The sequence below is a fragment of the Patagioenas fasciata genome, chromosome 6 (assembly GCF_037038585.1).
Source record: "Patagioenas fasciata isolate bPatFas1 chromosome 6, bPatFas1.hap1, whole genome shotgun sequence".
In the NCBI taxonomy this organism is placed as follows: Eukaryota; Metazoa; Chordata; class Aves; order Columbiformes; family Columbidae; genus Patagioenas; species Patagioenas fasciata.
This window is the reverse complement of record NC_092525.1, coordinates 22308655-22533822: the sequence shown is the minus strand read 5'-3', so window position 1 is coordinate 22533822 and position 225168 is coordinate 22308655. Positions and strand designations below refer to the sequence as shown.

Here is a 225168-nt window from a genome sequence, read left to right as displayed (position 1 = left end):
CCTGATCTAGATTAAAAAGCAGAAAGGTGTAAAGAATCTGCAAGTAAAATGTACAGGTCTAAAACTAACAAGCAGAAAAATACTTGGATAACAGACCAAAAGCAAGTTCACCCTGCAGTCCAGAGACATGAAACAGGAGCTATTGCAGAATGTACGTTGTGTTCCGCTGAGACCCCAGCTGAACACCAAGCGGGCCAGCAAGTGCCAAGCTTCACCTTGCTAGAGAGGATAAAAGCATGGTCTAGGGAAGAGTGACCAGAAAGGAGGGGTGGGGAAGATGTACCAGCTCATCAAGTCTGTATATACAGAGGGTAGAAAGGATTCAAGAGAATGGAGGCGGTCAAATAACAACGGAAAAACGATTATGGATTTTTTTTTTCCTTTGGAAGTAGCAAGTCTGCAAGCCAGAAAGTGTGAAGGAGGGTAGATGCATCAGAGAAGAGGTGAAAGAGAATGATTTTGAATCAGAATGGTCTTAAATGTAAAGGATGAAGCACATTTCCCGCATCTGCCACTGAAAGGAAATCTCTCTAGATGGAGAACTTTTTAAAAATTACTTTGAGGCTATGTTGCTTCTGACATTCGAGCATTTTGCAAAGCAAGGCTTTGGTACAAATGATGTCCATCTCACAGGCTGCAGTTGCACTGCAGAGACAAGGGCAGAGATGCTGCAAAAACATGCCTGGAAGATCACAGAGGTGCGCCCTGCTATTTTGCACCACAGATTGTCTGGGGTTTTTAAAAAATTATTATTTGTTGAATCATATCCCAGATGAACGAGCAGAGTCCTCCCCCTGGTGGCAAGTAAAAAAGACGCAGCAATTATTTTTTACAGTCATGTCAGTCTGAGGCTATAAATCAAATACGGAGCATCACACGGGACCTATTTTTATTAGGTCAACCAATAGAGCTGGGGGAAAAAGGACAATATTGTGAACCACAAATCCTTTTTCAGGGCTTGCATAGAATTATTTACTTTGAAGGCTGATACAACCAGAAAGTAGTTTCCTACTTCAGTTTCATGGTTAATTTATTAGACAATTTGCAACAGAAGCAGGGAATAAAACCTGTAGAATAACTTCTAGTAACTGAGCAGGATAATTGTAATGTGCAATAATCTCATTATTTCCAATGAGTCCCTGTCTTTTAGTGCCCAATTGAGTTTCGGTATCTAAAATCCCTTAAAGGCAGACTGGTCTGGAAAGTAAAATTCATAATGCTACTGAACAGTAAAAATGGACTCAGTAGACAAGTCAGGTTTTATTGTATATAACAACTTTCCACAACTAATGTCTTCAGACAGCTCTTCAAAAATAATGTGTAGAAAATTATGCTCATATGGGAAATTATGGCAAGTGCCTTTTGAACAGGGTTTTTTCCTTTAGATGACTAGTTTGGTGGATGAAGGGAGAGCAGTAGGTGTTGTTTATACTTGCTTTAGAAAGGCTTTTGACACTATCTCCCACAGCATCATCACAGACAAAGCGATGAAGTACGATCTAAATAAACGGGCAGTGAGGTGAACTGAACACAGACAAACTGCCAGGCAGAGACTCATCATTAGTGGAGTATTCTTGGCGTCAATATTTCACATCTTCATTAATGATGATGATGAAGGGACAGAGCCCTGCTCTCAGCAAACTAGCAGATGATACAAAACTGGGGAAAGCAGTTGATTAACCAGATGGGTGTGCTGCCATTCAGAAGGACCTCAACAGGATGGAGAAATGGGCAGAAAGGGGTGTCAAGAAGTTCAAGAAAGTGAAACGTTAAGTCCTTCACCTGGGGAGGAATAACCTGTGCACCAGGACAGGCTGGGGACTGACAGCAGCTTTGCAGAGGAGGACGTGAGAGTCCAGGTGGAGAACAGGTTGACCACAACCCAGCGATGTGCCCTCGTGGCAAAGGCGGCCACCAGCATCCTGGGCTGCAGTAGGAAAAGCGTTACCAGCAGAACAAGAGGTGATATTTATTCTCCTCTATTTTTTTCTTTCAGCTCCAGTAGATAAACTCTAGGTATTACCCTGCCCTCAACAGTATAGGTAGTATAAGAATGGCTGAATTATAATTACATGAAAAGCAACTGTTGTTTTTTAATTGTAAGGAGAAACTTTCTTCAGCTGTAACATTCAACATTAATAACCACTGCAACATAAACAAAAATATATTCCCCCATCCTTAAGAATGGAAAACTGTGCCCTTTACCACAAAACACCATCTGCATTCTTATGTTTAAAAAGGTTTAATTTTCACCCTGGTACAAAAATACAGTACAATGTGATGGCAAGGCATTCGCCAGAAAACATTCAAAGAATAAAAGGGGAACCCCCATAAAGCTTTAACATAACCCACCCTCACATGGTAAAACAATCAAAAGGTGAGTGCACAAGGAAAAAGTTAAATTTCTGCCCAAAGGCAAATAAAGATGAATCACACACAGTTTTACACAAAAATATGTTTGCAGAGCTAATAATTTCACATGCTACTTGAACATTCATTAAATTTATTCCATAATACTTGGCTTAGTGGCAGAGTTCACGGTTTGGGATGTCTAGAAAACACCTGGCCCAGGAACATGCCCCACTCATAGGAATCCCCAGTAAAAATGATGGGATCACATAATACCAGTGAGAAAAGAGGGACCCAACCCTGATTAAGCGTCAAAATGTTGGCTACTTCTAGTTATTCCAATCACACTGTTTGTCCTCAAATAATGTTTTGCCCTACACACCTCCCTTTTAACACCAAATATTAGTGGTGTTTGCACATTACCTAGTTGCAAATAACCATCACAGCACAAACTGCCAGGCAGAGGAGGAGATAACACTGTAATTGATGCATGTGTGTGAACCCCAAATAGGGTTTAACCTAACATTGTTGACAGGAGAATTATGCCCCTCCGGTGCATCTACATTCTTGGTCTGTTTAATCATTTCCTTCTAGAGTTTTGAAGTGATGGAAAAGCATCATTCAGTGTATTCATTATAGTTCATCTCCCAGGTGTTTTTGTTTGAAAGCATCACCTGTCAGCTTCTCCTGGGCCTCCTTCATCCCTTGGACAACTGAAAGATAGAAACAGAGAGACAGCAACTGTTTATCTCAAGATGAAAACATCAAGGTGTACTGGCAATGGTTTTGAAAGTAACACAGTTACAGAATTTAGAACTACAAATTAACCTGTTGAAAAACAAAACAACAGTCCTGTGCCCTTTTCCCAACTATTTGTAGCTGAATCATGACAATTGCATGATTTTCCTTGCCACAACTGGAGATAGAGTTTAGATCCTATAGACATTATAGTAGGTATTAACGTGAGTTGTGATTCTGAACACGGTTCCTCTCAAGGCACACGAGAATCACTCACATTGTATCTAACAGCTTCCACTTATGCTCTAAATCAGGGATGTTAAAATCATTTTCACCGGGGGCCATATCAGCCTCGCGGTTGCCTTCAAAGGGCTGGATGTAATTTTAGGACTGTATGTAGAAGTAGTTACATTGATACAGTCATAAAATTACATTCGGCCCTGAAGGCAACCGTGAGGCTGATATGGCCCCGGGTGAAAATGAGTTTGACACCCTTGGTCTAAAGTATCATTTTTCTTCACTCAAAAGTGAAAAGTGTCTCCTTCACTCAGGACACTCCCAGAGTTTCATCTCACGAAAAAATGCACTTCAAACTTCTCTGCACATACCTTGATCAGCATTGGTATAGAAATACTTGTAGCTGGGGTTTCCTTTCTCATTTATGATTTCTGGGTGGACTTTTCCACTGGGGTCTATGAAACAAGAAATCAAACAGGAAATTTAGGTGGTAGCAATAAGGACACAGCCCTGTGAGTGGATGCAAGAGCCGTGGATGCCTTACCCATGAAAAGGATTCTGGGAATGTAACCTCCATCAGGGCTAAAGGCTTCATCCTTTGGCTCTTCATCATCCTACCAAAGCAAGACAGGAGGCGGAATGTATTAGCAAGGTATCTAACAAAAGACAGCACGCATTTTAAAGAAAGAAGTTATTGCCTTCAGATTCCATTTACCCTGACGCTAGGCAACTGCAGTATCTTCTGCTCTCACAGGAAAGTTATTTTTACCTAAACAAGTATCATTTGTGAAAATATTTTTTCTGTTTTGTCATTTTGCATTAAATGCTCCACTTTAGTGGAGGAATGTTATATCATGAGAGCATGAATATAAACTCTTTTATTGCAGCAATGGTACAACTTGTTAGAGAGACAATGGCACAGACCCAGGTGTAGAAACACAATTAAAATAACCAGACTGAAGAAAATTCTTTTTAAAACAATCAGCTATATCAATCAATCCTGAATACCTATTCAGGAGTCCAGGATTTAGGATGCAGACAAAACAGGATGCAACCAGTTAAGTTGGATTCCAAATGTTTAATTTGCTTACTAGGCAGTAACCAGGATATGAATCAGAGGGCAGCCTACCTCAAGGTTGACCATAACAAAATTATGGGCAAGTTCAGAGATCTCCTTGGATTCAGCAAACTTCGGCTTTAAAGCTAATTAAGGAAGAGGAAAAATAAATAAAAAGGAAGACATAGGTAAAGACAGTGGAAAAAATTTCAGGTTTTCAGGTCAGCATCAAAATCTCAGCTCCATTCCTCTCTCTGGAGAGCTGGTACTTTTAAATAAACAGCGAGTAAATGGAATATATGTATCAAACTGCTCAAGCCAGGCTTAGAACAGTAGGTAACTGAAGCAAACCTCGCTGAACAGACACATGACGAAGCCTGGCCAACAGACATACGTGGTCACATTCAAATCAACTAAACAGAAGCAAAAACCTCACTGTGAACCACTATTCTCGCTCAACCAGCTCATCCCTTAAGCTCAGCTTATTTGTTTGCGATACTGAAAGAGACAAAGCCTCCTCACCTTTGAAAAACAGCCAGCTGAAAGTAAGGCAGTTGTCCTGGTTTTGTTAAAAACAAGACCGGTTCTCTTTTAGTGATTTTTCTTTCAGCTAAGTTCTTCTAGGTGGCTGTACTTTTCTGAGTTTCAGCCTGCATATTTTTCCTAGGATGCTGTACTCGGTGCTGATAAGAGACCAATGGAATGCTGAAGAAGCTCGTGTTTAGATTTATTACTATGGTAGCTAAGAAAGACTGGTAAGTTTTCCCACGTTCCGTTGTGAGAGGGGCGTGTTCGAGGACGGGTGGATGGAACAGGTGATTAGAACTGATCAACGGAAGTATTCCATCCCGTAATCGTCATACCCCCTATACAAGAGGGTGATCATGAGGGTCATGCTCTCTTTGACCACGGCCAGCATCTGGAAAGGACCCTGTCTGTCTGCCTGTGATCTACAGGCCTCAGGCCCTGCATCCCGGCAACCAGTTTCCAGTTTGCTGTGAAGTCCCACCCATGACTTCTGCCGGCCTGAGCTGCACCTGCTGGAGCCGCCAGCTCCGCACACCCAGCTCTGCTGCTGGAGTGACGCCAACTCCACATCCAGCATTCGAGATTGGTTTTTATATTTTATATATATATTCTCTATTTATTAGTAGCATTAGTAAAACCCGTTAAAACTCTTCAACTTGAAGTCTAAGTCTCTCTTCCTTTCCCCTTATCTTTCTTATCACCTTTCCAATCTAAAGGAAGGGGTGGTGGGAGGTAAAGGGGATAACAAGGAGCATCTGCCACGGTTTATTGCCACCTTGCCTTAAACTGTAACAGCAGTTTACACTTAATTCTCAAAGATCATTCATTCTGTTCCATTTTTTAAAACAGCAGAAATTGCAGCCACTACACAAGTGCAGTATTACAGCAGTTAGTTTGCAGGCATTTAGGCACAGCTGGCTGTTGGCAGTACTAACAGCTGAAGTCGTGTGACATTACACAGCTCTAAATGAAATACAAATACTGTTAGCTACATGTTGAATGCAAAGTTTATGTTTCCCGTGGTTACATGATTTGTATACAAGATTTCATTTGAAATTTCAGTGAGCTCTAGTATCAAATATACATACCTTTGCAAGCTCCACACCAAGACTTGTGGATAATAACCATAAGAGGCAAACCACTTTAAAAAAAATGAAAAAATATTGTCAAAGAAAGCTTATAGTTGAGCCTCTAAACCAAATTCTATTACATGTACATTTGAACAGACAAGACTTTTACAAAGTGAATTGACTATTTTACATCAATTTTACCTTTCTAACCAAAAAAGTGATACAACTACAGGTGATTTTTGTTGCTGTTGAGCACGTCCAGGTAGTACAACACTTGCCTCCACATTTCTGCATATGGAATTCCTTACCAACACTGTTATTGTTTCTACCATCTAATAGTGGAACTGGTGAAAGCTGACCAGGGCAATAAACTGAGAAAGACTAAGAACAAGAACTGGGTATCTCATCCCTTTTCTCTTATCAGTAAACCACTTAAGCTATGGAAGAGCATCCAAGCAAAGCCAGTAATAATGATAAAGCTTCCAGAACAGCAAGAAGAGTCAAACACTAGGTGAAGGGAAAGAAGAAATCAAGAGAGACACACAAAAAACACTTCTTTCGGGATATGCCAAGCAAACTTTAAGCTTTCTGCTACTGTAAACTCTGTCATCATTTTAGGGTTAAAAATAAAAGGAACTTCTCACAGAGAAGTTACAAACACCTTTGCACACGATCACAACTAAATTACTAGCAGAACTTAAGTACAAGTTTTTCTTGAGTTGCAGATAGTATGAAAGGAAATCTCTACTTAGCAGCATTCAGTTATAGCCTTCAGAATCAGAAGGGATGGAGAGGAAGCAATTAGCATTTAGAGCAGTTCAAACAAAAGTCTGCCATTCAAAGTTAACTGGTACATCATCATCATCTTTACACAGGACTCTGTTTGCAGTAATGAGCAAGAATACACATAGCCCTGGTAAAGCTTGTATTACATCACCGTCCTCTACCTGATGATAAAAAAATTGTGTGGTTGGTTGTTTTCTTTATATTGTTTCCATACAAGCCAAAGTGATTTTGCCTCTTAGAGGAGAGACTGATTTAAGTCTGGAAAATACACATTGTTCTCAGCATCAACAATCAGTGCTTCACGTCAGAAGAGTTCAATTATCTGGTAGTTAGCACTACAACATACTTCTTTATTTTTTTAAGTTGATATTTTCAAAGCAGATTTTAAATGGAAGTGCTCACAGTCCTGAAACACCAACTCATAGCCAGTGAAAACTCACAGAATTTTTAGATACTGAATGTACTTCCTCACCTTTATTCTCTTTATTTGGACTGGAAAAGTAAACTTATGTACATCAAAACATTTCTGTAGTAATTTCTAAGTTCTGCAATGCACAAGCCCACCCGGCAGCCTGTATGTCAGATAAAGAGCCACTATAACTGAAGTAACCCTGCTGCACTTTCCCATTTCCTCCAAGGTAGAATTACACATACAAATAAAATCAAAAGCCACAATTTATTAAAATGATGGATGAAGCATCCACCAGAAAGTGAAAAGTTTATATAAGCTGTATATGTGGTATAGTAAAGACTGAAAGTAGTTGAAACTAACTGCAAAACCAAGTTACCCATCACAAGTCATACAGGCACTGATTTTTTAGCTCATTCTTCCTATGACAGCACTCATTGTGAAACAACTATTGTTTTTAAAAGGTGTTTAATTATGATCTTGTAGAGAAAAGACACAGAAAGTTATTTCAATAAAATAGTCTTGCAGTAAATTAAGACTTTACTCCACTTAAGGCACACATTTTATTGTTAAACCTGAAACAGAGCAATGTGAGTTTGCTAAGCCAGCACCATTCTTTTGCGTAGTTTGCAAATCTACCTCTTGGGTCCAGCAGAATATTTTTCAACAGTCACACCCTAAAGAAATACAGCCTTTTTAAGCTCTGGACCTCAAGTGTCCTCTGCAGTTTGACATTATTTGGAGACAACCTTGGAAAGACCACCTTCTTATTCAAGACATACATATAGCAATGCAGAAGGGAAAAGTTTTCCCTATGGTCACTGCTTTTTGGGCTCTCGTGTTCAGTCAGTATGTGATTACTGGGGTTTAGGTCTCCATGGGAGACTTCACTTGCTTGGGGATGCAAGAGCAGCTCTCCTTTTCAAAAGTCGCAAGTGAGGAGAAAGCGGGGAAGGAGGAACAGCATCTCCACAGATCCTTTTAGCGATACAGCTTGCTCAGCGGCTGCAGGGACACAACATCCATCTGGGTGGGACCCAAGTTCCTTGGGGTCTGTGGCCAGATGGCCTGTTCTTACTGTTGCAAGTACTTCGGGACAGGCCCACAGCCACCACTGCGCGTGACACAGGTGACAGGGCTCACTGGATGCTGCGGCTTAGGTACTGCAGGAACATGCTGGCCAGCTGGGGCAAGTTTTCATCGCTGGGCTGCATCTTGGTGTAGCTGATGAACTGCCTGCGCAGCCGGCTCAGCTCGGCCAAGCTCACGGGCCGGTTCAGCACCAGCCCTTCGGCGGCGCCGGGGACGCGAACCACCTCCCCGGGCTGCGCCCCGCTGCGCTGGGCGGCCATGACGGCGGCTACCACGTCCTGGGTGGCGCGGTCGAGGTGGTGCAGGAAGCCGCAGGACTGCAGGGGCTGGGCGCGGGTGGCGCGGTGCGGCGGCGGCGGGGCGCTCTCGAACAGGGCGGCGCGGATGTCGGCCAGCGGCAGCGGCTCCTCGCCGTGCACCGTGAAGAGCGGCCGGTCCCAGCGGTTGCGCGGGTCGGGGGCCTCGAAGGGCAGCTCTTCGGGGCCGCCGGGGTCGCCCGCGCAGTGCAGGAGGCAGCGCGCCGTGCCCGCCTGGCGCGCCGCGCAGTACAGCTCGTACCGGATGCTCCGCAACTCGTTACCCGCGTCCACGATCACCACGTCACGCCGGCTCAGCAGCCGCTCCACCTCGGCCCGCAGCGCGGCCCGCCCGCCCTCCGCCTCGGCCACGACGTGCGCCTGCCGCTCCGGCCCGCCCAGCGCCGCCCGCAGCTCCGCGGCCCGGCGGCTCTTGCCGCTGCCCGGCGGCCCGCACAGCACCACCAGCGGCATCCTCCCCCCGCGCCCGCCCCGCCGCCATTCTGACCCGGACGGCGACGGCGGCTGCTTCCGCTCAGGTCACCCGCACCCCGCCCCCGGTCGCCCGGGCAACCGCGGCCGGAACCCCTGCCGAGCCGCCGGCAGCCGCGGGAGAGCCCCAGGGAGCGGCCTCCAGCCCACGCTCCCGCCCGGGGTCACCGCAGCCGTCCCCGCGCGTCCCCACGGCAAGCGGCCCCGGGGAGGCGGGAATCACCGTGCTACGGGAAACCCCCGACACAGGGACACAGGGACACCCTCCTGCTTAAAAACGCGATGGTACTGCGGTTACCCCTGAGAACCAGACACCCAGTAACTGTACGAATGCCGGATCCCCACCCTTTCCTACAGGGAACCAAAAAAACAGCTTTTGCAAGCATCACCTCCACATTGCACTGTTTACAAAATTGAAGCTTCCTAGACCTGGCTCTGATGCACTTCACTTGCTGCACAACAGATAATTCCGCATAACTTTTCATCTCCTGACCTAAGCTCAGAACAGAAAATCTGCTTTTTAGGTCTGCCTGCCTTTTCTTGGTTGGTTGGTTTTGTTTCTCCCAATCCTTCAACTCACACTCAAAATGCTGCAGGACTCCAACCACTGAGCAGGTCTGTGGTTTTGGCACCAAAAGGAGAGCGTGTGTTATAGCAGAAATGCTCACCCTGCCTCAACCTAAGGGCTCACCCTCCCTCTTTCACTCCTGTCTCATTTTAAAGCTTCCTCTGCTTCATTGCAAGGTAATGGCAATGTTATTCCTGCAAATAGTGGAATTGGTTTTCTTTTATTATTTTTTTTAACAGGTATATCAAGTAAATACTAAAATACCCAATTATAAGCACTTGTAGAACTTTTGAACTGTAGCATTTGGGTCAATATGGTGTCTGCACTACAGTGTAGAACTTGCCAGATGGATCCGTTTGAGGGCAAATTCAATTTAACAGCAAATGCAGAAGGCAGAATGAATTTCTGCGAATGTCAGCATTGTCAGATTTAGGTTACAAATTTTAAAATACTAGCAGAATTTATAAGCATACAATTTTCCTTCTCACACTTTAACAAGAAATATAAGAAATTATGAGAAAAAATGTGTCAAAATGTCTTTTTTTTACCTTTTCATGACACAGCGTTCTTTTTAGAGTTAAAGCTTAACCCAGAAAAGGTTCCACTTAACTTATAAGTTCCCTACTGTTTGAAATGTTCAGACTTTTCTCTGCAGAACAAAATACTCTCTCATGCCACATTAAGGCCTCATCTATATGGGCACACTGAATTTTATGGAAGCTATTAGCACTGCCAAGTTCAAGAGGATTGAGTACAAGTCCAACACCTGTTATGGGGTTGAGATCTGTATGTTTCTTCACTATCATAAATACAAAAAAATATTTTCTTCTCCCAAGACATGTCAGAATTCCAATCACTTAACCAGACTGCAGTGTTTAAAACCAGGTCATGGCTCAGCAAAGTTAACAATAATAATACAACACAACACAACACAATCATAAGCTATAGTGATCTGAACACTCTCCTAAGCTACCTTCATGTTTTATAATAATTACTATTTTCTGTGGTTAAATTTAGGATTGATACAGAACCTTTGTGAATGTTTTAAAGACACTTTTCTGTATTTAAAACTCAATAACATACCTGGCTGCTGCCTCTTTCTTCCCATCCTCTAGTGTTCTCCAATGAATATGATCTCCAAAACCTGCCAAGAGGAGGTTTATAAATGCTGCAAAATTTAACATATCAACTAATGTGAAGGTAGTCCAACCATTAGGAATATTTTCAACTCCTTTTGTATTCTTTTTTTTAAAGCAAACTATAATCCCAATTCTGGAAAGACTTCTGCAAATACTTAACAACCTACATAGTCTTATGAGGAATCCCACTGAAATTAATTAACACAAACATACCACACTCATTAATATTTATATATATATGCAAATGACACCAAAGTTCCCCAAATATAGATTAAAATTGAAGAGCCTTCTGATTATTCCCCTTTCTTTTTCAACCTGTGAACATTTATTAACTGACTAGAGACAAATGTCAGCGTTTGGCTTCCTAAATCCCACTAAATGTGAATTAAAGTGAAAATTTAAAAATTCCTAGGCCAACATATAATTGCTCTAGAACTGCTAAGTATTACTGCTGATCATAAGACCATCAATGAGTAAGAAAGGACACCATTACATAGATTTCTGAATGTTACAGTGACTGAACAATCCAGGAAATATTTTATCCCACACCCAGATAAGTCTTGTTATGTCACTTAAGAGTGAGCAAGCTGGTGTTTAATAACCCCAAAACATGGGCTGCTGGGTTTTTGACCCTGTAGCCAACCCAGCACTATCTCCCATGACTGAAAGCCACACAGAAAGCTGAGATAGAGGAGATCCAGGAATTGTTGGCAGGGGAACTGTCCTGGAAGGGCTCCTCAGAAGCCTCATCCCTCCAGTAACACGGGGCTGTGCTGGATAACCAAACTTCAGCCTCACTTGTCCCGTTGCTGAAGGTTTGGATTAGTCAACAGCACTCAGTGCCCAGGGTGCTGAGCGGGACAGATTTTGGGAGCTACACAGGGGTCAGGAGCCACACGCTGCCCAGTGCTGACACAGGAGAAAGTGGACCTTGTATCCAGTACACTACTATGGCAAAGAAGCTGGAGAAAGCCAAAAACAGGGTCAGCAGAAACTCGTGGCATCCCAGTTCAGCATCCAGGAGGCTGGAACAGTTGGCACAATATTTTTATTACCTTATCTTCTCTATTGATATGAACAACTGTGAGTGTATATGATGCAACACATCAAATATCTAGTTATGCTAGCAGTAAGGTGGGGATGCCTTGTCCATGTCCAATGACACACATGGAGAAGCTGCAGAGGCAGCTTCAGGCACAAGGTTATGTTTGTACCAGCTGAACGTAGCAGAGCAAAAACCAGTTGGATTAGCACAAGACATGTTTACTCAGAATATTGACATGTCAGCTATTTCAAAGGCCAACATGTTAAACCAGGGAAGACCTTCTATTGTTCTAGCTAGCACCCGCTTTTGGAAAGCTTTTCTTTTTTAAACTAAAACCCACTTTGTGGCGAGCTTCAGCATGTTTTTAAAAGCATGGTGCGACAAATTACGCAGTGTTTCTTTTGAATGGAAGTCATCTGAGGAATTAACTGTAAAACGAGAGGGGGATGGCTGGGATCCACACCACAAAGCTTTGCTGCCACTGATCTCACTGTGCTACTACTAGCCCCGAAGAGGAGATTGATCCCTGAGGACAAACTAAAGCCACCACTTGGGGGGAAGCTCAGGGGCCTGGTGCACCCTGGCTGAACCAAGTTTAAACACGGTAATTACACAAGGAGAACCCGGGAGAGGTGAGGAGAGGTCAGGAAGGAAAAGGGGACCCGAGGGCGGGAAGGAAGAGCCATTCATCGCCTGCCAGGAGCCGCAGAGGGGCTGGCAGAGGCCAGGCAGGGCTGAACGGGCCCCTCAGCACCGGGCGGGGCGGGGGGCACCGAGGGACTGCGCCCCCACCTCGGGCCTCCCACACGTGAGAACGGGAACCCTCAAAAGGGAAACTCCTCAGGGGTTAGGCGGAACAGAACGATCGCTTGAATACCCTCTCGTTTTTAAGCCCCAAGCCAGCGGTTTCCCCCCAAACCACGGCTGCAGCGTCAGGCCGGCCCGGTCTCCCCCCGACCCCTCCCCGCCGCCCGGGGCCGTTTTGCCGCTGCGGGAAACCGGCCTGGCGCCCGCGCACCCATTCATGGCAATAGCAGAAGTTGAGAGGAAAGCCCGAAGGAAACGTTTGCCTGACCCTTTCCGAGCCCTCCCGCGGCGGAGGCTGCCGAGGCCGCCAGCACCAGGCACAGGCAGAGGACGGCGGCTGCGGCGGGCTGATCCTTCATGGTGCGGGCGCGGGCAGCAGCGGCACCCCGGGGTGCTCCCTGAACCTCACAGACCGGACCGGACCTGCCTAGGTGAATTTTTTTTTTTTTTTTTTTTTTTTTTTTTAAAGCCCAGGAAGTGATGTGCGGCGGATGTGGGCGGTGCGGCCCCTCACCTCTCGGCTCGGGGCGCGAAGGGAGGTGGGGAACGGGGGGTTGCTGGGGAGTTTGTTCTCCCCGGCTCTCTGGGGGCGCTCAGGCACCTCCCTCTCGGTCAGAGGAGCTCGGTTGCGCGCAGGTAGCCGAGGCCTCTGGGGCAAGAGATCGCAGTCATATTAGGCCCACAGAACCCAGTTTTCCCCCCTGAAAAAAATTCCAGGGTCACCCGGGCGGGAGCAGGCGGCGAGCGGTGGCTCCCGGATTTATTTTCTCCTTCCAAAAAAACCCTTTTGTCCTGCTACTCTCGAGAGTTGCCCAGCTGGTTAGGGAGGCAAAACCGACCGCAAGCACCCGTGTATGAAGGGGGGGGTTCGCCAAGGGTAGAGTGCACTGACTAGTGCGGGGTGGCGCGTTTGGAGCCGCCGCGTCCCGGGTTTGGGTCACGGGGCCGCCGATCCCTGCGTGTCCCCCAGACTACAACTCCCAGGAGGCACCGCGCGCTGCGCCGCTCCTCCCTGCGGCCCGCCCCCTGCCGCTATGCAAATGTGACTCCGCGGCACTGCCAATCCGCGGGCGGGTTGGTGCCGTCACGTGGCGCGAAGCTTCCTTTCTCTGTGCGCCTCTCTTTCCTTCCTCGGCCGCCATCTTGTTCTCACCGCGTGTTGGGCTGCGGGGGCTCCGCTGGACTCAGGTGAGCAGCTCTCCGGTACCGCTCGGCCAGTACCGCCCTGCCGGCACGCTCACCCCTACAGGTGCCGCCTCCCGGCGCGAGCAGGGCGTTGCGGCAGCTCGGCGCCGTCCTGTCGCCGTTTGCCGCGCTGGGCCGTGGCGGGGCCGCGGGCCCCGGCCGTTCCCTGAGGAGAGGGCGGGGGAGCGGGGCCGTGCGGCAGGACGTGGTGTGGTGGGGGGCAGCGCTGGCTGGGGCGGCCCACGGCTCTCTTCTGCGGCCGCGGTGTCCCGTCGGAGCGGGGTTGTCCTGGCTCCCGAGGAATGGGGCTTCCATCCCCTCCCGCTCCCCGTGCTTCGGGATGGGCAGCGAGCGCTCTGCCGGCCTCGGTCCCTTCTCCCGGCGGAGCCTTGGGCCGAGTGCTGACCGTCTCGGCCGTGCTCGCCCCGTGTTCCCCTCCCTGTGGTTTCCCCGGCACAATGCAAACCCAGAGGGGATTTCTCTTGAATTCATGGCATCGCTGATGTCGTCTTGGGGCAGAACTGGGAAATGCCGGCCTTGTGCTGGAAGGCTTGAGGTGTTTTTATCACCTCTTATAGATTTTCAGCTCTTCCAGCCTTTGAAGGTCCCACCTGACCTGTTGGAGAAACCACTTGACTGACTTCCTAGTCTTCACAGTAGATAAAGTGGTAAGAGATTCATATAGATCTATCAAAACATGAAGTTCGGTGGGTTCGGACCTGGCTTAGTAGTTAAAAGTATGAGATTCATTATTTGGAAAGAGCATTCAAAGTAATGTAGTGATGAGTCTCTGGGCTGTGCTGAAGGTGCATTCGTGCTGTACGTGCTGATTTGGATCCCTTCTGAGTCAGTAGTTCAGTCAAATGGTTCCAACAGTAAACTTACACTGGGAAGTTCACAGTTAGTACTTCAGACTGATGCAAAATCGAATGTCTTGTTGATTTGCCTCGTCGTGGTACAGATACTTAAGCTAAACAGACTGCTGCTCTACCGCTTTGTATTATTTAGGTGTTGTGGCTCAAATCCACTTTGGTTTTGTTTATTTGTCTGATGCACTGTTTTGGTGAAACTTCTGTAAGTTTAAAAACTCACATTGATTTTAAGGGTACTTTTAAAATGGACTGTAGAAAACTTTTTCTTAATTTTTTAAAAGTTAACGTGTATTTCTATCTCTTGCTTTAGACACAGCACTATGAACCAAGAAAAACTGGCCAAACTTCAAGCGCAGGTCCGAATAGGAGGAAAGGTAAAAAAAAAAAAAAAAAAAAACAACACACAAACAACACACAAACAAACAAAAAAACCCACCAACATAAGAGATGCACCATTTCCTGTAATTCATAGGTTGAAGGAGAAACATCTCTGAAATTTGTTTTTCAAAACTTAAACTTTACTTCATGAGAGAGGGGAAAATATGTGTTTAAGGCCTGAAAACACTTTTTGTGTGATCTGGATCGTAGTACTGCTACTTGAAATGCAATTTTCTTTCATTCACAACTGCTGGATGAGTAGTTCCCATTGTGTAAGCTTTCTTTTTAATTCAGTGGCTTGTTGTGACCTGTGAAAACTCAAGCTAAGCTTACCTGTTGGTTGTTCCAGTTCTGCCTTTTTCTTCTCCCTGTTGGGGAGTTCTTTTGTGCCAGCTCCAGGGCTTATCTGACCACACTGAGCTGTTTCTTTCCTCTGAGCCAGCAGGTAGCTAATATGGCAAAAGAATCCCCTGTAGTTCATTCACCATGGGTGTTCGTCTCCTAACCATAGGCGGGGTTATACAAAACTTTGTAGAGTAGGAGTGCCAGAATTGCTGTCTGTGGACAGTTTAGAAATGGGTCACCTTTTCAAATCAATGTATTTGTGCTTTGCCTTGGGGAAAAAAAAACTTATTGGGGAAATTCTAGTTGTATTGCTCAATAGTAAATAATATTTTTATAATCCCGCTTGTGGGAAGGGAAAAATACTGCTGTTCGGTGTCTTCTTACACTTAAAAAAACCCTTAAAATTGAGATGAATGGTTAAAGCTGTAAGTGAAGAGAAATAAGTTGAAAAGCATTTTTGACTACACAGCTTTCTCATCACTTTTGCAGAGAGGTTGCTTAAAGTGTGATATGTCATTCAAAAATCAAAGTATTGTGAGATTTTGAGAAAAACTGACTGTTGTCATGTTTCTTTTCCAGGGAACAGCTCGCAGAAAGAAGAAGGTGGTGCACAGAACAGCTACAGCTGATGACAAAAAACTTCAGAGTTCCCTCAAAAAACTGGCAGTAAATAACATTGCTGGCATTGAAGAGGTATAGTAATAAAATAAACATTTCCTGTTTGAAATTAAATTCACTGTGGTATTTTGGTGATGGTTTTTCTTTTTGAAACAACCATTTTCTCTTCCCCTCAACATCTTTTAGACCTGATTACTGATAAAGTTATATGATTGTTTCATTTACATGAGTGCATACATACCTAGAGAAAAAAAGCAGCGGAAAGGTTCTACTGGCCAGATGGATTGTAGAAGCTTGTAAACTGATGGTCTTACGTGTGTCTTGTGTTCATAACAAAACTTCTCTTGATTTCATGAACTTCATTACCTGTATTGAAGAGAAGAGCAGTAAATGCACATGTACTGTCCAGGCACATCTAAAGCAAGGGTTGTATGGTGCAGAATATAAAGAAAATCATAAAAAGACCTAAAGTAAGAACTTGCAAGTCTGACTTATCGATATTGGGTCCTTTTGCATAATGAAAATTACCAGACTTGTTTGTCGTAGTCATAGGAGATGACAGTTCTTAAACACAGCAAAGACTCTACAGAACCAGCTTCTGTGTTAGTGTAAATAGGAATACAAAGGTTTCAGATATTCCTTGAATACATCTTATTTTATATGTATAATATATGATGGAAACGCTGACATTTTCCATAACGTTGTAGAGTGATGCTTATGTGTGGGAGGAGGAGGTGTTCCTTCGTCGTGAATGCAATATTACTGTAGCACTTGGTTGAAGAAGCAGAATATTTAATCTGTGATTAATTTAAGCAGGATTGCAAGGTACTTCCAGAGGTTGCTTAGTGCATACCTGTGTTCCAAAGGCAAATTCAGATTCAGTGCAGAAGCCTGGTTTGCCTGTAAGTTTTCATGTCTCTGCTACAGAAACAATTGAGTTTGACTGTTTACTTAAACTTGATATGTGTATGTTGAGCTATATGAACCCAAAGAAATACACAGTTCTGGTTTGGTTTAGATTCCCTCTGCCCCCTCCTGCAAGCATAAGATCTTTATGCAGACATGGTTATTAAGATTTTCAATGTCTTCGTGTGAAGGAAGATAATACAATGTGCCTGTGCCACACTGCAACTCTGTGCCTAGCTATCAAAGCAATGTATTCAGGTGGGCACAAGTTGACCTTGGTAAGCTTTGTGTAGATGGAGTTTGAAGAGGCTGGTAATGTTGAGTCACACAGTAGCTCATCTGTGTGGTTTTTAAAAGAGGCTTTTAAGTCAGAGGATGACTGCCTGAAGCCTTTACCTTTTCCTCATGTGCAAGGGGCAGGACATACTTTAGTTTTTCAGGAAAGCTCTACACCTAGTTTTCCTGTTCAAAACATTTTTAACTTTGCTTGTATGTGAAGATCGATAACTTACATGTTTGTATATTTTAGATCTCTTCTTTAGTTCTTAAATTTCTGTTTTCTCCTTGCAACTTCTACCAAAAGCAGTACTTAAAAGTTTTGTGGTATAAGTTTATTGGTACTGTTTTGTTGGATGGGTGGAATGTTCTTTCTTTTTTCAGACAAAATTATTTTAGCTTTCTATTCTGTCTCCTTTTGAGTTAAAAAACATAAAAGTGAGCCCTATACAAATACGCCAGTATAAACTTTGACAGTAGAAGCAAATCAGGCTGTTAGACTGACTGTGAAAAAATTCTTGGTGATTCAGAAGACCAGGGAAGAGGAAAACAGCAGGATCACTGTATGATGTACTGAAGAGTCATCATGGGATTATTAGGAAGGTGTAGAAGCCTGTTCTAGTGCGGCTGGCACATAAACTTCCAGTGGTGTGTGTGTCCTTGCCCTGGGCAGCTCCAGCAGGCAGACTGAGCTGTGAATCTGCTGCCTTTGCCAGCTCTGCTGCAGAAACGTTTTCCTGATAGGTGACACAGCTAGCTGGGAACAGTGATGTCTTAAGCTGATGTGGGAAGGCTTTTCTGTTAGAACTCTTAGTTTGTAAAGGCCACAGAGCTGAAGGTTTTGGATTTTTTTCCTAGACATTTGTGATATTAACTTGTTTATGCTTTCTCACCTAATAACCTGTATATATTTTTTTGCCTTTGTTAGAAATACACATGAATGGTATGATAATGTATAATACTTGCATATTTATTACTTATTATTTAGATAAGTATATTTTATGAAAGAACCATAGCTCTTAAGTTCTAACTTTTCATATAGTATAATATGTCTGAACCCATATTATCATTAATGCGTATTTCACTTCCAGTTTAGGTGATGTTAATTCCAGATACTTTTATTATGGTTCTATTATTCTCTAGGAGGAGTACTAGTTTTATGAATGTTTAATATTTTAAATCCAGATTTGCATTGATAACTTACCATGCTTGTTCAACAAGATACTGCAACACTTTGGTAAATGTTGTTAATATATTTAAACAGGTGAACATGATAAAAGATGATGGGACAGTTATTCACTTCAACAACCCCAAGGTTCAAGCTTCCCTCTCTGCAAACACTTTTGCAATTACTGGTCATGCAGAGGCTAAACCGATCACAGAAATGCTTCCAGGCATCTTAAGCCAGCTTGGTGCTGACAGCTTAACAAGTCTCAGGAAGTTAGCTGAACAATTCCCAAGACAAGGTAGGTCTTTTGGGAATCTTTCACCACTGATTTAAAGAACACATGAAGTATTAAAACTCGTAACACAAACTTAACAGGAACATGTGTGACTTAAAAGGCATATGTGCTTTTATTTATTTGCCACTGTTGTGGAAATACAGGGGTGATGACTTCTTTGTTGTTTTTGTTGATTCAAAATTCTACATAGGCAGGCCTTGATTTAAAAAAAAAAAAAAAATTTAGTAAGTCAGGCATGCTGTGATTCCAGGTATCCAATTGTGTCTGACTAAATACTTAGGAAAGCAAGTTCATCTTTTTATTTGGTAAACTCAACAGGTTCTTTTTGTCAGGGAATCAATTCTGGTTTTTTTGTTCATACTAAATGTATTTCTAGTGTAGATACAAAGGAAGAAATGTGTTATTTATCTTCTACTCTAGTTCCACTTGGAATTAAGCCAAGGCACTTAAATATTAATTCAAAATCAAATATTTGATTCAAAATTTTTTTAAAAAAGGGTTTGGTATGATTCTTTATTTTCTAGGAGCATGAGGTATGTGTGTGCATGTATACATAGTGTAACTGTTACTGTAATTTTACGGTTAAGAAATTTGAGTCTGGGGACAGTTCCAGTTTAGAGTTTTATGGCCATTAAAAGAATTTGTAATTGGACATGTTGCAACAGTCTGTATTTGGAACTGGAAAATACACTACGTACATGTTCTAGTGTTTTCATAAATAACTATTCCTTCTCATAATTTTAATTTCATCTGTATTTCATGTTTAGAGTTCAATTGAAAGTAAAGGGTTTATTTTTCCTTCTTCACTAATATGTAAAATACCTTTTAAAATTTGGAAAGATGGATTGTCTTAAACATATTTCTGTGATACAACCATGGTATCAATAGATGTGTGCTATGATTTTTTTTTTTAGGTTCTTGTATTTCACTAGATTACATGTAGCATGTTCCATGACTTAGAACAGACTTAAGTTTGATGCAGGACCCTTTATGGAAATAATTTTTTCCAACAGTTGTGGCTCCTTGGTAATTGAATCATATGATCTGTTGGTCCCTGTTTGGTACTGCATTATTCTTGCATTGAAACACATGACTTCAGTTAAAAGATTTAGTCACGCTGAAGTGGTTTTTTCCCCTGTATCATTTGATCTTTTCAAGCTCTGCCTTAATACCCTTAAGCGTTTGAAAATGGCTGTGCTAATACTGTGGTATAAGAATGTTCACAAGTAGACCTTCTGGCCATGCTGATGACTTTTGTTGCCCAGTCATTTGTGTGCCTGTCACTATTGGGCATTGGGGAAATGCTTTATTTTGTTCACCTGTATGCTATGTGTTTTATTTTGTCTTGTGGTTTTTCCCTACTTCTGTGTAATGAGAACTCAGCACCAAATTTCTTTTTATAGTGTTGGATAGTAAAGCACCAAAATCTGAAGATATTGATGAAGAAGATGATGATGTCCCAGGTATGCACATACATGCTTAATGTCCATTTAATGTACAAATATTACAATTCATGCATTTAATTATCTAGACCTTGATGTGCTTATACTTCTGACTTGCTAAGCGTGGCTGCATATACTGGGCAGCATTAAAACATTGATGGCTTTGAATTCCAGCTGTTGAAAAAAGGTTTACCTTGTGCAAATTGCTTAATTCTTAAGCAAAAATAGGTTTAAATACGTCCAGGGAGGTTTAATAGGTGTTTTAAATGTCCAAATAGGGTTTTAGGGCTGCAAAATGACAGGGTTGACAGTCAGGAGGTTATCTTTAAATCAGAGTCTAGGGTGGGGGTTTTTATTAATTTAGAAGAAGAAACAAAGCTGATGTCAGTGTCTGAAAGTTTCTCAATGCATAAATATTGTAAGTTCTTAACTTGTCAACCAATAACTCTGTCAGTCACCACCTTCTTCTATATCCATGAGTATGGCGTATTAATTAAAACAACAAACCGGTGCACCCAGAGGTTGAGTTCCTCATGCTCTGGCACTGTTTTATTTCTTTGTCACCTTGCATAAAAATTCAGTTCTCTCCTAAATTTTGTTATCTGGAGTATAACTGTGGGTGCCTGACTTCAGCTATTCTTTAAAGAATACTGGTGGCTCAAGACTCAACAGCAGCTAGTATAGCACCTCCGAAAATCACATCCTAATCACTTCATATTAAAACTTCCACTCTCCGGAGCGTTCACAGAATGTTAGGGATTGGAAGGGACCTGCATTTCTAGTTTTTTGTGTATTTTCAAACAAACCCCACTTACTAAAGCCCTTTGAAATTTGCCTATAAAAATGGTGTACATAAGTATAGATAAGAACTACATGACCTTTCCTGTAATATATGTATTTTTGTTAAACTTATGAGGGTAATCTTGCTGGGCATTACTGTATTAAATATCTCCATCTCTTTCAGATCTCGTAGAAAATTTTGATGAAGCATCAAAGAATGAAGCTAACTAAATCATTAATAGTTCTGGAAGCTGGCATGGACTAGATTTAAGAAATCAGCTATGTTGTTCCAAAGTTTTAAAGAAACAGAGAACATCATCTGTTAATAGTTCAGTAATATAAATATTTTGTATTTTTATGATGCTGTTTGTTCAGCATTTTCTGTCAGTTGATTTTGCATTTTGCACTTACTCCCAGGATCTACTCTTTTGGTCAAAAAGAAATGTCAGTGCAGTTTGAGGGGTGTGTGCATGTGCGTGTGTGTATGTGTGTGGGTGTACATATAGTGGAGAACAAATTGGAGAACACTTATTTAACCTTTTCCCATTTTCCTTTGGAAGTAGAAATAAAATTAATCTTCAGCATTGTTATTTTCAATTATCACCAAATAGTGCATAAAAGGTAATTAAGATTAAAATTTTGTCAGCATTTTGTGACCTGAAGGCATCCTACCATTAAAACTTAGGTTTAATTTGCTGTTGACTGTTGTACTTGCAGATGTGTTTCTCATCCCTGTTGAAATGTACATGTTACCAATGTTATGTTGATCTGAGCTGATACCAAAGACAAGCTGTTTTAGTGGCTTGGTTGGTACAGTAACTTTTTAAAAAGGAAAACTTGTCTTGGAAAGGGGATGCGCTTTTTTTTTAAGAAAAAAAACCCACAAACTTTCTCAGCTTTTTTTCTTGTCTCTCGAACCTTTTGAGACAGGCTGGTTTGACTCCTTTCACGTAGGCTTAGCAGTATGTTCTCCTGTTGATTATGTAGAGTATTTCCCCTGTCAAAAGGAAAACAAACACTTTCATTCTCTGCCATCAGGTCATGTCCTAAATTTGGAGGTCTAGTTGGTAACAGTCTAGTGCACCAGTTTTGCACAGCAACAGGTTTTTTTTTTTGCTTGAATAACTTCAAGCTATTTTCTTGACACGACTGCATTTACTAGCAGCTGAGGATCCACTGTCATTCTTATGACACTAGAAATTAAATGCACCGTGTGAGCAATGTTTAAGGTGGGAGGAACAAGTTGTTGACATTTTGCCTTGCCTGCTGCTGGGCAGTTTGTGCAGTGACTGGCTCTAAAGGGATTTTTTTTTTTTTTTTTTTGCCTGTAACTTACCTTTGCCTATAACCTACCTCTAGGTTTGGTGTCATCTATGTAGTAACTTCTTAAACCATGAGTGCTCCTCAGGCATAAGGAGGACATTGGGAGGTACTGTTGGTACAGTGCAGTATTTATGACTTTTCTTTAAAACACTTAATGTGAACCCATTTTCTCAGAGGCTCTTTCAAGGTTCTTGATGTAATGTGCGTTACGGTATAGTTAGACATCATTGTAACCTGTGTCAAGGGCAGCTGTGGCTTAGGAAAGCCATTTTTTTTCCTCTACATCTATCACATAACTATGGCTTAATTGGAACATATCAGCTTCTTATGTAGGTTCATGCGCTAGAGAACTGTAAAAGACAAGCAGTACATGATTTCTGGTGACATCAGCATAAAACCACAAAAGCAGAGCTGTAGTGGTTCGTCATCTGAACTCGATTTATTTTATAGCCTTTGTTCAGTTTTCTTCTGTTATATTTTATATACTACGTGGATCTTACTACAAAATAAAATAACAGTTCAAAAGAGGAAATGCTCCCTCTTGTGTGTTGTCTCCTCCTCCCTCCAGCACTTGGCAGGTGGATGCAGCAGCTGTTTCACACAGCACCACATCCCTGCTGACAGTGACCGAGGCAGATATGTGCAGGGCTAGGGAGGATCTGCTTAAAACTTTAGGATTTCACACTCCAATATACTCACTCTTGTATTTTCCATGAAATGTTGAATGAAACCGTTTTTTTCTCTGGCTAATCTTAAATCAGCTGCAGATGCCTTTTTTTTTTTTTTTTTCTGTTAATAAGAGATGTCTTCATTAATGTGTGTGCAGACACACTGGATTATCTTTGCTGCCTCTGCAAACTCAAAGAGCAAATGAATGATACCAGGAAACAGGTATTTGCAGTGTTCTTCCATTTGTGTAAGGGGCACGAGTGAAAAACATGGCAAAGTAACAACTGTACTGAGCTTATGTATGGGACACCCCCTCCCCTAAATACTAATTGCATACTGAAAACTCTTGGTCGTTGGTTTCTGATGTAGGAAGTGTGTCAAAAGTAATTTTATGAGAGATTAAGAGTAAGCATTGGAAGCAATGGTTCTGTTAAGTTTGCATAGTTGAACTTCCTGATTCCTACAAATACTCATTTAATTTTTGCTCTTGGTCATGACAATTTACATGTTTAAACCCTTACTTTTTCCTACATTGACAAACAGTAAACTAACTGAATATGCTAGCTTATGTAGTTATATTACTTCAGTTTTTTCACTGTATCTGAAAACAGTCAACCACTTATGATTTGCTGCTGGATATACTAGAGCTTATCAATCATTAAACTGATTTTAATTAAAAGTAACCCATCAAGGCTGTTGTGGGTAAAGCTATTGTTCTTCATATTTATTCAGTGTTTGTACATGGTGATGGAAATACAAAGTTACTAGGAGTAGTTTTGGGGAGTGTTGCTACAATAAAAATGCCCCATGAGAAGGTGAAGAGGTGAACTTACTTGCTACTTAAAGACTGTTGACATATTAAAGACATTGGTAAAGATTGACAAAGATCTTGGCTGTGATTTGAGAATAGGAAGATAGAGCAGCACATAGGTTGAAACATTTCAAGGATTGTATGCAAATCAAAGATGAATTAGTACAGACTGAAAGAATTGAGACCTTGACAAAAGTGGGAGACCACAAATGCTAGTCTTCCTGCCCTGACTGCTGGTAAACTCCTGTAGTTACCTAGTTTATGGATGAGAAACCTGGGAGTAGTTGGCTTATCTCAGGCAGGAGAGCAAGTCTGAAAACCTGCGGTTGTGTTGCATGTGCTTTATGAAAAAAAAAAAAACCCTCATGTATGATGGATGGCAGGGATTGTGATAGACTCAGTGATGCTGGAGACTTGGTACTGAGTGCTGGTGAGGGATTTCTCATGCTGCACTCAGTTACAAAGTTAGTTTGAAGCCAAGAGTGTCGGTAGGATGGAAGAAGTTGATATAAAAATAGCCCTTAACATACAATACAGACCTTGAAAAAATAGTGTTTGGGGGATTTTTTTTCTTTTGAACTTTGTTATGTAGGAATATTTGGAGAGTGCACAAAAATAAGGATGAATTTAGGACTACACTGAAGTTTCACTGAAATATGTTGATAATTCACTAGTGTTTGCCAACTTCCATGGGAACGAGGAGTTGCTATGACTGACCTCCCTTGTGCCAGGATCTTCACAAATAATGTTTTGGATTTGGTGTGGACTATATGAGCACTGGAGGTCTTGGGGCTGATGTTAATTACTGGACAGTGTATTGATTGTGTTAATTATGGAGTGGTGTATTGCTGTTAACAGGAAGGAACTGAGGAAGTTACAACAGCACAGTAAATCTGTGCTATGCGTAAGAGATGAATTCACACCTCTACTGAGGAATGTCCCAGGAAGGATTCATCTGAGTTCCCCTGGAATCAGACTGCGCTCCTCCAGACAGTAGGGACATGCAGAGGGGCTGAGCAAACCACCCTGTAGGGAAAGGTGAGTGAATTCTTCCACTGACACTTAGGATTAGTCTCCCTTTATTATCTGAAGACAATATTGGTTTGTTCAACAAAACAAAGAGACAAGATTGTTGTGGAGATCTGGATTACACTAAATGACCCAAGTTTTATACTTGAGCAAATGAAGTGATGCAGAACAGAAGCACAGCACTGGCCATAAGCAACTTTACCGAAGTGACAGCAGGAGTACAGGTAATGCTTATTCACATTCAACTGTTTGCTTTCCCATCAAGTAATTTTTAAAAATTATTTTAATTCCTTACCCCTTTCAAAGGCCAGTTTGCAGACACTGAAGAACTTCGTGGATTTATTCAGAAACACGGGGGCCACAGTGTCCGTCAAGGATTCAGGTAGCCAAACCGAGCAAGTGAAGAAACTAATCCTAAAATCGGTCTTGCTGGTGCGTTTGGTTGGAAGCTCGGGTTGATATCTAGAGCAGGGTTATTGGGAACTGGGCTTTCACTTCAGGCTCTGGTACTGTGTATTTGGCAAGAAAACACAGCCTTATACATCTGCCAGTGCCCTGGTTTGCTTTTATTTCCAGAGTACTCCTCTACCTCCTGTATATAAGTGGTATGTAAATTAATGAACACAAACCCTGGATGCTTCTTGAGAGGAAGGAGCTATATCTGTGCAAAGGGTATAAAAAGCAATTCCACATGATAAACACATGGTATTTGGTGGGCTGTCAGTACTATTAAACACCCTCTCGCTAAACAGCAGACCCGCAGTTTGCTCAGATGCAGTTTTTTCTTGGCAACCTGGAATTTGTCAGTTTCTCAAATTTTAGGCGGCATTTCCTTGAACTTTGCATTGCAGATGGATTTCCTAACTGCTAAATTTGTTGCCTTCTTGGAGTAGGAGGAGATTATCTACTCATTTGAGTTCCTGAAGTTGTTTTTGAAATTTTTTATGAAATATTTTCTAAGGCAAACATTGAAACAATTACATCCCAAGGTCTTTTGATGCACATATCCCAGCTGAATAGAAGCAGTTATGCAACCTTTTACCCTTTCGTGCAACATACTTGCAGCAACTATAGTAACCGCTTATGTTAAAAAGTAATATTAGAAAGTATGTAATGTATTTTTAGATTTTTTTGTAATGAAACTTAGCTGACAAGATGGAGCCAGGGCTGTGTGACCAGCTTTCTGCAGACATTGGGAAATGCATCATGAACTACATTTTGAGAACATCAGATCTGATTTTCAGACCATGTGTGAAGCTGGAAATTTACAAGCAATGCAAATTATTGCCACATGTAGATAAGTGAAGGTTTAAAATCTCAATAGATTATCAGCAGGGTACAGACATTTGTGAACCATGAGTGAAGTTCCCTGAAAGGCCTTCCCCAATCTCAGCAAGCCTTCCCTGCTGCCAAGGGGGTAAGTCTTCTCCTTCCTTTGCTTTCCTAAGCACCAGGAATCGCTGATGTCTGAAGTCATCTGGATCAGTTTGCTTATCTGGTTGTATTTTTTTTTTTTGGTTGTAAAATTAGTTTTCAGCTGGTTTTCAGCTCACCCTACTGTTAAGCCTGACCACACAGTTTTGCATGGTAGTACTGGCACATGCTACAAGCTTGACCCTTCCTGACAGCTTGCTGCTTTTGGCTTTGCTGGCTGGTGAAGCTGCATCCTGAGCTGTGGTGGCAGCGTTTGAACCTGCAGGTCTTACAGTTTGTTCTATGTGAGCAAGTGAAAGCTGTAGCTTTGGAACCTGTCTCGGTTGTCTTTGTCTTACCACCTGCCAGCTGGCTTTACATTTCTGTGAAATATATGGTCACCTCCCTTCAAAAGGAAAGTGCTTGTGTGCAGCCCTTCTGGGCGGGTTTGACAGAGGTGACCATTATGAGGTGAACTTGAATACAGAATTTCCATTTTTATAACAAGACCTCGTTTCAAATGGTTTCTGATACATGGTGTTAAATTGAAAATAGCTGTAACTTACAAACAGCGTTTTTACAGTCTCCAGGGAGCAATGGTGCAACTAAAGTTTCTTTTTTCATTTTGAAACATTTGCTCTGTTGCTGAAGACTCTGGTCTGCTCTGTGTGATTGGCAGTTTTAATTAGTGATGGCTTGCATTTTTGTATGTTTCTGAAAGAAAGCAAATAAGCCCTAAAATAATTTTTACTTTGAATAAGGATTTTTTCCTCTGTCTTAAGTTTTCTATAGCCTGCTCCCTCAGCTTGACTGAAAGACACCAGGTTTCCTCATAATCTGCTGCTGGATATTTCAGTATTTTGCTGAAATTTCTGTTTTGACACAAAAGTGATGTCAGTTTTCTGAAGAACAGGGAATGTGTTACATTTTCTAGTCTTTGCTATATCACCTTTCTTTCAGCCTCCTGATTTGTGTTGTTGTGAATTATTAACTTTTGAACACAGAGATATTGTTACCTCTGTCTCTTCTCCTGCCCTTTGATTTGCAGAGTTGCTTTCATTGGCAGCGTGCACTGAGAAATCATGTTGGCCACTTTCAGCCCTGAAATTGTAATAGTTTATTCCATTACACAGTGATTTTCCAGCTCATTTCTCCTGAGAACCTTGAAATGAGTTTTCCATAAAAAATATTCCATCTGCTCTTTTAAAGGTTATAGTCAAATTGGAAGGGGTAATCTAGCTCTTGTTTCTAGCAGGGTGTGTGTTCTGGTGATTTTGTTAAATTACAGAGGATTTTTTATAGTGCAGTCCGGATCACCGAGAACTTGGTGACTTCTTTGAACAGGATTGCTTGTTCTTTGGGAGCAAGCAGAGGTACATCACTCGCATCTTAGCTGATGGAAACTTTTACGTGAAAAATGCATATGCTTTTTATGATTTTAATCTGCACAAGCACTCCATGAGTTTGCAGTAAGCTGTAATAAAAGACTTGGATGTCTTATCCCCCCCATATCTCCAGTGGCTCACAGTACTATCGGGAGCGTATACCAAGTACACGTTCCTTTGTGACTGCTAGTTTTGTCATCTTCCTTTCTCTACAGCTGCTGTATTGTTGGAGAAACAGTGCTGTTGAACTTGGGCTGCCTGATGTCACAGTTCGCTGATACTTTCAAACTGCTTGTGCCCTCAGGTTTGTTATGGTTCAGGATGGCCAGTATTTGTCAGGAAAGAACAAGTGAACAAGATTTCACTTGTATTGAATAAACATGATGAGAAATTATTTTTGTTTTCTGCTCAGATGTTCATCTGTGTTGAAATTTGTCTGAGATGTGCCTTGGTTCAGTTTTTACCCTTGTATGTTAACTCTTAGATAAGCTGAGATAAGACAGGTGATTAAACACTTGTCCTTAATTAGCCTTACTCTTGTAAGCAGGCCCTTGAAGAATTGCTGTGGGAGGTATTACATGTATTATCTATTTGCACAATAAAAACAAGCTTTAACAGTTCTTACTACCATGGTTAAGTAATCCTGTTAAAGCAAAAATATCTGCAGACTTTATACTCAGAGCATCTCCTTGATTTCATAAAACCAAGATAAAGGACAGATGTCAAATAACTTGTTTTTTTTAATTTCCCCCTCTCAAGGAAGCAACTTCCTGCTGATGTGCTATTATTTACTGTGCCCTATTCTGTTGGCTAACATTGTGATTAATCCTGTATTGCGGTCAAAATTGTTTTGAAGGGGTTCTGACAATCTGAAATGGGTTACCAACCTTTTTTAGCAAATTCAAAACATTCAGCTGACCAACTGGTGACTAGCTGTTGTGGTTTAACCCCAGCGGGCCGTTAAGCCCCGTGCAGCTGCATGCTTGCTCATCCCCGGTGGGATGGGGGAGAGAATCAGAAGAGAGAGAAAACTCACGGGTTGAGCTAAAGACAGTATAATAGGTAAAACAAGAGCTGCACACACAAGCAAAGCAAATCAAGGGATTCATTCAGCGCTTCCCATGGGCAGGCAGGTGATCAACAGGTTTTCAGCTATCTCCAGGACAGGCGGGTTCCATCACATGTAATGGTTACTTGGGAACACAAATGTCACTCTGTATTTCCCCCTTTTCTTTGGCAGTAATTAAAACTTTCCTGTGTTACTAACACTGTTTTCAGCACAAATCTAAAACATGGCCCCATACTAGCTATGATGAAGAAAATAAATTATCCCAGCTAAAACCAGCACTGTTACCAATGTGAACAACTTACAGACATCTCTCATTGAGATGATCAGGGCTTCCCAAGTGCTCTGACTCACAGCACTCCACAAAATCTCAATCATGTGATTTAGTGAGGCATAAATAAGTGTGTTTTTGTTTTTTTCACAGGCTTAATTACACCCAGTAAAGCGCTGTTCTTTTGCTTGAGCAGGGAGTTGCCACACTGCTGTGAAGTCCAGACATTCCTGGGAGGACAGGAAGGTTTAAGCAGAGCCATCAAGGTCATAGGACAAGCGGAAGGAGCATATATGCTCATGACCCTGTCTCTCTACATGTGTATGCTTCTGTGGGATTTAGCAGTGGGTTTTGTCAGTGACAGTGAGACCAAATGATTCCCTGTTTGCAGTCATTGGTGACTTAATAATGACATGATCAAGATGAGCATGTGTCTGGCTTTTTTTTTTTTTTTTTCCTTCTATGTACTTGTGAAAGAGAAATGAACTGTTGGGGAAGAGAGCACAACCTGCCTGGAATAATGCAGTGACTTGTATACAGCAGAGAGATCTTTACATAACACCAGTGATGTTATTGCTCCTTACACTCAATTTTTCTGTGATTTAGTGTCAGTATGTCAATGCTTGAAGGATTCCAGACTCATCCAGTTTAACACCACACCTGGCAAATAGGAATTTTAGGTATGTTTTTGTGAACAAGTAGGCTGGCACAGTCTGAAGCGTTTGCTGAATCTGTGCAGTTGCAAGAGATGGAGTATTTTCCACCATTCGTGGGGATGGGTGTAGCCAATGCCAGTCCAGCCACTGATGGGCTGATGCTTGAATCTCAAGGGTTGTCAAATGCTCAAGGTAAGTGCTCACGGGAGAACATAGCGTGCAATTAATATTGCATCGTCATAACTCCTTGTTAAATGCTGTTTTCTGTAAAATCAAAGACGGCCCTTTTCCTGTGGAAGTTGTCATTTAAGGTATAGTCAAATTAATGGTTTCAGTAATTAGAAATGGCAGTAAGTGCATTTACAGGGCTCAGGGCTTCCTATAGAAATAGCAATAGTGTTCTAGCATGAGAGGACACTGCTAACAGGATCCATCTGACACCTACTCCCTTTGAAACACACATAAAATTGTTGAACAATCACCATTTTGTGAAAATTACTGTGAGAGATTTCTCATCCTGGCAAAGTGAAGCACTTTTGTTTACTAGGCAGCTTTCATTTTCATGGCCTGTTACACTAAATGGCGTTTTTACCGGACTCACATATTTTCTTGATCAAAGTCTTTAGTAATAAAGAGCACTTTGAACTCAGCTTAGAAAGCTTGTTCATTTCTTCACAGTGTTTGAAGTCCCCTGCCTGTTGCATAAATTACAGGCCTGATGACCTCCCTGTAGTCCCACACATAAATTATCTTGAAATTCAGCTTCTTATTCTCTCCAACCCCTAATTTGTTAATCACCTGGACACTGCCATGATCATGAAGCCATGAGCCTGCCGCAATTCTGCTGAGTTCTCAGATTGCTTTCTTGCAGCCTTACCCTTTTTGATTCAGGTGCTCTCCTTGAGGAATGCATTTCTATATCGCCATATCACATAAAATTCTAGCTCAGTTTTAGTTTGGTTCCATTATTCAGCCAAGAAACAGGATTTTCTTCCTCAGTAGTAGTATTAAGATGCTCAACTTTTTGTAAACTATAGGGGGAGATATTTGCACATCAGGATTCAGTGCCAGGTATGATAAATGGGTAAAACAATTCCATAATTTCCCAGGTTTATCCAAATATTATCTACAAAGATTTTTCTTTGGTGTCATATGTGTTACTTATTTTTGAAGAAAAAAACCCACCCTTTCTTTAAGCCTTTTCCTGTATTGCAGCAGCCTGGAGGGGAGGTACCGGGAACAGAGCTAGGCCATGGGCAAAGCTGCATAGACCACGGTCACCTAAGGCTTCTTTTTTATAGCTCTTTTTAAATTATATCAATTTCAGAAAAGTAGTTTTGAACCCACACAAAAAGTCGTCATGTGAATATGATCTTCAGAGAGCAAATTAAATGGATTGTAACTGTCTTCCCCAGTGAATTTATGGTGTGGGAAACTTCATGTCAGTTCAGCTGACTGCCTCATTTTTCAAAGTGTGTCACTATGGGCTTTAGATTTTCAGTTAAGCTGTTGCTATTTAAAAAGAAGACTTCCATGTCATTTGTAAAGCATGTAGAAGCTGGAGGCAATTCAGCATTTTGACACTCTTAATTAACTGACGGCCTGTCATGAAAGTAGGTTGTAATTAAATGATACGATAATTTGGCCATGCTGCTTCTCAAACTATTTTTATATCCCAGCATAATAATTCAGGGGGTGACGTCATGTCAGTATATGTGCTTTTCTGTCCTCAGTGCCTACTCAAGGATTGTTGTTCATGGTTCGAAAGAGCTTTAAGAAAATAAATTCCAACCTCTTCTTGGTAAAAGAGGAAATGGAAATTTTAAAAATTTCCTGTCTTAGACTGTGACCTGTCATCCTGTTGGGGTCTGGGAAGATGATGTGTAACATGTGACAACCTACATGTCCTGTAAAAGATACACATTCAGAGATCTACAGGGTTTCTAGGGCAATCCAGTTGGATTTGTGAAAAATGACTGGAGAAAACAAAAGTAATTTTGATGGCTATAGAGCCTCTGCCATGTTTGTTCTGGGGTATTGCTAATGAGTTGAGTAAGACTGGATTTGAACTTGGCCCAGGATATTTTTGATTAATGAAGATTATGCTGTCTTCAAGTAGAGGAGTGGGTGTTGAAATGGGAGTGCTTTTACTGGGTAAGCAAACACAGTTTTATGGAGGTATTCCAGGATGATGGTGTTACTGTTCAGAAAAGAGTTGGATTTGCCAGAAGCCAGTAATACCCACTGCATTTTGAGCCAGATTCTTTTGATGCCCGTTTTCTCATGTGCTGCCCTGGGCAAATTTGCTGTCTATTCATCTCTTCAGTCCTTTAATAATATCCCTTGAGCCATCATAATGCTGAATGCCGTGACTGAGATGTTACTATGAATATGTTGAAGATCCTTGCTTGGTGTGCAACGAAGTGATCTTCAGGGAATAAGTGAAACAAAAGCGCGTGTAGGATATCCTTTAATTCAATGAAGAATGTGGGTGGAGAAGCAGTTGAAATGAACAAGATGTGTTGGGTTTTTGTTAATACTTTGAATACTTTAGGGTGTACTTAAACAAATGTCTGTATGTGCATGTGGAAAGTTTCACTGTTTGAAGAGCTAATGAAAGGAGGAGGAGCCCATGTTTTTTAACCATCTTCTTCTCTACCTGCCTTCTGTTGCACCCTCCCCTGAGATATGGGTCCTGTGCTGGTTCTGATAGGAGAGAAATGACCACACAAAGAACTCTATACTTATGTGTGGGTGACCAACAAGCCACCTGCTGCTAAAAGCACTACAGTGGCTGCCGATGCTGCTGTGCTCCAGCAGTGACAGTCATTTGCAACTTTCTCCTGCAGTAGTCATCAGTGACTTCTTTCAAGTGTGGTTGAACTTAAGCAACTAATTTCTAAATTGCTCAAAAGAAGAGGAAGATGTACTTGCATCTGCAGCACAGATCTGTGAGACTTCACTTAAAAAAAATGTGTGCACAAAAGATGGTGGTTTTGATGCCCACCACAGCCACTGTCATTAAGGAGTAGAGTGGAAAAGATCAGTGTGACAACAGCAGCTAACCCAAGACTGTGCTGCAAAAGTGGTGCCTGCTGGATTCCTTGAAGAGTAAAATCCCTTTTGCTGGAGTTTGTGATGCATTGAATGATTTAATTACAAAAACAATGAACTGGAGCTTGAGAGTCATGTATGTCCATGCATAGCAGTTTTTCATTTATCTCCAGCACAACAAAGAAGGGAAATGCTTAAGATAACAATGAACCAACAACATCCACCGCTTCCTTTCAAGTAAGTCTCAGTTCCTTTCTAAAGAAAACCCAGCTCTTCCTTTGAATCCAGAAAGACCTAAAGAATAAATTCATATATACATATTAGATCAAACACTTCACATAAACATTGAAAGAAGAAAAAAATATTATGGATAAAGGTTTATACTTCTGTTTACTTACATCCCCTAAAAGCTCCTCAAACAACCAAACCAACCATACTGGAAATACGTAACTGCATGTGCATAGACATGTTGGCAACTTTACGTGTGGGCTGAAGACTTTTTCTGAAATCTATTTCCTACCTCAACCAGAAGCTCTGAGTTCCATGTGAGACATGTGCTCTCCTGTTCCTGCTGCCCCTCATCCTCTGCCTTCCTGTGGCCCAGGACTTGCTCAACTCCTTCCTTCTGTGTCCTCCCTTCTCCTACTGAAGACCAGCAGTTTTCTCTCTCGTCCCTCAGGTTCACAGACCTGCAGATCTGGAGGAACTGGTGATGGAGGAGGGTATTGAGAATAAATTATATTGTAGCACTCCCTCTCAGGGCCCCAGTACTCCACACTGATGTCTGTAAAGCCATCCCACAGAGATGGGATGCATCACAGTTTGGAGCTGCTCTTGCAGCATATGCTATACAAAAAGTCAGAAATAGTAGTTTCTGACCTTAACGTCCTTATTTTTTCTGTTCCCACCTTGGTCTTCAATTTATGTTTAGGTGCCTCTCACACCTAAATCACAGGTTAGTTGAGGTAAGAAATCACAGAATGGGAAGGGAAGGGAAGGTGGGAAGGGATCTCTGGAGGTCTCTAACCCCTGCTCAAGCAGGGTCAGCTGGAGCAGGTTGCCCAGGACCATGTCCAGTGGCGTTTTGAGTATCTCCAAGGATGGAACCTCCACAATCTCTCTAGGCAACTTGTGACACGCTCACAGTATTTTTTTTCTTATATTTAAGGTGAATTTCCAGAATGTTAAATGCTTTTGACAAAAGCAATTTAAAGCTGGCACTGTTCCAGCAGGATGTGCTAACTTGTAGGTTTGACCATCCAAGAAGAAACACTGATTTTTTTCAGCTGGTCTAGTGCACGTGTGGATAGCTCTGCTTGCTGTGGTGTAACTGTTCTTCCCCCAAGAGAGGGCAGTGCCACCAATGCTATGACAGTGCTTCTCTAACAGGTGACAGGGCCCTCTGAGCTCTGGCCAAAGCCCTCATCCTGGCCATGAAGATACAACTGAGGATCTAGGGGCAGAAAATGACACTGTATAAAGATGCACAGAAACTTGTGATTTACAGAGAAACTGAAATTTTCATAATTTTTGCAGAACAAAGATGAATCAGAAGGAACATAGTGAAAATAAACAGAATAGAGGATTATATAGAGAAAATAAAAATGATTGTTCCTATAGAAGAAAAAAAGGGCACTATGGTGTTTTTACATTTGATGAAGGAAATACTTTTAAAGTACCACAATTGGTGCATGGAACTCACTGTTACAAGATATCACACAGATTAAAACAGGACTTTAAAAGGATTAGATTTTTCTGTAGAAAATGTGAGTGTTCCTTTATAATAGATCAGTCCAACAATGTACTGATTTATTTAATTTGTATACTGAATTTGTAAAAAAATCTGACAACTTTTTTGGTCGTAGAATATAGTCATGTTGAAGAAACAGAAGAAACTCACATCAGAAGTTACCATTTCAACATTCTTAATAATGGGTTATTCAATAATACCGATGTTTATATGATTTTTTCAGTTTGAAATACTTTTATTTTGTACTATTTATAATTAAAATCAAGTTTGAATTGTATTGTTTTGATTTCTCTAAAATCGCTTTGTTCCTAGAACTTTCCTTGCATCTGAAGCATTGACATTCAAGGGGAGTGGGTTTCTGTTCACAAAAACAGTCATTCAAAAATCCTCCACAAAACATCCTCTGTGCTGGAGTTTGCTGGTGGAATTCCTTTCTGAAGTGTCTGATGCGGTTTGTTCTCAGCCAGCATGTTGAATAAGTCTTGCCTTTACGAGAGGGTGTGTCAAGCACTAAGTACATTCAGTGAAGCGCACACAAATGCTTGAGACTGTTATTATGTAGACCTACTTCATGAGCTTGTAAGCGCTCTTGTAGGCCCGTATCTGGTCTAGTTTTGGAGAATCTCAGTTTAAAAATCAACTATTCTTTACCATTCTGCTTCCTATTGGCCATGAAGCTTAGATACATTAGTGATACATTGGGAAAGGCACATGGCTTTTTAGAAAGGGCTATCAACAGCTCAGAAACTTATTTCTAGAAACTTTGACTTGTGCTGGTCCCTTCTTCCTCATCAATGTATCATACTTAAGGCAGATTTTTTTAAACCAAACTGGCATGAATTATGACTTTTATCCAAACAATGAGAATCTCAATTCTCCTGTCTTCCACCATCCTCTGGCACAGCTTCAGCGTTAATCATGGAGTACTATCATCTTTGAAAGATGGAAGGTTTTGTATGATTGAGGAAATCAATAATATCACAGCCAAGTGATATCCCATTACACATGGGATAGGATGTAAAATCAGGAGTTCTATGATTCCAGTCCAAGCTCTTCAACACGTTTTTTGAGGAATATGGAACAGGTTCCTTAATCCTCACAGGGGGACTAACAGGTCTCAACTTTTAGATCTTCAAATGGAAAATGCATATTTCTCATCATTTTAGGAAGATTAAGCTCTCTAGATGCAGCTAATCTTTCAAACTCCTATTCATTTTTGGATATCAAAAGTCTTTTGTTTCAGTGAACTAGAAAGCACATATTTAAGTGATGATTTCATATCTTCCAAGTGACAGTTTTTGACATAATCATCATAATAACACTTTTCATAGGAGACTCTCTAAGTGGTTTCACAGACCTTCAGAAGGTCTCATGCAATACTTACTCATGCTGTAAATATAACTACTTCTACTGTACACACACGGAGAGAGGATCAGACGGGTTAAATGTCACTCAGCAAAGAGCTAGAAAGTTGAACCTGTTCCTCTCGATTCCAAATCCTGGCGGGTCTTTTGTTCCTGAGCACAGACGTGTTCATCTGGAACACCCTCACAAATACTCAAACCCCATGGGTATTCACTAAAGGCATTTCCAGCTTCCAGCCAGACCAGGAATGTAATTAGAAAGGTACTTAAGCATTACCAGGGCTTCCAAATACAGATTAAGAGCAAAATAAACAATAAGAATGAAATGATCCAAATGTTTATTGTTTTCTTGTTAACAAGGACTACTAAATCCTGTAATTTGACTTCTTGCTTAGCAGAGGTTTTCAAATTACCCAAGGATCACATCTCTGTCTCAAATACAGAGTCCAAATGACAACTCTTGAAAAGTCACCCTCTGAGAATTAGGAAAATAGCTCTTGTTTGTGCATGGATTTGTTTCTTCGTGCTCTGACCTCTTCCTTGCCAAAACCCCGAGCCCTGCCATGTCCATGATGACCCTCCTAATGCAGTGTTCTCCACTTCCTCCACATTCCCTACAATGCTCCCAGGCTGAAACAACGTATGCTGGGAGTAACACAGCAGTGTGTGTGTATCTCCTGAGCAGCCAGAGCACTCAATGATTCACAAACTGGCCGCTGCCACACTGAATATGTATCATACCAGCTGAGTTGGACTTGCTTTAGCTCACCCTCTCTGTGTCTGGCCATGGATTGCCATAAAACTTGCAAGAACTTAATTTCCTTTCACCACACTTCCAGCTGTGGCAGAAACTGGCCAAGAGATCCTAAAGATAAGGGAAGGAGGAAGGGGAAGAGAAAGACAAGCAATTTAATTGAGTAAGTGTTGTTTCCTTATGAAGTTTGGGCTAATGAGCTAAAATGGGTGCCAGAGGGAGAGAAAAAGAAAAAATCAAGATGCAATTGAAGTCCAAAGCCCTTGCTCAAGCTCACATAGAAGTTCAGCAGAGATACAGATACAAATCTTTTAAAGCCTCTGGGCCAGTGTCTAGAATATGGAGATAAAAGCAATGGATGTTTCAAGATGTAGTTGGCATAGACAGTAAAAGAAGTTATGCCCCCTTTTAAATGCACAACCTATGTGAGCTTACCATTAGAGAGGATTAAATGACATCATTTTGGTTTTTTACTCCTAAGAATACATGGCATGTTTAAAATTTAAACTGGGCAAAGTCAGAATACATATTCAGCATGGAATGACTCTAAATTGATCCATCCAACAGCATGGTGACCTAGCAGGTATTTTTCTTTTCTAGAGATTAAGTCATATCTGCTGGAAAATGCATCATAGATTAATTAAGTGGCCATGTATTAGTGGCTTTATAGTATGATTCACTGAATACCGAGTTAACCTTAATATAGGATTGTGATGATATTTAGCCAAGCATTTTTATTGATTCACATTGTTCTGATGCAGGTAGTACTTGAGTATAATGGATGACACCTGCACAAAATTTAGAAAAATCAAAGATTCAAGGTTGATGAAGTAATAAAGATGTATTAAGACAGACACTGCAGGAGCTGGACTAATCACTCAGCCACTAGAGGGCAAAATCACGACATTGTAATAATGTTCATTGCTGGTCTGTTGGTGTCTTTGGAAGAGTTGGTTTTTTTTACAACAGAAACTGGTTAAATGATCACTAAGCACTCTACTAGCAGTGGTGATAGGAATGAACATTTAGAGCATTGTTTCTGTCGGTGTGACATGCAAGTGGTTACTAACAACCGTATGGAAAAAAGCCAGTATTTTATTCCATGGAACTGTGACTAAAAGTTTGAGTGACCCAAGAGGTTTGGATGCTGAGGTTCACAGCACGAGACTTTTCTACTGGAGATCTTGCATATCAGTAAAAGGCTGAGTGTTCGTATCAGGAACTACACTGGGAAAGCAATTAACATTTTGCTGATAGGTTTCATAATTGTTTGATGACACCAGTTCAGACCAGGAGACTCTGAAATGTTTTGATCAATGCCAGATTCTGGAGAGGTCCAAAGCCTCACATACAATCTCCCACCCAAGTCAGTCTTTGATCTAATATTTATTGTTCTCCTCTCCCTGGTTCTTGTCCTCTCCTGCACTGATGCCTATTATCAAGCATCTATTCTTTGCTCCCACAGAAACTCCCACTCCACTGTTCATCAATCAGAGGTGGGTCAGCTTCGGTATGGACCTAAGAGACTGTTTGGCAAGAGCAAGATGAGAAACGTGCCTATGACAGTGGCTGGGACCAGATGCCAGAGGAAGATTTTAGTAGCAGGATAATTGTAGAGTCACACTTGTCAGGAGTAGCCTCCCAGCTTGCAGCAGTGTATGTCTTTCAGAGTTCTTGAGTGAGAAATGCTGTCTTGGTGTGCAATATGCTTCAAAGGATTTGCCTTCTGTGAACAGGTCCACCCAACCCTTCAACCCACGTAAACATTGCCATCCGCAGGGCTGCTCCATCATGTGCTCAGGAACACATGATCCATGTCAGATGATGCTGAAAGGGATGACAGGTTGTTACTTAGTGCCCAAGGACATTGACTTCTGCATAGACTAGTAACCAGCATCCACAGCTGTTGTCACAGGGTTGTATCTCATGGGCAACAGACTTAAAGGACTGAACTCCTGCTTGTCCTAAAATATAATTTTTGAAAGCTCCTGATTTTGACATTTCCAGTGCTGGAATATCTAACTTGTTCCTTCCTTAAAGTGTCTCAGTGATTAATTCACCTTCACTACTAGAAGACTTCACCAGGAAGGTGAACACGTCTGCCTTTAGGATACAGTTACTGAATTTTGGAAGTACTTAAAACCTGTGATTGAGGCACCCCTTTACCTTCTTTTTTTGATGCTCAAATAGACTGAACATTTTCACTTTCAATCTAAATAATTCTTATTGCTCTTCTCTGAACCATGGATTTTTCAGCTTCTATTAAGGAATTCAGGGATTTGGATATCAGACTTCAGGAACAGTTGGGATAGTACCAGAAAAATAAATAAAGACATATTTATATGTTCTCCTGATTATAAAACCAAGGATTGCATTAGCCTGTTGGCCACAGCAACACACCACCTGCTCATTTTCTTCTATGTGATAACTCTCAAGGTTTTTGAGCACTAACTTGTCAGAGCACAGATTTTCTCATCCTACAATCATGGTCTTTATTCTTTGATGCATGTTTTTCATTTGGCTGTACAGAAATGCATATTACTTATTACCAAGCTGGCTCAGATACTTTGCATCAGGACTTGTTATTTATCAATCCCTGGTGCTTACATCACTTGCAAACTTTGTAAGTGATGACTTTATGCTTTCCTTAGAGCCATTACTATCAACACATTATGGTGTAGAACTAATTGCTATAGGACGCAGAAACATGTTATTTGATGATGACTTATTATTTAGCTACTTTGCAAATGTCAGTTAGGTAGAATTTGAACATTTAATATGTGCTGTGATGAGTCTGTATCATTCTGGCTTCTTAATTAAAATACTGCAAGTTAACAAAACACATATTTTGCAGACCTGCTTACCTTGAACAACCAAATCTGTAATGCCATTAAAAAATCAAATTATTTTGGCAAGATTTATTTTCCACATCAATTTGCATTTATTGTGTTTCCGTCCTTTAATTCTTTTTTAATCAAGTAATGTAGATAATGTTCCATTATATTACCCAGAATTCTTGTCAGGCTGGCAGGTCATAATTACCCTGGTCACCTTGTTTACCCTTTAAAAATATTGGTACAATATTTCATCCAGTCCTGTGGAACTTTAACAGTGTTCCAAGATTTATTGAAAATCAACGTTAATGGTCTAAAGATACTCTGTGCCAGTGCTTTTAAAACTTTTGGATGTGAGTTACCTAGACCTGCTGATGCCCAGCTTCATTAGCTTCTGTTTAACATCTTCCTCAGTGCCTGTTGTAATGGAATGTATTTCATCATCTTCATATAATATTTGTATATCATCTGTCTCTTCCCCCAATACAGACAAGAAATAGTTGTTGAGCTCTTCTGCCTTTCCTACATTATCATTAACAGTTCTACTGTTTCCATCTAGTAACAGGCTGAAGCCATTAATAAGCTTCCTTTTCCCCCACATTTCTGCAAGTTTCACCAGGTACTTAAAAATCCTATTTGTCCTGAACTCTGTTGTTCATAGATTACTCTTGTATCATTTTTAATCTTGTACCAATTGCCTCTAACTCCTAGCTCCCAGTGTACATACACATCCTTGTATTGACCATGTAACTCCCTGCTGTCCCCATCAATCAGGGCATCTCGTAGCTTCCCCTCACCTTTCTAACCGCGGTCTTCTCACCCATTTTCCAGTTGCCTGCGTCTTGCAAGTTGGAGTGTCCTCTTCCATACGGTCTCCTTCCTGCCTCTTCCTTGGTATCTTCTCATAAAAAGCTGGGCAAAGATGGTAAAAGACTTGGGAAAAGAGGTGATAGGTGCAATACTAAATGTCTGTGCTGTCATGTGGGATACTATTAGGCTTGATTTCTTATCACAATGCTGTAGAGCTCACTGATGTGAGGCTGAAGTACATGGAAGACCTGAAGATAATTTCTGGAAAATTTGTAAATGACACTTGCACTGACTGTACCAAGTCATGGTTCATGTCTTACAGCATGGCTGGGACTTGGGATTGAAATAATTGATTTGGTTTGTTTATGGTGTTTCTCACTCTCCATTCCCAAATGTTTCCCATTTGGATACTAGCAGAGGGAGCACACTGAGAACACAGGATGGACAATCTCCCTGCTTTAAGCTCAGGTGTCTGGCACCACAACTGCCCAGAGCGGCAACTTGAGTTTTGATGAGTTCCTGCCCCTCTGGATACATCTTCATTGGGAACGGTCATGTGGCATTCCAGATACAGACAAGTACCGAGAGAGGACAGGGCATGAGACCATGTCCTTATCACCTTAACTCACAGAGATGTTTCCCATCACTCCTAACTCCTTTTTTGCATGCTTCCATGAGATGGCCTTCTTGCAAAACAGCCAACTATGATATCCTTCAGATAAAAACTCTCAGTGTTTGGTGAGAAAACATTCAAATGAACGGCTGTATGCAGAGCGGTTAAAAAACAAAATTACAGCAGTGATATGCCTCTGTGAGACCTATGTAGATGGCAAACCCATGTGCTTGCATGCATTTGGCCAGAGGGCATGAAGTGTTGCCGTTGCTCGCCCTTTAATTTATTTCCTTTTTGCTTTGTCAGGCATACCATGTGTTTAGTAGTCTGAGGTGTCTCTTGAGAATTGTTTTGAGGATAGTAATTGTGTACTGGACTGATCTGAACTCGTCATCTGTGCTTTACAAGCATGACACCACTAATTGCTAAAGAGATAGCAAGTTGAGGTTAACCGGGAACACTTTATGGGAGAAAATAAATTCAATCTCCATTAACATGCTACTACCAGCTATGATTGATTAGCATTTTTTATCTCCTCAGCTCTTTGCTTATGGATTGATGATTCAGTTGATTGGGAGTACCTTGTATTTTCTGCTTGAAAAGCACATAGTTCTACCGGAATCAATGAATAAACATTAAGTGCTTCCCTTTCATTTCAAGTGGGCTGGGCTGACGCTCCTGGAGCAAGGAGGCCTAGATTTTATCACCGGGGCTCATTACACCGTATTCACTGCCACATGCACCAAGTTAATGGAGAAGCGTAACCTGCTGGAAAGCGACAGCCTGCAAGCGCGAAGCCCTGAGGAGCGGGAATGGCGGTAAAACTGCCTTAGCAGCACCACGCTCGCCTTTGCCTCCCTTCTAGGGGTGACATGGCGCTCTGCCGCGGCTCTGAGGAGGCCAGAGCACCATGTCTGAAGGTGAGGGGACAGCAGCTCTTCCACCAGCGCGGGGTGAGCGGCTCCTGAGGGGGAGCCGAGGCGCGGTGTGTGAGGGGAAGGAGAGGCCGGGAGCGGCCGCGCGGGAAGGGTGAGGCCGCGGGCGGGGCCGGGCATGGGGGGCGGCATGAGGCGCCGGTGAGGCCGCTGCCCTGCGCCCGGGAGGGGGCGGCTGTGCGCGCTGGAGCCGCGTACGGCAGCCCGGGGCTGGCAGGACCCTCCACACCCCTCGCCCCGTCGGTCGCGCAGCACCGCCGCAAGTCGCAGGGAGGAAAGTGACATTTCTTCAAGTTCCCGAGTCTCTGCAGCCAGGCGGGGAAAGGTGTCCCGCGACATAAAAGATGAATGGCTCCCAGTCGCGAGACCTTCTGTGTGTAGGTGCAGTTGCAGCCGGCTGCGGGTACCGCTCCCGGCGCAGGGCGCACCCCCGGGGCTTTGCGGCCGTCCGTGTCCCGCGCGGTGCCAGGGCAGTGATAGGTGCCTCCCCGCGACGTGGGCAGCGCCTCCCGCAGCCCCTTTGTCGGGCTGCCCGCCGCTGAGTTGCGGCGTCTCCCGGTGCCGCCCTCTGTGTGTGTGGGCGGGAGGCCCTGGCCGCGGGGCCGCGCTGCTGGCCCGCAGGCTCGGCGGGACCCCGGGCTGGGGGCTGGGAGGGCCGAGCGGACAGGCTCCCTCCTCGGCGCTGCGTCCCCCTCCGCCGGGCGACTCCTTCTGCTCTCCGCCCCTGACTCCCGGCGGTAGGCGGCCGGGCCGGAGGTGGCTGCGCGGCCTGCCCGGCCCCCCACGCCGCGGGGCGGGGGTGCGGCAGGCTCCGCACTGCCTCCCCGGCGGTGCCGCAGTGCCGTGCGCTGCCTCTGGGGCCGGCCAGGGGGCGCTGGCTGCCGGCAGCTGCGGCGGCCTCGGCCGCGGAGCCAGCGAGCGAGCCCGGCTGGCAGGCGGCGAGGGCGGGCGCCGGCCTCTCCAGTGCTCGCGGGGGCTGCGGGCCCGCCCGGCAGCGAGAAGCGGAGGCGGCGGTGGAGCGCGGCCCCGGGGGATCTCCCTCGCCATGCAGACCCGGCGGCGCCTGCTGCCTCCTGAGGTGAGTGAGCAGCGCTCAGCCTTCCGCCCCCAGGCCCGGGAGGCCGGGGTATCCCCCTCCCCAGGCCCCTGCCGCCCGGAGCGAGGCCCCGCGAGCGGGTGGGGAGGGCTCGGACGCCTCAGCGGAGCCGCCGTGTCGCCGACACCGCCCCGGCTGCGGGCCTGGGGGCTCGGCGTGACCCCTCACCCGGCCGCCCTTGTCCCCCGCACGCCACCCAGGGGAGAGGCTACCATCGCCCCTCAGCCCTTCCCGGCGGCGAGGCCGGTCTTGCGAGCCCCCTCCCCGCCATTCCCCTCCGCCCGCGGGTGCCTGGAGCGGGGACACGGCCGGGGCACCTTCCTGCCAGCGCCGCAGAAGGGGAAAGAGCTCTCGCCACCATCCATCGGGGCTCCCCCGGGACCCCCCGTGTGTCGGTGCGGGGCAAGGCGAGGCTGTTCCCGGGCACACGAAGCCCGCGGGCGGCTCTGGCGGCCGGCCCGGGCAAGATCCCTGTTTGCATGTCGTGCCCTTTTTATGGCCTGATGTCCGCTCTCCTCCCCGGGCAGGGAATGTTACTTGCTCATCGCGATGTGTAACAAGTCACTCCTGCAATGGTGGTGGTGCTGGAGGGGGGATGGGGCGAGCGGGCGGGATGCGTTTTATAACATCTCTAATTACGTGGAGCTGTGGTCACGGCTCACTCTAAGAATAACTGGCACTCTTGGCATGTCAGAGTTTTTTGCAGGGGTGGGTTAGTTACTTGCTCGTAAATGCTATGGTTAAGTAGGTACATATGATGGAGGGTGGCTGAAGAACTGTTTTTCTCTTGTTAACCAGACTGAGAAACAAGTATCAGATGGGAATTGATAGATCTTATGTTTTCCTGCTAACTATATTGTTTATTTATGGACAAGATATTCCTGATTATTTTGTGACAGAGGTTTTCCACAGAGTTTAATTTTTACACTTATTTTCATTCAGTTATTTTCATTAGAAGCTGACTAGGTATGGAACTCAAATTCCGGCAATCTTTTTATTGTGTTTGTATTAGATTAGAATTCCTCAGTAACACTACTCTCAATATTTCACTTCAGGCTGAATGCAAAACTGGAAGGAGCCCTGTATAAACAAGTAAAAGAATAGAAAAAAAAGATGCTCCACTTGAATAAAAGCTTCTATTTTCTTTGGGCAGCATTTTACTGACTAGACAATGTTTTAAGACATTGTAATTAACTTTTATTAGTGGACCATTTTGGATTGCATGGAACAAGTCCAGATTTTAGATACACCTTCAGTGGTTGAAATGACACCAAAATTCTTTGTTACTGTCTGAATGCAGCAGTGCACTTCTTTTTATGAAGTTATGGCATGTGATATAAAACGAGAAAAACAGTCTCCTTGACCCAAGAGTGACAAAATTAAAGATCTCTTCAGAGGTTTGGGGAATCTGAAATGGAAGCTGAATAAGGCTCAAAAATCTCTAAGCAAGTCTCCTTCTATTCAAGCCCTGCTCTACCCCTAACAAGTCACCATGTTCTGGCAGATTGTGATTGATTCTCTAGTTGTCCATTGCTTTATGGTGCCTTCTTTACTGTGTGAAACAGGAAGAAAAACACCCCAAAACTGCCATGCTGAGTCCTGATATTGAGTGCTCTTTTTGTGTGCTAGCTTTGCGTCAGTTGTTAGACTGGGGATTAAATACTTTCAAACACACATTTCGGGATCTGAGGCCTGGGGCTAAGGCTGAGATAAAATAAATTTTTTAGTTTTTTTTTTAGTTTGGCGTCTCAGGGAACAAAGGTAGAGACTGAACAAAGATGCAGTATTTAAACTTGTGGCCAAAGAGTGATAAGCTTTTCGTGTCTGTTGCTGCCTGTCCACTAGCCGTGCAAACTTGAGCAGAAAATAGCTCGCTAGTTTTCCAGGGTGTCTATAAAAATTACCTGGACATTTTTTCGCAAAAGGATTAGAGTGAAGTTTTGCTTTTGAATACAAGTTGTCTGAAACCAAATAGATTTTGGGAAGAAGTTGTGTATTCGTATTTTAGTGATCAGAAACATCTTTTTGATGCACTAAGCTGAGAATCTTCCAAATAAAAGTGAATTTATTGACGGAAGATCAGGTGAGGGGTAATAGTTTCAGTGCACAATTAGTCTGTGTGCTGATGAATCAAGGATCTTTTGCAGAACATTGTTGGAAGACACCAGCAAGTTAACAGACTACTTTGAAAGTTTTATATAAAGGCTACTGTGTATTTTTTTCTAATATGATTGAGATTGAAGTGTCCAAAGTAATTGCAAGATGGCCTGCTTTAGAGCTCTATTTGTGATTTTCTCTGAGGCTTGAACTTTGAAATGAAATGTGAACTAACATACTGTTTTCCCTCCTGTTGTTTTTCTGAGGCATTGAGAAATGTGTTGGTACAATAATACTGAAAGTTTACAAAGCTTTTTGTATTGATAACAAATGTATGGTCAAGAGTAAATGACTGAAAGTAAGTTAAAGTATTGAGCTTTAGGTGACAGAAACAACCTTTACTTCTGTGTTGACTTTATGTGTTGGCTACATCTTGCAACACTGGGAAAATTACATCAGTTAATGTAAATGGATGGGAACTTTTAAAAGATATATCAAGGATCCTTCATTGACATAGTAGTTTCTACTTAAATTGGAATTCAGGATACGTATTCATACAAATTTATTTGACTAGTGACTACAGCAAAACATGCTATATAGTTATCAAAAGAATAGCACACTTTGGAAAAACAGTGTGATAAAAATAAATTACCATTATCATAATACCAAATATATATATGTATATAATAAATAATAATGCTTTTTATTTTAGATATATAAATGATTCTATTTTTACAGAAGAAGTACTTTCCTACTTATTGTTTGGTTGGCTGGATTTCTCTTAATTGAAACTAACACAATTTCTTTTTCTTAATTTAGCTAGTAAGATTCTTTTTAGACATTGAACATTTGTAGATTTTAAGGTGCCCTGTTAAATCTTAATGAGTGTAATTCTTGGCTAGTGTTTGTGGGAAGGAATGAGTGTGAGTGTCATACCTAGGGAATTAAACTATGTCATTCCTTTGAATGTTAGTTTCTAGAGAAAATTACAAGACATTGCAGATCCCAGGAACTTTCGGTTGGGGTTAATAGAATGCTGCACTCAGTGCTTTTGTCTTTGACAGGTATTTATTTCTGAATGTGCCTTATGATGCTTTTTTCTCTTTTGCATCATACACGTGTGGAGTTTGGGATATTTAGGAATGCTGCTATTCAGACTGCCATAGCACACAGGTGGAATAGGAAAAATACTTTTAAGGCGAGTTTATATGTATTTTTTCACTGTATCTTTCCACTATTGTTTATTAGTGGAATACCATTGTATTGCTAGAAAAGATAAGTAGAAATGTGTAATCGTGATACTTACTTTTCAGAAATAACAGCCCTCCAAATAGTACATCAGCATCAAACAGGCTGAAGGTGAATGGCAGAGGAAATCTATAAAAGGGGCACTTTAACTGTTTTGAAGGTCATTCCTAGGGAAATCTGATTAATTAAAAATATAGGTTAAAGACAAACAGTGTGTGGCCAGGAGCTTGTGGGTGACAGCACTGGGTAGATTGTTTGTTCTGTGTTCTTTCATCCAGATCTGCTCAAGTGGGAGCTGACTCAAGGAAGCAAGTCCAGTCTGTTGAATTTTACACAGAGTTCTGTTAGAGCGAAAAGAAAAAAAAAAGTTTTAAACTATCTGAGAAAAAGCTGTGGAATCATGACCTGTAGGTTTTCTGTATTTTAGAAGGTGTGGAGCTGGGATGCTTTCTGAGTACCTTGTGTGATATCTGCAGTCTAAGTATAAACTAAGGCAATAGTTTTCTTAGTTATGGGAGCCAGTGAGGAGAGAGCTTAAAGAAACTTTAATGTTGTTTTGCTTCTATGTAAAGTATGATAATTTGGAAATGTTAGTGTGTAGCATTTTGACCATATATTATGTTTTGAAGTTTTGGTGTCCATATATTAAACTTTTCACATATTCTATCCCCAGTGTCCTTGTGTGTTGGGCAAATTAAACCGTGGACTTAAGTGCTGGATTTCCACTTGCATTGTTTTTTTTTGTTTGCCTCTGTTTTCCTGAGCAGCAATTACGAACCTTCACATTGAGTCATCTGCAGATAGTGCTCATGGCTGTACCCTCTATATTCTGTCTCTGTGCTGTATATAGAATACATAAATATCTTAGTCTTGTTTTCTATATGTTAATATTATGTGTCTCTCTGATATTTTGATGGCAACTGAAGCGACAAATCTACCTGATGAGTCAGTGTGGTCACCATGTTATCAGTTGTTTAAGGGGATATGCTGGAGGTCCCATACCATTCCAGTGTGCTCTGCTGGGGTTGTTGAGGTTTTCCTGTCAAGAATTGTACCGCTTGCTACTAGTATATATTTTGCTTCTGTTTTCTGTACTTCCCTCCCACTCCTTTTAATATCAACAGGAAGCTTGGTGAATTAAGAGATTGATTGCCTACTGAAGTTCAGTAGGACTTTATGATTGGAAACTGTATTGCCAGTTAATATTTTTTTCTTAAAACTGTTTTGCTGGATTTCTGTTACTGTTTTATTCCAACATAATAACAAAGGTGGAAAGCTTTCTACTGGAGGCTTGATGCATCAACTGATACTTCAGATGGTGATGCTCCACCCTGGTTTAGGGTTTGGCTTTGTACACATAATAATGTTGCAATGTGTCTCCACTGGTGTTTTCCTGCTTTTTGTCCTTGCCTGAACTGATGTTTGCAGTAGTTAGAAAAGAAGCACAGAAGCGTAATGTAGACAAAGCTGGAACTGTTTGGTTGTTGTTTGGTTGTTGTTTTATTTTTTTCCTACTATTATCAATGTATGAAAATAGTTCTGTGTCGTAGATTTTGGTTTGATAACTATTTTAGGACTTTTCCCCAGCTATTCTTCATTAGTGACAGAGGAATTAGGCATGATCAGAGATGCTGGAAATGTTTTTAGCCTTCGCTTGTGTTGAGAAAATCCCTTGTCTGGTAAAGAGTTAGAAAAGACATGCTATCTGCCAAATTATGACTAAACTTACTGGTAATGTTTCATTGCAGGTCTTACTTGTTGACTTCTTGTACTTTGGTTTTGCCAAAGAGCAATTGGGGACCTGTATAAAAAGGCAAAATGTTTAGCATATGTCTTGAATTCGGGGCCTGTTTTTTTGTTGGTGAGGCGGTAGCTGGGAGGAACTAATCTTTCCCTCTTCCCAGCATTCGAAGAATCCAGAGGTCATTTCCTGTCAGGTGGTAATTTGAAATTAGGCCATACTTAAGTCATTAACTCACGTGTGCTCTGTCAATTACAGAAGTGCTGTAGCTGCCCCAGTAATAGTTATCAGCCTTACCTCTGGATTCTTGCAATTTTTAAAATTACTGTAATAAGAAAGTTTTTGTTTACTTCTATGACATACTGAAGCCTTTTTTAATAAATAATAGAACTCAGTCTTTATACACGTGCTTTGAGTACAACATTTGTATCTTTAAAATTTTATTTGGAGATGTCACACGGGTGAAATACATTAGAAAATTCATAGAAGCTTATCAACGGAGGAGCATACTCTGGTACATTTTTCTAAAAAGTTGTATGATTAACTTAAAAGGAGTTGGCAATGTTCAGTGTAAGAAGCAGATCAAAGAGCTTTCCAAATCGCATAAGAACTTCTTTATCTTTGAAGGACACTGACTATTATAGGAGCTTTTCTGTTTCCAGATTCAGTTTTGTAGTGTCAAAACTTTGCTTTGAACTCAGCGTACATGTTGACTTACCTGTTTGCACTCCAAGTGTGATCTACACGATTGATTTAGGATCACTAAAATAAAGGCCAAACCACTTGAAACTATGAATTTATAGTGTATATAGTTATAAATTCAAGAAGAATTGGCAAATCCTGTGAATATGCATAAAATTTATTGCTTGACTGGTTGGCCAGTCAGTTTATTGGAAGTTTGGGAGATACTACGGGACAAAAATTGCAGATATTTTCCGATCTGTAAGTTTTTTGTTTCTCAGTTATTATTCACTGTACTTTTCTTTCTTATATTTCTTTTAACCCAGACAATGAAACTGTTCTCTCACGTCTTCCCTTTTCGTCTTCAACTGCATTGATTTTTTTTTTTCTTTCTCTAATTTTTTTGAATTGTTGGATTTGAAGAGGAAGGTTTAAGTGGTGTCATTAGGAGTAGGATATGGGGCCTGGTTTCTGGTGATCCAGATTCCTCTGGTATGTGCTTTGCTCAGATGTCATTCTGCTCTCAGGTGTGCCTCGTGTCCAGGATCCCTCAGGTAGAATTTGGTGATCTGTGTGCGGTGATGTAGGTGATCCCTGCCCCAGTCATCCGCTGAACGTGCCTGGCAGAGTTCAACTTGTATTCCCTCTTCAAGTTCTGAAGGTCTGAGCTTTGCATATCGTTTTAAACAAAATCAAATCAGTTTTGTTTCTACACCAGATTGGGAAGTACGGTGACTGAAGAGGCAGCATGTTTGCTTTTTCTGCTTGTGTTTTACAGAAGGGAAGGCAAGTTATCTATCGCAGAAGAGGGGCGGATATCTGGTACTGGTCATTTCTCAAATAAGCATGATATGAAATACAAGAACATGTATCTTGGATCCTTATGCGTGTCAATTCAGCAAACTGTTGAACAGGAATAACACTTACCTGTCTTTTGAGGACATCACCGATCCAGGGAGCACGTTGCCTCGTGTCATGCAAGGCTGAGAACAGAGAATCTGGACTTGCTTAGGTTGATGCTCGAAAGAGCTTAGTGGCTCTTGGGCTGAGTATTTCGATGTGCTGCTCCAGCAATAAAGATCCCACCCCTCCAGCTGAAACAGTGGGAATTTAAATCCAGATGTGTTTCTGATGGCTGGGACTTATTTTACACCCAGAACTGTTTAGCATTTGTGAAAGACCCTGTAAGGGAAAATTCTTACAAGATCTGGAGATGGAGAGAACTGTGTTTTGTTTCAAATTAGAAGATGTGTTGAATGAGTTCTAAAGTGTAAACTGAATCTGATGTTATACCCACCTACCCAAGTCCTTTGAGATACTTTATTGGTAAGCATATTGCTCTACAATCAGCTTGTTTTTCAGCAGATTTAAATTCTTTTTGCCCCTTAGTATCTCTTCCCTTCCTTCCTCCTCTACAATAACCCCAGTTTTCTCATGTGACACTGTAATGCTGTTTTTTCCAGAGCTGTGTGGGTATTGATTGCCCAGCAGGTTACTGCCAAAAATACATATAGCAGCTCGCTTTTCCCTTGGAGCACAGTCATTTGGATTTGTTTTTACTGTGCAGATATTAATTTTCATGAAGTTTTTTTTTTTTTTTTTTTTTTAAGATGAGCATAAAAAATAGTAAGTGAACAACATGATCCCATAATCTTAATTTCTGTAGGAGATCTGATTAAAAATGCAATACTTGGAAAGGGATAGTAACTGGACACTTACCAGTATGTATGTTCTCTTCTTGTTTGTATTATTGAGACTGTGAATACTGACTGGAGGAGACACAAAAGTTGCATAGTTAAAATATACCCAGCAAACTAAACATGTCAATGTAATTTTTTATTCACTATCTGCACTATAATGCAGATAAATGAACATTTTGTATGAATTGAGATCACGTAAGAGGAAAATTCTCTGTGTCTATTTTTTAAAAAATTGTCTAGGAGTCTTGAAATTGCATGTTCTGCAATAGCAGAAATAGAAATCTATGCCATAGCTTGCTTCTGGGGCTCGTGTTTTGTAGAGAAAATCACATGTATCAGATTTGTACCCTTTTGGAGGGTTTATACATCAGTATGTTGCTGCTGTTTCTGTTTGATGACCAGTCTGATAGTTCAGCAGAGAGTATTGATTGTCGTTGTGTTACAAAGTGGCATTGCAAGTGTTATATTGGTTAATTCAAAATGGATATTTTAATGATGTGTTATTTGATGAACTTGAAAGCATGTGCAAAGCCCACTTCTTAGGTTATGTTATTAACAGATTGCTTTAAATTGTGTATATATACTGAAACAGACTCTTAACTGAAACATCAAATTGCATTGATTGTAGGAATCTCATACTGTGTTTTTGTAAAAATGATGAAGGCTGAATAAAACTCCAGTATACTTCATGTATTTTACGTTTCTTTCTTGATTCTTTTATAAATGTAACTATAAAGGTCATTACTTAAATTTAACCATCAATCTACCTGCATACCTTTGTGCTTTCAAGTAGTTCTATTAGTATACCCGTAAAATGCCTTTTAACCGATCACGGGAATTTGCACTTTTTTTTTTTAATATATTCCTGTAGAATGAACATGGACTTTATTATGATGAGAATTAGAAATTGTTTCTTGAGACACATGGGCAATAGATACGCGTGTATATTGTGGTTTTGTCCCCTTGTTTTCATATAATGTCCTTCATTTCTGTACAGATGGCTTGTAGATGCAGTTTGTACCTTCTTCTGCTTTGTGGAAATGTATAAATAGTGGCTCCTACATTGTTAATAAGACTTGTTTTAACTAGAGGTTGCAAATACACAGATGCTGGGGAAGCAGGTAGAAGTGCTGATCCTGGGTGTTGGGTACCCTGTGTGTATCTGTCAAAAATTGTGAGTTTAAATGAATTCATGGTGACAGTAAATGATTAGGATATGTAGAAGGCAGGTTGGCAGTTACGATGATGTCTTATGTTTTGACTGTTACTTTGGCCACATATATTTTTTTTTTCTTTTTCAATAGCTGTTTTGTCTAAAGACTTTCATTTATGTTTGCAAAGTGGACGCATCACCATTGCTATTAGATTTGTTCCCACCATTCCTAGAAGTGAGGAATAATATAGTGTGGTTAATAAGGTAATTTATAACTGGTTTATATCAGTGGATCTAACAGTGATGTTGAAACATATGTGGCTTCTCATTTTTTTGACAGAGAAGGAAGGAAACATGGGTAGGGAGAAAGAAAATGAATGCATGAAGAAGTGAATAAAGGAAGGAATGTGTTCAAAAGGGGAAAATAAGACTAACAAAGCAAACAGAACACAAGAGTATACTGCAGTCTAAGAAGGAGAGGTAAAGGAAAGAGGTAGGATTTATGGCTGGGCAGAATCAACCATCATGACAGTGCACAAAAGAAGTGGCTGAGGTTTCTCAGTTTTGGCCTATCTCAGTAATGTGTCTGAGTTGAGGAGGGTTTGCTGTTCCTAGAACTCCATAAGATTTCTGAAAACTGTATTTTAACTGACTAATAGCAAATGCTTTCCAATGTTTTTGTTTTTATGTTAAACCTTTATTTCTTGTGCCTGCCAGCAAGGATACTGAATTATGGACAATTAGTTCTACAACTAAAACTCTTCTGAGTCTTACATAAATTTTAGGTAAATGTCCTAACTGGTATATTGCACCACAGGAGCAATGCAAAAAAAGTCACAGCAGATCTGAATACAAGTTACTCATCATTTGTGTTGGTTAGCGCTTAGTCCCTTCAGTGCTGGTAAAAACATGTTAATGGACCTCTGCATAAATGAGAACCATACTTGGAAACACCAGTTTTCAGTATGCACTGTTGCCATGGATGTGTTGAGTTTTATTGAGTTACTAGTTACAGATGACTTGAGATGTAACGCACTGTGAGCATCAGCGATGTAGTTAGATCATGATCACAAATGTGTGAGTGAACTTTGCTACATTTGACAAGACAACTGTATTTTATAGCATGTAAGTATCGTGTGTGTATATGTATATATTTATAAGTTGATCTTGATGTGATGTGCATAGAAAGGTCAACACAATAGGAGAAATAAAATTGCTAATGGGAATTAAATCATCTCAGATAAAGTAACTTTTCAGGCTAAAGGGGGAGTATAAGAGAAAAATACATAGATCTCTGAATTTCTTTTCACATACTCGTGGTAACCCAGCTCTACATACCATAGGATTTGAGAAGTAGTAACTGTTTGCCATCTATAACTATGGCATTTCTTACTAAAAGTGTGTGTGTATGAGGTTGTAGAACACTGCTACGTTACGTAGCTGTGAAATGAGTAAAAATGACCACAGCAGCATTAGAAGGAGGATGCATCCCAGTGTGTTGACAAAGGCAGCTTTAGGAGCTGATTGACAGCTCTTCAGTAGAAAGTGACTGGAGACTTTCAGACTGTTTTTCTGTACAGATTGTTCTTTCTCTGAAGAGCAGCTGAGTGCATAAATTGTGTCGCTTCCAGCAGCTTCTCTCCCCAGTGGCTGCAACTTGGAATTGATGGGCCAGTAAATGATAGCAAAGTGGTTTCCCTCTTTGCCCATTGTCTTTTTCATCTGTCCCATTCTGGTTGCGTGGCAATTCTGGCTTTTATTATCAGACACGGATTTTGCTCACGGCACCTGCAAGTATCAGCCTCTCGTGGGTTTTATAAGGACAGTTCCTTGGCAGTTTTAGGCATTTAATTAGTGATTCTAGGGGACCTTAGTCAGTTTTGCCCTTATTGCCTGAATTTAAGAACCATCTGAACAATGATCAGTATATTCGGGATTCATTCTTGTTTCTGCCCTACATTAGAAAGAAGGAAAACTCATAAAGTGTTGGAATACAGGATTAATCCACTCCGAGAGACATACTGTGTGACTTCAAATAATTTTATTCTTCAAATCTATTAAACATTAACTTATAATGGTCAAACCTTTGTTTCTTAAATACAGAAACATAAAAAGCAATCTCATAAACCTATTTTTTCTATATGCTTTAATTTTTATTCGAATAAAGTCAAATAACTTCAGTTGTGTATGTTAAATGTATTGATTTTTTTTAAAAAAGCACATTGTTACATTGATGACATTACATGGATCCGTTAAGAAACATGATTTCCCATTAAATTTATGTTTAATATACAGTGCTTTTTTTTTTTTTTTTTGTGGTTTACAATATTTTAAACTTGTGAGTTGTATGAAGCAGTGTTAGAAAACATTAAATTTTGAAGTGAGCTCTATGAGCATATGAGTAAGCTCAGGAAAGGATTTTCTCTTTCTTTTTCCAACTGTATTCCTCTGGAAAAACTTGCGTTGAAGGCAGCACTGTGGTGTAAACCTGTCTATTTGTTCTTCCAGAAAGCCGGGGCTGGATACTTTTCAAGGCAGTTCTGTAAGACGGATGCGTGGTTCTTGTCTTCGGGTGCTGAGGTTCCTGCCTTTGCAGCATGCTGGGGATGGATGGGCTTTTTGGGAAATAAATCAATTCCTTTCTCCTTGAAATAGTAAAAATGGTAGGAAATGGAATTTATTTTCGACTGTAAACTGATTCAAAGCAGGTGTCCTTTTCAGTTGGGTTGCTTTCTCGTATTTACTGGAGGCCAAAAGCTGATGACGCTGCTATAATTTTCCGTGTGTCCCCAGTACTTTTGAGTGTGATACTTTCTATAATGCTTCTTTGAAGCTGCTGCTCTTTCATCTGCCTTACTGCTGCTCTGGCATGCCTGAATCTCTCCTTGTGGAAACTTGGCTGGAGACAAAAGTGAAAATAATAGTTTTAAAATGGCATGGAGAAAAGTTGAGGGAAAAGATGCAAATATTAGTGAAATAGTTAGCGAGGCTGTATTCTGCTTTGGGCATTGTCCATCTCGATTTGTGCAGCTGATTGGGCAAAAAGACAAACCAATGCAACATTGAAATAGTTTATCTTTCATCAGCATTCATGGATAGCGAGCTGGTACAAAGTGTTGTATTACACAGAAATAGCTTGCCATGCCCCGTCTACTCTTCGGTTAATTTACTTTGAGTAGTAAGAACATCAGTGAATTATGGGCAAGAAAACGGAAGGATATTGGGTCATGTTGAGCTTTTGGTGCAGGAAAAGGATCAGCAGTGACTGTATCTTGTTTATGTTTGATACATTTCATCTCTTGCTGTTGCTTTTAGTATTTCTTATTAAATGGATTTATGGCAAGTTTTAGTGTGATTTTCTAATCCTGAACTTTTTCTTAGACAAGATGTTTTTGAAAAATGCTGTTGTTATTTGCTGAGTCTCCTTTAATAAATGAGAATTTTAAAGACTTTTTTTTTTTTCTGGTCCCGTTGGATGTCTGCTAGTTTAATTTATTAATAGGACAATTCATGTTGAAATGTTCAGTTTGGAGCCTAATCCAAAATCCTTGCCATTGCAAACATCTTAATGTGTGTGACACAGATATTGCTACTGCTGTGTCACAACCATTTTATAACTCCCACCCTTCCTTTTATTTGGCACATACTAGGTAAAAAGAGCTCCATACGGCGTACAGAATGAATAGCTGTTTGAGAGTCAGTGTGGCGTTCAGGAAGGGTAATGGCAATGGAGAACGAGGTTTGCTTTCATTCAGGTACTGTGGACATCTGCTGGCCACATATTAACGTATTAATATATATAATATATTAGTATATATTATATATATAATATATATATATTAATAGAATGTGGATGCTGTTGTGGCAGTGTATCCTGAGACAGGTCTGGAGAACTGCCTTTGCATAGTATTTAGTCTTTCTACGTGACATTAATTCTTAAAAAATAATACAAAGACATCTTCATTTGAAACTTGACTGAAGGTTGCTGCTTCATTTGAGGGAGGCCAACAAGGAACTGTTATGAAGTGACAAAATTGTTTGGCACGTGGTAAATTACCATTATTCCATGTGCTTCATCACTTGAGTGAAGAACCCCTGCCTTTTCAACTGTGAAGATTTAACTTCCAGATGAGCTGATCAGATAAAATAATTAATATTGTATAACTGATATATATCCTGAAACTTGCTCCCTCTTTCCTCTCTTAAGCACACTGTTTTCCTGTTAATGTACCCCCCTGCTGCAGTATGTCTTGTTGTAGGTTTTATTCTTGCAAAGTCAGGACCTGAACACGTCTGCTGTCTGTGGTCTCTCTGAATCTCCCATCCGATAGTTCCAGAGCATAGACAAGCAAGGAAGTCAAGATACCAGTGTTGAAATCTGGGTTTGCATTTAAGATAATGTCCAGTTCAACTAATCTAGCAATAATAATGTGCCTTAAAATGGCTGCAAATGTATTTCTGCCTACTCAAAAACATCTTCTCACTGGTAGCACATTATAGAGGAGCTGTAGCGTAGTTAAGAGTTGGATCCTTGCCAGTAGATGGAAGTGTTTTTTAGCATCTCTTCATGCTTTGAGCTTTTTCCGCATTTTTTAACATAGTATCAAAATTGCTTCTTTTCCAGTATCTTTCCATTTATTATAAATGATTCCAATTTGTGCTAGTTCAGACTACTTCAGTTTGATGTTGTAAACATTTTAAACGTTATTTGTTTTGTGGAGGATGATTTCTAATTTAATATTTTTAGAGCTCCTTCTATTCTTCATCCTCTATTCTGGGCACATCTCTGCTTGTCAAATTTCCCTTCAGTGTCTGTTTTGCTTTTGCAGTAATTGGCAGTCGCCCTCTTGGAGCTCCTGAGGGAAATCAGACCCGTAGGGTAGAACCAGAGCAGCACCCGAGTGATCCCACCGTAGGGCAGGAGACACAGGAGTTCAGCCAAGCATCACCCAAAGAGAGAAGAAACTGTGAAATGCTCAAAGTAAGGAAACTGGAACAGCAGAGGCATTGGGCCTCTTTCTTTTTTATTGATCTTAGGTCTCAGTAGGCACATAATTTTTAGGTGGAAATGGATGTGTTTTTTCCAAGAGTGTTGGAACCCGTGTGTATGATTTGTGAAAAACCTAATAATCACTAGGTTGTACATTGTTGTGAATATTCTTGGCTCTCTTTTGTAGTTATTCTCTTTGTCCTTGATTTTTGTTTTAGTATAGTTCTTTTACATTAACTTCTTACTGGAAAAAGAATTTGGCTCTGTTGTCAACTTGTTCATTTCTTTCAGGAAATCCCAACCTTATAATTTGCTTTTTTAAAATTGCTTTTTGTTTAAATATATTATTCATATCTGTAAGCATGCTTTGACTTTTTGCATTGATCTTTGTAAGGGGAAACAGCTGCCAAGAGTAAATGTTGAATTGTAAACAAAAGCTTGAGGACCTTCAGGTAGTTTCTTTTCAAAGCTTTCTTTGGAGTCTGGTAGTGACTGATTGGATCTGTGTTCTTCTGTGTTGGATAGTTATGGACAAAAAAGTTCTTACTTGGGAAGAATGGAACAAGGAAAGTGGATCAGAAAAACCAAAAATAATAAAGCTGTGCTGTTGTCCTGAATATCACCTGCCTGGAATACTCATTGGATCCGAGTGCTGGTGACAGCACAGCACGGTTCAGCTGTGGGTTGCTGGGTCTGATCCATTTCTGTTTGGTAAAGATTGAACTTTGTGGTTAATGTCTGACTGGCCAGTTCATGCGAAATGTGTTTGATGTTCATGATGCAGTTGACAGGCCTTGTCACAGATCACAAACAGAATTGTCAGTGATTGATCCACCTTTTCAAAGAGGTCATGAAAACGGAGCAATTTTCCTCCACCTGCAGGCCGGAAAGGGAGGTGATGGTGGTACAGACAACCTTGCCCCACTGCCACATGGACTTCACATCCCTTTGAAACAGCTCATAAATTCCCCTCCATTTTTGTATGTGTATGAAGCCTATTGGAAGAACTTTGTAATATAATAATTTCTGCTATTTTCAAAATATCCAAAATTCATCTTAGCGTGCAGAGGTAGAAATATACACGGCATCAGAAGTTTTACTTGCATACAGGAACAGCTCTGTTGGCATACAAAGCTGTGGGATTTTATTCTGAGTTTGCAAAGTACTACTAAATACTACACTCTTAGTACTACTGAGAGTGCTACTGTTTGGTTTATTAGTTTCCTGGAATTATTACCGTAGCTTATTTCTGAAAAGAATAATAAACAACCCTGAGAAAATTGTAGTGTAACGCTGAATGTTGCTTTCATGCACGGAAAAGTGATTTTTTTTTTTTAGCTCTCTTCATTTTGCTGGAGGTTTGTTGTTGTTTTTTGGTTGGTTGGTTGGTTGGTTGGTTTTTTTGTAACACATACTTCTGCTTCATCAGAGCACTAGTAAATATTTCAAGTACCTAACAGGTGAAATACCAGCACCAGCAAACCTTAAAACATGAATTTAACATATCCCACTCGTTGTTCTTGTTCCACTGTTTGTCATAAATTAGTCTTGACTCTTTGCTCCTGGCTGTGTTGGATTTCTGAGCTATGTTGACTGTTAGGATACAGCCTGTGAAAATGAGCACCTGGCCCACAGAAATGCTGTAGTCAGAAGGACAAGATAGTTTCTTCTGAAGACTCTTTTTTACGTTTTGTTTTGTTTAGTTCTCCCTGCTGTTGAAGGTTGATGCCACTGTGGTATTTGAGAGAAGGAGCCTTTAGGAAATGAAGGGAGCCTCAGATTGTAGGGGGAATAATTTGAAGACAAACCCAGTTCAGCTGTAACAAAATCAGTGGGAAGCTGATGAATACAGTTTAAAGAATTCAGAGGGCTGTGAATTTTTGTTGATTATCAAAGCTACCAGCTCTTTATTTTTGGAAGGCCTATTGTAGTCTAATATAATTAACTTCAGAGGCTAGTTTTATAAATTGAGAGTTACAGTCAAGGTCATCAGGAATACAAGGACAGCAGGAGTTGCTGCCTCACTCTCTGGGTTTACAGTTAAATGAAGAATAATAGTGGGTAGGTAGCAATGTGTTTTTTATTTGCAGCTTTTTTCACCAGAACATTGCAGTGCAATAGTGGCATAGTGCATAGATCCCTGAATTTAAAGCTGCAGATGTAATCCAAATAATTTGAAGGGTTGCAGTGTTTGCCAAATGTGCCTGTGCGAGCTGCAGTCATGCATTACGAAAACATGGTTTGTGGCAGAATTACCAATCATAAAATACATGTTTATATTTTCTTCCTAGGATCAAGCAGAACACACTGATTCAGCAGAACTGGCTGGTTGTGCTGCAGTCATCATGAGTAGGCACAGGGTCATTCGTTTCTTAACATATATATAAGAGAAAAAGGTAAGAGGCAAGTTCTGCTTTAGAATATAAACATTCAGGGGTATGTACTTGAAATGCACATATTTTTATGTATGCTTATGGATATATGTTTATATACATACGCCTCTATATATGGATATATCTCTTCTATAGAAGATGATGGAGTATTTTTAGCATGTTGTTTTGGTTATTATTGAGAGTAATTGCCTTGTTTTAGAGCAATGATATGTCTTATTTTGTTTGGGGGAGAGGGGAAGTGGGCAAAATCTTTCTTCCAGTCTGTGCTGTAGGCAGATCTCATCAGTTAAAAATACAGCGATTGCTGAGCTCGCTGAACAAGCTGTTTATTACAGCAAAGGTACTTGACTTCTTCCTCCCGGGGCAAATAACAACCAAGATCACTAAAGGGAACTGGAAGAATATGTGGGAAGGAAGTTCTCAAGAGCACTAGATCTAATAAATTGTCTAGTTGATATGTAATTCCATGTTGTCATGCTGTGGGAAAATGACATTTTCTGGACATCTAATTTTTATCAGGATGAACGAGCAATGTTTGGTTTCTGTTTGTTCATGCCCCTTGTGACTTTCATCTTGGGAGTCTTTCATCTATATTTTTGGTGAGGACTATAATAAACTACTTGAGTATTTTGTTTAGTAAGAGTTTACTGAAATGTGTATGTTCACTGTTTCGTATTGAAGGAGAAGTCTACACAGGACAGCATGACAGAAAGTCCTGAGATCTTATTCTGGTTCTTTACATACTGTTTGATTTTTAGGCCTTTGCTATGAGGCTAATAGTTGTATGTTAGTATTGTTTCCTTATGGTGCATTTTTTATTACAGCGTTTTAATGTGATTTTGTGCCGGTCATCCACTGTTAGAGTCAAGAAAATGTTAAAGACTTCAGGCTGTCAGTTCCAGTGGTGAAAACATCTTGAGGGTAATTTAGGATGTGCAGTGCAGAAGATCATGGGTTATGTAATTCCTTATTGTAGAGACCAAACCAAATATTAGTCTCACCACTTTGTGGGTATCACACAAGGCTTATCTCTTTGTACAGCTCTTTTCCCAAGCAGAAGCTGGCATGTGGGATATCTGAGCTGTATTGTGAGGCAGTCTCCAGGGTTAAGCCTGTTCAGAATATAATCTAATTGTAAGGAAGGTTTTTCTGCCCTTTACTTCTGTCTCCTTCCCTCCCCACTAATCAGTTAAAGTTTGTCTGATGTCTAAATGCGATGATGACTAGGATAGTAATTCTGGACACACATGGCACAGACATTCTGGTACATGCACCTTTATTTTTAGACATTAGGGGAAAGTAAAGCATGTAAACTTGGTAGAATGTAACAACTTAAATTTTAGAGATGAAGATGTCCATGCTGTTCTATGAAGAAATTGATAAGTAAAACACAGAGTTTCTCAATTACACATGATCTGTGATCCAACAGGAGCCTGAAAATAATCTGATTGTGAAAGGCTGAATGTTTTCATTAGTTTTTTGCCATGAAAGACAGGAGATGACTCTGCAGTGGGTAACAACTGCTCTTGGGTTCTGAACTTATTGTACCAGTGGATGGTAGCCATTGTGTGTTTTTTTTTTTTTTTTTTTTTTTGTTTGTTTTGTTTTGTTTTTTGTTTGGTTGGTTGGTTGGGTTTTTTTTGCATAGAGAATTAAAAAAAAAAATGCCTCCCCTCCTTTCTTTTTTTAACCTTCTTCTTCATATAATTAGTCTTTTCTGCCACATCTTTGCATGGAGGATTGCATTTTTGAAAAACCACTTTATGCTTTTCACTGGATTGGTGATGTACATCTTCTTTTCCTTGCACTGCACTGGCACAGTATCCTCTTCATATTTTTCATCGCAATATATATTAATTTAGGAAGTGTCTCCTTTTTGGCAGCATACAGCTAAACTTGCCATTTAAATTTCTTCCTGACTTGCTCATGTTTTTCTTCTCAGTGTTCCAGAGTTCAAGTTGTGTGTTTGCTCGTCAGCTTCTCTCCACGCTATGGCTTGGAATAGTCGAGCAATACCAAAGAGTTTCACAATTATCAAGGATCCTTTGAAAATACCATTTCGACCTTTGTGGACTAGAATATAATAATTCTAAAAGTGTTCCAAACTTTTATAGTGATACCTATGAATTACAATCAAAAGTTTCCAAAGACCCATAAAGGAATATATTTATTTTTATTTATATTGGATATTTCATAAAAATATTAAAAATAAAATGCAATTTTAAATTATGGGGAAAGTAGCTACCCAGTTGTTATAGCTTGCCATATTAGAGCATTTTGTATTTTCTGTTTTCATCTTGAGTTGCTGGCTGTGCAGAGTTGAAAGTATTAGATCTTAAACTGGCAAAAATATGAGTTGCTGACAATGTATTGGTCAAGAAGCATTGTTAGGAACATGAGTACTTGTCCTTTTCTGTCAGGAAGAGGGCAGGAAGGACTTTTATGGATTTGGCAGTGTGTTTTGCCCTTGGACAGAAACTTCTGGAAAAGCATTGAGGGTTCTGTTCTTTTATGTAATAATAATAATAATTTTAGACATTAAACCTGAAGATTTGCAGCTGACCTTTTCTGAGAAACACCTACTTGCATAGACAATGAGATCTCATTCAGAGTGGCTGTCAGCTTAGTGACTGTGAGTTTAAAAATAAAAGATTCTCCATTTATCCTGGTACATCAGTAAGTGAAATAACAATAATGATATAAAAGCTCTTTTCTCTCTTCAGTTTGGACTATGAGCATCCGTCAGTCTGGATTTTGGCTCATTGCATGTTTGTGCACCAGTATTTGAGCTTCAGAATTCATATGGTTGCATATATTTGTTTACACGTAGCTCTCTCTACTTAGAATTTTTAAAAATACAGAAAAAATCCCTCTGTCACATTGGACCAAATTTAAACTCACAAATATTAGATATTTAATATCAAATAATATAGATGTTATAATAAGATAATTTCACAGAGATGCTATAAAGTATTAACCACATTGGGATTGTAAGGGAGTGGGAATAAAATTATAAATCTTCTTTATATGCTCTTGCTATTGTTAAGCATGTGGTCTCCTATGTCTGAAAATTTGTATTTTTCTAACGTTATAGAATCACACTTCATATAAAATTTAAAAGTCAATAAAAGTTATTGTATTTATGGTGAATTTCTAACACTGCTTCCTGTGGTTAGGTATATCTTGTTCCTAATTTGTATGACAATGAAAAAGCAACTAATACAGGACTAAATTTAGGAAATGTTAGGAGCAAGTGTGGCTTCTATTCTGCTTACTCCAGTGTGCATAAATTTGAGTTAGTTCTGAAGAAATTTTGTCAGGCTTTCACTCAGGTTTTGAAGCTGTATGAGTGGTCAGCCCTGAATTTTTCTAAATGTTTGAAAGTTACACAGAATCAAAATGAGTTACTTAAAACCATGTTTTCAGCAACTATATGATCAGCATCATTTTCCTTCCCCATCAGCCTCCTTGTCGGTAATCATTATCTTCTCTAAAATAAGCAAAACAGAACAAAAAAAAATCATCAATGCATGTAGCCTATTTCTTTGGGGCCACCCGTATTGCAGAGTTTGTGTTTATGTCCTAGTGAATGCCTTGACTGGATACCCTTTTTCTCTGTAAAAATGCATGGAAATCTGAGTGCGGTGCCTTCAGACAGCGTCACGGTTTAACTCCTGAGCACAAATATTTCATATGACACTTTTTCAGTCTGGCAGCTTCACTGACAGATGCTCTTTGCATCATTGACCTTAGCAGTAGGACTTCATTGATTGTTTGCTAGACTGGAATGTTATCATTATAATGTAAATTAAATACCTTATAAATGGATGTGAAATTATATGGTGTTTGGACAAAACAGTTAGACTATAGTGAGTTAGTTTTGATTGATGTTTAGAACTCTGAATGGAAAAAAAATCAAGCAAAATATTCATTGGGAGAAATTCTAGTCAACTTTTCGACCTTTGATATTTACTGAGCAGGTAAAGTTGCTTCCTATTAAAGTGTTGAAATGAAGGGAAGGGTGCAAAAGAACCTCCAAACTCTTGCAGTTTATAGTATTTGTATGTCTAAGGAGAAGCATCTGCTTTTAAAAATTATTTTGGTTTACTTGAAATGTGTATAGTGAATGTAGTTATTTCAGTTAAAATTATATGAAAGATTTTTTTCATACAATGACTTGGTGGGCAGGTTGTGGAGCTACAGTAGGTACCTAAGGGATCAAAGAATATATTGTCACAGTTTGAGGTCTGAACCTGCTTTTGGGGGAGAATGTAAAATATTGAGCTTTTTTAGACTTTTGAAATACAACTTTTGTTCAAGGTGGCCAGGTTTTCTATTACTTGTGTTATAATCTCTGCATCTGTGTACAGTGAATTATATGGCCAGTCATCTATTTTCCTTGCAGGAGAACTTAATCTAAAATCCCAGAGAAGAGGACAGATCTGAGAGTTTGTAAAGCAATAAGTCTAGTTTATATCTGAATTTCTTTGCAAAATGGTATTTTCTTTTGGGTGATGCATATTGCATTTTCTAAGTTGCTGTTACACTGATTTTCTTTAAAATTGGCTTTTGCATGTATTTTTAAAACATGATTTAATCTGATTGTATTAAACAGCATGTTATGTTGTAACATGATCATCTTTTAAAAACTCCATGTGTCAAATTTGAGGTCAACCTTAAAACCTGACACTCTGCGTTTTATGATATTTTAATGCATGATCTTTTCGTACCAATAACCTAATCATAGCTGTTGACCACGATAAATATAAAACTGTATTTAATGTTGTAGTAATTGAAATAGAACTGGTACCAGGTACTATGGAGGCAATGTTACAGTAAAATACAGTTTTATATTGGAAACTTCCTCTGCCATGTTTCTCGTGTCTGTTGGATCTCTGGTGTAAAAGAGCAGATTTGCAGTTGAGCTGGAGTCTGGCTGACAGGTCTGACACTGCAGAACAGGCTTCTCACCCGCTCCTCCTCCATTCCCTGATTGCACAATGTTGGGAACCAGCTCTGAAGAGAAGCAGGCCAGTTTGGGTGATGTTCAGAGAACAGATCACATCAAGGTCTCTCTTTGTGGTATATAGGTTATGGCACACATTTCTCAGTGCAAATGTCTTCACTGGTAGCAAATGTTTATAAAAACCAAAACAGGGTGTCCTGTTGCTACAAGCCTCTGGAGCAAGAAGACCATGTTCCTGCTGTTCGGGCGAAAATGTTATTTCGTACGTGAAGCTGTAGAAAAGTATTTAATGACTTAGGGCTGGGTTGGTGGTTGTGGTTTTGATTTTTTTTTTTCTTCCATTTCTCTCTTGTCATCATCCTTTCTAGCCTGAAAGCATTATCTTTCAATGAGACTATTTATTTCTGTGCATTTTGCTAGATTCCCAGCGCCTGCCTCTCAGGGAAACAAGGATTATTAAAGCAGGCATTTTAAGTGCTAGCACAATTCAAGTAACACCCATTAAGTGCTTTAACGACTTTCACAAGTATGAATCTTTGAAGCATCTCTGGGTAATGAGAAGTGACACAATACTGCTAGCCTAATGTACATTAAAAAATCAGAAGCACTGAGTTTCAACAACATGTTAAAAGCCACACGAGCTAATTGGTGGTAGCACAGAACCGAAAGCTGGATCTTCAGATTGTTGGTTGGCTTTGGGTTCTCTAGACTGTTATTTTCCAAGGGGTGTTAGGGTGGTTTTGCTTTTACCATTATGGTGATCCTGATGGTTAAACTCATTAATGTGTCAGTGCCACGTAGATGATGGTGCTGCAGTGCTGTCATCATTTGGGTTTTGAAATATATTAAACGCTGTTGCTGGCTTGGGTGACAGTACTAGTTAAATGTTCAGGTGGAGGTCGGTGTTTTCCCTGAACGTCAGAAGTTGAGGCAATGCCTTCAAATGCCCAGAGAGACATTGATAAGGAGGTAACAGCACGTGACTGGGGTTGACGTTGTTCTGTGCATTGTTGTTAAACGGATCTTTGCTCACCTGTTTACAGCGATGCTACTTTGGTACCTGCTGGTGAAAACTCTTCCTCTTTCCTCTCTCCCTGTTTATTGTGAGGGGAACAAATCACAGTCATCTAAATAATAACAAAAATTGCACTCGTATGTAGTGAAAAAAAAAGCTTGACATATGAGAAAAATGGTTTCCTTTATAGGTTGCATTTTACAGATCCTCAGCAAACAGTGCATGAGAAAGAACTATGTGACTTTCTTTTGTTACGTTGCCCTGAAGAGAAGTTTCTAAGCAGTCAGGGAATTTCCAAATTGCAGAATGCAATTTGATGTGCAGCCTGTATATAACTTTCTCCCAAATCCTGAAAAAAAATCCTTTTATTTTGACCTCTCAAAAAGATCTGCCATACTAAATGGAAAGTGCATTAAGCATAGGGACAGATGTGCATGTTGTTATATTGGTTTATAAGTTCTGTGGTGTAAAATACATTCTATTTTGAACTGGCATGGATTTGCAAACTCAGTTTGCTTAGTATTCTTTTATTCATCTGATGAGGATACCTTGCTGTGATAGCCAACATGTAAAAATGAATCTGTGTTCTTCAAATGTTGTTGCTGCAGACACCTGAGTAACATCAACACGTTTACTTTTTTATTTGTGTGTGGCAGGATTTTAAAAAAGTCATTGTTTTGCAAGTGTTTGCAAACACTATGGTCTTAAAAAAAACCTTTGGAGATGGGAGGTAGTAAAATCCAAAGCAAGTTTGGGGAGGTTGTTAATCTGAAGTGACAAAGTTTAAGCACACAAATAATTTTTATTCCTAGAAAATACTTTGGATTTATGCATGTAATGTATGTAAAATTTGATTTGCAAAGGACATATTTTCCCATTAAATCAGGGCAATAGGTAGTGGAACACTGCTGACTGAAGGTTAAATATCTGATTGCAATTTGTTCTCTGGCAGGTTCAGGCAGGAATCTGGTGGCCTTTCCCTGACAAATGGAGAACTATTTCCAAGCAGAGGCATATAACCTCGATAAGGTTTTAGATGAATTTGAGCAAAACGAAGGTGAGTCATTTTGAACAAGATCATAAATGCATATTAGATGTATTCTACACAGAACACAATTGAAGAAGGAGAGATCTGTGATACCCTTTTTGGTTTTGAGTTGCCAATTAATCCCAGAACTTGCAAAAAAATCTGTTAATTTTGCATGGTGTGTCTTCAGTATTTGTTAATAGTATTCTCTTCTGTTTCTGTTCATCTTGTTTACTTTTAAAAAATTTCTCTTTTAATAGAAAATCTTCCATACCCTTTTTAAAGAAAGGTTTTGTGAAGCTTGATCTTAGCGGCAATGTTTTGATCATTTATTTTGAACAAATCAGGCAAAACTTATTTTAAGCTGCTTTTGCAGTTTTGGAGACTCAAGCATAGAAATGTTTTATTAGGTTACATAAATCATATGATGAAAGTTATCGTATTTGAAGTATTATATTTTTTGCTTAGTCTAATTGTTACTTCTGTGCTGTCAAGGAAGTTGGACATTTTGGGGAAGTGGGAATCTTTCCAGGCATTTCTAGCTGTCTGGCGTATATTAATCGATAGCTTAAAGTTGTTTGTGCAAATTCAACCTGATACTAATTGGTGTCGGTCTGAACTTCTTGAGTTCCAGAAACATGATGGAATTTCACTACTAGTGTTTGGTCAAGGATGTTAGTTATGGAAGATATGTTGTACTGTTGTGCCCATATTTGAACATCTCTACGTTTATATTGGGAGCCTCGTGATGTGGCAGAGTTAATAGAACCTGCAGCTTTAATAGAACAGTAAGTTCTCTTATTTAAACACTTTTTCAGATGCTGCTGTTTCACCTACACTATTGGGTGCAAAGTGGAATCAGATTCTAGATCCACCGTCTCGTCATCTGTCGTTTAACCCAACCGTGGCCAATGTGAATGAAGCTACAACTCCTAATGAATGTCAGCAGAGATTAAAGTCTTTCTCCTTGTCTCATTCAGCGACCACACCAACAGCAGGAGAGGATCACTGTTCTAATGGAAAGGATTTTAGCGTAAGCCCAGAGACCCCAGTCATGTGGATTGATGATCAGGCAGCAGCAGATGATCAGTTAATTAAAAGAAATAGTAATCGGGATGATCAGTGTAACACTGTGGAAACAGGAGAAAAGAAATGTGGAAATATACCTTGCTTGCCAGAGGAGAAAAATGTACTAGTGGTGGCAGTCATGCATAATTGTGACAGAAGAACACTACAAAGTGGTGATTTGCTGGATTGTAAAAATTACAACAGCCAGTCCCTAATGGACACTATTAGCTTTACACTGGATAATGAAAACCGACAGAGTGATCAGTTTAGTGTTACTGTAAATGGATCCACAGAGAAAGATATAGATACAGAAGAGCAAGTAAATAGGCTGTGCACTGAAGATGACTCTCTAAGTCATTTGATTAATGCTTCATCTGAAAGCCTGACCGTTGCTTGTCCCTCCTCTCGATTAAAGGATGACTTTAGTATGAGTAAAGATTCACTGTTTCCAGAAGCTACAACTGCAGAGATTAATGCAGTGACTCTCTTACAGAGACCCGTTGATGGTACTGTTAAAATGCAAGAAAATTGTTTATCAGTTGAAAATGTTACTAGTAAAGCCATTCCTCAGAGATTGGATCTAGACGCTAAAAACTCTTCTTCTGGTTCAAGTAATGGAAGCTTAATCGTAGAAGAGGAAACAACCCAACAGCTACAGTCTAGGCTATCTGGACTCACTGAAACTTGTCAACCTGACGTGGCTGGAAGTGGCAATTACAAGGAATGTGTTGCAGAACATTTTGCCCCTGAGGATGTTAACGCCACTGAAAGCAAAGTCAATGAATGTGATAAAAATCATGGCGCAACGGAATTGGTCAGCGTGGCTGAGTGTTACCCTGAATCTCAGGAGATGACTAACTGGGAACCGACAAAGTTGAATGAGATGAATAATAAACAAACTCTGGGAGAGGATGAAAGACTTTTGCAGACGGAACAACCTGATGAGGCGTGTAGTAATAGCAAAGACGGTGGTGGTGGGATGGTGGAGGCAGGCATAGACTTAAAAGGGACTGGTCTAGATGAGCTTGAAGGGTCCAGTCTCTCTGATGTGATGGCTACATCAGCAGCAAGCTCTCTGTCTAATGGTTGTGATTCCTATGGAATGCAGAACCCAGTTGTTGCTCATGTTCCAAAGACTTTACCCTCCAAGGAAGACTCAGTAACAGAGGAAAAGGAGATAGAGGAGAGCAAGTCCGAATGTTACGCTAATGTTTATGAACAGAGAGGAAATGAGGCCACAGAAGGGAGCGGGCTTATTTTAAACAGCACTGGTGACCACATAAAGAAAAATTATTTACACAATCTTTGTAGTCAGGTTTCATCCATGCAAGGGCAAACTTCACCAAAACCAGTGACTAATCTGCAATCTGTCAGTGTTCCTTTTGGTGGTGCGAGGCCTAAACAACCTACAAATCTGAAACTGCAGATTCCGAAGCCATTATCGGACCACTTACAAAATGATCTTGTTCCCCCAAATTGTGGAGGTAATAGTAAAAACAAAAATGTCTTTGGTAAGACACAGTTAAGGGACCCAGCAGATGTGTTTCCTGGTGAAACATCTTCAAATGCCTCTGTTACTGATACTAATGGGGAACATTTGGAAGAATATGAATCTGGAGTCCCTAGTAGTTCGTGCCTTGCAGTAGCCCCAGATAGTCCAGATAATGATCTCAGAGCTGGTCAGTTTGGAGCTCCAGCCAGAAAGCCTTTTACGACTTTGGGTGAGGTGGCTCCAGTTTGGGTTCCAGATTCTCAAGCTCCAAATTGTATGAAATGCGAGGCCAGATTTACATTCACCAAAAGGAGGCATCATTGCAGAGCCTGTGGGAAGGTAAGTTCATGTTTTGTGAGTAAGCTCAGAGCACCCTTTTTCTTTCTGATACTGCCCAAAATCAAATCAGAGGACTTCCTAAGCCACTGGCTGTAGTTACCTGTGACATCTCTTCCTAAAAAGGAGTTTCTAAGCTCTAATCTATTTAGGGTTCTAATAGAGAATAACTAATTGTTGTTTATACTGAAGAAATTATTAGCATGTATGAGCAGTGTATTTTTTGATTCCAACAATCAACATTGTTGGGTTCATGTTCAACTGCTATAAAATGGCTAAGTGTAGGAAACTGATTTGCAGAAATTGCTGCATTCAATAATCACATTATGGATACTGAAACATATTTATGTGAATTGGAAGTGTGCTGTTGAATTGCCAGGGTTCCTGCTGGTTTAGATGGCTGAAGAATTCTGTTCTTTTAAGTCTTCTTTACTAACTTTTCTCATATTGCTTACATTATTTTAAAGAACATACATTTGCTCCTGGGAAAAAAGTGTAGTCAATTATCTGTAAGTTGGTGTATGTACATATGGTGAGAAATTCTGTAATGAAGACAACTAAAACAGAATTTCTGTAGTGTTTTGTGTTGTGTAAGAAATACAACATTGTTTGCTTTTTTTTTGAGATTTTATGTATGTGCTATTCTCATGTGGCAAATTTATGGTAAATGATTAACCAGGGGCATGTGGGAACCAGGAATTTAGGAAAAAATATGATGATTCAAAAGCGATAAACTAACACTCTTGTCAAGTAGATATCAATGTATACCTTTAAGATAAAAGAAATACTAAAGCCCACTAAAAACTAGAATAAAAGTAACTTGAGTTCATTTAGGCCCTACCCAAAGGTTTCTGAAGTTACTAGACCTCCTGACTGCTATGGGCGGTATCTTTTGATGCCAGAAGAGTGCAGGGAAGCAGAATGACCTGAATGAAGGACCTAAAAGAAGCGAATGTATTTGGAGAGCTCACACCCTTGCGCTGCCTGTTTCTGGGAGCAGCCTGGCAGGAGCGCAGGTTTGCTCCTCTGTCATGGGCAACGTTTGTGTCCCTTTTGTCCCTTTAGTAGCCCAAACGCGTAGCACTCAATTTCTTCATTGCAACACCAGAAAAGTAGCTTTTATTTGAATTTGATTTTGAGGTCTGCTGAAAAATCTGTCCCGGGACACTGGAAACCTTGGGAATCTTGCAGGGTGGTTGCAGTGGAAATCCTGACGTGGAGCTTGTAACCGCAGGTGATGGATAAGCGTCGTATAGGGTACATGCCTACCTCTCATGTGCCTTTTGCTTAATATCAAAGGACTCCATCTTTTTTTGTTGCAGTTAAGGAAAATCTGTAAGGTGTGTAAGTTAAAGGACTGTCCATCATTTTAGCTTTGATGCATTAACTTATACTGTTTGTTATTTAGGTCATTCTTTTTTTAAATGAGTTTAACAAACGTGACAATTTTCCTTTACAGTAATGTTTTCCAGTTATTTTTGTGTTTCAAACAAGTTCATTGCTTGGATTTAATGGCTTCCCTGTGATGACTGAAGCCCCGAGCTGCACAAATGAGAAGCAGAAGATAAAACTATCTGTAAACAAAATGGATAAAACATGCACAGATAGAGCAAGGTCAAAAAATGTAGTGTGTTTTTTTTCCTTTTTTAAACTTCTGAAGACAAGCCTTGAGAAGAACTACCAGCATTGTTTTGGATGATATGTGTGGAACGCATAAAATAAAAGGTCCTTCTGCTCTGTAGACAAACTTGTTTCTCAGATGTGAAAAATACGTCACATATTAGTACTTAATATTCTCAGAATGTTAGAGTAGTCCTTGGAATGGTTTGTTTCTAGAAGCTTTTGTTAGCTAATGTGGTCTGGGCCAAATTTGCATGTGTGCAGTCAAATAATACTGCCAAGTGCTTTATGACACTTAATTTTGGTAATGATTGTGGGAGGAAAGGGACCAAAGGCATTGCCAGGTAAGCTCTGGTGAACCTGGCTGCTGTGGCCTGGGGCGTGGCTGTTCCCATCTCCCTGCTCTTGCTTTCTGGTTAAGATAACCTGGTTAAGATAACCACCCCCAAAGCTAGTCATGTTGTCCATATGCCTTTGGGGTAGGTAACTACTGAGTCGCAGCGACACTTCCACTGTTAAATGCATGAATTTCACTTAAATAATTGGGAAGTTAGTGTCTCAGCTCTTGCAATTAATTGCTTCCAGGGGAAGTCATGGGACTAAATATTTTTGAACACAAGCTTTAGCATGACAGGGTTATTTTAAGCTTTACTAGCATCATGAGAAATCATTGTAGTAGCAATAAATGTATCTCTTTTATTTGGGAATGAAAACTGCATTTAGAAGTTGAGTGGCACCTGGGAAGTCTGTCTCTGTTTTGAAGTTCAGGATAATTGCAAAGTTAATGGAAGATATGAACCTCAGGGGACTGGCAGAAAGTAATACACTTACAGTAAATTTCAAATTAAAATTAAGAACTTGAAGAATGAGTGTGAACACATTAATAAATTTTACCTCATGGTTTTATGTATTTTCTATTGTCAGATGACAATATCATCCTTGATAGGAAATCGTTGACAGGAAAACCAGAAAATGTATGTCATATTTTTACTGACAACCAAAACTATATTATTCCACTAAAATACAAAAAACTCAGCAAACCCCCTAGCAGCTAGTGCTTCAACAGCTCCCAGTGAACCTGGAAACCCTAGTAACATAAAAACTTGCTTTGACACCGTGATGTTATTCTTTTATAGCACAATATACTGAGTTAATGACATGGTGATCATTAATAACAAGACTGAATTGCTTGTTGTGCTGGGTTGTGTTCCTCATCTGCGTTCTGCTGTGAAAAGGCTGATGCAGCCTAAGAGAGGATATGTAGATGTTCTGTCATTGCTTCTGTTGTCACTTTTAATATTCAGATTGTTGCACTTGGGAGCTTTGCTGAATGCAAAATGTGTTGTTTCGTAAAGAGTCTTAAGTTAGAGATTAATTTATGTTGGTCCTTTGTGTATGGTTGAAGACATTGATTTTTCCGTGTTCATTACTGAACTTTTGACTGAAAGAGAACTGATGATGTCAAATGTCTCTAAAATATGCTGTGATGTTGTTATTGATATTCCATAGAACGCTTGTAAACTGGGATAAAGTGTAAATGCAGAAATCTGATTTTTTTAAAGTACATTCACAGATGTGGAGGAATTGTTTATATTTTTGCTTGAAAATGTCAGTGTATACACACCTGTATTTTGTTTTTGAAATGTTTAGGTTGACATAATTAGGAAACATTAATACTGGTTGAAATGAGACAGGGTGACCTTTCTTCACATTCAATTTTCAGCTCTTATGGGGAACTCAGAGCTTATTTTTTATGTGCTTATTTTAAACACTTGCCACTAAAATACTGTAAAGGTAACAGGCTGCAAAGTGGTTGTTATTTGGTGTGATCTTTAGCTTGGCTGAAATTAAGTTAGGCTTACATATATTTATATATGAGAATCCTATGTAGTTTCTTGTCTATATTCCAGAAATACCTCTACTGAAGTCATGATTGAATATTTTTTTTATTAAGAAAGCATTACAGATCATAATAACACATAGTGAATTGTAGATATAATATCCACCTATAATTAAAATTTGAAATTCTCTCTTGATACCTGAACTAATTTCTTAGGTAGCTGCTGCTGTTACTGTATTTCCTGAGTGGGACGTTACCTTTCTGCATAAAAATGGGTACTCATCAGTATCTTCATATCACCTGAATAATAACCCTAAGGAAATACCAGTTTTTTTAAAACAAAGAAAATAATCATTAAAGCACCTTGATTTGTCTGTTCTTCAGGACTTTGAGATTGCAATTGCTGTTGTAGGCCTGCAAGTGTTTGGTTTAGCTCATGTTTTATGGTTTTGCTTGTCTGGAGGATGCCTGACCGCTGTTTTCTGCCCAGCGCTGGCTGAGGTGAGCAGGGCAGCAGGATCAGTGCCAGTCAGCTTTTTTAAATGTCATTTTATATGTCGAACATGAACGCTTAAAACATTTTGATACATCCACTTAAATTCCAACTGAGGAATAACGTGTTATATATGAAGAGACTAAAAAGCTGTGATTACTAATACAAATGAATTGCTGTGCTACTAATAAAAATGACTTGTTTGAATTACTCTGTGCCACAGCAGTCTCTCATATAAAGAAAACTTGTGCATTTAGACATAGTTGATTCTAGAAAGTACTCATGCTTTTTCTAAAACTGAATTTAATTCCCAAATGGTTAATTCTGTGAGGGATTGTGAAGTGGTAGGAATTTCTTAACCTATTGTCGTTTATGCCAAATGTATTTTTAAAACACGGTATCAGGACCATGTGCATTTATGTGTTCCATGTAATACCGCTTCATCAGGATTGGTCAGAAAGGCACCCTGGGCAGGTATTAATCACTGATGGGAAAATACTAAATAATTTACGTCCTCATTTTGTGTTTCTGAAGCTTTACAGATGTTCTCTTGTCTGAATTCATCAGTTCATCACACGTTTTTGAGCAACGCTGAAGTTTTTCCCCTTTGGTTGCAGGTGTTCTGTGCAGCGTGCTGTAGCCTGAAGTGCAAGTTGTTGTACATGGATCGGAAGGAAGCCAGAGTCTGCGTGATCTGCCATTCCGTGCTCATGAACGGTGAGTGGAGAGAATCTGAGATGCAGCACTTCGCTGGCTTTGTGTTGAGCTGCAGTCATGATATTTAAAACAAACAAAAAAAAATCAAAAATACTTCACTTGTGTGGGTAAGTATGCTAAAACAGCAAAGGCCCTTGAGAGGTCAGCGTTGAGTCCCTGTGGAGCGTGGGGAATTCCTAAACTAAATATGATTAACAGAATCTGTTCTGAAACAGAATTAACGTAACCAGTAAAAACTGGTAAGGTTGCAATGAGTTTGGAAGCTTTCATTTGTGAGTGCCATAAAAAGACCGCAGAAACTGTGATTTTTTTTTGGGGGGGTCGTTCTTCCTTTAAATTCAGGAGCCTGCTATCTGTCCTTTGATGCCTGAGTGGATAACCTCTTGCAGTTTTGTATGGGATGCCAAAGGGAAGAGTAATGCAGTTGTGCCTCTTTTAGATAATGCATTATAAGAAACTGTGAAAGTAGTATTCATCCACAAATTAATCCAGCTCTTCTTCCTTCTTAACTGCTTAGTGCTAGAGGAGGAGGTCTTGCCTAAAGACCTGTGCACAGATAGGTTTGGATTGAGTTTGGATTATTGCTTTGGACACATTCCTGGATGGTCTGTCAAACCCAAGATGGTGCTGTGACCACAAGCCTCATGTGAACGTGGAGATGTGAGAGAGGTCACAATAGTTACAAAGTTAACAGGGAAAACATGAAGTTGTATTACCTCTGCTTGGTGTAAGGAAGGGCTGTGTTTGGTTTTGACCAAAGGGCCATGGAATCTATTCGGTATTTTGTCCTTTGTAGTATTAACACTTTAGATATGTGGTATAAATATGGGCAAACACAGAGTATCCTTTCCAGTGTGTCTTGAGGCATCTGAAAATCTCCAGAGCTGGCAGTTACCTGTGGGTGATTGTGCTGCCCAACTGACTTATCTTCACGACACTGAGACAGCTGTTGCTGTCTTTACCATAGGCCAAATGTGTAAGGTGACAGGAAATTGTAGGTTGTAATATATAGAAAATAAAAATGAGTCCTGATGGTGATGTTGAAGTGGGGCTAAAGTGTTATATGTTGAGATGGAGAAATTAGCACATTTCAAGGTGTACAGGAACAAGGAATTACACACACAGCTGGTTCCTTTCGGTGGTGAGTGGGATTTGTTTTCATCTGGGTGAAGAATCTGAAAATATTTCACTTGAAACCAGAAGGGTTCTTGTAAAAAGGCATAATAAAATTGATCATAATACAATTATTTCCTTTTAAAAGCCTTTCTGTCCTGTTGCCAGGACGGATGCACATTAATGGCAGTGAACAGTGACACCACTGCCGGGTTTATGATGGGGAGAGTCCTGCCCGAGTACTTGGGTGCACTTGCCCTGGGCAACCTCTGTGTTTCTGTCCCTGCTGCAGCATTTGTGATGGGGCTTTTGATTACTGGTCAGTTAACCTGAAGCCTGGTTGTATCTGATCCATCCTGATCCTTGCAGTTTCTTTTATTTCCCCCCTCCCCCCACCACTTTACAGCAGGCTAAGCATTAATCTTTGCGCAGTCTTGGAACTGGGGTTGGAAATGGCACTTTAAAAGCAGTTATTTCATTTGGTTGCTCTGTATCTGGTTTGTGTTTTACTGGGCTGTGGGGGGAGGGTTCTATATTTTCTGGCGTTTTGCCGTGGCCGAACTATGTGTTTAATAAGTTTCCAATGCTATTTTTACTGTATTTTCAATTGGTAGATTGCTGAGTTGGCACTTACTTGATTTAGAGAAGGCTTTAAAAATGTTCTTTTACCAGACTATGACTTTTCTAATAAAGGAATCGTAGAGATGTAACTGTGCATTTTTAACACTCTCTTCTTTCAGGACCTATACTCTAAATAAATACAGAATTGCTCTTAAAAAATAGTTCAGTTTTATTAATCTTAAATGGAAATGGCAATAGCTTTTCCATTAGCAGGCATTTCACTCTATCGAATAGTTTTGCAGGTTGATGGGAGGAAGCTGGAGGGGTTTATATTCCGTTGTGTTCTGTTTGGGGTTTTGATGAAAAAAAAAGGCTATTCTTGACAAAGAAATCATATGTATTATTGTTTGAGCAAATTGATTAAGGCTCAAGTCATGTCTTCAGAATTAATAGCATAAGGGTTTTTTAATACTTAAGAACATAAGTTGTTGATCTGTAGTGATCTGCTCTGAATATAAAGACAGGCAAGGTGCTTTTTCTCATGTACAAAAGATAAATCTGCTCAAGTATCCTGTAGGCTATAAAGCTTTTGTAATAGAAATGTCCATCTGTCCATACAGTGTCATAAATATACATAAGAATTCAGTGTTTTCAGTTAAATATTTGAAAAGGAAACAAAATGAAGCATGAGAAACTAAGCATTGTTTACATCAAAGAGTATTGTTATAATTTTTAGGAAATATTTCTGCACGAACAGGTATTTTTACTGCACAGGACCAGTGCTATATCTTCTCCTGCTGTGGATTTTCTTGCTTAATTACTGTCTCCTGGGCTTTTAAATAAAGGAAGAGAGATGGTCTTTGGAAGGTGGCAGGTTCCATACCTGCTGTAACTGAGAATTAACGCAGTGATTTTGGACTGTTAAATACCTTCCTTTATGCTCATGTTTCTTGTTCTTTGTTTGCTTTAGCTCAAGCCTGGGAGAACTTGATGAGTGCCTCAAGCCAGAGCCCTAACCCTAACAATCCCGCTGAATACTGTTCTACTATCCCTCCTTTGCAGCAGGCTCAGGCCTCAGGCGCCCTGAGCTCTCCCCCTCCCACTGTCATGGTACCTGTGGGAGTTTTAAAGCATCCTGGAGCAGAAGGTAAGAATGCTTCTTTTTTCTTTCAATTTGCCTGTAGTAAGAATGTGGAAAGAGTATCTGCTCTTCATCTGTTCCAAATACTCTAGCTAATGCCAGTTGTGATACTCCTGCCCTCAGCAGGGACATCAGGTTTTTAAGGGCAAGTAAACTATTCTCAGTAGACGTGTTTATACATGATCCTGCCACAGGGAATGCAGTAGATGATGTCTTAAGTCCCTTCCAGTCCACATTTCTCTATTTATTCATTTTTTCAGTTTTGCTCTTCTGTACTCAAATTTTCCAGTCAGTGTTGCTGTGAGATCTTAAATCCTATTTTATTATGTTCTCGCTAGTGGCTCAGCCTAGAGAACAAAGGCGTGTTTGGTTTGCTGATGGGATATTACCCAATGGAGAAGTTGCTGATGCAGCAAAACTGACAGTGGCTGGGACAACTTCCACAGGAACCTTAGCGGTGTCACACGATCCATCAAAGCCCATGACCAACAACACTTTATCAGCAGAAGTAAGGAAGCGTTGTGCTATTCACCACTCAAAATACCGTGCTTGCTTTGGTCGTGAGTAGCGTATTAGCTTACTGATCTGGGAAATATGTTGAGGCTTGTCCTAGTATGTGATATAGCAAATGTCCTTATTTTTTTTAATGTTTGCAGAGTGCTGAAACAGCCATATGTTTTGGACTATTATGGGGCAGAGCACTAAGCAGTGTTTGAAGTCTGCATGTTTGGTGACTGCCAAGTGTTTGGCTGTACAGCCTGTGTGTGAAGGCTATTTGTGTAACGTGTGTTTTGTAAAAGCTGAGTCACAGTCAGTAAAGAGTTTGAAACAAGAGGAATGTCATAGCACAAAGCTTTGTTTGACACTTCTCATAAAATTATGTATGCAGGGAAGTGCAGGTATTATCTCTCAACGTTAAATCCACCATATACCCCATGTGAGTGGAACTGAGACTTTGCAAAAGGTTCAGGTGGGCATAGGTACCTTTAGATTTTGTAAAGAAATGGATATATGTCATGCTGGGGAAGGGAAGCGCAGCCTTTTTAGTAACAGTTCACACACAGGAGTTGTCACATAATCGTCTCCTGTTAAGCCCAAATGACTTGGTGTTTCTGGTTCTCCAGCAGACACAGACTCTAGTCAGACAGCTCTAACATTTTTATCATTATTACTTCCCTAATGCTGTCTTTTCTTGTTTGTTTCTTGTAGACTGATAATGCTTCTGTATTCTCGGGAAATATAACTCAGGTTGGCAGTCCTGTTGGCAGTGCAATGAATCTGATTCCTGAAGACGGTCTTCCTCCCATTCTCATCTCCACTGGAGTAAAAGGAGGTGAGAGGATAATTTGGCAGCTAGCTTTTATGCTTACTGGTTGCAATTAACCTAGTAGTTACTGTGTTTATTTTAAAAATAAGATGCTTGCAGTGTGCTGAGTATTTGAAGGAATTCACAATAAGTACTTGTGTCTGAATGTTGTTGACGCTCATTTGCACCATTGATCCTTAGTAGCATCCAGGAAGAGCCCCATCTTGCAGTGAAATTAATGTAAGGAGTAAAACACAAAGCAAAAAGAAAATTAACTTCAGTGCAGAAATATGTGCTAATTTCTTCACTAATCGGACTGTGGGGAATGTTTCACACAGAGATACATTTTAATTAGCCTTATGAATATTCATGCTTCCCTTCTCTGAAATTGTCTTGGAATATCCGCTGTGTCTGAGGCATCCCTCAGCACTGCGTTCAATGGCACTATTGCACATATTGGCCCATAGTGAAGTTTTTAGTAGTTGTGGTGTCCCCTCCCATAGTATCCAAATGGAAGAAGATTCAGAAAATTTAAAACTAATTTTTGAAATGTTAAAAAGATGTATGTATTTGTTTATCTGACAGTTGCTTTCCGCAGTCTGATTCATTGTATCCTTTAATACATTCCTGGGATTAAGTCATTTTTTTCATCTTTGATTTTTTTAATGCCTATTAAATATTTTGCTGATACAGTGCATTTCTAATGTTAAGCTGGAAGTAACCTTTTATTGCAGGATGGTGTCAAAACCAAAATGTGAGCAGCGTTTAATTTCAAAACAAATCTGTTCCATCCTGCGTTAGCTTTTCATGTGGGTGCCTGATTATTCAGTCTCCTCCGCAAAAAAGGAGTGAAACTACAGTATACTTTTCAGCTCTTACATAGATAACCTCACACAAATCGTATTTTGTTGATTTTGTTTCATATGCTCTCACATACTGGATTTTCTTTGCAGCATTTTACTTCTAATATTCTAATTCTATTTAAAAATATTTCAAAAATATTTTTCCCATTAGAAAGCAAAATTGCCTTTACTTCTAGATAATTTTAGCTGGCAAGGTAATACGTTTCTTTCAAAATCTGTTTTCATCAGTGTAACTATTTTTTGTTAAAGCTTAAGTGCAGAGTAGATTATCATCACATGGATGAAAAGTTTTAATTTGCTAGTCATCTGGGCAGTGGGACACTACAGACATCTTTGAATTTTCATGTTGGGACCCATTTACACTGGATTTAGACCTTCTGTGATTTATAAAAAATATTGGTTTATGTTGTGTTCTTCCGTTTGTTATCTTCCCAGTAGTTAATGCGCAGAAGGTGTAACTTACATGACACAAAGGGTAGACCATGTGTTGGTGTTTGTAGTCGAGGACTGATGATCTTGTGCTTTACTGTGATATAAATACCAATTGTTAACTTCTTGTCATTTGGGATTTCGGTTGACACCGTGACAGATTTCTCACTTTGACTTTCATTTTCTCCTCCAGTTGATACAAAAAAAAAAATTGATTTATAGAATAAGCTGCACTTTTCTAAAGGATGTACAGGGGTTATGCACATAAATGCTATTGAAGTTTGAAAATACCAGCCTAGGAAACAATCAATCAAACCAGCAATACTTAAATAAGCTTTTTTTAAAAAGGTCAAAACAGCAAAAAGCAGTAGAATTGGGGTTATCTGATTCTAATGCAGAGTACTGTAGCAGTAAGTTAAGGACTTCATTGTGTGTTTATTTCTTCCTTTCACAGACTATGCTGTAGAAGAGAGACCTTCTCAGATCTCTGTCATGCAGCAGCTGGAGGATGGTGGCCCTGACCCTCTTGTGTTTGTTTTAAATGCTAATTTGCTGTCCATGGTAAAAATAGTAAATTGTAAGTTTTTATTATTAAATAAGGCTTGGGGTATGAGAGAGGAAATGTTATAATATATTATAAATAGGAAGAGCAGCATTTTTATTTGGTAGGATAATCTCTGAAAATGTGCATGGATTGAAAACTTTGTACTTAGCCATATTAAGTTAAATTACAAAGGTTTTTTCTAGTACTTTAGACATCAATACAGATAATTTTCTGTAGAAAGTATAAACTAGACTGATAAGGCTGTTTATATAATTGTTTGTAAACCTGGCAGCATCTGGTTAGATAGCAGTGGTTTTTTAGGTATGTATGAAAATGTCATTAGTATGCATACGTATACATACTTATTAGACAAGAGATTTCATTTTAATAACTTAGTATTCTCAATAACTGAATTGTGAAGCTTAGGGCATTGGTCATCACTAACATGCACGGGAAGCAGGACAACACAGTGACGTCTCATGAAAACCCCTGACATCCAGCTATCCCTTTTAAGAGAGAGACACCAAAATTATTCTGTGATTCTTTATCACTGTCTGAAACTGATTTAGCTGCCAGGATCATGTTACACACAGCCAACAGCCTGGCCTTTTCCAGGTTCCTTCATTCCCATATAGAACCTGTTCTTCAATTTGGATACAGAAACTGTTGAAAGTCTGCTCTGTGGTGTTGATCCCAAGAGCTGTAATGCTCTGGTGCTTCCTTAGCTGTAAGCTGGGACTTACTGAGCTGCTTCTGCTCTGGGCGTGCTTGCTTGTGAGGTAACAGATTTAGAACCTGATTTGTCTGTGTGACAGATACCACAACATGCTGTAAAACTGATTCCTAAAAGAGCTATCCTGTACTGAAACTTAGGCATATTTTTATGAAATGCTGATCTCCCGTTCTGATCCGTGTTTTCCTTTCTGCAGATGTTAACAGAAAGTGCTGGTGTTTCACTACGAAAGGCATGCACGCGGTGGGGCAGTCTGAGATCGTCATTCTCTTGCAGTGTTTGCCTGATGAGAAATGTTTGCCTAAGGATATCTTTAACCATTTTGTGCAACTTTACCGGGATGCCTTAGCAGGTAGGAGTGCTCTCAGTTAAAAATGGTTTGAATAGATGGTCATACTGGGTCAGATACTCACGTGTTTTGTCATTGAGGAAATGGCTATTTTTGTATAAAAAGCATATAAAGGGAGAACAAGGGTCAAAGCTGATAGGGGGCTGAGTTGTTACTGGATACTGGTATCCGGTGTTATATTAATCTCACCAAATAAAAGTATTAATGAGGTGCTGGCAACCTGGGGAGCTTCTCCAGAGATCTTCCAACCTTCCTCTGGGTGCCAGCAGAACAAAGAAGTTTGGGCTGTAAAGGCCACACATAGGCTGCTGCAGCAATGGAGCGGGAGGACGCTGCCTGTGACAGCTTTGTGTTCAGCAGCCATTGCTGAATGTCTGCTCTGGCAGCTTCTGCTGGGCGCTGGGGTAACAAATGACATAAAAAGTACATATCTGAAATTAGTACTGTACTTTATTTAGCAGTGAGTGTAGTAGGATACTAAGCAGGGCTCATGGGTACAGTAATGACATTGCTTCTAATAGATTTTTTTCAGCTTGAAGTCAGGGTAGCTTTTTAAAAGACACAGAAAATTTTGAGAATCCTTGTGGATAGTACGTTAAATATCCTCAACTCGGGTAGTTCGGAAATTAGACTGCCAGAGTGTGTGTGTCTATTGCCACGTTATGGAGACACTATTTATATTATAAAATAATACAAATAGATATGTATATGTGTGCCTGGAATGAATTGTGGGGCGTTGCAGAAATTATCCCTGAATTTCAAATTTTAGTATCTCCATTGCATGACTGTTTTATCTGAGTAAATGGCCTTCCACTTTTAGCTATTGTTGGACCTTAGGATTAAAAAATTGTTGCGTAAGAAAAAAAATGCAAGTATTTGGTTCCACTGATAAGAAAACAAAGCTAGTTTTCCAGAGATTAAATTGGATCACATTAAGATTTTATACTGAAAATATGTTTACGAAGGGTTTTGTGTATTGTTTGCAATGCCTTTGCAGTGACTAAATCCAGCACTTCAAAATAATGAAAAATATCTTTGTTGCCTAAAATGTCTTGATACAACAAAGGTCATTATGATGTTATTCAGAGGGAGGTAGATACGAACAATTGTGTGTGTGTGTGTATTGCAGATATAAATCCAGCTTGCTGTGTTTATTGAAATGAAGTTTTTTATAATTACACTACAGAAATACATAATTTATAACTCCTACATAATGTATTTGGAATTCTATTTTAGTGCTCTAGTGGTAGTAATTTGATATCCTACAACTGTGCTGGTGCAGAGAGCTGCTTACTATTGTACCATTCTTAATTGGAAACCAAATTTCACTGTTTCAGAATTCCACTCTGTAATGTTCTTTTGGTAGGATTTGCTTTGTGTTGTATTTCAAACGTAGAAGTGATAGACACCTTGAGTTGCTATGTAATACCGAACCTCACCGAAGCTTTTGTAGAACGTAGCACCTTGATAAATTCCTGGAGGCTTTTGTAATGCACTCTCTCGGTATCCATCCTTTTTTCTTTCCAAGTAATGAGTGCTTGAGAGGGAGAAGTATATATATTAGCATATTTGCAGCTCTGGCTGTTTTGAACATTATTCAGCCAGAGAGCCGGGATATGGAGCTGTGGGGGTTTCGATTTGGTGGCTGGAGTCCATTGGAAGCGGTCAGCAATTCTCATGTGGTGTGGATGGAGCCACCCTGCCAAGGTTAATTTCTGAGGTACTGTGCCTCTCCTGGCAATTAGGTAATAGGCATCTAGAGTAAACCAGAATTCCCATTAGAGGTTAGAGACTGTTTAAAACCCTGCCTCATGGTTTCATTTTTCATTATATGATATATTGGTTTAAATTTATCTTGCCATCAGGAAACTGAAATAAATTCTGTGGACGTTTTTTTATTTATCTCCTTTGGTAAATATTTTCTTAAAAACAGTCATAAAATAAAAAGACACATATAGCATTTTTTATTGGCCTGGAAACAAGAATCATGTTTAGTATGTTGATTTTGTTTTGGAGTGATTTGGGGTTTCTCGTTGTTTTTGTGTTCAGCTGTATACAGCTTTCCTCTTTTGTTTATTTGATTAGACCCCATATCTATAGCGATTTCTTTTTGCATGAGTCATGCTTATTTACTAGCTCTTCTTGCTCGAGTTTGAACCCTGTGTGCAAGCCAAGAAGCACAACCTGGTGTGTACTCATGCCTCTTCCCAGATGTTTCTGCTTTCCTCAGAGGATGCTTCTTGAGGCCGAGTCCTGTCCCCATGCTGGGCATTGCTCTCAGCCGTTTGCAGAGCCTGGTGTTACCTCGTGCACATCTCAGACCTGCGGGGAGGAGCATTTGGTCTGTGCCTTCAGCACTTTGCAGCTTGTGCTCCAGGTTCATCTCCCATTTCAGCGTGCACAAGGTGTCAGCCTGGGGCAGCACCACCCTGAACCTTCTTCAGTTTTCTTACGGGATGTCCTTAACCTCAAACTATGGTCTGATTTTAGGACTTCACAATTGTAAAACAACGGAGAGATTTTGAAGGAAAAATGGCATTTTTCACTAGGGGTTGTATACACGTGAGTTACAATAGATTGTAAAGTTGTTAATTAAGTATTAATTGCTGTTCAGTTTCCATCACTTCATCTTTCCTCTGGCCCCTCTGTCATCAAGCTCCCTGCTGTGTTGCTTTTCGTGTTTTGAAATTGAAAGCTAATGATTTCTGTTGTGGTTGTGGTAGTTGTGCTGCTGTAGTAGTAATCCCGTGATTATCCATGTCTGTTGGCTATAAGCCTGGCAGAAGGTCTAGTGAATGGAAAACTGAGAACGTCTGTCCGTCTGAATGGGCACTTTGAAGCAGTTGGATATGTTAATATAGAGCTGCCAGATAGGCCCTAGTGCATCAACTCCTTCGTGGAATGCAATAAATACCACTGTTACTTTTGTAGTGAAAATGTGAATCTGGCAACTGCTTGACATGGCTTTGTCGTCGCCCTGGTTTGGGGGATATTTTGAGTGAGGGTGGATCTATCCCGGGCAGTTTTGTGTATTTTTTACCCAGTCTGGTTTTAATTAAATAAGGTGGCAGTTAATACAGAGTAGATCTATAAAGAAGCCCATGCAGATGTTCTGGACAGAGAATAGGTTATTTGAGTGAATAATACACCTCTGGAATTGTAATGTGGAAAGATGCGCACAAAAATCAAACATCATTTAAGGTGTGAGAGTGATTGCGTGGAAGACATGTCTGAGGAAGTTTTGGATGCTGGTAACTGCTACTCACAGCGACAGTAAGTGAAGCGTTATGTCCCTTGCCAATATGAGTAAGTTTTTTCCAAATAACTTGCTGATGTGTTTCCATAAAAAGATGCTGAGTATGGTCAGAACTTTGAATGCTCAGTTCATGTGTTTTTCTCAATGTTGGCAGCTGCTACAGATGTATTCTGCCATCACATTACATTCATGGTCTTCTCACTTCTGCGGTGTGGTAGTGACTGGGTTTGTGTTGCTTTTCTAAAAAGTACGTGCTTAACTTGCTCTTGAAGAAGATCCATCTGGCAAGATTGTTGCCAGGTGAATATGGCTTTGCTGGCATGGTGTTCGGTACTTGGAAGTTCTTGGTTATTACTGATGGTGGTGGGATGAGGACAGACGGATGCAGCTGACTTCCCCAGCCCACATACGTATGCCTTCACTCAGACTGCGATGCTGATACCAGTTTTTTGACATGGGATTCAACAGAAGATATGATAGAATCACAGAATACCAGGTTGGAAGGGAACTTGGGCTCAGCTGGTCAAACCTTTCTTGGCACAAGCACAGTCTAGTGCAGCCGGCCCAGCACCCTGTCCCACTCAATCTTAAAAGTGTCTGGTGTTGGGGAATCCACCACTTCCCCAAGGAGATTATTCCAAAGGCTGATTGTTCCCATAATGAAAAATTTCCGTGTCCAATTGGAATCTGCCCAGGAGTAACTTCTGCCCATATGAAGCACACATTAGGAATTTAACCTCTCTGTTTTTGGTAAAAGCACCTAAGTGGCTTTACCACATATTGAGAGCAATAAACAAATGCAGGAATCTTTCTTTTCTTTTCTTTGCCTTTCCTGGTATAAACTATTTTATTTGAGTCCAGAGCATATTGCCAAGCTGATATGGAAAGTACATTGTTCATCAGAGGGAGATACCTAAGTGAAGAATTCAAACCAGCATGGATTGTGACTGAAGAGAAAGTCACATGAGTGGATAGAAGAATGTCTTGCTAAAGGACTTTATAGAGCTGCTTAGGATTTAAAGTCAAGGGTAACTAAGCGTAATTGACAGGAGAATAAGTACTGACCTCCTGCAGAGCTGCTTTAGATGCATCATGCGCACTTAAGGCACTTCCTAAAGAATATCAGTCACCTGATGTCAGGTGCTGGAACTTAATATAAGGAAAGGCACCTTTCTGTTCACTCTGACATTACCTCTTTAGAAAGGAAGTTGTGATATTTTGTAAATTAAATCGCATGCTCTTGAGAAAGATGGCTTTTTTTTTTTTTGAAGGCCTTTCTGACAGCTACACTTTCTCCATAAGCCTCTGAAACACAGTTCTGTGCTTAAAATGTGTAACAGTGCAGTGGGTTGAGACTGACCATGTTAAGTTGGTAATAGCAACTTATCCGTGGGGCCTTGACTTGGAACCACTTTCAAAGACATGGCAGAAAATGCTGACAGCCCCTGGTCTGCGCAGGAGTATTTGTGGGGCAAGCCCAAAGAGGCTTTTCAACTTGGGTTTGCTGGTTGAAAAGGGCACTAGAGAGGTGGGTATGAAAACACTTGTTTCTTCCCATGCTCTCCACATAGCAGGCTCTTGCTTGCTCTTCTAAATAATGAATTGCAGCACAACTACCTAATCCAAATAGTTTCTCCTCTTAATAGTGGTAACCTACTGGAGCTGGCACTGTGCGAGCTGCTTGTGTCAAAAGAAGTAATTTATAGTGCTGTGGTTTATGGTAGCAAAGTGCTGAACAGCTGAGTTGCAGATTCCATTCTGAGGGTTTGTTGGTTTTTTTTTTCATGTTTCTGTTGGCTGAAAAAATTCTTGTTAAGGCATCCCAAGCACGTGAGCCTTGAAGCTCCATCTCCTGAAAGGGAAAACATAAGTAGTCGTCCCTTTCTGCTGCAGCACTTGGCATCAGTCACAAGTGGAAATGTCTGATTGCTTTGTCATGCCGGTGGGCAGCACTGCACGGCTCAGAACGACGCGGTGTCGTACAGCGTCGCTTTGCCTGGCCTCTTGCACACAGAAAAGGGTGCAGAATTCAGTTTAGCAGTTCCTATGCTTCATACATTTGAAGGTTAGAAAAGATTATTATGGTCATGCCGTTGGCACTGAGAACCTCACCAAGTAATTTTACTATCAGGCCTGTGGCTTCTATTTGGGTAAGAACAGATGGGAAGGGAAAAAGGAAATATAAACGAAGAAGAGGAGATTAGTGAGGGTAGGTGGGAACTGCAAAAGCAAAGGAGTTGAGATAGCAAGGTGCCAGCAGCTATTTTAGATAAGAGAAAATCTTTCTCTTGAACACCGACTGATACATTGGTTCGTGGTCAGTAGCAAGATGCTTAGGTTAGTGCATTAGTAGTGTGTTCACTGGGCAAGCAGTGGTGTCACAGCACATGCTGACATGGAAATGCATTTGCACATGGGTAGAATGGATGATTTGCAGCAGCTGACAGCATTAGATGTGGCTCTAGTAATCATGTTAGTCCTTCAGTCTGACGAGTACCTACTTTTCATCAAGTATGCTCAGCTGAGCATTACAGAAATTGTAGCCGCTATAAGGGCTCTGGAATTTCATCTGGGTTGTTGGTGTCAGCTCTGGCTTGTGTTTATCTGTAAAATTACAAATCAGCTTCACAGGATGGTGACAAATGGTGAATGAGCTGCACCCTGCTGTGGGGTGCCTGGGCTGCCGAATCCCGTCACCTTCTAACTCAGAACTTGAGAACTTGGTTTTGCACAGCACCTTATGGGTGCAGACAAATAAATATTCCCCTAAGGTACCCACCAATTTTAATAGCAAGGAAACCCCTGAATTTATTTGTTAGTCAGAGTATAAAAGGACCCTTTTGTTTACAGTCCTGCTAGTAGCTGTATTTACAGTTGGAGGTCCCACGGTAATGTGAAGGAAGCAATCACAGAGTCACAGACTGGTTGGGGTTGGAAGGGACCTCTGGAGATCACCCAGTCCAGCCCACCTGCTAAAGCAGGTTCACCAGAGCAGATCACACAGGATCGTGTCCAGGTGGGTTTGAATGTCTCCAGAGAAGGAGACTCTACAACCTCTCTGGCAGCCTGTTCAAGACTCTGGCACCTCAAAGTAAAGAAGTTTCTCCTCATATTCAGATGGAACCTCCTGTGCTTCAGTCTGTGCCCATTGCCCCCCATCCTGTCATTGGGCACCACTGAAAGGAGTCTGGTCCCATCCCCTTGACACCCACCCTTGAGATATTTATAAACATTGGTGAGAGCCTCTCTCAGTCTGCTCTAAGGTGATTGTGCCAGGGTGGCCAGGAGGGAAGCAGAGGAGCACGGTCACATCTCCAGAGTGAGGGCAGGAGAAGCTGTATTATTCTTATGCCAGTGCTGGCTTGATGGGGAGTTGCTGTCACTTGGGACTTTCACAGGGGTTCAGTGTAAAGAACAGACTTGAGAGGGCTCATTGGTTTTCCTTTCCTTTGCTGGCCAAAACTGTACCTACTGTATGTATTTGCCTTGCATTTTTAAATGCTTGCGTATGATTTTTTAGGCTGTTTTGCAGCATAAAAATAGAGAAAGCTTAGCTTGACATCCTCAGTAATGCAAGTATGATCTTCAAAGCTGCACTTCTGTGACTTGTGTGAAAGGGAGAAACCCTCCAGTTACTGTCCAGCTGATGTGCGGGCTGGAGACATACACATCACTGCCTTGAGTTCAGATACAAACACGCCATTATGAGGTGGTGGAGAAAGGGCAGAAGCTCCTACTTAGTCTCTGCGGGTGGGGAAGCCTGGGGTTGCTGCAGGAGGCCAGCAGTGAGTGCCTCAGACCCATGAGGTTCCTCAGGACTGCTGTGATCAAACTCACCGTGTGCTCTGAAGTGACTTGTGTTTTTCTTTGGAAGTAAATCAACGCTGTTAATATTCACATCTCCCTATGGAGAATTGGGATCAGTTGTTCTGTACGTTATTTGCATGCTGTTGTCATTTGATAGAAGGAATCATACCATGGTTCTTTGCTTCGGTGTTAAATGCTGTGTTGGATGCTATAATAATCTAATCAACATTCAGATTCATTCAGCCATTCCAGTGTAAATGTTTTTTTGAAATTAAGAACATCAAAGAGTAAAAATGTGAGCAAAAATTAGTGATGTTTCTCCCTCGTGTCTCTCTCAGTTGCATCTTATGTTAAGTATACTAATTAAATAAACACTCTTTTGTGTAATTCTTAAAACGACCCAGATCTTCAATATGTGCCTGAGCAGGCACCCCAGTGGTTTGCCTAAAAGGAAGGACAACCGGTGGGTGTTAATCCTCTGACCAGTTGCACATCTCTCCCTTAACCACAGCTGGGTCTAAAAGTTTAGTTCAGTCAACAGCAGCTTCTGCACTGGAAACCCCTGGAATATCTGCAGATGCTGAAAACAGGGTTTCTTTGGGTGCTTTTGTAGTGCTGGGCAGGGGCTGCAGGTACCAGTTCCTCAGCAGCAATACTGGCCTGAGCTATCCTTCTTCCCTGGCTGTCGTGGCCTGCATCCTCCCCTCCGTCACGCTGCCTCTGCCGCTGGAAACAGGCACATCTCTGTGAAACCGGCAGAAATGGGGAAGGCAAGTGCCTGTGGTTGTACGTGTTGTCCTGGGACGCTTGCAGGCACAGTGCAGGTGCAGAAATGGAGGGCTGTGTGTGTGACTTCCTACCCGTGATGGTCACTAAGTACATGTATCACCAAAGGTGCATCAGCTGGAGATACCATGGCTTTGGTGGCTCTAGTCTATAATACATTATTCCATACGCAGGGAGGTAACCTTAGCTCCCGTGTGCAGCAGATCATTGTTTCTTGTGTGATTAATAGACATTAGTGCTTCAGGAAGCAAAGTGAGTTTAAGTGATTGGTTTTTGTCTCTTCTGAAAAACTCTTTAAATTCTTGATGTAGCTCTCAATCTAGTGAAGTAATGAGCTTTTCTTGTTCATAGGTAACGTTGTTGGCAACCTGGGACACTCCTTTTTCAGCCAGAGCTTCCTCGGAAGCAAAGAACACGGAGGGTTCTTGTACGTTGCAGCTACGTATCAGTCCCTGCAAGACCTGGTGCTCCCAACCCCACCGTACCTGTTTGGCATCCTCATTCAGAAATGGGAGACTCCCTGGGCTAAAGTGTTCCCCATTCGGCTGATGTTGAGGCTTGGAGCTGAATACAGACGTAAGTAATGTGCATTCTTTTAGCTGCAGTTATTTCTGCAGGAGAATACATTCCGGTTTAGAGCGCGCACACCCAGCCCTAAATTGTCACCTGTCAAAGCCTCACAAGCTTAAGCAGGCAAGTGAAATTTATGTTTTACACCCACATTGCATCCAATTAAACAGCAGGGCCATACTGAGGTTGTGATATGACCTACAGCCTTTTTTCACAGCCGTACTGGTTGATCAGGGGGATTTTTGTGGAGACAGATCAGGTTCTGAGCAACTGTTTGCAGCTCACTTAAGGACCTGAAATAGAATTAGGTGCACAAGAAGTCATTTAGCTGGTGTTGTTAGGACAAAGGAGAGCCTTTGAGATGAGTTCTTTCCATGTTGAAATGAATGAGCCTTCGCTTTTAGGTTTTGAAAACCATGCTCATTTTCCGGAGAGTAACAATATGTGTGCAGGGGTAACTGACCTCGCAATTTGTTGCAAAAATTCTGTTGCAACTAGTAACACATGGGCTGCAGAGAGTGTTTCAGCTGAACAAAATCTTAGCAGTTGGCATGAAATTAGGATAAAATCTTTTTCAAAAGACATTTGTTATTGCTGGAGCAAAGAGATTATCAGAAGTCTGACCACTGTCAGGGGCCAAAAATTTCATTCCTTGATCATCCTCTGTTTTAATTGGCGTATCTTTTAAATCTGAATTATGATGAAAATGGTATGTTAATTTTTTTCAAAACTTTTTAACAAAATAGGTTTTAGAATATGCTTTGTAAGGATTTTTAAATTTAATTTGTGATGTCTGGGGGATGTTGAGAATTTTTCAAAAAATACGTATGTTACTGGAAAGGAAAAAGAAAATCTTTAAAAATTTGCTTTCTGAGGATGATGACTGTAGGTTAAACTTGTCTGAAGAGACATTAGTGTTAAAGGTGTGTAAGTTTTTGAGTGTATCTATGAGGTTTTTAAGTAGTTTTTCCTGTCAACATTTAGAAAAACAAAGATGCTCATATTTTGGATGTGGCATCTGTTTTTGAGCACATAAACAAATGTTTTGATGTTCACAGAAATACCTGTTTTGAATATGCTGGGAAGCTGGGGTTTGGATCACTTCTTTAGCTGGGGTTTGGATTCAGGCATATTCACTAGTGCTGTGACAGCCGTCACTGCAGATCACTGCCTCGGTCCCCCCTCAGAAGGGGTTGCGTTTGTGTCCCAGGTTTCCTCCAATACATGCGCTGGGTTTGGTGGAATTGTCAGACACTGCACACGAGTTGGTCACGTCAGCTGCATGGTGTGTGTGCAGGACCCGTGATGCTTCCCAGATCAGCATGGAGAAGCTGGAGCTCATTTCTGTCAGGAAATCCTGATGATGTTATTTCCAACCTGCTGAGAATTTTGTAGCCCCTTCTGTCTACCCTGGGAACCGTGAATATGTGCAGCATTTTGGGAAATCAGGCTCGGTGGTTGCCTGAGGATAGTTTAGGCACCTTCCTTCAAACATTCATTTAGAAACCCTTGGCATCACGTCTTCCTGCATGAGTCATGTTTCAAGCACTGTTATGGCTTCTGCTGCAACATAATGTAGTGTAGCCAGATCCATACACTGCACTTTGAATCGCGTCATAGATATTTTACAAGTACGCCTAAGCCAAGGAACGCAGGTGTATTGCATTGCTGACATACCATAAATGTAGTTTTAATCGGTTTGACATACTCTTGTAGGCAATTTGCCATGTTTTTATGAAATTCTGAAAACAGAAAATGAAATAATCTCAGTATTATCACTTGAATATCACCACATCAGCCACAGACACTTATGATGCTGTAGTGGAGAGCAGCAGGATGGTCATAAAAAAGGGAGAAGCCATTTCCAAGCAGCAGCCTGAGAAAAGCCTTTCGAAAGGTCATCTTGGCCATCAGTGTCCAGATTGCTAGTTTCAGTCTTGCAGTGTGGCACTTGCAGGCATTCCATGTAGTGCTGCTTGTTCCTGGCAGGGTGGGCAAGGAGCCGTGACATGTGTAAGGTGTGTTGTAACGTTAAACCCTTCTTCCCTTTCTGCTTTTTAAACTCTGGTTGTCCTTCCAATCTCTGCTTTTGCTGCTGCTCACCATATTCAGCTGAGGAGATTGTAATGGAGTCTGGTTTTGCAGAATCTCAGTATATAAATTTGAATCTGATCTTTTCTGGTTTATTTTCTTTTATTCTAGTTTATCCATGCCCACTTTTTAGCGTCAGATTCCGTAAGCCTTTGTTTGGAGAGACTGGACACACAATCATGAACCTTCTTGCAGTAAGTGCTGACACCGATTTTGCGCATTCCACCGGTGTGAATGGGTCAGTGTGGGGAGAACCGTAATCCTCTTACATGTAGTAGCTGGCACGTGGAGATGACGGGAGGAAATAGTGGGCATTTGGGTGAATTTACCTGCTGCGACTGGTATTGGATGTTGGCTTTCAACAACGAGGTGAATCGTAAAAAGGTGCCCAAATCCACATCCCAAACCTGGCCACCTGAGAACATTTGGATGTGGAAACAAGTGCAGTAATTGCTCCCATTCCTTCCTCAGAAGGCCAGTGTGCAGTCCCAGCTCTCTGCTTCTACAGAGCTTCCACTGAAGCAAAGTTATTAGCTCTGCCTACTTTGTTAATATTTTCAATATAGAAAATTCTCTTTGATGCATGACCTAATTTTGCTGCTGGAAAAACTAATAACTCCATCCAGTAGTGTAACAGTACACAGAGAGCAAATTTTTGTACATACAGTGATGGCATTCAAGGCTGCAGAACATTAATTTTGATGTAAGAAAATCAGTGAAATGGCTAACAGTCACGATGATGTTTTTTCATTTGTGTACTTGGATTATGTAGGTTAAAAGCCATGATGTCTCCCTCCCTGCCTTTCAGTCAGCGATTACAATTATTTTAATGGTCTAATGAGTAGTCGCTAGGATAGTTATGAAGCCTACGGTGGTAATTATTATCATCATGCCTAACTTTTAAAAACTTACTTTAATTACCAGGACTTCAGAAATTACCAGTACACGCTGCCTGTGGTCCAAGGTTTAGTGGTTGACATGGAAGTCAGAAAAACCAGCATCAAAATTCCTAGCAACAGATACAATGAGGTAATGCCTATAAGAAATAAGTTTGTGTACAGTTTCTTTGTGGTTGGAGGACCTGGGATCTAAAGGAATTTTATTTTACTTACTACTGGTAGGGAAAACTGCATCTAAAGCAAATGATAAATGCACGATGCACACGTTTTGAGAGCGAGTGAGGGTGGCTCCACAGGAAGAAAACAATTCCATTTAGTATTAATTAAACTCTTAAACTCTTCTTCTTCCTGTTTTTAAACTGTTTACATGAAGTGTAATTGTAAATAACAGAAAACACTGGTTTGATCTGAGCAAATAAGCTGACAAACTTTACAGTTGAGGTAAATCAGGGGGAAAGGTGTATTAGCTCTTCTCACCTATTTTCTGTGTGTGTACTTGCAGCATTTATTAGCATTTGTTGGATTGCTGTTTATTTTATGTAAAATGTCTTTCAGCATCTCATTTTTAAACTTGATTTCTGGTGTGAGAAAATCAATCAGTGTCTTTAGGATTTAGTTGAGCAAGCTTAGTGACAAGATATTTGAACAATAACAAAAGAGAGCAATGGAGAAGGTGATTGGTTTTGTGAGAGAAGGGGGTAACTTGGTATTTTGAAACCAATCAGCATTTGCGGTGAGAGCAAAGCCACTGGGCAAAATGGTATTTGTAGAAGTTATTGTTATACCAGAGCAGAATACAGCTTGAGAGAATTTCCCTGCAAAAAGCATTTGAGTAAAATAACAGTGAGAATAAAGAAATAAATTTAAAAAAAAAAAAAAAGAAAAAAACATTCTTAGGTGAAGTTTTAAAAAGATGAAACTGGTGAAAAAATAAAGGGTCTGTTAAAAGGTGAATTAATTCTTGATGCAGCTGTGAGAAAATGGAAAAAGTCAGTAAAGTTTGAATGAATTAAGTAGAAATTGGCACCCAAGATGCAGTTCAGTGTTCGCTGTGCCTGGCGTTGGCTTCAGTTCTGTATCTGAACCAGACATTGCACTCAGCTGGACTCAAGAAATTCCGCTGTTTTGCACTAGCAAAATCTCTGCATTGTGTTCAGGTTCTCTTTCTCAGTGAGAAGCAGAGATTCAGTTTTTTAAATGGAGAAAGTATTATTTATTCAATATTATTGCTTGCAATCCAGTTGAAAGATTGAATTACTTGAGATTTTTCATCTGAGTATAGTTTGAATTAAGATGAATTAAACCACAAGACCTTTACTTTTTTCTCATGTGAAACAGTATTTAATTAGTAGAGAGTGTCACTCCAACTATATAGAAATTGAAAACCTTGTTTTAAATCTCATGGATGGACTAAATGTGGAGAATCCTGATTGCAATTAACAAATTAAATATTAATACATAGTTTTACTATTAAATATTTTTATCTTCAAAATTATTTTAATTTTCTACAGCTTAGTGAGACTTAGTTGCCTATTTATTCCTTCAGCAAAGGTGACTGTCATTGTTTAACCAGTGCCCGTGTTAGGAAGTCCAGGTGCTGTGTCCAATTGTTTCTTGTTGTGCTCAGGCAGGTCCTGTGCTCCGTGTTTCTGGAGCATGACATGATCAGCTAGATACTGAAATACACTGTGGTCTGATGCAAATCCTTAATTAAGTTTCCTCCACAAACATTACACCTGTGCACATTTGTCAATAGTGAGCATCAGCTGATGTTCCTGACACTATAATTAAGGTTTTGTGTTAGAGAGAGACAAATGTGTTGTGTGCAGTGCGGATGTTTGTCAGCTGCAGGGAGCAGAGGATGGGACTGTGAGTGCTGTTCAGAGATGGCAAATAATTCAGGATTTCCCTTCTCTTCAAGGTTTTCAATGGGGGGGGGCTGTAATATAATTTGCCTTTTCTTATTTTAAGCAAAACTTTTTGGTTTTGAAACAAATTCCAGAGATGATGCCCTCCGTTTTCCTTTTGTATCAAAACTCCTATAGTCTGAGCCTCCATGAAGAGTAAGAGATGAGGAGAGCAGATAGATAATTTACAGGAATATTCTGTTGAGGCATGTAACTAGGTGTATGTTTGATGCTAATCAGCAAAACTGAAGGGCAGATACCTCACAAACATTTTTGGATGCTTTTTGGAGGCCTCCTCTGCAGAGAATTAAAATCATTTCTGGATGCCTATGATTCAGATCTTTTTTAGAAGTATTCAAAGGGGGAACATGGATCCCAGTTTCAGCAGTTCATGTGGGTGACACACACAGACACTAAAGCTTTGGTGTCTGGTCATGGCAGAGCCAGGATTAAGTGGCAAAACCAGGCTTAAATGCCACAAGTCTGAGTGCCAGTCTAGCACTGAACTGTGGCGGCAACATTCTGTTATAAGCAACTGCAGTTGTGTAAACAAGCCAGATGTTACCTCCCAATGGTTTTATGATTTTTTCCTGTTAATGTATTTTTCTAAACAGCTGTTGGTAATAGCTTTTGCAACCTATGCAGCTTAGCTACCCCATATTCTGTTTATCTTAATTACATAAAAGGTGGCACTTTAAAGCATCTAGATGATGTAAGACCTGAACCCTCTTTTCCAAAGTAGCTTATGGTTCTGGGTGCTAAAATCTGACCTGAGAACATGAGCGCCACTGAGAAGCTTGCTCTGTCCGATTAAACTCTTCCAAGAATCACCTATTTATGGTCGTGCTTGACAAACAGCGTGGAAACGGGAACCCTCTTTGTTTGCAGATGATGAAAGCCATGAACAAATCCAATGAGCACGTCCTCGCAGGGGGAGCATGCTTCAACGAGAAGGCCGACTCGCATCTGGTGTGCGTGCAGAACGACGATGGGAATTACCAGACGCAGGCCATCAGCATCCACAACCAGCCCAGGAAGGGTGAGCGGGCACCGCGCCGGGGCTGTTCTCTCCTGTGCTCTGTGTTGCTACTTTGCTGTTTGTGCGACTTGTTCTGGCACTTGGCTTGTGAACCGGTCAGAAGTGGGTTTGTCTGTGTTTCACTGCATTTCTCCTACACATTCAGAGAAAATAACCCTGAACGGGCAGCTTTGTGAGACAGACACGCAACACAAGGAATAGTAACACATTGCTCTATCTGCCCTTCACCCCCTCGGTGTTTTATTCCCCTTGCAGAATCCACAATCTCGGCTGTCAGGGGACACACTGTACAGTTTATGTCCTGTGTGCAAGCCACGTCACACTCCTCTAGGTCAGTGGTCCTCTTCTGAGTTTGTTTAACAGGTGTTCTAGCAATTTCGTAGCTCAAGCAGAAATAAAATAAAGCACATCAGAGCTTGCTCGCTTGTAAATATGGTCACACTGCTTGCACAGTGCAGCTGAGGACTTGGGGTGCTCCAGAGGTCACGGTGCCGGAACTGGCTTAGACAACATCTGTACGTGAATAATGAGAACGGTGTCTGGCGTTATTGGAGACCACAGGTGAGGCTGTGGGTGCCTGTGCTTGACCTATACTCGGTGAAAGGAGGAAGATTAGGTTTAATAGGAAAGGTAAATAGGAATAATCAAAACCAGCAGCATTTTGATAATTCATCTTCAAGAAACTACTCGTGTTCGCCTCAATTAGACCATGTCATTTCCAGGCTCTGTTTTTGTTGGAGAAGGCTGAAAGGCTGCAGCAGCAGTGCACTGAGAATTTAAATATTGTGGGTTTGTGGCAAATTTCTGGCAAAGACATTTCTATTGTCTCCAAATGAGAGCAAGCATGACAAAGGCCAACTTTTGTGGTCTGCAAGTATCCCCAGTCACTACAGTCACTGTAACTGGCATGCGATGTTTGTTCAGGACTGATGGTCTTATCTGACTTCTGTTCATTTTATATATGGGACAACAAGGATTTCTAGCAGGAATTGCATGATGCTTAGTGGTCATTTAAGAGAATTTTAATTGAAATCAGGTGGCTTTGACCTGTGGCCTTGCCAGGGGGTTGCTGTTACAGTGTGATCCATAAACAGCTCACTCACAATCTTTGCCAGCTGTGCATGAGCATTTAGAAGTTAATTAGGTACTTGGTTACACTAAATTAGTAGTCCTGAAATTCAAGGTGTGTATGGGGAGAGTGATGAAATATGAGCATTTATCGAGGCTGACAAAAATTGTTGACCAGTTTAGAAAATAAATGGGTGATGTGCCCTTTCCATATCCAAGCTTGTGATGTGCATTAGAGTCACCATAATTCTAAGCAGCATTTGTCTTGATTTAGATTAATCACCTCTCTGGATGATAGAGCTGCGATACCTGATCACTGTGTAAAGTGTTGTTTTGATGAAAACCTCACTAAATCACGCCTGTTGTTGTTGTTGCAGTGACTGGTGCCAGCTTCTTTGTGTTCAGTGGAGCTTTAAAATCCTCTTCAGGCTACCTTGCCAAATCCAGTATAGTAGAAGGTAAGAACTGACCTGCTTGCTTAAAACATGCCGCATCCCTTTTACCATGGCCCAGCTCTGTAGTTACCAGGGCTCTGCTGTTACGCCTTGGGCATTTCAATCATGCTGCCGCTTCAGCTTTACCCTACTTTTTAGCCAAAAAAAAGACCCCGTTTCCTTTAATGAGGAGGAACTTGTCCAGATGCTGTAGAATAGGGACACAAGAAAATGAGGATAAGATATGAAATATCTGGCTTGCGAGCCTGTGATTGCTTTAGTGGTTTGGGTTGAATGAGGAAATTGTGACCCTAAGAAATGTGGAATATGTAATCCATGGACCAGGAGGAGGAAGCCCTGCTACACTTATACTCAGTTCCCAAACAGCTCTTGAGTTATGCAAGATTACAACTGTGCATTGTTGACATGCTCGTATGTGGGCTGATGAGAACATGACAAGTTGGAACTGTCGAGCTGGTGCATCTCTGATTTGGTTTGTTCTTCCATTACCAGTTGTCATGTCACAGAAATAAACAACGACTGTGTACACTGGATTAAAGCTGTTCTCGCTTAGTTAGCTGAGCTGCAGAGCTTTGTAGTCTAACCTTGCTGTGGATATGACAGTGCAGACAGTCGTATTTCAGGTGTGCTCCTTAGTTTGTGAGTGAGGTGCACAAGAAGCCCAGATGTGTAGCCCCTCAGCACAGCTCCACTGACAAGCAGCAGCTCCTGAAGCTCCAAGAGCTTGGAGCTGCATGAACGTGGAGCCTGTGGGGAGGGGTCACCCAGGGCTGAGGAGCAGCTGTCTCGCTTTAAGTCAGGATATGTGGGCCATTTATACCATTTTCCATGTCTAAATTGCTAGTTTAGTGCAAGAGAGAAGTGCGGGTAGATTCAGGCAAGGAGTCTGTATGTTGGGGAAGTGTATCATTCCCAGGTTATTTCCACAGTAAATTAGACTGATCTCAATCCAAATTCTGTATCTTTTGCCACTGTCAGGTAAGTGGTGACTTCCCAAAACCTGTGTCACCCACGAAGTGCTCCTTTGAGCACCAACAGAGGTGACAGCGGAGTGGAGGGCATCACATGGGGATTCTGAGGGTAGAAGTACGAGGTATGATCCTTGTGTTTTCCTCAGTCAAGGCTCACCAGCGCTACGTTTTCGGAATTGGAGAGTTCAGAAATGGTCTTGTGCAGCATTGCTGCCTACAACTCTTAAAACAGATGTTTAACCTTTGTGTTACAAAAAGAGGAAGGATGTTTCTTTCTTTTTTCCTATATAGGCTCTGTTCAGTGTGGCTTATCTTGGCTTACGAGGATTTCTTGGTTCCCTAGATGGAGTGATGGTCCAGATAACTGCGGAGAACATGGACTCTTTGAGGCAGGCCTTGAGGGAGATGAAAGACTTCACCATCACTTGTGGCAAAGTAGATGCTGAAGATCCTCAGGAACACGTTCATATTCAGTGGGTAGAAGATGATAAAAACTTTAGTAAGGGGTAAGTAGAGGAGGAATTACTTGGCATGGCATAGTGACTGTTTGACTGTACTTGTTAAAAATGTTAATTGATCTTATAAGGTGCACAAGTCTTCCAGTCAATAGGAATTACAAGTCTGTGCCTCTATTTTGAGTGATAAGATGCAATTAAAGGTAATGAAAATGGAATTGAGATAGCAGAGCTTTGAGGCATCAACTTAGGAAGCTGTCAATGCCATGGATTTTTTGCCATTGCTAATATCCAGTTATTGGAAACCACTAATCTGTCTCCAGCACTCAGTGCTGAACCCTGCACATTGTGGTCACTTTTTGCTCTCCTGGTGCTTAGTTTGCATTAAGTAGTGCTGGAAATAAAGTTGCTGACCATCAACAGTGTAATTGAGCTCTTGATAGTTAAGCCAAAAGAAAGGTGTACATGGCAGCTGAAGCGTTTACGGCAGTAAAGCGCTGGTGTGATGGGTACAACATTTAAGGAATTGACATCTAGAAGGAAGGGTACTTTTGTAGTTTCAGGCTCTCTGGGTCAGTCTTAGGTTCCGTAATTAAATTCTGGGCTGTGTAAGTAGTGTTTCAGGTATCGCTGGCCTACACCGAGGTTACAAAAGAATAAAAAATGGTATGAAATGCCTCACTGCTGTGTTACCACCCTATAAGCTCTCAGCTCTGGTGTGCAGCTTTGTTGCAAACCTGCAGGAAGATCCCTCCTGCGCTTCATTTGTCCCCCAACACTGTTCTCTTTTGCACCTTTCTCTGTTCGGCTCTCACCAAGTCAGACCTTACCCTTTTCCCTTCCTTTCACAGTGTTGTAAGCCCTATCGATGGCAAATCAATGGAGTCTATAACAAGCGTGAAGATATTTCACGGCTCAGAGTACAAGGCAAATGGAAAGGTCATTCGGTGGACAGAGGTGAGTCAGTCAAACTGAGCTGCATGTAAACCAACATTTGGCATTTTGGGGATTGCAGCTTCTGCCTCGTCATCTTTTAACCTGCTCTCCCTACTGACTGAAATGAAAGCAGCCAGTTCTACAAAACAAACCTGTATTCCCTCTCCCACCTGCAAGGGAGATTCAATACAGGATTGTGCAGAATAAAATCCCGTCAGGGCGCTGCACTCGCTGTCCCTGCACATGTACCTTTCTTGAACACGGGGAAACCACAAAAAATAGTTGCTCACTTGGTTACCCATGGTAACAGCTGGTTTCACCTGCACTGTGTTAAAAAACTACCTTTCTCACCAGAGGCAAGTCTTAATAATTATTGGTTTTAAATGCTATTATTTTGAGCCACCTTCTCTAAAATGTTCCAAGTCAAAAGGAAAGTGCTGTGGCATAAATCAGTTGCAGTACCTGCTCCATTAAGCAGCTGCTTGTGTAGCTGGTGCTCGCTGTGCCACTGCCAGCACACAAATGCTAATGTCACAACATTTCTGGCAATGTTTCACTTAACCTGCTCAGGAGGAACCAAGTTACTCACTCTACATCTTGGCACCAGGGGATCCCTTTTTTCCCAGGCCAGTTGAGCTCAACACAGCCACGCTCAGTGACAGTAATACACATCTTCCGCCTGGAATGGCTTCTACTAAAAATGTTAATTATTTTTCCAAAATTAACTTCTATTTAAAACCATTTTCTTTTTAAATTAAAAACTATGTGCAATACACAGTGAATTGCCATAATGAGGCTTTTGACCAGAACTGAAAGCTTTTTGAGAACATGACTATTTAAGTCTTTCTTTTGAAGTTGTGTTTTTGGCTTTGCCTTCAGGGTCTTGTGCTTGGGCTTCCCTCAGCAGCTCTTCTTTAATTTTAATTTGTAAAAAAAAAAATATTAAATGGCATCTCAGTAACCTTATTTTCTAGAAAAGCCAAGTGTTAGGTCTTGTGTTAACTCTTTCTTTCAGGTGTTTTTCCTGGAAAATGATGAGCAACACAATGGTCTGAGTGACCCAGCCGATCACAGCAGATTGACTGAAAACGTGGCAAAAGCTTTCTGTTTAGCTCTCTGTCCTCATCTTAAATTGTTGAAAGAGGATGGAATGACTAAGCTAGGGCTGCGTGTTACACTTGACTCAGATCAAGTAAGTCTTGAATAGTTTTGGTTTAACTGGGGGGTGAGGGAGGTGGGTTGTTCCCTTGCTTGTCCCCCAAAAGGAACTGCAGCACTCCAGCCTTTCTCTTGGTTAAAAAAATACCAATATCACATGCTAATCTACCAGTGATGATAGCTGTTTGGTGTTTTGGAACATCTGTTAAAATTGGAAAGCTCTTGCCCAGCCTGACTTAACACCAGGATTGACCCCCATGTGCCGCTGGCAGCACCTGTGAGCAGCCCAGCCATGTGCTCAGAGGAGACTAAACTGGCCTTGTCATCAAAAGTTAAAGACAGGAGTGATTAAATGTGTTCTCAAGTGAGCACACAGTGGTGGTCACAAGCATGGCTGCTCTTAAAAGGGTTGTGTATGAGGCAAAGAAACCGAGGGATGGTCCCTTCCAGAGCTCCTGACAGCAGAAGCCCCAAGCAGTGCGAAGCGTCTCCTGGCAGGACAGCTGGCCTTGCCTTGGACTTGTTCTTAGCATCACCCAGCTTTTAAATACTGCGTGACTTAATCTGATAACACAGCGTGTGGCTCCTGCTGATCTGAACCATCTGCTCTGACAGAGCAGTAGAAAAAAGAGGCTACTTTTGTCTAGGCAGCCACCAGGAAACAAAGAGGAACAAAAACAAGTGGAAAAGCTGCTTTAGTGCCTGTTAGGTCCCACGCAGGTGCTCAGCTGCCCCAGGCAGAGGCCAAAGCACCTCACACAGCTCATCCCCCTTTTCCTGCCCCACACTTGTGTCCTGCTCTCTGTAAACCCCACTCTCTGTGTTTTGTAGGTTGGTTACCAAGCTGGGAGCAATGGGCAGCCCCTGCCCTCACAGTACATGAATGACCTGGACAGTGCCTTAGTGCCGGTGATTCATGGAGGGGCATGTCAGCTCAGCGAGGGGCCCGTCATCATGGAGCTCATCTTTTATATCCTGGAGAACATCTCATAAGAGGACTTCATTTTCTGTTCAGACCTGTTCCAGCAGCAGTTGTATCTGAATCATTTGCACTTTAAAACTGGAAAAATTAAGCTTTTGTTAACACTATTGGGGAGGAAAATGGGGGGAGGAGGGAGGGACAGTTGTTCCATAATTCTAAATCTTCTATGCATTGTCAACAACCAGAGGATCAGGGCAGCTTCTATACTACAACATGGCTATGCTATCCTTGCAGCTACTCCACTTCTGTTACTGTTTAGAGAAATGCTCATGTTTAAAGACTTACAGTCGTGTACTCTAAATGCTCAAACGGGTGCAAAGATCACTGGGGCATAAATAAAAAGTGAAACTCCAATCTTGTACTGTTTGTAGATGGACATGTAAGAAACAACAATCAAGACCTCCATGCTGACCTCATCATAATGCTGTTTGTGGTTATTCTGTAGACATTAAAAAGCAATGTTTACATTATTTTGACCAGATTATTGGTTGAAATATGCCTGGAGTAGCCCTTGAGAGATGTGGAACGATTACCCAGCCATAACTCCATTTGTATATGTGTCCAAACGAGCAGAAGGGCAGGCAGGTGCGGTATTATGTAAACTGCAGTTTTGTGTGTGTAATAGGCTAGTTTACTTTTTTCCTCTATTTACTATGAAAACTCATCACCTGGGCAGATTTCTATAATCTCCTGGACCACCTCCGCTATTCTGTACTTTGTTTACAAATCTGTATGAAGCAGAGGAACTATTAGCCCTGAAGTGCAGTTATATCTCATTCCTCTTCCCCATAGGTCCTGCTTTTTGAAGAAAAGGAACACCCAGGGCAGCTTTCAGCGTCCTCCCTGCTGTGTGCTGTAGCTATCGCCAGTGTCACGTACTGCAAGAGAGCTCGCACTTTGTATTAGCAGCACTGTGTAAAAGCTTACCTGTGATAACAGAATAGAGCAGCTGGGTTTGCATGTTCTGCTGAAAAAAAAGCAGCTTTCTGGTCAGCTCTGAACACTTGCACTGGCCCAGTGCTCCTGGTCTCACCTGAGAGGGCATGAGTAAGGAAAGCAGCTGCTCACGTCTGTGAAGCTGGAGTTGAGACTCACCCAGAGGAAACGTGGTTCCACATTCTTACTGTCTCCACGAAAACTGCTCAGCAGGGGGAAGAGCTGAGGGCAGGACAAGGGGTTTGGTTTGTTTAGCCAGAGCCGTGCAAAGCAGCTGAGTCCCCCCCAAGAACAGGGAGGAAGGCTTCCCCACCTGCCTGTACAGAAAATAAATGTGGGGAGAGAGGGGCTCGGTTCTGGTCAACAGTCTCTTTCAGACCTTGCATCGTCAGCCAGTGCTGGTGGATGCAGAGAGGATTATTCTGGTTTTGCTCTATATGAGTAACAAGGTGGCCTTTCAAATAGAAAGGGAAGCGCAAGGCTACTGTGAGACTGATGCTCTATGCTTTAAACAAATATACAGCACCAGCTGGGCAAAGGTAACTGCACACGTAGCATTGTATTTTATGTAAGGACAGCACAGTGTATGTACAGAGTGCAGTTGCAAATAAATAGCTACTGCTTTTTAAAAAGAAAGCAAAGTCCAACAAATCCAATACTGCAAATTCCAGCTGTCAGCACCCAGCACTGGGAGAAGGCCAGTCAGAGAACTTGCTGCAACTCCAGACGGCAGTGCTGGCCAGCAAGAGGTAGCACATGGCTACACCTGAACCGGTGAGTTACACGAGAGTGCAACCTTACCTCTGGTGTTCGGGGAGAGGTGGCTGACTTCACACAGCTTATTTCATGTTTCATGATGGACAAACCTTGAACTATAGCACAATCAGTAGCCTTCCTGTGGATTTGTGCAGCAGACCAGGACTGAGGTGACTTTCAAACTCCCTGCACACTGTTGGGACACGGCGCTGTGCTACCGGGTGCAGGAAAGATTCTGCAGCTGGAAGAATGTTCTACAAACCAACCACCTCCCTTCTTCAGCCTGCTCTCCAGCTTTGCCACAGCAGCGGCTTTCCAGTTACCTTAGTTGCATTGTTATGCCTAATAATGCAGTAAAAAAAGGTGAAAAAAAAATCATCTTCTCTTCCTTTGCCCCAAAAGTCTTTTAGGTTTGGATTATGTTTGTGCAAAACATTATCACCTGGTGACTGACATGTTTGCTTCAGCCATAGCCTTTTAAATGACCTTAATTACCATGTTGTTAAGAAATGAGTACTTGTTTTAGAAAAAAAATTGTACTTTAAAAATTCAGTTAGTTAACACTGCAAAAAACTGCATATTATATTTTTATTTTCAACATGTAGTTTTGTATATTAAATTTATTGAAATTAAAACCCAAACACTGTATTGTCTTCATCTGCTCAGAAGGCAGAGGCAGCGCTGCCTTACTTGTCTGTTCTCTGTTCTGTCTGCACTCGCCCAACGCGAACAGCGGGTGCCGGAGCTCCCGCTGCCCAGGGCAGGCACGGCCTCTCCTTTCACATCACTCATTTCTGTTACCGAGATTTAAAAACACAAAAGTATCTGGTACCATACGCTGCTGATCAAAAGCATTCCTGAAAATACTCATCATCTGTTTTTCTATGTGACAAAGAGTGGCTATTTTCCCCATCACCTGGAAGAACTGTAAAAGCCTATCTTTGTAAAAATACAAGGAACATTTGGGAAGCAGCAGAGCCTAGCATACTTTTTTTTTTTCCTCCTTTTTTAAAATTAAAAAAAGAAAAAGGATGAAGGCACAGTACCCGGGCTGCACTGAGCAGGCAGCGCAGCAAGCATGGCGGACAACTGGGAGCCAGAACAAACACGTAGATCTGTAAACACCGGCCGCTAGAAGCCCTGCACTCTTTTCTTCTGAAAGGCAACATCCCATTGAACTTCGTGTCGTGATGGCACGCGCAGAGGAGGGACACCCGGCTGCTAGATTGCTGCCTAACGTGTCTCTCCTCTATTTTAGGAAACAAAAACCCAAAGCAAACAGGCCTTGATAAGAGAGAACAGAAAAAGCAGTAGCAGACTGTTCACTGTACCACGTTTGCTGCTTGTACACTTGAAAAAATGAATTCCAGGAAAGGTCTTACCTGTGACTTGGCTGAAAAGTTTCTGCGCTGCCTCAGGGAATTTTTAAGAGGCTGAACTTCTCACACACCGCTATGCATAGTTAACGTAACATTCATCCTGGCACTACATTAGTAGTCCCACGTTAAGGCAATTCTGTCTATTTTGTGTAGACTAGTAACAATCCCCTGCAGCAGCGATTTCCAGAGCCTTACATTTGCCTTACAGTTATTAATAAGCACTATGGCTGTTATCAAAATAGACATTAGGTTCAGTAGTGCATTCTTTTAACATCTTTGGTGCTTGCAGCTAGCAGCATCTTTCTACATACGTTCATCCCACATCTTCTTGCGTTCCAATGGATCTGGAAAAAACAAACAAAACAAACATCATTTGATGCAGTATTTAATAGATGTTCACATTTCAAGGCCCAATTATACGTAAAACACTGACATGAAATTTCTGGATGATCAACAAGTGAGGACCTCAGTTTCATGATATCAGTGATTGTGTCCAACTAATCTGAATTTCTTTCAAACATCAAATGTACTTTTAAAACAACAGATTGTCTGAAAAATGCTGTCTACAAAATTGTGCTAAATGGAGGTTATTTAGGTTGCTGTATCAATTGCTCTAAAGAAAAAGCAATGCCCATGAAACAGCAATTCTGCCATGTGTCTCCAATTTGTGTTCTGAGTCTGGGAGAAATAAGAGTATGTCGCCATGCAATAAAGAGTGATTATAAAACATATGTAACAGTAGGGTGAACTAGAGCTTCCACTGGTAGATGGACTTCTGGTACTTCTTACCCTTCTGTAACTTTATGTAGAAAATAGCTTTAAAAAAAAAAAAACCAACACCAAAATGTTTGATTTTTTTTTTTTTGGAAGGGAGAATTTACAACACCTAGAACGCATGAGAAAGGAAGATGAGCTCCAAAACTGAGCAGTTTCCACAGGGGCTCGCAAGAGAAATAGCTGACCTCTTTCATCCTTGTACTACAGAGCTGCTGTGGCAGCACACAGCTCACCTTTTGTACTTGATAAAGAGCACAGTGAGTACCAGGCACAGATTTTGGGTAGCCTGGATTCAACTGTTTCTCCCTGCCAAGAAGCCTCAAGTATCCAGAAGAAAGCCCGTCTCTGATAGTTTCCCTTTCAAATAAAGTCAAGCAGACTTCATGAGGCAAATAAACACCCTTCTCTAGCTTCTGGTCAGGGAAGAAGGGTCCTTGCTAATCCTGAAAACTATTTTGCTAACAATAGGGATGAATGGAAAGTACCCTCTCTCCTAGAAAGGATTAGTCAACCTTATCTTCTAAATTATTCTAAATAAAGGTCATGCTAGAAGTTCTCCCTGCATTTCAAGGGATTGTGAAATGGTGTTTTTGATTTACAAACTCATCAGAGATTCTGTAACCTTGTTTCTGAAATGATGTCAGCTCACCACTACAAATATAAAGATGAACGGTATCAAAGCCTGTGTAATTGGGTCAATGTCAACAATGACAGTATTCAAGCAGAGTTGAGCTGTAGCCCTGTCAAGTTCTGGCCAGAACATCTTTAGCCGCAGCGTTCATACCTCAGACAGAACTAATGCTCAAGGACCAGCCAGTTTTCTGTGATCATTTGAAGATCTTGACCACTGAGGGGCTCCCTGAGTCTCACTTTCACTTCCAGTTTCCCTCCAGTGGGTTTTCTGCCATCAAAAATCTGAAAGAGCCACAAAGAGAAGTGCGGTTATCACACATACAAATGATAATGTCCAACTGTAGCGCCTCAGGCGAGCACTGACTTTGTTTCCCCGTGAACAGAAGATGACAGAGACCACTGGGAGCCATCACAGCCCTGCGCTCCTGGCTTCATCGCTCAGCAGAGTGGGTCCCAGGGCAGCACCACCTCTGTGGCCAAACACCCAGCCCAGGCACGGGCGGGCTCCAGGGGCAGCCGTGTCCTGAGTCTGTGACACAGCCCGAGGGATTTTTATTTTTTAAGGCTTCACTTAGTGATCTCCTCCTGGACCTTACAGCGGCTCCCTCCTCACTGTGTCAGTCTTTGCTTAACCCTTTGACTTGTTAGCTATCAATATGGGTATTTGTGGGAATCACCTGATTTTTTTGGTCCTGACAAAGAAAACTATCTTGATACAGAAAATGTGCAGAAGAGAGACCTCAAGAAGCTCCCAGTATCAGAACATTCACAGCTAAGACAAGCTTCAAGAGATGAAAAACAGCCCATTGTTGTTTGTCAAAATCACCCAATACAAAACTGCCAACTGTGTACAAACACACGCAATGCGAATATTCATTTTCTCTTGGTGATCAAATCATACTCACTAGAAGAACACACCTCACCCAGAAAACATACCTCGATGATCTCTCTGACTTCACATTCTGATTCCAGCTTTTCCAGTTTCAAGTGTGCTGTCCCCACGTGCTTGTCACTTCTGAAAAAGGACCTGTTTCACAGAAACCTTCCTTAGCGGAATGGGTGAGGGCTTTTTTTAACATTAAAGAGAAATTAGCCTAAGAAGTCATCACTGTTTGCACCATCACTGCATCCAGGAGGGCGAGTCGAGATGCCGCCAGAACCCTGCAAACCAGGGTACGAGAGGCAAACCATGAGAGAAGCAGGCTACAAGATACAGAAATACTGATTTTTTAAATTGTTCTCTTGCAAGCAAATTGAAGATGAGGACAGTAGTGAAGAAAAACAAACAACTAAACCAGCGCTTGGAATGGCAGCAGCTTCTGTCCCTACACAGGGTGACAGGAAAGAATGGTCTGACAGCCAGGACCACCAGCAATAGCCAGGACAGACAGCAATCTGCTGCCACCGGCTGTTCAACAGAACAGGCTGAAAAATTTCCCAAGGAAGCTGCATCTCTCACCAAAACAAACATTTCACAGGCACATGCTGGTTTTGGCAAACTGCTGATTAGGAAAAAGTTGCATGAATCATTCTGTTTCATCTTGATAAATCAAAACACTCAATTTCAACAAGTAAAACATTTCGTTTCAGCTATTGTTTTGACTCACCTTCATACTGTTAGATTTAACACTCAAGAACTATGATTTTAGAATTTCTAGTCTGCTGAAGTTAAACACAGAACATTTTTATCCTGCAAGAAAAACAATCAACTTCTCTCTACTCCAGTCACTTCTGTTTAACAGTTTTATCACCTTTGCCTTACCAGGGACAGGTGGTGCAACCCTTATCCAAACTCCTCCAGAAGGCCACAGCTGAGACTAAAACACACTAATTCCACAGAAGTGTGCAGCTCAGAGCTCTGGATTCCCTGAATGCATCTCCAAAAGGTTTGATAAACAACTAAAATCTAGATATCTGGAAGCAGGAGAGCCAAGCGGCCACACCTGTCCTGCTCTAGATAGGAAACCTGCCAGGAATTCATTTTTTTATGCCATTCTATTTAGGAAACCAAACTACCAAAAACATCCCCAAAACATCTGCCCTTCTTCAACAAGACTTGACATATGCCATGAACACTCTCAAGATTATTACGTGGATCCTCATGATCGTGTCATCAGTGGCCGGGGTACCTGGCACATTAATCCCAGACATGCCTGCCATTTCCACATGAACATCTGAGAACCCAATTGTACAAAATCTCTGCCTGGAAAAGGACTGAGGTTTCCTCACACCCACCACCTCAATGGCTGCTTCAGTCATAGATTCTCCAAATGGCTCATATCAACTGCAGCATACGAAACCTGTCGCCCAGACTTTGAGCTCACTTCCTGCCTTGGGTGCTCAGAAATGCCATCAGGGACGCTACGGCTCCTATAAACCCTCTATAGATGAGGAAAATGATCAGGTACTGTTAGCGAGCTGGTGGGAGGGAGCTCAGACACTTTAGATGGGAAGAGGAGCGCCACAGCACAGCCCTGAACCCGCTGGAACACGCGGTGAGGCGTTGCTGGGAAGTACCTCTGTTCCAAAAACCTGTTGCTGAAAGACCTGAAAGATGTCAGCTCAGTTAAAGTGCTTCTTAGTTGTCAGTTTGTCCATCTCAACACAAATTGTTGTAGTAAAGGGAAAATAATCCTGCAGGTCCCTCAAGGGCTGCCAGCGCTGCCTCTAAACACGATGCCTGTGAATTCTGTGGACAGGAAGCCTTCCAAAGATGAGACCGTATTCTCCATCGATGAGATTACTGTAGACTCACAAAATCATTTCCGAAAGTTCAGAATTCATTATCTCACATTCTAGAATACTTCCTTTACTTCACAAGCACCTTACAATGAAGAAGGATTACATAACTGTACTGCAGTATGTTGGACACTTTGTTCATTAACTTTAAAAGAGAATCAGCAATTCTTCTACCTGAATTTTTTCAAAGCATTTTCCCAATTTATAATTCAAGAAACAACGAAGACTGATTCCTCCCTGACCAGTTCTAGGGGGTTTGCAGTGAAAAATGGGAACTTGCTCTAGGCCATGGCTTCAGAAACAGCTCTGGGGAAATCTCCTTTTATCTTCAGAAGCTTTTAGCAGAGGTTTAAGGAGAGCCATTTCCTTTGGAAAAATGCTTTACTGGGTTTTTACTTGAAAGTGGTTTTTAAAATGAAGTTTAATATATATCTGACCTGAAACAAGTCCCCTTTGCTCACTGCAATAAAATATTTCCTGGGAGGTGGTCAAAGAGCGATCAGAGACCCCAAAACTACAACATCTACAAGCATTTCCAAAAGCATTATTCATTTACAGTCCTGAAGACAGTGCACAGACAGCATTTAGAGAACAGCCTGGATCACTTAATCCTCTCCTTTCTCCTAAGAACATGGCCAGGGGAAGGTCATAGTGGGCATTTCTTATTTTTCTCCTTCCCAGTTGCTTCCCAGTCCCAAGACACATGTCTCTTCAACTTGCGGGGCTCCTGCTCTATGAACAAAAAAAATCAGAACCCAAAAAGAGACAACTCACACAGATTTTCTTTCTCATCTTCAATAAGGCTTCAAAGGCAAATCTGAAGCTGGCATACAATTCGTGAATTAATGGAGAGTGTTTCCCAACGGGTGAACTTAAGCCTGAGCTCAGACCTTAAAAACAAGCATGGCTCCAGCTGGTGGGAGAATAGGATATACACCGTATGTGCAACAGTACAAAAAAGAGAGGAGAAAAGGTTTTAAACAAATGTAAATGCAAGAGAGGCAGGATCTCTAACAGTGAAATCTTGAACAACACAGCAGTCAGGACCAATAAAGAAAGAAAATCAGCTTTTTCTTCAATGGAGATGTAAATGGAAGATCTGGAGTAAAAACAATGGGACTTTAGCTCACAAATTAAAACACCTACCATTTGAAAACCACCTCAGGGAAGCTACGGATCATTTCTGCATGTCCCAGTAATAGAAACAAAGAACAGCACAAAGAGCCAGCGAGACAAAACCAGGTTATCTAACATCCCATTCAAGTCAAGCATCACAACCAGCTCAGGAATTTATGAATACAGGCCACTCACATTTTGAATAAATCAGTAATGAGCCCAGATAAAGGACAACTTCCCTGAACATTACCAATTCTTAACATCCATCTCATCTTGATCCCTGAGATGAGGTGAGCCTGTCTCTCTCAAGACAGTCAAACAGTTTACTAGCAGCGCTCGGTAAATACTGTAAGATCCTCAGAAAAAGATAAATACAAAAACATAACACTAGTTCTGCCATCATCTGTCATCTGCTTTACTGCTCTTCGTATTTTGCTGCCACTTGTACTTCATTATTCTACTAAGTTCTCCCCACAGGACGTTTAAATCTTCTAGTCCTGATGACTAAAACCAGCTTGGATAAGAATTAAAATTATTTGAAGCTGAATCATTCATTACCTTCTCAGAGTCATCAGTTCCTCTTAACACACTAATCCTCAACCGATCTGCCAGTTATGAACCAGCTTCACTGAACTGCATTATTTTCATCCTCTCAGGGGAAAACACACAGTTCAGGCACATTTTGAAAGGACTTCTCGGACAAGAGATCTAGACAACTCTTCATTGCTAACTTCAACATTGTGCTTCATAAATTTCAGCTACAACACTCCTTTCAGAGAAGCAGCAAGGGGGGAGCAAGCTATAGACTTACCCTTTATGAAATACTTCAAACTTAATTCCTTTGGACCGAATTGCTCGTCGAAAACCTCTGTGATTTCGGTTGATGTTTAACTTAAACAACTGGTTGTATTCTACAATCAAGACATAAATAAAACGAAAGAAGTTGTCAAAGTCAAATTATGCACAGTGCTCTACAACTCGGATCTCTGTTTATCTCAGTTTGGCCCATTTGTGAAAGACACTTCACATCCATATGAAACTCCTCCTCAGAAGGTTGTATCAGTCATTAACAAGTCGGTGTCCCTGTGCAACAGTTCATCCCCATCATCCCCACTTTACAGGGACAGAAACGGCAAGTCATCGTGAGGAGATGATAGCAAGTTACTGAAGAGCCAAAACTGAAGAATCTAGGTCTTTCAGGAGAATGTCTGTGGCTAAAAATATGGTACAAAATAATAAGGAAAAAACATAGGAAGGTTGGACTGACTGGGAAGGGGCATTTTGATAAATTCACAACTAGTAATTTGGATACTGAATTCAAAGCTGTTTTGATATTAGATGGCTGCTTACTGCAAGAATTAACAAAACAACATAGCAATAAACCAAATTCAGAGTGCAAGATGATTAATTCTAAAATGCGTAAGTTTAATACTGGTATTCAATGGCCATGTACAAAGGCCTATTTTTCAAAAGGTGCAGATAAAGTATTTTAGTTGGTTTCAAGACACATTGTCTTAAAAAAAAAAAATCTGCAATGATGATGTTTTGCCAGGTTTTGAAATGTTAACCGATTAGCAAAAATCATGACAGAATTGCCATTCTCACAGGACACAAAATCTGACTGAAAACCATCTAATCCACAGACACATTAAAATTAATAATTTGACTTGTTTAATAAGGAAAATTTATTTACCTGGCCCATCTCTCAGCAGGGTTGACAGCAACAGCTGGAGCATGACTGGTAACTCGATGTTTTCACTAATTCATAACACAATAACTACCACCAGGATTGGGATGAGGGTGGAGAAATTGCCAGCACAGCTGGATTTCACCCTCCCGTGAGCCCTTTCATGCAATTCCCAAGGTGCCACATTTTTCCCACTGTCCCAGAAAAAGTACTAACCTGGACAATTGTTATTGTTAATTACAGGTGTTTTACTCTTTTGAGGTTGCTCCTATTAAAAGAGACACACACGACACAAAACCATCAGATATTGCTTCAAAATACAGAGTAGTGACCATTTTTATTACCAGCTCTTTTTTTACACCTCTTCAAGAAAAATGAGGTTCAGGGGGTTTATCTGAATTATGAGTCATGGTACATTCAAGACTAAAATCTTTGGGTTTCTTTGTGGTAACAAGTGTAATACTAGATAAAGAACAGGCCAAACCATTACTTTAAATATAAGAGCCACCAATAAGCTACACGGTCACACTCAATTCAATCCAATCATCATAAAGTTCTGACTGAACCTGTTAAGCTACATGATATACTACACACGTTCCACGACACAGTAGTTTTGTTCCTTCTGCATTAGTTGGAATAATAAGCTACACAAGGAATTCATCACAAATCACTCAGGGAATTGCCCTACTATTATTTTGCCTGACAATCAATCTGCCACCAAAATTAATTAACTTTTAACCTAAAGCAGAGTACAAACCAAATCTCTGGGGACTGAACAAGGACAGTGTGACCTAATTATTGCAGCTACTTTGCAAAACTGATTTCAGCTGTGAAGGAGAAAGGTGGTGTGTTTGAGGGTTTGCTAAACAGTAGATACCTGGCTTTTAAAACAAAATAGATTAAAAGCAACTATGTTGATTCTTATTCTCCAGAAAATTACTCAATACAGACCAATTTTGTTTTCAGCCACCCTAATGGGGTGAACTCCTCCGTTAAGGCCTCACATAACACAAACCTGACCTGTCCATCACCTATTTCCCACAAGTAATTGAATTTATTTTAGTGGATTTGCTGCAGAATTTATGATGAGGTAAAAATCCAGGCTCTGCACTCTCACAGGGCAAAGTATTAGTCCTGTAAGAGCAAAGATTGTTTTTTGCCCTACAGAGGAAGCAGCAGAAGCCCCAGCACCTCTGCTGATAGTAAGAGCAGACACCTCTCTTGATAATCCCTTCTCTAGCTCCGTGGCTGCAGTATTTCTCAGATCAGAAACTGCTTTTGAAGCTAAGGGGAACAGGATGACGCTGGGGAGTTTCAAGTAAAGCAGCAATATATATATGTATACATACCTTTTTATATACTTACACATATATATGCACATGTCTACATGCACATACACAGAAGTACTCATTAGTAAGGTCAAGACACTTGTGTGACCTAAGTCCTTTCTCCAGATACACACATATCTATTTGCTAATTACATCACCAAGAATCACATGCATTTATTTGAGGACAAAGACGCACCTTTTCAATCAATTTCTATAATTACAGAAGACGCCCAAAACTAATGCCTTTAACAGCCTGTTTTCTTAAAGGAATGGGACTCGGAGGGAGACAACATCCAAGGTGGCCTCTCTCCCCTAGTGACAACTTTGTGTGAGTTTGGTTGAAGCTACCAGGGTAAGAAGTTGAAAGAAACGACCACCTACCAATTTTGCTAACAAAAAACAGGCCGATTAGTGTATTTGGGGGGGAAAGGTGGGCAGGGCTGAGCACTGCATATGCTGGTCAGCGTTAAGCTGGCGGTCAGCCAGCCAGGGGACACGCGAGCCTGGCGCAGAGATTACACTGCCAAGTGTGAGGTGTGGAGAACACCAAGAGAAAGGTGCAGCAAAGCTCAAATCTGCAGGAAACATCTTCAGTTTTGTTTCTCAGCGAAAGTTTCTGTTTTAAAAATGAGTTTGGGCAGTGTGCCTGTAAGTGGTTTTCCTTTCTAGAAGAAAACCTACACTCCCTCCTTGAAGGCCTCACAAGCCAACGCATTGGGAAGGGTCACAGACAAGCGAGGACACACTCACCGCACTTGGGTACTGAAATTCAAACTTCACAAATGCATCCAAGTCTCTTGGTGATACACCTGAACAAAACAACAACGAGTCAATCCAAATGGCCAATACAGACATTTTCATTGTGTCTGTTAACGTTGAGCAGGGTTTTCAAGAACACCTAACTGATTTTCAGTTAGATGACTCAAGATCTATCATTTGACAACAGAAAAACCCATCCACCAAACCAAAATCCATAAAAATGTTGCATCCAAAGGAAAGAAATCTACTTATATTAATGCTATCATTAGTCCCGAGACAATCTAGCACAGATGGTTTACAAGTGCCCCAGAAACAAAGGACTAAAAGCTGTGATGTTGGAAGGAGCAACTCATGTCTGCTGAAAGGTCAATACACATGAAGTCAATGCAGAGTTAGGGCTGGCATTCAAAACAGGACGTGAATATGAAACTTAAATTATGACCCAGTTATAAACAAACCCAAGACAATTTCAAGTTTTTCCCTCTGTCCAGATGGAACCCAGATTCTCTTTATTCTTCTAGGTTGTTTGCTTTTAAATATCTTAAATGTTTAAAGGTTTTTTGGAGGTCTGAGTCTGAAATCTGGTTATTTTGTTTTAATGAGTTGTGGCAACAAAGTCTCAACTCCTGAAGTGGTCTTCAAGGTAGAAAAACCTCATTCCCCACCACCTTCCTTACCTACTCAAAGGAAAAAGCCCACACACCCTTTTGAGTACATACCTGGCGGAGCTGGTAGGTTTATCCCCCTGACAATAAGAAGGTGCATTTCTGTGCTGTTGAGTTCAGAAAATATCCTGTGAAAAAATAAAGACAAAAAAGCATATTCATTCCAGTAGCCCACTACCACTTGATTCAGTGCCAGACCAGGATGCCACTAGTGTCTGTCAGACCTTTTTCCATAGCGCACTCCTACAGAGATCATCTTCATAAATTACAGAAAAGCGAGGAAAGAGCACAAACCAAGATAAAAACATCTCTGAGGTACAGTGAAAAATGCCAAGAACAAAGCCCAAAGGCAACAGGACTGAGGGAGAAATAAAGAGGAAGAACAGCTGAAATAGCAGAATACAAGAGATGAAGTTGGAGGTATTTTGAAAACAAAAGAACCCAGAACAGAAATTAGAGAACAAATTCTTCATATTTAAGTCATTGAGAGTGTTCTTTCAGGAATGCTGAGCCTAACCCAAGTTTGCTGAATCCAGCAAGTGCTAGAAACAAGAAAACTCATTCCAGCCTGCCCGAGAAATCCCTTCGTTTTTCCACACCTTATCATTTTAAAAGTTCTTTCCTCAAAGTGGTGGCTTGGAGGATCCATTCCTTGTGCTCGTGCAAGCTGCAGGATGTCCATGTCCTTTTTACAACCTTGTGCCAGTTTCTCAAATCTACAGAAGAGGCAAACAAACAACAGAAAAGCTCCACACGCAACAGCACATCAAACAGAGCATTCTCCTGGAGAGAGGCCACAGAGTAAACCCCAGAACAGGCCTGAGAGCGACTCGGAGACACCTGCCTCACTGTTACCGACCCGTTCACATAATGAGCAGCTCACCAACCTGACCCCCATCATCTTTAGGGGGTTCAGGCAGAATCAAGCCTGACCACACCGTGGGATGACTAACAGACGGCAGAGGGGCTTACCGAGTCGTTTCTGCAACATTTCCCAGGTGCATAAATTGCTTGGAATACTGCAAACACCTCTGTCAACACAAACAAAACCAAATATAGATGCACTTAGTGATCCTTACACACTGATTCATGATTGGCAGAGAGTTTTGAGGTTGATGACAATCTAATTCAAGAAAAACCAAGAGTTTTCCCAAGTCACTCCAAAACATGCCCCCTGCCCCGAGCCCTTTAAGCTCAAAGCCAAGTACAGAATTTGTATGAGCTTTTCTGCCCTATTACTTTTTAATCTCTTAATTTCTAGATATAAGGTACGCTCAAGGACTAGTCTTAATTATTTCGGTACTATTTAAAAACTTGAGCTTTTGTATTTAATAGTGATAATTTGACAGTCTCAAGCCTCTAAGCGCACCCTCTGACTCTAACTAGCAGGGAACCCAACCCTGAAAATTCTCCACTTTAAAATACTTTTGATTTTGTGCAACCTAAAAGAAAAACAAAAGACCCCACAGAAACAATTATGGGTTTATAATATTAATAAAACTCAGATAAACATTAAAAAAGTTTTGGTTTTGTTTTTTAAAAAAGATAAAATGGTCACCTCATGTTGGTCCTTCAGCAATTTTATGAGCTGCGCATACACTTCATCTGCTTTCTGGGACAGTCTGACATCTTCATGGTGTATGAAGATAAAATCACCCTCATCATCTGTAGGGGGTGATGGCAGCTGCAACACAAGAACACCATGTTTCAGAGCCCTTATAGGAAAAAACGAAGTAGACAAAAAGCAGAACATATGGAAAGGTCACTGAAGGGAGACAGGTCGGTTTTCCTCTCAAGGCAATTCTGAACCAACCACTACTTACACCACTGCCTGACAACTGCTGAAGTCATAAAACCCCATAGAATGTCTTACAGGCCTAATTCCCTGATTATTCAGGTCAGGAGAGCTATTATAGTGCAGAGAAACCAGGGCACCACTGTAACACACACACCTGATCCTCATCCCAAACTGGAGTTAGGACACAGCTAAGATGTCCTTGCGCCCTAAGCCCAGTGAACGCTTTTGCAAGCTGCATGGCTGAGGTGTGCTATGGCCTGTCAGGGAGTAAATGGTTCATGGAGGCTGAATTTTCTCAAAATCAGGCACATTTGAGCAGAGTAGAAGAAACCAACCCAAAAACTAAAACAAAAACATAGAGGAATTTCAGGGCTCAGTATCCAGATTTGTCAATTGAACAAACCAACTTAAAATTTGTGTCAGGAAATATTTATTAGATCATTCACTCTTTGAAGTACTTAACATGTCCAAGAATATGAAAAAAAGCAGAAAACTAACAGTATTACTAACCTTGGAAATATCAACAGGTTTGCCACATTTTGCTTGCTCAATCTTTAGGTCAAAGCTCTTGGCTGTTCTGAGATACACCTTAGCTTGTTCAAGGTTATTTTCCTTCTTTGCTTTGACGGCTGCCTTCATGTATTGCTTCTTTCTGTTCTCCAGAAATTCCAGCTGTTCCCTAGCTGAAAAACAGTTGTATGAAAACCCTCGCTCATCTGATGCTGCCATGCCCCTGAAACAGGTTTATGATGTTCAGTTTATACCCAGAAAAAGGTCAGCAGAAGTACAGATATCAAATAAGGACATTTCATTAATACACTTGTTTCTTGGCCAGTTTCAAGTATCAGAAAAAGAAACAAACTTCCTTTTATCACGGTATCCTTCATCAAAAGACCTCAGAGCGCTTCAGAAGTGTGACAATAGTAATTACAGCCCCTTATTTGCAGGCAGGAGACAAACTCCAGTGCAGCTGATTGGTCCAAAGCAGAAGCTGAATCCAAACTTTCAGCTTGATATGTTAACTTCTAAAGGACAGCAAATACTATGAGCACCTTCTGTACTCATTTCTTTCTTGTTCCCTGATCTTTCAAAAAAAACCCATGCAGATACACAGAGACACACCCACTTCTGCTTGTTTGTAAATCTTTACCATCTTAGTTTCTTATTAATTCTTGGGTCTCCGCTTTCCTTCCCAAACAGTAAGGACAAACACACAAGCCAGAAAAAACTGCTTTACATCATAACAGGTCAATGCATCCTGTGTCTTCTCATCCTGCGCTTAGGAAATGGTACAGCATGAGCTGATCACAGCCTTTTCCAGAGATCCTCATACTGTATTCACCACTGCACTCTACTCGTGACTACACAAGCGAAACAACACCTGCAAGAGGTGCTTGTCTCAGCAAATAAAAACACCAGTGACTTCCTCACTGTGTTCACTGCTGTCAGATGACAATCAACTTATTCCCATCCTTGTGAAAGAAACTGCTGTCCTGCTGTTGTGAGCAATTTGCTCAATCAGCCAAAACCAAACTAATTAGACAAGGTAGCTAACCCAGATTCCACCGAGACAAAACCTGCGGTGTACTCTGCAAGGCCAAGACAAAGAGCACAGCTATTTTTCAGAGAAAATCTGTGGAGAATGGACTTAGCAAAGCCATTAATCCAACTGATCTTGGCTCCTTGACTTTTCTGTTAGAGGCCTTAAGTGCAACTGCTCCACTCAGCTCCCACACCTCCCTAAGCCTTGTGCTCTCCAACAAGAAAACAGGTATTTACAATTGATTTATCATCTACAGGCAGTTTTAAGCTGCACTTCATAGTTCCAGGGGGAAGAAGGTTACATTAGGATCACAGAATGCACTTTAGCTAGTGAAATATAGCTTTACCATAGTGAAGTACTGACATTTTGTTGTGAAAATCAATTCGCTATGAATTTATCCAGGTTTTTGTTATTGCACCTATCGGTCATATTTTAAAATACTTTAAATAACTCAGGAGAGATGACTGTAATGCCAGAGATCAGGGATTATCAATCCCTTCACAGCACAAGTCTATGGCAACTGACGCATGTGATGTCAGTTAAAACTGCAAAAAATAAACCTCCTGAGGATTCATAGATTTTCAAAGCCAAAATGTAAAACTACTACGTTCTAGTGGTCTCTATAAAAAAAGTAATGGAATTTTCTAGTGAGAAGAGCCAGTGTGAAATACCTTTGCACTCTGCAAAAGAACTTGTACCAGCCAAGGAAGTAGTTCTGCGTTGTCCTGAGGGAACTACCCAGGGCAGATGGAAGGAGGATGGGATCACAGCCAAGGCACGACAACAGAATCGGGGAGAGCCTGAACACCACTGGTTGTGCCCAAACCACAGTGTGTGGTGCTGGCTGTCCCTTACTATCTGTACAACCCATCTCATACAGACAACTTTAGTGACCTTAGCAAGAGGAGGACTAGAGGCTGACAAACTACAGCCTATATGCCAGCTGGAGATTCTTGGATGAAGCACCAGGCAGAAACTAGTTTGATGTAGGAAGCTACATTACATCAGTGAATAATTCACACTGGCAAGCTGTCCACTTTAATTGGAGTATATGTAGAGTTCACATGGGAACAGAGGGAAACTTTATGAATCAATATACTTTTTACATCAAAATTAATTAAAAAAACAATCACCCTTATAATTAGACATGCTGCCTCTGTGAAATAAAGCTGCATGGCTGGTCTGGATCTGCCCACCAGCAGACAAATATATTGAGAGGCTCCTGCCAGAGGAAATCTGTGCCACACACTCACAAGCTCATATCTAAAACATAACGAAAGGAAGTCTGTACCAAAGTATTAAACAAAACTACTGGAAACGACTAGGAAATGAATCACTGGGAATGATGATCCCTTCACCTTACCAGCTGGTGGGAGCTGATCCACTGATTCTGCCTTGTCCAGGGTGAAGGGTGACGCAGCCCGTTCCCCACGCTCAGGAGAGCTCTCCTGCCCAGCCATGGCAGACGGCACTGTAATTGGCCTAACAACTTGAGTCGGCTTTCCAGGCAGCTGAGCAGGCTTCTTGGCAACTGGGGCCTGTGTCAGAAGTTCATTCTAGCATAACAGAAAGAATTTCATATTAAATACATAAAAAGCTATTTCAGACTTGAGGGCAACATCTCAAGCATCAACAACCATGGTTATCACTATATCAGCCTCCTGGTATCGCTCTTGAGGGGAGCATAACGTAACATTCTAGACAGCAAATTTTAACTTCTGGAGGTTTTATGAGCTGTGCCACACCAGTAAGTAGCTGGCCTATAAAAGCATCAAACCTCCACTATAGAAGGGACAGGAATGTCGAACAAGGCAGTGATTTAAAAAAAAAAAAAAAAGCAGATGCATGCAGAAAAACCACCATCCAGGAATTCTCTCCATGAAAAGCTACTCCGTTTGAAAGCACAAACCATCAGCAATCAAATACAGAGACACAAAAAAATCAAACCAAAGTCTAGAGGCTTGTGCTGCCTGACAAAAAGCAGTAAGTGCTGAACATCCTTGGAAAGCACAAAATAGGAGCTACTGAGATGCAGGATGAAAGTACAAATACAAGTACTTTTGAAAAATGTGAAGGGGTGGGGTGGCCAGGATCTGAAGTGTTTGTTTTGAAAACATAACCCACATAGAAGACAACTGAGAGCCAAACTCTGAACTCACAGATTCTGTATGTACCGACTGTAACAACATCTCATCTCTATTTCTGTCCTACACTATAATGCAAATTGAAATTACTACTGAGATCCTGTACTCTTCAGACTTCTGGGAAATGTATTTCATCTCTGTACCCTTGCTTGACTGAAAAATCCAATGTCCTCATCTCTGCACACCACAACAGACAGCATTTTAACTTTTATACACCCTATTAAGAAATACTAACCTCGTCCTCTTCATCATTCTCCTCCATATTTGCCAGCTTGCCGGCACTTTCCAAAACAGCAGCTATCGTGCTATCACCTTCCGCTGCTGCAACACCAGGAAGGGGAGGAAATCCTGAGGAGGAAAGGAATACAGAAGTCGTGTAAGAACTATGTTCTGTCTTCCATACTTCTTCCTTTCTGTACAGCTATTTCTACCCAAGTATCTATTATCTAATGTATTTCAGAATTCAGTGCAACTAGACTGAGGCCAAAGCCACAAAGCCTTGCTAGATAAAGTCTGAGCAGCACACTTAAGATCAGATCTCTCACGGATATCCAGGCCTAAAGAGATTATGTCAAAATGATGCAATAACAGAGCATGGTTTTCTAAATTCAGCAAGTGGCAGTCAGAGAAGGAACCTCCCAACCTCAAGATTTTGGTAACAAGATGCCTCCAGAACCAGCAAAGAATGCAGTGTCTCTCCTTTGCACAAAAGGATGGTGGATTGTACAAAAAATTGCTGGCTCCTTCTTCCCTTTTCACTGTTGCCTCACCTGAGTTGGTCCAGTCCAGCAGAACAACAGCGCTACAGCACAGAGTAATAAACAATACATCAACATTGTTGACATCTGCATAACACACTGTAACATCAGCCTCTGCTGAAAAATCTGCTGCAATGCAGAGGTTGCAAAGGGAGAATCCCAGTAGTTAAAAGATGAAATACACAAAGAACAATCTTTTTTTTATTATTTTATTATTCTTGTAAGGATGGGAAGAAGGCCTGATGGTGGACAACAAACTCTCACTTCCATGCTACCAGTTCAGTGTCAGCTTCAAACAACAGAGACTGAGAGCCACTACTATCAAATGTCTGTTAAGATTTATCTCATTAATACGTGGCAAGTATGCTTGTTGTCAGTCTCATTTCTCACAAAAGTAATGGTAAACTACATCTGAAGCTAGAGATGGCTGCTCCAAGAACAGAACAGGTTTGAGGTATACAGGCAGGCAGAGCACAGAATCCTGGGCTGCTGCCTCTGTGTGATTTCTGATCCATTACTCAGCTGCATTTCTGTCTCCAGGGAGGTCAAGGCTGGTACCTATCATCCAGATGCCATGAAATGCACAACCAGTCCACTGTAATCTCATTGCTGGGTCCAGTGACTGCTCAGTGGTTGTCTTCAGTGTAAATCATATGGCCTCTAAGCGAGGAACTGAGTTACGCGTCTTTTTAGAGATGTAAATACGGAGTTCCTCACTCTTACTGATGTTTATCAAGAAGTGGATCACATTCTAGAACAAGGGATGCCAAACTGCTTTTCAGGGACAGCTTCAAATCAGAGACTTCAAAGCAGTACGTGACCTGACAGAACTGGCACTGTCTACTTTACTACTACTACAGTGCTTACCATTGTCACATTTGACAGTGACAAAACAGCCACAAGGTCCATGTCCCTTTTCTAGGGTTGTTTGGTTTTTAACAACAACAACAAAATCTAAGCACCACTTTGCAGCGCTAAAAGTATCTTTCCAAAAGAACACATCAGGCACAAGACAAAACGAATGATGCTTCCTAAGGGAGAAACAGGATCACATAAACCAGAGGCGAATAATTCACAGATGATCTTGCCCAAACTTTTACAAACACAGCGCTACAAATTCTGAAGAAGATAAAAAGGACACAGACTGTGTCAAGAAGCAGGTTCAGTTTCTGTCTCTGTTTCAGTGCGACCCTGGGCATGATTTGCTTCATCTCTGTAGACTGCTTTTCCTAGGCACGAGAGCTGCAATACTGATCTGACTTGTCAGGTATTGGAAGATGCTTAATTAAATATAGAGTCCTGAGTCTCCCGCTGGGAATAAATAGAATGGGAAACATCACAATTTTTTTCAGTTTTCAAAATCTCTTTCCAGTAAATTAAGAAGTAAATATTTCCAAGTTTACTCTTTGCTCTAGGAAGGCTGGCACAGAGGACAGACAGGTGATATTTTCAGCACCTGCCCATCGTGAAGTTGTTTTAATTTCTCAAATAGGGCCAGTTTCAAGTTCTGATGCTGCCAAGCAGGCACTCAGTAATCAGGAATATTCACCAGTGTGAAATTCTGGGAGCATGTTAATAAGCAGTTTCACAACAAAATCAAACATCAAGGCCAGCCTGCTCACTGAGAAAAGGAGGAGCTGTTCCACAGCACGAGGAGGTGATACCTGCACACCTCCTCCAGAGCCCAGGAGATACACAAAAGTTGGTATTAGGACATTTCATATTCATACTTACCAGGAGGAACAGGTAGCTCAGAAAAATTAACTTTTCTCCCGGTTTTATGGGCTCTTATGGCATCCTGGTATTGCTGTAAGCAAAGGCACTCAGTAAGACATAAAATGAAGTTGACTATAAATTAGCAATCATCTGTATTTAACCAACATAAATATTGCATAATACACAGTATTATGCTATATGTGCATTGTCTCTATTTCTCCTTCCTCCAAATGCTTTAGAGCTTCCCTACTGGAGCTCTTTCCAAATAGAAGGACAATATATAAATTATTTCAGCCTTGAAAAAGTCTTCAGCAAGTGAACTAGTTCAAATGGCTTTGCTGGATGCGATCAGCTCACTACACTTTCATTTTACCTTGGCTATCCTCTCGTGCATCCTGCCTTTCCGATCATCCCCACTCGCTTTAGCCTGTGCTGCTGCCGACTTGTACTTCTCGAGCCTCTGCTGCAACGCTTCCAGCACTGTTTTTGGCTGCTGCAGGGAAGCTTGAAACAAGACAGACAATGAAATGCCACATGATTCACATTTCAAAACGTATGAACTGCCTTTTTCCTCTCCTTCCTTACCTTCTGCAGAGACAAAAACATCATTGCAAAGCTATATTATGAATAAAATTCTTCTAAAGAAAGTTTATTAGTTTCTACTTCTGTTACTGATCCAAACCAAAAGTACAGACGGGATCTGCAGCATACAATATTCAGGAACATCAGTAGGTTATACCCAATCCTGCTGCAGTTCAGTGGGTCAGGGCGACCTTCAAGTGCCCTCCAGACTTGCTATTTTAATGTTTTACTACAGAAATCCAAAAGTTCTACCTGAAGCTTCTTGGGTCTGAGGTTCAGGTGTTGTAAGATCCTGGGAACTTCCTGATGGAGCTTGTACCTTTTGCTGGGATGCATCTTGCAGGTTTCCTTGGCTTTCAAGGTCTGCAAAGTGAGGAAAGCAGGAAGCTTCACAGCGTATTCCATGAACCACAAGTCAACCCATGTTACTCAGAAAACCATCAATTTGACCACATCATCTTCCTGAAAGCTTTTTGACTTCCAAACAATATCAGCATGGCTGGATAAGTTTAAGGTTCCCATTATTCAAAGAAAATGCTTTATAACAGAAAATCACAAATGCTGATTTAATTTAGTTTAGCGCTGCTTGATGGGGGGAGGGAAAAGTAAAATCAGTTCAAGTATTCTAAGAATTTTCTCCCCAAAATATAATTTGGTCTCTTGGCAGATGGCAAGAGTAAACAAGATTGCTAATTGACTAAAATATCCTAGTAATGAAAGATGTGCTGAAAAAGGGAAGCAAGGGATACCACCTATTCAGACACTTGGGTTTCTGGCATTGTATAACAGTGGTTATTCCAGAAAACAGCAAAAATATTCACTTTATAAGGCAAGATTGTATCATGAGTGAAGTTTCTTTCTAATGCCATTTGGGGATCGGTTTACAATTTAAGGAATCATAAATCTCATGGTTTATTAAAATAACCCGTCAAGTAGTTTCTTAGAAGAAAATAGTCTGCTTAAGTAAATTGTTTAAACCACTAAGTTGCATGGACCAAATATTGTTCGTGGTGATACAAGATCTACTTAAAAAACCACTCCCTTACAAGGATTGAAGTATCTTTAATATTGCTAACTTGCTTTAAGATTTAGACTTCACTGAAATCTGTTCGTTAACCTTTTAATCTGAACGTTATCAACTTCAGTTGAAACCCATAACGCCATCAAATATTACAGTAAACTTTAGAATGTGCCACAACTCTTCTTTCCCTACCACTTCATATACTGGTTGCTATTATCTAAAGTTGTAAGAAAAGGAATATTAGACATCAATATCTACTTGAACTTGTAATTCACAGGGAGTAACTTCAATATAAATAATGATACCTCATTTTATTTTGTTGGTTTTTATTAGAATTTGAATATGCAGTAAGCCTCAGACTAAGTGACCTTCAATTCTTACAGTTTTGCAATCGAATTCAGAATCATTCTGTTACATCATAGAAAAACTCTTTTAAGATATCGTGCTAAGATAAACCTTACCCTGAGGAGGTGGAGGCAGATTCTGGAGGTCTATCACCTGCCCACTATCCAAAGCTTCCAAGACCACATTAAATTTCTGATACAGAAAAAAAACAAACCAAACCAGAGATTTATTTTAGTATGTCCAAGACTTGCTGGCTGCCACAATGAATATTTGACAAGCAGTGCATGTGGGTACAGCACAGGACATGTTTAGCATTCAGGATTTCTTGTGTGCCTACCTTGCCTGCTCTCATGTATTCTTTTGCTTTCTCCAGGTCCCCTCGCTGCTTGGCTTTTAGAGCTGCTAATTTATACTCCTTCTGCCTCATGAGAAGTATTGCTCGTGTGCTGCTCTTCTGGAGATCTGTGAGAATGAAACAATGCTGAGTCTTTTGGTCACGATCTTAAAACGCTCTGAAGCTTGGAATTCCGCATGTCACAATACTGAAGGAAAAACTAAGACATGGGAAAAGTTAAGTGAAAGATATTGATACAGCGCTTATAAAGGCTCTATAACAATAACTGATTCCACTGCCAGAAATTCAGTAGCACACTGACAATTCTATCTGAAACATTCAGCAGGGAAGTTCCACAATAAGCAGTGCTTTGCTACACAATACAAGGATCAAGAAAGATGGAGCATTAAGATAGTGCTGCGACTACTTATCCTCTCAGATCATGGTACCTGTTTCCACGGTAGGACTAGAAGCAGCATGACCCTGTAGAGATTCCGATTCCAGATGCTGCACTGCCTCATGAGAGGTCTTCTGCTCATCATCTGCAGCAGACTCAGCTTTATTCTCTGGTAGGACGCTGACTGTATCTCCAGAATTCTCCAGCTCCACTCCAGTGGCCCCAGGTAAGCGAGAAGAACTCTTTCCAGTGGCAACAGGAGGTGGCATTTCATCCTCATTGATTTTTCTGCCTTTCTTCACTGCAGCCAGCATGGTTTCCAGTGTCTGGTAGAGATGGAACATCAAAATCAACAGGCATTTTCATCAAACGTATTACTAGCATAAAATCATTAAACCACAAATTCATTCCCTTATTCATGATGGGATATATTACGCGCATCCAACTATATAACTGCAAGTTCCTCAACACCTAGAATTATAGGATAGCTGATGTGGTCCACTCAGTTTTGTCACAGAAAGTCACCGAGGAAGCCATTTATACCACCTGTAGATGCATTTTATGTATTTAAAACAAAATAAAATACACTACTCTGAAATGTCACTACCTGTGTGGATTCAGGGAAGGAAGGAGTCTGTAAACCTATTTAATGTATTGAGAAAAGCCATTAAATACTAAAAAAGGAAACGGAGCTTCAACTGGTGACCTATGGCAAGAAGCTCTCATCACCCGTAACATAGGTTAACTGCTGCTCATATTTTTAAAACCCTTCCTACACCAGAAATATTAACTCCCTCAGTATTTTTTTAGTTTAAGTTCGGACAAAAGACCACCATGCACTTTAACCCAAAACAAAAGTTTTACTTCTTTCATCTTCCACAGAAACTGAAACGGAAGCACAGAAAGACAACAACAAAATCTCATCAGCGCCAGAATCACTGCTATTTTTGGCTAGCTGTGACATTATCTGACCTATTAAGCAACAGTGATAGAGATACTTTGGTCTGACTGTATGCAAGATCGGGGTTCAGACCAGTACAGCAACCCACACATAGCTCCCTCTTCTCCACGTGTGGGATGACAGACTGACTGGAAATGGAATTAAACACCGAGATTAAAGCTTACAGTTCCAAGAACTACATACAAGAGATTACCGTACACAGTTTCTTGGCATGTCACTTGGTTCATTAAGGACCTGTGAGCTGTGAAATGAGATCTCATTTGTTATCTTCAGCTACACTGCTTAAGAACAAGGAAACTCCCTACCATGAAAAATAAAGGAAGTGGCAAACAGCACAGAAGTTTTGTTACGGGGTGAAATAAGCTGGTTTGCCTGTCCCCCTTGCTCTCTGAAAGGTGAGGTTGTTTCACATACGTTCCTTTCAGAGTCAGTGGATACATACAGACATCTCCTTTCTTGTGGCTTTCCTCCACTGGGTTTGGCCTCAGTTGTTCCCTTTGTGCCCTAAGACACCTGGGTGCTAGTGTGATGTGATGTTCTTCCCTCCGTGACAGCACTGAGCTATAAAGCTTTGCTTGACAAGACTGAGCCAGCTGCTGTCTGAGGTGATGCAGGAGTCCAGATGAACACACACAGGGAAATAAAGGCACTCTGCACAACTAACTACAAGTACGCCATCTGGCTGAGAACATACAAAGCTGAAGAAACCATTCCTTGCTGCAATTTTTAATTGTCTTAATGAAAAAAACATGTTCTATTCATTTTTCAAGCACAGCCAAGGCAGTCACAGAAAGGTATCACCTTCCTTTTTCTGACAGAACTGAGTGGAAGGTTGGGATCTAAGGGAAGGCCATCAGTGATGAACTGGAAGGTATATGTGCTAGGAAAGCTCCTAATCTTTGCTTTAAGGTAACACTGAAGAGTCATCACAAGTCACATTCAGATCTAGAGGGGTGAGTGTAACACCAGAGTTTACCACAAACTCTGCCTCCAGCTACCACCAGCCACATTCAGCAGAAACAAAGCTCATGCACAAAAGCCATCTGAAGTTACACTTACTCTGTGTATTTGCTCCATCAGACTGACAGTATGTAACAAGATATGCTTTTAAAGTAACTCAAGGCAGCACACTGGAATTTCTCTTCCCTTTCAACAAATTCACACATCTGGAAACACTCCTAACTACACTTTAGAGAACCGACTTTGCGCCCCCCCCCCCCCCCCCCGCTTTCACGTACCCAAGGAACCCCGCTTACCTTAAGGCCTCTTTCGTATCGGCGTATTTTGGCGCTCTCACCCACCTCCTTTGCATTAGAAATTGCTGTCCTATAGTTAGTGATTCTCTTCTCTATTGTCTGTTGCAGCTCACTGGTAACAGCAGGAAGTGAGGTGGTCTCAGAAAAAATAATAGAACAAATCAAGAAAACTTATTTCATCCAACTACATGAGTTTTCCCACAGCTCTGAAAAACAAATACTCCTCCACACACTACCGTTAAGGACGAAAGAGTCTCTAAAACAGAGGAGCACTTGTACTACGCTAACGGTCCCTGGATCCACCTCTGGGCCTTCTCTCAAAGGCGCAATAGAAAAGAATGGGTGGAGACTTCTAAAAAACTCACAGTCACAAGGTAATTGGAGCCATGTGGTTAGGGAGTAGGTGAAGAGAACAGTTAAGTCTCTCAAACACTGAACAACAGAGGGTGTGAAGAAGTATTTTGGCACAAATCTTTACTTTTTCTTAGTTTTAAAATATGTTAGTTTACTCCCTTCTGGGGTTGTTCTGGCTGGCTTTACTACAACAGGTCTTTTTCCTCCTCCTACCGCCTGGAATCAGTTCAGCGACAAAAGCAGCCTAAGCAAAGTTACAAGTAGCTAATTACAAACCCTCCACAGCTACAGAGACCTTTCAGATGGCTACTGATACAATTATTGCCATTATCTCCATAGAAACGCTCTGAGACCCATTTATTAAGGGGCCAAATGCACAAGGGCATTGGAATCTGTAGCACCAACAGAACTATGACAGTGACTGAATAAAGGATTTGACTGCATGAGGATTGACAAATTAAGCTGAGAAAGCTAACACTATGGAGAAAAATTCCACAAAGATGTCAAAGATACTGAGTTATAGAAAGTTTCACAATTTCAGCGCACTGCTCAATAATCCAGGGGGAAGACACAAACTCTGGAAGCCTGAACTGCAGTCTGCATGCTCACATGTATGATGAGGGACAAGGTAAGATTGATTCCAGCTGTTTATCTTCTCAATTCTATGCTAACGCTAAAAATCACCCTCTGAACAAAGCAAAAATTCACCTGTTCCAATACAACATCGGTTTCCACAGAGAATCCAGCTACAGTGTACTTGTTCCTTCCTTGGAGGACAAGATAACCCCTATGGATCCTTGTTTGTGACCCTCGTATATGAAAACAGTGATTTGGCAACACTGTCAGGAACATGCAGCTCCTTCCTACCTGTGGTTGCAGTTCAGGTTGCTCATTTTCTGGTTCAGCTGAAGATGGCTCCATTGCTATGATTTCATCCTCACAGCTTTCTGTCTCACCTTCCACTCCCAGAACTTCTTGCAATTCTGCCTAAAGTAAAAGTAACAGCCAACAAAAGGCTTTTCCTCAAAATTCTATATTTCCTCAAAAGACAAAATCCAGTCTCAAGCTCCAAAACCTTTGGATGGACCCTGAGTCCAAACAGTTTCTAAAAATCTTATATTATGGTGGTTTTTTTTTAATTAATGAAACTGGTTCCACTTATATTCACAACAGGAAGCCAGATACCACTCCACACTGCAGCTCCAGGATCACCACACAAGTTTGTGGCTAGAGATCTGAAGCTGCAGAAGTTCAGGGATGGTACTTTTACAAAGTTCCTTCCAACCCAAATCTAAAATTTCCAAAAAAAAAAATCTATAAACAATAGCAGTCAAAACCACTGCTAAACATTCCTTCCTTAAACCCTGCCAAGCAGATCACTCATCAAAACGACAAATAATTTCTTGAGTGATATTCTCTCAAGCCAAGCACCACTTGGAGCAGCAGCAAAATGGTGACAGATGTCACTTTATGGAATGTCCCTGCCTGTATTTCATCAGCTGACGTGAAATGTCACACATATGCACGTTGGCTAGGAAACTCTCTTGCTCTGGTGTGCAGGGGTTGGACCCCACAAAACCTTATATCCAATGGAATGCTTTTGCAATATTTTACCCTCTCACTACAAAGTTAATAGACATTTTTGCTACATGCAGTTTCGTTGTTGTTTGGGTTTTAAAAAAGCTACAACATACTAAAACAAACTTTTTGCTAACAAAGTTGTGCATACCAACAAGTCTGTATCTTTCTCCAAGTCTTCATCATCTGCTTCCTCCTCCTCATCTTCATTCAGGTCCTTCATACACTCTGCAGCCATCTTTTCAATGTGATCCATAGGCAGAGGAGCTGTAAAAAGAAACCATAAGGAGCCATAAACCTTAAATAACAATTACACAGTCACTGGATATAAATTCTAAAGGAGTTGCTATCAGCTGAAAGAGAGCAGTGATTTCTCCTTTTGCTGCCCCTTTACAGTCATAGGTAAATGAGTGTATATTCATTAATATAGATCAAAGACTACGGAAGTGAACACCAGAAAAGCAGCAATATTAGTCTTTCTGAGAGTGACAGCTAGGGCAGGCAAGGAAAATTACTGCATCCAATAAGCTAGCTCAGAAATTAGATGTCAGGGAGAAATAATGTCTGTTTACTAATTTGAGGAGCCTGAACAGCAAAACCATAAGCACCATGACACACAAGCAGGTACAGTGGGACACAACCGTAAAGAAAGCACAGCCACAAAAGAGAATGATACGGTGGCAGGTTTGCACAGTAATGACATTGAGACTAAGTGAGAAAGACAAGTAGGACTGGATGAAACAACTGCTTCAGGAAAAAATTACTAGAAGTCACCTCTAGCTGCTATGCTGATTTAAGATATAGTCGAGTATCTCAATGTTATTCACAGAAATACCTAGTAACAGAAACTTTGTCATTTTGACAGACTTCAATTTGCCAAAGAAAAACTGGAGAATACTACTATTCTCAAATGTTACATCAAAACTGTATCCCTCAGTTGAGATAAAAATCAATGGTAGCACAAGAAGAAATAAACTGTTGATTAATAAATCTGATTAGAAGTTTCTATGTATGAAAGGGAATTAGTGGAACAGCCTCTGTCCCCAGTAGGAATAAACATCTGAACAAGTTTTAAGCTGATGCTAGATATTTATGAAAGGTATTTATGATGTGACTGTCTATATTAACAAGGCCTGGACTCAGCATCTTTGTCAGGCCCTTCTGTTCTGTGTCCTTTGCCTCATGTCAGTCTACCCTTACAAAATGTAATTCACCCCTAGTGAATTCTGCCTGACAGAATAAATTCTGACCTCATATGGAACAGAAGCGGTCCATATCCATCCGTATGTAAATTCTATCCCCAATCTCCTAGTTCTACCCCTTTTCTTCTCTCTCACATGTTGAACTAATTTGAGTTAAAAGTTCTCATCATGCCTGCTGGTAAAAGTTCCATTTGCATTTTCTTTCAAAGACAAAACTACATTGTTGTGTATATTACAACATTGCACATAGCCAGAAATCAGACCAAAGTTGAAGGCATTTACCATAAATAGTGCTGAGCTCAAAGAGCTCCCAATCAAATTACAACTAACTAAATCACTGGAATTTTGTATAGAGTCTACATTATGCTTGAGAGTCCAACAGCTGATCCATTTTCTCCATCTACAGTCTTAAGCACAAGAATATGTCTATCTCATGTTATTTATATGTATCCTTTGAAACTGATAATGCATATTAACATCAATTCTAGAGACACACTGAACAACACAAGCCATAAGCCAAACCACTGACTGTTAATGTGACAAGCAAGGAGGCACAGCAAACTATCCATGTTTGAAGACAGTAAGAAAGACAAGAACATCTTTCTACCTTGAGAAACTATTTGTCTTACGCAGCCAACAGTACTGCAAAGTCACACTTGCCATGAAAAAAAAAAAAAGCTCCAAATCAAGGCATCATACTTGTCCTGAGCCCAAGAGCAGCAGCGGATCACTGGCACAGAGAAATGCAGAGAAAATCAAAACAAGTGCTGTTTTTTCTACCTCTAGAGCTACACTTCTGCATTTTCTGCCTTGCTGTCTCATGCCCATGTGATTTTCCTTTTTCCAAATCTTTCTTGGCTACGTTGTCTTGCAATTTCTTTTTAAGCTTCTGGTCCTCACCCTGAAAACTCTACTTAATCCCTCCTTTCTGAGTTCTCATCTTTACTTCCTGCTGTGCCACCCACATCTTCATTAACTATCAACTTCCTTCATGCACTCTCAAAGGTGAAGTTATTTACACACAAATCCCAACTGTCCATGTAAATGCCTCTGATACTTCCCTATGCAGACACATGACTGTGACTCACCAGTGTCAGTAAATATTAAATAAAATACAGATCTTCAGGATAGAGTTTTACAGTCAATTTAAAGGGATCTTAAACAGATCACATCCTTCCTCCGCATTCGCTGAATCAGCTGAAAATCAAGCCAGGTACAAAGCTGTCTCTGTTCAAATCTAATTTACCGCATTAGTGCTTCAGTACCTGTATCAAACATCTTGCTCATATATTTGACCCTGAGCAAAACTCTCAGCTAGGACAGCAGGCCATGCCCAAAGGCACCCAGCTGCACCTCAGGGACCAGAGTGTCCCTTATGTGAAGCCCCACTAGAGACAAAAAGACAACTGAGCCTCCTCAGGTGGGTGGTTCAGCTCTAATCTGGAATGGCAGGTTGAGGCTACAAAGCCAAACATTCCAGTGGCTGAACAACTGGCATCTATCAGTCCCAGGCAGCAGAGATCTCTGCACTTAAGATGTTGCAACAGTGCAGCTTTTGCTGCCTACACCTTCAAGCTACAAGAAGAGATCATTTTTCTCACCTATCAGAGCTCCAGAATGTAAATCCAGGAGTGAATTTCTGTGCCTTGTGCTCAGCCAAGACCCAAACACTGGTATGTATTGTACTGGGTCCCTTTCTTCTGTCCTTCTTCAGACAGGATCTGTTTCTCCTCTGTCCCTGCTGTACCTTCCTCCTTTCCAGGCCACCATCCTGCCCCCACCACCACACTGTGCCAGTCTCACAAGTCCCCAGCTGTCCAACCATACACCTGCCACAAGCTTCTAATCTACAGGACATTTCAAAAAGACGGACCCAATCTCAAAGCAGTATATTTCACAATTACACTAAAACGTACAGACGGTTTAATGAGTTATCAAGGCTTTGTAACCTTTTTATAAATGCTCTATGTTCCCTCCACCTGCTGTACAGACAACATCGAGATGATAGTTGAACTCATCCCAAATGCCTCTGAATTGAGTTCATCTTTTTCACTCCCTACATATACTTCCAATTCTACCAGGAAAACAGAATAGTTGCAAATGATTTTGGAAAAATTTTACAAGCCATAACACATATCTTCAGAAGGCATAGTAAGTGTTAATTTTGCACCTTCTGAAGTTTCATTTATTGCTCATGAATAAAGAGACTCAAAGAACACAGTAAGCGACATGACCAGGGCTAGAAGGAAGTCAGCACTTGAAAAGCTGCTGACAACATTTTAAGACCTCCTGACACCCAAATTCATCCTCAAAGCACTATCCTGCATATTTTAACCATGATAAACCTATGTCCAATGGCAGAAGTTCTGCTGTCGTGCTTATTAGCACAATTATGTGTATTAGCTTTAAGGCTTTACTACATTCTTGAAATCTGGAGAATGGAAATTATTTAGAACTTAGTTTTAGATACAAACACCTCTCCATCTTTCACCAATTACTGTGTTTAGACAGTCACCTTTTCAAAATATTTTAAAATTCTTAATATCCCTGCTGTTCTGTGTGAAGTCCTTTCAAAGACTACAGGTAAATCACTGCAGACCTGCAAGGAAGTCTGCAGCAGCAAAGAAGTCTGTACTTGCACCAATTCTTACTTCCAGCATTTGCTCACACCCCTGTAGCAAGGGCAGCTCCTTTCACCTCGTCCCATCCCAAACACTCGGTGCCATCCCTCCCTTGCAGCCACAGCCACATTTAAACCGGCAGGTAGCAAACCAGAGCAAGGAACTGATTCAGCTGAAAACCGAGCACAAGGACAGAAGTTTATTTTTATAGATCAGTTTCCTGAACAGGCTCCCCCTGCAGCTCCATAAATATGTATAGCAGCTTGGAGGCAGAGCATGCTTGCTAGAGGCTGCTCCTCTCACCAGCAGCCTGGATTTCTGGTAGATTACAACAATCCTGTAAAACACTGCATAGCTGCATGCAAACACTAGCAGACAAAACGAACAGATGCTTAAAATACTAAGAATAACCTGATATAACAGATGCTTAAAATATTAGGAATAGCATGCATAACAAAGGCTACAGGGTTCTCCCAGTAATTTCCATTTTGAATTACTCTTGCACCTACTACACCTTTTAATGACTTCATACAGTAAACAAACGTCTTAATTTAGTCATTAAATTGGCTAGCCATCATATACCTTTTTTCCTATGTCTACAAGAGCATAGGCAAAAAACCTCTTACCCTTTTTGTGGAGCAACAATTAAACCTTTCAAAGTAAAGGAAAAAGCAGTCACAATTTCAGCTTCTATCAGTGATGAAAAAATATTTTTATGTAAACCAGTGATTTGTAAATAGGTGTTTTTAATAAATTATTCAGGTTGTCAATAAATACAATCCAGATACTTCAACTTACTTTTCCCTTTTGGTTTTGATTTCCCTTTTTTCACTTTTGCTCCTGTGATAGCAGCGAGTTCTGCTTCCAGGTCCCCGTCATCCCCACCTTCCTCCGCACCCAGCAGCATCTCTTCAGGGTTGAAATCCGTGAACAGCCCCAGCTGCAGTCAAGGGAAAATAATTAAAACAAAATACTGCAGTGAGAATAGACATGGTACTCAAAACCAGCACACTACATGAATCATTTAAACATTCCCATGCATTCTGGATTCTGTTTATTTTTTTAAAGCTCGCTATCATATCACTTCTATTACCAAACAATGCATACAAGGCACCCATAACTGAAATAAGGTACATAAGTCTTAATAAGCCACAAAGGCGTCCTCTAAAATTCTGCACAACTGTTTCTTAGAATCAAGACTATCTGACCTAACAAGGTAAAATAAAATGATGTCTGCTATACTCAGCCACATGAAGCAGATACCACCAGGGAAGTTGAGGGCAGCTCCTGTAACAGCTAAGCTAAAAAATATTAAATCAGCATTCACACAATACAGGTCCGACGTGTGTACACTGCTGAGATTTTACCCTTATCTTTCGGAATAAGCTATATTTACATGTACAGAACCATTCTGTACTTCTCATTATCTCAGTTTGTAAATCATAAACACAAGGAAAACACACATATATGAAGACACAGCCAGTACAAACCCAGAAATGTCTGTGCTACACCGGAGAAAACAAACAACTGTCTGGAACAGATCATCAGTCAAGTGACAGCATCTCAGGGAATATTATTAATAGTAGTAATCAGAATTTGACAAAGTAGTAGGGGTTATCAGTTGTTGTAAAACATGCCAAACGACATAAGTAACACATAAATCTCTGAGGACTTCATCTTAAGGGTATTCTTCTAAGATGCTATTTTATCACAATTTTTGTATTGCTGGTTAAGACACTAACTGCCCTAGAAGTAACAACATTTTTATTCAAAGTATGCCAAGCTTTTTATTAACATGAATTAACTGAAGTAGGTCCATCCTGTGAGGTAGGTGGAGCAGCTTTCCTCAGACTTTTTCAAAGCATGAGCCCCTGCTGGCTTATTGGTGTTCACATGGCCAAGCAGGCAGCAGTTCAGCTTCTCTCAAGCAAAGGAACAAAACCCAGTTGTCATTATTACCAGGGTTAACAATGTCCTGCTGCCTCTGAGGATCTGAAGTGCTACCAGAAGCTTAAGCTGCCTGTCAGTTTATGAACTTGTGTGAATCAGTAACGATATTTTTCTTAACCCTGTAGGAATTGATGGTTACTGCCTCAAAATATTTTGTATCCCTCTTTGAACCCCTTCACAATCCAGAAGGAGAATGCGAGACACAGCTGAGAAACACCAATTCCAAGGACTAGGAACAGCATTTAAAATCAGCAGCTCTTTGTTTGCCAGCCCTGATCCTGCCACTGACACTCTGTGAGGCACTTGGCACACCAGTTAGCCGCCCTCTGCCTTACCCCTCTCCCTCTGTAGAACAAAACTAATATATTTGCAGCCCTGGACAGAATGGAAAGAAGATCAGGACAAGACTGAAATTCATTAGGAAATATTTATAATGGTGATCTAAAGATTCCAGTTGTACGAAATGTACATACACCTTTTATCAATATGCAAAATAGACCAGGAGCACTTGTGATCTGTTCACTATCACACTGCAAGCACAGCAAGTGCAGTAATGAATGAAATGAAGAATAGAATCCATCAGGTTTAGCTCTGAGTCTCTCAATCTGCTCCATAAGGCACATTTCCAATAAAATTAATAGTGTTAAAGAAACATCTAATAAAACAGGAAAAAATATTACAGAGAGCTTACAGCTGATACACTACATAGCACAAGTACAGTTTAGACTGAGTTAATTTGCAAGTGAACAAGCCATTATTGTACTTGTTTCAAGAAACAATTCTCCACACAGTAAGACAGGATGAATAACTAACTGTATTGAATTAAAAATTAGAAAAAATACATTAACTAGATCCTTTTATTTACTCTGTCTTTTTAGTGCGTGGTTTCTTTTTTTTTGGAAGGGGGAACAATATTTTCACCTTTTACCTTCTCCCTTGCTAAAATTAAGTAAATTATATACTACTTCTCCAACTGAGAAATGCAAACTTTCATACTAGAGCAACGGTGACACCACACATCTCCAGCTAAACTACTGTGCCTCCAGGATGAGAATACTCGTTCCTAAGAAATCACCTAAAGAAAATATCTAAGGTATTTTCCCTGTTCTAATATCCTATTCCAATCTATTCTCATATTTTCATATATTCTTATCAGTTATTCCTCTTCTATATGTTACTTGCCTCTACTCTACCTTGAAAGGTTTCTAAAGTCCCATTCTGGTTCTAACATATTCTTTACTTCTAACTGCATTATTTTTCTTCCACTTTTTTACCCAGAACTTTGCCTTGGCTGTATTTCTAATTTTGACACTGTTGCCTGACTTCCTACACCTGCCAACCATGACTAAATCACATTTCTCTCCTTGAGCCTTCTGAAACTACATCCAAATGTAAAGAATACAGAAAAACAAACAAACAAACAAAAAAACCCACACAACAAACCAACACACGGAGACATTTAAGCTCACTTTTAGCTACAGGAAAGGGACATAAGCTTATCAGTCTGTCTGTTGCAATAAAAAAATGACTATACACAGGGAAATGACAATTAACTGTCCCTGGTGTAGCACCTTAACTTTCTCCCATATGTGCCCCTGAATTTGTTACTCGATATTCTCATCTTCTCATGTCTGGTTTCTTAGGGGTGTAAGAAAAACCCTCATATAGTTATTGATGTTATTATTAAATCTCAATATAGCTGGGGTAGGGAACTACTATAAGCATGAGTCATGAGGTGTCTTGCAAAGATTACAGTATTACAACACTGTGGCTTCCCTACAAGACCTCCACTGCTATACATCAGATATTTACTTTAAGAAGAATGTGCTAAAGGAGAAAGGAGGCAAACAGGCACCACACGATTTTAATTTTTTCATGGTCCTGCAATGTCTTACGAATACATGGGCAATCCTAGCATGAAAGCAGTAGCAAGAGGTCTGACCAAGACTATCCTGAGGAGCAGTAGGAGGTTTTCCTACCTGCTTTGCAACCACATCTCCCTGGTTCTTCACCTTCCTTACCTGCTTTGCAACTGCAGCTCCCTGGCCCTTGGCCTGAGGGCTTTTTTTAGGTCTCCTGCCAAGCATACTGGTTCATGAATTTCAGAGCGTCTGTAAGGGGCCGAGAACACACGAAATGAAGCATCAAGATCCTCGCCCGTCCCAACCCAGCGCAAACAGGACGAAGGCAGCACAGGGCAGGCTGTGCACAGACCCGCAGCTCCCACCGGCACTGCAAACTGCCGTAAGGGAAAGGGGGCACACATCGTGAGGGAAGAGGGCACACGCCGTGTAACAGGCTCCCAGGGCCCAGACCCGCCAGTGCCGCCCTCCCCACCGCCGGGAGCCCGGCCCGGCCGCTCCCCTCCCTCCGCCCGAGGCCACTCACCCCCAGCGCTCCCTCGTCCCCACAGCGGGCTATCGGGCAGGGCCGCTGCAACTGGCGGGCAGGCCGCCGGGACCCCCGCTCCGCCGGACCCGAAGGCGGGGCAGGCCCGGCCCACCCCGTACCCCGCGGAGCCCCCGCCCCGGCGCAGGGAGGAGCCGGCCGAGGCGATAGGCTGAGCGCCGTGTAAACACCCGCCGCCGAGGGGCCGCCAGCCGCACCGCCACAGCCGGGCCCGGCTCACCTAGGCCTCCCGCGCAAAGCCGCCCGGTGCAGCAGCGGCCGCCCGGTGCGGGAGGCCCCAGCGCGGCTCCCGGCAGCAGCGCGCCTGCGCGGGGAGGGGCGGGAGCGCCCGGGAGGGCGGGGAACGGGGGCAGCTCCGGCGCGGTCAGGTCCCCGGCCCGGGACAGGCGAGCATGTGAAAACACAGCTCGGCCAGCGGTAACAGTAAAAACCGGTCCTGGCCCTTCAGACCCCCAACGGTGCCTTGCAGGCGATAGTTACACACCCCACCGACTTTTCATTTGTGTATTTTGAAACTAAAAAGCTGAAATTCCAACTTACCTGTTCTACTGGTCTGTGTTAATTAATTTGTTAATAATAACTTATAGGATTTAGGAAATATAATACACAAAAACAACTTCACTGACAAAGTTTTCTCACTAACCAGTCTATTTAACATCCATTTTTTTAGAGTTATCTGAAGCTGCTACCACGTTTTAAGCCTGCTATACCAACTGTAGCTGTTACAAGTACCACATTCAATTTGAGAGGGCATCTGCTAATTCTTTGTCTAATATTACAATCCGACAGAAATGAGCTCTGAGGAGTCACCGTTCTAGTACCCACAGTTCAGGACACTTCCATTTTTTATTTATAACATCACTGAACAACAATTTTTGGACACTGCTCCACAGCAACATAATTTTTAAAAGTGTTTTCAAACTCTCCACCTCCAAATGACTAATACATCTTGTAAACAGTTCCATTACAACAGCAGATTTCAACAGATCTGCAGCACCCAAGGCAATTCCTTTGGAGCAATCCTTAATATCAATCCTTCAATCGACACAGAAGTCGGTCACTTGAGTGACAGATTTTTTCTGGTATTTTTACTTTCCTGGTAGCAAACACACTCAATTCAAACATTCAGCCTTGATTTCAAACTGAAAGTTCTTTTTCATTATATCATATAAGTTAAAGCACTTTTTAATTATGTCTTTTATACTCAACAAAACAAAGAAAAGCTACATGAACTGCAATGCCACAGACACTGCAAGTAATCAAAAACCTATAACCTTCTTAGCCTTAGTGGTGATGCAATAAATCAATTTCAAGTTCATACACCTCAGCTGAAAGGAGACTAGTTACCAGCAAATAAAAATACTTTTAAAACAGTTTGATTTCAAATATTTAAAATGCTTTGAAGCAAATTCTTTATTATATAAAGGGTGCTTTAATACATTTAAGCAAAGAATTTATTAAAAATACATTTCACTATTACCACTTCATCAGCAATTAAAAAAATAAAAATAGACAATATATAAAATATTTATACTTATTAAAAAAGTTAAAACTCTATTGCCTTATTCATCCTTGAGTGCATACATGACATCATCCTGGCTGATATTGAGTCGCACCCGCATATGAATATACTTATTACTGGACTCCACCAGCAAGAGCCTGCAGGCGCCAAGTCTTGAACAAATTCCCATGAGTTCCGATACTGTAGGACTCTGCATGCCTTCAATTCTACACAATGCTACGTGCTGATGATAGACCTATTAAAAAAGGGAAAAGGACACAGGTCATGTTTATGTCCTGCTGCAATCCGAGGCCATGGTGGAAAAGAGAAGCTTCCTTCCCTCCACAGGGGAGAGGGGGAGAACCTGACTCTGGGCCCTTGAGATGAAGTGCTCACATGGTGCTGCTTTAGCACAAACAATTAGGATTTTGTCAATGAAGTAACAATTCCAAGCTATAGTTTCCTTTTTCATATAGCCAAAAAGGAAAATAATTAGCAACCTACCTTGTCTGCAATTTAACTCTTATTTTATCTCTTCTTCCCTGGACTATATGGACTAAAGCTTATCCAGCAGACTAAGAGCTGACCTATAATTCATTACATATCAGTTCACTCAGGACTGATATTCAGGCCCAGTGATCAATAAGGAGAAGTCACACTGACTACAACCATGAAAGATCACAGCTTACAAAGGCCTGATACACATTCAGGCACAGGAGGATGCACTGGTCACAAATCATGCAGACCAGTAAACCAGTAACAAGAATCGGTTGAGGTCTTCTGCTTTTCTAGTTAGAAATAGCAGGCCTTAATTCAGGCCTAAACGTAAAGCATTTCTCAAGCCAATCCTTCCAATATTTATTACCTGTTCAGTATCTGTCAGCTCATCAGTTAACAGGATTAAACTGAGAAGGGACATCTTTGGCCCCAAATTTTCTCTCATGCTGTAATAATAAACATTTTTCCCCAACTAATTACAGAGACTGGATGACAGGCTGACACCTGTTTGGTGTTAGAGGAAAACTGAGGGGAAATACTTAACAGATCAGCCTAACAAAATATCCTTTGAAGTTCAAGAACCAATTGCACAGTCTATCTACACGAACAACTGATGCAGATGTTCGGGAGCCAATAATGGAAAACGCAATTCAACTGCTCATTTACAAACCTGTAGCACCACACAAAACTAGCAGGTTATTTTATACATATAGTTCTAAACATTTTTTTAAGTATTAACATTTAGTTTCCATATTGTGAATCATGAAATGGACTCTGTGCGGACTCTTCACAGCTCTGCTGGTGTCAAGTATTTCATGGGTCTACTAAAAAATTGAAGCGACCAGTGGCTTATCTGCCTCTATTGAGAAAGACAGTGGTATGGAAGTTAGAATCAGCTTCCAGTTTTCTTCCTTGAACTATGTTGCCTGATATTTTCAGGTTCTCTTTTATTTTTCCTGTTATAAAGCATGTTAGGTGGAGTCATGCAATATTTTCAGATGCAGGCCAAAAAAATAAAAATTTTGTGATCCAGATCACTGGTAACATTAATACAACAGCAGGTGTTTCCAATTTCAAGTATTTAGTCTCATGGAAAAACGGGTGGTAGCATTCAATTAGGCTTTACACCTGGCCTGGACAGCTATCATATTGTCATGCATCCAATTTTAAGAATTAAACGCCCAAATATTTAATTATTTACACTTTTGCCTGATGATTTTGTCAATGCTGCCCTTTTTGTAAAAAGAAAAAAAAAAAAGTACTCTGAAACCTAAGCTTACCTGTTGAACTGTTGCCTCTTCAACTCCTGCCCTGCGAAACTCTGCTAAAATTGCTTTCAAAAATATTTGTTCATGCAATGAGGCATTCCTGAATATCAAAACAAAACAGACAAAAATCAATCTGCCACATTTAGGACTTATGAAAACTTAGGATTAAGTCTGTAAGGGAAATTGCTTGGTAACCACATGTTTAAATGCAGGATATTTTTCTAGCTGAGAGAGGTAGCTCATGTCAACTAGCCACTATATTACAGCCTGTATCTCTGGCACCACAATACACTGCATTTCATCTCACCTCACCTCTCTTTCAATGTATCTGAACACAGCATTTCATTCCATACATATTCTACAGTGTGTTATGGTCAACTTATATTTATGAATTAACAAATTAGCATTGAGGCTTTCAGGCATAAGTAGCACATACTTGCATATCGAGCAAAATATCATATTTGCAGCCTTTAGTATCCCCCACTTCCTGAAGAAACAGATTCTCTCTCAACCAGAAACGGGTCAAGCACTTTACCAGTTATTGCTTGTACAGACCACTAAAAGGCAACGTGTTATTCCCTCAGGAGGCCTTTTAGAAGCCCTAACAGGATCTATTTATGTTAAAGAAATAAACCAGTTCAAATGGGAAAGTCTGATGTTCTGCTCAGACATCTGTGGTGGCATAAAGCGAGCAAAGACAATGGCATAATACACATGGATATAGAGAGGGCAATAGTTGATTCTTGAGGACCTGATGTCTACGCTATGCACATCTGAGGTTTTTTTTCCTTCAGTCTAGTTCTAAATCTGGTGTGGTATGCTGAGTGACGAGTAGCATTTGTGGCTGTGGGCTCCTGAGTGTATCTTCCACATTTAGTTCCAATTGGAAGGAATTTAAAAATATGTACTTGGAAACTACTGTTCAGAAAAATCAATGTACAGTAAGCCGGGACAATCAGGAAGCTTCAAAAGCTCTCTCCTGATCTGAGCTAACACACTAACATGGAAGCATCCTGTATATACCTGTACAAGTGATTCCTGTGACTTTGTTTCCCCAATCTTTAATTCCTATTTTGTACGTCTCTCTCCTGGCTGTGCTGCAAGGTTTGGTTTGTATCCTGCTTCAACAAAGCATGATGCATCATACATGCTTCCCAAGAGGTGGTGGGGACATGGAGGAATGAAGGAATGTTTTCAGAAAAAATGGCCGAGTGAAAAAGACACAAAAACAAAGAAACACCTCTAAGAAATGTTTTTACCTGATTGCTTTTATATATGGTGATGAAAACATTTCATCTATGGCTTCTGTTACGTGGGTCATCCTGACTATTTCAGGGGTTCTCTTTTGGCTAGCAAACTCACAGATCTCAGTGGCCCTTCTGCAGATATCAAGGCAACGCCTTGCATCACCAGACAGTGCTGCGACCTGAAAGTAAACATGACAGGTTTGTAGTAATATTTCCCACAAGTTGAGAGAAGAGTTTAGCAAGAATCAATAGAAAAAACAACAACACAACCACACCAAAACAACCTGACCACAAAACAGGAGAGCAATCCTACTGTGAACTATGTTACTAGAATCCCAGATTTTAAATAACAATCCTATTGTCCAAAACCAACAGAAGCAACCATCCCGCAGCCTCATCCCAATCTGGTCATCCCAAATTGAAGACCAAACTTTCTTCTATAACCACAGAAGTCAGAGGTTAAAAATAATTAAATAAATAAATAAATAAAATCAACCTAAATTAAAAGGGAAATTCAATGTCAGCAGTTCAGTTCAACTCCAAAAGTTTTCAGAAATGTTATCAATAAAGATCCTACCACAATACATGTTCACACAGGAAAAAAAAAACCAACAAACAACAGGAGGGTGGGGAGGAATAGCTCCTCAGTTTTTCCATACTCGATAAAATATTAAGAGTACACTAACATTTTTAGTAGTTCTCAAACATCTGGGATAATGAATTTAAGTCTGTAAGTGCCCAGGTGTCTGAAATTTCTGAAACTACATACTTCTTAAAACCCCACTTGTGGTTTACAATTTTAATAAAGCTATGAACATTCACTTGATACAGTGCTGGCCTAGTTTTCCTAAGAGATTCTGATAACATGTGTTAAGCCCTAGAAGCCAAGCATGAGAAACTCTTTGGAAAATCTAATTGTGAGCTATTTTACTAGATATTCTGAAAAAGAAAATCATACTTGGAAAACATCGCAGAGTATTCAGTCCGCAAAATCATCACTACTGTTCTTACAAAAAGGTGGTTCCTTCATAACAAAACAAATGCTTATATTTACTTCTGACATATTTATGAATTATTTTTTAATTCTACAATGATGCTTCACAGAAAAGGTTTAAGCGTATACTGGTTGACACGTTCTAACAAAATTTTAATAGATTGTTTTAATGTATAATTGCTAACATAAGACATTAAACAATGCATACATCTTAATTTGAGAAGCTACTGATCCCTAACGCATTATTTGGGTTTTTGTACAACTGAGTATTAAGGCTGGTAACAGAAAAGGTACTGTCTATTATGCCAATGCTTTAAACCTCTTGGGAAAGAAAACAAATATGGATATTTCCACTGCCATATTATTTGTTTCCAAGATCATCCAATGACTTTCATTATGCCAAACACTGGAGAAAGCTGACATCATCATGCATTATCACAGCTCCTGTTGTCGTGCCTCCGGCTCTTTTAATAGACCGCTGCCTTCTGAAAGTAGGTGGAAAAAGCAAGGACACCGCTTCAGCAATGTTTCCTGCAAAAATAGCCTGTATGCCTTGCAAAGAGCATAATGTATGATCTGTTACTTGTGCCCTGCTTCATCTCCAATACAGAACACACAACCAAGTCTGACTACTGTTACGAAATTCTTGCCTGTGTCCCCCACTCCTCACCTAGTGCAAAGGACACACATCTGCACCATGCTTACCTTTCTAGAAACCAGCTGAATTGCATCCTCTTCAAATGCCTTAATGCTGTTCAGTCTGGATGAAATTATTTGCTGTAACTGTTTGAAGGTGTAGGGCTGAAAGGACATTCTGGTGAGGCCCTACAGTAAATAATACAATACAGTCAGAAGTGTTGGTAGCACTTGAAAACTCTCCACTGTGCAAGCATAGCCTGCATAGTTAATTTTCTCTGGTAGGAATACTCTCTCTTTCACGTCCTTCCTCTCCAAGTGATATGTTTTAATAAATTTTTCCACTTAATATTTTTGAAATAAACATGCAAATCCACAAAGCTGTGACTGAGAACTCCTAGTTGGACTTCCCAACTGCAAGGCCTGAGAAGGAAGTGCTGCTTAGAATTCAAATTTATCTTACAAAACTTGTAAACAAATCAGAGCCACCTAATATGAAAATCTTTTTATTACAGCTGTTTACATTTTATTTTTAATACAGTAATAGCAGAAGCTATGACTAAATAGTCATCTGTCCTTCAGCAAATTTGTATATGTGTATAGAGTCATGCTATTGACTTCACTTTAGCAATCAGTCAAGAATTCTGGCTCAAGCTCATAAAAACTGCTTTCAGATGAGAACAATCTATGTTACAGATGGCACACTGCCTTTCGTATTCCACAGCAGGCCTGAGTCTTGCATTTCTTATGCAAAATTCTCCTCTATTGTGACTACATGGACTCAGCTGATCTGCAGGTTTGGTGGGCAGGGGAAAGCAATTCACACTGTGGAACTATTTTTGAGTCCCAGAGGGATGGAAGCAGAGCACTGTTTCTGCAAATCGCTTTTCAGAGCAGTGATGAAGAGATGACCTAAGAAAATGTATGCAGCACAAGTGCAGAGTGCATCCAACTTTCTGTCCAAAGGTAACCAAGCAATAAAATCTAGCAGCTGATGATGGCAGAGACAAGTAACGAGGTGCCTGGAATGAAAAGAGAAAGAGGAAGGGAAGCCAGAAGGGAATTCTTCTGAACTGTGGAATAAGCAGCTTAACCATGAAGCATGACATTTGATTATCCAGATCTTAATATGTTTGAAAAGACATCTGCATTCTTAATTCATTCTTACAAGAACATAGTGTACTTACACAGTATAACATCTGATTAGCAGGCTGGCTTCTAAATTTACTTTGCTAAGATTTATGTGTTCATTATCAGCCCTCTGGAGAGGGAATTATAAACACATTATTTAATCTCTGACGTAACCAGTCCTACCTTTCTCCGGGATTACTTTTGATTGCATACATTAATCTGTTCTCATTTTATTGCACAGCAACAAAACTGCTAGGACATACCAGCCTGCTAGCTACTCTGTTCATCATGATTCTCTCTGGCAAGTCCATGGTGTTAGCAATGGCCAAGATGATTAACTTTGAGTGCTTTTGAGTTGGCCAGTCAAATAAATTGTACATCACATTCTGTTTCCGGGTCCACAGAAGATCAAGCTGCAGAGATAGAAAGAGAAGAATTAAACTGAAAAAGAATGGCCTTGTATTTACAATACCTGATGGGGGTTTGAGAGAGCTAGCTCTGCCACAGAAGACTTCTTACGTGATTCTGAACAAGTCGTCTATGTTTTGTTTCCTTTATCCATCTACTAATAGGACTGAATTTTCTGAATTAGGGCTCTAATATATTTTGGAAAAACACAGTCCTACTAGATGCTTGAACAGTATTAATCACAGTAGCATGATTAAACAGCTAGAGTTTTTAAACACAACTGTGACCTTAATAGCCCATCCAACAAGATTAAAAGGCCCTCCATGTGAGAACCAGAATTAGCTTACAGCAAAAAATAAGCGTGCATTTGTTTATTACTGAATATAGCACATTTAAGGAGTTTCAAAACTGGATATGACTTATTTCACTGAGTTTTCTTACTGGAAAAGCAGCAGCTTCCAGACAAAACACAGTTGAAATATATGGTATGTAGGACTTGACAGAACAGTTCATTCTATAACCTGGACCAAAATAAAACATAAAACCAACGAGAAATCCAAGCCAGAGAACAATATGGCATAGCAATACTTGCCCGTTTGAATTCAGTTTCCTAGTAAGGCTAAGAAGAACTATTTGTGTGTCTTGTAAGTCTGTTCCTTTTAGATCACATGTGAAATACTCTAAGCACGTACAAGTTCTATTTCCATCCTCCAAAAACTAATTTCTTACAATACTTCAAGGAAAGAGAATGAAGGATTCTTGGTCTCACCTCATCCACTATCAGCACCGTGGTCTTCCTCTTTGGTCCAGGCATACTGAACAGTTTTGCCAACAGTTCTGCAGCATGGGTCGCTGTCACCTTCTGACCTGTCAGTAACTAGACAAGGATTAAGCACTGTTGCAGGTTAATCAAACCAAAACTCTGGAAATAGGAAGTTTAACTCCTGCTTGGTTTTAACTTATGCTGAACGGGATAGGAACAAAAAGAGTTAGAAGACATTAATATTACCATGAAATAATGTAATTGTCACAAAGCCTTTCACTATGCTAAAGAAACACAGTGATCTGGCTACAACAAATTCCACAGCAAGATACTATCTATGCTGCTTTGAGGAAAGGATACAAATATATATATTTAACTCCCAATGATGAGGATAGGGATATTAGAACAATCTATGTCACTTCCTGCTCATATAGAAGCAATCAAACTTAAGTAAATGAAGCAGAAGTGTGTAAGAAAATGGAATAGATGCTTCAGGAAACCATGATTTCATTTCCAGGTCGCTGGATTAAAGTTAGCCTACACTGACAATGGTTTTGAGCAGTTAATGTCTAATGCCTATTGGGTGAAGGTAAATTCACACCCATATAAACGCAAGCGCAGTCAGTAGTCCCAGGTGAGACACTGCAGAATAGTTTGTCACAGAAATCTCAAATATAGTATAGTTGACAGAGATGGTTCCTCTTGATCTGGATTTCTATGATGACAGACCAATTAACCATTAAGACTTCCTTAGTAATTATTCTACTGCTACACTGAGTTCCACAGTTGTCATCTCAGTAACTTCTTAAGCATATATGTGCAGAAAAAGTTATAGAAGGGGAAAATACAGAAAGAATCTAGTTTAGACTTCTTTTTAACCTGACCTGAGGTAATATAACAGGCTATTTTCAAGCCATTGCCTTCATGCGGCTGAAAGCAAAACAGGTCAAGAAGTTGGCCATGGCTTTAATTGTTTTTTAACCTTCTTTAAGATAAAAGCATACAATCTAATAAGGCCTATGTGGAAGTAGCAATATGTTAAGTTCCCTGAATACTGTAACACACTGAGAATCCAATGGTAAAGCCCAAGATCTCGTTTCAAATCAGAGAGTCATCAAAAGGGCTTTACTTACCTCTAGTATCTGCACATAAGCTTGGTGAGGGTCAGTCAGCTTCATGCCATTGATCTCTACACACTGGAATGATGGCAGGTCATCATTTTCTGCAGCTTGCTGAAGAGAGCGAATTACTTCATGAACAGTTGCAGTTTTACCTGTTCCGGGCACTCCAGAAATGTACATGCACCTGCAGAAGAACAACACCTTTTCAGCAGCCTGAGCAAAATGATAACACACTTAGGAATAATGAGCCAGAATTCCTGAGCTCCGGGATCAGCCTTGAATACTACTCCAGTCACTTCAGGTAGCTCCCTATATTTCTGTTCCTTTATTTTCAAATTGTGACACATAACACATTGGAAGATCATGAGGATTTTTATGATTAGTGAGCAATTAACAACCTAAAATATTTTATAAATATAATTTACCTCTCTAAAAAAAATTATTTCAGACATTTAAAATTGACCAGTTTTATTTCGGTCTTTAATTTGAATCTGTAAAATAAAGGAGCCCACATTATTTCTCTGCACAACCCTCCTTAAGGAAAAAATATACCACAAAAATTCAACTAGGAATTTTAATTTAGCAAAATGATAACATTTTAAATAAAAGAAGTGTTGATTAACTGCTGTTATGCCATATGTAGATGTGATCTCAGCTATAGTGTCACCAAGAAACTCACCCTCCTGTACCATCAATGAGTTTGCTTTCCACAAAGTTATAGATATCCTGGAATTCTTCCTCACGACAAGGCAGAGATTCTGGGACAGCAGAAACGTGCAGCCTTTTCATTAAAAAAAAAGAAAAAGAAAATTGAAATAGGAGGTCCAGGTTTTGTGGTTTTGCAGTTCTACCTGAAGCACCTACTGAGGAAAACAAATAGCCAGACACTCCACCTTTCACAGTTGTGTGTAGTTTTTCAAATCTCTCTTATGTACCTTCAGTCTGAACAACAATGTCGAGTATCCCAAAATAAATAGCCTAGTCTCTCTATATGTGCTTTTAAGTTTTAAAAGGGCTGAACAGTCACATTCGTAAACAAACAACATGAATACACACCAATAAAGATCTAGTTGGTTAAATTCACCAAAAAAAAAAAAGATGATGTAGAGGTAGGATAAAACAGGGGAGACCCCTTATAGGAAACAGAAAAAACTAAAAGTCCTGAATGCATTTTTTTTCCACTGTGAAGATCTACAACAGTACCTGTAAAGCTTTTTCACACACTAAAAGGAGTCAAACATCGTAACTTCACAATCTAAAGCTAATAAGAGAGGATCTTCATTTTTCTAATGTTGCACAAAATAAAGACAGATACTTAATTCTGAAGAACTTAGCATGGACTGGTTATAATCATTTGAAATTGTGAAAGTAGTTCTGTAAATACTACTATCATTTGTAAATCTAGTATTGTACTGTAAACTCAAGTGTTTTTCTGGTATTAAAAAAAAATGTGTTTTTATCAAATTTATTAAATATGGTAAAGACAGTATTTCCTGATTTCAGCACAGTCTATTGTTACGCACACCTAATGCAAAAAATACTATTTCCTCCCCTGAGGACACATTACCTTAATCTGGCTTCTTCTAGTATACTGGCTGGTTTCTGTGCTGCGTGGTTGCGCCTGGGAATTTCAGGAGTTGCATTCCGGGGTGTCTTGGGTGTTCCTGGTAAGGGCTGCAAAGAAAAGTTACAACCTCAAATAGATTTTCTACATGGAGCAATTTCTGTTGGAGACTCATCTTTTAGAAAAGTTTCCCGAACATTACTTAAGCACAAAGACTATCTGGGGATGCCAGAGTACAAGATGAAAAGAGAAAAAGGCAAGTCACAGTATGCACAATGCACAAGTGTTTTATACTCATACCAAAGATCATACAAATCAAAATAACATTTCATTGAAAGCTAAGAAGTTGAGATACTCAACTTTGGTCACAGCCACCAGGTATTCAAACAATTGGTTTAGAATGAATAAAACCAGCTCTTTTAAATGGAATCTTACAGTTTTCTTCAGGGTCTTAGCAGGAGTCTGAACTGAAGACCTCCTTGAAGATTTTGGGGTGCTGAATGTTCTGCTTGATTTAGTTTCCTTTTCTGGTGTACAGAGAACATCATCATCATCCTCTTCTTCCTCACTACTTGAAGAGTAAGAGCTGTCTGAGCTGGACAGAGAATCCTCTTCCTGGTTCAATGCATTTAATATGCTATGAGAAACAGAAATGAGTTAAAAAAATACATACAACTCTACACACCACAGGGTATAATTTGATACGTTTTCAACTTTTTCTGTAGTTACCATGATCAGCAAGCCAACATATTTTCCACCTGACCTGTTAATTTTCCATGGCTCTTTAACAGACCAGTTTAAAGGAAGTCAGTGTTCAGATCAATGCCCTTTCTGAACATAAGATGATTTTCATTCACGCTGCAAATAAGCTGTACCTCTAGAACCATTTGTGTTAGCTATCAAGGCTTCAAGCTATCAATAGCAATCCAAATCAGGTATCATGAAAGCAAAAGTTTACCTGATTTGCTCTGCAATGCGAGCGCTTGTCTTTTGTGCACACATTCTACGAGAACGAGGGGTCAGTACAAGGCTCTGAATACTCAGTTGCTGATCTTCAGTTAAACTGTCAAGAAAGAACACAAAGGTATTTTTATTTCCTCTTTGCCTCACACTTGTGAAGATGGAGAATGCCTTTCAAACTTCAAGCTCAATTGTTATGGATGTCAAGCCAGCATAAATTCTTGTTTATAGTTATTTACAGATTGGCTGTGGCATGGATACTGGGTACACTATTGTCCTTCTCTTGCACTTTCCGATATATCTTTGCCAATAAAAAAAACCCCACAAAATATTTACTATAGTTCATTCATGGTCTGTACTGTAAAGATTTTTATAGTAAAGTGTGTTTCTGTAAAGCTTTGTGAAGCAGTTGAGAAAAGCTGCAAATTCTAAAGAGAGCCTGAGCCTCTATCTGTCAGAGTTGCTTATCTGAGCTACAACGCTGTGACAACAGTGACTGCATGAACATTTGTTCAAAACAGACATCTCTGACATCACACCACTTGGTTTCCTGATGCACCCTCAGCTGGCAACAGCAATTTCTTTCACATTGACTGACAGCTGCTCCACATTAACAGCTTTCCCTCACTCCCCCAGTTAGACACACATACACCAGTGAGGAGCACTGAATACATGCTGATAGAGTTGAATTATCAGCCAAATTATTTTGCAAATACAACAGTGCCAAGCTGAAGGGACAGAGGCTCAAAAGAGTTGTGGTTTTGTTTGCTTGTAGAGTTTTTGTTTGGTTGGTTTGGGTTTTCTTTTTGAGAGCAAGAGAAGACAAACACAATTTCCTTTGGGCATCTCTTTGATCTGCCCTTTGGAGTGTATTTTTCTATTTGTGTTTTGAAATTCCTTGGTTGTCTTCTTGGGCACTTCATCCTTACCACTGAAACTCTTTACTGTTAATACAACTTTCTTATTACTTCAAAGGACACAATGAGATGAATTACTTTAATTATTTGTAGACAGATCCCAGATTTATTTTTTTTTTTAGATCTATAAATACCACTTAAATGCCATTATCTTATAATTGAGAAGTATATGTCTTTTTGCTATACAATAAGTGACAAGAACAGGGTGCAGATCTACCAAGTGTTGTACCCACAACTTTACTCTTGGAAAGGAGGAACGTGATTTGGTTTTGGCTTCTTGCAATATTTTATACATGAAAGTTTGATCCATTCTCCTCCTGCCCCAGCTTAATGCCATTTTTAAAGGCTGTGTGAAGGTATACTAAACAATTACCTTTTTTTGAGTTTTGATTTCATTTGTACATAAAGATTAGCATGAAAGCCTACATACAACAGTGAGAACTCTCATGAGGCCAATTGCATCCCTTTCTATAGTTCAACAGATCTCAGTAGTTGTCACAAGTAGAGCACATTTGAGCTTGTATGATATATGTACTGCAGGAAAACAGATTTTTATCCATGTTGATGAGTACAAACTGTAATGATCAATACGGCTTCAATTTCCTTTCATATCATCCTACTATTCCCATTTCCAACATCATCTCTCTGTTCTTGTAAGCAGGAACTGCTTGTGTCCAGCTTTAAAGCCAACTTCTCTTATGATGTCCCCAATCATTCATTCAGCTTCAAGGAACATGCTTTCTAGAGCTTCACCACAGCACACTGGTAACTGTTTAGGCTAAATAAACCCCCTTCCTGCAGTGATCTCAACAGGCAAAACATGGTACAGAGACTTCACCTGCTTTTCTCTCCAGAAGTCTTTCATAAATGCGCTTTAAGAGAACTACATACAAGTAGAAGTCCCATACCAAAATAATTATAAAAAGGCCAATCACTTACGGTATATTGTCATCTTTCCTTTTGAGATTTTCAGGTTTCTCGCTGCAGTCTTTGACCTTATTATAGGGGGATAATTGCATTGTATCACTACACCAGTTCTCTGCAGTATCAAATACAGACTTTGACTTATCATTGGCACGAGGTACTTTTGGTGGTGAGCCTAAAATGCCAGTGAATTTCACTTTTCTTTTAGTAGCTGATAATTCTAAGGGTGCTACAGTATCACAGTCATCATCCAAAAGTTCCAAAACTTCACATCCCAGGAGCCTGGTTTTAGGAGATCTTGTGGGACCTAGGAATTAAGAGCAAAATGAACTTTTGTCAAGCTTTAATACAGCTGGTTTGATTAACTTTCAGAAGACAAGGTATGACTGCCTTGGTGGTTGTCATTTAGATTAAAGCAGATAGCACTACACTCCAGGAGTACATACATAGGGCATACGCTTCCTCTAAAAAGATGAGTAAATAGAGTACAAACTGATTTTTTCAGTTTTCTAATCCACCTCCATCACTTACAACTTTACTCAGGTTTCAGTTTGAAAATGTGACACATTCAACCAGCCCAATGTAAACATTCTAGTGCACCGTTAGTCAGAAGACTGGAGAAAGTGAGACACTGCGAAGTCAAATTCAGTTGACTGGTAGCATTTCAGCTAACAAGCGCTTAACTTGGACTTACCAGTTACAAATAAAACATTTGCAACAACAATTGAATATAAGGAGTACAGCTGCTTGAAATAACAAGCATGAGACAAAGAACTGATGCACACAAAAGGCTTGGGCCAACCCCAAAGCCTGAATAAAGTAGCTAAAAATCCTGATGTTGAATATTACCATTGGTTGAACTACCCAAAATGAAGAGGCACAGAATATGTTATGCTCAAAACTATGGAATGGACAGAATATTGCCATATACATACTGTTTAACTGTAACTTCTTCCTTGCTGTTGGAGTTTTGATGGCATTGGCCATTCTTTGTGAATGTCTCTCCTTAGCGACGGAGGACTTGGAAGCAGAATGTTTTGATTCTATTTCCAACTCAACATTTTTTGGTTTTGTAGCACTTCGAACAACTCTCTCTGTCTCTTGTTTCAGGGGAGAAGTCAGGTCTGAAGAAATAAATGAGTTTGAAGAGTTTGGGATGCCACTTCCTTTCTTATTAGCTGCTTTCAGCTTAGAGAATATGTCAGGGGACAGAGGCTTAAAACATTTCCCATCCCAAGACTGTTTTACGTAGAATGTTTTTTCATTCTCGAATTTAATAGGTAGCTCCTCCCCCAGACGTAGTGGTGTTACCTGTAAAACCAGAAAATACAAAAACACACACACCTTAACACTGAATGTTATCTTAGCGTTCAACTATTTTCTGTTCGCAGACATTATTGGAACTCACACAACCCTTCGTTGTACAGAGCAACATCTTCAACCTACATTTACACCAGCACAAGTTTATCATGCTACAGGACTCACATCACATTACTTCTTTCCACATAAACCTCTACCATGAGCTGGCTGCCAACAACCAAAGTCATTTTCAGATAGGGGAAAGACAGAATATCAACAGTTTTCAACTGTCCTATCCTGTGGTAAATGCATTAACAAATGTACATCACACATTTGGTTTGGGAGGGAATAAAGTAGCTGCGCTGTTCTATTATGCATTTCAAATTGTTTCCATTTCTTTCATCCCCCTGTGTGTAAGAGGGGCTGCAGTACGTACCACAACACTTTTAATAATGGTCTCCACAGCTATATCAGTGTCATAGCCAGAAACTTGATCAAAAAACACCTCTCCAGGAAAAACCTCTCTTTTAAGCAGTTTCCGTTTGTTCTGAGGTATCTCTGTAAAATGAGAGAACCACTGCACGACTGCACGTTTCTGCTGAGCACCTGTAACAAAGCAAATAAGTCAGTGAACATTAACAATTTTATTGTATCACAAATAGTTATCACCAGACCTCAATGGCTTTAGCTGAAATGCCATCACGGACAGAAATCCTCCCTGGACACAGCTGAGAAAGCATCTGATAAGACATTACAATTCCCATTTTCTAAGCTAAATTAAAATATTTGAGACTTTTAAGGACTAAGATAAGACCTACATAGCATCTCAGTCACAAAATACCTGTGAACCAGCTGATCCACCAGTTCACTGTCACAAATGAAGAGGTTCCTTATTTGCATAAATATGATCTAATTGGACCCCACTAACTGAAAAGAGTGAGATAAAAGGAAAAGTAAGAAATTTCAGAGCAGTATTTGTAATTTCAACATGTGTTTTTTTAGAGCTGAACCAGAAACACATTTATTAACTGCCTAAAAAAATCAGAGAAACCTGTTGTTGAAATGTCTAGAACAAAGTCTGAATAAACACTATGAACAGATTCAGTGTGGAAAGTTAAAAGGAACATTCAAAACATATTACAACTGAATAGTAAGTTCCTCTCTAAAGTGTTCATATGTGAATGAAAAACAAAGCTGTTCAAAGAAACCAGACACAGCTAATGAGCATTTTCTAATTTGGACTCAGATACAGTCTTCGTATCACTCATCTTCCATGATTTATCTTCAGATATCTACCTTTCTCTAGAAACAAGGGGTTCTTTTCTCTATAAACAAGGAGCTCTGCAAGGGACAGAAGTAACAAGCCCCGTATTTTCAGCCTCGTACCTTTATTGTTAAATTCCCTGATGTCTAATAAGATTAAAGGTTCAGGGCTGCAGTGCTCTTGCTCCACTGGGATTTTCCAACCTCTAAATAAAGCATGAGCTCACATTGCCTTCCTCAAGGACCCTTTCTTTTAAATTAGACAACTAAGAAAGCAGACTGTAAAAATTTAATGTCTTTAAGCTCTCTATTTAACTAGCAAGTGTAGCTGAAATTAGCCATCAGCCTCAAATATTTGAGGAGCATGTGAATACAGATACAGCGATTACCAAAGCCTAATTTCCTTAATAGATTATGCCAGTGATAAGGGGTTATAGGTTAAACATATCCCCATGAAATAGGTATCATTGGAACATTTTAAGATTTCTGAGATAGGAGATAAACTTTTATTTCTCTTACCATCTTCATATAAATCCAGTAGTTGTGCCACAAAAGGTTGATCAGCATTCTCTCCTTCAACTAAAATAAACTCTCCAAGTTGTATACAGGTTTCTGTTCTGCTTCTTTCTGATATAATAAGGATTCCCCTAGAAAGTGATGCACACATGCAGATAAGCAAGATTTCATATTCTTTATAACTCATACATCATCAAAGCTGATGACCTGCCAATTTTACAACTAGTTATGCTCCATCTTGTGAAGCCTACAATTGAGTTTCCCGATTAAAAGATTTCATATATATTTCAAAAAGACAGTTAACACTTATTTATAGATTTAAATGATTTTTGTTTATACATTATACAATTTATAATTCAAGAGCTTTGTGACATACACAGTGTCACAGCACAATGGTCAAAACCTTACTCATATTCTCTCTCACCGCCACATTAACCTGAATGATGTTAGGAAGGTGGAGAAACATTCACCCATTAAGCTTCCCTGAGCAAGCCAGAAATAAACGTTATTTACTTGTACTGCAAAGTCCTCAGTTTTCTGTCTGAGCTCGTAGGTTTTCCAAACCAGGAGTAGATAATTTTGCTTTTCTGCCGGGTGTTCATGATTCCTAAGGGAAAGCTAAAACAAAGAAACAATTTTTTTGTCATTACTATGTAAAAATAAAAGCAGGGAAAGAGACACAGAAATGAGGTCGATTCTTTCAGTGTGTATGAAGAACACAGCCATGCAGCGGCTGGTTCAGAGCCAGGAGGAAGAAAAAGGGAAGGTGTTTAGACGTGGGCTATTCTTAAATTCCTTTATTTCACGTCCAGCGCTTGACTAACACACCTGACAGACACGCGATTCCTTTGTTTCTGGCTGCTTCCTACACAGAGGAGGTTTATCGGCTCTTTTCTGCTTGTGACCTGGGCCGCCACGGCCGGGCTGAGGACTCGGCCTCGCTGCTTTTCCTCCAGCGACCACCCGGGTGAGACCGTCACGAACGTCTCTCTTATGTTTGTTTGGGTTTTTTTTCCTTAACAAGAATTTTCTCTCTGAAAACGCGCCGCAGGGCCGAGGAAAACGCCCCCTCCGCCACGGGGGTCGCTTCCATTCACCCGCCCCAAGCTCCGTTTCCAGAAGAGGCGGCGGAGCGGTGGTCACGGCCCTTCTCAGGGAGCCCGCCCGGGGCTGCTGCCCCGCTCAGGCGACCTGTGGGGCCGCGGCGTCCGAAGGGGTCGTTTGAGCCGCAGGGTCGCAGCCGTGGAGAGACACCAAGGGGCTCCAGTCCACCTCCTCGGAGCCGCCAGCCCCCCCCGCCCCGCCCCACTCACTCACTCACTCACCGCGGCGCCTCAGCGACTCCCCGACTCCGCGCGCGCGGCGGCAGCGCGAGCTCCTGCCGGAAACTCGGATAGAATTTCGCGCCAAAGCGCTGCCCGGAGCCCCGCCCCCTCGGCCGCGCGCGCGCACAGGGCGGAGGGGGCGGGGAGAGGCCCGCGCAGCAAGTCGCGCCTTGTTTGCCCGAAGCCGCGGGCGGAAGGGCTGTAAAAGCCCGAAGATAAGATGGCGGCAGCGCCCCGGAAGCGGAAGGCGCTTCGGCCTCCCTCAGGGAAGGGGAGGGGCGGCTGCTACTGCTGCTACTGCTACTGCGGAGCTGAGGGGATCCGGCGGCCGCCATGGCGAACCGGACGGTGAAGGACGCGCACAGCATCCACGGCACCAACCCGCAGTACCTGGTGGAGAAGATCATCCGCACCCGCATCTACGAGTCCAAATACTGGAAGGAGGAGTGCTTCGGTCTCACAGGTACGGCAGGGCGGGCGGTGGGGGGCGGTGCGAGGAAGCCCGCGCTGACGGCCCGTCCCTCTCGCAGCCGAGCTGGTGGTGGACAAGGCCATGGAGCTGAAGTACGTGGGGGGCGTCTACGGTGGGAACATTAAGCCGACGCCGTTCTTGTGCCTGACACTGAAGATGCTGCAGATCCAGCCCGAGAAGGACATCATTGTGGAGTTCATCAAGAACGAGGACTTTAAGTGAGTCCGTGGTGCATGTGCTTGGTTTTCACCTCTTTTGGTTGTCGTACTGAATGAAATGTGGGTGTCCAGAAAAGCCAGGGGAGCCTCAGCACAGGGTTCAGCTTTTAGCGGGCCCTAGGAGACTTTTCTTCCCAGAAAGCTCATCTGTGTCAGAGAATCACAGAACGGTTTGGGTTGGAAGGGACCTTCCCAGCTCATCCGGTGCTACCCCTGCCATGAGCAGGGACATCTTCACCAGCTCAGGTTGCTCAGAGCCCCATCCAGCCTGGCCTGGGATGTCTCCAGGTATGGGGCATCCACCACCTCTCTGGGCAACCTGGGCCAGGGTTTCACCACCCTCAGTGTAAAAAATCTTTTCCTCATGTCCAGCCTGTCTCCTCTCCTTTAGTTTAAAACCATCACCCTTTGTCCTGTTGTAACAGGCCCTGCAAAAAAGTCGGCCTCCATCTTTCTTGTAGGCCCCTTTTAAGTACTGAAAGGCCACCATAAGGTCTCCCCAGAGCCTTCTCTTCTCCAGGCTGAACACCCCAACTGTCTCTGCCTGTCCTGTTGCTTTCAGAAGCAACTTGCCTCCTCACTGGGGCAGTTGGAGCCACTCGCCCTACACCCAGTGCTCTGTCTGTACTTGAGTATGTATATATACTTAAGTACTTGAAGAAGAAATCCTGAAGTCTAAATGGTCGGTTATTCATTTTAGTGTACTGATTTTCCTCAGAAACTTATGGAAAGAACTCCTTTCTAAAGTATTAACTATGGAAAAAGCTCAGATACGTGAAATGGTTTGCTTTGCAGGTATGTCCGAATGCTTGGTGCGTTGTACATGAGATTGACAGGCACTGCCATTGACTGCTACAAGTATCTTGAACCGCTGTACAATGACTATCGGAAAATAAAAAGTCAGAACAGAAATGGGGGTAAGCGCTCTTAGTTGTGGTTTCTTAGTATTTCATTGATACCTTTTGTTAAAAACTTTATTATGCTAGATAAAATGATAATTTTGTTTAGTAATATAAGCTTTAAAATTGTGGCATAACAACCTTTTTTTAAACCTTTTACTAATTCATCCTTTGGATAGTCTTGCTGGTCATGCTTTTACAAATGAAAACTATGTTGTTTATTTTGCTGTCGCCAAGTGCTCGTGTTTTCTGTTGGGCACTGAAACTGAAACTCAGTTCCACAAATACTAAAGAAACGCTATTTGAGCACTGGTTTAAGCATGGTAATTCGACTAATCCTAGCCTCTCTATTCCCTCTTTATGCAGGATGTGCCTAATGATTTTTCTCATCCCTGAGAATGATTTTAGGTCTGTTGTTTGTACAGCCCACTAGACATAAATTGTCTGAAGGGTTTAATCTTTAGCCACTAGTCTTTGTCTTTTAAACGCTGTTTCTTCCCCCCCCAGAATTTGAGCTGATGCACGTGGATGAATTCATTGATGAACTACTCCATGAGGAACGTGTTTGCGATATCATTCTGCCTCGATTACAGGTTTGGAGAAGTAGATGGTTATTGAATTCTCAACTGCATCAAATTCACTAGTTGTATCAGCTGCTGGCTTGTTGCGTAAAGCTGCAATACCTGCCCCTCTGGCACACGAAATGCCTCCTAAGGTGCTTGTTCTTAAGAACAAGGTTACATAAGATAAAGTGAAAATTTCTCCTAGAAACGGTACGTTCTGGAAGAAGCTGAGCAACTTGAGCCTCGTGTCAGTGCTTTGGAAGAAGACATGGATGATGTAGAATCTAGTGAGGAAGAGGAGGAGGAAGATGAAAAGGTTAGTGAACTATTTTGCAAAGGGATAGTTAAAGCTAGTGCTGAACCACCACAGAACACTTTATGGCCTGTGAGAAATATTTGAGGGGAGGCCTCAGGAGGCTGCTTGCAACTCCTGTCTCCCCACTTCACATATTTTCATAGAAGCTGCTGGTGAGAGAACTGGTCAGACCCTGAAGTGGTTCTCAAGTGCTCTGTGTTTGTCAGCTTTTCAGTCTGCTGAAATTCACAAATCTGGATCTGTTCTGCATTAAACATGTCTCAGATAAATTGTTTCCCATACATGTATAACTGAGAGAACTAAAGGTGATGATGAAGGTTATGGTGACCATCGCAGTCAATTTTGTACTTCTCAAGAATCAACAGTATGGGAGCTGGCCATTTTAATTTCCAGTTGGCAGACTTAGGCAGTACTACTCACTTCTGAATATTAAATATTTGAGGATGGGAAAGCTTGATGGCGTGACTTTCATCATTTATGTTAATTGTTCAGAAATCCTTAGTGAGAGATAAAAACCTTTACAAAACAAGACTTACAGAACCTTTCCTCCCTCCTTGCTGTTGTTTCCAGCTGGAGCGAGCACCCTCTCCTGACCACCGCAGAAGAGGCTACAGAGACCTTGATAAACCTCGCAGATCTCCAGTTGTGCGGTACAGGCGGAGCCGAAGCAGGTCTCCGAGAAGGTGAGGCATGGCTCTTTTGAGCAATATTTTTAGTTTAGTTGCTGCAGATGGCTGCAGCAAGGCATAGACATGAAGATGACGATTCAGTCAGAATCTCTTGCACCTCCCTATCTATTCCTTCAGAATACGGGTTGATTCTGCTACTGCTTTTTAGTGACATTTTCTTTTCCCAATTACAGGCGAAGCCGCTCTCCAAAGAGAAGAAGGTAGTCTTTTATTCTATTATTTAATTTTTAAATGTGTGCATTTTTAGTATGACTATCTTAAAAGCTTCCTTTCTTTCAGTCCATCACCACGCCGGGAGAGGCATCGCAGCAAAAGCCCAAGACGACACCGGAGCAGATCCAGGGAGAGGCGCCACAGATCAAGATCTAAATCTCCAGGTATTTTTGTCATTTTCAGATTAATTCTGGCAAGTCTTTATCAGCAGAACATCCACTGCAAGAAAAATCTGTGTCATTATGTCAGTAAGGTAGCAAAGGTGCTTAATCTGGTTTATAAAACTGCTAGTTATATATGAAAGCACAGCTGGAAAGCTTTGTTAATACCTGCAAAATTGCCTTGAGTCTGTTTTTCACTTATTTGCCAGGAGGTTAATTTGAGTGCCTAATTAAGGTGAGGGTGGTTCTGGCATTATTTGGGACACTTGATCACTGGAAGCAGACTGTATTAGCAAATCAAAAAAGAATTCCAGGGTCTATGGAAGTAACAGTTACTTTTTTACGTCCTAGGGCATCATCGTAGTCACAGACACAGAAGTCATTCCAAATCACCTGAAAGGTAAAGCCCTGGCTTGTTTTTAAGGGTGTCTGTTCTGCTGTAGGAGCTCCTACTTGTCACTGAATCTTGGGGATTGAAGGTCATGTTACAAGGTTGGAAATATTTCATATGGTGCCTCCCTCTGTGTAGTAGTCAAGTCACACTGCCTGTAGTTCACCACAGAAAGCACCATTTACTGCTATGAATTACATTGGTCTTTTAAAACACTTACTAGTCTTGTGTCATATGGCTTTGTTTGTTTGTTTGTTTGTTTCAGATCTAAGAAAAGTCACAAGAAGAGTCGGCGAGGGAATGAATAACAAATCCAGCACACAGTTTGGGGACCTTGAACTGCAGCCCAGTACTGTCCTCTTTGCTTTATGGGACAGCTGGATACATGCTGGCTGCTGTAGCAGCCCTTTTAATCCTTCTCTTCTTGTACAAGTGTTGGTTGCTGTTTGTTTGTTTGGTTTTTTTTTAATTAAAAGAAAGCTAAGGATACTTTTTTATGTAGTTAGTTACTCATCCTTGTGATAGAATTTGATGATTGTTTTTCTCAAGGCCTGTGAAAACTAGTGAAGAGCAATAAAAAAAAAATTGGGCGTATTGTCTCTAAAGGCTCCTTGCTTTTTCTTTCCTAATACTTAGTTTAGACTCCTAGTTGAAGCTGGCTTAATTATCAAATCAGGGTGTTGTTTTGACAAACACCCACTGTATTTATTTGCCAAAGTGAGAATAAGTTTGAGTTATAAAAACTAAGGAGCTACCAGCCTAAACCATCTCAAACCTCCAGTACAGGAAAGGAACACAGACTGTCATAATCCAGGGTGTTTACTGAAAACAAGAGGTTACATTTAAACCCCCTCTCCAACACCCAGCTGTTACGGGTTCCTTTGTAAGAATCATCCTTAAGTCTAATGATACGCTTCTGATGCTGTTACCAGAAAACATTCTGTTTCTCAAATTCAGAATATTTAAGCTCTTACTGAAGTTACAGTTTTTCACCTTAGTACCTTTAATTACATATCACAGGAAATCAGTTGTGTTAAACCCTTTGTGTACCAGCCCTTTGTTCCTAGTCTTGCTTCAGGAGCACAGACTCACAGTTTTGTCTCCTGAACACAGCGTTTACAGCTTAAAGATTTTCATACGTTGCCCAAGGAGTGTTGACAACACAAAAAGTAGTATGCCAAGTGAATTTATGAAAGGTGATCTCTAGAACTACTCAATATTAGAACCTGATTTTCTAGGTATGCTCTTCCCTTAAGTATTTTAAAAGAAAGACACGTTGCCTGTGAACCGCACATGCAATGACACCAGCATGGGGAAAAACAGGCACACTGATTGTATGCCTCATTAAAACCACTCATCTTTCATCTATTCTGGTTTTCTAATTACAATTAAATGCAAGCATACATACAAATAGGGAAGAGGAAAAAAGTCTTACGTCCTTTTTTTGCAATTTTATTTTTCTTTTAAAAAGTTTTTTGGCACTACATAGTTCTGTAAAGAATAGAAGTGACAAATTCTTCAACACATGAAATCCCCTTCTAATTTTATTTTTTTTTTTTTAGAACAATATATATAAAGTCTGAAGCAACCAAAGTATGAATACAGCTAATAGAAAATAAAGAACTTAATTTTAAAAATTCTCTCTCTTTACAGTTTATAAAGATAAAACAAAACACAATTCCCCTTAAAAATAGGGTAATAAAATAGATGAAATTTGTATCACTCAGTTTTGTGATACTAGTAAAAACTATAGTTCATATCTATGTACAAATGATACAGTTTAAAAAGTCTTAAATAATCTTGTATCTAAACACCTTGCATTAAGATTTTAAATCAGAACCTGAATTTTTTTCCTCCCCTCCCCCCACCCACCCACAATCCCATTAAATTTCACTTTTTCTGTTGAATGTAATTCAGATTCAAGTGTGGGTGTCCTTGAGACAGAAGCGAGAACCTCTGGTTACTCTGCATCAGTGGACCAGCTAGAAGAAAATGGATTACAATTACTTCAGCAAATTAAATATATTTAACAGTACTTGGCTATAGTCAATGTATTAATCTTACTTAGAAGTAAAGCCATTTACTAGGCTGACACAAATGCTATCTGTACAGCTAACCCACTGAATGGGACAATGCAGTGTTACTTCAATCCTATCTCCAAAACTCCCTCAGAATCAAGACATTTTGTTGCATTACTTTAGTTATTTAACAAAAATATATATACAGGTGTCACTTGGAAACCTCACTACAGCCAATAGATTAGATTTTGAAAAACATACCGGGTGCTGGTATTTCTCACTTCACACTAGGTGACCCAGCAGCATGGTCATTGCAAAGCCTCCAAGTAAAATCTGGGCACAGTTTCACTCTCAGTGGAGCCAAATGCCTTTTTCCTACAGCCCCTCCCAGTCCTGCCAAGTGCTGAACACTTTACCATCCAGTAGCAGCACAAAGAGGTGAGATAAAGTCAGTTCTCTGAGGCACCCTGAATAACTGAACCCGACCTAACTGCGAAGTTAGTGCTGCTTTGACTGCAGAAGGGGTGGACTAGGTAACCTACAGAGGCCCCTTCCAACCTCAACTATTCCATGGTCTTGCAAGTTTTTATCTTTGTGAGACATTCCACAAGACAAGGTACAAAAGCCAAATAAAATGAATGGGGTAAACGATTTCTTCATATTCTGAACACGCTCATGGGCAAATCATCTCAACCTCAACTGAAGCCGAGCTGGCTTTACACAGGGCAGCAGGGAAGGAGAAAGAGGCTGGAAGTGCAGCAGATTGCAAATTGGCTCAGATTTCAGAACTTGATTTAACCCCTCCCCTCCCACACAGATTTTCATCCATCCATAGAGGAAGCTGAAGCGTTGATTTGACTCTTGGGTTCAATTATGGTTCCAGGGAGCCTAGCAGCAAGTGAAACGTGATTCCTTGGCTTTTAAAGCCTTTGAAACAGTAAAGAGACATGTTGCATGAGCTGTTGATTCACAAACTAGTTCTAGTACCTTGAGGGTAGAAAGGTTTGTTCGGTGGGTAGCTGGCATTTCCCTGCTGCATGTAGTTCTGAGGCATATTGTAAGGCCACGCTCCTCGGAGGAGAGGAAAATGGGTAGGAGGGGTCCCATGGTCCCAAGGGACAGAAGGAGGATTCATTTTACCAAACTGTCCTTGGAAACCCTGATCTATTTTTCAATTGAAAGGGAAAAGCACATTGCAAGTTGAAATAATTAAACAGTAAGTCACAAATACAATTTACATCTTAAATAACAGTTTGCAGGGGACTTAATGCAATTAGTCTGATGTGCTACTCTTTTTTTTTTATTTTTTAATATACATCAGCAAAAATTACAACCTAAATGACTTCATTATTTACTATAACAGAATTTACTGGGGGGGAAGACAGAGGATGAATCAGTATGAAAATCAAGACCTACAATTTCACTATTCCTATGTCATTCTCATGATGAAAAATACAAGGTCTGGGCAATGTTACTAACACCTGATCCCACACAGATATTCACTATCACTGACATAGCTGTGACGTGAAAGCTATTATCCTACAGCAAGAAATAGTTCTTGAAAGATGTACAGTGGAGTTCCACTTAGACTTGTATGCTTAAGAAACTTGATACATGGATCATCAGACCAACATAAAATTGTTTATGATAAATAAAATAAAAGTGTTTAGAGACAAAAATAAAAACTATTCTGAAATAAATACACAAATTGTAAGCTATGCCATTTATAAATTCAGTATTACTGCACCACTAAGGATGAGAAATCATGCATCCAAGGAGGCAGGACACATAACAGGTGATGTGAAATAACGCATTACTAATTCTGCTCTTTTTGTAGCTCCAAATTTTGTCTGACACAGCAATTCCTGCTAATTTAAAAACTTGAACAATGTACATTTACAAATAAAGAAATTTAAGTAACTATCCTTCTCAATATATCAGTTCCCCTTCAGGCTCATAACAAAAGAAATGCAGAGAGAATTTCATTAAATAAAAGTAAGCTACATATTTTAAAATAACAGTAACTTTTACACAACAAAACATAAAGCATGGTGCCGTAAGCAGCATGAAAAAAGGTCGTCTGCCTGAAACTGCTAACGATCCTACTTCTGATCAACTGTCTACTGAAAAGAAAGTAAAGTCGCTCCTTCCAACTCAAGGTTATGTGAGCAAAGACAAAGCTTCCACAAAATTACTGTTCCCAAATTGCCATGAGCAAGTAAGAGAGCAGACAGTTCACTGCTGCTGTGCACCCAGTGACCCCACCTTAATGGTCCTGTTTAACATCTTTATTGATGATTTAGATGAGGGGATTGAGACCACCATCAGCAAATTTGCTGATGACACCAAGTTGGGGGGCAGTGTTGACCTGCTGGAAGGCAGGAGGGCTCTGCAAAGAGATCTGGATAGACTGGAAAAATGGGCTGATTCCAATGGGATGAAGTTCAACAAGGCCAAGTGCCGGGTCCTGCACTTTGGCCACAACAACCCCCTTCAGCGCTACAGGCTGGGCACAGAGTGGCTGGAGAGCAGCCAGACAGAAAGGGACCTGGGGGTACTGATTGACAGCAAGCTCAACATGAGCCAACAGTGTGCCCAGGTGGCCAAGAAGGCCAATGGTATCCTGGCCTGTATCAAAAATAGTGTGGTCAGCAGGACAAGGGAAGTGATCCTTCCCCTGTACTCTGCATTGGTGAGGCCACACCTGGAGTATTGTGTTCAGTTCTGGGCCCCTCAGTTCAGGAGGGATATTGAGGTGCTGGAGCGGGTCCAGAGAAGAGCAACAAGACTGGTGAAGGGACTTGAGCACATGACCTATGGTGAGAGGCTGAGGGAGCTGGGGTTGTTCAGCCTGGAGAGGAGGAGGCTTAGAGGTGACCTCATTGCTCTCTATAACTACCTGAAGGGAAGTTATAGTCAGGTGGGAACTGGTCTCTTCTCCCAGGCAGTTAGCAATAGGACAAGGGGACATGGGCTTAAACTCTGCCAGGGGAAGTTTAGGCTGGATATTAGGAAGAAGTTCTTTACGGAAAGAGTGATCAGGCATTGGAATGGCCTGCCTAGGGAGGTGGTGGACTCACCGTCCCTGGAGGTTTTTAAACTGAGATTGGACATGGCTCTTAGTGCCATGATCTAGTAAATGGGCTGAAGTTGGACCAAGGGTTGGACTTGATGATCTCTGAGGTCTTTTCCAACCTAGCCAATTCTGTGTGATTCTGTGAAAGCCAAAAAGGAAACAAAACTGATTAAAATACAAAGAGGAAAAATACCAGGACTGGGAACTAGGAAAAGGAGAGTGATGAGACTGGAAATACGTGGAGGTTGAGGGAAGGGAAAAAAGATAACTGTGACTGACAGCACAAAAAACCGGGCAACTACCTGGGTAAGGAGACTTGGATTGGAAGGAGCTGCGTGGGGAAAAAGTCCCCATACCGAGCTCTGAAGAGAAAAACATGCACCTCCAGCATCTCAACAAATATCTGAAATTCACTGGTGAATTACACCCCATTCAACACCGTTGGCTCAGCTGAAAATCTGTTGCTGTCAATCACCTTATTAGTGCAGAGAAAGACTGTGCAGGAGATCCAAAATTTCCATCTTGTGATGAACAACTCCATCAGTATATTGTACGATGGATATATTTTTTTTAAACATAGGAGGAGTTACTCAGACTAAATCAAAAGACCATTATAATGATTCAAAAGATCACAGTTAAAATTTAGGGGCTGCTACATTTTATGTTGCACAGAAAGCTGCATGGGCTTTAATTACTTGATAATGTTTTTCTCAGCCTCAAACATACAAATGTACTTGGTTTCAGCATGAGGCAAAAGGCTGTTGCCCACTTGTCGCAGCGGAAATCTGTATGAAGTATTTTCACAAAACAATGTTGAGATTAAGGAAGTGAAATGTGTCAGGATAAACTATAGGAAAAAAACCCACATAAGATCATGTCATATTGTACTAAATGTAAGGAGGCAATATTAAATTTGTACAACCATAATTCTGCCAGTCTCTAAGTTTACAGCTGCACTCTCAGTTTTCATCTAATAAAACTACACAACATAAATGAAAACTGTATTTTTAAGCATATTCACAGCAACGTGCTTAGATACAAACAATTACTAGAACATTTCTCAGTTGAATGCATGATTTCTCATGTGTTGCACAGCCATTAATGGCAGACAGGACCAATGTCTAAAAGTTACAATGATCCAACTCACCTAATTTTTTTCCTATGAAAACATTAATAGAGAGAAGGTGATAAATTAGTTTCTTAAGCATCATATTTTTCATACGAAACAAGTTGAAAGCGTTAGCTGTTCCTGTAACACTTAACATTTGAACACAAAGAGCGAGAGGTTTGATACAACAGAGAAGAGTTACCTGAGTTCCCCACCGTGCCATTGTTCACCAGCGAGTTTGGAGTCACATGGCTGTGCCAGGGTCCCTCATGAGAAGTGCTGGGAATTCCCATGGGCCTGGCAGCAGGCTGTGCAAAGATGATACTGGGATCATTCAAGCTTACACTGCTCTGGTTATTTGTGGTGCTGCTGCTGCCAGATCTCATAGAAAATGGAACATTTGTAGAATGAGGAGGGTTACCCGCTGCAGAGTGAATAACCGGCCCATGTATAGGCCAAGAAGTGTTGGGAAGCTGAATTTGGTGGTGATGGTGCATCTGAAGTAGTCCCAGGTTATGCAAGGTGGAATACTGACCTGGGGGAGATTGGGGAAAGTTAAACAAAGGCAGCTGGACCTGATGGGGTGGCTGCGCACCCTGCTGTGGCTGTGGAACGTGCTTAGACTGGGATATTGGTTGTGGCTGAGTCTGGTTAATGGAGGCTGGCTGAGAGGAATTCTGTGTAAATTGTTGAGGTTGTGGAGAGTAAGATGACTGATGCGAATCAGACTGGAGGGGAAAAAAAAAAAAAAGTATGTATTTCTGATTAGTTCACTAGCTATTTAAAAGTAATTTTCTTTAATAAGCACCTACTGTATTAGACTAGGCAAAGCACTCCCAGCAACACCCCAAATACTGCGCCCAAGTTCCTGGTGGTTTAAATAAGAACAATTTGACTGACACTGATTTTCACCACCAGATAACTAGGTCTGTCAATGTGGCACATGCCACCATCAGAAACATCATTCAGAGCAAGCATTAGCCCCAGGCTCTTCATTAGACTCCTCACAGAACTGTTTCTGATTTTTAATCAGTGTCTTCCCCTTGCTACTTATTTACAGCCCAGAATCTCATTAACTGCTTCCCTTACTTCTAAATAGAGTGGTTATTATTACTACATACGCTTTTTAAGGTAATTCCAAAGTATGCTCCTAATATTTATTTACTTTTTATTTAGTCTGTTAAACAAGAAATTGAAACTCCAAAAACCTGGTTCCAACCCTCATATCTTGATGTTAAGCCATGGCTAAAGGCATAGAAATAGCAGTTACTTGCAGAGCTTTTACAAAGCTTTCCCTTTCACTAGCAACAAGCACGAGCCTATTTCACTAAGTATTGCAACTAAGCAGAGAAGCACTTCAAGAACTTGGATGTCTGGGAAAATAGTTCCCAATTTTATCTGCCAAAAAACAGTGTCTGGATTAAGCTAATCCGGTTTAAGCACTAAGACAAGATAGTGATGGCACAAGGTGCCTCCAAAGAGAAATTCAAATGACAGCCAGCTACCTAAACCACAGATAATGATCTGAATCGCACATTTCAATCTCCCCTGGACCTGCTTGTCTCCCTCCACAGACTACAGCATACAGCTATGTTCCAATTCAGCTGTTGTCGAACAGCTGAAGTTAAAGGTCTCTGCAGCTTGTCACTCCCTGTGACTGCTCGCCTGTCTGTTTAAACTGGCAGTCACTTTTCTTCAGCACCCAGAGGTGTGCAGGATTTCCCCATGCCAGTCTTACAGAGCATTCCTTATAGCAGCACACTGTGCGGCTCTGCCAGGGCAAAAGCTGAAGCCCAGAGGCTGAGACTGGTTCCTGCTGCTATTCCAACTGTTCTGTATGAGTGCCTCCTATGCCCTGTTATCAAACCAGGACGAGAAGGTAAAACCTGGGATTTGAAAGACAACAACTAGTTTAACAGCTTAAATCTTATAAAAATAGAGCACATGCACTGACTGCAGCCTTCCGGCAAATACTGAACCCCCACAAGCATGCACTGGTCATGCCAGCAGCAGGAGAGGAGAAATGTTATGCCCTAGCCTCTTGGTCTGCTCCCACACTCCTGCTTTCCCTTTTCTCTCCCTCTTGCTCTGCCTACATTCTCCCTTCCTATTCTTCTCAACCCCTGGCCAGCACATATTCACCAAGGAATCCTGGCCAAATGACAACCATGCAACACACACACACAGAGTCCGTGACATCTAGATGACACCAGAATGTGCACAAGCTGCAGGTCCAGTGTGCATGATGTGCCCGACTGTGTGTGTGTCCGCATGTCCAGCTTCAATTCCCAAGCAGAAATACGAGACTGATTAGGGCCGTAACGGTCCCTCTTTAACAGCATGTTATTATAGTAAAAACTATGTCATAATGTCTCTATCATGGGAGCTTGCTTACCAGTTAGGAAATACTCTATACCCAAACTAGTAAACTGAACAAACAGCATTAGTGATCAGCAGCCCTGATTACCATGTTTGCTTACTTGCCAGCTTCATTAGCAGGCACATGTTTCTCAGACTAATAGCTTAAAATTAATTAATTTTTGCTGTATTCTGCATTCCAAAAACATTAAATGTGAACATTTGTATTTGCTCAAATACTGCCTGCTATCCAACTCCACTTAGAAGCAGGTTTAACATCTATTATCTAGTCCTTTAGAGACTTGAACAAATTCTAAAAGAAAACTACCAAAAATTTCCCCATTGTTCCATTTGTGCTTCTAGAATGCTCTGGCAGACTTGTGCCCTATGTATCACATCTGAACCGAAGCTGTGATCCACCTGTGTTGCCTGCCTGTTTGTGACAGTCCCTTAAGACAGTTCTCTTAAACCACAGAGAATCACAATAGTCTAACCTAAGTCTCCAGGATGTTAACGATGAGCTATGCTTTACTTCCCTTAGCAACTCCAGAACATTGCCAGAATAACCAAGCACAAGTCTTCAGAAGGCATCCTAGCTTAAATCTCAAAGATAGCAAAGCTGGCATTTCAGAATTGCAAGCTATCACATATGTAATTTGACCATATAGTTTCAATATTCAAAGCCCATAAAAGCTCTCTAAGAGACACTATATTATAAATCAAAGTTTAAGTAACTGGCAGAGTGCAATGCCATCATCATAAAGTCTAGAATCTGTTAAAAAACTGCGCAAACCTGTTCCTAGCATGGGTCAGGATCGCTGGTTTGCTACATCTTGCTTACTTTGATACTACAGCTAATTGGAACTTACACATTCTGATGACTGTCTAGTGCGCAAGGGTCGTTCCACTTGCTGCTGACTCACAGCCACTAGCTGTGAATTTACCAAGCTTCGGACCAACTGGGTGCCTAATCAAGGAACACAAATGTAAATAAAAACCACAGGGTTACAGATGACAAAATAACGAACACAGAACTGGGAGTCAGCAACACCTTAAACCTCATATGACACAGAGTAGGTAAATCACTTTCCTTTTAGTGGAAAAATCTCCCTCTACTGGCAACAGCCAACATTAATAGCTAGAAGCAGTTAAACCCAAAACCTAATTCCAAGTAATACAAATTTGAGCACGAGCAAAGCTCACTTTGCTAACAGGAGGGAGCGCTGCTTTACACAGGTTTCCATGCTATTGCTGTAAGCACCAGGATTTTAAATAGCAATAGCAACAGCAGAAACTTTTGGGCAAAGAAAGAAGGAAAAAAAAAAAAGAAAGAGTAAGGGATATCAGAATACAGAAAAGCAACAAGGTCCTCTCTGAAGTTCATTTACAACTGTTTTTCCTACTTTTTCAAGTACTGCAGGCACCTAAGGGCCTAATTTGAATGGGTTTGCAGTTAGATTTGTCTCTAATTACTAACAGTAATTCGAAAGCTGGATCTAGATTCGTAATGTATCTGTATGCTTTTAGAAGCGTTACTTTAAGACCACTGACTTTTGGTGAAAATGCATTTACTTACCTCTCATAGATGACAGAGGGTTAGCTAACATTTGAGAAACATTTGGAAGAGGAAATGCAATCAATTATTACTATGATTACTACTCCTAAATGCACCCATTGTACGTGGAAGACAAATAATGCAATACCCTGAAGTACGCTATATTTACTGCTGAGTACATTTTTCCACCCATCCAAAGACTGTACTTCAGAAGGCATTACCCCCCTTGAAGAAAAGTGACACTTAGACTAAAAGTTGTATTTGCAATAACTGAAATCATTAGTTAGAGATTTTTTTTGACATAATTACCAGGTCTATATAGAAACCTAGAGAGAAGGGATCTCAGAACTTTCAAATTATACTAACAACACATAAACTAACTCACCTGGCACGCTGTTATTTCTCTGTCGGGTTTGTTTGAATTCAGGACAATCTCTTCTAACGTGACCCACATCCCCACATATGAAACACCTTTTCTCCCTTGTTTCTCTGTCATCTTCTTTCACTTCTTTTTCATCATCTTTCTCGTTCTCCTTCTTCTTCAACCTGAATAATAGTTTTTATTAGCAATATCACAAAACCACACACACACAAATCTCTCTAGAGCTGTTAAATTGGCATGTTCAAAGGGAAATGGTTACATAACCAACAGCTGTACTAGAATACAATTATCTTAGGAATCCCAGAAAAACACTTGCAGAATATGCCTTTTCAGGCACTGGAACAGGTTGCCCAGGGAACTGGTAAAGTCACCATCCCCGGAGGGCTTTAAAAGGCGAGGTTCTTAGGGACATGGTTTAATGCTAGAGTTAGGTTAGGTTATGGTTGAACTCGATGATCCTGAGGGCCTCTTACAACTGAAATGATTATATGATTCTATATGGGATGGTTAACAACCTGCTTGTATAAACTTAATGACTTCTAAGCTCCCCAGAATTGTCCCAGAAGCTATCTGGCTGTATTAGCACAGAACTATACCTGCAGTTAAGCGGGTTTCACCTGTCAATTTGGGAGAAGTTCTATGCAACAATCCCACTGAGTCAGAATATACACAAAACAAGGTAGCTGTATCCTGGAGATAATCTCCCCCCCTCACTGGAGATGTCATATTTCTCTATTAAAGTACTTAGCATCCTGAGCCTAAACAGGATGTGAAGGAAAGCACTGAAACTTTTTCAAACTCAGTACTAACACAACAAACCGCAGAACTAGTGATCATGAACCAAGACATGAAACAAAGGTCTTTTTCCACATTGTATCTGTAGAATTGTTAAATACTATTTTGTGAGCTCCATATACAATTTGAGAGAGATTCTCTGTGGCTGCACTGTAGCAGCAGTTTGTATGAAGAGCAGATCACAACTTCTTTTCCTGAGGCAGATGTAGGGAAACAGGAGACGTAATTCACTCTGCTAGGGCTTGTGAGCTCATGAGCACATGAAGGGAGTGGCTGAAAGAAACAGCCTGTGACCTTGGGGTCCCAGTCCAGTTTCATGTATCCTGAACCCTGCTGACTGAACAAAGGCTGTAAATAAGGACTAGCAGGGAGAGACCACGAATACTCTTAAGAATTACGAAGTACACAACTGGATATAGGGAGTAGATCAAAAACCCCAGATCTGTATTTTAAGAGCTTCACCAGGTTTTAGGAGGAGTCAGACAACCTACACTGATTGGGCCATTAAAAATTCAAATATGCAAAAATGCGAGGACTGCAGATTCTCTGTCAATTCCCGCTAAACTCTCTTTGGAGACATTGGCCTCCATGTGCTAGGGACTCCTTTTGCAGGTGTACTGGATCCAGAACTCCTAAGTGCAATTAATATACAAGATCACTATGTGACTGCACTAGTATGTTACAGAAATGCACCTGAACTATGTACATTTTAACTACCTTCCAAACACGATCACTACAGGAAATCCATTATAATACATTACAAATTGTGCAGTTAGGTAATATGGTCTCCATCTGAATGGTTACACTATAAAAAGATAATTTAGTGATTTAAATTTTAAGGTAAGCTGTAAATTACAGATAAGCTGTAAAATACAGATAGATCATGAAGTGTTAACATATTACACACTTTTTATTTTACTGTGTGTGCTCACATAAACACTCAAAGATTTAAAGAGATGACCAGAAATAGCCTAAGAAAAGCAAAACAGGATGGGAAGTTGAAGATCAGATGCAAAGCTTTGATTTTCTCTGCAATTAAGCAGGTTCTTCATTTCTACTAAAATTTCAAGTATCCAAATCTCTTGATTTAATCTCTGAGATTTTACTTTAGCTTTGTATATTACTTACCTCCTCCTCTTTGGACAGTCTTTCATGTAGTGACCAATTTTTCCACAGACACGACAACATCTGTCATTGGGTGCCAGTTCCCCATCTGTCAGCACTTTCGAGTCAAAAAAGTATTCCTATCAAAACACATCAGACAGATACAATATAAAAACATTCACTTACGAGACTGAGAAATGAAAGCAAATTGGACAGCTTTCATCTCCTATTGTCCCCTAAATTCTGCCAGTTCTTAGATTATACCTAAGTCTTTTTCTTCCCCTAGATGATGGCAGCTTTTTCAGAGATGTGGAAGAGTTTGGGCTAAAAAGTGGTATTTAGTTATAGGGCCAGAAGCTGAATTTGCAGAACAGTGCATCCAGGCCCCAGCCTGCTGCCTGCCTTCTGCTTCCCCACAGGCTCTTTGGAAGGCAATTTTTTGCACATGATCTATTTTGGTATCTGAGTCACTGTGTGTATGCTTTCCAAAGTAGTCTATGTCCCTTCCCAAATGACACTATTATATCCCCTCCGACAGAACAAAGCTCAGGTGGGAAACAGATGGAGCATCTGTGCACAGCCTTGTATCCCTGCCCTGCCTGCAATGTGCTGACATCTGTGGTTCTGACCTGTGCCAGCACAAAGGCCACAGTTTACAGCCTCTGAGTAACACAAACATTGTGAAAACACTTATCTTGCCTGGAAGACTGAAACAGAAGTACAAATAGAAATGTCCTAACCCCGGCTCAGGAACAAAGTCCTACTGTAGACTTAGGTAATTTACTGAACATTTTTGCTAGTTTCCTCTCTGTATCACTAAGCTGCAATAGAGGGCATTGGCTTAGGAAGGAGACAGAGAACTCCTTCTTTGTCAGGTACTTTGGAGAAATAAAATGCTCTGTAATACTATTGGCATTATTTCGTTCACATAAGAGGGCTCATTTGCATCTTAAGGCTGCTTTCTGTCCTGCTTTTTATCCTTACGTAAAATATTCAATGAACATCTGAGATGAGGCTGAACAACGCAAAAGAACACGTATAAAAACATACAGTATATGCTTTCCAGAAGCACTATAGCATTGTGCTGTACATGTATGCAAGCAAAGAAAAAAATAAAACTAATTAGCAATTGTATTTATTACATACACTCACATATTTGTCAGTTACAATTAACTACATCCACACTGTAATTCATTATCCGTATCACAGTAGTACTCAAAAGTCCCAATAAAAACACCTCCTATTTTATTAGACACAGTGCAAAATAGAACACAGCTACTGCATCAAAGAACATTTAATATAAAGTACAGATAAAGTAAGCAAATGGAAAAGAGAAGATAGGAACAGATGAGGGGAAATAACAGTTTTCAGAAGATTTTCAAAATCCCTTAGAAACACAAACTCTCTTCAAAGCCACTGGGAGAACAGTCCTCTAAGATGTCTTAGAAACCACCTTTCTAAAGTAGATGTTAAAAATACCAATTTGAGCTGATTTATTTGCTCATATGAAGAATGAGTTCTCTATGACACATCAATGGCTGGACCCTGTAGCTCAAAGGAGTAATTTCTCTAAAGTGCTGCTGCATAAACACATTCCAGACCCTGATTCACTATGCCAATTTTAAGATGAACTGATAAAAAAGTTTATCATAATCCTTTTCCTTTCTTAAGCAGCAATCCTTACTTTCCCCACCCACTGGAAAACAAAGTAGAGTGTAACATCTCATAAATCTGTTTGCTTTGGCTACATGAATGGGTAGTAAAGTTCCTAAGCCTGTTTCTGGGTTTTATAGCTGTTGTTGCAGTTTTCTGCAATACTTCACACCACACAATGAAAACTTTTATAGAAAACAAAAACCAAAATAAACTTACCTTCCTCGAACTGCCAAAAATACCCATCACCCACCCAACTACTCCCGTGAATTTTGTATTGCAGAAGCCCAATACTAAGCCACACATTTAATGCAAATAATGTGTAACTACATATATTGTGCATACCAAACTGATAAATACATGCAAGAGATTCGCCCTGGATGCACCAACTCAGTGGATGAAGAAAAGTAAAAAATATACCAAAAACTAAGAACACTTACAGCTTCTCTTCCCACAGTTGGGTAGAATGGGGTACCAAATAATTTTCTCCCATTGATAAACGCCTTCATTATGAAATTGGTCACTATTGAAGAAAGACAGTTATTGCAAAACAACAGAAAAGGCACAACACTTCAGAAATTAGTGAACATTAATCATTAGTAGACAAAGTCGCTTACTTTTCCTAGAGACTCCAGCACCGAGATTATGATTCAAGTCAAAAGGATCTGTGTAAAGAAGGGGAAAAACAAATCAAGAGTTGGAAAAAATACGTTGCAACACAAATTTTTATTTTAACACGGAGAATTCAATTTTAAACGCAGTCACGGAGTAGATGACAGCAAAGCAATGCTGAGTGTTATAAAAAACCATGACTAACCATAATAAAGAGCAATTTACTGACATGTACTAAAAGTTATGAGTGTAATCTCATTTTGTAAGCTGCAGAACTTGCAAACAATGCTTCTTTTAAGCACTGATGGTAGTTTCCTCACATGAGGATCTCTTCTTGTTGCACAGGATCTTTAAGCAACAGCATTTATCGCTCCCTCCTTAATGAAACAAAAAATCAGCACATAAGTACCTTCGATGGCAATACATTTGGATGTCCACTGTTTCTCAAACGTTGTTAACAGCTTCTTCTGCCGGATGCTGATCACATATTCCTTGAAGTCAAATTCTTCAGTGTAGAATCGCAGCAACCCCAGCCAGAGTTCTCCAAGTGACTCGGTGTTCTTTCCAAGAGAAGGCAGCCGCTTCTTCTGCGTGCCATGGAAAACACAATTTATACAGGTACAGTTACTGAACTACTTCTCCTCCTCCAACTACCTCTCTAATTATGAGTTTGTCTACCATGAATAGTTTCACTTGGTTAAACGGTAAACCACTACACTTAACAACACCTCAATCCCAGACTATTGAGAGTAAAAAGTATTTTCCCCGATTTATGTTACTTAGAAATCACTTAATACAAATCAAGAAAAAGCAGACACTCATCTCAGCAAAACAGACCTCATTTGGGAAGTTATAATAATATGGATATGGAAGTTCAACCACTCTTTTACGTATCACGCTGTTAGCAATACATTGCTTTCCCATAAAAACAAGCTTTAAGTTTTAGTGACTCTTCTGGAATTAGAATATTACCAGTTCTTCCATGTCATCAAAAAAAAAAGCATTCCATCCATCCACCATTCTTTGTGGAATCTGTTTTCCATCAAATATCTGCCGAAATAGAGAGGGACACAGTTACCACTCTAATTCAGATTCACCATACAAGACTTGCAGTTTTGCTGCTAAGAAGTAGCACAAAAACCAAAAAACTTTTAATTTTAACAACTACTTCCTATATAGGCAGAATTTCCCATTGGTAAAAAATTTCCAAGTCTTTCTGCATTATTGCTATGTTTCTCTCAACTTACTTGGATATTTTTACTTGTTCTTTGCAACTAAGAAAACACGACTGAATTACCTCATCAAGATTCCAATATCCCTCCTGCCCACAAAATCTCTAAGGGTACTTTATATGACTCCTATTACATTTTGACTTCAGCAAAGCCAAGGGGAAATTCCACTGTTATTTAAATGCACTCTCAGGGCAGCAATAAAAGAACAACCCTAACCACTACTAAACTATCAGCAAGAAAGTCTGAGTCTCAACCGCAGTGCTTAAGCCAATTTTCCTCTTGCACACAGACAACAAAAAAGTCAGAAAGGGACAATTTTCAGAAGTGCTGGGGAGTTTCAGACTACATCCAGGAAGAGGCAGATAGCTGACTAATTATTTTGTCCCCACTCATGCAATGAAGATACAGAATGTTATTTTCTTAATAAAGTTTCCTGGCGCATGTATAACAGCACCTTTAATGTTGTACCAAAGCATTAAGTTATCTTTTTTTTCCCCTCATCAAATCATAAAATTAACTTTTTCTCTTACAGATAAGATGTTGAGCAATAAATATTGCTTCTGACAATAACTGATGTGAGCTGGACTCACATCAAGAGCATCTGGCGCAGTCTCATAATTACAACTCCCTTCTCTTTATACCACCTGCCAATATTTTTTCTATCCTGTTCAGCATACAAATATAATCATAAGACTGAAATCCGAAAGTAAACTTAACAGCAGAATTTAGGTCCAACAGATTCCCAGGTTTGTTGTAATTTTCTAGTTAAGTCTTACCCACTAAAACCAAGAGGGAGTTAGGAGCCTGCTAATGCAGAAGGGCCCCAGATTTCATCCATCCCACTGATCCTAAAAGCCCAGAGTTCTCATATTTGGCTTGAAGAACCAGGGCATCTATTTTCATAGCCACCTCTTCTGAAAACCTACCTCCTGAAGAACTGGAATAACTGGTGGATTTCTCTGTTGCAGAAAGTACAAAACCATAAGAATATAGGCATACGATGACAGACTACCCCGGGATGCATCACCAATGTCGCAGCGCTGAAAAAAAATAAACAAAATACTGAATCTATATTTTACTATTCAAGACTAACAACTATGTCAGTGGGCAAACAGAACCCTCACCAGTAACAGAAAATACATTCATCTCATAACTAAAAATTGTTTGATGAAGCCTGAAAAATAAATGTCCTCAGACTCAAATGCCATCTGGCAAATCTACAACATAATTTGAGTAACACAAAAACAGAAAAGCTTCTCATGGCCAAAATACATTAGTGTTTTCATTTGTGGTTTTTTATTTATTTATAATGTGCCTAATTCAAAATAAAACAACCCCTAACAAATCAAAAACCCCAAAAGAGAAATACCAACAAACCTCTACTTCTGATGTTCGGGTTTCAATACTTTAAAATTTAATTTTCCTAAACTCATGTTACTAGAGCTGTTTCTATAATTCCTTACTGTTTTGGTTTCCCCATTTTTTAATAATTAATTAATAGGCAAGTATTTCCACATCATACTGGCAACTTCGGCAATACCGGGCATTTTGCTGACAGACATACACATACGTAATTAAACCATGGTCCAGCCTGCGCAACACAGTGTAAAACAAACACCAGTGAATTACCTGAGTATGTTTGAAAAACTTACTATGGCATAACCTTTCTACAGTACCTGCTTCTAAGCTACCCTTTGCTTCAGGCATGTATTATAACAAACAACACACTCTTAACCTCCTAGGTCTGGAAAAAACAGCTTCACAAGTGACTTTCACAATAGCAGCAGCAGTGACAGGTGTTGCTGTTTTTTCTGTCAATGCAAACAGAGGAGGAAGCATTTTGCTTAGTGTATTTGTATAGCTATGAAGTCACCTCAATACATCTACATTCAGGAGTGTACGTCCCACAATTTGAAAACTTGTTTTTTACAGTAAGATTTTTAGAATATGTGCAACAGTATGCAATATCACAGAAAAATGCAAGATTCGTTATTATCAACAGATGGCATTTTTAATCAGAACACAGAAGAGACGTGGTGATATTCTGCACTAGTGTGACCACAACAATGACAAAATCATTATTTGTCTTATACTAGCCAGTATAATGAACATGTCCATTCCATTCTGAAACAAAGTTATTTTATTCATTTTTATGCATTTCATTACATTAACATCTATTAGCATGATACACTCCCTATAACCTATTTTTTATTTGTTTGTTTCACTGAACTTTCTTTGGATGTGTTTGGGAATGTATTTAATAGTGAAGCTTCAATAAAAAGAAACCTGTTTCAATTATCAAAGGTTGTATAATGCTTCAAAAAAAGAGATGCAGTAGATCTTGGTTTTGATATTTTCATTCTTAAAGTGAAGTGTGTGTCCTAGGCATATGAAGTAGAGACATTTCATCAACTCATACCTACTCAAACTTTTACAGTAAGTAAAAAGTTGTTGTTGGTGGTTTTTATTTTTATTTTCTCTTGTGTGAAATTGAAAAAATGAAAGTTTTCCTTTCATCAGCTTCCTCTTAGACAAAAGTCTTTCAACAGCAGAAGAAACCAGGACTGAAGAACTGGATTCTGACACATACAATCAGATGGAGCATAGTCTCCTTAAGAAAGTGCACTTCGTATTAACAGCATTCTACTGCTTCCTTTCCAGTTGGTATTAACAAAAGGTAAACTCAGTTGCTCTACCAGAAAACACTGTATTATATAAATAAGTACCTTCTTTTTATATTACCTTTGCAAAAACTTTCATTGTATAGCCCAGATATTGCACTCTGGGATCAATAGCTGCATACGTAGCCAGCATTCTTGTGTTATGCTGTGCCTGGGGAAAGGGAGGGAAAAAACCAAAAATCGAACAGGTGTTTCAATGTAATTTATAGCTTATACAGTAGAGTCTGCAGTTCAGGCAAAGAAGACGCAAAATACAACTGGAGGGCAAAAAAATCACAACAATATCCCACAACAATTCATGCAACGTTTCCTGCACAAACATAACTGAGAGGTGTCATCAGGACAGCATGAAAGCAGTAACAACAATCAGAACCTTGGAAAATACCAGCAAATAAGTCAGTCTGTAGGGTGACTCAACTGGAACTAATTCCACAGATTGCATCTTCCTCACAGGTGAATGTGAGCACATTGCAGAAGAAATCATGCAATTTCATTGTGCTAGATGTAAGCTGGGATGAGATGTATTCATACTATTTACGATGACAGAAAGGCCATGGTGAATGTGGCACTAATAGGTTTTCGGGAGCATTCACAAAATCTTTGTGTGCCATGAAGATGCTCTGTCATCAGGTTATATGGCTACTTGGGCTGGGCTTAGGGTGTGGGCCGCTGAATTTAAATAACGTGGAAAAAAACCCAAATGCACAAAAGCACTTTAATTCTGGTTTCAAAATTATTCCATCAAATGATTGAGTGAATTATGATGAATTTAAAAGCTTTTTCAAAACTCAAAACCAAACAGAAACCAATGCTTACCAGTGTGTTGTATAAACTGATATCTCCTTCTAAGCCACTTCGTCTGTGTTCAAATTTTACTATAGGCACTTTGGCTGTTGTTATAGGCAAGATGTTTCTCAAACCTGGGGAAGCAACACTTTAGTACATAAAACATTTCCATTAACTACATATATAGTAAACGTAAATACAAAACAAATAATACTTTAAAACACCTACCTGGATGCTTCTTAAGAACTTTTGCCAAACCTTCTATTATTTCTTTGCAGTTTAATTTCTAGGAAAAACAAATATTACAGCTTCAGACGTTAAAATATTGGTCCTGTCCCGACAAGCACATTTACTATCAAACATTAATTTCATAGATGAAATGTCTGTGTGCAAAATGAAGTAAGCAACAAGCCAACACATGAATTTACATAAGCTGGTGGCTCATATTCTCTATATGGACATCTACAGTAAACTAAATGTGTGTCTATGGGGCATTAAAAGTAGAACAGGCTATACCTCGCTTCAGTTGTATCGAGTGCAACAAGCCGATGTGCTACTAACAAAATCCTACCTTTCCTGTTACAGAAATCTTAACTGAATTTAAAAAACTGTAAAGAATTATTGAATTTAAACTAGTAAACGTTATCAATTTCAAAACTCTTACCTCTGCATTTTCATGGCCTTCCAACGTCATGCAGATATCTAGATCACTATCCCGAAATCCAAATCCATTCTTTGATGAGCCAAACAAGCAAAGTCTGGCTTTGTCTGATCAAAAGAGCAGACCAAAAAAAGATAAACTCTTTTACAGTTGAATGGTAATTGCTTACTATGGAATATCACTTAACTGAGATGTGTAGGTGCCCATAAAAAATGAGCTTTAAGAGAGAGCTTACAACGTCACTATAACCATTAAATGGCATCTCCAAATGTGGTGCAATGCTTTGTGGTATTTGACTGCACTTTCCTGTTTTAAATAAATCAAAATAATGTGCAAACCCAGTCACCAGTACACAGAGCTACTCAGTGCAGTCCAAGCAATATTTCTGGTTTCACTCATACTTTATCTAGGTTGCATATTTTTTCTATGACTAGGTAAATTGGGTCAATCAGTAAGTTTCTGTAACCATAACATACTATTCAAGAAAACAAAAGTGATAAGATTAATGTATTTTATGGAACATTCTTTTCCAATTGTTTTGTTCACATTTTTGTTTGCAACACAGTATTATAGTTTGATTCTTCTCAAAGCAAGTGAAATTACGTAACTAAGGGGAAGCAATTTCTCCCTAACTGAAAATAATACATTTATCTCCTCAGCTGAAATTAACGCTGTAACACACCTATTCACAGCCTTTTCCTAACCTTTAACAGAATCAGAAACCTTAAGTCTTTCACAGTTCTGTAAGAGGTCTCCATCCACAGCTGCTGTCGGTGGGAGTGCAAGTCACAGTTCCTCGCTCACAGGCCAGCTCTGGCAGCACGGATGGCTGGCTGCAGCAAGCAAGGGACTGGAATTCAGGAGACCTGGGCTTGGTACCTGGCTCTAGCACTGTTCTACACCACCTCCCCAAAAAAATCACTTTGCATCTCTGTGCCTTGACTTCCATCACTGTAGTAAGGCAGTTTGGGCTATTTTATAGAAGGGATGTGAAATAACAAACTCATTAAGATTTCCAAGGTACTTAAATGGTGGTGAGTAGGTAACAAAAGTGCTTGGCCCACAATCCAGGTAACACAAAACCAGACTGGCTGGGGCCTGTTCAGACTTTCTGTCCTGACTGCAGCAGCCCTGTACCTGCATTATTACTCCTGCAGCTTTTCCTCTACTACAGGGACATTTTCTTGGAACAGCACTGAGGGATGTTCAGTCTAGAAGTCTGCAAGACAGCTTTATGTACAGTGGGAAAAGAGATGCCACTGCTCTAAGCAAGGAAAATGAGCAATAATGAGACAAATCACATCTTCATGCTTTGAACAACATGAACGAAGGAAGCATTATCACGAATCACTATCTACTATTACGTACCATTATACTCTTTTCGAATAAATCTTTCCAAACTTGCCAGAATTTGTTCTCTGTTTTGTTGTTCAGATAAAGGAGGGGATAATTCATCTAAGTAAAAACAAGTTAAAACACAGTCAGGTGTGACATTCAGCTACCTCAAAATTCTTTTTCAGCTAATTAAAAAGTACAGGATAGTTTTTTTTGTTGTTGTTACATTTCCTTTCCTTGAATATGTGATTTTCTTTTTTATTATATCATTAGTGTTGTTAGGACTTTATTTCAGATGTCTGATTTTTCTTCAGTTATTCAAAGAGCAGGTCAGTGGGCACCTGGTGTCCAGCCAAGGTTAACCCACCGCAGCACCCAAAAGGGGCTTTTTCCAAAAGCCATAGAATTTGACAAACACAAATATTAGTTTTGCCCAGAGCCTAATTTCTGATAACACTACTAACTTTTTACAAATCCAGTGAAAAATTCTGTATAGTATTAGTTTCTCAAATCTGTTATAAGAATTTGATATCACAACCATGGATAATATGGAAATGAAAGTATTGGTCAATCTGCAGCCCAGGGTACCTGGAAGAGCCTCTTCCCACTGAACTTACTGGAATAAGTAATTTAAGGCTACAGATTTAAATTTTTTTCCAGATTACAGATCACAGTTTACAGTGGAGCACAAACACTTTTCCAACTTACCAAAACATCTTTTGCACACTATATCAAGTATTTCCCGAAATCTGTCTGTCATTGGTGGTAGTGGCTTTAGATCAATTTTCTTGAAATCCTCTGGGCAGTCATTTTTGGAATGTCCATCCCGTTTGCAGATGCTGCATACTATAGTTGGTGGCTTTTTGGGGGAAGAAATAGGTCCATAAATAGAATTTTACTTTTAAGATAGTTTGACAGACCTAACATTGCCACGTTAGTCACACAACAAAGAGCATTTAACACCTGAACAAGCAACACTGTCTACAGAGAACTAGAGAACACCTTTCAGAAGGCTGTGTTTAGGTCTCAGTGCACAAGAGCACCTGGAAATTCTACAAGAAAGCAGGAGAGGAAGGGTGGAAAAAATAGTACAGAACAACCAGAAGACAGGACTCAGGATTTTTTTTGTGTGTGTGTATGTGCGTGTGAGTCAGAAAGCTTTGCATAAGATGGGGGCTACAGATCATCTAGTCCAAATGGCATGAACTTTCAGTGTTTTCCAGTCCTGAATAGAGAGCTGTCATTCATAACAGAGACTGAAACAACCATTGGGAGAATCTTGTCAGACATCCAGCCTTAGTTTTAGTGATTTAAAAGTAAGAGCCCAGTGATCCATGACCAGCACTGCTAAATACACAGCTTACCTTTCCTGAAGTCAAAATAAACTTATCAAACACATAATGCATTTCTTCTGTAGAGAGTTTGCCTTCATCTTTGAGATCATGAGCCTCCACCATTGCGTTGCAGTTGGGCGAGGTAGCTGGTGTGCCAGTGCACTTACTCTTCTGAGGAGACTCCGTTATCAAACTCTGTCTGCTTTCAGCATCAGAAAATTCATTACTAGAATTTGTGTCGTAGGGCTGATGTTCGTTGCAGTTACAGTGGCAGCTTAGCTCACCTTCATTTACACAAACTGAAATTTCTAAATCATCCCTCTCTTTAAGTGATTTTTGCTTTAATTCACAGCATTCGTGAGAAATAAGGGATAAAGCTGTTTCTTTGTCTTCATCATTGCTAGAGTCCAATGTTGAAAGTAGCGAAGAGTCCACATTCTTGGAAGTACATCTTTTGGCTACAGCTTCTACCACTTCAGTACATTCAAGTTCATTCTCCGGTATGTTACATCCACTTCCTATATTTCGTTTATCTACAACTTTTTCTCCTTGTGGAAGGCAACAGTTGACTACTGGTTCTTCAGATCTTGTGGATTTCTTATTATTCATTTTCCCTTTTTCTTTTTTCTTGGTATCTGGCTTGGATTTAATCCCATCTTTACTTTGTGGACATGCAAAATATTTATATGCTGTCCTAAATCGCTCCAGGATGTATTCAAATACCATCTGGCTATTTAGACTTCGTGCAACATTCCTCTTTAGTGCAAAAGGATCTAGGAAGAAAAAGAAAAATTTCATTAGTAATCTTAAATTTCTACATTTCACTAAGGCAGCTGAAATGCCTAAATTACGATATGGCAGTTAAAAAGAGATTTCTATAATATAATCCAGAACTGTGTTTGGATATACTTAAGAGAACGTAGGGCCCACAATGTTTTTTGGACTTCTTCCATACAAAACACAACACACGTGTGGCCGTGAATAGTTGGCTATCGTAAACCATTCTAAATAGTGCTATTTAAAAAGAAAACCACAGGTATATTGTACCATTACGGTCAATTTCTAAACTAGAAATTAAAATAAACATACAAAGGCAAAATAAACATAGGCCTGCCTGAACTTTTCTCCTCCGCTGAAGAAGGATTTGCATTTTCCTTAAGAAATTAATTTCTTCAAGAGTAACGTTAAGGTTATAAGAATTATATGAACCAGTCTCACCAGGTTTCATTCTTAGTCCTTCCTAGCGATTTCTAGATCAAACATGTTTTCCAAGTAAAAAGAGCACTTGCATAGTTGCTATGAGTTTGCCTGGGAAGATAGTATCAAACTGAGATTCTGTTACTTCATCATTTCAGTTACAAACTTAACAGTAAAAAAATCAAGCAGACAGAAGGGGCAAAAATTAAAAACAAAAAACTATAAAAACCAAACAAAAACAACACAAAAAGACCAACAATGGCAGGTATCAGAAGCAGAATGTAATCTGTTTTTTGAAATTATTTCCTGTTTCTTCCTCAATAATTTGCCCTTTCATCTCACAGGTTTTAGCTTCTCACATGCTGAAGAAACACTAATCTAGTTTTAAAACTCTGTCGCTAAAAGTGATTGAAGAACAGAACTGGGAGAGGAAATTAAAGCCACAGGAGTGGTCTCAATACCCACTACTCAATATGTGCCTCAGTAATTCACTTCCTGTTTTTTTCCTTTTTACTTTTCCTTCTTGCACCTTACTGACTTGTCCTTCACGAAACCTTTAGTAACGCTGTCTCCGTCTTTACAATTTTCTTTGGCCTACTTACCCTTCTCCTCATGACCTCATGTGTGCTACCGAAAAGCCACTTCTTCAACATCCCTAGCAAGTGTCCAAAATTCATTATTTATGCTTTCATAAAAATATCACCTTAAACAGTTTCTCAGCCTTCCTCAAATATTCTTAAGGCCATTTCAGAATGCCACACATTGCTCTGACTTCAGCTGTTAAGTACTGTTTACATATTTTTCTGAGTTGAGGAGTAGAAGTAAAGATGTTCCAGTTATAAATAATAGACAAAATAGTTTTCTTTTTCTCTTTCTCTTTTCGTCCATTCCTCTCCCCAACAGATATAATCAGGGTATGCCAAATTTATACGGTCTTACTCCCTGAAACAAGCACTTCCCTTGGCAGGATACTCAGCCCCTGAAGCATGGCCTGTGACAGGCCACTCAGCTTCACAGGGCAGAAACACTGTCCCCAGGGAAAAGGACAATGGAGGGTGCTGGGGGTGCGTCTGTGTTACTTTGCTGGGTTTGCTCCATTTCGCTCTGATCAGAACTAACCTCTCTGCTCAGCCTGCATTAGAGTAACAAGAAACAAACTGAGAGCTGGTAACACTCAAAACACATGGTGGGTTCTGGAAATGCAGCGAGAGGTGCTGAAAGTTCATAATATCAGAATTATTAAAAAGGAATAAATAATAGCTTATAGGAAGAAACAGATAAGAGATAAGAACAGAACAGTAAGAAACAGTGAGACAAATTTACACCTTGCGCTTCAAGGATGAGGGTTGCAAAACGTAGTACTAAACAGAAAAACTGTCTTTAATCAGACTAAATAGCTGACAAAATATATAAAAAAAAATAGATGTACTTCTCCATTTTTGATTTAGTTTATTGCTCAGACTTGTGACAGACCTGTAAGTATTGGGTAAATAAAGATATTAATGCAGGATAACTACAGAACTAGAAAGGGTATTATCCTACCTTCAATGGCTATTCGCCTTTTAGGCCAGTTTTTATTCTCTCTGGTTAAGAGTTCTTGTACCCGTATGCTGATGACGTATTCCTCCAAAGCAAATTCCAGTGTGTAAAACTTCAACAGTTCTAACCACAGTTGTCCCAGTGAAACTTGGTGAGGGGTTTTGAATGCTAAGAGAGACTAAAACACAAGGACAAGAATGCTCAACTGCAGTAAGAAATGAAAATTCCCATTTTTTTTCCTGGTTCCATCCAATATTAATGTTTCAAGACAAAAAACATGGAAAAGAGACAGAATAGGCTTTTTAATGAAACAAAGCCATGACTTACATTGCCGTGCTTCTCCTTTGCATTACTTTGGTTGTCCACTTCCAAGCTTGTTACCTTTTTACCACCACCTTTTTGTTGTTCAACTTTAGTTTTACTTTCTGTACCAACTGAGTTTTTTGCTGCACCATTTGCCGGTGGTTTGTACTCCCACCGTACAAACTCTCCTTCTTCTATACCTTTCAGCTGGTGGTCATCCGGCCTCTTCGAATCAAAGCCTTCAATCTAAAAACAATTAAAGCAGCTCTGAAACAAGACTATCATACATACAACCAAAAGTTTTCACCAAAGGTAACACTGACAATTGTGATATTTATTCCCCTCCACAATAACTGGTATCAGAGAAATAAATTCTGAGAACCAAAGAAGAAAATATCTACCCTTTCTCCAAAATACAGCACGACACAATTGCACAGGCTATAGCAGCTGCCTTTTTTTAAAAGTCATCAGAATCACCAGGCATCAACTGTGTGATGATTAACTACCAATGTGTTTTATTTATTTATTCTTAAGTAATAAAATTTTGTACATTTTATGACCTTGCAGAACACAGGCATAACTTCGACAGTTTAACAAGGAGGTTACTATATTACCAAAGCACTTACCCAATTGCCCAAATAGGATGGTAAAATACATGGTTTTCTTTGTTGAAGAAAAAATATCACCATTAAGGCAAAGGAATATGAGGGAATCCCACCTTCAGCCTGACAGTCAATGTGACAGAGCTGTAAGAGAATAAATCATTACTTTTCTGATGTAACATCAGCATTTTAATTTAAAATCTACTGTAAGAGGATAAATATTAAAGAAATGTGATATATACTAGAGTGAAACACAAAATCCTTATCTCAGAAACTGCAGTTGTTATCTCATGCCATATACAGTTAAAATGCAAATTATAGTAATTCATACAATGCCTTAAGTTACACTATTTCATTAAATGTTATTCTCTTCAGTTTCATCACATTTTGTGTTTGTGGGACATGTGTGGGTTCCTATCTAGAATTTCAGTCAACTATCAGGTAGTTGTTACTGTGCAATCTCTCATGTATGGAGATGGGGATTCTACGCATCTGACTGTAAGTTCATCCTGATCTCTTCTACAGGAACTCAGAGATGTAATAAACGTAACAGACTTGGAACAGTCCTTTGTAGTTTCTATTGCTTCTAATTATATGTTGTAAACCAGGAATTTTTGTAACACCACCTTACTAAATCCTGCCGACAATATCATGCAACTGACTTCTCAATAAAGCCAAGACACTTTAAGTCAAATATGGCCTGGCAGCAGTTTCAAGACAGTTTTATGCTGGCTATGAACACCGTAACTTGGTTCCCGTGATTACCGCTGACGTCTGTAAGTACAGCAGGGTATGACAGACCCTTTTTTGAGCAAGTGAACTGTTTTCAATGTGACCTCAAGAGCAGAAAGTTTGCAAGACCTGATTGCTCTGTTGAGCTGTTTTTCAAGGATCAATTAACTACTTTCAAGGAACTAGCACAATAGCTTGCTAATAGAATAGTGGAAGCTTTACATATATTCACAGTTTCACACAAAAACCTTCCGTTTCATTTTGGCCTGTTAAGGTAAGAAGTGGCATGAAGTTATTTTCTAATAACATATATTATATATTACATTGCATGCAGTACTTAAAAAGAAGAAATAAACATATTTAATTTTCCTCAATATTCATAAACTTACTCTAGCCCAGTAGCGGAAAGCCAAAACCAAGGGAATAAGGACGGGCTCCAGTTTACCAAGTGCAGCCAGCAGGTCAGTTGTAAGGCAAGCCACATCATTTCTAGCACTTACTTTACATGTCAAACCACTGTAATTACAAATATAAAACAGCAAAAAAAAAAAGTTATCGCCTTGTGTATATAGATGATGGTTGGGGCAGGGGGAAGGTGAGGCACCACATCCATCATAATAAAAACATGCATCAATGTCTCCCTATGTAAGAACCTGAACTTTTTAAACAAAAGCTACAGAACATAATCACATTTTCTTTACTATTAACTCATCAGTTGGATCTAGAACTCACAGAAATTCATTACAGCTAAAAATATAAAACAACATTAGGAATTTGCTCTAAGTTCTGCTGTTACTTAATAGCACAATCTTACACAACTAAAATTCCATATATTATCTTCCACATACCAAATAAATAAGTAAACAAATAAACAAATAGAGCCCCCAGGCCTGCTGCATACTCAGAGTTGCTAAGTCCACAGAACAGATGCTCTAAAAACTTTTGGTGTGCTTTTCAGAATAATTATTTCTATTCTCTTAGTACTTAAAGGTACCTGCTTAATCTACAAACACAAGAAGAAATATGTCCACCCTTGGTGCATTTACTTCCCAAAAGTGTCTGTCACATACCCCTGGCCAGTCAAAGCAACATGGGCATCCTACAGTAACCATGTTTCATTTTGGAGGTTGCTGCTTCTTAGGAATTTACTGCAACTGCCAGATGATGTGTCCTTACTGGTAATCTGTATCTTATAAAATGTTTTTAAAGCCTTGGATTAAACTGCTGGCAAGAATTTTAAATATCAACTGAATAACATTCTACTTTTCCCCTTTTTAACTACAAGTAGAACTGGTATTTTCAGATTCCTACAACTAATGAACAATATGAAGCACAAAACCAAATCTATCTATATTGTATTTTTGGGTATGAGCAATTCCCCTTTCACATGAATGTTAGCTAAATGTTACAGTAATACTTCTTGTCAGGAGTGCAATCAAACGGCTATGAACAAGCACAGCAGAAACTGGTATCTCATTAAAAATCCTTTTCAATGACATGTACCTTTTAACATCTTTGCAAAAGACAACAGGAACTTTGGCATGGAAATCTGACTCCACATCTGAGTAGACATCTAAGCAAGGAGAAAAGAAAAGATGATGAATGAAATTCTTTTGACAGTTTTCCCAATTTTTTCTTCAAAGCTATTACATGTACACCACACTTTTACAGAACAACTCAAATTAGGTGCTGCATGGCTAACCAGTAAGCAATATTTTCTTGTTTCTTTGATGCTCACAGAGCCAGCAGGGAAAACCAAAAACCACACCACACCCTTGTCAGGAAACTGGGCTGGCATCTCTTCTAGAACCTTTTTGTCTGTACAACATCTGAAAGACACAAGGTTGAACCTCTGAAAAACTACCAGGATAGTCTGAGAACCACTTATGGAGCTGACCTGTCAAAATTTCCTCAAGGATCCAAAATGCAACGTTACTTCTGCCACTTATTTCAGGATGTGCAATTGCAGGGTTAAACAACCTCCTGACAGAACAAGGAGGCTACAAGTTTCAGAAATCTTGTAATAATTTTAACTGATGTTCCTATACAAGTGGAAAGTGACTTTTTGGTTTACTGCTGAGAATTCCTCCCACAAAGTTAAATACTTTTTGACCTGACATCTAACACTACCACCATGAACTCTGGCAATCTGAACTGGACTATGTGAGCTGTCATTCTCCTGCTGCAGGTTCCCATCTCTCACTTACACAAGCACTGGTATTCACAAAAGTCACACTCATAAAAACAGTTCAGATACTTTGGCTGAAAACTAATCCATTTTTGTAAGTTTACACAAAAATTAAGCATAAAACAAGTGAACAGCAGCTGGAATGGTAATTAAATAGAAATGAGATGAAGCTAAAACTCACCACTGTTCTTCAAGATTTCAAGCACCTGTATCAGAACATCTGGTTGACTCATCTAAAACAACAAAAGTAGAGGAGATTACAGTATTCAGACTACCCTATTTTATTTTACACTTAGTTTAAAACTACTTAGGTTGAACAACTAGTAACACTATGTTGTTTCGCAAAAGTAAATATCATGTGTCAGTATTAATGAAAAAGTTAACTGTATCTGTTTGCACCATAAAAACAGGTACTAGTAAACATATTAGCCCGCTTTCTTTACTTAATACTTCTGTTCTAGTTCCATATTAACAGACTCCATAAAGTGAAAACAAAATACTTGCCATATATACAACAATTTCAATGTTGACACATGCCACTAGAAACACACAACACACACAACACTAAAGAATTTCATGTCAGTACTTTCCCAAGGGTTTTCAAAAGCTATAAATTTTAAATGTTTGCTTTTCTCTCCAGTAATCAACTGAAGTGTTGTTTCAAATATAAGCTGTAAATATTTCAAATAAAAGCTAAAAATTAGCACCACCTTTGAGCCTTTGTGAAAAAGTGACATGGTACAATTCACAAGCAATCGTGTGAAAAAGTGCTCAGTTTTGCTTCCTAACTGCAGGATCATTTCAAAATGCATATGGAAGTATGTACCCAAAACAGGTATTTTGAATTTCACTGTAACACAGACAGTCAAAAGAAAGAGCAAGTTCAGCAGCTGTGACTCTAAGAAGAACGTGCTTCTAATATCACGTATTAAACATGAATCAGCCACGTCAGTGTTTAAAGGTAAGTTATAATCTGCTCTGCAAGAATTTAGTACCGCAGTAAATTGTAATCGGGGATGTGACATCTACTTGTGACTAGAAAACAAAAGCAAAATTGTCACTTTTAGCCTCACCTTCAAAAGACAGGGGGAGAGGAACGAAGACCCTACAAGTTTTTACTGTCTGAATCCTGAGCACATAAAAGCACTCATCCAGGGCCAACTATTCTCATATTGCTTCAATGCTGACTCAGATTATTTTTTTTTTTTAAAGGCTAGCATAAGATTGCCCCGCAAACTGAATTAAAGTTATCTAGTAAGCAATGAAAACTTTATCTGCTTGATTTATAGTACACCTGACACCAAATCAAAGATTATATGCTTTGTGCTATTCTAACACTGTATGCACCAGCAGAAGATGAAGGCAATGGAGTAATAATAAATGTTTTAAATGACAACAGCTGAGTTTAATAATGATAATGAATTATTTAAAAAACAGTCTTAATTAATACAAGATAATATCTACACACCTTAGGGGGGAATTTGATATCAATGTTAATATCACTGGTTTTAAAAGCAAATCTAGTTAAACAGGAGCCATACATCCTCAGTGAGCAGTCTGGAAGAGAGAGAAACATAATTATTTAACAGCTAGTGAACAAATAATACTTTAATGGATGACGCATACCTTGCTTTAGATACTGTAACTCCCAAGCAGTACTCCTAGATTCATGAATATTGAACCACTTTCTCACTCCTGTGAGGGCTCGTCATTTCCATGACACAGTATCACAGGAAAATGGATAATTCAAACAGTATAATTACCAAATGTCCAAGATTTTTCAAGCTGTTTTAAAGTATTTTTGCAATGCAGCTTTGGGGGGGGGGTTCTTAATATAAAATTTAATATAAAATAGTAATAACTGTCACCGTCTTAGTGCAGGATTTTATTTAAATGCTTTTATTCGCTACAGCTTGATTCCACTGCAGCAGTCAGCCGATTACAAAATTCTTTGTTGCCTCATACACTTTGTCAAAATTTTTTCAATATGTGCTACAAACCGTTAATTCCATTACCAAGTTTCTATGCACAACTTATTACAAAACATGTATATGAAACATAATGACACAAAGTACAGTATCCATTTAGTTTTTATAGTTAATACAGTTCCTTACCTGCAAAGATGTCCAACAGAGCTAAACTAATTAGAAAGTAACTATTCAGTAATAATACGAGAAATATCATTCCGCTCCATAAACAATAATTCTTAAAAGACAAAATCTTACACATACAAAGCTTCAAACTTACTTTTCTCTGGTTTTCACTATCTAGAAACTAGCCCTCTCAAAACTAATTTCTGTATGGTAAACAATAATAATAACAATAAAAATAACAACAATATAATTTTCATGAGTGTTTATGAAAGTAATAATCTCCTTTGCCTTATGCTAACATGCTATCAGTGGAAAACCCAACAGCATGTCAGAGCAGAAGTTTGCACTAGGAGCCACAAACAGCAACATTACAGAGCAAACAGATTAGCAAACAACCACCTTACAAGCCCTGTTCTACTCAGCACCTTATGTTTAAAAAGATATTGAATATAGCTCCTGAAACTAAAGCAGATCATCCTGCAGGAAACAAAAAATCTTTATCTCTACGGTACTTTTACAGAGCAAACGGAAAAAATTTCTAAAATCTAAGGACAGTATAGAATAGCAACTCAGTTTCAATATAGATTAAATACTTCGAAAACTTATTTTTTGTCAATGAGATTGATACTTTCTTCTGTCCAGATTCAATCAAAAGCAAATGACTGTTAACATCATGCCACTGTTACTGTAGCTCCAAAAATCAGCTCTCAAACTCCCAGTGTACTTAACTATAGGAGATGATGGGACATCAATGCAAAGCAGCAAATGTTGAAGATTATCTAGCAGTAGTATAAACTGGATTTGAATGTCTAACACATCCTGTTGAAGTAACATACGGCATTTCTGAAGGGGGAGGAGGAAGATTACCATTCAATTTATCCAGACAATTTTTACAAACTTTATTAATGTACTGAACTTCACTAACCCACTGATGGAAAAAAAAAAAAAAAGTGGAACAAACATTTAACCTACTCAGACCTTTTTTTTAATTACTCTAATTTTTAATCAACATAAAGCACTCAATCAAGAAAAAGGCAGATGAGGTATGACATTTATTTGTGGTTAACTGAATTTAACATTTGTACTTATTTAAGACAATTCAAGAGACTTTGGGAAGCCATAGTTGATCTCAAAGAACACCTCTGCTCATTTTGGGACCCACAAACTATAAATATACAGGAGAAGAAATATCTGCTAAACAATAACTGTTGTTGGTTTTAATTATTTGTTTTAACAGCTATTGCTTAATACCTGCAGGTATTTCAGATCACAATTAAGTACTGCAAATGTCTCATATGCTTACCAAAATCACTCATAGCTGAGGTCTAGTTTTTTTCTTCCTAGAACTCTGCTTTTAAAAAAAATTGTCTCATGCAACATTTATCTGCACTAAAAGATGTTATAAACAACTGAAGGTCCAGTAGGAAAAAATGTATTTGAAAGTCCTCCTCATTTTCCCCTCCTGCTACATTTATATTAGTTTAATTAAGTTTCCCCACTTGGGAAAAAAAAAAAACCACACCAAACCACAATCTCTACCTTAACAGCCACAGATATTCAGTAATGCTAGGCAAGGTACAGGTGTGAAGGTTTGTAGGATTAGAGCCTGAGGGAGATCCTCAGTGGCTGAGGCTTTAAACATGGAAGGAAATATTTTGTGCCCTGGAAATTTCCACTTTTCAGCAGAAATCATCACTTCAAAGAGGACTAATAGCTTCAATAAACACATATGAGAAAGAAGCAAAAAATAAGCACAACTGTATTTTTCTCTTTTTGTAGGTTTGTTAGCTTCTTTTAAATCAACTGCCAGTCTGTATTAAAATGCCTGTATATATTTGTATTGTATAATATAAACATAATTTAACCCCAAAATGCATTAATTAATCATTAATGAAGGTATCAAAATCCGTGTAAAAACAAATAAAAAGAAAAATTTTCACCTAAAGAAAATGGAGAACACTATGTATACCTGGTAAGGGCTGTTGAATAATTTTCTCCATCTCGTTTACAATTTCTTGACGAATTCTGAAGTCATCATCTGATATGCCTTGTTCATTTGCTGCCTCAATGAGTGTAAAACTCAGAGCAGCCAACTGTGCAGAAGAGGGGGGTGGAAGGGCACGCAGCTCATTTTCTTCTTGCTTTTCCTGAATAATTGTTGGATGATAAAAGCAAAAACTGATATTTTAAGAGAAAAAGGTTATCTCGTACAACTGCATGATATTAGAACATACTGTTTGCCGTTTGTGCTCTGCTATTTCCATGGTATCCTGACCAAACACTTTCAAAGGTAGGAATTAAGCCCGGCCTAACTGGCCAATGTGCTTGTGTGGCTCCCAGAAATGGCAGTAGATGCTCAGTACTTAAAGAGAACATGTTGTTTCACAGCTGGCAACTGGGGAGAAAATCTGTTGTGTTACATTCCTGAACCACGTTTGCTGACAGTTCCGAAACCAAATTCATCCAAGGAAATGAAAAGCTGTAATTGTTCCTATATAGTCAAAGGAACTGAGCTGAGAAAGTTTTTCTAGAGTCACACAGATTTTTTTCAGGGTGGACTGTACTTGAAGGAAAGATATCAGAAGCAGAAAAGTATTCCTGGCTCCAAGAAATTTGGGGCTGAGCCTCATTGCTGCCTGAACAGCTGGTGCCAAAAAGTGCTATTTTTAGTGTATCAAATTTCAATCAATTTAATCCAACAGCAAGAAATGTCAGATGCATCGAGTCATTGGGAGTAAGTACATCACTTGTTTCACAAATTCATCAACTAAACGGAATATGTGACTGACAACAGAAATAAATAGTCACGAGAAAATAATTATGCACTAAGAAAACACAGTGCAGTATGAAAATGTTTGGTTGTTTCTAGGCTGCATCTCTCAAATCTTATGCTAAATTTGTTCAAATAAGAACAGAAGAAAGAGTATGTGCCTTTGTAAAGGACTGTGGGTTTTTTAATGTCACTGCTTTAGGGTTTTTCTTGAGTGGGGAAACCACAGCTGCTGCTAAGCTTATTTGATAGTCATGTATCTCATAGTAAGAGCAGTAAACAGGAGTATTTTATGAAGTAACATTTAGACAGATACTTCTTATCACTGATGTGGCACACAATGTAAAGCTATTTGAAGACAAGTGTTAAAAGCTGAAACTGCTCCCTTTCCTCTAGCATTTCCATTTAGTGGTACAGAAACCTCATTCCTCAATTTCTCTCTCCTTGAGCACACAAAAAACATGGTATGAAAGCGTTTCCGTATCAGACATGGGGCTGGTTTGTTGCCAGTTTATTAATTTTTTTTCATTACACAATTTAGCAGACAGCAAAAGAACCAGAATCCTTTACAAATACTAACTCAACGTAATAAAAATATGTTACTTTCTGAGATGTAAACTGGATTTATGGTGTTCAGAGTTTTCCAGGTGATGGCTTGCATATATGATAGAATTAAGAGCAATGATTACAAAGTAAGTATTGCAAGAAATACGTGGAAACAGGAGTAACTAGGTGACTGAGTTTGGGGGAATGGTTGTAGGAAGAGTAATTTTAACCACCTGAATCACAAAAACCTACACACTTGGGAATTTGTAGTCATCAGCATTTACAAAAAACAGGTTGGCAAGAAAACCTCTGTGCCATTTACTGGATTTCATGCATGTAACAGTTCTTTAAAGCAAAGCAAATGGTAACACCATAGTATCTGATAAGGAAACTCTTTTACTCTTTGAAAAGCTTAGAACTGTTTTTCATATTAGACATAAACCCAGGGCAATGATGAGTGACTCAGGAATTGAATCTCTCCCTGCTTTAACTCTGTTTTTTTAGTCTAGACACACTATCCCCTCTGCTTATCCATCAACAGAAAGGATGTTGCTAAAAATCTCACAAGTCAGATAACAGAGAAAAAAACAGACAAAAACTACATCCCCAACTCCACCTCCAGTCCCTGGAGGTCTTGCTACCAGCAATTATTTTTTCTTTTTAAGAAACAGAAAAACTAAACATGTTTTCAAGTAAGTTACCTTAAGTTATCCTGCTTTCTGTTTCTACAAGTATGAACAACTGCCCACTATTCAGAGACACTAATTCAGAAGCAATAATCAAAAATGTTCTTTCCTCTCTGCTTGGACAGATCATCAAGTCCTTACTCTCAAACAGAAAAAAAAAGCAACAGAAATTTGTGGATCCCTGCTCAGCACACAAACTTTCAGCTGAATGAGCATGACCAAACAGAGGAAACGTACCACATAACAAAAAAAAAAAAAAAAAAAAATTGTTTCATTTAAAAAAAAAGAAAGGGGGGGAACATATATCAGTCAAAAATCAAATTTGTTAACTTACCATTATATTTTTCTTATGCCGTTTTTCTTTAATATGCTTGTGAGCTCCCTGGATATTTTCAATGTGAACTAAGCAGAGCTTGCATAGATACTGACAGCTGGTGTATTCTGGGGAGCGCTGAGGAAAAATGGCCATAGATTAAAAGAAAATGTTGCTGCCAATAGTGTCTGAAAAAATTATTTGAGTAATAAATTGTATTTAACAATTATGCAACACTTGAAATGTCAAGGTGCCTTGCAAACATTAATCTCCAAAAAACACAGTGGAAATTAATTTTTACCCATATGACAAGTGGGGAAAGTGAGGAAAAGAAGTGAGATAACTTGAATATGACACTTCTCAGAATCACAGAATCACAGAATGTTAGGGATTGGAAGGGACCTCAAAAGATCATCCAGTCCAATCCCCCTGCCGGAGCAGAAACACCTCAGTAACTTCTAGTGAGGCAAGATTAAGACTGAAGAGTTTATGCCTCTTAGGGCTGACCTAAAGGCCAGTAAGCTGCTCCCCTGACAGCTCAAGCTTTTAATAACTATGGATTTATGAAATCTCAGCATCTATCCTCTTTTCTCTGATGAGAAAATGTGGAGTGTTCATCACATCTACTATACACGTTATGACAGATGGTGGTGGTGTTTGGCTGGCGTATCTGCAGCGTACTCTGCAAGTACTGCAGTTTTTGTTCCATTAAAAAGGGTGCGGCTGGCCAGGAAGTAGGAAGATAGCCAGTTTCTGACTTACTAATGACTATACTCTGGATAATGTGGGATCCTCTGAGAAGGGGTAAGATTATGCCATTTTGACGAATAATTTGCAATGCTTAAAACTGGAGAAACGTGAAGAACAAGCATCTTTTTGTAAAGACAGGCTGGGAGAGATAGAGCGCACAGATGGAGAGCTCTGAGAATCTGCAAGAAGCTGCAAAGCCTCAGGAGAAGATGAAGGGGGAGGAAATGACTATTTTCCTAAGGTCTAAGAGGGGGTACTGGGGAGTCTTTTCAACCAGGAAACCACTAAGAACTACTAGAATAAAAGGCAGACAGGACCACCTCTGCAATGATGAGGGGTTGTTTGCAAATACTCCACTTTAAACTGTCTCATCCTGCAGTTCTATTTTCTTGCTCTAACAACACAGTTATAGATATTTGAAACTTTTTTATATGCTCTTTGGAAAGATAAAAAGGCCTTAGTTTTTTTACAGACTTGTTAGCATTCTTCCAATAACTAATACCGGTTAAAACCCCTGCTTATCATTTTCATCCTAGTTCTAATACATCTATATTTACCAAAACCGAGAAGTACACTGAAAACACCAGATGTTTAAACAGTGACATAACAACACTAAGGTGGACTATAGATCAGTTAAACAAATTTGACTCACTACAAGGAAACTTAAACCACTGCTAAATTTGGGCAAGTTTTTCCACTTAACTGTGTCTGATCTTTTGCTTTTGGAAAAAAAAAAAAAAAGTCTGATACCCTTCAACTAAACGTAAATATCACTTTAAAATAACATGGTCATTATGCTTTTACTACTAATTCTCTTAATCCTCATTTTCTATGAGATAGATACCTTATAAGATGAAACTAAGCATCTATTTGGAAAACAACTTATAGGTAGTTACACTTGCCTAGCTCGGAAGATTCAAGTATCCAACATCCGATGATTGAAGGAGATAAAAATATTTTACCTCTCTTCTAAAACGGAATGAATATTAGCAATAATAATATTAAAAGAAATGGACTATTTCTTTACAATACTGATCAGCAGTATTATATCAACAGATGTTGGCAGAAAGGTGGAATCATGTAATGCCTTTTGTCTCTATTGCAAAGCCTTTCTTACTCATCTAGTTACGCTTAAGACTAATGAAAGGGACAAGAACTCAAAATAGCAAGACAAAAAAAGCTACAGACTACTACTTGGGTAAGACGGATGCATCTAAACAAGACAGGCCTCATGACATTAGTGCTTGGATACTAACCCATCTCAGAGGTGGTTGTATTTTAAAGAACTCAGAGAATGGGAAGGTTCCAGACCACTAGGAAAGAGAAACTTAAGAATATATTTAAATGGCTAAAGAGAATGAGCCAAGGAATTAAAGACCAGTCAGAGGTGGTACCTAGAAAAATTCTGTAATAAATTATGTTATTAATAAGCACATAAAATAGGTCATAGGTGACAAACTGATCTGCTATAAACAAATTGCAATACACCAATTTTAAGATTTTTTTTTTTTTAAATAAAATCGTAACACTTGAAAAAGCACCAGCAGATGTTGTACCTTGAATTTTTAAAATAAATAAAGAACAGTAAGGTGAGAGCAAAACTGCTCAGAAAACTGTCCTCGGACTACACATACACACACTGGCTCACCACCAATGTAGTGCCAAATACTTTTCAACAGGAGTCCTTCTGGGGTCAAAACATTCATATTTTTGTTGAAGACTTAGGAAATTCAATACAGGGTGTGCTGACTACAAACACAAAAGATACCAAGTTGGCAGAGGTTACAGAAGACATATGATGACAAAAATTCAGTGATCACAACAAATCAGAAATTGAATAAAAAGGCTGCAATTAAATAATATCAAAGCAAAGTACCATTCCTCCTTAGGTATTATCAAGTACAAAGAAAATCAAGGGCTGGGAAGACTTGATTGGATATTTCTTAAGAAAAAGATACAGGGATCACTGCTGGTCAAACTACAAGCCAATATCCTATTGCTGCTAAAAAAGCAGATATCCTAAACACAAATGCTGTATTTTGGACAGATGAAGTCAGCTTTCCCCTTTCCATGTAAGACCTCAGCTGAAATTGCATGTCCAATTCTGGATACCAGTCACACGTTAGATGCCTACAGAAATGCAACAACAATGAACCAGTAACTAAAAAAACCCAAGACCAAAGAAAAAAAGAGCAAGTCTCAAGAAGATAAGACGGTAGGAATGGTAATGTAGAAAATTGCTGAAAAAAAAAGTGGTAAATTTATGTTTATTTTGCTAGGACAACATATGAGGGATTAAAATGTTGTAAGAGACACTTATATTAGACATTAAGAAAAACTTCTGGGTTACCTATACTGCCTCTGAAATTTGATTCACTGGAGATAATATTAAGAACAGTTTAGACAAACATTTTTAAGGAGTCATCTTCAGTGCAGATGAAGGTGCTAATATACTGAAGATAGCGCAAGGTGCCTCTCGATCTTGTATTCCAAGTTTCCAGGTAACCAGACCTTCTAGAAAATCTTAGGTAAGTAATGGAACTGTAAACCTTTAGGTCTGTAAAACTAAAAAATACAGGCCACATGTGCCACAAAAGGAAGGCTAAGTTTTCAGTCCACATCATCTGCCATGATGAATGACTAGTTAACTATTAGGGATAATGTCTTAGACTGCTGAAGTGATTCATTATAAAGAAGAAAGAAACAGAGGCAATAGGCTCTAGTTGAAATGCCACCCAACCAGAAATATAGTGATTATAATGAAAGAAGACACCTATTTTCTTTTTCATCTGACAAATAACTCAACCTACTTTTTCAAGTCGGGAGATATAATCTCTTTCCAGACGTTCTTCAGCTTGTTTCAATCCTAGTTGCTGTTCAACTGTCAGATTAGATTCATCAATAACAGTGGTGTTTTCTAAATAATCAGCTTCCAAAGTATGTTCTTTAGTTGATTCAGAATTCTTTATTTTACCTAAAGAAAGAAATAGTGATTTTCTTCAGAGTAACTCAAGGAGAAGAAAAGTGCAAGTACAGAGCAGTTAGAGCCAGACACAAATTAGAGCTACATTCCAGTTTTTTGTCCAAAGGCTGGCCAACATCCCCTTAGATGTTAGAATCTTTTCAGTATGTCAACCAGTATTTTGAAGTCACTTCAGAAATCAGTGCGCTACTAAGAGTGCTTATCAAAAAGAGAAAAAAAAAAAAAGGTAGATTCATTTTGTGTTTCAGTCATAACTTCACAATCTCTAAAGTTCTTCAAGGCAAGAAAGGTTTTTTTTTTGTTATGCAGGACAAAGTACACAAGATCCTCATGCTCTACTGTAACAGAAATAAGAAATATTAGGCTTAAAATTTTTTACACAATACATTTTGTTAAGGAAACAATCACAGAACTACCTTAAAGACGTTCACCCAAATGATCCTACAGAGCCAGACATCAGGTGTTCCAAGCCCTGGATTTAGAAGGCTGCTGGAGTCGCACCTGAACCCTTGGCGACACCGTGACACCCACGGCTGGCAACCACAGAACTGTGGAACGCTGCTACGCACAAACACGCACGGCAACTCCGAAAGGCCAGTTCCTCCAGATGCCTACGAATTGTTCATAGTCCAGTCATCTAGACAAACATCTACATCTTAAATTATCCCGGTAGTTTTCACATCAGCAAAACTGAGGGTTATTTGTGGTTCGGATCATTTTTTTCTTTCCTTTCAAATGAGATCTGTGCCCCCAGACTAGTTAGGAATCAAAATTGAGCAAGTTTTCAAGTCCTGATTTCTCAGTGACAGATGGTCCCTACAGTACATGATGGTGGTTCCCAAAGACCTGACTGCTCACAGAATGCTGCTATTTCAACATATTTTCCCTGTTAAATTTTTTTAAGATAGCTAAAAAAATATGCACTTTAATATTTTCCTAGTATTCCCATACAAGCAACTGCTGTGGCTGTTGCAATAGTGAGAAACACTTCAAACAGAAGGTCTGCACTAGCACGTCATCTTGAAACAGCATTTTTATTAGAAAGAGCTACATTTTGAAAAAGGGTAGAAAATCCTGAACTAAGGAGTTAACCTGAAGCGAGACAAAGCCTGATCCATATATTTAATTCTGAAACTGAAAAATATGTATAAGAATTGAACACTCATGAGGGTAACCACTGATGGATGGTATGTATTCCAGAACTCCCTAAACTGAAAGCCATCTGCCAAACCATACCCTAAATGCTTTTAGTAACAAAAAGAGCAAAACTATCACAGAACTTAATGTAAATATTTTCTCCCACCTATAAAAAAAACTTTTATTGACAATTTTTCCTCTGATGTTTCTGAAAAGCAGAAATAGCTGGGATTTCCACAAGTAGCAATGACATTATGAAGGGTTCTCCCCTCTCAGGACACTATGTTCACAAAATTGCCTGAAACCCATGCACACTAAGTATCTTGCAAAGATGTTTATGTCTTAGGCATGAGATAAAAGGACAGCTATTATCATAATCTCTTATTCTCTAAGTAATATGCATCAATGAATAGTATGCTCTCTCTAAATGCAATCAGCAACTTACTATATGTGAAAAAAAGAACCAAAAAACAACAAACATGCAAATAGAAACATTTCAAAGCCCGTTTCAGATTGTTAACAATTTTACGAGGAGAAAATTGAATAGAGCAGTGGTGAATAATACTCACTGAAGTCATCAGGCTTATGTTCCATTTTCCTTTGATCTGAAGCAGTCTTACCAGGCTCACCAGTCTGATCAACACCAGTCTTCAACGGATGAACTCCCAGTGGATTTTCCAACACCAGTTTCCCTTTCTGTGCAGCTGTTAAGCCTTCCGTACCGAGCCCATTCCCTGAAACATGGGAGCTTGGAAAGTTTTCTCCCACTGCTTGAGCTTTTGTCTGTTTCAGGTTTTCCACTGCTGCTGATAAATTAGAAAATTTTTTTGCTTTTCCATGACTTCGATCCTGGACGTTTGACCCTGTATCTTTAGCTCCAGAAATACAACTATTTACTCTGCATGATTTATTTTCTCCTTGTTTTTCAGAACAAACATCATTTTGTCTACTTTTTTTGCTGCTATTCCCACTTGGAGAGCTTCTCCCAACATCCTTCACAGATTTGTCATTTCTATTATGTTTATAATTTTGATTATTTGTAACTTTGACTGCTTTGCCTTCCTCACAGACAAGACGGACAGACTTCCTTGGGTCATGATTTCCATTCTTCGAGCTCTTGGCCTCTTCCATTATAGTGAAGACCTGCTCCTCCTGTCTCTTGGGACCACTTGAAGTGCAATTCTTCAGCAATTTGCAGTTGATTTTAAATCCACAGTACAGGCAAGGATTGTAGCTGATTGTCTACTGAAGAAATAATGACAGACATTTTTTAAGTGGAGGAAAAATATCCAAGCCCTATGTAGACAATATATCAAAATAAATATCTCCAAAGAAAAACAAATCATTATAGAAAGGATATTCACCCAACAGGCATAAGTGAATTTTCATAATACATTCCATATTTAAGTAAAACTCATGAAACTTTTGATCATCTTGACTTCTATTTAAGAGAGAAGGGGATACAAAGAGACAAAAAAAAATGGCAGAGCATGGTAAAAAACACTCAGTGATAAACCTGTCAACAGCTTGCTTTTTTTCTTTCCTTCCTATTTTTGGCTTTCTGAAAAAAAACAAGAACCGAGATGTCTGCAACTACACTGGGAAAAAAAAAAACCCAACACACGCATCTAAAAAATACCACTCAATAAGCATACCACTCAAATTAGCAACTACAGAAATCTAATTCAGTTTCCAGCAAGCAAGCTCCACTTTACTATTAACTGATTTTTTTAAAGTATTTAGAGATACAGCTCAAAGTATTAATAACAAACCTGACCTATCACCTGTATCCACAGATACTTAAGCATATTTCTGACACAATTTTCATAGAACTGTCACCAATGAAATAAGATTTTGCTTAGCCAAAAAAAAAGGCACAACTGGAAAATTATCTGCTTAGCTGCAGATTAATTTTATTTATCTAAACCTCCATTCTTTAAGTGGTATATCATCTGAGCTTCATGTTGGAGACAACTCAAAGATTGTTTTTCCAATGGGAAGCTGAGCATGAATCAGTGGATCTGTTTGTAAGGAATTGCTCTTACAAATATAGAAAATAAAAGGGATATCTGTAACAAGAACTTGGATTTACTTATTTTTTAAATAACCTTCAGATAGCAATAAAAATTATGAGCATGAAATATTAGACATAGGAGAAAATAAATTTTATAAAACTATAGCAAGATATGGAGTTTGGAAATACAGTTTTTCTCCTGTCCACATACATATTAGGTAGGTAAAAGCATAATCCAGTGAAATTTCCAGGTTTTAGAGAACCCATCAAAATAAGTAGCTTATCATTTAGTGAAGAAAAGGAATAAAAATCAATCAATTACAACTACTAGAAGTATCACAATGTACTTCTGTACTTTAGAACCAGAAGGAAGGATCAGATTAAAATGTCTGGTTAAAAAAAAAAAAAACAACTGAAACAACTTTCTGAATGTTGTCTCTATAAAAGACAATTTTTTTTCAGGCTATATGTTGTAGTTACTCTGTCACTTTAAAGGGACATGAATTAGAAAATACTTCAGGACACAAAGCACATGCTAAAAATTGTTATCTTAATCCTATATTGACATAATTGAAAATACATATTACCTTTCAAAAATGAAAACAAACAAAAAACACACAAGAATTTTCTTGAAGTTAATGTCAACATCAAAGTCTTCAGTAAAATAGAAAAGAAAAAAAATCTGTATTACTAAATTCATTCCAACAGCTAAGTAATTCATCTCACAAATACATTTAGTTAATATTACAATTACTTTCTATTACACACTGATTACAGCTGGCTTTTACTTCTAGACTAAAAGTCAAAGACCAAAAATCAAAAAGATTAAACAGCATCTGCATTTGGCGTACAGTCAGTCTTGCCCACCACAGCTCTTTCAAGGTTGGTGGAACCACTGCCCACCTGAACCCGCTGCTCCAGCTGCAGGGTGTTAACAACAGCCCGAGGTCCCCCAGGTTGGCTACATTCTTCTTGTCTCTGACAACCAGTATAGAGCACTGGGGAGGTGTTACAGCTACTTAGGAATGTTGCTATCTTTCTACTTAGGGATGTTGCTATCTTTAAACTGTACTCTACCGTGAAGTTTTCTTATGTTACTAAAAAAGCAGTGGGATTTTTTTTAAATTGTAAACTATTCCTTATGTTTTAGTTGCCCAACCTGAAGAGGGGAAAAAAAAGACCAACCAACAACCCCCCCCACACACATCAGTTTCATTTTCATTTCTAGTTCATGTCTGACATTCACATCACCCTTCAGCTCCGGACAGGAACCCGCCAAGGCCGCACTGCCACCTTCCCGTAGGTTGGCATCGACTCCAAGAGGAGCAGTAACACCCCCTCTCCAACCCCAAGTACTTACTCGCACTCCTCGGGCTGCTCCCTCCCTTGTGCAGTTCTGCAGTGAACAAACCCAGAAACCCAATCGGCTGAACATAAAACTGGCACAAGGGAGGAGGAGGAGGAGCAGGAGCTGGTAATTGCAAACAACTAGTCGGGTGGGGACAACGTCTCTTGGCACCACTTCCAGCTTAAAGCTACCATGAAACTCTGGCATTGGAGGAAAAGCAGGGCTTCATTTTGTTTTGCTTTTTGTAGGTGTCAAATTGTTAGACTCATATTTTGCAAGTCTTAAAAAAAAATCCACAAAATTCTACTGTAGGCTCAAAGTATTTGATCTCATCTATTCAATAAAATGCAGTTATGTACTCAAGGAGAATATATAAGCTTTAATCAAATGTACAAATGTGACAGGAAAAAAAACCTGCTAGTAAAAACTATAACCCAGCTAATAAATTGAGTATTGTGATCACATTACATAGTAAGAGAGTGAGTATAACCATATGCGAGTAGATAAGGTTAAAAAGCCCCGATACATTCTTTATTCCTGAGAAATATTAATAAAGATAGGTCACAAAATTTCATAAGACTAGAATATTGTGTACAAAAAAAAAAGTTCCACAATGAAATTCAGAATCTGAAATGCAAGTGCAATGGTAATATTGTTGTACTTCAGGATTTTTTTTTCCTTTTGCTCTTTAATACCAAAATTACTTAGGAAACACAATATAATAATCTAAACTGCTGTAACATACTCAACAGTAAACACGTTACCATCTCACAAAGAACTGGAAAGTAAACGAACTAATGAAACTTCACATGAAAAACAAAAAAAAGAGACCACTACTAAACCCAAGACACTCTCAAAAAGATCCTTCCTCCTGTCAGATATTGGCCATTTATATATGAGAGAGGGGAGAGAAAGGAATGGGAGGAGGGGAAGGAGTGCCTCCAAAAAGAATAACATGGTTGAAAACAAAACACCAGAGCGGAGTGAATCAGTGCTGAGGTGGCACCTTGTTAGAGACCTGGATGGCACAGCTTATTCACAGGCTTATACCAAATCGCCAGACCTAGAATCAAAGAAGAATTTTCTCCAAGGCAGGCCAGCAGCACAAACTGAGTTATTTCACCTGTATCTGCAAAGTAGGGTGTGATTGATTAACCTGTTGAAATATTTCTTGTATTCAGTACACTGGTGTTACAAGTGATTCAGTTTCCCCTGCTTTCTGAATGTAAAGTGCCAGTCACTCCTCTGAAATCTACCTCAACTCTTGGCTCTTGGAAGAAAACTAATCTGGCTGAAATACAACAGCATGAGGTCAGAGAAGGCACCATCTGACCTCAAACTCCAGAAAATCATAAAACTTATAGACACCTACAACAATCAAATTAAAAATGTTTAAAATCAGCTTTGACTTCACTACTGTAGAATTCATTTTAGACTCGAGAGGAAGGAATGAGATTGTTTCACTTTCATTTCTGCCAGTTTCTTTTGTTTCCTTCTTCTCTCAGACTAGTATTAGAAAATCCTGCATTTGAATTGCAAAAACCCAGGGTAATGCTTACCTCCAAATAAGAATTTAAAAAAAACCAACACTTTCAAGAAGATATTTCTACTCATTTGCCCTTCCACTTGTTCTTCTCAAGTTGCTCAATTGTATCCAAGTCCTTCAAACACATACATTTTGGGTCAGACCTTGCCATAACAGGGCCTTGACAAAGATGAAGCTCAAGTTAAACTGTGGGCATTCTGAGTTGCTCTTTTGCAAAGCATTTCTTTTGTAATCATTTAATTAGCAGCAGAACTGATTATACCTGGTTTCCTATACATTCATTTTGTGCTCCTCTGTCACACTATCGATCACAGCCCATGGGGCAAGCACGGGAGACATGCTGGAGGAACTTACACAACATTCTCAGCTACTCCCTAAGAGGAAACATAACTTCCTCCTGCATCCCCTCAGCAGAGAGCTCTCCTCTACCGAGGCATGATTTTTCCAGAAAACATAAAGAAACTCAAGCATCTTTTGACATTATTGCAAATATGTTCTAAAATTTGATACCAACTAGGTGAAATGTCCAAAAGTAACAAGTGTGTAGTAGCGCAACTAAAGGCAAAGACAACAGTCTCACGAGTTTCATTTCCCCAGGGAGTACTAGATTAAATATAAACGGCGAAAGTACTACAAACATAATTGTTATTGTCCTCTTTCTATAAAACACTCCTCCTTTGAGATAGGGAGACCTCTATTTTATCTGCTCTTATCTGTGCCATTATGATTGTCCCGTAAGCTCCAATCTCCCCAGCCAGCCTTCCAGTAGTACGTGAGGTGATTAACCCCCCGGCCTGATTACCAATATAGCCCAGCTGAACTTCCTCAGCAAAAATGAACGGAAATTCAGCAAACAAAGGTTACAGACGGAGACATGACAAAAGGTTGTCCACTGTGCTCTGCTCAGATTGCAGCACAGGTAATGTCTCCAGCCATCCCAAATGTGCTGGAGGGGCGGCTCTTTCCTGGACCGTTTACAGCCTTAGGCCCTTTTTTTTGGTCTGAGGACTTCTACAAACCATTCAAGCTTCTCCCATGTTCTATGCCAATAGTTTTTAAAAAAAGTTATCACATGTTTACGTTTGTTTTATGATGAACTAGACATAACTTAGTACAAGCTATCCTCAATCTTTGATGTTTTTCCAAACTAACTAAAACTATCAGAGATTACTGGTAACTAAAGCGCCTCAGGCTCCTCCAGCAATAAACCCTTTGGTATTCTTAGTAACAGACATATAAGTGCTATACAGCATTTCATATCTTCCTGTTTCTCCAGGCTATAGAATTTAGGCTAGTAAATGTAATACTACTGAACTCTATCTAGAAGGAAGCACACACAAAATTTAACACACAAACCAGGGATGCAAATGAAACTAGCATTCCGGGCTTAGGGAAGACTTGTAACTCACTAGGAAGCTCTGATGTTGTATTTACAACGTGGTAGACTGAAAACTAAGGGCTGATCATTAGATAAACACCTATATAACTGTAACAAGATTATAAAGGACAAAAGTACTACTGAATGACCGAAGTAACAGGAAAGGCTTTGCTTGATGCAAAACATAGTAACATAAACAGGTGCAAATATCTTACAATTAAATTAAGAAATTAGGAGAAGACACTGGATAGGAGAGATCCATACAAGATGTGCTTGTTATAGACTGTTCTCTCTTTGCACTGACACCCGCTGTCTCTCCTACAACACGGTATGACTCACTGGGAAGGTAAGAGAGAGGCACATCACCAAACGCCAAGAACTACCGCTTTCTGAACCTGTCACTGCCGATGAGCCCCGTGCCAAACTCAGGAAAGCCACCCTCTCTCAGTCACACCAGCTGTGTAAAGAAGTTACAACACCCTCCCTTAACTCTGTATTTCATGTAAAGATTCCTAGTGCTTTAGTACCTGTTGGTTCTGACCCTAGGTTTTACTGTAATGGTCCTTTAAACATTTCACAATCAACTGAAGTGAGCACTGAAGCCAGAAGAGGGGAACCACCTGCCTGGAGTGTCGCTGTATGCTGCAAGATACACGCTGTAACCAGATCAGGGAACTGATCCAAGGTAGCTCTAACTTTAAAAACAAACAAATACAATATTTGTACCAATACAGGACAGGAGGCTGGAAAAAAACAGTACAGCACTGATTAGGTTTAAGGCTTCTCAGAGGCTAAACCAGGTTCCAGAGGCCTAAACGGATCACAAAACTGGTTTAAACAGCAGCTACACATTTAAACTCAATTTATCCATCTTATTCTTAAACCTTCATTTACACTTGGTGTTTGCACTACATAAAAATACAGCAGTATGTACCTGTGGTGTACAAGTTTATCTGGATCTTGTATTTGAGCAATAGTGATCCCTTCACTCAAATTTAAACCTTGAGGAACGGGCAACCTTTAACTACTTCATACCAGTCGCAAACTGGTTCACAAACTACAGCTAAAGAAAATGGATCTTCTACCAGCATTCTCACATCTGCTCTACCAGGATCCAGCATTTTCACTACTGAAAGTAATATGCTGAAAACCACTACTTTAGAAAAGTTTTCAAAAATATATCCATACAGTTGGTATACAGACCGAGTCACAACAGTTTGTAACACAAAACTGATTCCAGACTCCCAAATCACGCTTAGCTGACACCAAAAACTAAAATCTGAAAGTTACTTCTTGCTAGAAATACTATTTCATACATCAACAGGAAAAAAAAAAAATAATCTAAGAACACAGGACAAATTGCCTTTACCCAAAGATTTGCTAGAACATTAGAACCAAAAATTATGAACCAGGGATACAGTATTAGTACATAAATGTGTGCATCCACCTCTGGTTAAAAAAAAGAAAAAAGAAAAAACAAAAAAGAAAAAAGAAAAAATGAGACTCACATGCATTGTTACTAAATTTAGGTAATAAGCTTTTAGTACTTCCAAGTTAAAAGACTTACTACCATTTATGTGTAATTAAACAATTTATCGAACAATATACAATATAGTCTTAATGAGTCAGAAGCACCAGAAACGTTGACTTCCCCTGGATTGCTTCCATTCTGCAAATGAATCCACTAAGCTAAAGTGATTCTTCTTTCCGAGAGTTCTGGGTACAAGTCAGTATGCGTGTTACATTGTTTCATTGAGACAGTAACAAAAATAAAGTTAATTTAGTAGAAACAATTTGTAAAATTTCAAAAGCAAGCATTGCGACTAGAAAACAGGCTGGGCAAAATTTCGAACTGCTTTATGCTATCAACACAAATACACAATCCAAAACCATTAGTCTGACAAGACATTTAAGAGGAGCTTGCCAGGGATATCTGGCTTTGAAGCAGGACACAGGGAAACCCTGCTCCCCCATCTCTCTTCTCCCCTTCAGAGGAAGAACCAGGTAAATTCCCACACCAGGCATGTGTCCCACAGCATCTGGTGGTTTCTTTCCCTCTACCAGGCGAGGTACGAGAGAAAAGGCCTGGCTGTCTTCTGTGCAAGAACAGAACACAGAAGTGACTTTCTGATCCCCCTGTATGTACCTTCTGGGAGCATATCCCAACACATATGTTCTGGGAAACAGTAATTCCACCCCAAAATTAATTTTATTAAGGTATTTTCACTAAAGTTAGGAAGAAAAATTATTTTAAAAGCTCATTGCAAAACTGATGTTTGTAAAGGAGAACTCTCACTCCTAATATAGCATCTTCTGCCATATACTGTAATAAAGTCTTACTTCCATGGATGGTTTACCTGTCATGAAAATAATTATGTCATATCTATCTGGGGTCAGACTATCCAAAAAGTACCTACTGAAACCAGGAGCACAAGTCAAATAAAATCAGAAATAACATGTATCCCCTATTTTCAAGCAAATGCAATGAGTCTTGAATCCAGGACAGGAAGCCAAGCAACATGGAAGCAGCATGAATATAAAAAAATTGCTAGATCCATACTTCGATACAACCATCTTTTTAATGTACTAATTCCTACCTTAACCTAAACCTGATTACATTGTTCCTCTCCATGTTCCAAGCTCATCCTCCTTTATTATACCCAGCAACAACCTTAAAAGCCAGAAGGCCTCAGGTAATACGACACATTCAGCCAACTGGCAAATTGCAACATATTGCAAAAGCAGAAAAGTCGTTCAGCTGTATTTGTATACAAGATAAACCAACAAAAGAGCACAAGCACATAGACGAAGGGATGCCTGTGTGGCATTTCAGGCACATTGTAACCCACAGAAAGCAGAACCTCTTTGGCAAGAAACGGCTGAGGGAGGCACCGCTCCCGGGGCCGGCCCAGGACAGGGGGCATTTCCCCTGTGCTTCACCACCTGCAATGGGGCTACCCCCCGCCGTTATTTAATTCCACCGGGCAGGAGAATCGGCCCCGCAGAGCCCTCGGGCGCTGCGCTCGGGACGGGCCGCCCGCCGGGATGCGGCCGTGGGGCCGCTCCGTTTCTCCGCTGACCTTGGGGGTGTCCCCCTGCCCCCCGGGCGATGACCGGAACCCCCGGCCGGGTGCGCGGGGCAGCCCCGGCGCCGCCACCCTGCCCGGCCGCGGGAGGCCGCGATGGGCCGCCGAGGCGGGGCAGGGCAGAAGGGCCGGGGCAGGGCGGAGCTGGGGCGCCGCGGACCGAGGCGGGGGGCGCGGGCGAGGACACAACCCCCCCGTCCCCCCCCGGGCCCGCCTTCCCCCGCCCCGCTCGGGGAGAGACAGCAGAGCGCGCCCAGCCACCCCCTCCCCTCGGGGGAGGCCCACCGAGCTGGGCGGGGCCCCCCGGCCCCTGGAGCCCGGTACCTGGCTGCGGCGCTAGGGGTGCCGGGGCTGTGCCCCCGCCATGCCCGGCTCCAGCTGCTGGAGGCCCCGACGCCAGCGGCTCAGTCCGGCCCGGCCGCCATGTCAGCCGCGCCGCCCGATGCATTGTGGGGCGAGGGCGGGCGGGAGAGCTGCGAGGGCGGGCGGTGCTGCCGGGCGCGCGGAGGACGCCATGGCCGGCCCGGCCAGCGGGGGAGCCCCTCTGCAGTTGAGAGCCCCCTGTCCCTCAGAGACCCCCCCTGCCCCTCAGAAACCCCCTTCCATCTCCTCCAGCGAGCAGGGCTTCTCTCTCCCCGTGCGACAGCGGGAAGTGGGGATGTGCGAATAAGCAGCTCCTTTTTTTCCTTAATGCTCCCCACAGCCACCCTAATATTTTCCTTTTTTTCCCTATTTTTCACCCCGGAGCTCTCCTCACACACGCTAGGCCCCAGAGTTAGGACCAGCCGGGTGGGTCTGCCCTATGCCGGGCTTTGTGTGCTCCGTCCTCGGGGCTTCCCCCCCTTGCTCTGCTCCCGTTGTGCTTCGCACAAAGCGGCCCGTGGTAAACAGGGCTACCGGGGGGAATGGCTCCTGGCTCCCTGACCTTGGCTCTGAAGCCGGCCCGGCAGCAGGCAGGGCCAGCATCTTGGCCAGCGTGTCTGCTGGCAGCCTGGCAGGTCTCGGGGGAGCAGGGCCCGGCTCTTGGCAGGGCTGGAGGGTGACCTAAAGAAACTGGCGAGTGCTTGTGCAAGGCAAATCTTGCAGTGATCCGGGACAGAACTGCCCCTTCTTGGCAGCAAAATGGTGTTGGCACTGCCTAGCCCAGGCTAAGGAGGCCTTTCAGGAAAACAGGGAGCATAATGATTAATGTTGAACTGCTAAAGGGGCTCAAAGGAAAGTATTAAAAACAATGTGAATAGTAGTGCTGGAAACACCACCTCAGTGAGTCCATGTAGATAAACAAAAGTTGCAAAATCTATAATGCTGGATTCCATAAACGTCGACAAAACATACTTCTGAATATATTGCAAAATCAGCCCGATCCTTAGCACTAATTGTCTTTTTGTGGTTCACTTGAACTTAACATTGTACAAAACCAGGACTGGGTGGCTGAGGGTAGGGCAGAGCTCCCACCTTCAGGAACACGGGCCAGCACAGCCCAGGTCAGCAGTGACAGAAATGGCTGCTGCAGTGCCGCTGGGGACAGCCAAGGTTAGCTGGGTGGGGGTTTGTCCAGCCCTATTTGAGAAAGATTTTTATTAGGTCTAGTAGGCCAAAGAGTAAATTGCAAAAGTAACTAAATTATATTTGCTACTGGCTCAGGTGCTCCTAGATCAACATTTAAACATGCTAGTGAGCAAACATACACCAGTTTGCAAACCTGACTGGCGTTTTTCCTGCAAGCTGAAATGTATTGGAATATATCAGATTTAGTTCAAATAACTGGACAGACTTTCATATAAAATCTTTCTGCAGTTTGGCTCTAAAAACTTGAATCATTATAAAGCCAACACCTTTGACATAGTGTATCTCTGTGTGTATTCAGCAACAATTCTTCCTCCTTTGCTGATCTTAAAAAAATGGTTTATTGTGGAGAGCAGTGTAGAAATATGGCAGTAAAAGAGGATGCCGAGTGACACTGCCAGCTGGCCATTATTTAAAGAATTCCCAACTCAGTGCCAGTGATCAAAAACTTTCAGATTCCGGGCTCAGTTTGTAGGAGAAAATACAATTCTGAAAGCCACTAAATCTAATCTAGGAATCAGAGACAATAATTATAAACCTGCAGGAAGCAGATTTTGTAAAGTCCTTTTCCAGAGCAAAACCTTGCTTGTCTCATGTTGCAGTATGATGCCACATTTTAAGTCCCATATCCAAACTGCTATAGCATCATGCCTCAAAAAATGTAAAAGTGTTTTGTAAATTTCTTCTTAATTTTCTCACCAAAAATGCTTAGTTTAATGGTTTTCATTGTTGGAATGATTTTTTAAAAGTATTTTTAGGATTTACTGGGTTTTAAAAATTTATTTAAATGTATTCTCCGTCTCCAGCTGTGTTTGAAGAAACTCTAAACCTTTCTAAGGGAAAGGTTCTTGGTCAACAATGCAGCCAGGAAAGTAAACAGAAAGACAACATTTTACCTGAGAAGATGAGAACTTAGGATTCTTAGCACAGTGTATCTTCTTCATAGATAGATAGCATGGTAGATGATTTTCCATCTATACATTTTTGTAGCAGATTGCATTATTTCTTGATACTGGATGTCAAGCCGACATAAAAATATGAAAAATCTGAAATTTTAAAAAAGTAGATTTTTTCCAAATAATTATACATAGCTTCTTTGTTTACATTAATGCCAAGTATGCTTGAATTACCTAACAAAATACAATCACGATGTCAAAGATCTACCAAAACTCAGCTAAAAAAAAAGGCATAAAGTAAGATTATAAAATGTAAATTGCTCTTCAAAAGATAGATTTCCAATATGCCTTAGATATGCTACTTAATTGTTTTCTGTAAATCACTACGTTTTGCTTTTCTTTGGCAAGAATTATCAGAATCATAGGCATGGAGGGCCAGTTTCTCAGTCCAAGAAGAAATCAATGACCATCAAATGCTTTCTATTGCTGTTACTTTATATATACAAACCCTTTTCTTCCAGCAGGTGTAGCAGCAAATTGTACAAATGGCTATTTTTTTTGTGCAGACAACCCAAGAATGCCAACAGTGCACAGAAGAAGTGGCTTGGCTCTGCTTATCTGAAAGCTTTGGTACCAAATTCAGTTCCTGATGCTTAATGCGTCTTTCTTGCTTAAAAACCCTTTGGTAATGTGGTTTCTCCTGGATCGCACTGTGAAGACCAGTGGTCTGGCCACTCACTTCTCGCCAGCCAGGTGCATGCAAGGTGAGTTTCCTGAAGGCCGAGCTTGTGTTGCTCCATTTCACACAATACTGTGCACGGCGTGTTTGTAACTCTGTTTTTTCTGACCGTACACTGTGAGACTTGTTCAGAGCACTTGCACCAGTAACCACTAGCAACCAAGCCACTGATATCCTTTGACATTACACTGTAGTTTCTAGATGCTATAGTTAGTATACTAAAAAAAGGCACTTGCAAATCCATCAAAAATCACAAGAATCCCTTATTTTCCTAGGGCATAGTTAAAGCAGATCTCTAAATCTGACTGCTGTCCCACAGCCACATGCAGTACTACTGGTTTTGAGCCAACTAGCACTTTCATTCGTCCTGTACCCATAAATGCCTTACTTAATACCCCACTACCACTACGAAATACTCCATTGTAGACTATCTGAATTCTCCATAAATACATCGTCCTGCTATGGCCACAGCTCCCAAGCCCTTGCAGGAGCAGGACTGTTGCAAAAGCTCGGTTTGCAGCAGTCCTTTCTTTGCGGCAGCGCTTTCCTATCATGACAAGTGGCTCCGCAGCAGGGCGGTGCAGCATGCTAGATCCTGAGGGCAGTGTGGAGCACCAGCCTTCCTCTGCCTTTCCCAAAGTTTTCCTCATCCCTCTAGCCATGCTCCTTGCGATCGCTGCATTCCTGCTCTTAGCGTTTTCTGCTACGCAGCAGAAAGAGCCTGATTTTTACACTTTCAAAGTTGTAAACATCAGGGGCAAACTAGTCTCCCTGGAGAAGTACAGGGGCTCGGTAAGTCTGCGCGGAGATGGGCAGCTCTGGCCCGGACTCACTAATCAGCCGGTCCACGCATGTCTGTAAAAACCCGAGTGGGGGTGGCAAGATTGTACATTAACTTGGTGCCGGCGTGCCCCTAGATTTGGGTTCGCAGCTCTTCTTCCTGCATGCTGCCTTTGGGACCGTTCTGCAGCTTTTTGCGCTCAGTAGAACGTTCGCGGTCTCGCCTCTGCTCTTGTGAGGGCTGCTGCCTGCAGACGTGGCAGGGACGGACGGACAGACTACTTTGCCTTCAGCGGGATGAACTGCCCTGGGTAGCAGCTGTTATACATTATATAATGTATATATATACACAAATGTACTCTATAATATATTTGAAGCTTAGGAAGTTTGTACCTTTGTGTAACTTACTTTTGGAGCTTATTTCTGTCTTGTAACTGCATGGCTTTTAGTAAATTATTTTTGCCTAAATTCCATTCCATTGTTATGTTCTGCATGAAAAAAAAAAAAAAAAAATCAGTGGCTAATGGAGTTAACAGATTTCACCATAATTAGTAAAAAAGCAAGAGACATGATGAAATAATTAATATCAGTGTAGAGTGAAATTGTAGCAACATCATGCTACTCCCTTTTGTCACTTTTTAGTGTGCCAGACCAATGTGCAGAAGGGCATAATAGACATATATATTTTTTTATGGTGTCTTTTAAATTTAATTTACATATTAAGGAGTTCAAGGCAGAGCCTTCCTTCCCATTTTAAGAACTATTTCCTTGAACATAACGTTTTAAATTTTTTATTTTCAGTGGTTTGACCATCTGGGAAAGATTGTCAGTAGTGGTGGAAGAGTGCAAAGGGAAGTTAGCACACAGGGGGCATAATACTATAAGCTCTTATAGCCACGTTCACAGCTTAGAGAAGCTAAAATCAACGTAAAGCCCACAACTGCTCCTCTTAGCACTCAAGTAACACATCTTGTGTGATACAGCCAGGCAGTCCAACAGTTTATCTGCTGCCTAAAAAGGCAGGCACCACTTTTTGTTTTCACCCTTATTCTACTGCTTTGTGTTTCCACCTTCCTTTTCCCCCTGTCCAGGTACCTTACTGAGGTGCCTGAGCTCACTAGCCCAGGGCATCAAGCCAGAGAAGGCCCATGGGAGGAGATGTATGTTGTCCTGAGCTCAGTAGAAAGGGATTCTGATAGTTTTGGACCAAATGAGAGGTCTGAATCTTTTCTGATCAAACTCCTCCTCCCCCCCGTTCACAATTCAGGTAGAGCAGAACTGGTCCAATGCACACTCAAATATCTACATTGGAAAAACCATGGAACCTATTTAATATTAAGCAATATGTACCGTTTTGTTTCATTGTGGGTTTTGTTTTTTGTTTGTTTGTTTGTTTTTAAGTATTCCTTCCAAAGCCTGTCAATAAATCTTTTTACTGGGGCATATTTTGTCTGCAGGTCATCTGCAAATCTGTCTGAATAAGCAAATATCACTTGTAGCTTCTCCACCTCAGGGCCAGAATCCACATGGAAAGGAATAAAAGGGAAACTCTGCAAAATTACCCTGCAGAGAGCTGTGGGTGTTCATCCCCTCCGGAACAAGCCGCAGAGCCTGCTCTGGTATTTCATAAACATGCCAGGTTAGGGGGGTGTGTCTGTATCTCTGGTGGGGCTCCAATTTCCTCAAGATGTGACTGGTTTCATGGGGTACCTTGGAAAAGGTGATACCATCAGTGAATGTTGCTCCTTGATCTCTGCGAGGCCATATGAAATAGTTTACTCCAAAAAAAGTGATGACCACCTTCTGTAAGGAACAAAAAGATTTGCATTCAGAGAGCCTATTAATGGTCAGGCTAGCTGCTGTTTGATAATGTATGTGCACAATTTTGAAGGAAATTTTAGCAATAAACCACATCCCATTCTGTTGTCATGTTGCTAGAACTCAGTATCAAGGTAGGCAAAGCTTAATTAAAACTCCCATTTATTTCTTAAAATAAACCTACTTAAATCTGCATTGAGATAAGTAATGTTAAGATGTAAGTTTATCATAGTATTTTTAAGCTATTAAAAGAAAGCAAATACTATGTACGTGCTGCTGGTATTTTAAAGAAAGTGAGTCAGTCATTAGCCCCTGGAACAATAGTCTGCTAATTACTAAACCAGCTTTTAACAGCCTTAAGCTTCCTGGCAGATTTTCTTCAATTCAGTCACTCAACTAATTTAGTTAAATAACTACTTAGTTTGTAGTCAAGAAAGTAACTGGGAATTAGAAAAGATTCAAAGCTTCCAGAGTTTACAAATATATATATATATATATATATATAAAGCCTGCTTCTTCTAAAAACATGAGCTATGCTAAGTACAATCAGTGCAATGAATTACCTGCAGAAACTTTCTCCAATAACTCATTATTGATATAAATTATTGGGTATTCAGATGATTGACATAATTTCTCTTAGTAAAGAAAAAAGTAAGACTGATAGTTCATTTTCCATTCAAGTGTATCCTGATACAGATCAAAAGTACCCTCCATTATACAGTAAATAAGAAATGTACTAAACATTCTGAAATAACAAAAATGAAAAAAAATTAAGGAACAATTTTTTTTTTCCCGAAATAAATTTGCACAGACATAACCTACCTTCCACTTTAATGAAAGTGTCAAAAATATGTGAGGGAGTACTCCCCTTTTATGGGGGCATAAGAAATTATATTGCCATAATGCTAAAAACTTGGCATAAGTGCTACAAAATCAGGTGTGCTATTACATCTGCCTGAAAGCAGAGAAAGCGAGGACTATTGTGACTGAAAAAGAGAGTGGCAGAAGTTAAATAGATCAAAAAGCTGTGTGTACTACTGTGTTGCACAAGGCCATCATTTTACACTTCTTCCAGGCTAGCACACTGATGTTGATCCTTCTACATAAAAAATAAAGGGCAGTGATGTGTGGTCGGAAAAGAATCAACAGGATCCAAATAAGATTAGTTTTCAATCTATTCTATCTACCTAATTCAATATTGTATTATCTCTATCAGGTACGCTGTAAGAGACAGTATTCTTACCAAAAATAGTAACTATCTGGGAGTCAGAACTCCCAAGGGTCAGCTGTTCCCCACTGTGGTTATACCTATGTAGATGTAACAGTACCTGCCTACCCACCTACAACACAGCTAAGTACAGTGTGCTGAGCTGTAATTAAGCAATGTAAGTGCAGCGCTTTGGAAATCTTGAACCAAAGGTACTATAATAATAGAAAAGCATTAGGCATTGTAACAATGTAAAGTATTATTTTACTATTGAAAGTAATGCTAGGCACTTTGTATCACAGCTCTCTCTAATTTGAGAATGTAGTATTACTGAATGGGTATAAATACAGAGGATAGCCACTTAATTACCGCAGAAAGTATTGCAATTTTTTTTCCATTAAGGTAACAATTCTGAGTTGGTGTAATCTGACACTTGTGGCTGGTTCTTCCATCAGTCAGATGAAGCCAGTTAAGAAACTCTAGGTCTAAAAACCAAGAGAATCTACTGTCTCTGCTAAAAGATCCACAGTGACTTGAAGCTGACAGCAGATTCATAAATCTCCCCAGGGTTGTTTTCCTCAAGGATGTACCCTGCTGTAAACACTAAGTAAACTATAAACTATTTTTGCAATGTTAAATACATTAGTTCATTACTAGAATGCATGGGTTTTCTTAGCAAAGGGAAGGAAGGAGTAGTATTAAGAGATTAGAGAATGGCTAATTCAGCTTAAATTATTTTTGTAAGACCCAGGATGAATTGTTTGCACTGCACACTAGGTGGTGTACTTGACCTGCATGCTTAGAGCTTAGAGTCAGTCAAGAGGCATACTGAACTTAATTTAAATCATTAAGAGTTGTAATAAGTGCAGCCTCTTCATAAGAACAGAGAGTGACTGTTATTTATCATAAATAAAGACTCCCACAAAAAATCACCACATTTAACCACTTGTGTTGCCCAATTCTAGAAAGATAACTTAGTAAAGATTTTTTAAAAATAATTTTAAACATTGCTTATGAAATTACAGTAGATCTTCCAAGTTTTTAATTATATGTGTTAGTTATACTTTAAGGAGGTTGGCACTATTAAATTATGGAGTTCAGTAATAGGGGGCATTTTTCTGAGCAAGAAAGAAGAGCATAATGTTTCTGCCATTCTCAGAAATGCTGTGTGTAGTTTCCTCCTGTTTTGTGAGAGAACATTTGGAAGGTTGCAGGATTTGCAGTGTGAGCTCTCGGGCCTTTTACCACCATGCTGAGTAATCACTGGTTTTCAACAGCTGAAAATTAAAATTGTTGTTTCTTTTTGAGTGAATTCTTTCAAGCCCTCCTAACTTCAAAATTGCATAAAAGTTATAAAAGCTTGATTGTTTTCATTGGCAAGTCATCTTTCATATCTGTTATAATATGAACATAATACCTACACAACCTTATTTCCCCTAAACTCCCAATGATAAATTCTTACATTACTGATCTGGGATAAAGTACCAACAGATGTGAATATGGTAAGTTATATGAATACTTCTGTATCATGAGAATGCTGAGTCTTAAACTATATTTTTAAAACTCTCTAGAATTTTTTATAAAAGAACTACGTGTGACTTCAACACTTAGTGTCACAATATACTTCAATGACACTAAACTACAGTTGTCACTATGCTTGGCAAATACAGATTATCTGAAAAACAACAAAACTGCCAATAGTTATTTTTTATGTTCACTATTAAAGTTCTATTTGAAATGCTGACAGTCTGCAAAAGGAATACATCATAAAATTACCTGTTGTTTCTCAAAAACATATGTAACTATATGTCATACCTTTGGATGTTTTAGGAGACTGAATTTAAAACTTCAGGGAGAGCTTGTAAATGTCGTGTGAATGAATGTGATGCTTTGGGAATTAGCTAGATGGCTCCAGATCATATTTCATATGCAAGTATACAGGTGTCACTTTGATTTTATTCTGTTGACACACTACACCACAAAGGAGATTACATCAACTTCTCCTTTATAAGATTATCTACATTCTGTATAAGGAAAGATGCCACTGAACAGATACTTCACTACAGATAAATGAACTACCAAAATATATTAATTTGCAAGTTTCTTCCATGGAACTCGGTATACTTTAGCTGGATGGTCATTTCTTAAATGTGCTTAGAAACTATCCAAAAGGCAGAACAGAACAACATAGATTCTCTGTAAACTGAGAATTATGATTGCTTAGCAGTTTATCAATTAACTTCATGGTTGCCGAATGGGAATACATAAAAGGAATACTAAATATTCCCATTGTGAACAGAACTCAATGTAATTTCAAACATAAGTGTTCACAGTTCTCTAGACATTCTAATTTTTTAAAAATAATCTGCATCCCACCCTACCTGTTGGAAAACTGACATCTGCAGTGCATTTTTTAATCTCTCTTTTTCTTCAGGTGTCACTAGTTGTCAATGTTGCAAGTGAGTGTGGGTACACAGATAGCCACTACAAGGCCTTACAACAGTTACAGAGAGACTTCGGCCCGTATCACTTCAATGTGCTGGCGTTCCCGTGCAATCAGTTTGGGCAGCAAGAACCAGACACCGACAAAGAAATCGAGAGTTTTGCGCGAAAGACTTATGGTGCCTCCTTTCCTATGTTCAGCAAAATTACGGTCAGCGGAGCCGGCGCGATTCCTGCCTTCAAATACTTAATTGGTGAGTAATCTGGAACACTGGAGGGTTGTTTCCCAGTGTTCCATTTCTCTGACACAGAATGCCATTTGTCATAAAAAAGATATCTATGACCGTTCACAGACTCATCGCACAGAATTGTCAAGCTCAAGGAGTTCAGAAGTCACCTAGTCCATCCTCCGGCACAAGGCAGGATTTCTCTCTGTGTCACTCCTCACAGATTTGTCTAACCTTCTAAAATTATCTCCAGGGATGAAGGCAGTACAATGCTTACAGAGTAACAAATGCTCTGTAAGCACTAGTCTAATAAACCTCTGTGTGGAATACAGGTCTTGCAATATTCTCCTGTGTGCATACAATACCCAGTCTTCATTTTTCCACTTTGCAGTCTCATAAGTACTTCTCCTGTGACACAATTGCTGCAGGTTGGATTTATAAGATTCGTCTCAAGAGCTTTAAGATAAATGTAAGCGAAGCACCTACATAATTTACTTCAACAATGAAGAAGGGAAACCAGGCACTACGAGATGTTCCTCATTCCTTGCCAAGCACTGGAATAGCCGTGCTGTACAGCTCCTCCAGTTCTAAGCTGCATTATAGCTGGCACTGAGACCTGAAGAAATCTTGCTGGTTCTTAGCGTGCAGCTGAAAAAATACACTGTAAGGCAGGATATTGTCTAGCAAGGCACTACTTTCTTTATCAAGACACTACATTTCATGCACTGAACAAATGCTCTAAATACCATTTTATGACATGGTATCACCTGAGCTGGATTCTGCAAGGACTCTGTTGTTTCTTCTCTCCAGCACCACAGTGTTCTCCTACACACCACTGAATTTAAAGGAGTGTTGGTAGTGTTATTTTGGGGTACCCCAAGCACACCTCCTCCCAGGTGTCTGCAATGGATCTTTCTGCTCGCCAAACTTACCTTAAATCCTCTTGACATCCTTCCGTTTCTGTTTGCCCAGTGGGGTTGTTACTGCAGACCTGTCACACAGAACTTGCAAAACTTCTGAGTCCCTCTTGGTCCACACAAAGGGAGGCTGCTGGAGGCAGCATATTCACACAGCATAATGACAAGATAGTCAACAGTGTAAGTCTGGGTGTGTCTTATGAGACTTTGAAATATCTTCTGAGTCTTTATGAGATTTTGCCCAACGTATAATAATAGGAAAAGGTGCTGATTTGTTTGTAGCATCTGTAGTTGTATTAGTGGGATGAGGCTCCAGGTCGAATTGAAAATCCTGAAAATTTTGTTAGTCATGTAGCAGAATACCAGAGTATAAGAATGTGACTCATGTAAAATGAGTGTGTGGTCATGGAAAGAATAACTGTAGTAGATGAGGATTAGGAAGAAACCTGCTGGAACAAATTACTTTGTTATTTCTTCATGTAGCATTTCTGGAAACGTTCTTCTGAAGCACATGATACTGGGTGCTTGTGGAGGAAAAATTCTGGATAAGCAAGCAAATAGTCCTGGTACAGCTATATTGTTATGCCAAATTCCATTTTCCTATCAATGTTCAACTGTTTCAGATTTATCTGTATAGCAGACACACACACACACACACACACACACACACATGCACACTTTAACACCGATCATATTGCTTTGTCCTGTCTGTCTGGAGGGTGACTGTTTCCATTAGTCTCCAAGGGCTTCTGTCTAGTTAAAGCTCCTTGTCTGTCAGAAAATTAATCTTATTCAGTCTGAACTCCCTCTTAATTTTACACTCCTTCCTCTGAGAAGGTAATCATCAAACTGACATGAACAAATGTCAGGAATTGGATAACATGGTTTTCTTTTCTAAGTTTCCACATGTTTTTTTTCTTTTTTTTTCCCCTCCCTGTAGAATCTACAGGAGAAGAACCAACCTGGAACTTCTGGAAATACCTGGTGGACCCCAATGGGAAAGTAGTAAAGGCCTGGGACTCCACTGCCCCTGTTGAAGAAATAAGACCTTATGTTACAGAACTTGTAAGGAAAATCATCCTGAAGAAGAAAGATGAATTATGACTTTCCAAAATCCCAGCATTCCAGTTACAGCTTTATTGATAATTAGAGCTGGAGTTTTTCTTTACACATTCCAAAAGAGAGAATACAGGGAAGTGAAATCATGATCTATATAAATCATCCTAAGAATGTAGAAAACAGAAAATTATCATGGTCAAAGTAATTTATTTTTTTTTCTCCAACTGAAATAAATTTGACCTTCCTGGGAAAGAAGAACTCATCAGCAATTGTTTCTTTCCCAATTCAAATTATTAATTGTTGGTAACACTACAAATTCGGTTCAGGAATCTGTAGGAAGAAGGCTCAGAATAATGAGAATTTCCCAACTGGGATCTCACTGACATCTACAATGCTGTTGTCATATTTTGTTTGCAAACTGAATAAAAAAATAAAGAGTAGAAAGTGCATGATTGAATTAAGGCATGTGCTCGGGAGAGGGCCAAAACATAACTTCACACCAGGCAGACTTACATATACATCTTTAGTTACCAAGGCCAAATATACTTAATTTCATCTGCCTAGGAAGTCAATTAAGAAGGACATGGGGAAAAGACATCTATAAAACTTCAATGAAAGAAATGTGAAGACAAAGTCTGTGAAAATTCTCCAAAAACTATGAGACGATTTTCTGTATCTTTTCACCCAGTAAAGATTATCAGTGACATATAAATAGCCATTTGAACATCTGTAAGACTACAGCCTATAAGAAAAGACTATTTATTTCTTCTATTAGCATTTTGCCTTACAAGAATTACTCTCTCCTCATACAATTGATGTCAATTCTATTTTAAAATTTTTAACCCCATCTGATTTTGCTGCGTGTGCAGACAAAATCAGAGTATCAACATTTTTCCATTAAAATAATTTTTTAAATGTTTAATTGTTGCATAATGCTTCATTGTTTAATACTACATTAGTGGTACAAATGTTTAATGGCATCTTTTTCAAATGTAGCACTCATACATCTGCCCAGATTTCAGACTGCAGAACTTCTTAGCTCATACTAAAATAATAACACTAACAATTACAGCCTCATTGTTCTTTGACAGAAATCCTTTGAAAATTTTGTCAGCAAGAACTCTTTTTATCTGAACAAAAACACAATGTACAGGTCCCCTGCTCTTTACCCCAGAATGTTTAAGAAGAATCTAGTCTCGTCCAATTGCAGTATTATTGATGAGTGAAAGCTCTTTTTGTGCTTCGCAATGCCTTTAAAAGCAGCACAAACAACATTTGTCTGTATAGGATGAACCTGTTCCGATTGATCACTGCCATTGTGTCTCTTTAGACTACCAGAATTTCTCTAATAGAGAATGTGAGATCATATCTATGCAAATCCATAGTTATGTTTGAAGTTGGACATGTATAAATCAAATAGAGAGGGCTTAAGGTGTCTTTCAAAGCATGGTCTGGGCTCATCCAGGCTTCAGTTATAAAACAGAAACATACTTTCTAAGGAAAAAAAATTAAGCTCTGCAGCACTTGCTGTAGAGTTCACTTTTCTCACCATCTGAGGAGGAAAATACAGGCATATGCACTGCCATGAGCACGAATTGCCTGCACTCTCAAGTTACGCTTCAAGTAAGAAGTAGCTGATACAGTTTGGAACATACTCATTAGTATTAGTATGACCTGAATGTTCACGTGCCCTGTGTGTTCCGAAGATTCTTCGGTTGCAAACTGTCTTCTCATTTCCTTCTGCTTTCTACCTTCTTACCTGATCTTTCTTTTTGCTCTTGTACTTCTGTTACTGCCCTTCAGGGTCTTTCTGCAAATCGTAAAGTACCTCTAGCTCCTACTTCCTTAGACCACTCCATAGGATGAATCCAAGGTTTCAGGAGACAGCAGCTGTTCAGGCATGGGAAATAGAATGTACTCTAGGATCGACACTTTTATTTCCAATAGTTCTTCAGTATTCTTCTTTCCCCTCTTGTTTCGCAAAGCCGGAAGACTTGCCATTGATTTCAACTGGAGCCTGTTTGATACTGAAGAGCTATAGTGGCAGTGATGAGTTGGAAAAAGTTAATGGTCAGGTCAATTAAGGCTTATTTGTACACTTGGGTGCTGACAACTATATGGACAAATATTGTTTGTGCTACTTTAAAAAGCATTACAAAGAAAAAAAAAATCTTTCACTTGTCAATAGTTTTGCAATTGGACAAGACTAGATTCTTAAACATTCTGGGGTTAAGAGCAGGGGACCTGCACATTGTGTTTTTGTTCAGATAAAAAGAGTTCTTGCTGACATCCTTTCAAAGGATTTCTGTCAAAGAACAATGAGGCTGTAATTGTTAGTGTTATTATTTTAGTATGAGCTAAGAAGTTCTGCAGTCTGAAGCATGAGCAGATGTCTGAGTGCTATGAATAACTTAATACTGATAACTGTTAGAGTTGGTGTTCTTACCAGTTTGGCAATTTAAAGGGAACTAAGGTAAGTATTACATATGCGAGTTCTGAAACAACAATACATTGGAACAGGTACATGATTTTAAGCACATAACTATTCTCTCTGAAGTTAACAGAAACATTTTCATGATTAAATTAAGCATGTGGCATGTATTCCATCTTTTGTTGCACTGGAATCAGTCTGTAGAACAAATGCTTTGGTCCTTTAATCAAAGTTACAGAGGAAAAGTAAATATTCTTAGTTGTCGATTAACTCATATCTAGTCATGGTATGCTTCATGATTTTCTGCTCAGAAAAACTGCAAAGTAAATTGCACTGGGTTGAATTTGTCTGTTGAAACTATATAGAGGGCATACAGAGATCAGAAATTACTTTCTTGGCTCATGAGTTACAATACTCATTGGATAGAGATCTTCCCTACACCAAGTCCTGAAAACTGTAAAACACCTCTGAATATAGAGCACGAGATTATTTTCTTTGCAGTTTGTCTCCTTTGCAGAGAATATATTAGTGTGCATTAACAGATGAGCACATTTATGGATGGTGAGTGATTCTGTTGATCATTTAAGACTCCATCTCTTACAATACACAACTTTGAAGGCGTAAATTCTTGGCATGTTGATTTAAATGCTAAACTAAGCACCTAGATGCATGATAGTATGGAGGCATGTGCCCCCTGTGGCACACCAGCGGGAAAAGAAATATTTTTAAAGTTTAATGATCAGTTCAAAATTAGACAGGAACCTTCTAATCTTTCAAAATTTTGTCTCATAAACAATGTAAAATCAGACCCACATATATCCAAAGCTCTGCTTTGAAATGGAATATGCTACATTGAAATAGAACAATTAAATGGAGCAATACAGAGAGGTTTAACCCCTTTTGGTTTTTTGCACTGTAAGAACAAAACCAAATAGCCCAGTTATCCTTACAGCCACCTCTGGTATTTTAGTTACATGCTAGGGACATTTCACTCAAGTTTCTATTCTGAAACCTTAGTAGCAACCCAGACATAATTTCTCTCTACTGGATGGTACCCAGTTTATAATTTCAAATACATTGTTATGTGCTTCAAGAAATTGCTAACCATGGTCAGTATTTTCAGAAGACTGGACATCCCTTTGATAAGCAAAACAAATTTTATGCTAACTTCAATTATTAGATCAATCAAATATGTCCTATACACATGTAAATTTTTACTGCAGCTACTTGGACAGCCACATGAAATTACCTCTGATTCATTCACAGAGTTGAGTAAGCAGAGAAATCAGGTAGTCTGTGACATGATTAACAGACCCTGGAGTAAAAACATCACTGACAAAACGAAAAGGAATTTACAAACCATTTATGGATGAAATACTGAAAGCACTGAGAACTAACCTGAACCATATAAAAGTTCCATAGCAGAGACATACACAGAGCAGAAGGAAATATCTGAGCTGTATTGGAACATCATCACAGAGGTGACTGATCTAATGCTACACAGCCAGCTCCTCGACCTGGCAGCTCACAAATAGTGATGTTCACAATACGGGATGAGAAACAATAGAACTCAGCCACATCTTTTATGCCAACTCTGCAGCAGCTGGGCATGGGCAACAGTGGGTGCCTGTCTGTGCTTTGTCTGACCTTTTCCAGCTGTCTCCACACAGGAGCTGAAGTCAGCCCCGAGGAACTTTCCATTCTTAGCCTAGAAAACCTGATCCAAGCTGTCAATCCACAGGCCTAAGAGATAAGGCATGCTGCTTTATCTCAAAGCATTGCATGATACTTGCTCAGCAAGATGATCTTCTAAAGTAATTTCAGAAAATAAGAAGAGTTGAAAGATCATTGCATTTTAAGTGAGCAGGCTTGTATTCTGGAAGGCAAGCACAGACATAAACTTTTTGAGACAATTCAGCTTATGTAGGTTCTTTTCTTCCACTCAAACAGAAATAACAGCATCCACAGAGTCAGGGACAGATTCTTTCCTAAGCACTAATTGATGAAACGAGAATAATAAAAGGAAATAATAGTATTCTAGAACAATAGAAAAGACTGAAGTACAATTTCTTGAAGAACGAACTTCTGTAACACCTGATCTATAAAAGCAGTTCCGTGGAACACTTCCCTGTTAGACAGAAATTGCAGAAATCATAGCTTCAGGGAGCTGGAGTTTTAGTTTTCTAAAGTGAAAGATGCAGTTAGAAAGCTATTATTGCATTACATAAAATAGTCCTCTGTCTTTTTGTTGCCCTTTCCCTGAAGGCATTGCTGTTTCATCATAATTAAATGCTTTCATCTAAATTATATGATAAGCCATTATATTTTTATTTATCGAGCAAATAAATCTGACTATGATAAATAAAAAAACAGCTGCAGATGCAAATGTCTGTAACCCACAGATTGTTTATCTATCCTTTAAAAAAAGGGCACAATAGTCAAACTGTTCTTGTGATTAAAGAGCTCGCTGAATTCTC

General features: G+C 40.2%; 9 protein-coding genes across 27 annotated transcripts; 4 read left to right on the top strand and 5 right to left on the bottom strand.

Moving 5' to 3' along the window:
- Positions 1–2223: 2223 nt before the first annotated feature.
- Positions 2224–13074, bottom strand: TXNDC12 (thioredoxin domain containing 12). The gene is made up of 7 exons (XM_065842195.2): positions 12882–13074; positions 10706–10766; positions 5998–6050; positions 4454–4527; positions 3869–3938; positions 3696–3779; positions 2224–3062 (listed from the first exon to the last, which is right to left on the bottom strand). The coding sequence occupies exons 1-7, from the start codon at positions 12970–12972 to the stop codon at positions 2983–2985; spliced, it is 513 nt and encodes a 170-aa protein (XP_065698267.1). The 5' UTR covers positions 12973–13074; the 3' UTR covers positions 2224–2982.
- On the bottom strand, positions 7079–9076 carry KTI12 (KTI12 chromatin associated homolog). Its single transcript, XM_065842196.2, has one exon. The coding sequence runs from the start codon at positions 9034–9036 to the stop codon at positions 8314–8316; it is 723 nt and encodes a 240-aa protein (XP_065698268.1). The 5' UTR covers positions 9037–9076; the 3' UTR covers positions 7079–8313.
- Positions 13075–13652: 578 nt separating the features above from the next.
- On the top strand, positions 13653–34582 carry BTF3L4 (basic transcription factor 3 like 4). 7 transcript variants are annotated; one of them, XR_011739732.1, is made up of 7 exons: positions 13653–13801; positions 14981–15044; positions 15973–16086; positions 18458–18659; positions 20060–20119; positions 24540–24719; positions 28999–34582. XR_011739732.1 is itself a non-coding variant. In XM_071810242.1 (6 exons), the coding sequence occupies exons 2-6, from the start codon at positions 14991–14993 to the stop codon at positions 24548–24550; spliced, it is 441 nt and encodes a 146-aa protein (XP_071666343.1). In that variant the 5' UTR covers positions 13653–13801; positions 14981–14990; the 3' UTR covers positions 24551–34582. The 7 variants fall into 7 exon arrangements, 3 of the variants coding, with proteins under 3 accessions (XP_071666343.1, XP_065698490.1, XP_065698491.1); XR_011739730.1 differs by having other exon boundaries at positions 24803–34582; XR_011739731.1 differs by having other exon boundaries at positions 24540–27812; positions 29042–34582.
- A 6858-nt stretch (positions 34583–41440) lies between these two features.
- On the top strand, positions 41441–101061 carry ZFYVE9 (zinc finger FYVE-type containing 9). 4 transcript variants are annotated; one of them, XM_065842790.2, is made up of 20 exons: positions 42536–42693; positions 56161–56312; positions 58613–58717; positions 65648–65752; positions 66541–68621; positions 73189–73288; positions 75933–76109; positions 76442–76611; positions 77313–77436; positions 79156–79278; positions 80175–80330; positions 88528–88752; positions 90949–91031; positions 91762–91866; positions 94532–94682; positions 96128–96208; positions 97520–97682; positions 98483–98588; positions 99583–99759; positions 100557–101061. In XM_065842790.2, the coding sequence occupies exons 4-20, from the start codon at positions 65683–65685 to the stop codon at positions 100716–100718; spliced, it is 4254 nt and encodes a 1417-aa protein (XP_065698862.2). In that variant the 5' UTR covers positions 42536–42693; positions 56161–56312; positions 58613–58717; positions 65648–65682; the 3' UTR covers positions 100719–101061. The 4 variants fall into 4 exon arrangements, with proteins under 4 accessions (XP_071666336.1, XP_065698862.2, XP_065698861.2 ...); XM_071810235.1 differs by lacking the exons at positions 42536–42693; positions 56161–56312 and adding an exon at positions 41441–41600; XM_065842789.2 differs by lacking the exon at positions 56161–56312.
- A 1912-nt stretch (positions 101062–102973) lies between these two features.
- CC2D1B (coiled-coil and C2 domain containing 1B) lies at positions 102974–136744 on the bottom strand. Of its 3 annotated transcripts, none has more exons than XM_071810237.1 (25): positions 136672–136744; positions 136064–136153; positions 132891–133032; positions 128421–128536; positions 127559–127678; positions 126338–126475; positions 124173–124446; positions 123727–123851; positions 123506–123581; positions 122276–122386; positions 121815–121945; positions 121460–121532; positions 119203–119315; positions 118187–118379; positions 115791–115963; positions 115041–115166; positions 114455–114513; positions 114082–114198; positions 113537–113610; positions 112809–112867; positions 110947–110998; positions 109855–109954; positions 106125–106215; positions 105340–105470; positions 102974–104122 (listed from the first exon to the last, which is right to left on the bottom strand). In XM_071810237.1, the coding sequence occupies exons 2-24, from the start codon at positions 136127–136129 to the stop codon at positions 105351–105353; spliced, it is 2649 nt and encodes an 882-aa protein (XP_071666338.1). In that variant the 5' UTR covers positions 136130–136153; positions 136672–136744; the 3' UTR covers positions 102974–104122; positions 105340–105350. The 3 variants fall into 3 exon arrangements, with proteins under 3 accessions (XP_071666338.1, XP_065698864.2, XP_065698865.2); XM_065842792.2 differs by lacking the exon at positions 136672–136744 and adding an exon at positions 136431–136646; XM_065842793.2 differs by lacking the exons at positions 132891–133032; positions 136064–136153; positions 136672–136744 and having other exon boundaries at positions 126338–126449.
- Positions 136745–137263: 519 nt separating this feature from the next.
- Positions 137264–154947, bottom strand: ORC1 (origin recognition complex subunit 1). 3 transcript variants are annotated; one of them, XM_071810234.1, is made up of 17 exons: positions 154787–154947; positions 153975–154079; positions 153465–153592; positions 152119–152288; positions 151319–151694; positions 150399–150690; positions 148541–148645; positions 148018–148219; positions 147586–147692; positions 146698–146799; positions 146031–146202; positions 144904–145011; positions 143990–144139; positions 142665–142784; positions 140978–141144; positions 139731–139818; positions 137264–138208 (listed from the first exon to the last, which is right to left on the bottom strand). In XM_071810234.1, exons 2-17 carry the CDS (start codon positions 154061–154063, stop codon positions 138014–138016), a joined length of 2571 nt encoding a protein of 856 aa, XP_071666335.1. In that variant the 5' UTR covers positions 154064–154079; positions 154787–154947; the 3' UTR covers positions 137264–138013. The 3 variants fall into 3 exon arrangements, with proteins under 3 accessions (XP_071666335.1, XP_071666334.1, XP_065698788.2); XM_071810233.1 differs by having other exon boundaries at positions 154779–154797; XM_065842716.2 differs by lacking the exon at positions 154787–154947 and adding an exon at positions 154290–154308.
- Positions 154948–155044: 97 nt separating this feature from the next.
- On the top strand, positions 155045–159307 carry PRPF38A (pre-mRNA processing factor 38A). The gene is made up of 10 exons (XM_065841660.2): positions 155045–155249; positions 155317–155476; positions 156272–156393; positions 156883–156968; positions 157144–157254; positions 157825–157937; positions 158117–158143; positions 158223–158320; positions 158669–158717; positions 158974–159307. Exons 1-10 carry the CDS (start codon positions 155120–155122, stop codon positions 159014–159016), a joined length of 939 nt encoding a protein of 312 aa, XP_065697732.1. The 5' UTR covers positions 155045–155119; the 3' UTR covers positions 159017–159307.
- Positions 158129–209057, bottom strand: TUT4 (terminal uridylyl transferase 4). Of its 4 annotated transcripts, none has more exons than XM_065841655.2 (31): positions 208934–209057; positions 199807–200482; positions 197928–198091; positions 194389–194505; positions 192022–192199; positions 189428–189516; positions 188141–188192; positions 187275–187344; positions 186161–186287; positions 185064–185183; positions 184462–184683; positions 184138–184312; positions 181429–182171; positions 180773–180923; positions 180098–180184; positions 178733–178836; positions 178297–178354; positions 178099–178202; positions 177344–177433; positions 175528–175641; positions 174342–174419; positions 173779–173956; positions 173375–173422; positions 173198–173280; positions 171129–171244; positions 169209–169369; positions 168138–168235; positions 165113–165638; positions 161714–161890; positions 160603–160690; positions 158129–158375 (listed from the first exon to the last, which is right to left on the bottom strand). In XM_065841655.2, exons 2-31 carry the CDS (start codon positions 200366–200368, stop codon positions 158336–158338), a joined length of 4920 nt encoding a protein of 1639 aa, XP_065697727.2. In that variant the 5' UTR covers positions 200369–200482; positions 208934–209057; the 3' UTR covers positions 158129–158335. The 4 variants fall into 4 exon arrangements, with proteins under 4 accessions (XP_065697727.2, XP_071666333.1, XP_065697728.2 ...); XM_071810232.1 differs by having other exon boundaries at positions 173779–173953; XM_065841656.2 differs by having other exon boundaries at positions 199807–200479.
- Positions 209058–212354: 3297 nt separating this feature from the next.
- Positions 212355–222961, top strand: GPX7 (glutathione peroxidase 7). Of its 3 annotated transcripts, none has more exons than XM_065842811.2 (3): positions 212355–212602; positions 218050–218311; positions 218411–218549. In XM_065842811.2, the coding sequence occupies exons 1-3, from the start codon at positions 212363–212365 to the stop codon at positions 218515–218517; spliced, it is 609 nt and encodes a 202-aa protein (XP_065698883.2). In that variant the 5' UTR covers positions 212355–212362; the 3' UTR covers positions 218518–218549. The 3 variants fall into 3 exon arrangements, with proteins under 3 accessions (XP_065698883.2, XP_065698882.2, XP_071666332.1); XM_065842810.2 differs by lacking the exon at positions 218411–218549 and adding an exon at positions 220142–222961 and having other exon boundaries at positions 212363–212602; XM_071810231.1 differs by lacking the exons at positions 212355–212602; positions 218411–218549 and adding exons at positions 212625–212901; positions 220142–222961.
- The last annotated feature ends 2207 nt before the right edge of the window (positions 222962–225168 follow it).

Bases quoted from the DNA above. Each gene is read 5' to 3' on its own strand.
- KTI12 (XM_065842196.2), bottom strand. From the start codon at position 9,036: ATGCCGCTGGTGGTGCTGTGCGGGCCGCCGGGCAGCGGCAAGAGCCGC.
- TXNDC12 (XM_065842195.2), bottom strand. From the start codon at position 12,972: ATGAAGGATCAGCCCGCCGCAGCCGCCGTCCTCTGCCTGTGCCTGGTG. The intron at 10,767-12,881 runs GTCAGGCAAACG...TCCTCTTGGCAG, and splicing joins CGCGGGAGGGCTCGGAAAGG to GTTTTGGAGATCATATTCAT. The intron at 4,528-5,997 runs GTATGTATATTT...TTCCTTAATTAG, and splicing joins TTGGTGTGGAGCTTGCAAAG to CTTTAAAGCCGAAGTTTGCT.
- BTF3L4 (XM_065842418.2), top strand. From the start codon at position 14,991: ATGAACCAAGAAAAACTGGCCAAACTTCAAGCGCAGGTCCGAATAGGA. The intron at 16,087-18,457 runs GTATAGTAATAA...ATATTTAAACAG, and splicing joins ACATTGCTGGCATTGAAGAG to GTGAACATGATAAAAGATGA. The intron at 20,120-21,062 runs GTATGCACATAC...CATCTCTTTCAG, and splicing joins AGAAGATGATGATGTCCCAG to ATCTCGTAGAAAATTTTGAT.
- ZFYVE9 (XM_071810235.1), top strand. From the start codon at position 65,683: ATGGAGAACTATTTCCAAGCAGAGGCATATAACCTCGATAAGGTTTTA. The intron at 73,289-75,932 runs GTGAGTGGAGAG...TGTTTGCTTTAG, and splicing joins CCATTCCGTGCTCATGAACG to CTCAAGCCTGGGAGAACTTG. The intron at 76,110-76,441 runs GTAAGAATGCTT...TGTTCTCGCTAG, and splicing joins AAAGCATCCTGGAGCAGAAG to TGGCTCAGCCTAGAGAACAA.
- CC2D1B (XM_071810237.1), bottom strand. From the start codon at position 136,129: ATGCTTGGCAGGAGACCTAAAAAAAGCCCTCAGGCCAAGGGCCAGGGA. The intron at 128,537-132,890 runs GTAAGTTGAAGT...TTCTTTTTACAG, and splicing joins ATCAAAACCAAAAGGGAAAA to CTCCTCTGCCTATGGATCAC. The intron at 114,514-115,040 runs GTGACCATTTTA...TTGTGTTGACAG, and splicing joins TGCTGAAGGACCAACATGAG to AGGTGTTTGCAGTATTCCAA.
- ORC1 (XM_071810234.1), bottom strand. From the start codon at position 154,063: ATGAACACCCGGCAGAAAAGCAAAATTATCTACTCCTGGTTTGGAAAA. The intron at 153,593-153,974 runs GTAAATAACGTT...ATCACTTTCTAG, and splicing joins CTGAGGACTTTGCAGTACAA to GGGAATCCTTATTATATCAG. The intron at 151,695-152,118 runs GTACGTACTGCA...CTGGTTTTACAG, and splicing joins CCATTATTAAAAGTGTTGTG to GTAACACCACTACGTCTGGG.
- PRPF38A (XM_065841660.2), top strand. From the start codon at position 155,120: ATGGCGAACCGGACGGTGAAGGACGCGCACAGCATCCACGGCACCAAC. The intron at 155,477-156,271 runs GTGAGTCCGTGG...TTTGCTTTGCAG, and splicing joins ATCAAGAACGAGGACTTTAA to GTATGTCCGAATGCTTGGTG. The intron at 157,255-157,824 runs GTTAGTGAACTA...TGTTGTTTCCAG, and splicing joins AGGAGGAGGAAGATGAAAAG to CTGGAGCGAGCACCCTCTCC.
- TUT4 (XM_065841655.2), bottom strand. From the start codon at position 200,368: ATGGAAGAGGCCAAGAGCTCGAAGAATGGAAATCATGACCCAAGGAAG. The intron at 184,313-184,461 runs GTAAGTCATGGC...CTTGTGTTTTAG, and splicing joins CAAAGGAGAAGCACGGCAAT to TCTCTCTTAGCATTCAAAAC. The intron at 180,185-180,772 runs GTAAGTTGGAAA...GTTTTTACTTAG, and splicing joins AGTGTGCAAAAGATGTTTTG to ATGAATTATCCCCTCCTTTA.
- GPX7 (XM_065842810.2), top strand. From the start codon at position 212,363: ATGACAAGTGGCTCCGCAGCAGGGCGGTGCAGCATGCTAGATCCTGAG. The intron at 212,603-218,049 runs GTAAGTCTGCGC...CTTTTTCTTCAG, and splicing joins TGGAGAAGTACAGGGGCTCG to GTGTCACTAGTTGTCAATGT. The intron at 218,312-220,141 runs GTGAGTAATCTG...CCCTCCCTGTAG, and splicing joins TGCCTTCAAATACTTAATTG to AATCTACAGGAGAAGAACCA.